General features: G+C 31.0%; 22 protein-coding genes across 38 annotated transcripts; 5 read left to right on the top strand and 17 right to left on the bottom strand.

Annotated features, from left to right (window-relative positions):
* Nucleotides 1-1,772: 1,772 nt before the first annotated feature.
* Nucleotides 1,773-40,896, bottom strand: LOC126847463 (innexin shaking-B). The gene is made up of 6 exons (XM_050587703.1): nt 40,286-40,896; nt 32,048-32,528; nt 16,764-16,983; nt 13,000-13,288; nt 9,624-9,912; nt 1,773-2,309 (listed from the first exon to the last, which is right to left on the bottom strand). Exons 2-5 carry the CDS (start codon nt 32,405-32,407, stop codon nt 9,672-9,674), a joined length of 1,110 nt encoding a protein of 369 aa, XP_050443660.1. The 5' UTR covers nt 32,408-32,528; nt 40,286-40,896; the 3' UTR covers nt 1,773-2,309; nt 9,624-9,671.
* A 2,537-nt stretch (nt 40,897-43,433) lies between these two features.
* Nucleotides 43,434-47,475, bottom strand: LOC126847464 (uncharacterized). 4 transcript variants are annotated; one of them, XM_050587704.1, is made up of 8 exons: nt 47,355-47,475; nt 46,654-46,853; nt 46,511-46,575; nt 46,232-46,372; nt 45,346-45,492; nt 45,006-45,242; nt 44,860-44,920; nt 43,434-43,546 (listed from the first exon to the last, which is right to left on the bottom strand). In XM_050587704.1, the coding sequence occupies exons 2-7, from the start codon at nt 46,832-46,834 to the stop codon at nt 44,864-44,866; spliced, it is 828 nt and encodes a 275-aa protein (XP_050443661.1). In that variant the 5' UTR covers nt 46,835-46,853; nt 47,355-47,475; the 3' UTR covers nt 43,434-43,546; nt 44,860-44,863. The 4 variants fall into 4 exon arrangements, with proteins under 4 accessions (XP_050443661.1, XP_050443662.1, XP_050443664.1 ...); XM_050587705.1 differs by lacking the exon at nt 47,355-47,475 and adding an exon at nt 47,197-47,325 and having other exon boundaries at nt 43,476-43,546; XM_050587707.1 differs by lacking the exon at nt 47,355-47,475 and adding an exon at nt 46,944-47,108 and having other exon boundaries at nt 43,476-43,546.
* Nucleotides 47,476-61,208: 13,733 nt separating this feature from the next.
* Nucleotides 61,209-77,581, top strand: LOC126840537 (nose resistant to fluoxetine protein 6). Its single transcript, XM_050576367.1, has 15 exons — nt 61,209-62,037; nt 72,106-72,278; nt 72,875-73,053; nt 73,165-73,340; nt 73,420-73,467; nt 73,577-73,744; nt 73,811-73,904; nt 73,984-74,112; nt 74,338-74,503; nt 74,808-74,887; nt 75,111-75,206; nt 75,281-75,410; nt 75,485-75,659; nt 75,861-76,003; nt 76,783-77,581. Exons 1-15 carry the CDS (start codon nt 61,209-61,211, stop codon nt 76,903-76,905), a joined length of 2,709 nt encoding a protein of 902 aa, XP_050432324.1. The 3' UTR covers nt 76,906-77,581.
* A 1,584-nt stretch (nt 77,582-79,165) lies between these two features.
* Nucleotides 79,166-81,131, bottom strand: LOC126845066 (uncharacterized). The gene is made up of 7 exons (XM_050583630.1): nt 80,849-81,131; nt 80,664-80,756; nt 80,402-80,576; nt 80,253-80,314; nt 79,833-79,995; nt 79,524-79,754; nt 79,166-79,321 (listed from the first exon to the last, which is right to left on the bottom strand). Exons 1-7 carry the CDS (start codon nt 80,906-80,908, stop codon nt 79,296-79,298), a joined length of 810 nt encoding a protein of 269 aa, XP_050439587.1. The 5' UTR covers nt 80,909-81,131; the 3' UTR covers nt 79,166-79,295.
* Nucleotides 81,132-82,252: 1,121 nt separating this feature from the next.
* Nucleotides 82,253-87,552, bottom strand: LOC126843285 (uncharacterized). 5 transcript variants are annotated; one of them, XM_050580713.1, is made up of 11 exons: nt 87,346-87,552; nt 86,684-86,731; nt 86,432-86,609; nt 86,292-86,353; nt 85,040-85,108; nt 84,018-84,086; nt 83,745-83,937; nt 83,587-83,654; nt 82,857-82,992; nt 82,555-82,785; nt 82,253-82,386 (listed from the first exon to the last, which is right to left on the bottom strand). In XM_050580713.1, the coding sequence occupies exons 1-11, from the start codon at nt 87,445-87,447 to the stop codon at nt 82,361-82,363; spliced, it is 1,182 nt and encodes a 393-aa protein (XP_050436670.1). In that variant the 5' UTR covers nt 87,448-87,552; the 3' UTR covers nt 82,253-82,360. The 5 variants fall into 5 exon arrangements, with proteins under 5 accessions (XP_050436670.1, XP_050436684.1, XP_050436679.1 ...); XM_050580727.1 differs by having other exon boundaries at nt 82,255-82,497; nt 83,587-83,657; nt 87,346-87,544; XM_050580705.1 differs by having other exon boundaries at nt 82,259-82,386; nt 83,587-83,657; nt 87,346-87,544.
* A 4,623-nt stretch (nt 87,553-92,175) lies between these two features.
* Nucleotides 92,176-95,818, bottom strand: LOC126840316 (26S proteasome non-ATPase regulatory subunit 5). The gene is made up of 9 exons (XM_050575974.1): nt 95,639-95,818; nt 94,734-94,911; nt 94,506-94,650; nt 94,213-94,434; nt 93,873-94,131; nt 93,553-93,771; nt 92,788-92,909; nt 92,536-92,734; nt 92,176-92,444 (listed from the first exon to the last, which is right to left on the bottom strand). Exons 1-9 carry the CDS (start codon nt 95,655-95,657, stop codon nt 92,233-92,235), a joined length of 1,575 nt encoding a protein of 524 aa, XP_050431931.1. The 5' UTR covers nt 95,658-95,818; the 3' UTR covers nt 92,176-92,232.
* Nucleotides 95,819-118,252: 22,434 nt separating this feature from the next.
* LOC126839531 (protein hunchback) lies at nt 118,253-123,877 on the bottom strand. The gene is made up of 2 exons (XM_050574891.1): nt 123,401-123,877; nt 118,253-121,112 (listed from the first exon to the last, which is right to left on the bottom strand). Exon 2 carries the CDS (start codon nt 121,101-121,103, stop codon nt 119,589-119,591), a length of 1,515 nt encoding a protein of 504 aa, XP_050430848.1. The 5' UTR covers nt 121,104-121,112; nt 123,401-123,877; the 3' UTR covers nt 118,253-119,588.
* A 35,865-nt stretch (nt 123,878-159,742) lies between these two features.
* LOC126838005 (E3 ubiquitin-protein ligase HERC2) lies at nt 159,743-182,699 on the bottom strand. The gene is made up of 76 exons (XM_050572075.1): nt 182,266-182,699; nt 182,011-182,172; nt 181,534-181,765; nt 181,126-181,383; nt 180,886-181,047; nt 180,707-180,818; nt 180,506-180,628; nt 180,247-180,441; nt 179,703-179,926; nt 179,510-179,604; nt 179,294-179,398; nt 178,951-179,154; nt 178,711-178,880; nt 178,431-178,631; nt 178,112-178,352; nt 177,945-178,052; nt 177,790-177,877; nt 177,560-177,726; nt 177,343-177,498; nt 177,064-177,249; nt 176,865-177,000; nt 176,657-176,798; nt 176,411-176,593; nt 176,171-176,336; nt 175,956-176,082; nt 175,466-175,652; nt 175,308-175,383; nt 174,544-174,686; nt 174,334-174,470; nt 173,908-174,090; nt 173,570-173,843; nt 173,310-173,508; nt 172,916-173,070; nt 172,420-172,614; nt 172,141-172,279; nt 171,866-172,071; nt 171,696-171,804; nt 171,415-171,618; nt 170,816-171,348; nt 170,540-170,740; nt 170,316-170,463; nt 170,102-170,256; nt 169,849-170,046; nt 169,054-169,188; nt 168,786-168,998; nt 168,561-168,722; nt 168,177-168,407; nt 167,879-168,121; nt 167,624-167,779; nt 167,338-167,563; nt 167,080-167,274; nt 166,921-167,015; nt 166,712-166,849; nt 166,346-166,511; nt 166,095-166,271; nt 165,786-165,932; nt 165,484-165,726; nt 165,183-165,394; nt 164,856-165,121; nt 164,572-164,786; nt 164,391-164,491; nt 164,219-164,325; nt 163,965-164,142; nt 163,753-163,902; nt 163,573-163,676; nt 163,392-163,498; nt 163,173-163,300; nt 162,823-163,110; nt 162,547-162,745; nt 162,166-162,360; nt 161,889-162,023; nt 161,655-161,820; nt 161,430-161,593; nt 161,199-161,353; nt 160,154-160,243; nt 159,743-160,065 (listed from the first exon to the last, which is right to left on the bottom strand). Exons 1-76 carry the CDS (start codon nt 182,438-182,440, stop codon nt 159,922-159,924), a joined length of 13,191 nt encoding a protein of 4,396 aa, XP_050428032.1. The 5' UTR covers nt 182,441-182,699; the 3' UTR covers nt 159,743-159,921.
* A 473-nt stretch (nt 182,700-183,172) lies between these two features.
* Nucleotides 183,173-185,393, top strand: LOC126842090 (snRNA-activating protein complex subunit 3-like). The gene is made up of 2 exons (XM_050578970.1): nt 183,173-183,935; nt 184,230-185,393. The coding sequence occupies exons 1-2, from the start codon at nt 183,326-183,328 to the stop codon at nt 184,736-184,738; spliced, it is 1,119 nt and encodes a 372-aa protein (XP_050434927.1). The 5' UTR covers nt 183,173-183,325; the 3' UTR covers nt 184,739-185,393.
* Nucleotides 185,394-185,846: 453 nt separating this feature from the next.
* LOC126844759 (small integral membrane protein 20) lies at nt 185,847-187,129 on the top strand. The gene is made up of 3 exons (XM_050583162.1): nt 185,847-186,065; nt 186,750-186,806; nt 186,866-187,129. The coding sequence occupies exons 1-3, from the start codon at nt 185,951-185,953 to the stop codon at nt 186,904-186,906; spliced, it is 213 nt and encodes a 70-aa protein (XP_050439119.1). The 5' UTR covers nt 185,847-185,950; the 3' UTR covers nt 186,907-187,129.
* A 1,957-nt stretch (nt 187,130-189,086) lies between these two features.
* LOC126846182 (uncharacterized) lies at nt 189,087-202,092 on the bottom strand. Of its 2 annotated transcripts, XM_050585426.1 has the most exons (23): nt 201,952-202,092; nt 201,762-201,860; nt 201,553-201,683; nt 201,344-201,478; nt 201,084-201,265; nt 197,183-197,356; nt 196,993-197,098; nt 196,719-196,898; nt 195,977-196,168; nt 195,696-195,915; nt 195,446-195,603; nt 194,745-194,921; nt 194,498-194,627; nt 194,238-194,395; nt 193,972-194,171; nt 193,703-193,880; nt 192,734-192,909; nt 192,142-192,619; nt 191,903-192,076; nt 191,272-191,409; nt 190,890-191,181; nt 189,691-189,794; nt 189,087-189,581 (listed from the first exon to the last, which is right to left on the bottom strand). In XM_050585426.1, the coding sequence occupies exons 1-23, from the start codon at nt 202,007-202,009 to the stop codon at nt 189,201-189,203; spliced, it is 4,221 nt and encodes a 1,406-aa protein (XP_050441383.1). In that variant the 5' UTR covers nt 202,010-202,092; the 3' UTR covers nt 189,087-189,200. The 2 variants fall into 2 exon arrangements, with proteins under 2 accessions (XP_050441383.1, XP_050441372.1); XM_050585415.1 differs by having other exon boundaries at nt 192,142-192,909.
* Nucleotides 202,093-205,467: 3,375 nt separating this feature from the next.
* Nucleotides 205,468-217,988, bottom strand: LOC126839240 (NFX1-type zinc finger-containing protein 1-like). Of its 2 annotated transcripts, none has more exons than XM_050574430.1 (10): nt 217,707-217,988; nt 217,425-217,583; nt 213,246-215,089; nt 212,591-212,674; nt 209,093-209,361; nt 208,123-208,266; nt 207,394-207,658; nt 206,306-206,501; nt 206,163-206,236; nt 205,468-205,752 (listed from the first exon to the last, which is right to left on the bottom strand). In XM_050574430.1, the coding sequence occupies exons 3-10, from the start codon at nt 215,059-215,061 to the stop codon at nt 205,700-205,702; spliced, it is 2,901 nt and encodes a 966-aa protein (XP_050430387.1). In that variant the 5' UTR covers nt 215,062-215,089; nt 217,425-217,583; nt 217,707-217,988; the 3' UTR covers nt 205,468-205,699. The 2 variants fall into 2 exon arrangements, with proteins under 2 accessions (XP_050430387.1, XP_050430378.1); XM_050574421.1 differs by having other exon boundaries at nt 217,740-217,988.
* Nucleotides 217,989-223,307: 5,319 nt separating this feature from the next.
* Nucleotides 223,308-224,930, bottom strand: LOC126839271 (uncharacterized). The gene is made up of 2 exons (XM_050574477.1): nt 224,398-224,930; nt 223,308-223,726 (listed from the first exon to the last, which is right to left on the bottom strand). Exons 1-2 carry the CDS (start codon nt 224,614-224,616, stop codon nt 223,379-223,381), a joined length of 567 nt encoding a protein of 188 aa, XP_050430434.1. The 5' UTR covers nt 224,617-224,930; the 3' UTR covers nt 223,308-223,378.
* A 4,311-nt stretch (nt 224,931-229,241) lies between these two features.
* LOC126839253 (uncharacterized) lies at nt 229,242-232,381 on the bottom strand. Of its 2 annotated transcripts, XM_050574451.1 has the most exons (8): nt 232,224-232,381; nt 231,921-232,136; nt 231,331-231,465; nt 231,049-231,256; nt 230,789-230,986; nt 230,133-230,329; nt 229,840-229,979; nt 229,242-229,755 (listed from the first exon to the last, which is right to left on the bottom strand). In XM_050574451.1, the coding sequence occupies exons 1-8, from the start codon at nt 232,274-232,276 to the stop codon at nt 229,748-229,750; spliced, it is 1,155 nt and encodes a 384-aa protein (XP_050430408.1). In that variant the 5' UTR covers nt 232,277-232,381; the 3' UTR covers nt 229,242-229,747. The 2 variants fall into 2 exon arrangements, with proteins under 2 accessions (XP_050430408.1, XP_050430399.1); XM_050574442.1 differs by having other exon boundaries at nt 229,242-229,979.
* A 6,333-nt stretch (nt 232,382-238,714) lies between these two features.
* On the bottom strand, nt 238,715-239,849 carry LOC126839277 (iron-sulfur cluster assembly 2 homolog, mitochondrial). The gene has a single exon (XM_050574491.1). The coding sequence runs from the start codon at nt 239,640-239,642 to the stop codon at nt 239,217-239,219; it is 426 nt and encodes a 141-aa protein (XP_050430448.1). The 5' UTR covers nt 239,643-239,849; the 3' UTR covers nt 238,715-239,216.
* A 218-nt stretch (nt 239,850-240,067) lies between these two features.
* On the bottom strand, nt 240,068-241,553 carry LOC126839264 (beta-1,3-galactosyltransferase brn-like). The gene is made up of 2 exons (XM_050574464.1): nt 240,618-241,553; nt 240,068-240,558 (listed from the first exon to the last, which is right to left on the bottom strand). Exons 1-2 carry the CDS (start codon nt 241,382-241,384, stop codon nt 240,240-240,242), a joined length of 1,086 nt encoding a protein of 361 aa, XP_050430421.1. The 5' UTR covers nt 241,385-241,553; the 3' UTR covers nt 240,068-240,239.
* Nucleotides 241,554-242,960: 1,407 nt separating this feature from the next.
* On the bottom strand, nt 242,961-246,889 carry LOC126841781 (nucleolar protein 11). Its single transcript, XM_050578436.1, has 7 exons — nt 246,601-246,889; nt 246,366-246,530; nt 245,600-245,815; nt 245,367-245,511; nt 244,444-244,614; nt 243,578-243,869; nt 242,961-243,512 (listed from the first exon to the last, which is right to left on the bottom strand). The coding sequence occupies exons 1-7, from the start codon at nt 246,727-246,729 to the stop codon at nt 242,981-242,983; spliced, it is 1,650 nt and encodes a 549-aa protein (XP_050434393.1). The 5' UTR covers nt 246,730-246,889; the 3' UTR covers nt 242,961-242,980.
* A 1,208-nt stretch (nt 246,890-248,097) lies between these two features.
* LOC126841479 (uncharacterized) lies at nt 248,098-255,336 on the bottom strand. 6 transcript variants are annotated; one of them, XM_050577987.1, is made up of 13 exons: nt 254,966-255,336; nt 253,876-253,953; nt 253,464-253,558; nt 253,201-253,275; nt 252,086-252,235; nt 251,618-251,693; nt 251,160-251,344; nt 250,488-250,632; nt 249,643-249,813; nt 249,416-249,537; nt 249,218-249,233; nt 249,038-249,155; nt 248,100-248,311 (listed from the first exon to the last, which is right to left on the bottom strand). In XM_050577987.1, exons 1-13 carry the CDS (start codon nt 255,149-255,151, stop codon nt 248,202-248,204), a joined length of 1,527 nt encoding a protein of 508 aa, XP_050433944.1. In that variant the 5' UTR covers nt 255,152-255,336; the 3' UTR covers nt 248,100-248,201. The 6 variants fall into 6 exon arrangements, with proteins under 6 accessions (XP_050433982.1, XP_050433944.1, XP_050433955.1 ...); XM_050577980.1 differs by having other exon boundaries at nt 248,103-248,311; nt 249,218-249,311; nt 254,966-255,335; XM_050578025.1 differs by lacking the exon at nt 254,966-255,336 and having other exon boundaries at nt 248,098-248,311; nt 249,218-249,311; nt 253,201-253,279; nt 253,466-253,558.
* Nucleotides 255,337-257,089: 1,753 nt separating this feature from the next.
* Nucleotides 257,090-264,736, top strand: LOC126846254 (polycomb protein suz12-B). Its single transcript, XM_050585538.1, has 12 exons — nt 257,090-257,200; nt 257,325-257,433; nt 258,889-258,935; nt 259,260-259,443; nt 259,525-259,613; nt 259,680-259,872; nt 259,956-260,155; nt 260,210-260,348; nt 261,083-261,315; nt 261,579-261,862; nt 262,181-262,366; nt 262,451-264,736. The coding sequence occupies exons 2-12, from the start codon at nt 257,343-257,345 to the stop codon at nt 263,169-263,171; spliced, it is 2,367 nt and encodes a 788-aa protein (XP_050441495.1). The 5' UTR covers nt 257,090-257,200; nt 257,325-257,342; the 3' UTR covers nt 263,172-264,736.
* A 1,285-nt stretch (nt 264,737-266,021) lies between these two features.
* On the bottom strand, nt 266,022-273,677 carry LOC126846262 (methyltransferase-like protein 22). Of its 2 annotated transcripts, none has more exons than XM_050585549.1 (7): nt 273,363-273,677; nt 270,823-270,973; nt 268,943-269,062; nt 267,938-268,126; nt 267,686-267,853; nt 266,380-266,473; nt 266,022-266,284 (listed from the first exon to the last, which is right to left on the bottom strand). In XM_050585549.1, exons 2-7 carry the CDS (start codon nt 270,905-270,907, stop codon nt 266,092-266,094), a joined length of 849 nt encoding a protein of 282 aa, XP_050441506.1. In that variant the 5' UTR covers nt 270,908-270,973; nt 273,363-273,677; the 3' UTR covers nt 266,022-266,091. The 2 variants fall into 2 exon arrangements, with proteins under 2 accessions (XP_050441506.1, XP_050441514.1); XM_050585557.1 differs by lacking the exon at nt 273,363-273,677 and adding an exon at nt 271,056-271,165.
* Nucleotides 273,678-273,892: 215 nt separating this feature from the next.
* LOC126840531 (RNA-binding protein 25-like) lies at nt 273,893-284,722 on the top strand. The gene is made up of 11 exons (XM_050576355.1): nt 273,893-274,296; nt 275,872-276,069; nt 276,393-276,661; nt 277,001-277,234; nt 277,323-277,523; nt 277,957-278,127; nt 278,206-278,334; nt 279,250-279,339; nt 279,773-279,799; nt 280,750-280,762; nt 282,326-284,722. Exons 1-11 carry the CDS (start codon nt 274,122-274,124, stop codon nt 284,581-284,583), a joined length of 3,765 nt encoding a protein of 1,254 aa, XP_050432312.1. The 5' UTR covers nt 273,893-274,121; the 3' UTR covers nt 284,584-284,722.
* Nucleotides 284,723-285,642: 920 nt separating this feature from the next.
* On the bottom strand, nt 285,643-287,287 carry LOC126846277 (40S ribosomal protein S3-like). The gene is made up of 4 exons (XM_050585569.1): nt 287,155-287,287; nt 287,027-287,072; nt 286,188-286,695; nt 285,643-285,863 (listed from the first exon to the last, which is right to left on the bottom strand). The coding sequence occupies exons 2-4, from the start codon at nt 287,057-287,059 to the stop codon at nt 285,670-285,672; spliced, it is 735 nt and encodes a 244-aa protein (XP_050441526.1). The 5' UTR covers nt 287,060-287,072; nt 287,155-287,287; the 3' UTR covers nt 285,643-285,669.
* Between the last annotated feature and the right edge of the window lie 1,071 nt (nt 287,288-288,358).

Below are 288,358 nucleotides of genomic sequence, written 5' to 3'. Positions count from 1 at the left end.
CTTTTAGTTTTTAATATTAACACTCTACAGTAATTTGTTTTTAAATAAGATATAATATTCTTAAACTTGAAACCGGAATTCAATTTTTCAAAAAAATATGAAGTAAAATTGTTTTACATCGTGCAACTGTGGTGTTTGTTTAAAAACGGTCAAATTATCAATAAAGTATATTATTTTATATTGAATTGTACTATATTATTGATTGCACCTATTAGGTATATAATACTAAGTAATGGATGTTCAAATATTTAGGTACCGTTTAAATTAAACACAATCAAGTATTATAATGAAGTACTTTAATGTATCATAGAAAATACATAATGTTATTTTAATAAAAAAAAAACAAACATGTTCAACTATCTAACAATTATTATCGGTTCTTGTATATATATCAAAAACAGGAATCGATCTGATTACCAACTTAGTCGAATTTTTAATTAAAAATATTTCAATATATAATCTAATATTTTTACTTAAAAAAAAAATACATTAGTTTCATAAATGTCAGTATTGAAATTATCATTGAACGTATAATTATTTGTTTTAATACTCTTATAACAGTGTGTTGTGACTTGGGGCTACTTAATCGGGTTGGACTACCTTAAATGTGTAAACCATAATATTATGCTTTCAGGTTGGAATTAAACGCTAATAAAATATATTATATTATATTACAACAAAAGTGACATCGACAACGTTATAAACTACACAGCGAGCACTATTACACTCATAACGAATCAGTCACATAATACAATAATAACATTATGATTTATGTTAAACGTTTATAAGATAGAAAAAAAAAATACAACGTTCACTCGACATTATTTATTTTTTAAATTCACTTTTAGCCGTTTATACAACTTACATCATAACCGTATTAATAGTTTATGAAAAATGTCTTTTTTTTTTTACATATCACAATAGTCTTTTACTGTTTCGAATGTTCCACACTGTTACATTTTTAGGTTACACCAAGCATAATATGTATGTATACTGTAAATGTACCGACTATGTATGTATATTCACTTAATGTTTGCTAACTTAAAAAATAACCTAGTTAATAAAACAATTTTTGAAACTTTGTCGTTTGAACATACGGTCACAGGCCTTTTATGATTCTATACTTTAAGTATTACATCGGATAAATACATAAACGATTTAGTAGTTCTTAAGATATTCCCAGATTAAACAAACGGCACAACTTTATCAACGTTTCAACATAACCGGTAACACATACGTTCAATTGTCTTTTTAAATTGATTGAAATTTACTGAAACCATCCATTATTGTTGCAACAGTTAACTGTTTTACCACCAAACTTAATTTCCTCGCTTGTTTGGTTTTTTTTTATTAAGAAACCTATTCCCTACCTATTATGACTCTGCTAATATTTTATTCTGAAAATATTACCTATTCTAAAAAAATATAATTATTTTAGTGTTATAAGCTCGATTTTGGCAGTTGATTTTCAATTGTCAATCGGTTGTATCCAATTACAGCCATTTAGACATTTTAGTGTACTAAAAACATTTAAGTTGAAATTTACTAAAAAAAACTAAACATAAATCTCAGGTAAACATTTGACTTTTTGTCAATTTTACTTCTTAAAAAAAAAAATTCTGATTTCTTTTGAAAAATTATAAGAAACATCTTGAGGATAGTATGAAGAACACTGGGGAAAACAGAGAAATAGGTTAAAATACATTTTTAACTTTTTGTTTTATTATAATATATACTTATAAAATATGATTAAACTATAAACAATACAAGATATTATGCGGTATGATACAAAAAGTGTTTATTAAAAAAACAGATGAACAAAAAACATCATAGTACAGTTTTTTATCGAGCTTTTCTCGATATTTTTTTAAAACGTGACTAATAATATTTCCTGTTATAATTATTAATGTATCGGTAACCTACTCTTCATAACATGACAATATCAACGAAAGACGGCGGGCTATATCGTTTAAAAAAGGTTTTCACAGTAAAAAAAAAAACCCCCTCAACGTAGCGTCTGATAAAATAAAATTTACTTTATAATCGCTCAATTAATTTTTTTTCTTTCAATCTTTTTGACAAAACTTAACAATATTCAAAATTACAATAATTTTCCTATTAAACAACAACATTTTCACGCCGTAGTGTTGCCGTCCAGACACGCGTAGGTATTCGTTCCACATCCGAAGGCAGTAAATTGTATTTTTTTTATTTTTTATATTTTTCTAAGGCCGATAATAACTTGTTCTGCGACACAGGACCACTGAGTCGTTCGTCCCGATTAAACAGCGATCGCGTTTACCCTGTAACTATAAAAAAAAAAACAATATTTAATGATTCACTATGACGTTATTTTTTAAAGATAATTAGGTATCGGTTTAGCGTTAAACTGTCAAGACAAATTTAATCAGTAGAGTCATTGGGAGGAGACAGGGTGGTCATATGGCCCCTTGCCGGTTATGAGCTGACGTTCGGCCGGTTAGGTTAGGTTAAGTTTATCACCCGGCCACTGTGTTTTTGTGCACTAAATTCGTCAATGAGCTTGGTCAACGCTCTGGTGACTGTAATAATGTAATTTTATGACTTTTTTAGTTTTGTCTTTACTCTATACATAAATAGTGTGTCTTGCTTCAATCTGAATTTCAATCCAATAAAGAATTCATACAAAAATAATAATTTAAACTAATTTGACGGTATTTATAATATCTTTTCTATTTCCAACAATTTAAATTAAATTCCTTATGCTTTTCCAGAAACTTAAAAAATACTTACAGTACTGTAAATACATTGCCACTGAATTTATTTAGAATTTGTACAATCTACAATTATTTACTGCAATGAAATCTCGGGGGAGGGGCTAAACGTATAAATAAAGATAACCATGTCTGGACTAATGAGGTTATACTGAACACATCGTTTGATACACAAACCGAGAATGAGTGAGATATAGATCCTTTAATATGTAAAACGTCTTTCAATTGGACGTCTTATAAAATAAATATTTACTATAAACATTATGTGAAAACAAAAGTTATACTAGTGAGAGTAACATGGATGTATAAGATGAGATTTAGAAAAAATATCAATTTAATTTTGTTTAAATGTAAGAAAATTATATGCAATTTTAGTGCTTCAAAAACTACAAATTATTATTAATATGTTCTAAAATGTTTAACTGATGTATATACATACTAAATTCCATTTGATATTTTATTATTTTTTTTTTTAATGTAAAAAACATTGAACTCTTAACTTTATCGTAAGTATTATTGATTGAATGCTGTTGTTTGGGAAACACATAAAATGAAGAACACGCACATGGGTGTACATGCAATCTGATTTTTATTCCATAGGATGCAGTAAAAAAGGAACGCGCATTACATAATCCAAACAGCTAAATTATATTTATAATTTATACATATTTTTTATGCCGTCGTAAACTTGCTTGAGCACAAGAAAATATTTAGAAATCGAGATAAATTGTTGGGGACAGTCGGTATAATTTTTTTTTCGATTAAATAACGTGGTGCACAAAATTCAATGAATATTACCATAGGAACATATTAAAGCAATGCTTAAAAAACGTTATTAATAATGTTTTAAAAAATAATCAATAAATAGAAAACAGAAAATAGAAAAATTGCAACATAAAATAATCTAAACGTATCAGAAAACGTAGAAAAAATAAGAACATTAAAAAATGGATTGCTACAATAACACGATATAGAAAAAAAAGTTGAAGGTATAATGTTTAGACAATAACATTAAATGACATTCAAATGTGCAATAACGTTAAACACTAATTTTCCAAAAAAATTAAGCATTGATCAAAAGTACTTTTCAGAATGCTTAAAATGTGAATAATGTAGGGTCATTCATTATAAGGATAAGACAATCATTTTTTCTTAAAATATTAATTGCAATTTTGTAGTTTTTCTTTTTAAAAACATTTTTGTTTATGTTTTTTTTACAATATTACGAAATTATAAAATATGTACTTTTGTTAGTATTTTCCATAGCTATATCAAATTTTAAAACAGTAAAGGGTATGTTAAATAAACTTTATGAGTTAAGATTGATTTGCTGAACGTTTTGATTGGTCGATGACCAGTCAAATACTCTAGAAAATAATGAAATTCCAATATTATCTAATATTGAAAAATTACATAAACAGAAGTGTCTCCAAATGGAAAGAGTACAAAATTGCAATTAGTTCTAAAGAAGTTGAGTGTCATATTCTACATTGGCCTAGGCGAAACGATCCGCCGACAATGTACAATGTGATGCAAGTCAAGTAACTGGGACGATAACGTGTCACAAAACGACATAAAGAAGCATAATTGTTTTTTACAAGACGTTCGTACTTGGTATGTTGTACGTTTATAATGTTATTACAACAAAATTGAAAGTAAAAATATCGTAAATACAGCATTTGTAAATAACGTAGCCCTGACATTTATCCGATCGACACGTGAAGGATTCCAGAATGAAAAAATCACAAATATTTCATCGGTCTAAATTGAATGTAATGAAAGTAACTACACCGGCGCAGTCGGATCCAACGGTTTTCTCCCTGTATAGTTAATATTATTGAAACGAGGCCAAAAGTAAAATTCGGTGGCAAAACCGATGGGTTCTCGTATTATATATTTTAATTTTTTATTTGATCATCTTTGATCATGGCAATATGGCGGTTACAGGCAATTTGCTAACATTATTTTAGTACTTCCCGTTTCTTCCGGAGGAATTCCTAAAGAAACAACCGTGCCAAAAATCAGAAAGGAAAAAAAAAGGATTCAAGTACATGAATTCCGTTGTAACGATTAAAATGCGAGATTTTTTTCCCCTAATACAAAATAATCGACGTTTCAGGCCATTGAATGTATATAATAATAATAATATATCGTACCTACGACCCATTGTGTGTATCCGGCGTTTAAGGCACGTCTTCATCGTTGTTTAACCCGTTTTAATTTTTATATAGTTATACCAATGGAGAAAGAGAGAGACAGAGACAACTGCAAAGCGACATCATTAAAGGGCGAGACGTGTGCTATGCAGAATTGAAGACAGTGTAAAAAAAAATCAAAATTCGATGAAAAAATATTATACAGTAGCTCTTAACAATATCTTTTTTTTATGGAAAAATTGTCTTTGATATACCTACAGCCTACGTACAAGTAGCATTTGATTTATTTTTACCTTTATTCATCTTTTTCCACTGAAAAAGCAAAAACTCATAAGCTAAGATCAAAACAAGATGCGGCCAAATGTCAAGAATGACGATGACTTATGTTAGCTCAGAGATTTGAACTCAATAGTATTTAGGTAGGAGGAGAGGTCATAAAATCACATACGTCATCGGCGTGCGATGGAGTTGGCGAAAAGTCAATGGCCAGTGAGAGAGAAAGTTCTATCCCATTTACATAACTTAAACGTTTGTGCACTTGCCCAAACATACAATTGTCGACAGTCGATTTTGTATTACAATATTGTTGCGCTCAACGCTTTGTATATTATATATAATGTATTTTCACAGTTGATAGAGCTCTGTAAAAATATTGAGAACATTTTAACATTGCCTAATATTATAAAATAACATAGTCTAAAGTTTCTCCAAAAAGAATAAACTACAAAATTGTAATTGTAACTTATGCGGCCTCAGGCCTTAGGGGTGCACAGGTTTTTCAAAAATTTAATTTTTTTCTGCATTTTCTTGAAGTATATTTATTTTTAATTCAGAAATTGTATTAATTTTATTTTATTTAAAAAAAAAATTTTGAAGGTACTTAGTTAAACTTAAAGTTTCATGAAAAACTAGTGCTTGACCGAAAGATTTTTTTTGGATCAATACTTTTTTTTATACAAATAATAAACAAGCAATTTTTAAAAATGCCGCCTTTTTATTAATTTGATGCAAAAAAAAACCTTCGATCAAGCACTATTTTTCATGCTTAGAATATTATGCTGTATAAATTCCATTGGAATCCGTCGAGTGGTTTTAATAATCTAGTGGTCACTGCAAGGCACTATTTGTAACAGAACTTTCAACAATCGAGCTAAGAAAAGCGGCACTTAAAGGCGGCGGTTAAATCAAAAGAAATTCGTCGGTTATCATAATGTCTATACGGTGGTTCTTCGAACCATTCACGAGATGATGAAATCGCTTGGCAATAAAAATATATATAAAAATATACATTTAAAATAAAAAACGCATACAAAATGCCGGTTCTCGGAACTGCGGTCCGACCAACACACGGATTGGTGTAACGCCGCTTAACATGACTTTTTTATTATCATTATATTATATATGTCGGTGCCATCATTCGACTGTCAAGATAAATCGTGTCTTGAAATAAAATCAAAAGTGGTATGCACACACACACTGCACATGGCCAAGGTCGACGACGAAATAAAATATGCAAACGACGAGGTGGAAAAAAAGTCATTAATTAGTTTCAAAAAAAAAAAAACGATACAATGTATTTGGGACAACAGCTGAACACCGTTTCTTGTACGGATATGTGTGTAATAAATATTATTATTATTATAATGCCGTGTGTTGTATAATAATAGAAGAAGAAAAAAACGTATAAACCCAATTTATTTTGAGTAAAAAAAAAACGCTCAAGTACAACCATTTACAAATAACATAACATGACGCGTACCATATGGAAATTACATAAGAGATTCAACAAAATTGTCGTTTCTCTAAGCCACGAATCCGGTAGTCGACATGCATACTCGGTTAGGAACTATTGTTTTTGATAGTAGTAGACATCATAAATTATTTTTTATACCACAACAAGTCAGCTGACATTTCCAATATTTTTTTAGTATCCGACAGTCGGGCAAAAATGAACTACCGTTTCCCGTAAGACATCATCGTTTCAGGCCGTGGTTGAGTATTGTTCAACGCTATCAAATCCAGATTTTTCGGTAAAGTTATAGTATTCACTAATTTAGGAGAGAATCCTAAGACCAACTGTTACCTAGCAAAAGAGTTGTTGTATTTGTTTTAATATTCCTATACAATTGACTGTACCTGAAAAACAGAAGGGTTCATGTAATTTTTCAGGAGAGCCGAAAAACTAATCTCTATATTATGTATTTTCTTTTTTTTAATGTCTTCATCGAATATTTAGGTAGGACTTTAGGTAAAAAGTCTAAAAAAAATTTTAATTTTCCATTAGGCTCTATGTTCATTTTTTTATTAAACTCTTCAAAAGTTCGATTCAATTTTTGCCCTTAGTGTATCAGGATATTTCGATTTTTGTTTTAGTGAACTATCTCGTTTGTGCCCAAAATTGAAATTGGCCACGGAAATAAGATATAAACTGATTTAATAGTCTGTAAAACGCACAACTCTTTGCAGCGAATTTTCACCGTCTTTGTCGAAGAGTCACCGACCGCGTTAATGAACCGAATCTGTTCTCCGGAAACGTTAAAAAAACTAAATCGTCTGCCAAGCTCGTCTTCCGGATTTGATGTCATTGACGCCGTTCCAAAAGCGGCCGGGCAAAGGTTTCAAAACACAAAAAAAAAAATGTATTTGTATCATCAAAAAGTTTGTCCGGAAATATAAACCACAATAATAATAATAAGCAAATGCACTCTTTATGCACGATCGTAAACGCAGGGTCGACACGCTAATTGCAAATTTTCAAAAATAACATCAACACATGTATATGGTAGTACGTTACAATCGCTGTGCGCTGGCCAACACACGACGTTAACACAACAGTTAATGATTTCAAAATCATTTATTAAACGTTTACTAGAGCAACGCCAAAATATGTACGCTGCACCACTGGAGAAAACCAAACCTATGCATGTGTTTAAAGAGAAAAAACGTTTTTTAAAAAGATGATTAGGTAATTCAACATATCAAATCGACATATAAATTCTATTGGGAGGGGGGGGAACTTTATATTGTTATAATTCTCACGAATGTATAAAAAATGTGTATTCATTTTCTAAAGGTACCTAAGAAAGTGCTCTTTTAAATTGTACCAACATTCATTTGGAAAATAATTAACGAAAAATGATAAAAATATCAAAATTGTAACAACTAACCCCGACCTGCCTATCTTAAGGGTTTTTGTGTAAAATGTTCGTGTACATTCTAATATCGAGACGGATTGAATCGCATAAGACAAATCGCACCTAACCTGACGTTGGAACTTGGACGGCATCCAGGTGCAATATGTTCCAAACAATTCTTTAGAGTGATGGAAAATCTTTAACACCGCCGCTAAGTCTGACATTGTCGTGACGTGATACTCGAATTTCGGTTGGCCGTGTGTGATGGAGGTCTCTCGTTTGAAAGAAGATTCGTCAAAGCAGAGCCTACATTTTTTTTTTTTTTTTGAAGGTGTAACAAATTGAAAACCGAGAACGGCCAAACGCCACACGCCAATAGGTCGACCGAACCCTCGAGAATACAGGATTATTATTAGCTATTTTCTATTGCATTGATTCTGTTTTGTTTTTATCATTTGTGAGCTCAATAACCCGGTTTCACGCGAGCAACCCGCAATCGAGTACACCTGTACCCGCTGAACTCGATATATGGAACGCGTATTGCCTATAGTCGACTGCTTATGAAAATGTCCACTAGTAGGAATCTTCATGCACAACGTGTATACATTTCAAACCTTATATTCGTTTTTTGTTGTTTTTCAAAAATGTTTAAAAATTGCTTATGGCTGGTTTTGAAAATAGTCGCCGCATTTGAACCACGAACGCGTCTGGAAAACAGTATAATATACTTAAGGAATAATTATTTTTAAGCTCATTTGCTCCAAAAAAACCTATGCCGGTCGAATGAAAGCGCGGTATTAGTTTACTCGGTTGGTTAATTATTACTGGTTGTTAATTAGTCCGGAGCGGCACCGGCATACATTTCGCATTGATCACGGTCATTCGGTCAGGTGAACCCATAGCAGGCGCACCCGATGGTGAATTCAGAGCGAGCAAACTTATAAGACCGTGTCATTAAATTAAAAATCGTTATTATTGTTGTTATTAAACTGTTTCGAGTCGATACGAACATGGTTGGACGCATGGGCGCTAAATACTGAAATGGAAACAAAAAGGAACCGGTACCGAATGAGAAGTGGATGGAAAACTCTGCAAGGCGAAAAAACGCGGTCAAATGCATTATTCATAGGATCGCAACATTTAATTTCGATCATTTATTATTACCAAGTTTTCACTGAAGTACTCACATACGGTTCAATATAATAAACGGTTTTTATTTGGTCCATAACTACAGGGCGATTCATTTAGGATAAGACACTCATTTTTTCTTAACATAGTTGCAATTTTCGAGAGCATACGCTGCGATTTTAAGAACTTATTACGTTAGTCACAGTTCTTAGATAGATGTCAACGAATAGGACACCCAACTAAACGGGAGAGCATCGCTTATGATAGTAGCTATACTGCTTGGCGATTTCTGTGGACTAAATTCTCAACTACAGACAAAATATGAAATCATAGGAATTAGGACGTCGTCGTCGTCGTCGTCTCATGACGTTAGCTGTCTTCGAGTTGACAAAAGAAAGCTTCAAATAATGATTGTTTTTCGTTAAAAAAATATGTACACCGTATAAAGTTACCAATAATTTGTTTGTTATCGAATTGAGCACAATGTATTGTATCAGCCGTCACGCGTCCACTGTACTGACTGTTGAGTTCTTGGTGTGATAAGCGTCCAGTCTGTGCGACAAGTCGTGCACGATATCTCTGAATATCACACAATCTATGTTGTCACCCAACACGTACAGCAGCATCCAGTCGCCCAGCTTGGACCTGCGGACTATGTTGCCGATGGCTTGGCGCTTGATGAGCCTAAACCTTATGCAAAACACGTACACTCGCATCCGAGGCGACACTATGATGATAAACCTGAGAAAAGAAAAATACATTTGAGAATATCAAAAAACAAAAAAAAAACAACACATTCATCTCTCCGCTACAAGGAAAAACATAGAATCGAGAATTTGTTTCCCCTCCCTAACCCACGGCTTTCATATCCCTTTTTTATCCCCTTCCTGATCTGTCCAATAGTCTTCTCCTTTTTGCTAACCTAAACCTTGCTGATCTCTATCAGGAACTTTTAATAGATGGATCTTATCACTGATCTCGTACCATCTGTCTCTTATTAAGAGCCGTTATCTGCACGGTCTCTCATCACTATTTTCTTATCGCTATCATTTATCAGCTGCTTGTTATAACTATCGGAAAACCCGTGAATATTTAAGATTATATTATTACACGCTAACCGCAATCGTCGTTTGTCAACAAAGTCAAATGGTTTTTTTTTCTTTTTCTTAAAACTTGTCAGAACAAACAACACAAGTACGCTCAGTTTTTGTACAAAAAATACCTACCAACGTTGTAATGTCATGGACTTTATGGACGAATCGGGTTTATAATGGACTATTTTAATTATATGTTTACTTGTATAATGCAAATTGCATTTTCGTTCGAGTTAAGCATAATAATGCCGACCTTGGCTGTAACCGAATCAACGACAATATCGTATTTATATTGATTCAACCCCAAGGTGAACTTAAATGAATACTACCATTATAATAATAATACATAAATTCGTATAATTATACCATACTATGACAATTAAATCAAAGGAAAACATGTATTTGGTAATTGGTTCAGTCTTAAAACGACTAAAGTCAACGAAATGAAAACAACTCTTCTAATAAAAACAATAGTACATTTATTTCTTCGTACATTATCACTATGTACCTTATTTTAAAAGAAGACAATTGAAACTATTAGTTTTGTACACATCATTGAACGAAATCGTAATTTAATAACCATAAAATGATTTAACATATTTTATAAATAGGTCCTGACCTCTTCAGTACTGATTACAATAAAAAATGTTAATAGTTGGAGAATTTAAGAAAACATTTATATTTTTTACTTAAAGAAAAATGCAAGTTGTTAGGTATCAGTGATGCGTGTTTAAAAATGTTTAAAAAAAAGAAATGAAATGACAAACTAACTAATGTTTGGCATGTTAATTGTAAAAAAAAATACTTAGATTTTCTACGGATACGCTCTGGAAGATAAGGAACAAATAACAATCCACGATGATATGGCTTTCTGAGTTCTCTTTTGATACCCACTTACTCGAACATTTAACTTGTACTTAAAAACAAAAATCATCAGAAAACAATAAGTTTCCTTTTCTTTTGTACAATATTATATGTTTTTTATTATTTAAAAATGTTCTCATTTTTTAGATCAAATTTGTACAGACCTTCATTATTATCTCTTCCACATTAATTTACTTTACCACTAATGCAGTTTCCTCGTGTCATGTTCGAATCATATAAGTCTATTCATAATTCGCGTTACCAACAGAAAATTTACCTTAGATACAGAATACAGACGCCTATTAATAGATAATATCATGATTTGTGCCTATTGTTTATTTGTAGTAAACACCGTTCAAAAAAAGCTTTAATAATTTCACCTTCAAGCTGAAACAAACCTGGGTGATACATTATAAGTTTTAAATATATAATATAAAATAAAGATAGATAGATAAAAAAATATAATACAATATAGTAGTATGTGTGAGTATATTGCACACGGCAGTTAATATATTGCTGTTCTCTAAGCGCTTTAACGATTTAACATGAAACGCACTGTTTTGTATTAAACATACACAAATTGACACTTAACTCGTAAAACCGTATGATATAATTTATTAAACGTTTGATGTGTGTAAGATACTATTTGTGTATATTTTTACTTACTACTATATTTATACATTAGTACATTAAGTACCTATACTCAGATAAAATAAATATTATATAACTCATTATAATATGTTGTAATATATTATATATAAATAATACCGAATAACGGTTCATAAAAAGAAGTTCAAAGCACCCAACTCGGTTCTTCGACAAGAAATATATGTAAGTGTACTATCATTGCCTACACACGGTTTTCATTCATGTAAAATTGATAGGTTAGATGTTAGTACCAGTATTACTTTTTAAATTTATCTTCCATAAATAGGCCAAGTATTGTAGCCCTGTCTCCTGTATTAAAGAATGAAGTGTTGTTTTCTCTTTACACAGCCAGTGCACTGTGCACTACTCAATTCGATTATTGTTATCATAAAATTAGGAGGTTGTCCATAAGAACAGACATTATTCCAGTTATACTCTACACAAAATGGTAGATACAAAATAAAATGGTACATACTATAGTATAAAAAAAGATAAATTATATATAGGACTATCAACATTTCATAAACCTGCTTATTTTTTTGATATATCAAAGTTATACAAAAAAAATATACCTATGTAAAACTTGTTTAACTTTTACTATACATATTTTTTCCCCGTTGGTAACTTATTGTTAAAAGGGGGCAAATTTTTCACCTTAAATGGCAACGTATACATTTTATTTTACTTTTTTGATTAAGAATAATTAACAGAATAACAAAAATAAATAAATTTTATCTGTTCTAAATTTTAAACACACATTTTTGTTAATGTTTTATTACAGTATTACAAAAATAGTAAATATTTACCTTGTTTAGTATTTTTCAGAGCTCTAATAACTTAAAAAAATAAACATTGCTAACTTATTCAATTAAGAATAATTTTCTGAAAATATTAATAGGTCGATAACCATTTTTGGATAATTACTTAAACTTTTACGGCTTTAAAAGTAGAAATTCAAAACTGGTTATCGACCGGTTAGCATGTTCAGTAAATCGCTTTTAATTAATGTATACCTCACCCATTAAAGTTTCAAAATTTAACCACCCTTATTTGCGTTACTATAGGTGAAAAAATATAATGCCAAAATAGTTTCACATATGTAATTTTTTACCATAAAAAAGTCAGCTGGTCCGTGACATTTTAAAAGCCCTGTATGATTACCTAATAAATTGGCAAAGATCGCACATGTTTCTACTCAGAAACGCACAAGCTAATTACGCACCTGTAAACAATCACGGCCGCTGACAAGGCTCCCAGAATTAAGAACCAAAACCATAGGAACACATAAATCTTCTCGTTGACGGCGTTCAGAGGAAGTATGCATATCGCGTCGTGGGTCTCCACCTCGCCGGAAACGCCAAACTTGTGGAATATGCATTTGGTCATCCTTGGGAATATGTAGATCATCGGGTCGATACGGTCTTCCTGGTCGCTATCCAGAAACCGGATGACGTCCACCCCGAACGTGAGGAAAGCGCCGTCGAAAAAACGGTTCATCATGAACATTTGTCCTGTTATCGACCAAAACAAACGGTTATTGAAATGTAAAACCTCGTCAATGATAATATAATTAGTTTATATAATATAAATGATAAGAACTTAGTAACATTGGTTAATAAAATAAAAAATAAATAAAATGTTTTAGCTTAGATGCTGGCTGAGAAAACTGTTGTTTTTTAAATGATCTGTTTTAATGGATTTTTTTGTAGCTGGACCCACTATATTATCTTTTAAACCGATATCTCCGGTTAAAGTATATAGGTCATACATTTTACTTGAAATGTACTTTATAGTGGGCCTAATGTTCACCACTCCTTTTTTAAAATTGGGATAAACGTCCAAAAATTGTACACAAATTTTTCAACATGAATCTAAGGCGAGCTATAATTTTTTTTTTAATAGTCAAATGAGTTCAAAAATTGTATGCAATATTCTTTAAATCGTTCTTTATCTATGTACGTTCTTAAGATAATGTCACCCGAAAAATAGTTTTTTTTTTGTGAATAAACTATAAAAACTCAAAATTAATTTTGTTATTAGATTAATTAGTACTTATAATGATGTTTAGTGGGTTTTATTGTTTTAGCAAATCCCCCGACAATTCTGTTTTTTTTTTATTTACTTTTAACCCCCAATTTACCGATTTTGAATACTTATAAATACCGTAATCTGCAATTAAGTATTTATTAAAACGGACAACGTTTATTCGATGCTGTCGGCTGTTCTTAGGAACTTGCTAACCGAAACGCTTTTAATTTTTCTAAGTCAACAATAACTATAAAATGCAATCATTAATAGTTATATGTAATTTCCTATTTTAACGAGCCGTTGTTCTTTACTGTTGTGAACAAAATAACCGCGAGTTCACTGACAGGGGCTCTTACTTTTATTTATGGAATGCCGACATGTTTTACTGGACTTGCATTACGGGCCGGACAAAGTGTGTATGTTTTACCCGTCGCTTCATAAACAACGGACTCGGGTTCGAATAGGTGTTAAAAAATATAATCGAACAACACTATAAACATTAGGGCGTCGGTCAAAGCCGTAGATCTTAAGATTTATTATCATAACGGTGTTCGGCGGTGTAGAAAAGTGCTCACGGCCAAACAAACTGACAAATGCGGCGGTGGTGGTCATAACTTAAAACAACTAAAGTTAATTGACGGCTAATTCGCAGCGGTCTAGGAAATCGGTTTGTCCAGTACCTGCCAAAACAATGTACTTGCGGTTCCATAAGCAACATGAATATACCCTGGTTGTGCGGCCTACGTGACCACAGGCACAGATGGTACAGAGTATACAGGATGATTCGTGGAGAATAAGGCCCTCAGCTTTTCTTAAAATAAATGCACCGTTTTTCTCTTTGGAGACATTTTGGTTTATGTTACTTCACAACATTCAAATTTGTATCTTTTTCCAGAGCCTGGTAAAGTACATCATAAATTAACTTTCTATATTAAGAAACAATTGCTGAACATTTTGACTGGTCGATAACCAGTGTTTGGATAATTACTTTTGAAGTTACCAATGTTTAAAAAGTTAAGACTGGAGGTGGACTACGGTTGAAATAATCCTTTTCGACATTTAAAATTTTAGTAACTTTAAAAGTCAAAAGATAAAAATTTGAAAATTATCTTATACTATAAAATTACATGTCTCTTCCTAAAAACTACAAAATTGCAATCATGTTAAGAAAAAATAAGTTTCTTGTCCTTAATGAATCACCTAGTAAACGTCGGTAACGAAAAATTGACATATTTTTAATTTGTGTCACAACAATTTACTGCAATGAAGTGCAATTAGGAAATGATAAAATATAGCATGGAAGAAATAAACGTAGATCATAGTTAATAAAAAAACCTGAGTAATTATAGACTTACACAAAAGACAAGAGAAATGGCCCTAAGCGCATGGAATTTATATCAACGAACTATAAATTAGCATATTGGGTGCAATTATTCGTCTCGGCTATTTCTACAAGATTCTAATTTAATAAATAATAATAGTCAAAATAAAAATGTTTTTTATATGTATATCTTTAATGTATGGTAAAATAATTATTAATTTGACAATACCAAAGTCATTTGTCCAAAAAGTTTGCAAGAGAAAACTTAATCGAACAGGTTGTCCTGCGTCAAGTCAATTTTTTATTTATAAGTCAAATAAAAGGAATAACAAATAACCAAGTCAATTTAAATTGTCTCTTCAGAATGTCTTACCAGAAACTTGCTCCATAAAAACAATAGTTAATGATTGAATTTTTTTTTGTGTTTGACTTTGAAAAAATCAATCACTGGAGTTTTAAACACAATATTAAATGGATATCATTAGAAACTATTTAATTTATTTTGTAGAATGTTACAAAACGTTAGTAAAAATACAAGATAAACTATGACAATAACTAACTCAGTAGCTCACCTTCCATATTATTTAAGACTTACCAAGAATTTTTTTTAGAATAGGCCCCAAGGAATTTAATGGCGCCAACGCAACGCCCTGGCATATTTTTAAGTGTTTTTTTTTTTTGCATTTATTTATAGTTACCACAAATATGTTTAATTTAATTCATTAAAAAGAAAAAAAAACTCTATACAAATAACCAGATACTATAACAGGCGCAAAGTTGGAAGTCCGTTTTTTATAACATTTCACGAAAGACAAAAAAAACATTTTTTTTCCATTTTTTTCTCCTCCAAGTTTTATTTCATTAAATCTCATTAATAAATTTAATTTAATATACTTAATATTTTATTAAACATTTGATTTGAAAGTTTAACGTCTTAAGGGTTTACGAACTTATACTTTATGGTTCCTCAATTACAAGTCCATGTATACAGGACTCTGAAAAATAAAAAATCGAAGAAGCTGCGTTCAGAAAGCACTTCGACAACCATAACTTCACAACCACTCGTCTAAGTTTCTTCGGCCCGTCCCAAGCCCGTCTTATTTCCGCTTGTTGTATAGACAATAACAGTGGCGTATACATAGGTGTGTTTCGGGGATATGACACCCCCCCCCCCTGACCGTATCATAAATTATTAATTTAAACATTTTTAATATTTTAGTATAAGGTCTATAGTAAGATGGATTTATCGAAACCTAATGTTTATATGAAACTTTTTTTTTTTATAAATCTACCTATTCATATATTATATTTAAAAAATGACTACATACAATTTTTATGAACACGGTTATTATAATAAATGACACCATCCTTGATGAAAAAATCCTAGATACTGGATAGTAACGATAATATAATAATAAACAGACACTTTTGCTAAGTTCTGCGGTAGATTTCCGACTATTGTCGATATTATTTTATACAGAGAAAGGTCGGCGAATATCGTTACAACCTTTTTCGATATACACACAACGAAAAAACATGATTTACTGTGAATAATTTCCGGAGGCAAACCCTTCCCACCCCCCCCACGCGTGCCGCCGACCTAAGCCAAACCGACCGTCGCACTTGCATGTACTTACCCACTACGTTGAGCAACGCCAACAGTTCGCACAGGTAATACCTGTATGTCCACCAGTTATGGTATCTCAGGTTCTCCCACAGATAGTCGAGCAGTATCTTTTTTTTCTGCTTCTTCTCCGCGTCCGTGCATATGGCCACGTCCAGGTCCATCATGAGCGCCCGGATCTTGCCGCCCTCCCAGAGTTTCCACAGCCACCTGGGCGCGTAAAACAGTATCGCCTGCGGACAAACATATATGGGCGAAAAAATACATTATTATCGTTTGAAACTTAACGATGGTGCGAAACAGAACCCCCCTCTGATAGCTGGTTGGAGTAGAATACCCACTCTACATGATTAATACACGTATACAGGATGATTCAGTAAGGAAAAAACACCGGTTTTCTTTTAAAATAATTTTGCAATTTTGTTTTTACAATAGTATGTGCAACTTGTTATCTTGTTTACCCACTGTGTAACTTTCTTAATAATACTGGACCGAATTGCAACTCTATAAATCACAAATTCTATCTAGTCGGCACCCCTAGGGTGATAAAAGTTGAAAAAAGTTAACTCCTCCGCCCTCAAATTGGACGTAGGATTTTTTTTTTTAATGGGTTTTAGCCCTAACTATAGGACCTTTTAGTTGACAATTTGTCATTAGGTAGAACTCGTACAATAAAAAACTGCGTTTTTTGCATGTTTTGTCAATTTTAACATAAACACGTTACCTACAACTTATCAGGTCGTGTATATTATATTTGTATAGACACCTACTTAGAGTGATCTTATTAAGTTCTTGTACGTTTTTTAAAAAAAAATTGTTTTAATCAAATTTACCCAAAAAATATAGTTTGGCCAATTTTGAAGACTTGCACTGAAATCCAGAAACTATTTAGAAATTACTTATTTGAAAATCACATTCAAATAAATACTTCGATAATAATCTGTAGATGCTGGATTGTACTGGTTTAGACTGTAATTGGTTTAAACTGTGCTGGATTCTTACTCTCCACACATTCGCGTCGAAGCATCGTATTTGTTAGTAGATAAATATAATATAATAAGTTATTGTAATAAACTTTTGTTCGATTTTTACTTTTTCCACGACAGTAGTTAAATTGTAAAAACCATCTGCCCTTGCGTACGTTTGAAATTTTAATAACTGTACAACCTTAAGTTTTTTTGAGACCTCTATTAACTTTTGAAAGACTTTACTATGTTGAATTCATTTTTAAGAATTAGGAATATTTTACAGGAAATTGTGACTAATCAGTTTTGGATAATTACTCTTAAAAGTCACTAAAGCTAAAGTGGTAATCCAAAACTGGTTATCGACAAAGTGCAATTATTACTCTATGGGGAAAACCGAGAGTCCTAAATGAGTGTACTTAATGAATCGCCCTGTACACGGTGTACACACTACAAGATGAAATAATATAACACGGTCGTGTGTAAGTATAAGGCGTGAGTCCCTGAGTGCACATGATAATAATAATAATATGTATACAATATCGCGATAATGCTAAAGCGATCAATCATTTTTGCGCGGTCCGAAATTGGCCAAAGTCCCGTGCACACCCCACTCCAAACTTACCAGCTGTAAAAACTTACACGGTTTTTATTGGCCGGTATATTAAATATAATTAGAAGTAAATTTATATTTTCTTTGGCACCATTGTCGTAGTTTTGGCACCGGTTCAGGTACATTGTGTGTGTGTGTGTGTGTGTGTCGACCCGAGAGGAGAATATTATTATCATGTTGTGTTTTGTCTCGAGTTGTCGTTGTGGTTTTTTATTTTTATTTTTGGTCAGCGATTGAGTGATTTACGAGACCCTCGAGGGAATAGTCCGAATTATCCACCCGGGAATGATAAATGCGACGGACGGACGGACCGTCTGTCAACGGCTGAGCGAGAATTAGTCACTGGTTCCTGCCTGGTCAAACGTCTTAATTAGAATACCGTCTTGCACGGCCGAGCCGAGCCGTCCAGCCAGTGCAGCGGTCCAGTTGAATTAATTTAAATTAAAAGATATTTTCTTTAAAAAAAAAAAAAAACTTTTTTTTATTATACTTCCGCCGTGCCGTTACAAAATAAACACAAGACAAGGAGTTAAGTTAAAAGCACTATAGCGACACCTCAATCCGTCAAGTTTCTGGAGTTGGCATACATTTACTGAAAACGTCTCATTATATTATTATTACAAAACAAAACATCACAATGACACAATTAAACCCGTAAATTACAAACGAAATAAATTAAACGCTTTGGCGTCTGGAACTCCTACTTGGTCGACTTTCATACTAGAAATACACTTTATCTACTATTAAATATCGCTATAATGTAACAGTCATAGTCACCGGCCCCGTTTAGTCTATACGATTACAGTTGAAAAACGTTGCAAGTTGATATTTTTAGCCGAGCAATATGTTAAAGCTGTTCCTGTTGTTAAGACTTTGGTAAGCATAAGTAAGCACCACGTGTACCTGACAAACGTGTCGAATACACACAGTTAAAAATTGTTTTCGATAATTCAGAAATTATTGTAATCATATGCATTGCACTTAATTTTAATGGAGTCATATAATAAAGTCATGAGAAGATATTGTAAGTGGTTTTTTTTAAATATATTACCTGCCTACCAGTTAACCTGAGAAACCTGTAATTATAAATTATAATTTGTAAAGGTCATACATACAGTATGAGTAATGGAGACCGCTACTGTCATGTTCACAACGTACAAATCGTTTTGGTTTTTTTTATTATATTATATCATATTATTATATATATTATAAATTGAAGTGCATAAAAATAGTTAACTATGCTTAACAATTCTACATAGTATAATAGAACATTGTGATCTATATATAATAGAACATTATCAATGTTCCTATACATTATAACTATACAGTAAAAAAAAATTGTAAATAGATCATTTATTTTGGAAAAAATGATTTAGTTGAACAAGGAAAAGACAGCAATAATATTATTATCCATTAGGTTTTATCATCAATATATTCTTCTGTTTAACTAGTTTTTTTTTAATAGATCTAACTCAAATCAGAAGTGAAAAGAAGAGCCCTCCTGTGAAACAATAACAAATGGTTTATATTGTACATGTACTTTAAATTAACACTTTTTTAAGTAATACATATTTTACTATAATGTCGTGGATTATGTGTTATTTTGAGCCATTATGTTGTCTTATCGAATTCTAAACCTGTTAATAATTATTGTTCACATGTTTCTTTGTCTTGTCACGCGAATAAATAACCCCATTATACAGTGCAAGTACTGCAGTAACTTAGATAGTTGTTACTAATTATATTTAATATAACAAAAGTATTTTAAAAAAAAACTCTTAATTTCTTTTTAACTTATGTTTTCAATAACACCATGTTGCCGTTGAGTTTGAATTAATAAACCATCTGATAGACATACTCGTTAGAGAAACGTTTGATCTTCGATGATTGAAATTTAAATTTAAAAACCCTCTATCCAATCATAGACTTAGAGCCGATCCATCGGCCAGATGTTTTTTTTTAAATCGGGGACATGACAACTTATTTTTCTATTGATAGAGTCGTCTGTCCGACGCGACAATAGCCACCTGCACATTTTTCATCGTACACACCCACAAAAAATAACTTGCTTTGGCAGATACTATAATGTATTAAAAAAAAAAAAATCTCTCGTTAAATTAGTCGTTCTTGTATTATGTAATATGTATATTATGTTAACCTTTAATCAACTATGGTAAAAAAAAGTAGGAGCACTGTTATACGCCAACACAAACAAGAAACGCAAATCCAGTTTTGTAGATAACGCAGAGAGAACGTCTTAAGAGTTAATCGATTAGTCACTATTTTTATTTTTTTTTTTATGTTTTTGCATAGTGTTTATACACACCAAATATTTTTACTTTCAATAGTGAGCATTTTTTTTTTTTTTTTGAAAACGGTTACAGCATATTTTAACGCGTAAAATGTTTTTATTAAATCATTATCAATTGTAATGCCAAACATGATAAATGAATATGAAAACGGTTAAACGTAAAAACGCGGTTGAGGTGTCTAAAAAAAGATATCGAAAACATTTTTTTATATTATAATATCAACATTGATTGTAAACTATAGTTATAATTATAACTATATTGATAAACTATAAACAACAAAATATGTTTCAAAACGAATCTATTTTCAATTTTAGATTCACATGACTCTTTATGGCTGTCGTAGAAAGCCATTTGGTATTTTTATTAATTATAATGGATAATAAAAAAACTACATTAATAATTGTATTTACAAATTTTAATTGTGAAATAAACTGTTTATAATAAATATAAATGCAAAATGTATATTAATTACTATAAACCTTTAATTCAAAATGTGTGTAATAAATAATTTGTAAAAAAAAATTTAGGTGGGTAAAGCTGTAGAAGAAATTTGGGTTTAGGACTAACATTATATAGAGACACTTGATAAATTTCTCGTACAAATATTGACTAGACCTAACTGTTTTTGACAACGATTTAACATAAAAACAACGGAGATTCGAAATAAAAGAGCTTTTTTTTTATTCCTGATATGAGAACAGTGATAAGGGACAACTTATCATGGCTCCCGATGAGAAGCAATTGGGAGAGATCAGTTAGGTATAGGTTAGATTTGGGTTACATAGATCAGAAATAGGAGGAAAGAAGGGGATAGGACGACCGAGGGATAGGTCAGAGAGGAGAAGCTAAAAACATGATTCTATGTAATTTTTTTTTTTTAACCGGGAAATAAATGTTCTATTGCTGACCATATTTCCATAAGATATTATCAGACAAATATTTATACATTGCTAAGGTTTCACGTTTATTTATGAAGGAGGTTTAATTCATGATCTTTGAAGGTTCCAAATTCGTTCCAAGTCTGTAACTGTTTAACGCACTTGTTAAAGTTTCTAGCTAACATATATTATTTATTTTGTCAAAACTAAGTCAAAACGTAGGGACAAAACGTCATAAGTGTTGCTTTTAACGACCTTTGGGTGACTCGCAAACGCCACAAATCGATTTGTAAAGTTAATACCCCAAACGTCACGAGTTGGTGTTTCAAATAATATTAGCTTTTTTATTTCTTATGAGCATTACTACTACATACATACAGGTACAGGTAAATCTTCGGGTGGTCGCAATAACAATGTTTTTTTTTTTGCAGCTGCACGAGTAATATTTATATATTATATACATTTTTTTTTTATTGCGTCGTAAAACAAAAAAAATATTTTTTACTTTTATTTTTACCGTTGAGATTTTTTTTTACTTTTCCCAAAAGAAAATTACTACAGTATCGGTCGGTGCGCTGCCGGCAATCGTACTTGACCTACAATTATTACTATTCGACCGACGAGCCGGGTTTATTTTTTAATTCCTCTCGATAAGAAAAAAATATCCAAGTTAAATACATTATGGCGTTTGTATTTGTTTAGACAGAGCGCACTGGAAAAACATCACTTGGCGTTGTATATTTAGGTATATGTTTTTAATCCGCACAGACAGTTTACACGCGGACAACAATCTCGTGTGTGTACCAAAACGGAATCGGTTCTAAATATAAGTGACGCTGCCCGAAAATAAACAACTTCCTTTATTTGAATGAATAATTTTTTTTTTTTTTGGAAATGATATGATATAATATGATTTGAGTTTGGAAAGAGTCTGTGTATTACCTACAACCTTATAAGCGTTTAAAAGCGACAGATAGTTAATTCTAAGCTCATTAGAAAGAGCTTGTCGAAAAGATAAAAAAATATGAATAAACAAATTAAAAATAAACTATTCAAGGTTTTATTACAATTAAAAAAATTGTTAATTTTAACTAAATTTTTCTTTAGTCGCTCAGATCTCTGAAACCGTTGAACGGATTTTGTTATTTAGATTCTTAATAGAATCACCCGGGCATGAAGAAGTGAAGTTTCCTAAAAAATCAAGAATGTCTACACGTCTACCACGACTTGGTAAGCGTTTTTTTTTCAACCCATTCACTTGGCTATTTTTTTCTCCAAACTGATCGTCGACTATGGCCGTTTTTCTCCGTTATATGAATATTTTATCTCTTAATTAATTCATACAATTTCTTTCACATTATTTTTTATATTAGTTAAAAATTAGAATAATCCTTTTAGACACCAGCTGATCTAACGTTATCGTATTTGCACCATAACGTTAAATTTTGTCAAATCTAAAATAGATTTAAATTGTGTTAAAGAAAGAAATTTTAAGATACATTTGACTCTCAGGTAAATAACGTACCGTTATTCATTTAACTATACACGCGGTAATTATTAAGACATTATTGTACACCTTATGTCAATTTCTAGTTTTACCAATTCGTATGTTAAAAATCTAAGGGATAAAAGCAGAATATATCTGAAAACAAACCTTAAACCTATCTCCTAAAGCAATTAAAAAAAAAAACACAAAAATTATAATTATCATATTCATAACGACTTATAACGTATTGCCTTATACAGGTATACTATACCAGAGTTCATATCAAAGTGAACGTGTATAAAACTATAAAAGTGTAAAAATAATAAACGAAACGTCCAATTACGGTTTATGCCAACAAAAAAAAAACTCTTTTTTAATACATCGACATAGCCAAGAATGAATATTATTACAACGAGTTGTTGTACTAGTTTTTTCAGACCGCCAAAAAAGAGAAACAGTAGGTATACAATTAGTTGATTTAATGTACCGAAAAGTGAATATTGTTATTATCTTACGCGTTAAATAATGTTTTTTTACGGCGTCGGGTGAAATGTAAATTTTTAACTCGACCTGAACAACTTAAAAAAATTAAATTAGACTCTTAATTATTTAATTATTGACTACATGTTTTAAATAAAACCGCACTCCAGTAATTCTGGGTCCGTGACCACGAAATTAATATACTATTATTCAAATAACATGTCAAACTCAGGTTATGGCCAAAATAATTTTAAATACACCCATTACATAAATCACTACAGCTTTATTGTACAATATCCATACTCTACTTTGTTAACACACAATATAAAAATCATGTACATATGTTCCTTTAAGAGGACGTCACACACCTGTTATTTTCTTCATAAACCCCGCCTTGCGCGGATTAATTTTACAAAGGCTGTAATCAAAACTAAGAAACTAAATTTTTTATATAATACAGAAAACAGCATTGTCTGTGTTCTACCATCAACTTTTTTTTTAATATAACCATTGACGTGGATATATCCGAAAATCATTCATGTGATATGTCAATCCGCAAAAGTTTCAACACATTCATAACTATATACTACTAGCATTGTTTACTTATATTATTAAATGTTATATTTTAGCACACAGGCGCTAGTAATGTTCTAAAACAGTTTGTAATAATTTTAAAAATCGCTTTGTCGAGGACATCTAAATTTGAGATTTAATTTATTTTTAGACCATTATAAGCTTAACAACTTTGATTTTACTAGCGTTATAGCGATTCACCAACGTTTTCTCAGACCAATAGTTCAATAATTTCAGTAGGTATGTTGTCAATTCTAACTTATAGATTATATTAATACTCTTACCGCAACAATGGAATAAAATATAACACCATTGTAATACATGGGATTTAAAACGTTGAACTCGAGTTTAATATTTTATTGAGAATAGGAGAACGCCAAACTACTATTCAAAACCGTCGAGTTACGAGTAGAGTACCCATTTATGTTTTAAGTGATAACACGTATACTCATCAGTTAAATAGTCGAACTCGTTGTTTGACTAAGCGATTACAGTGGGTAAAGTATGACAATATTATAAATAGTCTCGAGTACTTGGACTTGACTAAATCTACCGCTCGCTCTTGTAGAAGTGGCCACGTTTAAGAGGACACCGACCTAAGTAGAATTTCCATCGACTCGCGCGGATCCCCCTCTCTCATAAGTGGACTCGTCTTAAGATTTTAAGTTAACATATTTTGGCGCACAACAGTCAAAAACAATACTCCGGCCATATTGTGTACACTCTCATCACTATGTGTTGAACTCTAAAAAAACAATTAAAGATAGTGCGATGTACTTGAACGAATCGCGGTAACAAAATATAATATAATATTTTATCTACATTTACAAGCTGCGAGCAGGTAATTTAAATGTGATTCACAAACGAAAGACAATAACCTCGAACGACACTGTAACGTTCGCGTTTACTTTAATTTATAAACACGAAAACAGAGTGTTAACATATTGTGTACGGCCGCGGTGTTAATCGAAATTTAAACTAAACGATTATATTATAAACGGAATCAAAAAAAAAATGGGCTATAGGCGCGAAGTGAACCGCCGGACGCATATAAAAAAAAAATATATATACTCGTGTAGCTGATTTAATTCATATCGTTTAAACAAATATATATTATACAAAGGAAAACGGCTTGCCGTCCGAGCCTAACGCAATTAACCGTATTCAACACGACCGCGACTCGTGTATAAATAATTTGCTAACGACAGAACATACAGATGTACGTGTCGGATGCTTAAAATAAACTTGAACACAAGTCCCGGCACCGTGTTGGCCGTGGTTGTACTTAAACGTGTCGGAAAAGTAAAAAAAAAATCTGTCGTCGGGCAATTTACGATCACTGCGAACCACAACGCGACAATATTGGGTTAAGGGTACAAAGATTTTTCAAAAATTGTTTCTCCGAGTATATAATATTTATTTTAAAACGTATTTATTTTGTTTTATTAAAAAAAAAAAAAAACCAGACAGTGAGGTCGGCGAAGTCACAAGTGTACAGGAATTCTTGTGACTGAAAGTGATAAAATCACTTATAAACAAACGCTTTGATGCGAATCTGCTAGGTTAGTAAGTTCAAACCAGCGCAGTCCAAACCAAGCACAGTAAGAAAAGTATTATACTATTATAAGTGAGTCAAAGAAGTAAGTTGTTACACATGCGTTGCCATAATTACCCATAGATTGTACATATTAACAATATAGTGAAAATATTTCCATTACCTGCTGACTCATGAGTCATTGGTGTAATTTCCCCCTTTTATAGCCTTGCTCTAGATCTGCCTTCAGTATAATTTTTAAACCTTATGTTCTACTATGCTCGAATAGGTGAAATAAAGATAAAGTTTCATCCCCTTCAAGAATGTTATAGTATCATTCTATATCAACTTTCGGTCTAATGTTCATATCTAGATCTCTAAAACTGCTTGAAAAAGTGATGAAAAGAACAATATGTCTATCCCCTCTAGGAGAAAAGGATGATGACCGTTTTAATCGGTTTATGATGGTATTAGAGCATAAAAACATATTGTCAAATCAACCGACGGCATTTTTCCCAACCCGAGTTAGTGCTAATTTCTGAATCTTGAATAATTCTCCAACGATTTGAGACCCCTTGGGGTACATATTGTTTGTAGCCACAAAAAACTAAGTTATTGCACTCTGGAGTAACAACCAATCTTTCGGCGAATTCACTTTGCCGACAAGACATCCCAGAGGACCTTTTTGCATTGACCTATTGTATCTATAATTTTACAACTCTAATAACATATCAAGAAGGTCAGGTATATAATATTTTGTTGTGCGGCAGAGGAAAGACTGTAGACGGCATCTGAACGCGTTGGGACTCGGGGAAACGACAAAAAGGGTATAATTATAATAATGGGTAGGTGGTGACCGTTGGACATCTCGGTAACTCTATTGTGAACGAAAACGTGTAAAAAAAATATCGCTAATAACAAGCTATAAAAAAAAAAATATACAAAATTCGACCGTTTTCCTCTCTAGAGACCGGACGGCGCGAGCGTCATACTTACATGGAAGCGGCGAAACGGTATTTTTAGACACAATAACCGAATATTATAGTAATAATAATAATAAAAAAACAAATACAAGCGAAGGGAGTGAACAATAATATAATATAATGACTCGGAGGGAAAGTTGCTTTTTTTACCGCCGACCGCCGTGGCCCTTGGCCAAATGGTTCACACGTTTAGTCTATTACACAGCGTTCATGTGTGTGTGTGTGCATGTCGTTTTTAAACTTTGCACGTGCGATGATCATTGCCAGGTGTCGGGTGTTTATTTTATTATGATTTTATTTTTTGGAAAAACCACACGAATCACACGGCAAGCAGGCGTCGTCCAAAAAAAAAAATCCCGCTACAACATAGGGGACTATTACAGCCCAGCTGTTGCTGCGGGGGAAATCCGCATTAGGCGTTTTCCTCTAGACTTAAATTATTTCTTTGTGCTTACAACATGAGTATTTGATTGTAAACATGTATAAACAATGCAAAACGTTGAAATCCACACGAAGAAGGAGGAAATCGTCGCCAGACCAGCGACCGCCGATTACGGTACACGCCACAAAAATAATACCTACTGTGCCTACCGTTGAACGGCGGATAAAATATTTAAAAGGCAAAACAAATTAGCCGTACCAATATGACGGCCGTAAGTAGGTACAATATTAATATGTACAAAGGTATGTATAAGTATAAATTTACCAAGGTTTATGTAGATGTACAAGTATAAATAATTGTGTGTACAGAAAGAACAGAAAGAAATATTAAGACAAAAATTGGCGATAATATTTTAAAGTTAAGTTAAGCTATACACGCATTAAATGTCATTATGATTACAAGAAAAAATATCTAAATGAGCAAATTTGTCAATTGACATTAACTTGTTGGCCGGTGAATTAATTGAGTAATTAGAGCGAATGTTTTGTGAGACAAAAAACTGTTATCTCTTTGTTACTAATATTTATTTGAAAATTAAGTTTCTCTAATAAATATTTGATTAAGATAATTTCTACAATTTTTCAGGAAAGTCACATTAGGCTGCCTTTTCACTCTAAACTTTAATTATACTTTATAGGAATCGCAAGAACTCATTTTCGATAGGTTCTAGACTTTGAATGGATATTATGGAATTGGGAGACCAAATGAGAACGGCATATTGCAACCGAGACCGAACCAAAGAAAAATATACATTTCTTAATGTAAGTTGGTGATAAAATTCGGCTTTTAAGAAAACCTACTATTGAAATTGTCTTAATTTTAGTTTAGTATCAAAAAAATGCCTAAATCATTAACTAATGATACGCGTTTTATCGAATAATTAACTAAGTCCCAGTTAAAAGCTAAATCAAATTTATTTTTATATACGAAAAAATAATTTTAGAACATTTATTTAAGTTGACTTCATGTCATTACATCTACACAACAATTGCAAAAGTTATCCAAGTCTGATTGTAGTTCTAAAGCGTGATTCGTTGATTTAATAGAATTATACATTTTGGCTCGGCTTGTTACTGTAAAAGCACTATATATATATATATATATATATTTAATTCACTTAACCAAAATATAATAGTTTGTCTAATGTGTTCGGTGGAGCTATTTGTTTTCAATTCAAACTCCGCATAAACAAATAAATAATCCGAGTTTTTAACGGATCGTTCGACTTAAAAAGTAATTCAAAGGGTTTAAATATTTAAATAATACAACGAGCACTCTCCGCGAGTCTATATTTAATCTACAAATAAAAAATCGAATTTGTTTATATTTATCGACGGTTAAACGTCTAAAAAGTAATTCTTCTAGTGCCAAATTATCGTACAATAGAACAAATAGGTTTTATTAATATTTTATACTTACTAATCGACTCTAATGACTTTTATCAGAGAGTATAATGTAAACGTGTCGATCTTGCAACTCAAGACCTACTCAAAGCATTTGTCGGAAGAATTGATGTTTGTTTAGGTGTTAAGTAACGCGATTGGTTCAATTTCTTGATGTAAAAAAAAAAGATCAATTCACCTGGTTAAATTTAAAAATTCGTCTAAAATTCTATTCCATTACAACAGTTACATTTCAATTACCAATCCACTAACTGTCGCCTACCCTTGTAAGAGTTTTTTTATTTTTATTTTATGACATTGTAAAATGTGTGAAAATATTTGTTAATAGAAAAAAAATCTAAAAACATGTCAATTACTGACGATAACGCAGCAATAATTAAAACATTATTAAGTAAGCGAAAAGTCTAGCTGCAGTGTAACCACAATGATAAAATTACATTTCTCTGGTACATATTTTTAATTTGTCTCACTACTGCAGCCGTGTAATACAAAACATATGACTTATCAGTTGCAATATTATCAAGAATGTGACACAATTCAAATATCTGGCCACACCGATTACCCAATCGAATAATATGGAAATGGGCAATAAGTGCTCTAATGCCCTGGACAATCTGTTTGACTCGAAGCTACTCTCAACAAAATATATATAAGTTCAACGCTGATAAGATCGATAGTACTGTATGGTAGTAAGGAAGACTGAGGAACGTGGACAGTTATATTTGTCTAAGGGGCCGTAACAAAAAAAATATATCATCACACAACCATTGGAAATTTAAAATTTATCTATTGATCTGACGTACAGTCGATAAGGATGATACTGTAAAGTGTTTATAGACTTGTAAAAGAAAAATTATTTATTTCTATTAAAGTTAAAGTTTTTATTATTTTTATTTTTATTAAAGTGGTCAAACTGTCGCAAATTTTTACTCAATGTTCAAATGACGCCTTTTTTTTTAAGCCCAAAAAAACCATGTCCCCAAAAATCACATCCGTATAAAACATAATATTATTAGCTATTCGGTCGTTTGAGATAACAGTAATATTGTATAAATAAGACGTCTTGAAGAGTTGCGCCTTTCAGCGCCGACCGTAGGCCACACATTGGCGTTATTGGTGTCTTTGGCGGTCACCCGACGGCAAACTTCTTAAGGGGATTGCATGCGATCTGTTACTAAGGAGTTTTGTATAGGCAATATTTAAGAAACATGAGGTTTTAATACATTTCTACCATGACAATCAATTTACCGGTTAATTTTTACAAGCTTCGAGGTATTATTTTTAATTTAAATAATTTTTTCTATGAGTAACTTTGCCACTTTGGTTTATTTTAGACCAAAAAAGCCAGACGAAATTTCGAATACATAGCATGGTGCAATTTCAATTTTGTAAAGACATTCGAGTTCTTTGGCTACCTCACTATGTCATGTAGGAGGAAGCCGATTACCATTAAAAAATGTCAGTTTCTTGTAATTAAATAAATTAAATTTGCAATTTTTTCAACATTAAAACCCGATTTTTTTACACAAACAAAACCAATAATCAAACATTTGCTCACTACGAAACCTAGTAAAGTTGCCAAAGAACTGGTATATCTTTACAGAATTGAAATCGGATCATCTTAAGTAGTCGAATTTTTGTCTGGCTTTTTGTCTAAAAAAAACAGACCGCGTGCAATTCCCACGATAACACAAAACAATCTACACAAACACACACACACACACAGACACTTTGACGATGATATTATTATTATCATTATCATTACTATCATTATTGTTATTATTGTGTTTGGAACGTGCACACGATTTACGACCGTTTTGAGAACGATTTACTCTCAGTTTGCATGCTAGTGGACGTTTTACGAGTTTACTTAATATGTGTGCGGTCCTAATCTTAATATAATACAATAGCTGTTACACACACATTCGAGACGTTTATTTTTTGTTATTATTACTGTTATTGTTTTTTTAGTTTTTTATTGACCACCGCCGACACCGTTTACAAAGTGCACTCTATATTTAAACGGTTCGCCAAACCGTGTACCGGCCTTAGCCACAATAGCACCGGAATAGCTCCGTCACAACTCGCTTGTGCTAAGTCCTCGACGTACAAACGTAGAATATGATATTTTAGTAAGTCCGGTGAATCGAGAGAACGGCAAAATATACTTATGCGGTCTCAATAATCAATTAGATTGGTTGTCTGCAAATGTAAACAGAAACGTACGAATCGTCCGTCGTGAAAATAAATAATTACAAACTTCAAACGTCAAAGGTGCTATCGATCAAACGCGCGTTAAGTTTTTCGACCGCTCCAAAATATTAAGAAAATCCAAAACAGTTTTTCAGCCGAGTCTGCAACCACGAAAGAGCATTTTCATGTCTCGTTGAAGTACCGAATACATTAGGCCAAGGAGATTAAAAAATTATGTACAATCAAGTTTCTGGCTAAAATTGTAGTGTTTATTATCTGGCCAAAAATAACTTAACATAGAGAATTAAACTATTTTGAATTTATCATTTAGTTCTAATTTGAACGTTGAACGTACGGCATATCTCTTATCTCATATCAGATAACAGCGTAACAGATTAACATTCGAAATGGATCCCTTTGGTACCTCTGGGCGCGTAACAGCGTAACGCTTTTTTTGGTAACACTTTTTTTCGGTTATGTCCCGGCTAATTCCCACCCTTATCTCCTACCCCCTATTCCACCCCTATCTCCCGTCCCCAACCCTTTCGCTTTTTTCGTTACGCTCTTTTGGTAACGCTTTTATGGTAACGCTTATATGGTAACGCTTTTTTCGGTTATGTGCCAGAGCTAAGACATGAAAATGTCAAAAGGTATATCGTAAATTACTTAATAACGTTTTGGCATCATCTTTACATTAACATTAGCTGTTATCGCAAAGTAAGTGGGAAGGGTAACATTATAATATACGATATTATAATATAGTAGGTAAAAGGTAATATTAAATGTACCAATATATTTTACGTTGAAATTGTATTGTTTTTAATATGAATATGTTTGTTTTTGGATTGTTCAGTTCAAATGTTACGTAACACTTTACAATAAGATTAAAATCTATCCCATTGTTTATGCGTTTACTCATTTACTCGATTACTAAATATATTTACTCGTCTACTCGATTTATTTACTGGTTTACTAGATTTTTTTACTCGTTTACTCGACTAATTTGCTCGATTTGTTTACACGGTTCTTTTACTCGGTTTGTTCACTCGTATACTCGATCCATTTACTTGATTTATTTACTCGCTTACTCCATTCGTTTAATTGGATACTCAATTTATTTACTTGATTTGTTTGCTCGTTAACTCGATTCTTTTATTTTATTCATTCACCCGATTTGTTCACTAGTTTACTCGAAATTATTAACTCAGTGTATTTTTACTCGATTCGTTAACTCAGTTTATTTTATCGTTTACTCGATTGTTTAATTCGCTTATTCGACAAAATATTATTATTATGAACACATCAAGATGTCCAAATGCAAGTCTGTCTGACATTTGACATACATTTGCAGTGGTGCCACTTAGCGTTTTTTTTACTTCGCTAATGCAACGGTCGACGGGACAGGTTTGGCTGTGGCCGAACAAATTTCAATTACCTGAAAAAACAGACAAAAGCACACCCACTGGTAGTAGCCGTAGGTCTTGCGGTCTTCGAGTTTGCCCTTGGTGTTGTCTACACCCGGGTACGGCACGCTGACGCCCACCTTCTTCTTGAAAGCCCCCTTGATGGTGTACGTGGAGTGTATCCAACAATAGGTGTTCAGCACGTCCTCGGGTATGTCCTTGGTGTGTATGCAGTCGATGGGGTTGCCCACGTACTGGCGGGTGGTAACGATCAAGCTGAACGCTGTCAGCATCATCACCGTCAGACTGTAGTGCAAGCGAAATACAGGCGAGTCGATGTGCACGTGACTGATTTTTGCCAGGCTCTTCAGGCCCCGGAACACGTCAAGCATAGCGTACCGGGCCGGCGGGACTTCCCATGCGTAAGTCCCGCATTCCAGCCGCGCGGCTTGTCAGCTACCGACCGTATCCATTAATCTCCGGGCATGCGATGACCACACCGCATGCGAAATCCTGCAGGACAAACAATACAAATAATTATGATGAGACCATGTTATGAAATTATGTAGCTAATAAGAGGAAATCGATTATTTCTGGATGACTAATAAGAGATAATGTCGTTTGCACTGTTACACCCTGCCGCACTAGAAGAGTTCACTGGTAATCGTACCTACTGATGCAGGCCAATGCAAAACCAGACGAAACATACCCGAAACCGTATGCAGAAAACTATAGTGCAGTACTGAAACATACAAATGTGCACCAATGCAACATAGTGGAAAACGCTGTTATAAGAAAAAAAATAATAGGATAAAATTAATAATCTATACCTATATACGCGCTTTTATAAGTGAATGTTACAAGAAAAACGAAAAATGTTACTGCGCATTCGCTGTTATTCCCGCCAATAGGCTGATACCTACCTACAAAACTAATAAGAGATTATTGATAACCTTATCAGCTGAAAAGAGATAAATGATAAAAGGAAATCAATTATCCTTGCATAACAATAAGATAGAGAAAATTAGCCGATCGTCTGTTCTAGTATGGGGATGAATGATAAGATTAAGCAAGTGTTGTTAGGAGGCACATCGGCCAAAGCGTTATAAATCAACAATGACACTCAAATACCAAATGATGTAAGAACTGGACAAACTCAATTATTGTCGTCCTGCTACGTGGGAAAATACGAGTAACACTATTAAAAAGGTCACAGTAGTGAATTGTACTTGAGATTAAAGTACATACTGTACCCATTACAAAGCAGACTCCAGATGGCGTACAAACTACACGTGGCTTATAGGGAAGTATTTACATTAATAGTTAAAACTATTGCCCCCTTCTCCTAAAAAAAAAAAGAGAAGTGTAGATTCCAATTCGCCGCTTGAAAAAGCAACCTCCCCATTAGTAATCAAAAAATTAAAATGTTACCAGAAACCTAAAACTAGACCAATGCCAATGCAACAAATTAACTATATTTTAATGGGTTTCAGTTTTCGTGTAAAACGTGTATACTATGATTAAACCGTCAATACACTCAATGTGTTCATGGATATTACTTATTATTCGCTTTCTCCAAAGCGCTATGTTTTTAAACGAAAAAGTATATTTATTGCATATGTATATATATATAATTGTACAAAGAAAACGGTCTTTGTTTACGTAGAACATGGCAAACCGATTATGATATTCTAAACATGAAACATATGTTTTATTTGAACAAAAAACAAAAAATGCACATCATCGTCAGTATTTTACCGAGAAGAGAAATAAATTTAAAAAAAAAAATAGCGGATATGTATTTTTTATTTTTTTATGTAAATCCGATAGCCCACGCATTGTCTTAGGTTGGTGTCCCTTTTATGTTTAATGCACTTTTAAAGTTTCTTTGATTACTCATCGCCGTCATTCGTCATTACTAAGCTGTAATAATAATAATAATAATAATAATAATAATAATAAAAATAATAACAACATTTCATAAGTGCGGTCAACTGACTATTTAGTGATTATTATTGTGATAAAAATAACCGCATAATTGGACGCGTGCAGTTTTTTCTCCAACACGTTTTTAATACTGACATATCCTAACAACTAGTGTAGTTTATACAATGTGACAACCGGCATCCCACTAAAATACATTATAGCTAACATTGTGATTGTTATTAGTCATACGATAATTTCATAAAATTCGCTGTAAAATACATTTTAAACAGTTTTAAACTTAACCTTCCAAAGCAACAGCTGGTCGTTAGCTCGTTTCTAGTTTTCAACCCTTTAATAGTGCATTAAATGTCAATATAATACGAGTACACGTGATCGAATCGCTTATTCAAGAAAGGGAATACTATATCAAAACACCCAAAATGCCGAGAAAACGCAAAAAAAACTGTTGTGTTAAGTATGAACGTTAAAAAAAAAGCAAAAAACTCATTATATTATCCATTAGAAATATTTTATTTTATTTTTTAGCTTTTCGCAGCTGGCGGACTTATTCCCTTTGCTAAATAAAATATAAAAAACACGGTGGAATAGAAAACGAAAACGGTTTATTTGCCAAATAATAAAATAACAAATAAAATTATCGAATATAAAAAGTAAATGTAAAAGCTTTACTACTGGCACGTTTAATTATGACTCAAATCAAATTATAACTAATTCGATATTTTATTAGACTTATTCCCTTTCATAAATAAACGAGATTTTCATTAGCATAATATTTTATAGGCTTTAGAGCGTCGACTTGATAATTTTCTTATGCAAACTTGTTCGTCTCACTCTATAAAGTATTTTGACACCGAAAATTAATTTTCGAAAAAATGTTGACTGTGGGATTCGCACATAACAGTCACAAACAGTACCACGGCACGTTTCATGCTTCCCACAAATAGATTAGGTTAGGTCAGGGTGTATTATGAGATTGTACTGACAATACTTCGACACGAATTATCGATAAAGATTATAAAGTTTGCTATCTAACCTAACCTTACTCCTTATTTGCAAAAAATATAATCTCATCTATTTAAAATATGTTAAAAATCTATAATAATCGACTACTAAGAATATAACCTTTGCGATCCAAGTCCCAACCTAATAGAATCCCGTTAGTTCTTACTCATTATCTCGGATTGGTTTGTGCATAAATATAAGACGAATTGCAAATATGATAAAACACTTTTGAGTTCAACTATTAAAACGTTTTTATATCGATATTTGTAAGCATTGGTCACGCGCAATTTTGAGGGACAGCAATATTCTCAACCAAAGTAAACAACCTGTTCACGGTGAATTTAGATTCAGTCTCGCCACGTTTAACTGGCGTGCTATTCAATTTAAACTCAAAAGTTTTCTAATATACATTTTGTGTACACGCCATTCTATTTTCCGGTCCATAGACCCGACCGAATATTAAAAAAAAAAAAAAGCTGTTTTGAATTAAAACCTAAACACTATGTAGGATAACTCAAAGCCGACAGTGCTGGACTGTGTTGCATGTTGTTTTTATTTTGGTCTACTACGATAATGTCATAATTTGGAGCACTTGGTCCGTCGGGATCAATTTATTTAAAAAGCGTTATTTATATTTAAAAAAAAAAAGAAAAAAAATACACACTTATAAAAACTACTTGGTTACAACAACTATTGTATTGTATATCTAAGAGACTGTCACGTTGTTTATAGCGAAGTACAATTTTTTTTTATACATTTCAAGATCATTATTTCAAGATAGATATTTTTACGGTTTTTATTTTTTAATTGTTTGGATTTTTTTGCCGATTCCGAGAGTAATTATTGTACGGATATATTATACTGAAGGTATTTAAATAAAGTAAACATTTACATTATTTTCATTTGTCTAATACATTCAATAGTACCTACATTGGACTATACAATTTTACATTTTACATTCAACATCGAATATCTGGGGATTATAAAAACTTAATGTGAGTTGGCTGTTAGAGTGTTGGACACGCTAATATACAGGATGATTCATTCTTTGAAACATAAATAGTAACTTAACAAATTAAGAACAATTTGCTGAACATTTCGACTGGTCGATAACCAGTTTCGCACGATTTTCATAGTTATTAAAGTTTAAAAATTAGGACTTGAATAGGTATTGTCTAATATGTATTGTAAAATAACATCAAAAACAAAAATGTTTACAAAAGGACAAACTACAAGATTGCAATATTGTTTTCAAAGAAAATGAGTGCCTCGCGTTCAATGAATCACCCTGTAGCTATAGCTATAGAACGACACATAATCTTACCTATAGGAACAATACTGTTAAGAATGGTTGGTTGTATATACAGGTACCTAAGTGTAAAGTACAAAGTCGGCGACGTGGCTAACGGGATTAAGACACTCGCGTGCACATAATATTATTGCGGTAAGACAAAAGTGACGGACCCTAAGAATATAATATTCCGGGTCCCCTAGGTCGTAAAAAGTGAAGCCATTTTTTTTTTATGTATAAATATATAATGTATATTTTATTATTATTATTATTCGACTAGCCAGCCCGGCCGACGTTTAACCGGCAAAGGCTCTGGTTTCGGATTATACATAAGGGGAGCCCGGCAAGCTTAACGCGAATAAATCATCAACCTCCAAGACTGTTCCCTGTCGCCGCCACCGAACGCGACCGCCGTTTTATTGGTCCATATAACACACGATAATTATTATTGTCATCGTCGTAGATCTCAGTGGCAGTAAAAAAAAAAAATAGTGCTTAATAATATAAGCCGACCGAGAATTTCTGGTTCTCATAGTCGTTATCCCACAAGCAATCCGGATCAACGGATGCGCCCGTTGGCATCGGTACCTTAAGCCGCCGGATATATCGTTTGAAAAAGAAACCGGCAACACAAAAAGGTGAATGTCTCCACAAACAAACAATGTGTGACCGTATCCAGTAAATAAAAATAATTCCATACCTATCCTCATAATGTTTTCTATAATATGAGATCCGTATATCACCGGTAGCAGACACAAAAATTGTCCTACCAACGTATGAACCAATAAAGACAAACATACCCATCGCTCACCGTGAATGTAAATGAGATATTTTGATTTTATTGAAATTAACAGGTTTTTGAAAAAAATTACCTTCCATCGTCGTTGTCATACTTACCTATTTGGCCTATCAGTCAGGTTAGGTTAGGTTAGGTCTACACGCTAGTCTTCGGCTAGAAAATGTTTTAACACATTTTGTTGTTTTTTAGCTAAATCTTATGCTTTAGTTATTTTCCCTTTGAAGTTTGAAAAGTAAAAATGAGAAAACCACTAGACCGTCTCGCCCCCTTCGCTTTCCGCGCACTCTCACCGTGAAACATTAGAAAATGGTACTTACAAACTTCCAAGAAAAGGCGCGTGAATGAAAGACTTCGACAGACTTAATCCAATTTACCATAAGCAGGCAAAAAAACCACCCGCTGGCATTCCTGTGGAGAATTATCGCTGTTTCAAGTAACTGCGTGCGCCAATACGAATAAGTAGTGTTAATGAATGGTGTACAACACATGTTGCAAGGTATGGTTTCGGTCGCAAAAGGACAAATTAGGATATTATACAACACTCCATAACAATAATATACACACACATTGCATTCCTCAACATCACGCCTATTAGACATTTTCTTAAAAACTATTTTTCTAAAGTTTTTCTCTACTTCATTAACCTTTGATACTCTAAAAACTCTAACTTCTGTCCTATATCATATATTTAAACTCGCATAGAAGCATCTGTTATTGAGCTGTTATCAATTCAAAATGTTTTATTACATCAGATGAAATTACCTATAATAAAATACCTATACGTTAAAATTGTTTTTTTAGCTTCGATGTGGAGCTGAGAAGATATTGTTTTTACAAAGATGTGTTTTTATATGCCCACGATATCTCTCTAAACCACTTGACCGATTTCTTCGTGTAACGACTCTATAGATCTGTAATCGTATCTTAGTTAAAAGTTCAAGCCCAAAAAAAATGTACTTATTTTTCAACTTAAATTTACAGCGCTCCAAAACGTTTTTTAAAATAGTCGAATCAGTTCCAAATTCGTATGGAATATTCCTTAGACATACTGGAACAAGACTGAGGACAATCTAACCACCAGATTCTTCATAAATCATACTTATATGACATACTTGCATTTTTTTTAAAAAGTATGTTTATTTTTCTTTACATATTTTAAAAGTGTTTCTCAAGCATTATTAGGTATTAGTAATGTTTCCAAGACGTATCTTTTTCATTAGCCAAAATACAACACCCAAACACTAGATGGTATTACTACAATTTATACAAATCCCTTCGTGTGTAAATATATATATAATATTTAAAATAATTTATAGAAACAGAAAATAGAATTATCTTAATGTAGTGTAGTTTATTTTGTCCATAGTAAAAAGCAGACGTCTCCTAAAGCAATAAAACACTAATGAAGAGAAGTTAGAACCTTTTTTTTTTTTTACTTCTCACATTAAAATAAATCACTCGAGCCATTAGGAAGTGCGCCGTGAATAATATTCCAACGGCTTTCGACGACATTTTTCGTTACATAAAATATTAGATAAAAATAATTTTTATCATGTAAGTCGATCGACACGTTGTTAAACAGAATTTCAAACGATGATAAAAAAATATACAGCAATTCCTCACAATTAAAAATTGATCAGTTATATATATTATATAATTACCGTGATATTAGATGTGTACACATCTGTAGAGACTAATTTGTAACATTATTTCTCATAGTTCATACCTAATTAATCCAAGTTTTTAATGGATACGACAGAATAAAAAAATGCAATTTATTATATTGTGTGGTATAATAATTTACCATGTTACTATGTATATTACTATGTACAATGCACATGGATTATTTTTGCATAATCTTGTAGTTAATTGATTTTGTTTTTAATTGAATAATATTATTATTTTAATTTATTAAGACCAAAATACTTATAGGTAGGTACCTATACTTAATAGTATTAAAGAAAACTCGAAATTTCAGCAATACTGTATAAATCTATTAACAATTATCGGTGGTAAATATATTACATTATATAATTTTTAAGTCATAAAATTATATGATATATAATACTATAAAATAATCTAATATTGCTATTGACTAACGTTTTTTTAGCCTTTATTAAATAAAATGAACGCTTTAATTATCTATTTGTTTTAAGATTTGCTATTCATCATCATGTCAACTTAGAAGACGTATGATGACATAATAATTTACAACACATTTTTCATTAAATAGGAAACGTTATATAAATTGAAGAACTGAGGAAATGCTGGCATAGGCTGTTGTTAATTATTTTTGAAGGAATTTTCTGGTTAAATTGGATCGATTAACTAGCCGGTTATAGAAAAAACATTTTTTTTTTAATTTTCGGTTCAGGTCATTTTTTTTATTTAATTATATAAAATAATTCAATAGTTTACAAATAACATTATATACATACAATTTATATGACTTTTAATTTTAGCCGCAAGAATACCATTTTTTTTTTTACAAAATATAATAACTAATTAAATACATAAAGAATAAAATGTTTTAATTCACATATTTAGTGGCTTAAATATCTTAATTAATTGTTGCTAAAAATATGGCTCTGTTGGGCCCAAAGAACTGACAACATTTTATATTCTCTAAAAAAAAATATAGGACCAATAGACCGAAACCAGTTGTTAGGTACATTTTATCGACTATGACGAGTCATTTTACTTAAAATGCCTCAAGTCATCACCAAAATATCTTAAGTTGATTTATTTCGATTTTTTACGCCCTCGTCGCATGTTACAATTTGAAAGTTGTGAAAAAAAACCAAAGACATCTACTCTGTTGTAAAACATGACATACAACAGCTGTATTTCATCATGTTATATCATAAGTCCTAATGGATTTCAACAATTGTTTTACCACGTTGCACCGCTAATTGCTATATAATATAGGAGTGGGCAAGGCGATCAGAGTAAATTTCTAATAGCACATCTAGCCTAGAGACAGGAGCTTGTATCTACACTCTGATTGAATACAGACACCCAAAGAAGAACCGCAAGCGGGGCAGGCATACGCCAACATCTGCGGAAGTTCAAATTTTACAGGAAAGACAAACTACTAACAAATAGGGACATAGTGCCGATGCATGTAAGAAATTACACGCATGCGGTTCGTTTTGCGAGCAAACGATGAATTTTGATAGAAACATGATGGGAAAAAATTGCACGTTCTTTCACGTTCTTTCTTTTACTTACTTTTTCCGGGTAAACAAAAAAACAAAATCCTTAGGTCGGATTCGGTCGACAAGACGGGCTCGCACATACAAAAAGCAACAAGACAAATACACTTAACCGACTCCGGCCGGTCACATGTCGGTTCGAGGGCTCTCGGGGGAGCGGGCTGAGAGGGTAGAGGCCGCAAGGTCGGGGAGGGAAAAAGAATTAGGATTTTTTTTTTTTTTTTTAATTTATATTTTAAAAAACACACGCACACGGTATGCGACACGGGCGATACGGATATGGGAAAATCGCGTGGATCCGACGGGGCGGCGCTCGCACGTCTTACATGCACTCGCTTTTACACACGAGCAGGATAGGGACCGACCGAATCCCTTGGCTGCAGGCGACACGTCTCGGCACACCACACGAACGGCACACACTCGCAACCGATGATATTCGCCTTGCTCCACACACACACACACTCACGTTCTATATTTAAATCGCCTGCTGCATTTACACATAGCCCTGCAGTTGTACAGTTATATACAGTGTACAGTGTTGTGGCCGTTGTTATGTCGAGTGCGTGCGGTTTTATATACTTGCCCGGCGACCACTGTTCTGTACAGTGTACTTAAATAAGCAGAGCTTGGCCGCCACCTACCTATATACATCACACCGCGGTCGTGGGGCTCAATTCGGTTTTTTTTTTTTTTTTAATTTTATGACAAAAAACTTTAAACCCCGAAACCTGAGGAGGAAGGGCGCGTCACACGGTGCCAGAACCCAGAGCCGCGGGGGCTGAAACCCCTCACGTATGTAAATGAATTGTATGCACTAAAAATGTAGTCTTATAGTATAATATATTAGAATGTGTATTTTTTTTCTTCTTTTTACCGTGTAAACTTATTGCTTTTTTCATCCCTAGATCCGTCAAACACCCAAAGTGGCACAACCAGTGTATAAGATACGAGCTCCAATTGAATAGCTCGAAAAAATGCATTTAAAATCATATAATAGGTGTATGCATATCAAAACCCAAGGATTAGCGAGTCAACAAATTGTCAACCGATACAAGTATATAATTCTATAAGTCTCAATACAGTTTATGCGATTAATTATAATGATATCTCATATCGACAGTTAAATTTATTTATTTAGACGTACATTATCATTTCCTTATTAATTAATTTATGTAAATACACATCTTGTTGCCTTCAGAGTTGACTTTACTTTTTGTCAACAATAAGATCCTGAATTAAACATCTACAACAAAAATGAAAGAAGGCAACATTTTCAAGATATATCTATATATTATATATACATATATTTCTTGGTATAAAAGCTATCATTATATTAAGTAATTGAAAAATACATTTTTTCGACATCAATTAATATTAGGCTAAATAATAAGTATGTTAAAAAAAAACAATAGTTCATATTTTTCTTAAATTGGCATCATCTTCGGATTTGATAATAGACATTTTTTCTCTAAAATCATCATAGAGTAAAACGAGCATGCTGCGTGGCTTTATTATGACTCATGACTATACTAAAATAAATATACATACATAATCGTTTTAGCTTTAAAGTTTAACTTGATATGTCCCTTTACAAAATTCCTTTTTTAAATACTGGGGGTATACCGTATAACCTCCTCTTAATGGACTGTTTAACGGGAAAAACTCTAACGACTTTGACAAAAAAATCATTACCCATTAGAAAACCACATTTTTACCACCATTAGTGATAAAATTTAATTAAAAAATATGGACTCTTGTGCGGAATGAAAATCGTTGAATAACATTTACCAAATGTGGGATTGGTCGAAGTTTGAATGCGTACTGGATTGGAATAAAAAGACCAATACTCTAAAAAAAAAAAAATATTTTTCGTGTAGGACATTACCAAAACATTCCAAACGATATTTGGTTCAAAAGTCTGCGGCGACTGCACTGCCCTAATATGGTGCCATTGCCAATGTAAACGTATAGTAATAGTATGATGGCTTTAAAATTCAAGAGGTGCTGTGGCTCCCATTAGCGCCTTATAGACGCCTATGGCATTACCTAGTTTCGGTGTTCCCGAATGGCGTTCAATCGTGCTATTGTGTAGACAACACGCATCGTGAGACGTTTAAGGGTTTTGTAAATCTTACCTGCATAAAGGACCATTCCGAAAAACGAGAGCTTAAGTATTGCCTATCCTCTCCCACGCCTAGACCCCATTACAAGTTTAAAAATATTCATTAATAGAATACAATTAAATATAAGTACAACGAAAACAATATTGATTTGATTTGTATAGTCTAACAATAGGCAAATTTGCGTCGGGCTTGATTTTATCACTACCTTAAAAATAGATATCTGTCCGGATTTCACTGTATTAGCTAGTCTATTGGAATGTAATATAAATGGAAACCTTACAATTTTTCCTCCAGCAAACATGCAAGGACATGTCGACATGGCCGAGTAGAAAATAGTTACAGTAAAACTATAAAATTACTATAAAGTATTATTAAAAATTAATCTAATCAAAAAATTACAAATTTAATTTTGACCAACGACTATCTACGTAGTTGTCGCTTTTACAACCTATAAATAATCGCTGAGTAAACACACAAAAATTTAATGGGCGTCAGATTTTTTTTTTAATGAAGAAACTACATAGGGAATTTTAATTTATATGAGGTGGGCGAGACGACACCTATATATGTATTCAAAGAATGGAGAAAAATGGAGAATTTAAAAAAAAAATAGGTAGGTGCCTACCAGAAGCTAGCTGAGAGACTAGCCCACCTCTTGTCGGTCTAGCTGGGTATACGCCACCGAGTTTGGAGCAAACATTAGAAAAACGAAGAATTCAACATAAAATACCTACACGGACATTTCTATTTCTATAAATTATTTTCTGGTGACATAATCTTTATTGTTATTATTCAAACCGTGTGCACGCTTACACGCGAGTACGTGATGCACTGCTGGTAAGAAAATAATAAATCTTAGATGAGTCAAATCCGCATCAACACGGAAAATATTTTTTACCGGACCGACATTATCTGTGTATCTAAGGGTTAAAAGTGTCGCATATATTACATATATACATAAAGCAAGTGGCAACACGAAATTGTGTTTAGAAGATGTCGTGGATCCAGATAAAAAAAAAACACATTTCAAAAAAAAAAAAATTATAATATACAAAAAGATTTTCAAAATGTAGCAATATTTTAATAATAATAATAGTAATAATTCAATTTTTAAAAATAACATAGAGCGACAATTGAACAAAACATATCAGGTTCTGAAAAAAAAAAGATAAAAAGTACAGTAAGTTCCTTATTAATCTAAATCAAGTTTACTGTTACAGAGTTAGAAAATAATATTGTTAAAGTCCTTAAAATGTCTACGAAGTTACTTTGCATAGAGCTGTAAAAGTTTTTTACTAGGTACGTGACATTAAAACTCCTTACCACACAATTACAATGACATGACAAATTCAAAGTTTTATCGACAATATGTTCTTATAATAAAAGTCATATCTAGGATTTACAGCGTAACAGAAAAAAACCTGAACTTTTAGTGGAACTCACATGTTTAAATTACCATTTAAATCACATTTAAATTACCTAATGGGGTACATATCATTATGACTTTATGCTATATCATTTTTATAATAGTTTAATACAATTTTTTTTTTTTATGCTACAAAATTAACTATAATTAAATAATTTACAATGGATTCATTTGTAGTAATGATAAGTTGCACCTAACAAATGTGAATATTTAAAAACAAAAAACTAAGAACAACCATTTTGGCAGTAGAATAAATGTTTAAAAAATAATGTAAAGGTATACGAACATATTATTTCCAATGTTTTACTAGTACCTACGTAAAATATTATCATTTTTTAAACACATTTTTATTTCCTGCCAAAACATGATTTTAAAATATTTACAATTTTTTGAAAACACTCATACTTTTTTTCTACTTGGGAATGTACCCGTCCCTGAAAATAAAATAGAAATGTATTCAAACAGGAAATTAACCATTGTTGTCAAATACGAGTACTTTGTATATGTTATATAACTAGATAAAAAAAAAATGTTTTAAGATAAATGTAGAAATATTTAAAAAATTTTATAAGTAATTAATACAATTTGTTAACTATTTTTAAATAGGCCTCGGATAAAATGCTTAATTGATTTAAATCGTACAAATCAAAAAGATATGTGATTCAATACAATTTTACAAGCCAACCTAATGAATATTATATCTACGAATTTCTACTTATACTTATAAATGATGTTCTTTTTTTAGGAAAAAAATGATATATTATCCACTATCAATTATATTTGTTATTTTTATATTCAAATTTAAATTAATTATTTTTATGCAGTGCTAAATTTTTTTAATGATTTTTTCTTTTTTTAATAATTTAATATCCTCCAATCCTTTTTAATTACAATAATGATTTTTTTTTAATACTAGGTTTGAATACTAGACCTCTTAATTAATCTAAATTTAAATCACATACTATTAATATAAAACCAAAAAAAATATGTACATCACCGTTTTTTTATAATTTGAAAAGTTCAGTAATTTGACATATTTACCTGATTATTGATTAGCCAACGATTCAGTTATGACTTGTAACTCTTGTTCTTGCCTCAAAAGCTTTTTATCGAAAATAAAAAAAAACCATTATCTATTAAAAATTCCTGATGGACAAGCCATTAAAAACAATTATGAAATAACTTACTTCACAAACATCGTTTAGTTTCGATTCAATAAAATCGGTCTCGGTCAAACCATCATTTTTTATTTGTTCGGTAAATTCGTCTAGAGATATTTTATTGAACTGCAAGTCGGTCGGTAAAGTGACTTGATTTTGTTCACAAATCTTTATGTAATTGGCAACTTCCTCTTTGACAGTGTCCACATCCAACACATTTAAGCGATCATCAGTCAATAAGGAATTATCACATGCAGAAGAATCCTAACAAAATACATAACCGTCATATTATTATATTTATTATAATATTCACATAAATACTATAAAAACGTTTTATTTATAACTGTATACTTAACAATTTACTCACATTTAGGCAATCGCTAGCAGACTTTTTTAAAATACTTTCAAGTTTTTGCATCGATTCTTCAAAAGTATAGCCGTTTAAATTTTGCGACTCAGGATTCTTTAATTTCAGCATTAACTCAGCCGGAAGATATATCTTTTTCGTAATTGACTGAAATATCATTCAATATCATTTTAAATAATAAAATACAAACAAATCAGATAGTAATACAACATTGTTTATACAATTTTTAAACGTATGTTTATCACATTTAAGATTATTGTTTCAGTTTAAAAGTGAAGAAAGTCGACGCCGAGGCATTTAAATGCGAAATGTGTGTAAACAATTTTATTTTAACTAGGTATTAACAATTATTTTATACTTAGTATCTCTTCAACTTGAATACATATTTACACTTTTGTTTACACTATAAAATAATTTAAAAATATTTAACTCTAGTATTAGAAAAATAATTATAGAAATTGTTAGATAAAAATGTAACATAAATTGACGTGTTAAGTAATACTGATATTAATTTAGATCTTATACTTAAAGAATTGTTTAAACAGGTCTTTAAGTTGTGTAGACTTAAACAATAAAAAAAATGTTTTAAGTCGTTTTTCTACTATTTTATTAATTTTTCAAACGCTGTGCTTAAGTGTATAATTTTTTTTTACCCCATTGCATAAAATAGAAATATTTCCCGAAAGAAATTCAGAAATTTGTAAATTAAAAACCAACCTAATGAATATATTTATTTTCAAATTTGTCAAAAAATTGAACAGCCTAAAAATACATCTGACACTAGTATTACATTGCTTATTACATAGAATCATAATAATAGACAATACTATACTGTGTACATATATTTTTACCTATAGCAATATTATTTTATATTGTCTAAACTTACTCGAAGAAATTCTATCTTTTGATAAGTATGGCTAAACATTGTTTCATAATCAGGCCGTGGAGCTGAATCTAATTTAGCAGGTCTAAATGCCGGCGCGATTCTTTTCCAACAAGCAAGTTGCTTTTCGTTAGACATATCACCCTAAAATAAAACCATTTGATTAATATTACAATTATAAAAACAAACCATTTTAAACAATTATCAATATTACAGTTAATTTAAAAACAAGCGAACAAATTGTGATGTTCCGTGGTGATAACATTATGGCATTAGACTCACCTTTAAAAACAGATCTGCTGTTTCTTTATTTAACAACCCAAACTCCACAAATATTCGCTTTAAATCTAGAAAATAATGAATAAGCTTTAACAAATTTTTATGCATGAAAAAACTATACAAACAAAACTTAAAATAATATAAACCGTGTTCCGTAGCGTCCGATTCCGTATCAATGTCTAAGAGTTGTTCGTACACTAGAGTTTTAATCCATTTGTCTCGACTGGGTCCATTTTGAAAAAACAGTTCCTCAATTGTCCTATCATCCATATCGGCCACATCGATTCGAGTGAAATTCGAGCGCACCAATTTTAATAAATCTTCCATGTTTCTAAATTGACTATAACTAAACAATACACGTTAGTATGACAGTTAAACAAGACCATAAAATAATAACCTTAGTTCTGAAATTTTAAAAGATAAAATAACAATATACCTAATATATATTTAGTTATTATTTAAAATTTTCAATACATGATGCATTGTAGACAATTATTATTGTGGTAATTTTTCAAATAGTGACAAGAAAAAAATGGTGACCAAGAGAAAAAAAGTACGTTTATCCTATATTTTAACAATGTTAGAGTGGCACAGTTTTGTCGAATAAGGAGAAAAATAGAAGAACATGAGCAAAGTTAATGCAATACACACAATTTATGGTTAAGTATAATGATGATACAATTAAGTACCTAATTAACTTGACTTAACGTTGAATCTAAAAAACATAGGATACAATATTTTATAATTGCACTAAAATTACAAAATATATAAAACATTTATAAGAAAAAATATTAATAAATAAAATATTATTTATTCAACAAATTACAGTTTTAAAAAAAATACTTACAGACTTTAGCATCTGAGTAGACAGTTGGATGTTCAAAACGCAACGTTTGTGATGATAAGTGATAACATGTCAAAAGCCAGCACCACAACATGAATTGATAAGGCGGTTATCAGTGAAATGTCAACGTAGTTGCCTATTCAGTTAAAGTAAAGAGAACCCAAAAAATCAAGTAGTTAAATCTTAAATAAATAATAATTAATTTTATTATTATTAAAAAACAAAAATAAAATCTTATCACTTTTTCCTTAATTGATAATTTTCTTAACTTACCATCAATTAAATACTCGTTTAAACAAGTTTCACCATCCTCCACACTATGAATAAAGAAGTGATACTAAATTCATGTTAAAAAAAATTAGATTAATAAATTGGTTTTCTCTCTACTTAAGTTAAGTTTTAGTTTTTTAAGACTTAACAGTTTTAAATGTTTTGATGTGAACCTGACATTAGACAAAAGTATAATTAATGGACCGAAACCGGTGGTGAAGTTTCTTTTTAAAATCATTTTCATTTATGTTAAAGCACGATATAGAGTGATCATTTTGCCGTGAACCATTTAATACCTCATAGGGTTTAATAAGAAATTTAATATTATTTTTATACAATGGTGATCTCAATTTTCCAGAATTTTTTTGTTTTTACCCCCCTTCCAAACTAATTATTTGTATATAAACGACGTAACGTATATTACATTTGATTTATCTTCATTGTCTTCGTCTTACACTCCCCACTACATGGGGTCGGCCACCCTAGTCCTACACCTCCTTAGAGCTCGATCTTCTACATCTCGTTAAAATACCCTAGCTATCCTCATATCACTCTCTACTCCGTCCATCCATTTTTTCTTTGGTTTTCCTCTTTTTTTTCCCCTCTACATTCATCGTCGTAAGTCGTAACACCTCTCGCTGCCTCTGCCTCATCTTTTCTCTAACATGACCGAACCATCTCAGCATATTGTCTTTCATTTTCTCCAGAATTGACGCAACTCCTAGACTTCCCCTAATGTATTAATTTCTTATTCTATCTTCCCTAGTCACTCCACTCCTTCATCTTAACATTCTCATCTCTGCTACACTCATTCTCTGTTCAGTTTTCTTATCTACTGTCCAACATTCCGACCCATATAACATTGCTGCCTCACTACCGACCTATACAATTTACCTTTTAATCTTATAGGCATCCTCCTGTTACAAAAAACACCCGCGACGCTCCTCTCCAATTCATCCATCCACAATTCTATTTTTCTCATCCTCCTCGTGCACACCATTTTTTTGTACCACCGATCCTAAGTACTTAAACTTATCAACCTCACACACTAAAAGTACATTAATACATGTACATAAATATACATTTCTTATAAAAATTTAAACCAAGACTGACATCATTTTTATTGCGGGTAGTAGTTTAACTTAATATTATCGTCGTCGCAATGGCTTTAAAAATATATACATAAATAGTTTTAAATTGATTTTATTTTTTTAAAACGAATTAGGCTAAAATCATGCCAACTGTAAGAATAGTAATTAAACACTACAGAAGTTGATAACTATGATGATCTTGTGTAAATGTAGTCTGCGCGTTGTTTAACAATACAACAGTGATATGAAACGAGGAACTAGTTTTTAATTTATCGTTGTTCGTTAATTTTTTTTTGAAACCGGATTCAAAAAAAAAAAAAATGCAATTACATTGCTATAATTTAAGGTAAGTACACGGTCTATTTTTTACGTTTCATAAAACCCAGCCTAATGGAATATTAAATATACTTTGATAACCTTGTCGACACGGATTTTATTTTAAACGTCTCATTAGCGAATATGATGAATAAGCGGTACTAAATGATTTAACGAGCACGTTAGTTTTTTACATATAACAAAATAGTATTTTGGTCGGTCATACACGCATAATAACCAAAAATGAATTAAAAACAGATAATCGTTACATGTTTTCCAATCTGAACAATATATTTTTAACAAGCACAAATTACTAATTCGATAGTTCCTCCAACGCTCTAATGCAAAAGAAAATTAAATTTGGGGAAAGCATTAATAGCCGACCAAAAATGGATGAGATGCTGTGAATGCTTGGATTTATGCTTTGAAGTTTAAATACTAGAATGGCTGTTGAGTACAACGTGTTGAATGTGTTGCCTATTTAGTGCCCCTTGAACAATACATCAATAAATTGTTAAAACTTCTACTATAATAATAAATATTTAAGTTATAAAAAACTATCGAGTTCTAGTCAAAATTACAATAACTATAATGTTATGAAAATAGCCTAAAAAAAAATATCAAAATTTTACATTGCAAATTAGTTGATGAATTTTGAGTGCAGATTCGAAGTGGGTAGTATATAAATCAATGTAAGACATTGAAGTGTGTAGAGACGTGAAATAAACAGAGAGTCGCGGAAAGGAAATGTTTAACTGACCTATCTGAGTAATTGAATCAAATATCATATAAGACAGTGCGAGCATTGAAAACGGCAAACAACGCAAATAAGAACGTTCGTGAACATCTGTTGTTTACAGCAAAATTGCACAGCCCAATAGTTGGAAGATACAACACTCCTATTACACTATAAAATCGACATAAGTACTATTATCGAATAGTTTCACAACAGTTTTTACATTCAAAACTAATTCTGCTTGTGATTTTTTTTTTCAAATTTTGACTTTTGGATGTTGTTAGATATTATTTTATGCACATTTAAGGCTTAAATACAAAATTATAACTTAAGGAGTTTGCGCATGCGTGGTAGTTTACGGGGATTGAAAGTTCCTTGTTTTGTTTTGTGCGCAATTTTAAGACTTACGAGCAATAATATAGACTATAGCTAGTTCTGAGATCTAACCTTGATCATTAAAACAAAAACTAATCTTCAAAAAGAAAATTATCGAAAAAGTTAATAAATATTTACAAGTTCTCCCATCGTTAAGTTAAAACTGATTTAATATTTTTAAAAAAATAAGATGAAATTTTATATAAAACCCGAAAAACTTATTATAGAATTTTAATTTTAAAAAAGCTAATTTATGACAAGCAATTTATATTTTACACATTTTAAAAACACATTACTGTCAAAAGCTAAAACAAGTCGGTGATACTATAGTCGCGCCGCTTGTCTATCACCGAAAGACGACTGCATGCATACACATAGATCATAATATTATATTATATTTTATAGTGCACTTAGAAGGTGTACCTTACCAGTCGATGAAGGTATGCGTACGCACAATATCGCCATTGTTAATAAATAATAGTTGCATAAAACAAATTTGAGATAATTGCGCAACGGCGTGCGCCAATATTGGTACCTGAGTACGCCGGGCGATAATGATAATGACAATGGTAATAATAATAATCATAATAATTGTAATGACATATCATTGTACACTGTACACACATTATAGTAATACATGTGTGTGTATGTATACATGCGGCACGTGTGACGAATGGGCCAACGGCGGTCATAGTAGGTAGCTATCCTCCCCCGAAGGTTAGGTGCGCAAAAATAATAATAATATTATCTAAACCGGTGTTTTAATACGCTTTAGTGTGTGCGCGTTTTCCGCCACATCTATTAGTTCCCTATTGTTATGTTCGCTTTCTTCTAGGCATTGGGCAAACCAATAGGAAACTGTCGCTGGTTTCCAAACGACAACGTACTAATTCGCCCTTGTAACACATATTATGCGGCTGTACTCGGGACGATCAAATACCGTAGAAAAAGGTCCCCAGAGTACAATGCCACGGGCCATGTATCAATTTGGCATAGCTTTCTTTTTCCAAAGAGATCCCTTAAAAAAAACTTAGCAGTTATGTGGAATTATTATAATATGTTTCGCATTTTCTCAAGTAAAGGCTGTTTTGATACCTTTGGAGAAGCTGATGAAGAAAACGAAATAGTCGTTCCCTTGTAGGAAAAAACATTGGATCATGAACATGACATATGGTACTTATAAGAAAGAATTTTAAGTTTTAACATAACAGATATACCGCGTCCTGACACTTCAAATATGTGTTCGTTTTCACGTTTATTTTTCTCCCTCCCCTTTCCTCTCTCTATCTATTATCTCCTTACCTCCCCTTCCTCTACCTACAATCTTCTCGCCATTTGTCACCGACATCTTATCAGGAGCCATTATCAGCTGTCACATCACTAATTATTTATCAGCTGTTCCATATCAAATTCGGTAATTAGCTGTCTCTGATCACTATGGGGAAGGTCATGTTAGATTACGTTAGGTTAGGTTTTCGACTGACTCCCAGCCATGAGACATTCAGTAATATCAGCCGATATAATATTTTAGCTGATTTCCGATGTCGTTTTGCGTTACGCTTATGGTGAACTTGTGTACTCAAAAACATATTAACAAATACAAACCCGACAGACAATAAACGAAAAATGTAAAAATAATAAAATATATTTACAAAGAATTTGAATTTTTACAAGGAAAAGAAAAAAAGCGTGTAACAGAAAAACATTAAATTGATAAGGGACATTATTTAAAAGAAAGCTAAAGTAAATTGCACAAATGAAGAACTATTTGACGATTGGTTACAACTAAATAGGATGGAACAGGAGACTGCATAACCACAAAGATGATGGGCATAGGATAGGAAAGTTGTAAGTCAGTTTTAGGGATTTCATAACTTGAAGTTGCAGTATCCAAAATGATAGTAAAAAGGCAACAAAAATACTTACTATCACAAGAAATAGAGTAAGTACTTAGCTACTACAGCTTAAAAATGAAAAAGGAGATAAAATAAAAACTGGTTAGGTACAAGGAATACTTGAAAGGGTGCAATGAAACAAAACATATTATAATGTTTACGACTTGTTTACTAAGACCTTCTTTCAAATACCACATAAAGAAAGTATTTTTGATTAGAATGTAAACAATACAGTTGTATTATTTTTTTTTTATAGATGGCATATTTATTTCTAGCCGTAAGGCTGTGGCGTTAAAATGATAAAAGAGACATACAACGAGATACCTAACACACATAACATTATTGAGTTTCAATTTTTACTTGGACTCGCAAATAAAGTTAATTGGAGAGTTTTTATTTATACAGAACTCTACTTATACAATTAATACGGTTGCATGTAGTACAAAAAAAAAACTATAATCAAAAGAAATATAACAGAAAATTAAACGCTCAAAATTAAATGCATCATTTCAATATGTTTTGATTGGCGCAATTAATGTCCGAAACATATATTATATTGTTCAACTTTTCATTTCGAGTTAATAATCGTTTTATGTAAACACAGCGACATGCGTTTAGATACGCTCAACTAAATCCGAGGACAGTAGTCGATATTCATAAAAAGTTGAACGTTTAGGTTTAATAGTTATGAAAAAGAAAATCAAGGACAATACATGCGTGTAAACTATAGACCGTATAAAGCAAAGACAACAGTATACCTATGCATATTAGTCCTATGTAACAATATTGTTGTACGTTTAAAATTAAAATCCACCTTATCCGTTATTTATTATTCTATTCTAGAAAAACCTTTATTTATATTCTACAAAATCGTATAGCGAGGTCCTATAGGGTAAATAACAAATTTTAGTAAAACATTATAATAAAACAAAAAGTGTTTAGTAAAACATTTTTTATTGTTCAATACTTTTGAGTAAGTTATTGAAATTGCTCATGAGACAATGGAAATTAAAAGTACAGCTCCGTCAAATATTGCATGGCTCTGGTGAAATTTCATTCAATTCAAGTTTGGCGTGCGTTTTTTAATAAAATAAATTTAAAAAAAAACCCAAGGTAGTACTGGATGATTAAAATATAGGAGACCCGAGGATCAACACCGCGGATAATTGCAACATCATGTGCTATGATTGAGGTGAATTTGTTTTCCTTATTGTACGTTTTTATTTTGCAAGGTTTTAATTGCTTTAAGTACCATCTTAAAGTATATAAAGTAACAATGGACCATTAATAACTTTATAGGTACTATAAGAATTATGGCGGTTCTCGCCAGTCGCCAGTTTGGCTTGACATTTAAATTATGAATATTACTACCGGTAAATGTTAAGCTAGAGGCGAGAACGACCGCTAGTGATTTTCATTAGCCGTATAGAATAAAATAATTTTTTTTTTTTTATCAATTGTATAGTACTGGTCAGCTGTATGTCGATAGGTAACCAACGACAGCAGACAGCTGTCCATTACATTCTTTTTTACCAATAAATTATTTGTTTATTACATTCACAGTGTTTGCACAACGAATCCGTTTGATATCGGATGTCTTATTTCAATTGCGAATTATTAGTACATTTTTTATAATATTATTATTAGTACCATTGTTGTTGTTTTTGTTTTTTTTATTGTATTAATTGTTATCATTATTATTGAGTAACGAGTACAATAATTTTGCGTCGGCCGTCGAACACCTGTTGTTAATATTACACGTGTTGGCATTTTGTATTTGGGTTTTTTTACTATAATAAAACGGTTTTATAACAGTTTGAAAAAAAAAAACGCCTATCACTCTCCCGTATCCCGTCGATAGCTTCAATTCGTTTGTGTGCATACTATTATTGTACGGTTGAGATGAAAAGAAATTATGTTATATCGTAAGACGTCTGAACCGAGCAAAAATGACACGGCAAATACTATTAAAAAATCGAAAATCGCATTGGTGCGATTAACAAATAGTTGCATATCGTTGCAGTGGGGCTACTGGCTATGTAGAAAACAAAAAAAATTGTAGTACTCTACACTATATAGGTAATCAAACCGCTAATTGCAAATGGAGAATAATATTTTATTATTATAAAGATAATAATTATTATTACCGTTTATGGTTGCGCGCTCCCGGATGTCGGTTGCATCGACCACTATGTATATAATACATACTATATACAACATGGGTATTAAACGGTAATAATTATTATTATTCTTTGGTTATGGCGGAAATACTTAGGACGGTCATTAGGCGATGTCAAAATAACATTTTTAAATTATCTTTGGTGATTTGCCGAAACAACTAGAATAAAATAGTAGACACAATTTTGTCAATCGATATGAGGAAGAGGATATGATAAATAAAAAATGAACTACATATCTAAATAGGTTAAAAAATAACAACAACAGCTTTACAACGACATCCGCAGTTAACGTGGTCGCCCGTGTTTCGAAAATCATCTATAACCAAGGCTGGGCATTAAATACCGCGTTGATTAGTTCAAGTTTAACCCTTCATGTCCATTTTTTAAAAATTGTATAGTACACAATTTTTCGTGTTGATTAAACTATCCGGAATTTTGGGAAATAAGTGAAAAAGTATATAACACACAAAACATAATTTTTTTTTAATGTGGTAAATAGCAACTTCTTTAAAAACTATAAAACAAAATAGATATACACAATATTGTTCTTTGTAAACGAATTGCACGAGAAAGATAAACAATGAAACTTATTTGTTTGTTTTTTTATGTTATCATTCAAATAAAGGTTAACCTTGAATGTAATCTTAAGTTTAATGATATGTAATTTGTGTTGGTTATGTTATATTTTGTCCCTTGTGCATAAATATTATAGGTATATTAAGGGGCACTGTACAGGCAAATTCTCACCAAAACTTAAAATTTATGCTTAATTTGTAAACATATTTATTAACACTAGAAAGAGGGGATTATTTTGTTACTTAACTTTTTTTCTTCTATTATTTTTCAACTTGTATAACTTATAAAGCTCTGTTTTTGAATAAAATAGATCCTCGTTGGGCGTAAATAAACCCTCGGCAATTTCATCATCCTAAGTTCCTATGACGTCCGCTTTCTATTTTGAAAAAAGTTTTGAACTCCTCGTTATCTCTTCAGTGATTTGTGGTATCGACTACCTGTTCATATTATTAGCTTTGATTTTAAAATAGTTTTTGTGTAAATAAAAATCACTTTAAACTATTCTAAAATACAGGAAAATAATAACAGCTTAAAGCCAAAACATACTATCCACAAAACAGATTATGAAGAATTCAAAACTTATTCAGAACACAGAAGTTATGGAAATGCCAAGGGTCTATTTACGCCCAATTTGATCACAGTCACTAGGCGCTTAATAATATTATAATTAATACTGCACTCTTGCCCTTTCACGGTAGTAAAATATTTAATAAATAACTAAATAAACCGTTTGAGCGTTTGTTCGCTATTCCTAAGCCCCAGAAAAAACTATTAAAACTACAAATCCAATCGACATAATTATAAACAGTATAATTAACTATGTAAAACAATCGCAGCAAAGCGATAGGATCACTCGGAACACTTTGTGCGTGCACATTACCATTAGATACAATATTGTGTGCGTTACAGATTTTTTTTTTATATCTGTTATGTAGATACTATTGCCTATTGTCTAGATAGTATAATATTATGTCAATAAAACGATCATAATACTAAACTATACGTCTTGTATGAGTGGTGGCGGCGGCATTGATGCGAGAAAAGAGGTTACCGCCATCGATCATCCGAAGAAATCCTATTGATGGTTATCTAACTTGTGTTCATATATACCGTGTTAATTGCGCACAGCGGAAAAGTGCCTAATTTTTTATTTTTTTGTTGTTTTCCCGACGCATATATAATAAATCCGTAAGTATTCATGTTATATGGCCGTTAATTCGATTTGTCCTATTCGTGTACTATTACAACGTATCGGTCCATGGCGTGCACTCGTGCTGTTGGTAAACCAAATGTCTGCCGAGTTATAGTAAAAAAAAAAAATTAATAAAAAACCGTTTACCGATTTGATAAAGTAGGTATAATCCATCAGAGTCCAGACGTGTCAAAAATCGAATTCCAGACCGCCACATTTGAATTGACCGTTTCAAAACGTGACCTCGACTCGTATAATATTATAATTTAACAAAACAATTGATTACCATACGGTTTACGTAGAAATAATTAGTTATTATTATATTTGCATATATATATATAGTAATATTATTATTATTTGTAGTTTGGTGGTCACCGCAATCTTTGGGCACAGACTGTATTATGAAAACGGATAGCTCACTTGGCATGTAAACATGACTCAAAATGAAATCAGTGTGACCACAGAGTCGAGCATAAAATTTCATAATAATATTACAGATTAGATAGAAATAAATTATTATCTAATCTGTGCCAATATTATAGGCAGTTTTTTTTTAATCCGTGGATTGGTTTACTGATGAAAATATAGTCTTTCATTTTTCTCTATCCAAAGCGACATCCTTCAATTAATTATCTATATGATGCTTTTCCTATATTCAACATAATTAATTGTTTTATATATGAATGCCTATCTGAAGTTTCCTCTTACTGGGTTCCCTTAGGCTAAAATGTCCGTTGTTTTCGGCCGAGTGAGCTATCTGTTTTCATATGCTAGTCTGTGCTTTGGGCTTCGGGACTCGAACAACAATAACGGGCTCAGTTCGACTCCAAGTCTCATTATAGTCCAAAAGCGTTTTATTAGGTATACATTAACCAGATTAAGTTAAATATCCCGGCGTACCGTTGAGGTGGATAACCCCGGGATGATGATGGTTTATAGTGTAATTTGTCCAAATCGTTCAGGGAAATCCTCGAATTCCCTAATACACCTACTAATGCGTTATTTTGCTTCGACGCCCCGTAATTATATTTGTGTATGCTATTTTTTTTGTCCTAAACATCTTCGTCGTACCGACGAAATCAAATTAATTGTTAGGTCGAGTCAAAGATGAATGATCGTAAAGTCCGAACCAGTATATATATATTATAGTGTTACACTTTAATTTGAAAATTTAAAAAAAAACGACAGGTCAATGCATCGCTTTGAAAGTACTTGGCTAAAATTGAAAGACCTCGAAATAATACCCTGGTACTATACAAAATTACTTTTTATATTCGTATCAAACAGTAAATAATTTAAACATTTGAATAGTAATATGAAATAATTTATTTACATAAAAATTCATTCAGTTTTGTGATAAAGTGAATACAACTGACAATACCATTTTTAGCTCGTTTTGGGATAGTTGTACTTCTTTTTTTTTTACTAACCATTTTTAAAATATACCCAGACAGTAATCTAAAAACCGATTATTGTTAAAATCGTATTGTTTAGTAATAACTAAATTACTGAACATAATGTATGTAACTGTTAATGCGACAAGGATTCGTAAAATAATTATTTATTTTATTTTAAAACAATAATAAATAAATCAACAATAACATGTAGTTGTGGTTGGTTGTACAGTGCCTGTAGACAATTGATTAGTTCAACCCAAAGTTTTGAATGGCCACTTGAAGTCATTTGTATTTTGAAAAAAAAAATGTATTGACATGTTAAAGACCGCCACAACGTTATTTTAATATTCTTCGACAAGTAAAATATGATGACTAGTTTGACATTTTTCTCGAGTAGCCAATAATTCATTGTTCAAGGATGCAAAATCGCTAAATAAGGTCATCACTAGTAAAATGTCGATAAAAATTCTAAACAATTAGTTTTCTCAGTTCGGACGATCCATTTATATTCGCCGGCAGTATAACCAATATAATAATTCTATAATAAAGCTCTTTACACAGGATGTTTCGTTACCACAGTATATTAAGCCCTTCACTGCCCAATGTTCCATATTTGGAACAATTTACTAATTTAGCGTTTTCCGCGAAACTAAAACTCAAAACATTTGTTTTCACAAGCACATATTTTTTTCAAACAAAAAAAAAATCATGCAGTGAAAGGAGTAATTAATGAAAACTCATAGGTACACAATATTATATTGTGAGTTTTGTGGTATAATATCTTCAAACGGTACCACTTCGATAATATCACGAGGGTTTACTATTATTATTATTATTTTTTTTTTTTTAGTAGGATTTCCAAGGTTTTATTTTTTACATAAACTTTTAATACACGGACAAAAACCGCCAGCGTTAAAACCAGATTATAATTAATACAGTAGTTGATAATTATCACTATTTATGGATAGATTTGCTCTTGAAAATTGCAAAACAATAGCGTTTTTATTGGCCATTTAGTGATTAATATAATATTCATCGCGTAAAACGATTATGGCGTTCTTTGTAATATTATAATATTATGTTTTCAACGAAAACCATTAATTTGAACGGTTACAGTGCATAATTAAATTAAGCGTCAATTGACAGTCATACCGGACGCACATTTAATATACTTTAACGATCCAGTACATTTAAAATAGTTCATATCTTAATGTTAATGCCTCATTCACTAACACACGGTTTTGAACAATGTAAAATAAATTAGAATTATTTGAGTTAATAGTACCCACTTACAAATATATTTTTTTTTACATGATATTTTTAAAAAAAAATCTTTTATTATTTTCTTGATATAATACTCGTATTTAAATCCATAAAAGCTTTAACACGTTCAAATATAATATTATTAACGCAACTAATATTTCAATAATATTCTGTATTTTATAATTAGTGATAAAATTCAAACGGCTAAAGTGATTTTTTATATCGTTTTACAAGAAAACAAAATGTAATAATAAAATGATTTTTGCATTATTATTGGTAATATCTTTGTTAACCTTAAGTAAAATAAAATTTGTTTTTTTAAAACTTTTTTACAGGAGAGCACGTTTATCTTTACCCTATATATTCTTCTTATCTCTTTATGTAATGAGAGGGAGAGAGCATTATAATAATATCCATTTTTTGTCTAAGATATCACCTAAATTAGTAGATGACTGATGTAGGTTCATATCTGTTTTTTTTATTTCTCTCGACAGTAAAATAATGTAGTCTTGATGGGAAAATGATGAATATCAGCGAGTATACACATTTACCGGTTAAGCTTGCAAGTACTTGGACTTAAGTACATGTGCAATTACCGTCACGACAAAGAAAAAACAAATTAGCTACTATTTTTATTTAGAACATTTTCACGTCAAGCCCAAAAGCATACAATGCATGATAATTATACTTGACAACCATAATTAGATAACAGCAAATAATTATAAGATTCGGCGGTACATTTAAAGTTGTTGATTCTGAAAAAGCTGATTCCCATTGAGATGAAATTTAATGATGCGCATCATTACATTGCCATTAATATATTAAACAAACTTAAATACCTCAACTGAATATATTATTCAACCCTGTATAATAATACAATGTTTTTCTAAATGATTGATTTTGCGATTTACCTTTTAGAAACTTTAATTATTCTATTTTTACAGAACAATCGTTTCAAAAAAACACTTAATAAATAAAATAAAATGTTGTAACAATAAAAAAGGTTTTATTTTTTTCAACGCATTGAAGAATAATATATTTTTTTCAATCCTTGTATTCTTAGACCTTTCGTCTTGTTGACTCATTCACTTTATGGACTCAAATGCTTTGGTCCCATAATGAGTCTGATAAACGATGTCTACTGTAACTTTAAACGAGAACCCTTTTTGAACAGGTAATAAGTAGTACGCACAATGTTGCACAATCATGTATTTTACAATATGTTTATGGACTGGACACTGTCGTCACAGGATTCCAAATCAAAATCCGAATTAGGATTTTTTTTTTTGGAAATAGAAGTTGATGGCAAATAATAGGAGATAGTAAAATTGTTTAACATTTATATCAATATTATTACATGAATGAAGGACGTCTGTCCAATCTAAGGAGCCTAAAAATTAAAGAAGATAATTACCATTTTTCCAATATAAGAAAAACCTCTGAAAATTGATAATGCAACTTGTCAGTAAGTAATGTATAAGTTTAATTTAATGAACGATGATTATTATCATTAGGAACTACAAAATCGGAAAGAGTACTAATATAAGCTGAAAACGAAATTGTTAAAACGAGTATTTTTATGATTGGAAATACAGAATACATCTTGAAAATCATTTAAGAATAAATAAATTGAACAATTTTTACTATTTTCTAGTGAATATTATTATTCAGTATTTAAAATTTAAACATAAGCTAATTTTGTGGTTACTTATTTAGATATTAATGGGTAAAATGCAACTTAGAAGCTAGTATATTTTCAACACGGTCTAGTACTAGAGGACTAGACCAAAATATACTTACAAACATACAATACTTTCGCAATTTGTTGTTGAAATAACAAACAAAATAAATAGTCAACAGAGTTCTTTCCAAAAGAACTTCACTACGCAGAATGGGTTTTACACGGACCATGATAGTTTTAGAGCAAAAACAAAAATTAAAATATAAGAGAACAACATTTTAAAGACAATGTCATATTATAATCGTTTTTCTAAATATTTCTTAGAAATAAAGTCATCACGGTATTATTTTACTCTTTTTTGGTTTGCAAAAAATTCCAATACTCAATGGGTAGTTGGGTACTCATCGCTCAACAATAAGAAAATAAGATGGTTTTTTTTGGTTTTGGCAACTACAGTAAAATATTTATTATCCACCGACTTTTAATGTTTAGGTACACATAAACTATTAGCATTATAATATTATTATTTGTTACAATAGAGTTCTGTTACAATCGTCGCGGCACGTCACTTGACGGCAGACTTTGGGCTCGGGCATGACTGGCGAAAACCGCTTGTTGGCCATCCCCACTCGGGCAAGCCGCCTCCCTCTGCGTACCGCGTGCCGCGTGCAGTTTCCCAAAACACAGACAAAATATTGCCGGTAGCCCGTCTTTAGTCCATTCATGCGAACCGCACCGAACAGTTTGACTTTGGCCGACATGCCGGTGCATACTTAGCGTCGTTATCGTTATTTCACAATTTTTTTTTTCACCAACCAGTCCAATTTGAACAACACACGTAGAATTTAAAACCCACTGATCGATTGTTGTACAAATCGAAAACACTATGAACGCGTTTTGTTGGCGGTTGATCGTTTTGGCGTTGGCGTTGCGTTCGTGCCGGGGCGCCGCCGGTCCGGTGGCCGCGACGACGACGACGACGGCGTCCACGGTGGCGGCGGCGGTGGCTGTCAACGGTACAGTGGCCGCCGACGAACCGTCGGACGTCGCGGCATCGTTGCAGCCCCTTAACACTACGGTCGCAACGGCCGCGGCGGACAACCCGGCCGCCATAACCGTCGGCCCGGACCCTTTGGACGAACCGGCCGACTCGGGCGAGAGAGACGCGGCGGATGGCGGCGGTGGTGACGGTGTCAGTGGCGGCGGCGGCGGTGGTAGCGGCGCCGAGGATGACGCAGCCGCTGCCGACGACGGTCGCCTGGGAGATCTGTACGAAGATCTGGAGGACACGGTGGTGTTCGAGGACTCGGAGCGCGGCGGCCGGGACGACGTGTCCGGCGCGCTCGTAGGCCAACTACCCGACGAGCTGATTGAGAACAAGGCGGCCGTGGTGCCGTCCGGCGGCGGGTCGGCCGCCAAGACGTCTTCGGTGGAAGAGTACGACGGCGTCGAGGACTCGGCGGCCGTCGGTGAAGACGCCGCGACGGCCGGCACCAGTCCCGTCGTCCAACGGGTGGTCAAGTTTCCGGAATACGTCAAGTCGTCCAGCTACCGCCGGGGATGGCCGGCCGGCAACGTGACCCGACCCGAAGAGCTGTTTCGGTTCTGGGACCCGTACGAACCCATCGTCACGTCCAGGTTGACGGCCGATTGCGCCACGCACATGGAACTCTTCCAGGCAGCGCTAAGGACAGGCAAAATGTGGGCTTACAAAAGTGAGCATACTATATTATATTACTACAGTTGACTATTTGATTATTTTGCTTTTTTTCTTTGATTGATATATTTTAAGTCTCTAAAAATTCGTTTACTAACATTGATATAAGTACTTTATCAATTTTAATAAGAGTGCAGAGAAAGAACAATAAATTAAAAAACTGAAAATTCGTTAAGACTTGCTAGTGATAATTCATAAATTGTAAATTTAAACGCTTCGATACAAAGGACATTTTTTTAAAAATAATTTGTTCGGCGTTTTTAATTTTTACAAGGTATAGGGTGTATAGGGTGGAGATACCGCATCTGTGGGCATTTTTCCTTTTTAAGTTTACAATAATTACAGTATATGTATAAAAATATTTGATTAGACAAAGGTTATAGATTTTTTTTTTAATTTAATTGTTTTCTTATGCATTAATTTTCAACATTAATTTTTGATTAATTAAAAAGTGATGGCCGTATAAAATAAAACAGGGTGACAATATGAACCAACATAATTGTAAAAACCGTCACGTGTATCGGGCAACGAGATTCTAAACTTGAATTTAAACAAAATCAGAAAAAGTTAGGATTTGTTGTTAAACTTTTCTTTAAAATTACAAAATAATTCTTAACGACATATAATGTTTGTATGTGTCTCTATGACAGTGGATCTTTTTGTCCTTACCTGTAATATATGTTTTTAATTGAATTTGTTTTCGTCCAGAGCTGGCTGGGTGGTAGATTACTCTTTGCCAAGGCGCATAATAATTATGAGCTAGTGACTTTAACGCAATAACTAATACATACATATATGGAATTCTTCATTTGTCTTTCTCGGCTGTTCGGTCAACTACACCATTTTAATTTCCTACCCTTTAAACGCAGTTTGTATGCCAATAGTGAGTTTGTGAATGAACCATGTAGTATATTTTTCCACTAAAAATCGCATAAAGCTACTATCGCAAAACTTTAAGGTGTACATTAAATAATAATCACTAGTCACTTGTTTTACCTATATTATTACTTTTGACGAGAGTATACTTTTAAAAAGCTTTAATCAATAAAACGAAATAGTATTAAACATTATCCAAAAATATTAAGTAATTTATATGTTAACTCAACAAACACTTATTATTGTGATCAAAAATCACTCTCTATCATGTGCCATGCGGGTTCGTCTACTGTAATAATGATCGTATATGTGTGATTTTATTATGACTGTCCATAAAAAATCTGAATTTCCCCTTATTCGAAATTGAAAAGAACAAAATTAAACACAAGCCAAAACGGCTTCTGCGCCAAAGCCTAGGGCAGACATTTGAGAGGACATACAATAACAGAATACATATTATAGAAAAACAGTAGGTAAAAACAATACACCGAATAATGTACTTAAACATTTTTTTTTTGTTTTCTTAACAAGTGTAATTATTATTGTATCAACGTCGTTAATGTACATTTCATGTGCCACATATGCCACATTGTGTTGTTCGGCCATTGATACTATAATAATATATTTTGTCGTGTACTTTGCCAACAACAATGTTATTATTATTTTCCGCAAATACTCTGTGAATATTGCATTACCGTATTGGCGTATATTATTATTATTATTACTAGATAGGCTGGGAATAGTGGCATAAAAGGAAAAAAATCAACAGCAATCAAGGAATTACGTTGTCGAACGTCAGGGCCAACTGTACTTAAGTAATTTCACCGATGGAGATCATTGGACATAATATTATAAGTATTTGCTGTGGAAACCCTGCGAAAAATTCTTGTGAAAATCACATGATCTGCCACTGTCGACCTAGTTAGAATGTAGTCATAGAATAAGTTTAGATCGTTGCAATCGGTCAATCGGAAATTCACATTATAAAAATATTTTAACATGCTTATTTGTTTAAGTTGAAGGTCAACAAATAGTATCGTGAGATATTTTGCGTCACGGTAAATGTTCATTGCTCAGAAATTGCCCAACGGCTTATGTGAAGTTCTCTTTTTACCAATCACAATCCATAAAAATATCTTCATATTAGCTTTTGTTTAAACTTTGGACGCGGTACAATAATATTCGCTAGAAAATAATAAAAATTGTTTAATTTATTTATTCATAATTAATTCTCAGGTAATACAGATGTCTCACGAATCTACAAATAAATAGTATTTACACTTTTCCCCTGTACGGATAAAATCGTTTTCTTTGTTTTCCTCTTTTGGGTATCTAGTTTTTGGACTTTGAAATTTAGGTTGGACGGAGATCTAGCGTATGTACTTGTTTTGTCAAAAATACCATTACAACAACCATCAAGTCTTTTATAACAACCTAAAAAAAACTATAAGATAATTATAGCTGTGTTTATTGATAATTAATATCATTAACCGATCGGTTTCTCTAGAGTCATAATACTTCTTACTGGTCTATAACCATAGAGTTGTTTATTATAATAATTAATCCCATAACATGAATACTATGTTTTATAGGTGGGGAATGAGTTCAAAATTTGTCTAACACTTTTCTTCAGTAGAATCAAAATTTGTCTTATTAAAACATTGTTGTATGCTTTATTTACTCGTTGCTTAGGTTTTTATCGATGTACTCATTTTCTCAATTTAATTACTCGTTTACTCTACATTTTTACTAATTTACTCTGTTTATTCGTCTAGTAGATTCATTTTCTATTCGTTTAGTTTTTTTATATTTGTTTACTTGTTTACTCATTTTCTATACTCATTTATTAGTTTTAATTACTCGATCTGTGTACTCGTTTACTCGATTTGTTTAATCAACTCGGTTTCTCGTTTTTTGATCTGTTTTTGTTTACTAGATTAAATTACTTACTTGTTTACTCAATTTCTATACTCGTTTACTAGATTAAATTACTCGATTTGTTTACTCATTTATTAGGCATATTTACACGTTTATTTATTAATCAGATTCATATACTCGTTTACTCAATTAATTTGCTTGTAATTACTCGTTGGCTTGATTTATTTACTTAAATTGCTTACACGATTTATTAGCCCAGTAATTCGGTTTCTTCACTCGTTTACTTGATTTTTTAACAAAACTTAAAAACATTTCAATGTTTTTTTGGTAACCACTGTAAAATAGGCTCCGCGATACTAATTATGAAAGTTCATCAGTACTGAGTAATGCAAGTCGATCGTTTCCATCGCGGTTTTCAATGTTTTTTCTGGGACATTGCACCGAGTACACGTTAAGAGTGCTTCCATACTCGAGGAAGTTATTCAAAACCGGCAAGGTAAAGGTAATCAAAGTGCCGTAATTATTCGTCTGGAGTACGATTGTCGTTCGGTTAATTCACAGTTATAATTTTTGAGCTCGTAGTCGTGGTATGCGTACAGCATTACAGTAACAAGAGTAGAATAAGATAAATAAAGACTTCAGTACCTATAGTCGTTGCTGGGCTCGAGATGTGCTAAGCAAACACCGTGCAGCGGCCCTTTGGATCTCGCCCGATCAACAACCGTCTGTCGACAATGGATTGCAATAATTGAAAATCGATCTAGCGTCTCATTCACACACTCGTACAACGCAACCGTGTGTATTTAGGCCGCGGTCCGTTCCATTATCGTCGCGTGGTGTGCGATAACGTCATAATGTAACAAGACCTAGATTTTTGTAGTAGTAGTATTATTATAATAGGGTTTTCTCAATAGGACCGCGTTAGATAATCATCATCTCAACAGCTATAATAGCGCAGCTACCGATGACAAATATTATTATGCAGGCACTGTGCACGCCGGGTCGGGCGACGACGAGACGGTTGTTGTCGGCGCAGAACGGGCAAAAGATTTTCGGGGAACATAAAAAAAATACTATAATAATATAATATTTTGAGTATATATAAAAAAAAAATGATAAACGTCTGGTTTGACGTGCGTACGGATTTGTCTGGAAGCAGTTTTGCAGTGTGGAACATTTTTGTATATATTATTATTATCGAATAGGAAAAATCGAAAGTGTAGCTAATTAACGACAAGGACCCCGTTTCGAATGGTGCGTGTCACCACCAGCTCACCACGGTCAGCGCGTGTGTTGGGCCCGGATCGAATTTCAAATCCGAATGTTCTGTTCTGTTTTTTTTTTTTTTTATAATATGCGAAAACCGTTATAGGTACACAAACACAACGCACACACACACACATTTGGGGTGCGAATACCGTAGTGCGCAATCGAATTAAATGTAAAAATCCGATAATAAACCGTTTATCCACGGGCGCGACGCCTAAAGATCATAATATTAACAACGGGCAGAACTATAATATTATATGAAAACTGATAGCTCACTCGGCATGTAAACAAAACCCGTGACGTCACGCGGCTCAAAACGAAATCAATGTGACCGCGGGTTCGAGCAGAAAATTTCATAGTAATAATATCGCAGATCGGATAATAAGAAATAGAATCTGGGTGATCTAGGTGTAGTCGGTTATCATTTTAAACATTATGATTGATAAATGATAAGGAGTTTGTACGATATCTGCACGATAATTGATACTAATACTAATTCGTGTGGCTACACTGTTATCAGTCTTTTTTTAATTTTCTTTTGTTTTCGGTCGAGTGAGTATAGTCTGTGATAGTAATAACCTAACCAGGGCAGCCACGTGCCGGGATATCCGTAAACATTTCGGTTTAAAAACAATAGACGATACGCATTGAAGTTAATATGGTGTTAGGAAAAACCCGCTTTCCTTAAATGGCATTCGTTTTTGAAATTTCAACTTGCATACAGGGTTCATAATGAACCAGTTCGGTGTTTTTTCCCCAAAGTAATATTTATAATTTTTCAAAAATATTTTTTTTTAAAATCTAGTTTTTATTACAAAGCCGAAATTAACATTAGCTGTATCATAACGATTGCCTTTGAATGCGTTTTTGTTGTGCGATCATACGAAATGGCCGGCCGACGTTTTTTGGAACCTTACCGTTATGGCGGTCGCTCTCCAAGCTCTTCCTTGTATAATAATAATTGTCGTGTATCATTAATGAAAAATAAAACACACCTAATTAAATTTTAATTGCGAAATTTAACCGGTGAAAGCGATTGTGACGACAATGGTCTCGACAGAGCCACTGTTGTGAAGTTAATTAAAAGTAAAGGTATTGTGCGCAACACAGTGTCTACATACGGTCCACGTAACCGCAATGAGTAATGGCGACCTTAAACTTGCCGTTTGTCCGGTCTACTATCTGCAGTGCGGAAACGTCAAAGACCCTATAACCTTCGGTTTGCACACATTATGTGCATAGATTCGGTATAGACTTTTGAAAAACCAAAAAATACATTTTTTTTAGTCATCTGCACCAATGTAGATTCATCTAAGGCGAGATGCTTAGAAGCAAACCTGTTTAGTCAACACCCTAAGTTTAATTTTTAATAAAATCGATTTGAGTTCCATTTAAATTCTATTTTTTACACTAACGGTCTTTGCGTGGACTCGATTGGTTCAATTAACGATCAACAGTGATTGAAATAATTATTAGTTATATTTAAAAATGCTTTCGATACAAAGACCATTGTTGTGCGACATACTATATATTGTTCAATTACACTCTTGGTCTTCTAAGGTGCTGGGCTGGTTTCGTTCATGTGTGTCATCTAACCATAAAAAAAATGTAGGAATGTAATAAATCTATGATTTCTTGAGCATGCCCAAAACGGTTAGGTTGGGCTAGGTTGACATAACTAATAGTACGCTGTTAATACGTTCAAATAATAATTATGCTCTGACGCGTTGATAAAACGATAAGCTTGTTTGGAAAAACAATAGAGGCCATGTGATGAGCAGATGTGAAGCGCAGTCCTGACGGCCCAGAGTGTCCCGGAAACGCGTTAGGAGTCTCCTACCATACTTTAAGAGGACTTCTAAAGAATACCCAGGCCTTAAACCCAACAAAACTAACAGTTATATCAGATTACCAGCTTAGTAATTAGTAATTACTACATATGAACGTTTTTTTTTTTCTATAAATGTCGAATAATATTTTTGCTATTAGAACACATTTGAGAGTCTTGTGGAGTTCGAAACGAAACTCCTTTGAGTAGGTTCTTCGGAACGGATCTAGGCAAATATACCTTGCTGGTTAATTAATCTTACACTAGTCTGCTACTACTTTCCCAGGGTTTCAAATCGTTTCTGGCGACATGGGACTAGTGTTTATTTGTAAATTGTAATATTATTTTCTTCAGTTGTGTGTTTAGCGGTATGTGGTATATTGTGTCTTTATGAGAGACGCCACTCTTTAGTAGGTACCTACTACTATAGCGATTTCGACACGCCGTTTGAGCCGGTTCGACGGTTATTCAATATTATCATTATTATCGTCTACGGATTATGCACTAACAGCGACAATGGGGATAATAATTGATTACACTGACAGTGACCCACAGCGGACAGTCGGCTGTCTATCAAAAGAGAAATTTCCACGTCTTACCACTAGCCACATGTCCACCTCCAGATGCAGAATACTGCTATAACATATAATAGTATCGTTTCCAGGTGGTCGTCTCGAAACGGAAAACGCAAAACCGTACTTGGACAGTGCAAACTTTAAGGCAAACAAAAAAGAAACAATACCCGTAAGTACGCTCTGTGGGGAATTTCCGTTACAATAGCTGTTGTGTTGACTTCGAGTCTTGGCACGCGGTCATAGCATTGGAAAACACTATTATCTGATGCTGGAGATTAGATCTCTCGTAAAGATTAATCTTTAATAAGTATGATCTATGATAAATACCCGTAAATACCACGTATGACGTTTACCTTACATGATTAGTTACTTAATTTTTGTTATGATTCATCACGATGACGACAACAATAAAACATATTTAAAAAAAACTTTTAAACGTCCATAGTTAGGTACTATACCTACAACGTCCACTACCACCACCACCACACTCTAAAGCCTCTGTATGATGAACGACGATTACGCTGAAATTGTTTACAACAGTTTCAGGGTTAAATCTGAAATTAGGTATAACATTATTGTTATTTTTTTTAACGTTCAAGCACATCCGTTTACTCGTCTATTCACCTAACCTAACCGTTTTGCCTGTAGACAATGTCGACGGTTAGCGTTTCGAATGTACTTTCTTGATTTTTAGAAAATCAAGTAAGTATAATAATTGAAATGAAAAAAAAATTGATGTTGATAATTTTAAGAGTTTGTTGTGAATAGGAAAACAAAAAACAAAATGCTTCACACTAATAGTGAGAAGATAAATATTTGTCTTAGTTTTAATATAAAATATAAGAATGATTTGAATTTGATAATGTCTGTTTGTTACATCTTAATATAAACACTTAATTTTCTCTTAAACCATAAGAGATAAAAAGTTGATTCTAAGCTTATTAGATAGAGCTAGACGAAAAGATACAAAATATGATTTCAAAAAATAAAAAAATTGATTATTTAAGGTTTTTACAATTAAAAAAATTGTCAAATTCTAAAAGTCGTATGATTCGATAATTAATTGCATTAGTTAGGTGCCATTGTGGATTATCATTAGACACATTAGAGAAGGGCTTTTATTTAAAATTCAATACTTTCTATGGGTTTTCTTGAAAAACAGAACTCGGTTGGTATTTGTTTACAATGTAATTACATTAGTACAAGTGCTTAGCCCCGTACAACAATTACATCATAAATTAGCAGCGCTTTACGCTGTTAAATGTGCAAACCGAGACAAATCGCAACGCCGCTATAAAATCGAATTTGCAAAAATAGTTTTTAAAAAAACACATTTTAATAACGTATTAATTCGTTCTACTCAATTCCGATTTAAAATCCACGGTTATTTCTACAGCTGAGTTTTGAAATTATTAAACTACAATTTCAATATTATTACTACTATTATGATTATTGTTATTATAATGTATTTTACACATGACGTTACATATTATAATATCCGTTTCTATTTCCTAATACGACACTGAAAATGATTAAGCGGTCAAAATAATTGTGTAAATTCTACTGTTTGAATTACTCGAGGTCCCCAGACAAATATAATTCCATAGAGTGGCGCGATGTTCTTAAGACTATTGATCAATCGTCAAGTACTTGACACTGTTTGTTGAAAAGGTTGGTGTAATGAATGAGAGTTTTTAAATGACATTTTTTAACACAAATATTGTGTTGGTATTTGAATGAGCAGACTATGTTGAAGGGCTATTGGCTATTATTAATAAAAAGATAAAACAAAAAGACCCAAGACAAAAATATGGTCTTTTAGGGAACCAGACTGAAAGACATTGAGCTCAGATATAAATGGAGGATCATAATTAAGGCATCAAAGTCTATAAACAAATTGTAAAATTCGGAAATTTATAAAAAAAATTATACTTTTGTATAATATGTTTTTAAGAGAGAGGGACTGTTTTTTTATTATGATGGACAAGAGAATTGTTTAAATTATAGTACCGCAATATAATACAAAATAACTGTGTAAATAGTAGAAGCAGCAGACACGCAGAGATGTTTCCAAATAATTATACAACATAATATTGATATACTATTGTTACATTATTAGTGGGACAGTTTATTCTTAGTCAGGAAATAGGGACCATATTATTTCTATTATTATCTATTATACTCCGAACAAAGCTAATAAGTCACATAAGTATGTATTGTCGTACAAACCATTGAGAGTGCAATAAAGTTGTTGTGATCTTGCGGGCATGCTGGCAATAACGCTGGTAGCGTTGTCATAACAATTAAACAGACAACAACCACTGCAGTCAATCTCTAGACTTTGATACATCATATCCAGTAACGTACACGGGGAGGAGGGGCTAGGGGGGACTTAAGGCACTACCGTTGTCCGTGTTCGTTATTCGAAAGTGAGTATATTTAATGTATAGTATAATGTGAATATTTTAGTGCCATTTTTTTTTTAAGTCATAAAATATTCTTTTTACTAGCATTATTACATTATTTTAAGCTTTGATGCGTAGTTGAGCGAGTATTATTTTTACAGAGGTTGTTTTTTTTTTTTAATTTCATGTCTGGGCCCACTATATCCTCTTCTAAGCCGTTGAACTGATTTCTTCATGTAGTCTATAGACCAGAAATTTTACCGTTAAAGGTACTTTATTAGTGGACATTTTTATTTTTTTAAGCGTAGTTTTTGGACTAATACCATCCGCAGATTGGCTTCGAAGCCTATATATTATTATAATACAGTTGAAGATGCGACTCTAGCAGTCTCTGCCTGACTTAAGCCCGGGGGGCGGGTGGCTTAAGCAGCGGGCTCTTTACAAAATCCTGCGTATTTCACAGATGTTTATGTAAATAAACAAAGTCAGTATCGTCCGGGGGGTTTTGTTTCGGGATGACTACAGCCAAGTCGAAGGCTGGCGGCCGTGTACTCCGGTTTACCGCCAGAACACATGACTGATTGGTTATTGCCGCCAGCTATCGGACGGTAAATCATTCACGACCATCGATTAGTCCGTCGACGTTTTGCCTGTACTGGTGTACATTGTCGGTTTTTTTCAAGTTTTAATAATACATACATATATTATACAGGTACTTAAGTACACAGCATACATACACTAACACGTCATAAAAACGAAGGATTCGTCATTTCCCCCTGGGTTTTCGTAACGATTCATTTCCTCTTTCCTCCTCGCGCGATGATAATTCAAAATTACTATAATTTTACAACAAACAAAAAAAAACCGGCATCTGAAAAAGGATACATTGAACTCGATCGCCGTCGTCGCGTATAATAGTATATTGCCCGAAAGAGTCGTCCACGATCAGCGGGAAAGGTTTTTTAAAGATAAATCAAAATGACCAAGGCTTAAAAGAAATTGATTTGTTTTGAGGGTAACTCGGGCACCAGAAATTATGTATTTTGTCAGCCAATCCAAGTCGAATAACAATTAGCAATAGCTGTTACAATAGTTCTTATTGCGATTATGTTGTCAATTTACATAGTCATATTAGAAAAACTTGTTACGTTTAATACGGCGATAACTGCCTATGCAAATTTTTGCACAAAAAATATAAAAAAATAAACTAACCATTTCCTGTTTTTTTTTTCCAGTGGCCGATGCCAGCGGACATTACAGTAGCGGGTACTTTTGGGGAAATACATTTTGGCTGGGATCGAAGAGCCTGTGCAGTGAAATATCGCACTACGACCAAGAGCTTCCGTTCAAAATCGGTTTCAACGTAGTCCGGACTTATATAGCGCTTAAAGCACCGATCAACTACACGGTAATTTATAATATTTTATTTGCCAGTGGAGTGTGGGCATCATGAGGTTTATTTTACCAGTATTAATAAAAATCTTCATATCCCCAGGTAGGTAACGACTAACGGACAACGTTACAGGTTACATACTGTTCTATTTCATTTTTGAAAGGTTAAAACCTTCATTAAGAACCATTACACCCAATCCGATGTGTAATTGTTTCCTTAATTCCATTCGCCATGTTCACCCACGTTTTGAATTTTAAATAATTGTTAGCATTCAAAAGTTCTTGAAAAGAGGTAGATAGAGATTAAAATGCCGGAAATTTTCTAAAATAATCATATTTTTCTGAGGATCTTGCAATTGTGTTTCCTGACGGCTATAAATCCGTTTTTGAGACCGTTCTATATTTCGAATATCAATTTCGTATAGCTTTTTATCATTGAAAAATCAGACGAATGTAGTAACCAATCCTTATAGTTACTTAAACAATTTTTGTTAGTCACTGGAAGGTTATTTTAACTTGGCGATTCAGCTGAGAACACATTATAAGTTTTACAATGATGCGTTTTATTTATCTAATAAAATGTTTTTTTATCCTCCTTGATGGTGTTTTCAGGAGAGGTATCAACACTTGGGCTTGTGTTTGCCTTACGCTTGCATCAAGACCGATATCGACGAAATGGTCAGTCAAACGCTTCAACTCGATATCCCGGAACGCGAAGCTAAAGTATCCAAGGTTAAGTCGCCACATGAATATTACAACGTGTTTGAGGATAGAATTTTCTGGTTGCTCATGTGAGTAACGATGTCAATTCTACAGTAACTAACTGTTCACATGTTGACCTAAATATGTCTTCGATGCTTTTGTATATTATGTGATAACTACTACTGTTTGTTTTCTTTCAGCTTCATATCATGTTTGACCGTGGTACTCTTAGCGTTGGGCACGAGCCTAGACTATTATTTGGAGAAAAACAACCGGGACAGAATCAACGGATTCATGTTCGACAATTACAAGTACGCCGTCAGTCACACCAAACTGCAACCGCTCTCTGAACATTCCAAAATCGATATGGAAGCAGGTAAACCCGGTCGGCTTTTAGCCGCCAACGACCGATTCACCCTATCCGTGAAATAAATTTGATCTTTCTCAATTTTCAGAAGCTACAAAAAACGCAGAGGTCTCGTCGAACATTATACCCATGACATGTAAGTAAAATAAAAACTTGAACCACCGCGCCAAATTCATTAACGCGGTTCTGACTGCAAGTTCTGACAGTTGGGCTTTATTTCACATTGTACCGTTTGTCTTTTACAGGCACGTTTGTGGACATGTTGTTGGCGTTCTCCATCCGCAGAAACCTCAAACAGATATGCGACAAGACGATCGGGGAAGACACCATATCGACGGTGCACGGTCTCCGGTCATTGAGTATGGTCTGGATTGTTTTGGGCCACGTTTGCATCGTATCGTTCAAATACTCTGGTAACTATTTCACGTGCACTTGCTTTCCTATGATGAATCGATTCCAATAAATGCGGTTTTTTTCAGATAACATGGAATTCCGTACGGTGGCCGAACGACATCTGATCTTCCAACTGATCAACAAAGCCACGTTTTCGGTGGACACATTCTTTTTCATCAGGTACCTGTCGGCGACATTTATTTATTTCTAAACAAATTGTTTCTTTTGTTTTTACAATTGTTACATTATGTTTCTACAGCGGATTATTGGTATCTTTCCTCTACTTCCGGACCACGGCTAAAGTGGACGTCGATAAGTTAACCAAGACCACTGGGTTCCTATCGAACTGCATCGAATTCGTGGGGTTGCTAATATACCGCTTCTGCAGGTTTGCTTGACATCCTATAGACATTCAACCGTTGAACTATAAGGAAATCGATGGATAGAAGGATAGAGGGAGAGAGAGAGAGAGAGCTTAATCCGAGAGCTAAAATTATTATTATATTATTATTAGAAAGGGGTAGAGAAAGAGGTGTATGGAGGTGCAGTCCATTTTTTTTATACGTTTATGTACATCATTGAGCACTATTTAAATGTTTTATGAATATTCCAGACTGACTGCGCCGTATTTCTTCGCTTTGGGTGTCGTACAGCTCACGATGAAATGGTTCCATTACAATTCCGTGTTCGATCCGCCCACGGACGATCACTTGAATTGTCCCAAGTATTGGTGGAGAAATCTCTTGTATATCAACACATTATTCCCCGTTCAAGATATGGTATGTATATTCATAGTTTGGAAGCATTTAAATAAAGAGCGTGGAATGCCGAGAACTTTAAAAAGATAAAATGCCGTTTTTTGAGACAATGAGAATAAGAGTTACTCAATATGTTTTCATAAGAGCTCAGTAAAGGCCATTATCGTCTAAAAAAATTCATTACTACAAACCAATCCATGGAGAATCAAAAACCACCCCCTCAGGAGAGATTGTAATTCTCCCTTATTATTCCTCTGGTCATTCCACCTCTAAATTAAACATATTTTTCATAAAATATGTATTAATCTGTATTTTCATTGTTTAGTGTATGCTTTGGAGTTGGTATTTGGCCGACGACACGCAGTTCTATATACTTGGTGTGATTCTCCTAATATTATCTGCTCGGTAAGTCGGCACACAAGAATTTTTCCAACTCAATTCACATAAATGATCACACGTTACCCATCGAATTTCTCTATATGACATCCTATGTATTGTACGAAACGTCTATTTACCTTTTTTAAGACATAATATTATCTTCTTGACATTATCGTTAAATTTTCCTAAAGCAACATCAATAAAAATAGTAAATCGTTCAAAGAATTACACCGTTTTTATGTTTTAATAGGTATTTCAAATTTGCGGCCTCCACACTAGTGTTGTGCACGGTAGCCTCGTGGTTTACAACAGGTTACATAGCGTACACCAACAAACATATGCCCAAGTAAGTTTTGGTCTTAATTAATACTGTTGTAATAAAATTAAATCCAATAATCTCGTTGTATAATATGATTGCAGCATCGACGACCCATTAGCGTTGTTCGACAAGATCTATGATAAACCGTGGACTCGGTTGGGACCGTATTTCGTCGGCATGTCCATCGGTTGGTTGTTGTTCAAGACCGAATGTAAAATCAAGATGAACGCCGTAAGTGTATAATAAAAAAAACAGTTAAATTTTAAAAAGAAAACAAAGGTTTTTAACGGTTCATTCTGTTTTAGATGACAGTATTCTTGGGCTGGACCGTTTCCACCGCAGTGTTAGCAAGTCTGATATTCGGTTTGCATCAAATCGAACTACACCCTATAACCGCAGCAGCTTACTCGTCGTTGAGTCACACCCTGTGGGCCATGTGTCTGTCGTGGGTGGTGATCGCTTGTGCTACCGGAAACGGAGGTAAACCCATGGCATTAACAATAGCTCTATGATACTTACTGGCCTGGTTCAAATTGGTAAAAAAAAAAGAACCTAGAACAATTTGCAATTGAGTCAATCATAGACAATAGATAAAATGACCATTACATGAAATGGCAATGGTTGCTTGGTAAAAATTATTTTTTTTGTCTTGCTGAGTACCAATTTTATATCCGATTACAGGTTACATGAATAAACTGTTGTCGTGCAAAATATTAATACCGTTTAGCCGAACCACGTATTGCGCGTACCTCGTGCACCCGATAGTCATCAGATACGTTGTGATGAAACGCGACAGTCCGCTTCACTTGACGGTCGAGACAGTGGTAAGTACAACGCAAAGAGTCTAACGAGTCTAATAAACTTAGATAATTTACAATGGATTTCGATGAAAGAGATTCGGCCAAGTTATACGTACCAACTAGGTGCTATGGTATTTCTAGATACCACGAGAAATACATTGAGAAAAAGGAAATTTCAAGTAGTTTTCCTATTCTTTAAAAAATTGCAAGAGCTGGTGCCAAGAGATAATAGCAGAAAATATACTGTATGTTGTAGTGAAAACGAAAATGACTGGTGAGATTAGGAGTTCAGCGTTAAGTTCATATTTGTTTTATTTAGCAATGAACGAACTACCAAAAGACATACGCAAAGTCGTTGAACCTTGGTGTCCATTGTTTGTGGATCAGTGAATTATGTAAATTTGGTTAATTTAGATAACAGAAATGTTATTAATTTAGAACCTAACCAACCGATAATGTTTGGAGAACAAATAAGTAAGTATTTGGCAAGATAATGGAGGAATCGAAGAAGAAATTTAGAGTAAAATGTGCTGTGGTTGGATGAGATGGAAAGAGTTGTCACATAAAATTGTGTCATTGAGAATTCATGAATAAGAATGCTGGGACGGATGTGTGAAGTGACTAGGTCAGACCAAATCAGTAATGAGGAAACTTGGGAGTACCGCTAATAGCAGGAAAAACGAGAGTTGACAGACTGGTGTTTTTTGGGCACCTTGAAAGAAGGGAGGAAAATGAAATCGTTGTTGGTCTAAAATAGATACATTATTAAGAAATACATCTAACCCCGTCATTGTGTTTCACAGGCAATATTGTTCTTGGGACAAATCGTCGTATCCTACTTGTTCGCGTTCGTCCTGTCGATCGCCTTCGAAGCACCAATCGTATCGCTGTTGAAACTTGTGTCGCCAACCAAACGAAACCACTGACTGTTTTAGTGTTTTTTTATTATTTTTTTTTTTACTATGTATGTATGTATGTATGTGTGTTTTTTTTTGTTCTAATACTACTATTGTATTGATTGTTTCATCGTTTTAATGAAACGGCTATCCTATCGACAGCGAAGCTCGTATTTAAACAACGATACAACGTATTTATTATATTATTATAATATTATGTAGATATATACTTTTGGCCAACAGTTTGGATACACTTGACTCGCACGCGTTTCATTTGCTTATGAAACATCTTTGGCTTTTCAAGAACAATTGTATTTTTCTTATTAGATTATTTGTCTTAGTTAGGTTTACTCGATATTATTATGTTATTTTTGTACAACTACTACTAGTACTACCTACATGTTATACAAAAACTAAATGTTGATAAGCAAATTTTTATCCAGATTATATGTGTAATTTTGTTTGTAAGTATAGTGTATTCAATCTTTTGGCCGCATCGTGTACCTATACAAATTGATGATCTGACAGATTTCAATGTATACATATTTTGTAACAAGTGAATCAGTTAGATCATCATGATATATCCGCAATTGTACACCTACAGTGGTCGGTCATAACATAGTTAAGACCAATTTTAACAAATATGACATTTTAATCGTTTTAGATCAAATATATTTTTTCTCGACTCCATAAACTGGTTTTATATTAATATTTTTGCTAAATCGCACTATACTGGTTATGATCGCTAACCAAAGATATAACTGTGAGTTCGTGTGTGAGCATTGCATGGACACTAACCAATTACATTATATAGAACGAACCGAACTCGCACAATTTTAGTAAACCAACTTATATATAATAACATAATATGTATATTACCTAGGAATTGTAAAATTGAGTTATTTATGTTAGTTCTGTTACGAAAACTTGCGATTATTATTAAAATCGTGTTGATCCAATAAACGATAGTTTTTTTTTTCAATTTTAAAAATCAAACGTTGCTTAAAAGCTAGAGCCTAATTTATGTTCAAACAATGGTCTTTTTCACCCACATTGTATGCCAATAATTCGATATACCTACTATACGATCGAACATAAAAATGTTTTTTCATAGTCTCAATACAGAGTAGGTGTTACTATAAATTTCCCTCCACTATAGAGTCGGGTGCGTTAATATAATAAGAACATATTATGCAAGTCCATAAATTAAAAATGTTACACCCATAAACAACTACACGTGAAAAAGGGTCTTATAGTGAAAATCTTAGACATTTATTTTTTTGAGAGAAAATGTCTAACAATTTATACCAAATACCTATCTGTATTTAATATTAGAGAGGTAAATAACATAGAACTTCTTAAGTTTATTAACTGTTTTTACCTAAGCTGTTGAATCAAACACCAATGTTTGTAATTTAATGTATGTTTTATATACATCATACATAATCGAGAACTTTACAAATAAATCAATCGACATCCATTCTTGTTTCGATGAAGTAAACGTAGCATACCCACACGTTAAACTGGATACATGTGTTCTTCTGACGATTAAACACATATTCACAGAATGTCAAAAGTACGAAATTCACCGTAATCAATTCCACATCTCCGAACAAATTAGTCAAGCCTTAGGGCCCAACCTTCAAGATACGAGTATTACGAACTTAATTTATTTTCTTATTAATCTAAGCTATATAATTTAATAAAAATAATATTATACCTGTTAATGTACTGTATATTAATGGTCTAAGTGGCCGATGTATCTAAGATCAATAACAATAATAATAAAAAGATTACGACAAAATGTCGTGTATGTTGGGCTGCCAATACCGTCTTGTTTTAAGGGGCAGCACATACACCGTTGATAAAATTATTATACAAAATCAAACATATTATTAAATTACACTGTTATTTAGAAGCAGGTAGGGTTAAGAGCCCTCGTAAAATTTTTTCTAGCGATACTACTTAAAAAAACCACCGGAAAAAAATCCACTCATCAAAAATTATGAAAATGTGTAATAATTTTTTTTTTACAGCTGTATTGAAACTTAACAAGCATGATACAAAGCTTATTGGCAAAAAAACAATAAAAAATATCATTGATATGTACATAAAATGTATTAATTAAAATTAAAATAGTTATTGAGAAAACATTAAGAGTATACTTAACCGACTCCGCGACGGTCAAGTCGATTTTACACAATGTTTCAGTTAAAAGTCAAATGAAAAAACAAATAATATAAATTATACATGTTTTATTGAAAACAAAATAACAACAATATTACTTTACGTAGGTGAACAATTTTTAATTGTGTATTTAGCAATGTATTATATAATATATGTTTTATAAAACATCAACAGATTTGATTAGAATATTGTAATCTTCATTTGAATACATAATTTCACATTTCATTCAACGCTTAAATAACACCCAGATTCCGGTATTCTAAAAAACGAATAAACACAAATGAAATAAGCATAAAATAGAAGAAAAAAAATACAAATTACAAAAAGCATAAAACAAATAAATATTGGGTCACAATAGAATAAAAATTGTATGTAGAAAAAGTTGTAATTATTATTCAAATTCAAACAAAAACTGTTCTATTTTAACTTAAACCGATTTAAAACTTGACTTTATTCATTACCATTCAAATCGATTACTTTGTCCCCGTTTGTATCCAACAAATTGAATACTTCGTCGATAAGTTCTTGTAAACATTCTCCATACTCGCTGTTCAAGTAAACTGCTAACTCATATTTTGTAATCTTATCGTCCTCGTTCAAATCAATTTTACTGAAAGTTTCTGAATAGTCTTCAAATTGTCCGAAATCAAAATCGTCTGCCTTCCTTGTGAATGCGGAAAAGTCAATAATACCTTAATATACATTAATGTGTGTTTATCAATTTTTTTTTCTATTAAATAGAGTATATATTTTATTTTTCCGAATCATACCGTTGCCGTCAAGGTCGACTTTGTCAATCATTTTTTGACAATTTTCTAATGTCCATAGGACACCTTCAGAGTTCAAAAATTTTTGTAATTCTTCCGCAGTGATATTACCGTCTCCGTCCAAATCGTACATTTTAAACATCTCCAAAATAGTGTTTTCCTTCTGCTATTTATTGAAATTAAAATAAATTAAATTAATTTTGAGGAGACTATAATATACTAATTAACAGCCGGTTGTAGTCTGCGGGCATTGGTTTTTTAATTTAATATTCGAAGGAGCGAAACGAAATATAATGACCGATACCAATGGTCCAACAGAGACATGGGTAAAATGTACTAATGGACTTGAAAAAAATGTATCCAAACAAAAATGTCTCGCAATGGTTGTAACAAAAAAAAAGTTTATACAATATTGGCTATTACCTTTTCTAAATCAAAATCTATAAGCTCGAGTACGAACTGATGTTGGCTTATCGATTCGCTTTCTAAGTAAGTACAAAAAAAATAATATTAAGATAGGTATTTATGAGTGCGCATTTGTATAGAAATATAATATAACAAGCTTTACTAACCACTAAAAACGTTTTCGTTCAACTTTTGTTTAAATCCTTCCTTATCCAAATCTCGTGTTGTAGAATCTATGACGGTTTCGACTTGTTCCTTTGTAAGTTTTTGGTCGTTGGAAAATCGATTTTGAAGCGCTTCTTCGAATAAATCAATAATATCACCAGTGCTCGAATTAGAATCCTGTATCGGATCAAAAATAATATGATATACCAGCCAAACACAAAACAAAAAATATTAATTGAATTCGCATTATCATAGTGTTGTTACATCCTCAAAAGTGTCATCAATGTCGTCATATGTTTGGAACAGCTCAGTCGATTCATGTACATCCTCTACTTTTCGGTCGTCCATCGCATAAACCTATGGCGAAACGTCCATAAACATAGTGAGTAAGCTGAATAATATTGTTTGTAAAATTCAATTAGTATTTAGTAATTTATTGTGAAAACGACCTGTTGTTCCGACATGGCATGAAACACCGAACAAGATAAAAGTAGAATTTTGACGTTCATTTTAATTTTCTCGATAAATTCCTTGTTGAGCACTTGCAACAAAATGATTATGATCACGCAGAAAAGTATATATTTTTTTTTATTGCGTTTACAACAAAAAGCCTAACCGAAGTTACAGAAACAAGACAAGTGCGCAATATTTAACGCAATTTCCATAAGTCAACAGTCGTGTATCGAGGTATATCCTATTGTATTAACACGTATTCAAAGGTTATTTACAGTAGCAGTGTCATCACACATAAATACAGACAGTCCACCTGTGCGGTGTTTACGATGGATATGACATCAAATAAAATTAAATCAGGTTGAACCCACAAAAAGTATGACCAAACAAGCCCTAGTCGTACGTGTAGGGGAGGGATCACTTAAATAAAAAATATACACCCAAACCAATATCTATACACCTATATTAGAATGGTGTAAATATAATGTTTTGTCGATTTAGATAACGGCTTCCTCAAGGAAAGCTCAACTATGGTCTTAGTAAGCATCTTTGAAAATATTTTTTTCTCATTTTATAGGTATCAGGAGGTACATTCGTTGTGATTTTTAACTTTTTTCATACCAAAGCATACATTTCTTTGACATTGGTCACCGTGATCATTTAAGAACTATAATTTAGAACTATTTAAAACAGATTCTCAGCCATGGAACGAAGCTAAATTATAAATATAAATATTTGTTTAAATAGATGATTAATTTATTAATGTAATATTTGAATGACTTTTTTTTTATAATTACTTAAACATAATATTTATATTCTATACCATTAATATATAATAAAATGTATAAGATCCAAAAATTCATTTTTTTAATATAGATATAAAAAAAATTATTTTTGTTTTAATATTTAAACTTTTATATAACACGTTATTATCATTATTTCCTCTTACTATTATTTAATTGAGTGTATAATATATGTGTATAGTAAGTATATACGTATCAAATAATTATTTTAATACTTATACACATAGTATTTTCAAATATAAAAATAATGTTTTTTTAACAAGCAAGCTATTTTATAAAAATGTTTATACTGTTTATATTTCTATCTATTTTATTTTTTTTAATTAATATTTAATTGGCACACATTTTAAATTGAAGTTTTTATTAAAAAAAATTAAGTTAGCTATTCATTTAATTTATTTTTTTATAATTGTAAGAACTTTTTAGATTTCTTTTAGTTGACTCCATCTAAATAACGTAACACCGTGGCAAGTTAGGTTAGGTACAATATTAAAAACTACGGTAAGTATTATTAAATCTGAATTTTATTTATTATTAAAGTTTACAATTGCAATTATACCAAAGATGTTAGAAAACCACAACTTAAGCGCATCGCAAAAAAACATAATTTAAATTTAGAATTGTAACAATGTCAAAACAAACGAATTATAATATATAATTTAATACAGTAATTATAACTTGTATAGTATGTTAAATTAATTTAGCTTAAATACCACGCGACACTATAAACTCTGAAAAAATAATATTTATTTTTAAAACATAACTGCACAGGGTAATTGCTAAATAATACCACAACGTTCATTAAACATTAATGAAGTTTGTAATACTCTTTTGTAACTACCCTGCAAAACAAGTATATTTTTTTTTATAAAAACAATTTTTTTATTAGTGTTTGTTACCATTTTCGGTTATTTTGCCGTCATGGTTGCCATCCAAAATGTCAAAAACTTTTCCTACTTGTGTTTCACAAACTTTGTTAAACTTTTTGTCCATTCCATCCTGCAACTCATCTTTCGAAAGAGTATTGTCCTGGTTCAAATCCATTTCATGGAATTCATTAGTGCAGTTTAAGCAAATATTTGCATTGTGGATCATCTTTATGAACTCGTTCAAATCAATGACTTTGTTACCTGCATTGAAATTAAAATTTTTTTTATCGTTTCATATTTAAGTATATATTTTAATAAACTTGGTTGATTACCATCGATATCCGCTGATTCGAGCATTTTTACAGCATTTTTTGTATCCCAAATACCGCCAAGTGACCTCAAATAGGTGTGTACTTCGTCTACAGTAACTTTACCATCACCATTCGAGTCGACAGACTTAAACATGATCTAAAAAATGGTACAAACAAATACAGTGTGTCTTATAAAAATATCATGCTAAATACTAAAGTTTAAATCATATCACTCCACGTTTTTTTTTTTGTGAGATTTCTTAATCCACCCATTAGGTACAGATCCCTCCCAAGTTAGCGATTACTAAGGGGGAAAAAAAGATCTATCCATTAGGTGCGAATGCAAGACCTGATTTAGACGTTTTGAACCATCAGGCAAAATGTCTTTGAGGGGCCCCTTTCCATAAAAAAATATCACCCCAAACATTTTTTTCCATTTAATTTTCTATTTTATCACTATAACTGGTAACGTCTTGAATGAGTTATTATAATACCGAAGTTTGTTGAAAAGGTAGCAGCTACAAAACAAATGTCAATTTTATGGTTTTTTATCATTTTTGTCTGGAATATACGGCCCATTGGGCGAACGTTAGACTATGAACAGATCTTTACTACCTACTAAAATCTCTTGATATCTCTCAAGTTGTGGTAGAGTTTTGAACAAGCAAAGAAACTTAGATGAAAGAATCCGGAGGAACTCGCCGTGCCATTTGACCTAATCACAGCGTTAACGTAGTTAAAGATAAAATACCTTATGTTTTTCCAATTCGTTGAACTCGTCCATCATCTTTCTAAACTCTCCGGGACTAATAATAGGTTCTTCTAGTTAATCAAAAACATATTTATTTCTATTAAAACATTTACCAGAATTGATGGCCATGGCCCGTACACGTTATGATGAAATATTACCAATTCCATCGGCGGAAACTTTTGCTAACAAATATGTACAAAAGGCTTCTAGGTCCGAATCTACTTGCGTTTCATCCAAAATTTGTAGAAGCTCTTCCAAGGTCATTTTTCCGTTGTTCATATCGGTTACTTTTATCTTTCCAACCGCATTACTTAACGCCGTGATAGTGTTGTCTGACAGCACGGTGGAGCTCTACAGTGGAATACCCAAAAACATACAAGTCAGTTCAATACGATAGTATGGGTACATAAAGATTGTATTGTTATACTCACATAATAGTGACATTCGCTGCACTGACACATGCTCGGATTTTCTGCATGAATGGATTCTTTGTCACAGCCCTACGTTTACATAAGAAAAAAAAATGTCGTATATGGAGAGCGTTAAACTTAAAACACGTAGACATTTGTATTTGATGTATTTTTGGACTCGGACAATGCCAAGACCCCTAAGCTTACGTTTGGCAAACCAGCAATTTCCCGAATACCTTAACGCGTGATCATGTCTACCTTTTCGAGAAACACTGGTGCCAAAAGATCTATTGGTGTTGTTTGCATAGGGAACACGAGCTTGGGGTATACATATTGGTCTTGAATGTTCAATTTTTAGTCTCCACGTAAGAGCGGGGTAGTTATCAATTTGCGAAAGTCTTTTTCTAAACCGGTTTGACTCCTTTTGGTTAAATATTATTTAAAAAATATTCAATTATCTAGTCTATTTCTAGTGTTGTTTTAGTAGTTGAAATAAATAAGACCGAAAGAAAAATTAATTTATAATTTATAATTAATACATTAACGGAAAATATTAAAACGGATCAAGCAATATCATCATTACAAATTATTGGAGAATGACATGTTTTTAGTAAAATAAGCAATCAGTATGATTTCAATAACAGTTCTCATCACATGAACGCTTTAGAAACACATCGCGCCTATGTCATACTTAATGATTATATATATTTAGCGTAATAAAAACATTATAAATTTACAACATAACTACTAGGTCATTAAATAGAGTATAGAATTACATTTCTGCCACTGAAATGTGAACAATCATAAGAAAAAAATGTCTTATACGTATATGTATGTATATTTATAATATGTAGTAGTTAAAAATTAAAAACATTTTCGGAAGGAAACAAACTTAAAATACGTAGACATTTGTAGTTGATGAATTTTTGGACTTAGAAAATGCCAAGACCCCTAAGCTTACGTTTGGTGTAAAATACTGGTATGGGGGTGTCGGCGGACAATCCAGCAATTTCTTGAATAGATTATTGTGTTGTTATACTCACATAATTGTGACATCCTCTTCTCTGACACATACTCTGCTGTTCCTCTTGAATAAATTCATCGTACCAATTCTAATTTTACAAAAGAAAAAAATATCTAATACGTATATGTATGTAGGTATAATAATAATATGTAATATTATATGTATTATAAAATGTAGTAGTTAAAAATTAAAAACATTTCTCCAAGGAGAACGTTCAATAAACTTAAAAACTTAAACACGTAGACATCTGTACTTGATGAATTTTTTTACATTTTCGATAGACATAATATGTTTATAATATTATTATAATAATTGTTAACGCGTTCAACCTATGATTGATCTGCGTTGATACTAGTGGATTTTTAATTAAAAATAAATTTAAAAATGAGCGTTCTACTTTAAAATTAGTTAAAGGTATTGTCAAATATAATATCAATGCAATATATTATACACTTCGGATAACATCAATAACATTTCGTGCTTAAAGGAGTTTAGCTATAACACCACAGTTCTGATAAAACAGCTTTGATGTAGATACCTAATAACAATAATGAGATATTTCTGTTTTTAAGCTCTCATCGAGGTCGTTATTGTAAAAATAAATACAATTATTTTATAAATCAACGTCTGGTTCAGCGTCAGTTTAAAGTTTACCAACAATTTTATCCTCTAATTTTTTTTCTCCCACTTAAATTAGTTATTTTTATGTTGTCTTATTTCCATTTACCAGTCTTCATAATTATCCATCGTCTCTGCACTTAGATTTTCAGCCATACTTTCATACTTCTTACGTTTTTTACTTTAATGAAATATGACCTAACCTAACCAGACAGTAAATCCAACCCAGGATTTTTGAAATTTTTCACTACCTTTATTATAAATGTTCTAAAATAGTTTTCCACAAGACACGCATAATAGCAAGCGCAAATTTAAGAAACTTTTTCATTAATGATTTTGCTTCTCTCTTACATCAGCTTTTTCTTCAATATCATTGTTTATGTTTTCCAAACAACTAAGAATATGATCATAATTCATAAACAATGCTCTACAGATTCAAAATAACAACACCACATAATTTGACTCTTAATTTGTACCTATATAATTCAAAAAAATTACAGTGCCAACATTTTTCTGGTGCCCCTTTTTCTTAGGGGTATAGTCCTCTTAGCCCACCCCCCTTCATCCGGCTCTTTGCATAGTTTGAAAACCCAGAACAATACCTATTCTTTCAATTTCAAAAAAATATATAATTAAGCAATATCGTGAAATACCATTTTTTTCATAAACTCTAAAACACAGGCATTAAAATCTACTACTTCCATCCCATCTTCACCTACAATCAACAAAAACATTTTTATCCAATTAAAACATTTACCGGCTAATAATATAATTTTATTTTTATTTTTTTTACCAAGACCGCGTTCATCCAAAATGTTGAGAAATTCCGCTACTTCATTGTGACCTTTGCTGTCCACTTTTATTGTACCGAAAAAAGATAATATCTGTTCCTTTGGAATTTTTTGTCCAACTTTTATTGCCCGCCACGATTTCAATAGCGATTCGAACTGGTCTTCTCTTAGCTTAGCATCCTAAAGTAAAACTAAGTTAAATAGTAATTTTTATACTAATATGTAATAAGTTTTTTTTTTATTGTCACACAAACCAACTGATCTTGATCTTGTTTGACTTGCTCTGCAATCGCAGTAGAATCCTATAGTGAAGTATTAAAAATGATATATTAATTTTTTTTTCTCTTTTAAAATCACCGAATAAGTATAATTCTGCGGTAGGATGGCAACTGTGGTCAGGGTTGTGCATCATTCGAATACACAACTTTATCTAAATAATCATCTAGATAACACATTATTCGAATAATTTTTTATTTGAATAAATTTAAAAATAATTATCGTTCGAATAATTCGAATGAAAGATTATTCGAAAACTTTAAATTCAATTATTCAAACAAAAAGTAAGGTATTTGAATAGTTAGTAAGTGCTTTTTTTTAAGTAATTATATTTGAAAATATTATTTCTATAATCTTCAAATAGAAAATTTATAAAACCAGTAAATATAAGAAGACAATTTTTTATTCAAATCATTTTTCATTCAAATAAATTGAAGAAAAAAAATGATTCCAATAATTTTTAATTCGAATAAATTTGTACTCGAATAAGAATTTGACTGTCGCAAATTATATATTCTTTAGCATTGGTTTTCAAAGACTAAAATACAATCAACCCAGGCTTAATAATATCGAACCGGCTGTACAATATTCGGCCATTTTTTGTAATACCTATTTTTAAAACATATCTGTGTATAATTACCTCGGAATGGACAATAGGTATGTTATCATCTTCTCGATCAGTCTCGATTGACGTGGCATAGTATGCCAAACAGGATAAGAGTACAAAATACTTCATACTCATACTTAGCTTTTCAGTAATAAATTCGGTATCGCTCGTGTTGGAGAAATCTAGGCTCAATTGTTCACCAGTCAAGTATTGTAAATAAACAGAATGTATTGAACGAAATTTGGATTATCTTGGTTTGCTTTTCGTTGAAAACACCATATTTTATTTATTCGCTAAGGTTTATTTCTTGAAGCCTGTTCAATGTAAATATTTGACATTGTATTCGGTTTCGCCATTTGTGTTCCAATTCTACCATAAATACACCATATACAATTTAAAAAAATCAATAAAACAATAATGATACCACTGAAAATAGTATGCAAGTTAAGTTATTCCCCGAAGCGTACACAAATTAACCGTAAAATAAATTGGTACATTGGGAATTTATTGACCCCGTTTTTTTTTTTTAAATGTTGCCCATATGAAAACTCTTAAAAAACGGCCGCTTTCAATTACTTTAAGTTCGTTTTCCTATCCATTATTTTCAAAGGACACTTAGATTTGTCGTTTTTCCCTCATAAATTAAATTTTATTGCTTACTACTAATTGTGAAATCCTAATCCTTAAACTATTATGATATTTTGTAGTGAATTTTGAACTTAAATAACTAAAAAAAAAAATAGAAATCGTAGCAGTATTACTGTTGCGGCCTTTTCTTAATTAAATCTTCAACTTTTCATATTGAAGAAATTCAAAAACTATATTGAAACCTTAAATTATTCCCAAAATGGAAATTATAGTTGTTTAAATAATTGAAGGGCTTCAATCCAAAACGTACTTTTTCCATTTTTATGAAAATTGAGTTATACATGGATTATTATGGTAAATTGTATGGGGAGTCGAATGGTTAAGTCATTTTTAGGCAAACGCTATTTTTCCTAAAGAAAAAGATGATTGAAAAATAACAACTAATTCAAAACGTCCTTTTTCCAGTAGACCATTTACTGCAAAACGTTCTATTTACATTTTACTTCAAAACGTGCCATTTCCAATGTTATCAGTATATTTTACAAATAAATTTATTGCATAATGTACTATTTCCTTCAATATTTGTCAAAACGTTCCATTCCATTATTCTTCAAAACGCTCTTTTTCCCATACAATAGTAATGGGTGATTAAATATTTTTTTCCAAAATAGACTCATTTTATTTTGAACAATTTATACTTAAAAAATTATATTTAATCAATTGTTTAATAATATTTAATTTAGAAATATCTTATGCCACACGTTCTATTAAAATTATACATAATGTATTAATCTCTATCCTATCACAAAGTCACATTGTAATACAATTTCCCTCCAAAATCTTATCAAACTACAATTATGATAACCAGTCATCATAACATTTTATGTTTTTTTTTTAATACATTAGGTACTGTCAAGTTTTTAATATTTTTGAATATCTAGTGTAGTTTATTTTTATTTTTGAAATTATAATATATTTTTAATAATTATTATGAAAAGAACTAGAACTAACAAAATGTTTGTCAACAATATGATAAGACGTAAAATGTATCTATGTACAAAAATTAAACAAAACTAATATTACAAAATCAATGTAATACTTTGAAATTTGTATGCGTTACCCATAAATTTGTCTTAGAACAGTTATTTACATCAACTACTATAGGTATTACTACTTTATTAATAGCTCTACTCATGTCTCTTTACAGAAGAATGTCACCAAAAACATTGGATTTTTTAATATATATATATATATATATCAAAATTGTATGTCAACGATAAATTAGACTTATGTTTTTTCATGTATCATCGAAAACATCATAAACTCTTTCACCTAGAAGGTATGGACATTTTTTTTTATTTCGAATTTTCAAATATAATCTGATAATTAGAAGCCTATAGTTTTTTAACAAATCTTTAGTCAACTTTTATAAAGAAAACCAACAAATCACAATTACAATTTGTAGTTTATAAACACCAGAGATTTCATAAATGGTTTTATATTTTATTGGTGTTTAATTATTCAGGTGTGTATTGATTTTTAAAATATTATATTCACGTGGAGTGCGTCATGGGCTTTAAACAGAACAACTTGTTATAAAATGTTTTATAGATTACTTTAAAAAAAACAAAACAAATATAAAACCATATACATACACCTTACCTATACATATTTTACCATCTACAAATTTGCATTAAAGCGTTTTTTTAAAGAGTGGTTTTATCACAACTTGATATTTAATTTTTAACATTTTTAACCATTTGAAACCATCATTAATAAATAGTTGGGAGTTTCAGCTGGCTTTTATTATTATTATCATTTTTTTTATATAATTAACGTAGAAACTATTATGGTTGAACACTGGAAATTATGCTGTATCTTACGGCACAGCCCAAGAAAAATAGAGAGCTTTTCTTTGCCTTTTGAGTCATAGTAATATTAGATTTAAACCACCTTCTTAATATTTTTTTTTTCGAGATTGTTAATCGTGGTATTTTTTTACAACCACTGTCAAAATAATGTATGTCTCAAAGGGTAAAATAAAAAATATTGTTTCTATCTAATTACAATCACATGTTTTTTTTAATTACTGTGAAGTATGTTAGCAAACATATTCGTGTGGTTATATGGTATTTATTGTTTTATAAAAGTTTACTATAACATCTGCTACCGTTTGAAGATAGTATTAAAATTTGTAATACTCACATCGTTTATTAACACATGTGTTTTCAGAGGGCCGCATTTCGTAAACATTAGGTCCATGGGTTACAATTTCAGAAAAAAAATTTGTGGTTGGTAAAATATGTAAAACATATATAAAACCTATACATTCATATATGTATAATGTAAAGGTTTTATATTTTTTTGTTTTTAAAGTAATTTTAAAATAAAATTATATCAAGTTGTTCTGTTTAATAGTCGTGACGCACTCTACAAACTATAATATTTAAAAAAATCAATACACACCTGAATAAACACCAACAAATATAACATTTTATAAAAACTATGTTTGTAAATTACAAGTTTTAATCGTGTTTTGTTGGTTTTCTTTATAAAAATTTGTCTAAAGATTTTTAAAATAAAATCTATCTGACCTTTAGTCCAATTATCAGATTATATCTAAAAATCCGAAATAAAAAAAATTTTCCACTCCTCCTTTTAACATAAGCGATGAATGGTTACCCGTACCGAAAGGGTTTTGTAAACAGGGTGTTCAAAATTTCATATCACACCTTCTTTATTGATGACGTACTAAAATTTTGAAAAAATGGCCTATGTGAAACACATTTTTAATTTTTATCAAACAATAATGATATAAACTTTTTGTTTTTTTTTCAGTTAGAAGCTAGATTTAGTGGAGGGGGTAATTTTTTATAATGTACCTAATATTATACAAATATTACAAACGTCGTGTATCACCAGACCGCTTTACCAAATTCGACCAATTTTCCGATTCGTGGGTAAGGGGAAGAGGTATGTTTTTCAATACTGATTTTTAATTAAATAAAATATGCTTATTTTAAATTTGAATCATTTTCTTAGACGGCTATTGTAATCTGGTTTTCACGTCCCTAAAACTTAATAAACTTCATGTTCTCTGGCATGACAATTTATTGTCCACTTGAACCTAATTAGTTTTTTAAAAACTATCATGTCTGCTGCAGAAAATCCATTTTTTTAGCTTAAATGCCGAGCTGGGAAGGTCATGTTTTTCTTAGATCAGAAATGGCACAAGATAAACATTTTATGAGGCCAAAAATAAAAAATGTTCACATAAAAACATTTTTTGGTTAGAACATACAACACATATTTTTTTTTTTAATTAGTAAAACGACTTCCAAATTTGAATAGGGTATTCATTCCTTAGGTATAGCACTACAGTTATATAATGTAAATTAAGTAAATATCATTATCGCTTTTCCCTAGAAGGCATGGAACCTTTTTCCTCTTGTTTTGTAAACCCTGGTTATACAATTCGAAATAGATAATAATACATAGATATATATTGTCGTATAAGCCCTCAGCCCCCTTTTAAAAAATTTAGACATTACTGAAGACAAACGATTAAATTTTTTATTTTATAGAAATAAATTCTAATAACAATTACATTTATCAGTTAACACACAAAAGGTACAGACTTCCGTTTCATAGTGGCAAACAATTATTGATTAACACAATGTTGATTTGTTATTAGAACACATACATGTATAATTGTTAAGAAAAAAATAAAACGTATTTCGTTGTACAACAAACACCATCTATATTATGAGACACGCTAATGGTCGCACTAAAAACAAAGCGTTAATGAGCACTCATTTGATGTAATGTAAAATTGAATACATTAATAACTGTACACTGTATAATACAAGTATGAAATATATTATAGCGATGACCAATCTTTAACTAAATTTAAAATGTATATTTGTTTTTATTACTTTGGTATTATAAATAAATGATTTAAATAATACACCGCTATCAGTCTTAAGTTTAAACATATTAAATTACAAAAATATATTATTGTATAGTACCCTGTTGCCTTATTGCATTTTGACAAATAGCAAAAAGAAATATTATTACTAACTGATTTCAAATAAAATTCATTACAATATTTTCTAAACAACTAAATTTTTTGATTCAAAGTATTTATGATCAGAATTACTCCGAAAAGTTTGTTTCGGACCAATAATTTGAAAGCTTTGCGTATAATAATTAATACCTATTTAATTTGTAATAATTTCTAGGTAAAGACTGGCGGATATTTTATCAGACCATAACTTGGATTGAAAATATCCCTAATTGATTTTAAAATTAAGTCATTTATTTTTTTTTTTTTTACTGCATAGCCATATCTTCAACTAACACTTCATCGTTTGACTGTGTTTTTGTGTGTCCAATAGAGTTGTTTTTTAGGCTTGACAAAATATTGTCGTGTAAAAGGTCCTTTGCCGAATCAGACTCGATGAGAGTTTTGACAATTGCCTTTTTTGCGTTGACAACGTTAACAGGATCCGCCGGACAATGTTTTACAACCAATTCCACTAGACCTGGAATGAAAAGATTAGGTTTAGGAGTATTTTTAAAAGACTACATTTACATTGTGTTTGACTTTAATTTTTTTTATCAATTTATATTCACTTGGACATTTGTTGATTTCTTCTAGACCCCACGGCTGCTCGGCCAGAACTTGTAACATTTCGAACCCGGCTAGCTGCGGTTCCAGAAAAGGTAGTTTACAAGCCGCGTAAACAATAGTCTTGATAGGATCGTTTTCAATACGCTTATACCACTTTTGGGTACGAGTTAGCATGTCAGCTTTTGTCGATAGCTCACCAGGCTAGTAAAATACAATTTTTAATAATTGACAATGTTTGGAGTATTGAATTTTACCTCTATTTGAATAATTCTGGCGATAGCTTGAATCGCGGCTGCTTTTAGTTCAGTTTTGGTGCTGACAGCGATGTTACTTAACTGTACGATCAAGGTACTCCAAACATCAGAATTATCTTCACCTGGTTGAAAAATAAAAACAAAAGCGTTACAAGAAATTATTTAAGTGTGTAACGTCATCATTAAGACAACATTGTACCCTCTATTTATTAAGGAGTGAGGTAAAATCTTAATTTAAACTTAAACTGTAATTTATAACTATTAGTTTAATAATTAGAACTATTTATTGGTAGTTAATTTATTTATCACAGCATGTTTGTTTGTAACGAAGTTACGCAGAATGCGTTTTACTAAGTCCATGGTTGTTTTAGAGCAAAAACACCTATTATAATATCGAAACATAACATTTCAGAGACAATGTCATATTCGATTATGAAAAAAATCTATTTTAATAATGTAAAAAAATGTTAAATATTAGGTCTATCAAAAAAAAGATATGACATTGTTTCCAATATCTTGTCACCTTTAGTTTTTGTTGTAGGCTAAAATTATCATGGAACAAGTAAAACACATTCTGCGTAGGTATGTTTTAATGTTGGAAATTTGGCTATATGACATCCTCTTAACAAACGACACTACAATAAAACCATTTTAGAGCGGTCAAAAAGTTAAACTTGAATTTATGTACACAAAAAATTTCACTTAAGTTAAAAATTAATACACAAGGTAGCTAGTTTTTTTTAATTTTAAATCTCAAACCGTTACCTGGTTGATCATACATCAGACCCTGTAGAGACGTGTCTAGAGCAACTTTACAATCCCAAGATGATGCTAACGAAGTAATACCGTTTATGACGACACCAACTAGAATCGGATCATCTCCTTCCTTTAATATGTCGCAGACTACATCAAATACTTTTGGATAGCTCGTTAGAATGAGCTGCGGTCTGATCTTGGTAATTTTAATGAAAAATTCCAGCACAACTAATCATATATATAATATATATATTATTGGCCATTCTCTAATATGTATATAAATATATATATTATATACATATTGACTATTATTTACTGCACAAACCAACCGGGATTTAATATAACAGCAGATGGATCGTCTAACTCTTTTGGACATGAGCTCAACAGACGATATAAACCACTTATAATTCCGATGGAATTCAAATAATCAAAGCCGTGTTCTGTAGTGGTTAAAGGAATGAGCATTTGGATTGTGACCATTTGCATCATAATATCTGGATTAGTAATGTCAGATACTAAATTGGCAAACAATCCTTTTGAAGTTATCAATGCAAGCGCTTCAATTGATTTTGCCCAATGAAACAATATCTGACGAAAACATAATGTTTGTAAAGAATAATAAATTAAAAAACAATAACCAAACACTTATAAATAAGTAATGTTATTTACATCGTAAGCCCTTGTTCGTATTTTTGCGTCCATCGCTACAATGCTCTGAAATCTTGACAGAATCGGAAGCGAAGAAAGAGTCTCCACACTTTGAAATTGTTTGAGACATTTAACAGCATTGTACGAAACAGACATATCGTTACTTTTCAAACTATCGATTATAGTACATGCCAAATCCACTTGAATTTCCACAGAATTATCAATAGCTAACATTTTTTCCAACTAAAAAAAAAAAAAAATCTTAAAAATTTATTAAATACACGCCATACTACAATTTTATAAGCCGTGTGTACCTCAGATAATATCGTAGACTTCACGGTGTCATTTGGATGCTGCAACGATCGTTCAATGCTCACAGAATACTTGTTAAAGGCATAATTCGGAGGCAACACCGATAAAAGTTTTTGAAGCAACAAACAACTCATATCAATTTGGTTCCTATGAAATAGAAAAAATCCCAGTTGAATCAATTGAGTCGAGACAAGCAAATAAGCAATAATAATAATAGCGACATGACTTACTGATCGTTGGTATTGAGGCAATCAAATATCAGATTTAGATCCATTAAAACGGCCGATTTGTACAAATCTGTACGATTTAACTTGTTCAAGTAGATATTACAATCGGTTAAAACATCAGTTACGTTGGTGTTGTCAATTGAAAGTTTATGCATTGCCAAAGCGATCAATCCCGTGTCGACTAAAATAAAAAGGAAAAATTAATATTATCACAAAAACAACATTTTCTCATAGCTACCTTTATACATAATCTATAGGAATTAACTATCATTAAAAATTGTATTTTTTATAACATATAGCATCAAAAACAAATAACAATAAGGTTCGAGGTTGTGACAAATTAATCACTTTAAGCCAAGTTTGACAACTACGACAACTTGAACAACTATAACGACATATAAATTTACCGTTATTTATACTATTTTGCATCTATTTAATAAACTTGTTTTATTCTGTTCTCCGGCTTATCTCATACGAATTCACTTACTCCTCCAACTTCCTTTTATACGATCTCATTCCAACCATCGTATTCGTCATATACTTTATAAAATTGCCATAGTTAATAAAATAATGGACAGGCCAAAGTATTTTTTACAAGAATAAACAAAATATTTTAAGGTTACCAGGGGCACAACGTCATGCAGCTATACAGAAGGACACATAGGTATTGCTAAGGAAAAAGAACTGTCTCTCTTCCCCGTTTCGGACCGCGACCCCGTGTATTATTAGTATAGGATTGTCCTGTCCATTATTTTATTGTCTATGAATACTACATAATATTATAATTTGATGTATCCAATACTAGTCGGTAAAACTACTAACAAACAACTGAGTGGGCAATTTATATGATTTACTATTAAGGATACCATTGTTTAAACAAAACATTTTTCACTATCAAATAATATTACCGTCTTGTTCTTCAGCCATCGTGTTCGTTTTTATACTCTTGGATTGAACGAAAACTATTGAAATACTTTCCAACAATGTAATATTTATATAATCTTACTGTTTACATAAATACAGAATAACGCTTCGGCGGAATCGGCATCGGTACAATAATATTCAGAAGTGCATAATCATTTTAAAAAAACAACACAGTACTTACTGATAATAATATAACGATAATAAACAATTATATAAGCAAACTGTATCAATTGACATGCACCGTAGTACTGTAATGATATGTTTTCTACACAGATAGCAGCACGTTAAGCGGATTTATAATATTATTGGAATTTAAAAGGAACGGAGAGCGCTGTTTATTAAGGAGCAAAGGATAGGCAAAATTTGACAAAAATTAATCTAGAAGCCATTTTTAATATGCCGACTAATTTGAATGTAAAAAAATATTAAGTTAGTTATAGTTCTAAATATTATGTTATTATCTAGTTATAAAACTTTTTAAATTATTTTTCTCCAAGTTAAGGCGAAAGTTTGATAAAAAATGGCTTTCGTAGAAGTCATTTTCCGGCGTATCAATTGGACGGATTTCAATTTTTATTTTGTTTATGAGAAGCTTAATATTTTCTCTGCGGTGGCTAAAAAACCGATTTATTATTAAGTAATTAGAAAATTGGTTAGATTTATTAGAAAAAACCATAAAAATGTAAAAATATAAACGTTTATAATACAATTTTAAAAACAGAAATAAAAAAAAGGAGCTAGAGAAGAGAAGGAGGTAGAGAAGATGTTAAACTTAATAAATAATAACAAAAACAATATTTTGAAATCGGTTTGGTTGACACTTCAGAAGTGACTTTATTTTTAGTTTTTATTTATATAAAATTGGCGCTTTCCGTTCCCCTTAAAAAAATATATCAATGCCCGGTTTTAGGATCATAATACTTCAAAAGGTTATGGTAAGCTGAAAAAATACAAATTTGAATCTAAACTGTGCACCTAACTAGATTCAGATAGAAAGTATCTTTTTAGCTTTTTAAAAAGCAAACTTTAACTGTGTCCCTTGGAAGAGTTTTTTCATTACAGACTACAGACATTTTTACTACTAACTTTCGATCCCAACCGCTGAAAAACAAATGATACAATGATCAAATGTCTACTTGAAATAGTAGATTACCCAACAATACAAAGGACTTGGGCTATTCAAAACTTGTTTTCAACTCGCCCCTTTCACAATTTATCACTACTACACTATAGCTTAAATCGTATTATTAATCCTTCAGAAAAAATTGGAGTCATTTTTTTAGTCCGATTAATGGCCGTCTAAACATTTTACAGACAGTTTTCTTTTAATGTGTAGATCCAATTATTGTTTTTTTTTTTTAATTAACCAGACAATAAATAATAATTATAATTTATAAACTAGTGTTGACGATCCGAAGCACATCGAGAGATGCCTAAGTTCTTTCTAAAAAAACGACAAATTTTTTGTTTATTATATTATTATAATATTATTTATATAAATACCTAAATAAAACAGCATGAACAGGGTCATCTAAGTTTCATGTTTAAATCAAATTGTATTAATTGTTAAAATATTATATTATTATTATAAATGGTATAGGTTCCTAAGTTGTTAAGACGTGGTTGTAAGTTTTTCTTGGTCTGGTTGTGTAGATATAAATACATTCCAAGCTTCGAATGGAAATATTAGTAAACAAAAGAGGAAATATAATTTCTATAATAGTCAATAGATATCTAATATGTATACAATATACATGGAAGATAAGAATAGTTTATTATTTGTCATACTAAAACAAAGTAAGTTTCACGTTAACAAAATGTATTTAATATTTTTTTTATTTAATACATTTAACTAAATCAACAGAATGTGATTAAATCACTTTCAAAAAAAAAAAGCTTCGATGTGAATCTTTAGATGGTAGAAATTTAAAAGCTATAATGTGCTTAAAATTATATTTTGAGTATTAGGGTGGATATGATCAACCCTGATCACACAGCAACCAATAAATTTACTACTGTCAAAGTGTTATTTTCTCTTTTTTGTTTGGCTTTTCCAAAATAAAAAAAAATTATGACTACTATTTGTTGAGAAAATTGTGCATGTTATAGACCTACTCTAGATATACCTTCGTTTTATTTTCAGACCTTAATCCTCAAAACTTCAAATAAAAATAAAGATTTCGCAATTTCTGTGGTAAAGAGTTTTTTTTTTGGTTTGTCATCGTTTATCTAAAGAATAATCTATACAAAGTTGGAACTAATTCGACTATTTTTAAAAAAAATTTTAAAGCGCGCCTTATTTTTAAGTAGTTGAAAAATATGTACATTTTTAGGGTTTTTTCTCTATCTCGAAGTGGTGATATTTTTTTAATTTTTGCCCGATAAAGTATAGCTCTTAGATACGATTTCTGATCAATAGTCTACACGAAGGAAACGGTCTAGACAAAATAATTAAAAAAAAAAAAAAATTATTGTAAAAACAATACTTTCTCGGTTCCGCATTGAAGTAAAAATTGTCTATTTTGATAATATTGATAGATACGTCTTACGGCTCACTTTTAAATTCTATTATTATGTCTCTACACGTACAGAATTTCGGGCTATACCGATGTCGAAGTCCATATCAGAATGGTTTGGCTAATGTATACTTGTATTTTTTGGAAGGAGGGAGGAGAGTACCTCACCTGTCCTGCTACCCTTAGCAGGCGCCGTCGGTGAGCCGATAAAAGCGCAAAATACCATCGATTTTGGGTACCTATGCGATTTTTGGGTGGTCGGTATTTTTTGTACCATTCAAATGCGGACCACGCACAAATATACCATACATTTTTTTTTTTTACACGCTTGTAATCGAGACGTTTCCAAATCAGATAGTTTGACAAGTCTTACCTTATAACGAGCGCGCGTGTAGGAAATTCGCATGAAATAATAAACATATCTAAACGGCGACAAATGGCGGACGTCCAGATTTTGGTCGACCGTTTGACAGGCAAACGTCAAGTGTGGAACGAATATATTATATTATACCTAGGGGGGAAATGGCAAAATATATATTTTATTATAATATAAAAAAAAAACCCCAAAAAACACGATCATAATAGACAGGCGTGTAATAATATATATAAAAAAAAGTACCGAGCACGTTCCCTCGTTGAGATCCTAATCTCCTTGGCTGCGGACCGACGACTACCGTACACACACATCTTTATTAAATATCTTTACACCTGGACGGCACGGGTATGCCTGTACTATAGTAATCCTCCGGTCTTATCGGTTGCGGTTTTTAAACCAATACCCACCGATGGGCATTGTAAAAAAATATAATCCGAGTTTGTTTTTTTTCTTTCATAATCTCAAAAAGTATTCTTCGTACAATACAGCATCAGCGCGCACTACAAGTCTTGCGATACGATTCGACCACAACCAGAATGGAAAAGAAACCCTAACAAAATTCAACAGAACACGTCATTATTATTTTCTTAACAGATTCTGATATTTTGTATCTACCTATGGTGTTTGTGTAAAAACTAAAAAATAGAAACGCCAAACCTCTTTTTTTGCTAGCAACCGAACGCGCACACAAGTTCACATAAGGAGCAAAATAATATTAACAACCAAGTCCAGATAACAAATCCATTAGGTTAGGCCTAGTCCGCCTGTGCTTATTGCACGTCACTGGAATCTGATAACAGAAATTTGAAACATTTAATATACGTTTACCCTTACCTACATCCGATCTATATATGTAACTAATATTGTATGTATAGTATAGTAGTACCTACGAGTAGTTAAACTGAACTATAGTAGGTAGTCGCAACTTAAACGGCAATCATAATAAGAACATCTAACACCCTCTAAATCGCAAGTACTTAAATCTCGACTATTGCAAACGGCAAACAACTGTGTTCAGACTTGGGTAATAAGTAACTAAGGTTACCAATCGTTTATACAATAGACAATACAGCGGACTTCATTATGGTTAATTCTCGACTGCCTGGTTAAACAGTAATAAACTTATAATTGTAGATTTATTACAATTTTAAAATTCTACACTGGTTGTAATCTACAAATTGAAAATATTTACTACAGACTACAGACAATATTTTCTAAAATAAAAAAATTTATTAATTTTTTAGGTTATCTACTAAAAAAAAAATGGATAGAATAACAAAATATCAAGTCTTACCTGTTATGCTTAACACAAGTACACCGGTAAATAATCAGATCCCTGGTGTCTTGTCTTTAACAGCATCCGTCTTTATAATACATATACATTTAATCATAGGTAGATATTGTATTAAGAGTTAGGTAAGTAACTGTTCATTGCGTCATAGGTAGCATCCGTACGATAAACTATAACATACCTTTTTTTTAAGAGGTCACTAGGCCGTAATTTCAGAAGTAAAACTAGGTATCTTTTACCAAACTTTTTTTTTTGTACCTAGTAATAGTAGTTTTGACATGAGATTTTGACAAACATTGGCTAAACCAAACCCCTAAATAAATAGGACGTATGAACGGAAAAAATACATATTTGGACCAACTAAAATTATATTTAATAAAACACAATAAACATATAGAGTTGGCCGAACTAAATAAATAGCTGCTTTTACTAAATTAAATAAGTTATATTTTTTTCACATAAAAAATCCTTTTACAACACAATGAAGTAATCATGATATAGGACCATCCTAAGTAGTCAACAATTTTTTAGGCTTTCTGATCTGAAACGTCAAAAAACAGACCGCTTTCATTCCCCTTAAATAGTACTTATTCTGAAAACTCAAGTACTCAAGTAACTCAAGTAGAATGAACTCGAGTCGATTTTCAGTTCGGTGGCGTTTAGTTACTATTGCAATTATCTGAATTTTAAATTTAAAATTCACAGAAATTAAATGCATACTATAATGTGTTACAGTACTAAAGTATTAGAAGGTACAGCAAATGATTGTTTCATTGCTATTTATTACTATGTAGATTACCGTTAGTTGTTTTCTAAAAAAAATAAATTCGAAACGTCGTGAATTGACAACAACCATAAAAGTGTCTTCTTAGGCGTGTTGGACAGCTGTATAAATATACATTTGTTTTAAAAGTGTATGTAATTCATACGCATACCGAATAACTGTATACAGTATAAAAAGAAGGGTCGGAAAGTGAGTACAACAATAATAAGGGAAAGAACTAAAAAGCGAACGTGCCGTATATAAATATTTAAACGGAAAAAAACTTATATTGGTAAGATACGCACTCGTGTGTCTATTAGTGGAAAAATACAAAAGCGAAAAAAATAACTGTATTGATATAGGCGGTGGCGGCAGTCGATTTTTGAAGGGTCCAAAAAAATAACAGCTGCCCGCCAAATGTCCCATAACCCATCCAGGTGCATCTTGACCACACCGTCTCCTCTTTTTTTTTTACTTTTTTTTGTTGCCTTATAAACCTGGTCAGTAGTGGGTGACATATTACTTTTTGCGGGCCTTTTGTGTCTGCTAAATCTACCCCTAAATAACCGTCGAATGTTTAAGTCGCCGACGGCCGATATTTTATTACTGAATGGAATAAAATGCATTTGTAAAAAAAAAAAAATCGTTAAAAAAAATATCGATGCATCCTAATATATCTTTTTAGACATTCCGCGTACTGCCCAACTCAAAAGAAACGTAGACTTTTGTATTATTTAATGTTTGATGTAAAAAAAAACAATTTATGGCGTTAAAAAAAATCAATTGAAAATTTACCGACTTATTATCTAGTTGTCAAAAAACTTAACGTGTCACTATTGCATGGGTGTTAAATTGTAATAGTGCAATAAGTAATAACTGTAATAGCGTTAGGATTTCTGCGTGAGCCCCGAGTGTTAAAAAAAACTTATGCTTAAGCCTCATATTATTTTTACTGTATTGGCTTATATAATTATGGCCGTATCAAACGTGTAAAGACAAACGACTGTGCATTATGTTTTATACGTACAGTATTCTATATTGGCGCAACTGGAATGAGGCAAATCGTTTTAAGTCCCTTCGAGCCCTCTAAGACACAGACCCAAATAAGGTTTTTAATTTTTGTGCAAATTCTCTGCCTTGAAAGTTTTAAAAAATACTGAACAAAAGTCCCCTCTAGTTTCACTAATAAGTGTTTACCTACTATTTCGTTATTTGACACCACTGGGTTTACCGATGCATGGTGCTGATAAAAGTGTTTTGTTTTTTTAGTGAATTGTTAACATTATGTTTTTTGTTGTAAATGAAAAATCATTATAGACGGACACCTGTACATGTAATGTATGTAAGTGACCATTCAGACCATTATAATCAGGACCACCCGTTTTGCGGGGTAGGTACCTAATGACCATCCAGCCATAACGCACGATAACATCGAAAACATGTGCCTAAAAATTGTGTGTTTTTTTTATTATTAAAGCAAATACTCCAATATTTCCACCCTGCATTTATTCTACTATATTATTGTAACCATTAACCAAATACGAACACAATAAACTCAAAAAAGTCAAGAGATCTTTTGCTTTGAGTATGATTAATAATTATATTGATTTAAAGTAGGTACGTTATTAGTAAATAAGTCGTTTCGAAAAAAACTAATAATAAAAAAAAATTGTTCATAGTGTAAAATATAATACAAATGTATGTACAAAAATAACTATTACTATATATCTATGTAATTAATATAATAATGTTACTTTGATTATTATGATTGATAATATATACTGTATTTACATAGTATTGAAGATATATGACCTATTCACCTATACCCATGTTTTAGTAATTAAACAATATATTCCTATATGTATTAACTTAATGCCTACTATGTTATGGGTAAACTCTTTGATACCTCCGTAACTCACTCGTGGTAGTTACTAGATAACATATTATTATAGATAATTGAAATGGGAAATAATAATACTCATATAAGTAATTATTCAGACATTCAGTAACTAGCAAATCTGTAGTGGAATCTAAAGCAGTTTAGATTAATTGTCAGTTTTAAAAGGTGTGTAATATTATTACTACCTCATCTATGACTAAATGTCTTAATTCAAATGGATTAAAGGTCAATACAATATGTATTTGTCAAAAATATGTCAACCAACACCCTTGCACCCTTAATTCGCGTGTGCTACTATTTGACTCTATAGTAACACACAAACACGATTGTTTATTGACAAAGCGCTTAATTCAGCGACTCCAAAGTTACAAAAAAAAAACCCTGTCTCAATTCTATCTCGCCAGCGTATTCATTTTCTATAATATAATACCCACAATGTTAGACTGTTCGACGCGTAGCTGAAAGTTATTTCAAATGTTTACTTAAATATTTTTAATAAAGGAACTAGAGAATGATGAAATTAGTCAATTATATTAAAGTAGTGTGCCACCCCTATAAGACTTACACGTCGCCTCCTCCACTAAATACGGGCCTTTTATAACGAGTTCATCCTGTTGTGCAACTATTTGTATTTTTAAGCCAAAAGAAAAAACCTTTTTAAAGCATCTATACATAATAATTAAAACGTATTCAACATAATGGTTGTTGGGTTATATTAAGCGTGGTTATGATAACAACCCCTTCAGGTCTGGGGTCCCGGAAAATAGTATTATGACTTATGAGGAAATTAAACACGTTGATTATTTCACCGTCCTTCCTTCGAACATCCTCGAAAGGATACGACATTGTCTCCAAAATCTTGTCATCTTTCGTTTTTGTATTAGCAATCATCATGGACCGAGTGAAACGCATTCTGCGTAGGTGTGTGTTTTAACGTTGGAAAATTGTCTGTATCCTCTTAAAAATTCCGACTTGGAAAAACGGCGGTAAGTCGTGCCCAGAACAGTGGGAGTCTCGCTAAGGGTATAAAAATGAATTTTCTATCTCTTAACATAGCGTATAACACGGTAGTATTATTATTATTTTAATCCGGACAACCGTTACCGACTACCGTACACACTCTACTAGGTTTGCTTGCGATAAATCTACTCCTACTATACTATATAATATTGTTCCGTACGCACTATTGTTAATTGTTATGGTACATTTTTTTCTTCTTCTCGTCCACACACGCTGTTTATTGTAAACATTTTATTGGTCTATTGTTCTGCGGAATAACACAAATACACGCCCCACGCGCCCGCACTTTCTCTTGGCCATCCCCGTGGGCCTTGAGCGCACACACACATAACTCTTATAATATTATTACTATTATAATATCCGTAACGAATTCTATGTGTCTTTTTGTGTGTGTTTTGTACCTTGCGGAGTACACATACGGGTTTTTTTTTTTTGTAAAAATTATTGCGCAAAAATATCGTCCTGTCGACATGAGGTCGACATTAAATTTAGCCGGCCAACACCGATGGACCGTTTTTAGGTCCGGTTAAGTACATGGCATTATTATTGTACACCTATATTTATTATATACAAGTGTATGTGCGATGATGAATCGTGTGTGTACACATATCGACATGTTTTCTGCACTACACGCTAGCAAAAAAAAAAAAATATATATATTTATATACAATATGCATACATATACATTTATATCGGACCGTGTCCGTGTGTGTTATCCTTTTGTCGAACGTTTTCGATTCGAGTTCGGCCGTTGTGTGGCCAAAAAAAAAAAAAAAATGAAAAAAAAAACCTAGGCTCGTTCTTCGGACACTGCGTTTAATATGGTAAACGATTTGAAGGGGGAAAAAACGCACACAAAAAGACCTTTGACTGTGCAAAACACAACGACGACGACACCATGATGATGATGATGATGATGGCAGCGATGACGGCAAAAAAAGAATTAGTTAAGTCCCATCCATTATATTACTATCCATAATGTTTTTATAGAAACCTATATGATGATGTCGTGACTAGTTATATGTATACCAGAATCCGGCCGGGTCATCAGCATGTATAGTGTATACACCTTTATAATAATATGTCGTTCCGGTCCATTCACACTATGTCGGCCGAGACTTTTTAGAATTATATGGATTATTTTTTTTTCTCTTCCCGTCTCGATTATAATCGATAATGGGTTTTCTCGGTTGATGTAATCTATTTCCCATTGAACAAGGTCCAGTGTCACACGTACCACCCGCAAACCAAAAAAAGGGTATACAATATTATAATAATATTATGTTCATACCTTTACCTGACTTGAGCGGAATAAAACCATTCGAAGGGTTTCAATTGTAATATCATTATAATATGGACGTTCGATGGTTATGATTTTGATGATAAACGATAATAATGATAAATACAGAGTCTTCGTAAAGTAAGTATAGATATACTTGAAAGTTATTCAGGTTAAAAATGATCATTATGTACACACTTTATAGTAAAGGATAAAGAACGGTAAAAAGTTACCATCTCTTAAGAACTTTTGTGTTCGTCAAGGGACTTTTGCAATAGAAAATAGGGGGATAACTTCTCTTAAAGTGAATAGGATACGCATGGAAAGCTTTTGCGACCATTGGGCCATTTTTCTAGCGTAGATGACCTCTTGACTTTAACGCTCAATGGTATTAAGTAACATATGTATAGGGAGGTATATTGCCTAGGGCAGCATTTTACAAAAGCGGCAATTTGTTTACAAATTGATAATGTTTATAAACTAATAATTGAAAAGGTGGCAAAATTAGAGTTTGCCTAGATTAAAATATTGTCTAGCGCCGGCCCTGTTTAGCGTGACAATGAAAATATGTAGCCCGTAGCCTACATATTTTTGTATGTAGTCTCTGCCTTATTAAAATAAGCTATTGCCTTTCACGGTCCAACAGGCAACATTCGACTTCAGGTTGGCCCCATGCATTATTATTTATTATGCTATGCCTTCAATATTCCTTAACAATTTTTCTTTGAATACATTTCCACAATTATTCTATAGAGTAGTTAATTATGTTTTAATCAATAATTGTAATAATAATAATAATTCAAATAATTTTATTAAAAAAAACCTTATCAAACCTATAACCTCACCGAGCATACCGTAATATGGTATACTCGTATAATATATATATATTATACGAAGTATGCACAGTTCGAGTAAGGGGGTGTAGGTTATGATAATTCGGAACACCTAAAACTGCATTCACTGTTGTCGAGAATATCTTGAGATAACCCAAAAAGGACATACGTATGGGTAACAGTGCGGGGGGGGGGGGGTTAGTTTTAAAAGAGAGCAAAAGAATAAGAACAGCGTGAACGTGAATGTGCCAAAATCTTTGCAAACGGAATTTAAAAACCGACGGAAATGGACGGGGTTTTTTTGGGTGAAAACATACACTTAACGTCCATGTGAATACTTACTTATATATTATGTATGCGGTCGGTTTTGGATTTACAGAAAAAAGGTGCGCACGTTTTGTATTTTAAACTGGGCGACGGGTGTTTTTATCGAATACACTCGGATTTCACACGCATATACCACCATATATAATATTATTGACCATTGATCCAACCCTATCCGGCTCGCACCCTTGTTGTGCACGTTGGCCTATAAATATATATTACATTTATATTGTTATACATTTAATAACAATAGTAGTAGCGAATAAAACAGTAGCAGAATCGGCGGCAGCAGCAGCAGCAGCGGTGTCCGAAAACGCGGGGGTGTCGCCGGCCTATGCGGAAAGCCTTGTGTGCGGGTGAGAGTGGCACAATCGATGGGGATTTGGATATTGTATATTATATTGTGCTATTAAAAATTCGGACTGCGACACCCAAAAATTGAATTCGGCAAAAAGGAATTGTCATACGATGGAAAAAAAAAGAAAAATACACACACACACACACACACAATATAAAAGTATCTAATACCGTTATTGTCCTTTTTCGGACCAAATAGGTACCTATATATAATATGTATGTATAATCAAAAAAACGCGAGCATTTCGTTCGGACCTAACGGTTTTCGTGCTGTGCGTACCAATTGCGTAACACAACAATATAATAGCGTTCATCTCTCCATAATATTATTATTTTATGTATTATGTGTATATGTATGTATACTGTACACACATAGGTACACATATAGGACTATAATATAGTAACCGGCGGCGGTGACGGCGCAGGATTAGTGTCCCTGGACGAATTTCCTCGGTGGGCGGTTAGGTTGGTCGGTCGAGCGGGTGTTGTGAAAAAAAAACTATTTTTTTTTTCACCATTTTTGTTCGCTCTCGACTAGGTTTGTCGCTGACTTTCTCTCTCAACATACCCCTCTCTCTCTCTCTCTATTTTTCTCTATCTCTCTCTCCGTCTATATATTGTATCTCTTTATCTTCCACTCGCAGACCTTCGAAAACCAATCGATACGGCCGTAAAAACAAAATTCTCGTTATCCGCAGTACACGTTGTTATTATTAATAGTGATGTAAAAAAAAAAATGTCAAAATAAAAACAGTTAAAACAATAAATTCGAAATATTATTATTATCCGAAATAGCACAGACTATTAACAACGGTTTGCTACGACAGCTGGTTTATTGTCGTTGTTAGCAATACGAATCGTTTAATGCTAATAAAAGGGCCTAGGTCGGCCTGGCACCTAAACGGGCCTCGGATGCTAAATCTCTAAAAGGGCCCTTGAAAAAAAAAATTAACTTGTACATTTGATAAATTTAGTTGTTTTTCCCTAGCAAACCCCATAATATATTATTGATATAACTAGTGTTTGAAGTCACAGCTTATATATTACAGAATATATAAGATTTATAAATAAATGTTATCATGAGCAAGGAATTCATTATCTGAATATTAACACAATACACCGTATACGTGTTTATTATTTATTTTAGGTAAGCTAAATTAGGTCCAGCCTATTGATGTCCTCTGAATCACGATAAATTCTGAACATTTTTTTTTATATAAAAAAATATATATATTATAATTATTATTGTAAGGGCGTACGGTTCAACACCCTTCTGGGGGTAGAAACACAATTTATTTACACTCCAGAAGGGTATACAGACTATTGAACCGAGTACATGTATAAAAATCGATTTCAAAGCAAATCAAAAGGGATTATAATATGTGATGTATTTTTTTTTTCAATAAAAAAAAAAGGTTCTATAGATTTTTAAATCAGATTCGAGTACTTGGTTTTATGTATGTATACACGTATAAAAAAGGGATTATCCAGACCGCGGATAATGTGGGAATTGGGTCAAACGTGTTTTATGACCGTGTAATGTGGAATATCCATTTATTGGTTGACTTTAGGACAGCTAGCGTTAAACTATGTGGATTGTGGATAAACGTCAAACCTGAACATTATAGTTAATGTTAAGTGAAGACATAGTAATCTGCCAATATGGCATTACAAATAAGTCAGTAAAAAATATATTATACTATTGTAGTAGTAAAAAACTACAAAGTTACATCAACTAATTATAAGGCTATATTAGGACAAACATACTTCTTAGTTAGCTTTTCTACAAAACACACAGTATTTTAACCCCTAACTTTACAAGGTCTAATTTTTAAATAACAACAACTAATTAAAATCAAAGTACCTACTTTTTAGGATGGTCGCGGGAAGTTAAAAATATTGGTATCCTTAAAGATACAGTGCCAAGTAAAGGGGTAAAATAAACAAATAGCTAATATAATAGCTATTAATTATTAAATAGGTTACTTGTGCAACAGTGTACTCGGAGGTTCAGATTGACTGTAAGCCGATTCAGTTCTAAATGCAAGAAACGATAAAGTTTCTTAAAGTCACTCGATACGGACCGGTCTCAACACCTTTATATAGATATAGTCGTGTCCGTATACTGAAAATGCCTCGATGGCCCAACAAGACTGGCGAATTTTTTTTTTGTGTTTCTTCCTTACAAAAAGAAGAAAAAAATCCAACGTTCTTTACATTAGCCCTTTGTGGCGGCGTTCGTATACATAGTAATATATATATATAATATATTTGATATATGTTATTATAAATGACAAAATTATTGCCGTCTCGACGATCATTGGCGCACCTCCCCCGTTGGACCGGGGGCTAGAACAACAATGACATGCAAAAATCCGGATATTTGTTTGCGACAACATTTTTAATAAAAATCCCCGATCATAATGCATTTTTTAAGACCCTTTTAAAAGACCCAAACGTCTTTTAATGAAGTCGCCGCGTCGACGTTATTTTTCTTCCTCGTCCTATACATAGGCATAAATGTATATAAACTATATGTACACATGCCCCTCCTTGGATTTATTTTTTTTCTTCTTTCCTCTGGCAGCAGCCACAGAATATATTGATTGATCGTATCCTTCCCATTTTTTTTTTTGATCGCACAAAAAGGTCATTGTCGCGGGCGGCCCGCCGTTTTAACATTTGGCCACACGCACAATATAATAACACCATTTAATCCATATATAGGTATAATGTATATATATATATATATATATATACATGTGAGCATAAAATATATAATAACGTTTAAAAAAAGAACCTTCGCAGTCTAATCGTTTTGCGACTTTCCGGCGATATTAATATATTATATATATATTGTACTGTCATAACCGTCGATCAATGGATGTACTCATTTCGTTAGTAAAAATAAGTTTCAAACAATTTTGACGGGTGCTAGAGAGAGGCAAAGGCGAACAAAATAAAAAAAATACCGACCAGGGCTTTTTTCCCTAATATAGGCAATATTAGCTTTGGACACGACATAATATAACGGCTGTACCTACCTAATCAGAAAAACTGGTCAACGATCAGTTTTACATATTGTAATCAAATCTTGAGCGAGATGATGTTTAAAGTATAAGCAGTAGAGGCAGGAGTGGCCAAAGAGGGAGGGCACAATGTGGAAACGTTTGCCCCTCCCTATTTGGCCGTGTCACGGCTGATTTTTTTTAGATGACAGTTAATATATAGCATCATTTTTTATTTCTTCATAAAGTCTTTGTAATACAAATCATAATATGCGCTACACTATTTTTTTTTTTTAATTACTTGAAATAACAAATAAAGAAAAATTATAACAAGCGTTGTAACATTTTTGATTGTCTATAACCGTTTTTATTTTTTAACAGACTCCAAAAAAGTAGGAGATAATCAATTCTACCCGTATAATAATAAACATAATATATTTTTATGTCCGTTCCACAATAACTTTTTATTCGGTTAATCAATTTGGATGAGTTTTATTGAGTAGACGGCTTCTATATTTTATTTTTCGGACTTATATCTCTGCGCCACTTCATCTTTGAAAGTTACAAAACAACTTGACTGTTAATTAATAATCATATTTGTAATTACCTATACGAAATAAAGCTTTACTATGGAATGACATGATGAAAAACTTTGGCATTAAATATGGATTACATTGTTGTTGGTAACCATTAGTAGTGTTATAGCTAACATAATATATTGAAACGTAAGTATGTAACTATGAAAAAATTATAGATTTAACATATTTTGTACACGAATATTTTGTTTTTTAAAACATTAATACAAATTGTTCAGTAAAACTTTACCTTATGGTCAAGTCAAGAGACGAGTCTAAGAAATCTTCTTATGTAAGAAGAAATTATTTTAATACCAGTGATAACATTTGCGACAACATTTTTAATAAAAATCCCCGATCATAATGCCGATCATAATAAGGATTCAAATTTATCGGCTTACATTTATTGGAAATATAAAAAAAGTACACACCTATTAATTTTATTGCTTAGTATAACTATGTCAAAATATAATATTATAGATTAGGCGCATCTAAATTATAATATGGACAATATTTTGGACTAACAATAGTGAACATTTTCGTTCAGTCACATAATATTATGTGTTATGGATCATTAAAGTAAGAATAATGTTGCATCAAAAAAAAATTTAGCAACCATAAGCAGCACAGGAAACAGGCGTGGTTTAAACAAATTTGTAAAAATTAATAACGAATATCTAAATAGTTTCTACTTACTACTACCCTTTATAAATACATTATACGAGTACAACAATACTATGAATAAGGATGGTAAAAAAATTAACAATTATTAACATGCCTAAGTAAATATTAGACAACATGGGCACTCGTAGGTAATTTTTTTTTTGGGGGGGAGAATATGAAAACTGTCTCAAAACCTAAGCTAAATAAATGTCCATTGTTTTGAAACATTTAAATGTAAACATGCTATTACGCTAAGTATTTATAATTGATATATTTTGTAATGTTATATTCTAAATGAATATAACAATGAAACGTTCACTTTAGGGCGGCTATAGCTTGTTGTCTAGGTTATTGTTTAAAATCTCTGGACTCTGGCAAATTGACACGCCGGTCAATGACATTTTGGTTGATATAGATACGTTCCTTATTATATTAAAATACTAATTCTTAAATAAAAGTCATTTTTCTCTTCGTTTGTTCGGTTTCGACTTAGACTGGGCCACTTTTGATATTACAATTTATTGTTTTTTCTTTAGAATAACGTGACCGTTTTTTGGTAGTGGTATGCGTCGACAATTTCGTCGATGGTCCGTCGGCGGTGTCGCATTCCGAGCACGATCATTGGTAAGAGCTGAACTAGTCGCAGGACGAGGAGATCACCACGTCCAAGTGGTCGATGCAATTTCTGTACATCGGCGGGTCGACACCACTTGGAAATTTTCGACCTAGTCCCGGTCGAGCGGCACGAAAGCGAACTTGATGTCACTGGGTCCACAGAGAGGCGTCGACCGGTCGCTAGTGGACGAAAATTGTGACGGGACACCAGAGGACGCGGTCGCCGCGTGTCCACCGTGTTTGTCCGCCGAGCTGAGGCCTAACCGTCCACGTCACCACCACCGACGTCGTTGCCGAGTTGTCAATATTTTTAGCTGACAATGTATTTTTTTACAATGATGTGTTTTTATTTGTTTTTATACGTGTAGTCTGGACCTACGATATCTTCTAAGCTGTTGAGCCGATTTTTTTATGTAGCAATTCTATAGGAAATCGTACCGCAAGTCCGATTAGAACACCGCCCTGAGCCACGTCGTCACCGACCGTGTACACCAAAGACTCGGCCACAGACATAAAACCGGATGTACCGCATAGTATCAAGGCAGACACGTGGACGACGAATCCGGGGGCAACCGCATCCTATAGTGTCCTGTCACCTTTATCGTCCACCGGCGACAGGGAGACGCGTCTCCGTGGACCCATTGTTATCAAGTTCGCTTCCGTGCAGTTCACCTACGACTGGGACTCGGTCGAAAGTTTCCAAGTGGTGATTGTTCCGCCGATGTACATCAATTCCGTCGACCACTTCGACGTGGTGATCTCATCGTTAGTCCGTAACAATAATGCTTGTGGTTGCAATGCGACACTGTTGACGGAACATCGACGAAATTGTCGACGCACACCACCACCACAAAACGGTCACTTTATTTAAAAAAAAAAACGCAAGAGAAATGCGAAAAGTGCAATACCGGAAAAGGCCGAAACAAGTCGAAACCGTACAAACGAAGAAAAAATTACTTTTAGCTAAAAAAAGTTGATTTATTTAAAAACGTGTATACTTTAGGCTTTAGCCGTTGGTAGTAAAAACATGTGTACAACAATTGAACAAGTTTTATACTCTGCAGTATTGAATTACGAATTCTGCATGTACGCTAAAATACATTATTTATCAAGTAATTGTACAAATCTTACACGTATATGTAATACTTTAATTCACAATTCGATTTTCAACACGCCATCGTTACTATCATCGTGGCTCTGGCTATTTTTAAAATAGGACAGGTCTCAAAAGTATATGTTATTCGAGAGAAGTTCTAAGGCGATACTCTCTCCTGTGCCTGGTTTTATACTCTTTGTAACTAAAACTAGGTAATAAACATAATAAGACAAATTTGAAAAAAATTAACACTGTATTATCAAATAACGATAGCAGTCAACTTAGTCCTTAGGCTTCCTAATCTATAGTTTAGCCGTCCTAATAGCTTAAAGACTACACAACAAATGTACCGTATTTTCTATAAGGTTTAAAGCCAATTAAAAAAAAAAAAATGTTTTAGTATTTTTTATATGTAAAAAAAAAATTACTCGCTGTGTCCCGACCCCACATTCACTATGTATTGGCTTTTTCATAAATTATTTCGATAATTATTATTACGGTTTTCGAAAACAAAGCGGTTTTTGTAGTTTTATTTTATTTTTTCCTTAGGTAGTTTTTTTTTTTTGTTCGTCCAGATGTTTACAAAAATGTGCATTTCGACTCGTGTAACAGTCAACAGCACACACCGCCACACGTTTTTTGACCGGCCAGGATCGTTTTACGCGAGGGACCTTGCACCTGCGGTTTCGCCGAAAAACAAGGAACAAACGATTAATGATTGTACTTGGACATAATATCGAACAGAATGGACGGAGGCGTTAATCAAATATCGAACGACAGTTACTTTATACTTGAGCACGCTAAAAAAATATAAGCGCTCCTCGGCTTGGCGTCCAAGCAATTTAAGTATGACACGAGAGTGAAAGGGCATAGGTATTTCACGCTGTAACCGCAGAATAATAGTATATGTAAATAATATACATGTTAAAATTAGTTCCGGCCGTGGCACGTGGGTTCTATAGAGAAGCGATAATAGGGACAGCTCCCTCGCCCGTAATAAAATACCATATTTCCACCGTGGGTCGACTTAGACATTGTCAGTGCTGCGACTCTTAAGAATTCAGTAAAACAGAGTAATTAAAAAATAAATACTTAACAAATACCAAAAATGTTCAAATTCATTTCAGCCACACGTTGGGTCATCTAGAACACGTATACAGGGTGATTCGTTAAGCAAAAAAACACTAATTTTCTCTTAAAATAATTGCAATTTTTTAGTTTTTCTTTTTGCAGACACTGTTCAAATTTTTATCCTGTTTATTTTCTTCTAGGACTCTCGTCTCTTTCTAAGATTTAAATGATAATGTATTATATAATTAATTACTTTTTTAAATCAAGATTAAATTTCTGAAAATGTTACAAACATTTTAAAAGGTTAATTTAGAAATTAAATTAACTATATATATATATATCGTTAAAGTTGTTCTGGAGAACACAAAAAAAAAAATGTATTTAGTAATTTTGTATTGTTGTAAAATAACATATACAAAAATGTTTTCAAAAAGAAACACTAAATAAAACTTGCAATTATTTTAAGTGATATTTAGTGTCTTGTCGTTAACGGATCGCCACATGAGAAGTTTTTTTAATGATTGACCCTTTTAGATTGGGGGGGGGGGGGTCGCGTTATTAATTCCTCTTGAATTTGTTCTCGACAATCACTCATGGCGTACAAGCTTGCCCAAACTACATAACTGAAATTAACGACGTTGTTAAAACTTGAAACTTATCCACACCAGTCGACGAGAGCCTATATACAATCTATATAGAGCTCACTTTTGTCGAACCAATAATAATAGTTGCAATGCAGGTTAACGCTTTTAACTGCCTATCTAGATAGTAGTAAAGAATTTTCTTTTCTTTTTTATTGATAATAAGGTTCATTAGCCCGTGAACGATTTAAGTAATTGCCCAAACTGACTATTTATCTAACTATACTATATAACTTTAGTACTTAGCACGGCCGTTTAGGAAATCAAACTTGACCGGGTGAGAAATGACCGACATATTAATGTTAAGAAATAACAGACAAACGGTTGAATCGGTAAAGAACAATTTAGAACAATTTTCTCAAGTATCTACCTAACGTGTTCTTATTTTTTTTTTTATTTAACACCTACCGGGGGTGGAACAGACGTTTCCCCAGCCACAATACATTATAGTATATGAGCCGAGCCGACGCCGAAATTAGACGAAAATTATACGGCACGACGAACGCGACCGCGAGCTCTCCGGTTTCTCCTGTATGTTAAATATACCTAAATATATATATAAATGTGTATTCATCACACACATGATAGGAGGCTCTAAAAACCCAAGGCGCCCATAAATCAGTTGAGCCTGAGCCCGGAGCAGCCGGAGGAAAGCATATTATACGGCGTTGGAAAGGTTAAAAAGACACACACATTTTCATAGTAGAAAAACCAACATGTGCACCATATAATATTATACACACACACACACACAGCAGCAGCATACGATTTTTATCCCCGAACGGCGTTGTACCTATCTAGTATTGCTTGCACGTTTGGTATGTGTATATTTTCTATATAATATAGTGAATTATGTAATAATCATAATAATATGCGCCGCCCGAGACACGCGAGACCGGGGAAGCCGTTTTTGAACCTCCCCGTTGACCTCTCTCGCGGGCCAAAAAATATGTATATATATGTGTCTACTGTATTGTACGCATTACACGCTATGTGCGCGCCTATATATATATATATATATACCTAACCGAAGGGGCATCAGAGACTCGTGCGGCAAAAAAAAAAAAATAATAATAAACGACGACGGGGGAAAAAAGCAAAACGTGAAAAAAATGCATACATATATTATATAAAATAAATGCCCGTGTGCGTGAATAGGGGTGAAAAAAAAACGGCTATACGTTGCACCCCACGGAAAAGAAAACGCGTATAAAAAAAAAAAAAAGAAAAAAACCGTTTTCTATGTTATTACAACCGACGAGGGTTAAACAACGCCGGCACACGCGCTTTTTTGTGAAACGCTCGCACGCGCTCCATTCACCACCGTCGGCCCCAAGTGGATTTAATATTATTATTGTATTTTTCTCCAGCACATCCCGGCTGAACGAAGGGGGAAAAAGTGGGTTTTTTTTTTCCTACTGTTTTTTGTGCACGCTCTGACGGCGCACGAGCTCCAGACAAAATGTTATTGGCCGCCCTTACGGCCATTTTTCACGGACTAGGTGTTTTTTTAACGTTAAAAAAAAAAAAGTAAACGCGTTCCCCCCTCGGTTTAACCCATTTGCGCACCGACGACCGGAACCGACGACGCCATTTTTGCCGAAAGCCTCGGTTTTTTATGAACGGTTTTTTATTTATCCGGCTAAAAAAAATCGCTCCCCGCTTCGGGCGCGCGCGCCAATCGCGTTGCGCTGCACCCGGGTAAAATATGGTGATTGCATTGGGGTTTATAAAAAAAAACCAAATACATAACCACCGCCGAGAGTTTTCCGGAAAAATCTAAAATAAAAATAGAAGTACGCATATAATATTATCACGCCACCGAAGCGTCTTCCGTTTGACGTTTACTATGGCACAGAATAAAAATGTTTTAGGTTTTTTAAAGTTTAAAATGTATGGATGCAAAGTGGTATGGTTAATCCGTTTTATAAATTCCTAAAATTTGAGTTTCATACAAAAATTAAACATAATATGTTTATTTTACTTGTATAGTTGGTTTAGTCGTGGCTTAATACAAATAAAATAAGCAAACATACAATTAGTTATTCGACTTCTCTTATAATATGTAAAGTATACCTGTATGAAATAAAGTAAACTTAATATTGAGGGAAAAATGAAAATGTATTTTTGTACTATGTAAACTTTAACTACATGACTATTGCTTATAGGTATTAGAAGTTAATTTTTTTCCGCTACTGACATAAAAAAAAGCCATGAAAATTGTTATAGCGTTATTGTATACTTGCTCGGATAATGTACATTGTTTTATTAAATATAACCGCGGCGGTTATTTTGTCTACTCTACAAATAGATAGAACATAACATAAAATAAAAAAACTTATTGTTTCATAATATTCCCGCAGTTATCTCTCGCGAATTTATCTGCCACTAAATAAACTAGTTGATTATAGTAAATTTATTAGTAAACTGTTATTATTTTAATATTGGGGAAAAATTCAAGATTTTATAATACATTATTATTAGATTTTTTATCCATTATTGCTGATCGGGTTGCGACTCGTGACGGTTTTTTACTGATAGTACGGGGCAGCTTAACAAAAAACAAAAACTCCTATAATATATGCTTAAGTATACTGTATATATATATACATATACTATATACTAAAGATTTTTTTCGTTTTTTTTGCCTTAAAAATATTTGCCTTTCGTCCTTCCTGTCGTCCTGCTCCCTTTTAGCATCGGTATATAGCACCGTCTACGGGCAATGTACGACAAACTGGCACAACAATCGAAAAAGGTAAAAATGCGCGAAACGCCCACTTCTATTTTTCGAAACCCTTCAACTCGAAAAATCAGTTTATTTACTTCTGTGCGGGTTCATAATATAATCCCATAACGACACTGTCGCGCAGGTAGTGCAGATAATAATAATAATAACATTAACCGAGACCACAGCAGTCCGTCTCGAATCAGAAAAAAATGTATTAAAAAAATCCCATTAACAAAAAAACTATTAATTAAATAAACAGCTATACACATCAACGATTCTGGTCTGGTCTAAACAACTATATAGGCGGCGCCTGAATATTGTCTCACACCAACCGCAGTGACTGCGCGGCGCCGCCTTCTTATTTATCACAATCATTGTTGTTAAATATTATATTTCTTGAAAAGTTCCCTCTAGATTTTTTTTTAAACCAACGTTCATTGTTTAAAAAAAAACCCCATTTAGTAAAACCTCAGGCGATTATTTTACGAGAACAAAGGTGGCACAATTTCGGTAGTTAGGTATGCAATGTATTATTTTCGCTTTTACACGATTAATAAAATAACTATTATTGGTAAAAACAATCGTTTATTCTCCTTTCGAAACAAATTTATAATATTATTATTCGTATTGATATATTTTCACAATGTAATTATTAGGTATTCAACATTGGCACATATTCTCTATATATATATATAAATAGTATATTACAATACATATACAGGTAGGTGTATTTTGTCTAAATATAAGATGAACGAAAACAACAAAAAAAAAATGAAGAAGAAAAAACCATTTAAGAAGAGTTTACCTAATTTTAAGGTATATATAATATATATATATATATTTACACTTAAGAGTTTTTAAAGTATATAATAAATTATTGTGTATAATATACCTATATGTATTTATACACTTTATTTACACAACTAATATAGATCAAGTGTGAAAAAAAAACATAGTTATTATTCAAATGTTATAATAGAGCGCTGTACGCGGAGATCAATTCTTAAATAGAAAATAATAATAACTAATGACGATTATTATTAATATTATTAAATCAGATTTTTTACAATTAAAATATAGGTACAACACACGGTATTATAATTATTTATATATGTAGATATTATATTCACTCGCAGCGATGAAGATTAAAATTAAAATGTTTTTTTTTTATTTAACTAACCGTTTATCGTTTGTACTCGGCGGTAAAAAATAATAATACTTTCGATATCGTTCGAGATATTGTCGTTAGTCGTTTTTAGGTAAAACTGTTCAGCTATCATATTTTTTACCTACATATTAAGATGTAGAACAAGGATACACAAATTATTTTATACACCCATAGACCTAGTTAGACCCTTTACAGAGTAATTAAATTAAATGCCACCGCGGTTCTGAGATTGACTAGACATATTTTTATAAATAAACTGGATAAACCTCATAGATAAAACAATCCTGTGTTCCAAATGTATAATATATTGTTATTAATTAAAATAATAAAATAAAAAACGCCGAAAGTCGTAAGGATCGTTGATATATTATAATTATTATTATTTATTTACAAAATACATTCAAGCACCGCGACGATAAACAAAAAAAAAATAAAATACATATGTATGTCATTAATACTTTTTTCGGACTTGATTATTTTACAATTAAAATTAAAATAAACTAAAAAACCATCACTCGTGTATATATTTGTATAATATATATGTATATATAATTATACAATGTACACCGCGAGGGAAAACAAAAATGAGTTTCTTTTTCACTTTGCTTGTAAAAATATTATATTAGTTAGCAATTTTAACCAGCCCACACAATCGATGCCGTCGCCAAACAACAACAACCTTAATGTTATCACAAAATATAATATAGGTACGAACACGACAAAAAAAAACCAAAATATTATTTTTATACGCTTAAAAAAAAACAAATTTTATAATACTTTTTACCAATTTATATATGTATATATAGTATAACCTAAGTTTATAAAGAAGTAGAGAGCAAGAGAACGAGAGATAGATAGATAGATAGAGAGAGATAATATAAGCGATAACGGTCAGCGTACATAATATTATAATAATAATAATAAAAATAATAATAATAATGGAGACTAGATTGTTTATAAAAAAAAAAAAGGTCATAATAATATTATAATCTAAATAATGTACAAGAAAAAACGGCGACGAGATAAAAAATTGATACGTGTAACTTAAATTATTGAGAACATGTATATAATTTTTATTAAAATCTGTTAAATTCGACCCGTCGACCGGACCGAAAGGGAAATACAAAACAATCAAACGCGTTTGTGTGTACCTACCCACTTTTTTCTACGATGAAAACGTAAAAAAAATTAAAATAAACAAACAAAAACCGCTGAAACAAAAAAAAAAAATTGCATTTCGCTCGTGAGGCTTTGTTCGGGTCAAAACGTTGGTTCATAATCGCTGTGAGGTGGTTTTATTTTATTATTATAATTTTGGCAATCGACTCTGAAACGTTAACAGCAGAGGCTTAACATTTCAGAGTCGACACAACGACCGTCGGGGTCGTGAAAATCGCATTTCCGATATACTCGAGCGGAAGATGCGATTCTCACGACACCGAAACGATTAATTGTCAATAAAATAATAATAAAAAAAAACATAACTTAAACACGGTAAGTATAGGCAAGAGGCGGTCTTTGGGAGAGTAACGGTATTTATGTTTTCTTTATACAATAAATCCTATACTATACAACGCGCGCAATGTCTCGGAGGCGAGAAGACTTATTTACATTTTATTTTATACAAGTTTTTTTAAAAACATTTTTTTTTTTTTCATTTTGTACTATATTATTTATCTCTTAGCCGCCGTCGACGTCGAGGGCCGCCTAACTGTGCGGCACTCGAGCAATGTGAGCGAAGAACGAAAACTTGTCGGCAGTGATCTCGCCGCATAGGTTACAAGCGAACGGGTCCCGGAAACTGTGGAAACCCATGTGCATCGAGTACATGATGCTCTCCTTGAAGATAATGTCGCAGTGGTGGCACAAGTGGGTGCCGTCCTCTTTGTCGGCGGCCGGTTCGTCCTTCATTACCACTTCGTCCTGCGGCTCGGGCGTTTTAGCCTGCACGGGTTCCAGGGCCCTGGCCGGCTCCGGTCTCTCCAGCTTGCACGCTATGCCCTTGCGCCTGCTGCTGCCGGCCGCTCGCGGCGTCACCGAGTCTTTGCTCAGGTTCAACGGGCCCTGCGTGTCCGCAGTGATGGCCGTGGCGACGACGGCAATGGGCTGGGCGGGGTGCGGTTCCGCCGGTTCGGGCGTCCTGTCGCCACCGCTGACGGCCAAATCAACTTTGACCAGGTCCTGCGGACACTGAATGTCCATCTTGTCGTCCACCGCTGTCGTGTTGTTGTTATTCTTGATGGCCAAGTACTCGGCCTGGTAGTCGGCGATCTCCATGGTGCGCTTGGTGATCATCGAATACATGAACGACTCGGCGGCCGTCGAGTACTGCATCGAAGCGCCGGTCGTGGGTATCTGCAGTAGTTGTTGCATCGAGTACGGCGACGGGTGGCTGTCGTCCGAGTGGATCACGGCCGACTGGTGGTGGTGATGGTGATGTTGCTGCTGCTGCTGTTGCTGATGCTGATGCTGGTGGTACGGGTTGTGTCGACTATGCTTTTTGTTCTGACGAGGACCGCGGCGGTTGCCCACCACGTCGATCACGATGTCCGGATTGGGCGTGCCGTCCGGGTTGAGCGGCGTGGCCGGCCGGTGATCGCGCTTCTTCAGGTGCTGTTTGAGACTGTGCATGTACTTGGAAGCGTACCCGCAGTCGTAACACTGGAACTGGAACACGTTGGAGTGCGACTTGAGATGAGACTGGAGCATGGACTTGCTGACGCACTTGTAGTCGCAGTCGGGGCACGTGAACGGCTTGGCGCCCGTATGGTTGAGCAAGTGGTACTCATAGTGGTGTTTCAGGTCGGTGGCAAACTCGCAGTTCGGGCACTCGAGCAACTGTTCCGGCTTGATGTGAGTGCGGATGTGTTTCCAGTACTGAACTTTCTCCGTGCACTCCAGGCCGCAGTGCTTGCACTTGTGTTTCTTGGGTTTCTGTTCCTTGTTGTTATTGTTGATGTTGTTGTTGTTGTTACCGGCGCCGGAGCCCATTCCGCCGGACGGCTTGGGAATTTTCAAGTCGAAGTCCTCGCATCCCGACAGGTCCCGGTAAATGGACGTCGGCGAGCTGGCCGTGCTCCGGCCTTCGGAGTCGTCTTGGTGGTGCAGGTCTGCGGCCACCGTCTGATGATGGTGTAGGTGATGGTGGTGATCCATAGCGGGCCGGGCCAGGTCGTACGGCGAGTGGCTCATGATCGGCTGGTGTTCGTTTTCCAAAAACATTTTTACTTTCTGCGAACACGAGAGAGAAAAATTGTTGTAAATAAAAAAAAAATAAAAAAATAATATTAAGTATTTTCGTTGGGTATTTTATAGGACGACGAGCGCCGAACGGTTGCATTGTTGGGAGATAAAACGAGTTAAAATGTGTGCGAGCTAGTGGGTAATATAATAACGTCGGATTGATTTTTAAAGGAGGCGAGGGAGAAAAAGGACGGTGATGAAACAAAAAAAAAAAGGAAAAAAGGAGAAAAAAAAGGGAAAAAAGCCCGGGTGGATTTTAGGGCGCATGTCGTCGAGGTTGGCCGCCACCGCTGCCGCCGCACACGGAGAGAAGCGATGATTGCCGGTATTGATTGGACCGGGGGCGCAGTGTGAGAAAGAAGGCCGAGCGAGCGGGTAAAAAATCGTTTTCGCCGCGAGGGTCGAGTTTTTCATTTTTGTTTTCGCCACCGCCGCCGAGTGTGGAAGAAACTTGAGGGGGCGGCGGTATGCAGAGGCGAGCGTCAGGGGTGGAAGAGGAAAAATGGCCGACCCGTTCCCTGGACAAAACAAAAAGCCATAAAATAAATGCCTCTTCGAGCACGGGGCCTTTTTCTAATGAATAAGACGAGGAGGAGAAGAGAGAGTGAGGAGACGTATATATACTTTTTTTCCATCCCCTTCAACTCTGCCCCTCCGGCATCGGCTGTACTTCTTATATTTTTCTCCGAAAGCGCGATCCGCGTGCGTGCGGTTTTCGAGAAAATGGTTTTCGTTTTGGGGGATGAAAAAGCACGCCGGGGGTGGGAAAAAACAAAATAAAAACCCGAGTACAGACCGGAGAGAATATTGAACGTTATTTTTACGACTTGTATTTATATTTTAGAACATTGTGGACGGAAAATCGAAATCTCCACCGCGTTCATACCGAATATGGTAAATACACAGCTTTGAAAAATGTGCATAATGTGTGAAATTGGGTAGTAGGACGATTGTCGGCAATTCTCATAGACGATAATAATAATTATTAATAAAATCATTTTGTTGAAAATAAACGCTGTCTGTCTTAGCACTGTAAGTAAAAACAGCATCGCGGTCATCCAAAGTGTGGCCTTTGGAGTGATGAGGACCAAAAGGGTTCTTACATACGGTATGTGCAAATGAAACATTTTGTACATTACGATATTAACAATTTATTAATTTTAGAAATATCGATAACATTGACCGTAACATAAAAATGTTATTTTTTTTTTCTCTAAAAATCACTCCTAATCTTTCTTATTGCGTTCCCATCACTTCAATGTAATACCAAAAAAATGCTAAACCATAAATAACAAAATTAAATAAAAATGCCTGTCGCATTCTTGTCTACGCATATATATATATTTACAAGGTACATGACAGTATCATTATCTTTATTATTATAATACGAAATGTATGCATAAATAGTATTATGAAGCGCTGTGGGGGGTGACATAATATATCTATAATAATTTTATCGGTTGATTGGGTCGATGCGTGATCACAGCGCTATTTACTTGCTATCATTTATTGTAATAACGATGGCTTTGCGGTGGAAAAAAAAGTAGGTATAGTTTTGATTTTTTTATTATACAAGTCTAGAGGCCGACGATTGGTTTTATCGGCGAAACTCATATTTTTAAACGAAACGTCCGTGACGGTAATAATAATAATTGACCAGATATTACGCACATATATGTACATACACATTATGTTAACCGGTAAAAACACGGACGGAAAAAAAACGGTACTTGGGCCCAATTACCGATACACCTAATAATAATGTTGTTATTATCAATGTTTTCATTGATATTAAATAGAGCCAAAAAAGCCGGCGATACGGGCCCAGGGAAATTTCGTAATTATTAAAAATACTTTATTCCGCCGCGGCGGGTTTTAATTATTATTGTACCAAAGTGATTTATCGCATCTGAAAGTTCAGAGGACAATACAATTATTAGGTACAATATAACATTATGCCGAGACAGATAAACGATAAACGCCGTAATTGGCCGGATTGTGTACGTGTGTTTAATTTGATCTATCATCATTCATCATTATAATATACACCGGTAAATCCGTCGGACACACACACTCACCCTGTCCAAAAGAATTAACGGTATCACATATACCGTGTGTGTGAATATAATTTATGGCACACAAAGGTAAGACAAAAAAAAATTTTAAAAACCATCCTCGACTCGCGAGGGACGCATTAATGTTATCGTTTTTCAGACGGAATGTCGATAATATTGTAATAAATAATTTGTATATTGAAATATTTCAAAGACACTCACCTTGTATGTTTTTTGTTTTCTTTGCAAATCACAGCTTTTGATGGGTTTTTCGTCAACGATAACGCATTTATTTGAGTGATGGTCTTCAAATGGTCACGACGGCCGACTCTGAACGATTCGAGGGGGTCATTAACATTTCGGAATAAATAGTTTTTTTGAGGAGGGGCAAACAAACAATAATAATTTAAAAAAAAAAAAAAAAAATAATCAAACTTTCCAGCGACGGATCCAACGACCGGAACGTTTGGTTTTTGTTCTTTTTATTTGTTATATTATTATTACTAGTATTTATGTCGAAATGTTTATGTCGTCGCTACGCGGACGGGTGATAACAAACAAGAGTTGTACTCAAACAAACAAATACACACACACACAAACACAAACACAGAGAGAGCGATAGAGAGTGCACGTGATCGACGTGGATCGCACGGGTACGTACTGGCGATCACGAACGCTACGTGGACCGGTCTGTTGACGGCGATTATCGCAGGTTCATCTGGTGCGGCCGTCCGGCTCGGCGGCTAACCTACCCCAACGGACCGGCGTATCCCCACCGCCACCGCCGCCGCCGCCGCCGCCACCACCTCCAAAACGCGGCCCATACACACGCCCACCGTTCTGCGCTTGTGTGTAAGCCGCAGCCGCCGCCGATACCTATATTTTTTGTTTTTTTTTTATTCCCGTTCCTTTTGATTTTTCCTCACCATCGCGTCGCAAACGAAAGGATTGGGCCGGCCCAGCGTATAGCTGCGGTTATTGGATTGTTTTTTTTTTACCGTCTGTCGTTATAAAAACGCATCGAACCGGGACGACGCATAGTGAATTGGGACAAACGTGAAAAAAATCACATCAAATTGTTCCTAAAAACTGATAAATAATGAGCGGGTTTTTATTTAAGTTTTAACACATTTACAACATAAATGTGGACAAATTGTCCGCTACAGAATTCGTAGAAAAAAATTGTTTTTGCATAATTCAGAATAAATAAATATTGCATAATTGTCTATAAAAATCAAAATAGGAATTATAATAATTTCTCTAGTTGTTTTTTGCTACATAAAATAAAAAATGATACCTTTACAAAATGTTCAATAACGTCATGTATTCAAATGTTGATCCGTCTACAGTTGATACTCTATCTAAGTATACATAACTTCTACAGCTATATTTCAATTAAATCTGTTCTCAATGACTGTAATCACAAAATATGCATGATATATGATAAAACATTTATATTACATATGCTTTATGCAGCGCTGCGGAGGTGAAAATGGATATTGATCAGGTTTAAGCATTTTTTTTTAAGACTATTTTATCAATGTTTAATAAAAATATTTTTAAATTTTGTCAGTGCATATTAGCATAATATTTTGAACTTCTTTAAAATCTAAAAATTTGCAAAACTCTAATTAAAATTGTTAGTTTAACGATCAAAGCCCCTATTGTGCCACACGGCAGAGACGTGCATGAAACTATCATAATATGCCGCTCTTGCCGAGATAACTAAAGAACATTTTTATAGGAAAAAAATCTCAGCCACTTTAGAACCGAGCAAGTGCTATCGCAAAATTCCGGACCTGACCGCGTGCTCATGTGTGGTATTTCTGGGGAATTTTTTAAAGTCTAAACACAACACATACATATTTTCAGCAGATCCGTATAATATTATGTAAACTGAAGAAAAAAAATATGTCCAGTTTCGGCTTTCGACGAACCGACGAATTCGTTTAAAAATAAAACCTACTGTATCCGTTTGGGGGATAAAAAAACTATACTGTCTAAACACATTATTATTATTATTACTTTCGGTTTTAACGTGAAAAGCTATTAAAAACATTTTTTTGTCCATTAAATTCCATCTAAAACGCGGTCGGCCAGCCTTAAAATATATGTTGCATACTCATTGTCAGTTTTATAAAAGTTTTACCGATTAGGGGGGAAAAATGACCAAAACAGTGTTTTATTAGTACAATTATTTTCTTCGAGTGTAATTTGTACTTTAGGTTGGTCTAAAAACGGGCAAAATATGTGTGATAGGATTATCTTTGCCACTTTGAAGTGTTCACCCACAGATGTGCCACCACTGGCGGCCGAAAGTCAAATCAAAAATAGACCTTCAACAAACCTGTTATTTATCACCCAAAAGCCAAAATATTTTTTTATATAAAATGCCTTCGAAATTTACTTGTACGTTTTAACGATAAAATCAATTTTGTATATACTCGAGCCACGAGTTATCATTTATTATATTTTGATGGCCCGCTTATACCGTTTATACGGATGTTATATCGTTTATCTATTTTTTGTACAATGTCAATGACCTTATTTTTAAAAAATAAATTATTTATAGCATATAATAAATAATATAGGTAAACGGAGCGACACATAACGCAATAGATATATGCGAATCAATGTATAATAGGTATACGTCTAGATCACTTCCTGTAGTAGGATTCATATGGCTTATGTAGAAAATATATTAGTACCGACTACTGTATGACAATACCTATATATATATAGTCAATATTATACTTTTGTACTGAGGACAGAGGTAATAAGACGTCGATAAAAATAGTTTCCGGTCGTTTGGATAATATGCCTCGAGACATTATTACTTTTCGCTCGACCTGAAATTAATTAGTTTCAAATAACGTTTATAAAGTTGGCGCTTAATTGTATATCGTTCGAACGGTTTGGCCAAGCATTAACAATAATAAAAAAAAACCTCTCCCAAAAAAAAAAAATCCTCTAGAAACGAAAGCTTTAAATAAATGTGTAAAACAGGCAATGCAAAAGGATTAGTGTATATTTTTTTTCTCAGACTTTGCACGTTGTACGACTTGTTTAAGATTTATATATATATTATTCGCATGTGTTATTTTCAAACAAATAATGTAAAAATAATATATCGTTGTTTTTTGTCTGCTACTCTGCCGTATCGAAGAAGCATAATCTAAATGTGTAAGCGTTTGTGTAATACAACAAAATGGTCAACAAATTAACCAAAAGATAAAAGATTGCGTTAGTTGTTTCGTTTTAGCACAAAATAAATTTATTTGTGTCTATAAAACCCGTTAAGGAGTATAATATTGCAAGTCGACGCCAATAATTATATTATTGATGACATAATGTAATATTATATAAATATATACAATATACATGTATTGCAGAGATTGTATAATTTTTCCCCCTATTGACCATCGGGTAATGTGTGTAATAAAAATCTAACATAAGAGTATAGAAGACTTATCCTATATAAGACCCAACCTAACTTCTAAAACACATACTAACCGTTACACTGTTGTGGAACAATCGTTTGCACAAGATATTATGTAAGTTGACTTGGTGCGTTCTAAAACCACATTAAAAGTAAGTATTTAGTACCCCTTATGGTTTCTTAGCGCCCGAATTATTTTTTTTATGTACCTACAATAATTGTTTTAACATAAAATTTAACTAACGACTATTGACCGGCCGTGTGATTCATTATGCTTAAAATGTAAGTATAATCGCCATCAGACAGGTATAGGTTATTTTACACAAAAATGAAATTCATGTTTACACTGAAATTGTTATGAACAATTGCGAAATCCGTTTCACACGAACGTTTTCTATTTTTGTTGAAATTAAAACTGAAATTATTTTTACATAATAATTTATATTTATATTCTGGTAAACACCGTTACCAGCGTTCGGTGGCTCTATCTTAATTTTGAGTTTATCGAACTGACCCCTTTCCGTTCAGGCTGTCCCGTGTGCTTTTCACACATAGACCATAGTATACCTACAATATTATGGATTAATTTGTACCGTTAAAATAGGACTCGACTGTGGGAACAGCAACCATCTCGTTTTAATAGTTTAATATAAATATTATTTTAAGCCTTTGATCAACCCTCGGGCGGCCACAACACCCTCGAACATTCGTTTTCACACGAAATTAAACCCCCAGGCATCGATTGTATGTGAGGGCATCATTTAATGTATATATATATATATACACATAATAAATATATAATATATTTATATACACCTATGTATTGACGTCAGTAATTTGCAGTCCTGGTTATTGTGGATTAATAAAAAGAGTTTGTAGAAACTAAATTTTTGCTTTTATTATACTTCAGAGTTATATTGTATTGGGAGGAAAACAAGAATACATTTAGTATCTTTATCTGAAAACTTTTTTTTTCTTTTTGATTAAAAATTTACAATTTTAATTAAGTAGCTTAGGTATACATAGAAAATGCGTGAGAAATACTATTAAAGATACTGTAGAGCTCATTTTTACAAGAAGAGATATACATGTGATTGTAAACCTCTTAGCTTAGCATTGAAGACAAAAGTTTAAAAAAAAGCTAAAAAATAATCTTTTTCCATTTATATTAACCTACCGTGAGAGTATTGTCTATTTGATTTTACTGTGTCAAGTCAAAACGGTGCACCGTTGGGTTTTTACAGAGTTCATTTTTCATATTGTAACTAATCGTTGTATTCTTTAATTGTTATTAAAATTATGTACACCGATTATTTAGCAATCCAACCGAAATATGTTTCATTCAAATATTTCAACTCTAAATGTATTTGTAAAAAAAAAAAAATTACATTAACACATGCATAATAGTAGCAGTCATACTTATAATAGTCCATCACGACTGACGATTGAAAAATAATTTATAAAAATAATAATTATCGTTGTTAATAATATGGTCGTGTAGGTCAATAATTATTGTACCTACCTTTAAATCATTTATAGAACCGGGAAATTCTTGGGACCGAGTGTTTTTAAAAAAAAACCTCATATATATATATTATATTTCTTTATCGCGTATAAATTACCCAAAGTTTTTAATGAGTTATATTACCGAAATAACAATACAGCGTTAATTTGTTTACTCCTATATAATAGGGTTTCCCATTATTATATATGCGAATATTATATTAGCGTTATTCTTGATTGCGCACTTACCGCAGGGACACTAGTCGAACCCGCAGGTATAATAATATTAATATACATAGCTGGTGGTATATAGGAATCGGATTACTATTGTTATTTTATTATGAGCATTTGATTTGAATTTTAATGGCACATAAAACGCTTATTAACCGTAAAAGGTCCGATGCACAGTAGATACCAAGTGCGGTATTAATTATACATAATATTATGGTTACATTGTACAAAATAGTTTTTCCAAAATGTTAACAATACCGTGTTTATTGCATCGGTTTACAAAATAATACAAAATATATTATTGTTATATACAGACGTGGCGGACATATTTTGTTAATAGTTTTGTTATTGATAATTTTGTGCGTGTGTGTGTGTGTGTTGATAATTGCTTCGTCGTGTAACTTTTACAAAAAAAGAAAAAAAAATGTAAATTACCCAACATAAAAATGATGATGAATCGATCAACCACGAATCGTCCGTGTGGTTTATATAGTAATGTCCGTGTTAACAACGCACGGTTAATAAAATAATTTATAGATGGATATAGCTGATAAAAGATACAGTTAGACCGGTCAATTAAGATAGTGTAACTATCACCCGTGTGTATATAAAACCTGATCATACGTTACTAAACCATAAACTAATTACACGGGCCTTTGGTGTTGTTTTCTATAATGTCCTCTTATCATATAAGCTTAGGAAATACCGCGATGAAACTTAAAAATATAGTTAAAAAAAAATCCAAATAAAACATACAATTGAATTAGATGAGAATATTTTTTCTAAACTAAATAAAACAATCCTAATTAATATTTTATGGACATACTTGTTTTGTTAATTAAAACTTAAAATATGTAATTAGGACCGTTGATTAATGTTGTTCGTCCGGCCGAATTCAAAATACTTAATGATAAACATTTATAAAATATTTAGAGCTAAACGAGCAAAAAATAAACTAGTAGGTAATTTGGCTATGGTTTTTTAATAGGTTCCAACATTTAGGAGTTATTAATAGACGTTTGACAGTCTGTTTTTTTATGTCAAGCGGTTTTAACGATTTTAGTTTGTATAGCCAAGATAAGTTTAAATAGGTTTAAACGGACACTGACGGGACCAATGAAAAAAATTAATTGTTTTACAAAAATAAAACAATAACTTCCAAAGCAAATACTCGAAAAATACATAAATATAGGTCAATACAAAGTAGTAGTAAAAATTATTCAACAAATTATATCTACTTTTGTAGACATTTTTTGGGACTCAATTGGTCGAAAAATATGTTAAAAGCACAAATAGCTACTTGTTATATTGAATGGTTATTTTTTTTATGTAAATGCGTTGTTTTTTAGGTAAGCTTAGAAAAATAGATGCATTTTTCAACCCATATGACCTGAAGTTTTTTTTTTGTAATTATTATTTAAAACTGGTTTGTCGAACAATAGAAATTAATCTTCATTTTAAACGTATATCAAATATAGGTTAACACGTTACCATTTAAAAAGCACAAGTTCCCAAAGTGTTTTAACACATAAGTGACGGGGTTATATTTTTGAAAATATATACCAAACAAAGAATAAAAATTCGAAAAAGTCTATTGTCTATTAAAACCAGGTCGACCGGGTCATAGTTAATCGTACCAGTACCGTTGTCGCATAGAGTTTTGAGTTTTAAAATATGATAATTTTATGGGATTCTTTTCTTATAACTATACATAGATGTTTGGTGTTTTAATTTTATTCCGCGGCTTTTACAAGAGCAGTTTTATTAGTGAGATCAGTGTGAGAAAAAAAAAGGGAGAGCAAAAAAAAAACCCTCCCAATCCGTCGGACCTTAACCCTTTCACGGACACACACATGTACACGATAATAGTAATAATAATATTATAAACATGTTGTAAACGCTGCGGCGGCGGCACTTGTGCGCTGTCGCACCTTGTCTTTATCGTTTTTGTAAATCACATTATTACATCATATTACATTATGATAATACCAAATGGGGTCGAGACGTGCATATAACGTACCGGCGTACATAATATCATTATACACTTTTTTTTCCTTGGCTAAACGCTTTTGACAGCGCGCAGGTCCCTCCCTTGCGTTATGTATGTATGTATGTTGTTATTATGTAATAAAATCGTAAAACCTCGTGCACTTCGGAGAGCGGTAAAAAAAAAAATGGAAGGGTCCGTGGTAAAAAAAAAAAAATACCAAATCCCGGGTACGTTTAAAAAAAAAAAACACTTTTAAGCGGTACAATAATATACAGTTTTCCCCCTCGAACGCGACGACCTCGTTCCCATTGGTCGATCCGGTAACGCGTTCACGGTTTTTATTAGAAGGGTTGGTTACGTTTTTTTTTTTTATGGTGCATAATGAACTCTAGGACTGTATACAAAAAAACATACACTGTATGTATATATATATATAGGCGGTTAAAACACCCGTTCCACCAATGGACGACTTCGGCGGCGACGCTTTATATAGTTTATACACTCCCACATTGTCGTATACGCTGTGTAATATTATTGTACACAACGTCTAGTGCACGCCATAAAAATACCTTCAAAAGGGTTGGATAATATAATATAATATATGGGGGGGGGGGGGAAATATAAAAAAAATAGCGGGAAACACGGCTTGTGCGATGTGTGCCAGAGAAATCGGTTGTTTTATAATAATCGTTATTGCCGTTCTATTAGGACTAACGCGGTCGTTAGAATCGCATTCGATGATTACTGTATAATAGGTAAATTATTATTATTATTTAATTATAAACGGCGGCTTTTTGTCGTTGCGCCCGTTATGTGTCTTACCGGGCGAATCTAATAAAAGAAATAAAAATCCCATAACGACTCCGTACCGGGTATAATTATTATTACTCACTCGACCAAATGTTGTTTGCTAACGAGCGGCCCTTAAAAATATTATAATATTATTACCTATGATGAAACCTCTTCGGATTGTACTTATAGGTACATACTATACAACGATTCGGGTTTAGTAAAATAATAATTATTACACTAATAGGTATAGAATACAATGCAATGTTATCGCGGTATACCGCGTTGCACGGCCGAATCGCTTAATATAATAAATAATATTAATATACCAGCCAGCTGTACAAGTCTTGGTCGTTTGGGATCTGTTCTTATTGTACTGCCAAAGGATACAAAAAAAAATGTTAATTACCTTTGAACATTTACCGTACTAATAGCTAAGTGTGAATTTGGCAAGTACGCATCCCGCTCTATAAATATATAACATACAATATTTTTAATTAAACCAAGTCAGGCCTGCAGGACTTCCTGCAAGTTTTTAAAGATTTTTTCAATCGTTTATCGAAATAGTCACTACAGTCGGAAAAAAACATAAATTACAATTACATTGCACTCTACTAAAAAAAAACAAAATATTTTGACTAAAAATTCTTGTAGACAATGAAAGAAAAACTTTAAAAAATTCAAATTCCGATTAATGATTAAACGGTACTTTCAATTTATTAATTAATCATTTCTACTTGGCATGCTTTGGTTTCTCTATCTTTTAATTGATTTTCCATATCTGTTATAAATTACACTTTGAAACGCTGTTCGTTTTTTATTTGTGTTGGCTAGCATTTTTTTGTTGTTGTATAGTGCATTTTTACAAATTTTGTTACATGTTTTGATAAACGCAGTCGCCAAAAAGTGTGTTTGTTTGGATTTTTTCGATTATTCAAATTTAAATCACAATTTTAATCAAAACGGCAGTAGTTTTTTTTAAAAAAGTGACCTATTAAAAAAAAAAACCTTTCTCTAAATTATTATTTATTTAATATTAGCGGGCGTCGGATGGACATAACAAGAGTACTATAGTGACTTGCATGTTATAGTAAATATACATACCTATGTAAACAAGTACCTCGAAAACAATATCAGGAAATGATTTCCTAATTCAATATCATGGCTGTCGGTATCAAATAACGTTGTTAGGGATAGGGACCGACGCAAATTTATTAACCCTCACGTAATGCAACATATTTGTACTACAGTGCAAACAGATATGCCTATTGCGCAAATCAGTATCGTTGATGAAGATTGAACACAATACATTTATTATAATAGATTTTGAATATAAACATCACCATAGGTGTCATTGAAATTATTCATACATATTGACGGACATAGTATAGTCGACTATAAACTATTGTACGTTAATTATCGTGGAGTGCAAATCTGGAGTTTTAGAGCAATGATTGCTATGAAAATAAGGATAAAGTATTTTACACAGACCTTGAACTACCTAATGTTGATCAAGAAACAAGTTTCTAGAAAGAACTGAACTCATTGAAAAACTTTTATTCTACATTGCTTTCGGAAAGCATTGATTAAGCATTGTTATTTAATTAATTAATATATTCTATTATATATAAAGTGCTAAAATAAAAATATTAAAATGTTGTCTTTCGATATTAGGTGTACCATTGTCCGATTGTCGTGTACCTAACGCATCAGTGCTTTGACCTGAAAAATAATATAGGTAATAAAATATAATAATGCCATACTAATTATCTTTTCTCTATTACGACAGGATTTGCTTAACACTATTATACTTTCCCTATCCACGTTTGATCGATTCTTAGTTTCATCATTACACGATATTACAACCATTGTCCATTTATAGTGGGTATTACTAACATATGAAGACTGAAGCCTCCTAACCGGTTGTTTTCGTGTTTTTCAGTAAACTATTACTCTCGGATTGTTTTTAAAAAATGCTTTACTCATATTAATTATTATAATCGTTTCACTATTATACAAAATAATTTAATATTAAATACAAGATACACCTTACAAGTCGATGTAGGGCGTATGCATCATCCGGTAACTATAAATGCAATGTGGTAAACAACAGTATACAATTAATAATACAGGACACAAGTAGTTTGCACACCACCAATAAGCATTGATAACTAATTAATGCTTGTGATTATGATGCAGAACGTCGTAGCGAGAGTACCGGGAAACCCCAAAAAAAAAAAAACGTGTGAGTTGGGCGTCAGGCGTGTCTTGGTAATAACAATATATGTATTCGACAAACGTTTTATAGCGCGTCAAAAAAAACTCGGAAAGAACCCCAAAAACAAAAACTAAAAAAAAAAAAATCATATACATTAACGTTCTGATGCTCTGCCGTGTACGTTTCATAAACGAAGAGGTGGTTAAAACGTCATTAATCTTAGGTGTGTGTGTGTGTGTGTGCGCGCGCCAGGGCCGGGGACGGGGGGCTGGTAGACGTTGCCGGTAATTAACGTTTAAGGTGTTTGGCGAACGGCGGCCGCAGAGACGCAGGAGCCGCGATGGAACCGCGGCGGTGGCGGCTGAGGATCATCTCGAGCGCGCGCGCCGTGTGTGTTATAATGAGACGCAGACGCGTGCCACAGGAAATATTATTACGTTATAACGTTGCCCCCTCGGTTTTTAACGTGTACGCGCCGCCAAAATATACATACATACACGCACACCCCGCGACGGCCCCGCGTTAAAGGTACCATCTGCTCGCCGCCCTGAGGTTACAATATTATATACAAAACGCGCACCTCCTCCGTCCCGCGGCCCGTACGTCGCACGCGCGTGTGTATCCACCTCATCATCATTGTGTCCGTCACCGTCACCGCCGCGCCGCGCCGGTAGACCCGTGCGGTGTACTCAGACACACTTACACACACTTTATGTACATAAACACTGGCACCGCCTCTTACGCCTAAGCGATAGTATTGTGATTTCAAGAACAATATTCCCTTGGGTTGGCAAGGGCTAATTTTTAAATAATTAAAATAATACTACTTTTTAGGTTAATCATGGAAAGATATGTATAAAATAAACGTGTCTTTAAAGTTACAATGCCAAGTACAGGGTCAAAGAAAACCTCCTAACAAGTCGGTGGCTTCATTTTTCTTTTCCCGGGTGATTAGGTAACTACATTTTTTTCATTCAAAGCATTTGCACCATTTCTAAAGTATAAAAAATAATTTTCCACAGAGTAAATGTTTTCGCAGCAATAGTTCACGCCTTCCTCTTTTTTTCTGCACACAATTGGCTTAACCTAACTCGTACGAACTGTCCGTATTTTCGTATTATTATTATAAAAGACCTAAAACTATTTCAAATATTAATAATTATACTCCGTTCGGTCGTTATCGTTAACGGATTCTGAGTATTCCAAAAACCGATTCTTATAAAAACTAACCTAACCGTATACCATGCATTATCTTTATAGTCGGGCGGTCTATAATAAGACACCCGAAACAGACTTGTACCGATGATAATAATGACCGATAATGTGCGATTAAAAGGCAAAAAACAAACAAAAATGTATTATTTATAAAACTTTCGGTCGTTAAACTTATAAATGCGATATGTATTATTAAAATAATTAACTTCTGAGAACATAACGCGTTAACGGTCGGTTCTTCGAATTACCTTTTGTGCTGCCACAACATATTAATATTATCACAAACGCTATTGATGTGTTGTTTGTACGAAACTTTATAACCGATTTATTTATACCGCAGTTTTAATAATACAATATGATATTTGGATACACACGAGAGAAAAAGAGTACGGATAGGGAAAAAAACCCTACAAGTCCGTTTATCCAAGAGATGATAAGTTTTTAAAGCCAATTGTCAAGTTAACGGGTCCTGTGTGGAATTTAAAGATGAAAATTATCATAGGCAACTTTTTGCAAGTAGTTATTATAAAATAATGTAATATATACATACATACCTATTTAAATATTCGGATATTAGTATTGTTTTTCAACATATTATTCTATCGTATCAAATACAAACGGTTTTATCGTTTTCGCCGTTGGAAAACAATTTATTTTACAAGCACTCGGATCTAAAATTACACATTATACCAATAATTTCATTGACAATCCAATAGCTGAATGCTGATACTACGAGAAAGAATTTTCTCGAGAGGAGGGGGGGGGAGGGCTGTACTGGCTACGTTTTATTTATAGTGGTAAAATAAACGCGAATCGTTAAACTTTATCTTATGGCTCGAATAACGGTGTGTAATACACCGGCATTACAACAGTTTTTACATCATTATATAATAATATGTGTGTATAAAAAAAATAACGGACCTGAATGTAACTTTAAACTTATTTTCACAAAAATTGATTGCTTCTCCTAGCCGACGTGCAATAGGATTTGTTACTATGTACAAATGTATTGTCTTGTGTTATATTAGCCTTTAACCGTTTTCTTGAAAACGGTCTTCATGCGCATAATATTATAATTATGGACGGCTTTTGAAAGGACACGCACACTTGCCGGATTACATTGCTTGGTGGTTTCCATGTGTATAAAAATAATATTATATTATCATATACATATTTTGTTCGCAGCAGACTATAGATATAATGCGTTTTGATCCGGGCGTCTCATTGCTATGTGCACGACTTGCGGGAGTGTCCATTTCGGTGGCTTATCTTAATGCGAAAAACTCATCTTGAAACCGATGGGTTTCTAAAAAAATTATCGTATTTCAACGGGACTTGGGCGAATGGGAAAAGTCATTAAGCAGCGACGGCACCGCACAGACAACAGACGCCCAGACGAAATAAAACGTCGGCAATCGTTTTGAGTACAATGTGTAAGTTTTGAGTTCAAAAACGACAATTTTCGCACAAAACCGTAACAGCGCCACATGTTCTATTCTCGAGGAAAATTGCAAAAATCATAAGCGTTTTGCCCAAATTGGAGTTTCGAAGGTGACCGGATTTTTCTTTTTTGATGGTCTTAAATGCAGCTGTATTGTAATGCGGACCGCAACTCTATGATATTAATATTATGGTTCACCACCCGAACTTGAACCTTACATTGTCGTTCTCGCCAGTTTAATAGTTTAACCATAATTTAACAACATTTCCGTCGGTCGTTTATTATTGGCAAAAATAATTTTGCGACCCCTCAAAGTGTCCTTTGTAAATGAGCCGAGTGCTGACCGGCAGAGTCGTGATATAAAATAAAGCAAATAAATTGCTATAGCTATATAAACAAATTTCAGTATGCTTGCACGCTAAAACGAAAATTATACAAACTTAAAAATACTTATGCTACACGCACTTACATAAAATTAGTACCTATCCTGCGGTATCACTTAAAACACATAAATGTACAAGAGATTAAAATGAATATACATTTAAATTTAAAATTAATAATTGGATAGATTTTTCGTAGATATTACAGTTTTAGAGTATAAATTAACACAACTGTGTACTAAATAATACATTCGTCAGCACGTAAGACATTTTTCATTTAATTACATGATATTTTATTATTGTTAACTGCCTATTGTGTCAAATCGAGAAATAATTTCACCTTTTCTTATAATAAATGCGATTTTGTAGGCTTTCTTTTTGGAGATATTTTAATTTGTGTTATTTTACAATACAAGATTATTACAATTTTTATTCTTTAATTTTTTTCCAGAGCTCTAGTAACTTTTGAATCCTTAAATGGTAACGCACATATTTAATGAACTTTTTAAACTAAAAATATTTTTCTGAACATGTTGACTGGTCAATAACCATGTTTGAATAATTACTTTCAAGTTACTCAAGTTGTACTACACTCCAACCCTTCCTCCAGTCTTAAATTTTTAGACATCAATAACTTTAAAAGTAATTGTCAAAATCTGCCGCCATAGACCACCCTGTATTACATTACGACGATGTGTGTGTGTGTGTGTGTTCTCTGTCAGATTTTTGGGAAATCGAAATCATTATATCTACCAAAGAAAAGTTTTTTTTTATAGGTCGGGCTCGTGTGTACATATTGTATATTGTATATACATTGTATAGTGTAAAACGATAAAGCGAAACAATATAATATATTGATATAGTAGAAACTCCAAAAGCCTTTGGGATGGACGGGGGGATGATGTATACGCGGGCCATCGACGCACACAAGACGGACGGAAGCGGCAGAATTATGATAATTGCACATCGAGAAGGGCGGCCCAGAACAGTACACAGCACACACACACACACACACTACATAATATATATGTGGACGATCGCGGTGGATTTAATGTGTTTGCGCGCTGGGCAGGCGGAGGAATAACATTTGTTGTCCGAGCCATTAAGTATTGATGGAAAAAAAAAGTAGCGAGCGAGTGAGAGAGAGAGAGAGAGAGGAGAAAGAAAAAAGGAGAGTGGAATTTATGATTTTTCGGGGGCATCGAGTGAAAAACGAGAAGAAAACGATATCCATGTGCGGGTGTGTAAAGGGACTGCAATATTTCAAACCATCCCTCTCTCTCGCTCACCCTACCGCACCCCCCCCCCCCACGATGCCCAATGGTCATTCGTTATTTTATCCCGAATGTCCAAGCAAACACCCCGTTTACGTACCCCCTTCCGATTGCTCGCTGAAAATCTACCCTCGGCTCTCAGGAATGAAAATAAGGGTACGTATATAATATATAAATATATATATATATATATATATATGTGCAGCGGTTGTGGGGTCATGTTTTTATATATATTATATGAGAAACTGAGTCATCCGTTGGAAACAATTACCACCGAACGACCGAAAAGAAACGTCGTCCGCGTCGAAACTGTCCGCAAAAGGACGCCAACAGATTTTCCGAAAAAATCACGAGAAGAAAAAAATATGTTATGAGTAAAACATAACTTCATAGCAGTTCCAATAGTTGGCAGTTGGCATCATAATAAAATTGGATTGAAAATTAATCGAAAAAATTATATTGAGTTGGTTGTGCCTACAATTTGTTGAATTTGTTTTGTCCGATGAAAAAATACCAAACCATTCATCCCATTAGGTTCAACAAAATAAGATGACAAAATTTACAGTAAATAAAAAAATGTACCGAGTGGTGGTTCCTTTTGGGATGCAATCTGTCACTTCAAAATATAATGTATAAATGGAATATTTAAAAAAAAAAACAGTTTTCTAAGCCATCTTATAGAGCTAAACAATGACATCGAACAGAAAATATATAGGCATTCAAGCAATTTCACTTGGTACTCTAAGTATACTTGTCATTTGGCGAATCATGGTACATTGTTATTTTGAGAAGAGTGCACGATGGCTATGGTGGTCATTATTATTATTTTTTTTTTACAAAATATTTGATGATTACTATTTGTTATGCATCTGTAAAATATAATTATACAGATATATATTTTAGATACCTCTCAACTCGCAAGGTTTTAACCAAAATAATACGCTTAAGGACGCGCTTGTTTGACCACAAATTAGTAATTAATTACGCACTATTGTCTGTTTTGTGTTTATTTTCTTAATTTTAAAAACCTACCGCTTCTTCTTAACTAGCTGTATCCGTGTACTTCGGTTAATGTGTTTTCTTTTTAAGACTCACGAATGGTGTTTATTATTTTGTCAGACCCTGCAGGCATTCTCTAAAAATAGAAAAACAAGATTTTCTCGGTGTTTTTAATAATAATATCAATGGAGTTTATTCATCGTTTTTCACTGTAATGGTTTTTAAATAGCGTTTATCTGGTGAAGAATCCAGTGAATTAGATGAACTCGACTAGAGTATACTATAGAATATAAAAAACAAATCATTACCTGGAACATTTAAGAAAAACAAAAGTGGTCATAATAACATGTAGATATATTTCTTTTCAATACATCCGAAGAAATATATTTTGAAATAGGTAAATAATTATTTTTATTTAATTTGTTGCCAAAATTTGTATGGAAATATTAGTCGAAATATTTCCGCTCAACTATTAAAACGTGTTCACTTAAAAACGCTGAAAACGACACTAAACGTATAGGTACGTTTGTAGACTTTTGGAATCATCCGATAAGCACACTTCGGGGTTCCAGTAAATTCCGGCGTGTATGGGTAACTTCAACGATGCTTGTTCCTGGCGTTGATCGTTTCGACTGATCATTTTTGTTAAAAAAAAAACTCTAACTGCAACTGATAGCTGAATATCGACAACCGTTCAACGTTTGCATGTGCTTCGGCGGTAGGTTTATTCATAATGCACATCAGCTATATATTGAAAAGACGGGCACGTTAATGGACATTTTAGAGGATTTCTACAAACGTAAAAAAAAAGAAAAAGAACGATAGAATGGACGTTGCATTATAATATTGTAGGACATAAGAATGCACTACTTGGGTTGAAAGAGTTTATTCATGTGTCCTGCGGCAGGACAAGAGCTGATCCAGCAGCGGGTGGCCGCGGTGTGGCGAATAAAAGGTAAAAAAATCCGAGAAGTGTGGAAAAAATTTGCCGAATCCGTCAAATACATGAATAATAATATAATCGCGGAAAAAAGGGATAGGATTTGCAATGTGCCAGCGGTGATCATCCATTATTATTATTACTATTATGGTGGGCGCATCGGCAACGGCAACAGCAGCTGTTCACTATGGGGATAAAAATGCAAACCCTTTTTTTTTTGCTGTGCTCGAGGAAAACAAGGCCGCCGCCGCCGTGAACCCGGTGGTACGGCCTGTATATATATATATATATATATATATATCATACATACATTGGCTATGGAGCTGGCATACATATTATTTGCATTAAATGTAAGTGTGCGTGCGTTCATAATATTGTATTTTCGGTCCGGCCATTTTGTTACAATCCATAACCCTTCTGAAAAATAGTTATTTTTCGATCGATCCTTTCATAAAAGATACACTGTCACGTACAATAGGGTTTTTTTTCCACCACAGCCACCGCCTCCTCCTCACCATACGTACAACAACGGTCTTGCAGCAGCAATATAAATGTATATACTATTTCCACACGTCCTGCTCTTCTCTTCTCCCACATATACACAAGTACATATTATAGGCGAACGTTACCGATCGATCGAATCCTGTATACAGAGCCCCTGTCCTTCGCACAACACCATTGTTAAATTTATTTCTACCTCTTTCCACACACACACACACACACAGAGTGACCCCTTTCCTCGCCCATTGAGCACTTTGTTGATATATATATATATACATGTGTGTGTGTGTATTTATTTTTTTTTCGTTCAACGTTTCCACCAGGGAACTCGTGTATTGTTTTCCCTCTCGTTGCCCGTGTGTGTGGTACGCCGAATTTCGTCGTTCAATTATCCGACGACCGGTCATGGAGAAAACTTTCAAATTATACTTCAGAGCGTAAAAACCTCCAAAGGTATTAAGTGGACGACCAGGCAAACAATACCGACGAGCGTTTCGAGCACACCAAATAATGATTATGTACACATATGTATATATATATATATATACAATTAATATACTGATTGGAAATAGTCGGTAAATTGTAAGGGATAATGACAAAGTAGTAATTATAATGCATTTCCGCGGTTATATGACTGAGTTTGGTTACGTTTGAAAAAAATGTCTTTCATCTATGTAAGACTTCAATAATTTTCTTCTATTTTTTTTTTTTTGTGGTAATCAAGTAAAATGTTTAAACTTATACATCATATTATGGACGATTAAAAATATTGTTCGTTATATTGAGTGAACGTCAGTTATTGGTTGTTAATATTTGTTAGAATAAAAAAAAATGTATCCGAATAAACGAAACAATAGTTAATATAAGTTACCGATAAGATGTAAACACATTATACTGAGATTCATAACCTGGCAATAATAATTGCAATAATAATCGACAATCGGGATAAAATATAGTATTTTTGTAAAGTATTTTAAGTATAAAAAACACTATTTGAACTTTTGGACAAAACGGTTCAAAATAAATCTTATTTCATACACAAATATCACACTTAAATGTCTAAACATTTCAAAAGTATTACTTCGTTACTACTACTTAAGAAATATTGGCTCTTAGGAACAAAAAAAAAACTTTAAATCTAATTTACCAAAAGTTGATAACGTTATGCATGCAAGTAACTATTAATTTGTACCTAAAATTTCTTTTAAAAAGTAAAAATTACCAATTAAATACAAGTAAGATCTAATTAAATTGTAATAATTATTAATTATTATCAACGTCGACAGTGGTGACTCAAAACCATGACTCGTTACAGACTTGAACAAATAACTCCTGTTGGGTAATTTATTACATCATTATGTACATATATAATGGTTCCGATATGTGTTATTGTAAAAATAATTACTCTTGACATAACTTACTAAAAATCAATTGTCACATTTTAATGAACAGCTTACGGGTGCAGTTTGTATACACAAGATGTTGTGTAAATGTGACGCGCAAGTTAATACATTTCATTTGTACAAAAAAAATACTATCAATTTCATAAATCGTAAACAAACAAATATCATTTATAAATAGGCATGCACTTGAAAACGTGCATCTGCTTTAACAAATTCTTCGGTTTTAAAAAAAAAAAAAATTACCTATGTCAGTTTTTTTATGAGTTTGTCAATGTGTAATAAAAGTAGGTAGGAAAATTTTGAATTACATTTCATATGCTGTAAACCCAGATTTTCAGTTTTAGAACGAACGCAGCCGTTTAAAATCCATACACGAGTAATGGCGGCATAAACTACATGTTACAATTATTTTTCTAAACAAAACTCAATCCAAGTCAATCCATATTAGAACATTATATTGTGCGGATTTTCCCTCTTTTATTTATTTTTTTTCTCCGGGAGAAGGAAAAAAACCAGTTGGTGTTTTTATTTGTAAATTACTATTATCATTACGCCGGCGGGGGTCAATTTAGACGGTCAAAAGGGGGTTAAGGGGTGTCAAAGGGCAGCTGTATGAAACAGTGGTGCGACATTGACCCCTAAAGTGTACACAGGCCAGCAGCCGTGTGACCCGTCCGGCAAAAGAAATAAAAATTCGGAAGTCCTATTGTCCGAAACCCATTAATCGACCGGACACGTCAGAGGTCAAACAATCGGGCCTTTTTATGTAAAACAGCGAAAAGTCCATAAATTTTTAAACTTGTCATCGAATTATTCGGTGGACGTACATATATATTTTTAAACGCGGCACAGAGGATGATGTTATGTACCGTAAATGGTTTTTTCCCCTTTGACAAATGCCCAATTTTCTATGGAGTTTCTCATATTATGTATGAACGGGGGGAATCGATTCTACGCCATGGACGTATAGTGACCACAATGAATACTGCACGCCACATTTAAAATACACAATGATAGAATAACTTAAAAAAAAAAAAAAATACATATATATGTATTATAAAATAAAACATAATATCAACCGTTTGGTTTCCTATGTATATAGTAGTCTCCGAGAACTGACTTGGGCGATAGGTGTGGACAACGATTTTACCTATACGTGACCGTGTGGGGTAGAGACTATGTGGTGTGAAAAAAACGGCAAAAAGATTAATCGCGAGCCTTCCCTAATAATATATACTATATGGTAAACATTCGATGGCATTTCAAAATAAAATTGGTTTTTTTTCATTTTCAAAGTTCACACGCAGAGGCGGACTGGGAATAGAAATCGGTCTTGAGAATTAGGGACAGGATATCACATAAAAATACCAAGTATTAAGACCCCCTTACATAATTTTTAGATAAAAACTAAATCCCTATCAGGTGACCTTATAATGGCAAAATCAATGTAATTTTTTGTGATGCTCGGGTAAAAGGTCTTAAGTCCAAAATAACTAATTTTTTTGAAAAAACTAATTTTACAAACAAATCATTTTTTTTACACAATTAGCACTTAGCCCCATTTTTGGACCTAACACCTTTTACTCGAGCACCTCAGAATTGTCTATAACATACACTTAAAACTATTTTACCTATTTAACCCTTTTTATTTTGTAATTGACTTCATACGTTTTGGAGTAAGTACCTCTAATAAAGTTATTTTTCAATTAAAAAAAAATATATATTTATAATTATTTTAAAAAAACATCATTGATTTCTTGTTTTGAGGAAGGAATAAAATAAATCAAATACAATTAATTAAGTTTTGCCCACAATAGGTAACTTGTTAATATCATTCAATAGTTAATTAAATCAATATTCCCTTTTATACGTTTGGTACGACTGCTATAAACATTAAAATTAAACTTTTAATTAAAACTCAAATCAATTTCCAAAGTCATATTATTTGAACATAACGAAGTTTTAATAACATATAATCAATAATTTCCCACAGATAGGAAGTACGACAAACAACTCAAAATAAGTAGGTTAGTAAGGTGTTTGATCACAGTTATTGGTACAGAAAAACAATAACGACCACTATAAAAGTCTCGGGTGGTAACACTTATCTTTCTTGGCTATCATAATATTATCGAACCTACTCATCTCGGCAAATATTAAGATATGTCGCAAGACTACACTCATGATCGTCACTACATCATTATTTCTGTGACGTACATAGAACAATAATAATAATAATAATAATATAACATTATCGGTTGAGCAATAATTATTGCGATTGTTACAACTTATAATGTTTGAAGTTACGAGGGACGTTATGGGTAAAAATTAGTCGACAATTAACCTCGCATTAAGTATTTACTTGTCCTTTGTGTGTGTATTTTAGTGCGTGTAATTTTATCATGCGATTAGATACGCCATAAAAATCGGTTCAGAACTCGCATGAGCCAACGTGTGGGTTTAACTTATATGACATCAACGGTCGCTGTCGCTTACCAAGCCGTTTTTATAGGAAATCCGATTCCAGAGATGTTAAAGGTCGCATAAAAGTGCACGGCTAGTTTGATTTTGTACGTACTTATACAATCATCTTTATTGTAGTGCTCGAATCGCTGTTTGTATCGGAAAACACAAATCTGATCTGTTAATCTTAAGCAGACGACTCCCCCCCCCCATCCGCTTTGCCACCCTATAATAATTATTACATTTCAAATTTCTTCAATTTGTTTCCATTTTCTAAATAAAAGCCTATTGTGTGGTATTGTGAAAAGGAACGCGAATTATAATAAACACTCAGGAGTCCTTTTCGAATTTGGATAGCATCAACGCTGTAGCGTTTAAATGAGGTCAAAATATATTATGTATAAAAATCTTGAGCAAAACAAAAATATCCACTTATAAACAGTGTTGGTTGTATAGTTTTGATCCAATGCTGAAGAGTTAATGCGCAACAAATGTGTCCAGTAGATTGTAGAAGTTGATATGGGTTTGTATTATTTTCGAAAAAATCCGAATAATTCCGCGAACATTTTCAACTGTTTAACTCATATAATTATTTTTTTTCACTGATTTTCAGTCTTATCTTGTCAACCAACTTGAACACATTATGCCACAAAAAAATTGAAAGAGATGAACGTATCAATTAAAATTTTAAAAATGAGTTCTAAATATTTCAATTTAAAGTTTTTTTTATGGACTATAAATATGTAATATTGTACACTTAGTTTGTACCTAACTAAGATCTATGTTATATACTAGAGTTTATAATATATTGCATTAATAAAACATGATCTTACACACTTATGCGGAGTGATGGTCTGCAGAAATTAGAAATAGATACATTAATATCGGTTATAGGTATAACACGAGGCTCAGAGCAATAGTCGCTCAAAGGCTGTTAAATACGTGGCTGGTTACCTTTACTCGTTTGTTATGTTGCTCAAAATCGATTGCCTTAAGAGTCGAAATAAACATAAAAATGTCTTATTTTTCGCGGCCAACCGAACGCGCGGTATAGTGGATAATTTTTTGTTTCGTCCAATGCGCACTACAGAATCGCTTTACGGATGTGCTTTTGTCAATGGTGTCAATTATTATACCTACAGGCTGTATAATAAATACGAGTATAGGAATTTTTTTTTTTAATTTTATATTTACTAGTTGCATTGTGGCAAAACGAAAGGAAGCGATTTTTTGGGGTAGCTATAAACATTTTTAAATGCATTTCTGTCGTATTATAAAATTGTGTATTTTATTATCGCCGTTCGGTTTTTGAGAATTCGGACACAAAAAAATCCGTTGTAGCAATTATTACAGTATTTTTAGGAAATGGTAACAAAGGGTCAGAAGAGAATGATTGTGGCCTGTGGTAGCTGCAGTGTGACGGTCCGTGTTTTTTCCTCTCTCTCTCTCTCTCTCTTTTTTTTTTCGCGATTCTTGGAAACGGTCAGCTGCACACGTTTTTGGGTTATTTATTTTTATGGAATTGAAAGAGGAGACGACGGGGTTGAAAGAGGAAGAAAAAAAATAATAATAATACACATACGCTTCGCATTTACGGCGGGCAAGAAAGAGGGCAAAAAAATACAAAATGTGTACCGACTTCTTTGTACACACAGAGTGACCACGATTTTTAACCGCATGGCGTGGCGGTCTCTTTCAAAAAATAACTCGTATCCATTAAAAAAAAAAAAAGAAGAAAAATCGTGTTTTAAGTCAAAACGGATGTTATAAATTATATAATTTAATATTAATTGATAGGACGTGTATGTAAAATATTCTATACACAGCAATAACATATGCTTATAAATAATTCCTATGTATAATTAAAACCAAATGGGGTGGTACTCAAAATCAGGCTTTACGAAAAACCGATGGATAGGTACTACTAGTTTCAAGTCTTGAAAAAAGTACATCTTGATTGGTCCAACTAAACATTTAGTTGGCTGAACTAAATGTATAGTTGCTTTAACTAAAAATGTATTTGGCACAACGGTTCATTTATTTATTCCAACTAGAAATGTATTGTGTCCTTACATATTACCCATAATTTTAGTTGGACCAACTAGGTATTTTTTCCGTGTAATAAACGATTAATTATAGGTCTTTTCATTTAGTTTTGAGTTTTTTAGAAATATTTTATATCAACAATTCGTATCTAAAATGAGTAATAATAAGACTTAATGATGGTTTTTGCGAAAAGTCGAATATTTGTGATACCACCTCTAATAAAAACTAAATACTATATGATGAAGTGTTGGATAATATTTGATTAAACCTGATAAATTTAGGATCTAAAAGCTACGTAAAATTATATGTTTAATCTGAACTCGCTTCGGTCAGAAACCGTTTATACCTAATTATATATTCATATACAACTGTGCTGAATAATACTGTTCCAAGTACAATATTTTTCGTTTCAAACTCACTTATGTTAACTCATGTAATTCCATTGTTGTTGGAAAAATACAAATTTTATAAAAAAGTGATGTTTGTTTTTATAAAATATTACTCGGTATTTACTATAATATTGTTTTAATTGATTTTCTACCGGTGGCAAACGCCCTTTTGTATGTTTATGATTAGAGAAGTGTTAAATGTACTTACATATAATATAGATACATGAACCGTATGTAGAGCATGATATCGCTATCAAAGACAATTTGACATGCGCTAAAAAAAGAAGGTTTTTGTTTGAATTATGAGGGTTTAGAGCGACTGTGTGTTTTTAGTGTGCAGCCATAATTCAAAACAGGGTGAGCTCAGGGATTTTGTAAAAGAATACATCAATTTCGTTGTCGCTAATTACTATATCTAACCGTTTTGGTCGATGTTAACTAATTGAAACAGACGAGTTAAAAATTGTACTGTGAAACGATACTTTAACAGAGGGCAAACGACACAACGGTTCGAATGACATACCACGCTAATGCGTTTTTTGTTCATTCAAACGAGGGATCAGGTTAGTTTTTTTGGCTTCGGAGACTTCTCTTATAATATAGTAAACAGCTACAAGAAACTATATTATTTTGTCTATAAGAAACTATAGTGGGGAGAGGGGGTGGGCTTGCATGAGTACCAAACCTTCTCATTTGTACCCTTTTAGGTTGTCAAGTCCTCTCGGTAATGATTTTTAGCCCCCCCCCCCAAATTGTTCGAGATTAAATTACAATTTTAACACATTTTCTCCAATACGCTTATAAAACTGCTATTTGGTTATTTTGAGTATATTTTAAAATGTTACATACCTATATTTCAAATCAAAATATAAAGTCTGGGCCAAGTTGTCTGCTTGATTGTTGTCTCTTACAAATAGTGTGCTTTGCGGTGATAATTTGTATTTCTATATAACTTATTCAAAATCAATTAAAGAAAAAAAAAAGTATTAGTTTAATACTTTATCTAGTGCTTAATCGATTTTTTTTTAATTTAAGCAAAATGGCAGCCTCTAAAAGTTGATGTATAACAAAAAAAGTTTTGACTAAAAAATTTCTTCGAATAGGACTAGTTTTTCATGCCTAGAATATGCTATATAAATTTTATTGAAATCCGTTGAGTGGTTTTTAAAATATAGTGGTCACCGTCTTTAGAAACATTGTTTTGAACAAAAAGTCTTTAAAAAGTTAAAAAAATGCGTTAAATGTGTTTTTATATTAAATAAATACAATTTTAAAAAAAGTATAGGTATTTTTAAAAAATGCAAAAATAAATAAAATAGAATTTTTAAAAAATCTGAGTACCCTAACTCCTATTAAAATACAACACATTGGCGGAGTCGGTTTTCTGATAATGTACTTAAAAAACTAGTAAATTATATAATAATATATCTAATAATTTGCCAACGTAAAACAGTGAAATCATAGATATTCAGAGTGTGAGGTTATAACTTCCACCTTCTGTATACACTACCTTCCGTGTTGTATGTAATAAATCTCATAAGATGCAGGTAAAATAATTGTTGAGAAAAATTTCAAAGGCGAGACTATGAGCGTGTATACCCATTTTAGAATAGGTCTGTCCTTGCGTAACACGTCCCGCATGGGGCCGAGGTGTTATATTATATTACTATTATTGTAGAGTATAAAATACAGTTCTAAAAACATAATATTATGTAATATCTTAAGGTCTATAGACCATAACTGTACCCGTGTACTGGTGTTTCCACACGTTCGGTAAGGGAGCAAAAAATTGTTCGTAATAGGTAATGAATAAATAAAAAAATATTTTGACCTTTTTTTTTTTTTTTGCTATCTTTCAACACTACAATGTTTGTTTTCCTATTGCTATTGTGCGCGCGTTATAACCATAAAATGACCCAGGCAAAATGACGCAACTGTAACTTGTTAACTAAAGGGCAAAAAAAAAAATGGTTAGGCCTGAGAACCGTCCTTGGGTCAATTTCTTGCGCAACTGCCTTTGGCGGTTGTCAAATGAATCTAACGGTCCACAAAGTGGCAAAAAAAATTTTTTTTTATCTTCCAACAACCGCTATCTTTTTTTTCTATTATTTGTCGCCATACAATAGCGTAACGCAACTATAAGAAACCTCGGCAAGATCTTTTCGAGTAGTGAAACTGGTCAGAATCCAAAATATTCTACGGGATACTTTCTTTTCTCAAAGAAAACCAAGGCACATCAATAATGAAACCTACTAAAAACATACCGTGGCGTATTCACCAAAATTGTGCAATATTTCAAAAACTGTTTAAAATTTTAAATTATAGAAACTAATTTTCTAAAATACCGTTGTGCGTTATAATATGACATTATAAATGAATATGTTCAACGAATGAAAACGATTATTATAATTATAAAAAAAACTGTGATTATTGCTTTAAAAAAAACACACACACGCACACGGAAATTAGAAATGGTTTTTTCCCGTAGTTTCTTTAGAGACATAAAAAAGTTCTGTACTGCAAAGCGATAATATGAATTATTTTGAAATTACATTTAAATATTTAAAAATAAAACGGTATTATTTAATATTTTTTATAAATGTATTATAATATTAATTTTTTTACAGATTCATTACAATTAGAGTCTGTTGAGGTATTGATTTATAATACCATAATAGATTAAAATAAAGTTTCGAGTTTGTAACCGGTTAAATCGTATATTATTAAAATATAAATTATAACATAAACTAAGTTTCCGCAAGGAATTTTTTGTTTAAGGAGTTTTTGTTTGTAAAGTTAAAAAGTTACCAAACCAAATAATTTGTTACTTTCCTTATGAAACAAAAAACGTTACAAAATTTGAAAACAAAAACAAAATGAATTAGCACAATTATTTGTATATATCTACACAATATAAAATGTCTTTAAGGGTAAATAAGTAGTAATAACTATTTTTACAGACTTCATCTCGAGACTTATTATGGGGGAATTTTCCTACCGTTTAGGCCATTATTTTCCAGGGTTTTCGCCCTAAACATGCAATATATTACATGATATAAACTATAATCAATCAATACAATTGCAATTTGGAAAACTACATATTATATGAACTCAACAGTTAATCTGAATAATAATTGTAACTAAAAATGTATAATTTGTTTAAGTTATTAGAAATTATTTTTAATTTGTTTGCGGTAGGTTTACAGTATGTAATCCCCATTGGACCTGTACGTAATAACAATATTAAATCCATATAAAATCTTTGCGATGACCATACTATGGAACAGGTACAAATATCTTTCTATAACATCTCCATACATAGAAAGAGTACATGCGGATTGTGGATTAAGGGATAGGGCGTATGTATAAACGCATGCTCAGAGGATCATACGGAGGTCAATCATTTTTTTTTAGTTGATGGACCTTAAAAAATTATACCGCCGCCCGCTGGACCTCACTACGCATTATGCGATTATATACCTGTTTCAAATTTCCTTTTAAGATCATATCGTTTGCTTAGTTCTATTCCAAAACCTGCATTTTTACCTGCAACTTGGTTATGCAGCTGCTGCTGGAAAACAGATTTTTCTATAATTGGAAAACATAATATATTTAAAATAAATAAACTGTATATATTATTGTCTACATTTTAGTACGATAATGACTTGACATACAAATAGAAAATATAATCAATTTTAAAACAATGTACACTGTAATGTGTTACTGTAAATTATTTGGCAATTAAGGCTTGAGTAATTATTATTAATAATATGATCGTTAAACATATAAAGACGCAGATGTAAACTGCAAACATAGTTATACCTACTCAATTAATGAGTTTAGAAAGTTATTAGTATTTTTTTTACACGTATGGATATAACTAAAAATAATAGTATTCGGTAGTTATATTTATTTATTGTCGCCACTGGCCTCCTTCTAAACTTGAGCCTACAAAACTTAGAAATGTAACGTTGAGAAAATAAATATTTTTTTCATATTAAATGGAATAATTATTATAAAATAAGACCACAGAAACCCCGTGTAAGACTACAATAGCCTACTTGCTTGACGTAATTTACTGACAGCTCATTGATGATAAGTACAATATTATAATCATTAACTTATTTGGTGGCTTTCAAAAAATTATTATAAACATATAACGTGGTAAATACAAGTGTGTCAACATTTAAAATACGAGTTGCCAAAAACATTCTCGACCGGTTGTCGAAAAAAAATAAAAAATATTTATTAATTTAAATTTGACGACTTTTTAATATTTGGTTTTTAGAAATATGACGCAGGTACGCTACACGGGTATTTCTATTAATTTATCACAACTATTAGGTTTCGTTAATATTCTTTATTATTAATGTCCATGCACGTTTAGATGTATTCCCCAAAAAAGTATTTCTGACACCATCGAGTCCAACAACTGTAATACTTTATAATATTATCGAATTAAAATTTTAATAAAAAGATTCGCGGCCAAGTACGTTTTAAGAATAACTAAATTCTAATCATTCGATAGCGAGAGTTATCCTAACAAAAAATATACAATAACAAGGCACAACATGTTTTAAAATATAATGTCATTTGTATTGGGAACATTATAAGTATAATTAGTTATCTCAGCCATCGAGCAATATAGATTGGAATGATCGTTTACATCACACTACAAAGACCATGAAGACCATGGTATTGACATTTAACTTTTACCCCTTGGCTATTAAGAGGACGCCACACATTCGTAGTTTATTGGTGTAAAACTATATATTTTGTTTAACTACTTTATTTTTATTGTAGTTAACTTGGTTTTGAAATTTTAAAAATATATTAGAAAACAATATTATGCACCGTACAATGTCGTCGGTATTTGTTTACACATCCAACATCTTTTATTAGTTGTTTAAAATTCACTTATTATCTGTACAAAGTATAGTTTTGTAATTTTAATCTTAACATTTTAAAACCCTGTTTTTTATTTTTTTTATTTTCAAAAACATTTTATAAGCATTAATATTTTTACTTTTTTATAGTTTTTTCTAATAAATCTAACTCATTTTCTAATTGCTAAATCAAAAATCGGTCTTTTAGCCGCCATAGAAAAAATAGTAAGCTAGTAAAAAAGATAAATTAAAATCCATCCAATACATACGCCAGAAACTACTTTTACGAAAGCTATTTTTTTATCAAACTTTCGCCATAATTTGGAGAAAAAAAACTTTATAAAAGTTTTATAACTAGAAAAACTTAATATCTTTTTTACATTAAAACTAGTCGGCATATTATGTAAAATAGCTACTAGATCAATTATTGTGAAATATTGCCTATCCTGTGCTCCTTAATAAAGAGCGCTTATCGTTCCCCTTAATCGTTCGACTTTTCTCTGAGCTAAGCAATACCCACCCCAGAATAGACGCAAGTGATAGGTAATGAGAGGTACATTGTGATGTTTGACAGAACTTATTCGAACTGGATTTACAGCACGGTTTAACGATGGCCGACCGTATATACATTTTCTCTTTTTTTTTTTTTAAGTTTTTTTTTTGGTCGATCCCTCCTTCGAAAGCGTCAAAGGCGAAGGGGGGGGGAGGTTAGGTCCTATAAGGCCAGCAGAGCTGCTGTACGACTAGGAAGTGATAAATATCAGATACGTCCGCGAGGGCGTTGCTAGGAGACGCTCCCGGACTGTCAATCCGGCGCTGCCGCCTTTGGACCCCCGACTTGCCACCCCTTTCGTTTCGACATTTTTATATTAAAAATAGAAAAAGAACGTTTCACACGTCGGCCCCGAATGCACGCACGGCGAACCGAGAAAAATAATTCTCCACTGTCGCCAATAGGCAGTTGGGTTATAAAATAAAATACAAGTATACACAAAATACAAGTAGGTATTCCTTCCTATTGGCATTTGTGCGTGGGATCGCGAATTTTTATTATTATTATTGTTGCTTCTTGTGTCTTTTTTTTTTTACCTGTTCCGTCTTTTCCGTGGAATTTCGCACGCCCAACAAACGGGTTGCATTGTCAGGGTTGAACACAAAAATGAATAGGAAAAAAACACCTATCCACAAGAACGTTTTTATAATATAACATCCCCGTCACACTTGCCCCCGTCCAAACGATATTATCTTTTCCGAGCCGTGGCAAGGGATTTAGAATTCGATCGAGTGCTACCGATCACACACACACACACATACACACTTGTCGTAAGGCTGCTATTTTTTTTGAACGGATGTTGTCCCTGTTGTGCCTCGCATCATTCATCTTTTGTCCGTTTTATTTGGTCGCCTTTAGTTCAGACATTTCAATCGTCTCGATACCAACGTGTATACGCCAAAGGTATATCGTCGTTTCATTACTAGTTCAACAGTGTAAAAATAATATCCATAAAAAGTTAAAATGAAAAAAATACCTTCTCAGCATCGAAGCTCTATAACCGTTACTGTAGGTCTAATCTAGCCAAGGGCCATAATGTACTTACGGTTTAGCCTGTGGATCTTCGGACGGGATATTAAAATTAATGTTCACGGTATTTTGGAAAAGAGCCAAAAAAAAAATAAAGCAGTAGGTAATTTTTGAAATCTTCTACGCCGTTTACTTATTTACAACACACCCCGCGTGACCTCGCATACGATTTATAAATTATATTGTACCGAGTGTACATATTAGTGATTTCAGAAAAGTGGTGTTTCAGTCTACCCATTCAGCGGTTTGTCTATACATTTAAAAATAGGATTACAACGCTGTAACATGTTGGTAAAACATATTATTATTTAGTCCAGCAGTAAAAAAAAACCAAGCACAGTCTAAACCAGGGAGAAATAACCAAAGAGGTGGGGGGGTTTTTCATTGTAGTAAGAAGTTTCGACTTCAGATTTTTTTGTTATTACACATGTTATAGGTATATGTTAGACCAATTTTCAGACTAAATTTCAGCTTTTAAATCCTAAAATTGCGTCTAAAAAATATTTAAAAAATAAAACCAAAATAATTCCAACCCCTCCCCCCACGGGGGGTTATCGAGATTGTTGTAAAGACAAATCAATATCAATATATTTTAAATTGGTTGTTGTGTAATATTTAATATTGTTATTATACTCGTATGATGTTTCGACCGACATCTGGTTTATAACTATTATCCTTGTATAAGCGATAAAAAAAGACCAGCTAAATAATTATTGTTAGTTGTGTGATACCTTACTGTAAATTCAATTTTACATTTTACCAATACATAATTATAGTTTTTATAATAAACGGTACATTATAAAATTAAATACATAATTTCCAATAATTAAGCATAAAGTATTGGTATTTTTTTTAAAGTGTAGTCTAACTTATAATAAACTAATAATATTGTATAGTTGCTAACAATATATATAAGAACAATTATTTACTTTTGTAGGGTGGACAAATACGGATTAGGGTCAGAGTTGAGGTGCACTGATCATACATGTCAACAAATAGGTAGAGCAAAATATAGGGTAAATACGTTTTCTCAAATACAAGTAACTAGCACAATTATTATTGTATTTGATTTATCCTTGTATAATCAACAAACCTTATACAATTTCAAATTTTCGAACAAATTAAAAATTTGTTTAGAGTACTTTCCTCATTCGTGTTTACTTTTAGCTATATTTTAGACGTTTTACTCGGAATAAGACTTAACTGACTCGGGTCGTACACGAGTCTTACATTAGATACTCTGTATCCCCAACGAAAGTTGTACTTTTACAGGGTGTCTTACGCTGTTTCGAGTCACCTTGTATAGTGAAAAATAAAATAAATGTTTTGAAACTAACAACATGCATTTTGGGTGATGCCTAACGCTTCTATATACCATTATTATTATTACAGCGAAAACGAAACGTCATTACGCTGAGTTACGACCTAAAATAGACATAAACGTGTCGTAAATTTTAATCATCGATCATAAGTACAAATCGTTTAGTCGATGTTTAATCCACTTATTATCAACACAAACCCACTGGCTAAATATTTCTCAATTAATTTCAAACTAAGTAATTCCGTTAGTTTTTTTCTTTTTCGACTTGACTACACAATGTGATCTTGTTAATTTTCCAGAAATTCGTTTTAAAAAGTTTTCCCTGATTTTACTCGAGAAATTATAAAATATTTAGTAGTGCATACAAAACTCTTAAGTTGAAGTAATACTTGAGGGCTCAAAATCCGTATCCTACAGTTGATTTTCGTGGAACAAACGCAACAGCTTAGTTTACTTGGTTAAATTTTGACATAAAGTTAAATCAAAGTATCCACACTATAAGCGCAGATACATAGGCACATGCATAGGTCTTATGACGGAGTAAATGTCAATTTAAATATACCTACATTTCTAATTTTCTGATTTTTAAAAATTTTTATGTTGGTCAAAAGTTTTTTTAGAAGTTTTTTAATATTTGGCCTTAATTGATTTATTGGCAACATTCACTTGGTTAGTTATTTTGAATCAATTTAACCATTCATCCAAGTTAACTGGTCGGAACCAGGAACACCGTAGCAGACATATACGGCAAAGAAATCAAGCAATTTATATATATATATATATATACAAATACAGCCGTGACAATGTATTCTGCGATAAAACTCTATTCGCCCATGTATATTTTGTTTCCCCAATTAGTCCAAACAGTAAATCTTCCTCGGGGGCAAACACACAGCGCGTTGTAGATACCACCAGACAACAGTCAACAGTAATACACATACACACACACACACACACACAGGACCGTTGCATCTTATATACGTGCACACCGTTGCAAGGTTAACGCCGGGGTCTTACTTTTATAATAGGGTAGTAGCCTATATTTAAGTTTTCCCTGGGTGTTTTCTATTTTTTTTTTTTTGTTTTTAATTTTATTTCTGTGTACTCCCTTCGGGTCTCCCGCCGGCGACATTAAATCAACGTGCGCCGCATGTGCATTTTGTCAAACGTGCGCGCTGAACCCATTGCCGCCAGAGGTACACACACACATTAGAGTAGTCGTGGTCTTATGCGCAACACACACACACACACACACACATAGATTTTTAACATTTTGACATGTCCGGTAGTTAAGGGCCAAAGGGTCTGACAGGAAGTGCGAAAAGGTCTCCGGAGGGGTCGCGGGGACATCCTCGAGAACAGACGTCGTTATGGAGGCACGCTGGTTAGGCACGGCGAGATTTTTAAAGCGACCTCGTGTACAGAAACAAACGGATAACGATTATTAATATAATTTGCAGAAAAACAACCACGTGAACAGTTTTTTTTTCCTCCCCCCGTCACTCGTTAGTAAACACGCCGAGTTAAATGAAGAGGAAAAAAAAAAATCTGGTCCGCCAATGTGAACGAAACGCGGATGGCGGGACATCTATATAATATATGAAATATTCAAGGTTGCGTTATTAAAGAATTATTTGTATCGTTAAAAAAAAAAAAGTTCAACGGTGCGTTTGAGCCGTTCGAGTTCCGGGCTTTAATCATTTTCCGCCTTTTACATTACTGACAGTATAATAATGTATCATAGAACAAAAAAAAAAAAATTTTAACAAAATTTTCCTCTCTAAAAATTTGGCAAACGTTATGAACCGAAAACAAATAATACCATCTCAGACCCGCGTCCAAACAATACAACACATTTGAATAGTATTGATGTTTTGACCTTATAGAGTTACAAGAGTTTAAAATTTAAAAAAAAAATTAAATATGTGAATTAACCTACCCGAGTGTTTTGTTTTAATTAATAAATATACTATTAAAATTATATTTTCTGTTATTCCTACTTCTATAATATAAATAGCAATAGATTATAGAAACTTAAATTTCGATGGCAAAAAAATAAATATACAATAAATTGTTATGAGATAATAATTATAGTGACAGAGCAAGTCAAGGAAAACATAATATTATTGTAACTTATAGGCTTATGTTGACTGAACTTAACTTTAGATCAAATTTTCATTATGCGAAAGTGTTGTATTATTCTAATTAACTACGAAATTAGAAACATAAAAAAATTCGTTCCTGTAATTAAAAAAATTGGGTTCGCCGTATGTTTCCTTTTTGCAATAAACATAGTTAATGTCTCCCTTACGGTTTAGGAAAACTCGTAAAGTTTTATTCTTTTACAGCTTAATTATTTTTTGGAATCTTAAAAAAAAGCATTAAGATTAATTATGACCTTTTTATGCAGTTAAAAGTTAACAATATTACCTATTATGACAAAATAATTGTTTTTAATAGAATCAAAATAAAATATATTTTGTTATGTTACCCATCATTGAAAAAAAAATTGTCAAACAAATCTTTTGTTTCAAATAGTCAATTATATTATATTGTATACGTAATATTATATATAAGAGCAATTTTTACATCTGCCTTTTTTTATTAAAATACAGTACAAAACAAAACCCCAAATTGATTCATTTGTATTTCCATTTAAAATTGTAATATTTACTAAATAGTTATAAAGACTAAGGAGCATGTCGTTTCGTGGTGCATAATGTGTATGCAAGTATGCAACTGGTGTTGTGTATAAATATAGCATGCTACGGTTTAGTTAGTTAATCTCTACACGTGACTTTTTTAATACAAACAGTCGATAAATAACATTGTTTGTAAATAGCTATTATAATACAAAGCAAATAACGTCCTCTCGTCATAAAAATAGCCCCAGGAAAAATTATATGGCCGTGTCGTATATTATCCTTTCCAATTCCCGTTCCTTTTACGTTCTCGGTGGCAGATTTATGGGCGGACTACACAGAAATCTTTAGGTGATAAATTTCGGTAGTTACCGTGTCTAGTCCAGTTACTAATAAAATGCAATTAAATCGGTTTGTGTCATACGAAAAATGTAATCGATTAAACTATATAATAATAATAATAATAATTGGCCTGCGAACAAAATATATAATATAATATATTGAAACAAAATAATGTTTTGCAATTTATGAACAAACACAAGTAGGCAAACTACTCGTATGTTGTTCCTATTGACTTTTTATTTTCAGTGTCGAAAAGTTCAAAAACTCATTCATTAGGCTTGCTTGACTATAAAGGCCGCCTCATTCGCTGTCTAATTACATTAAAATTAAACTATAAGCTATAAAGAATATTTAAATCCGGTCGATCCTGTTACTTTCCAATTGCAAACATTTAATACCATACCTAGTTTCAAAATATATTTATACGTGTATATATTTTTATATAGTTGCAATGAGCTTTGGCGGTTAGCGTGGATGTCAGGTATAGTTTGTTTATTCACAACGTGGTATTGACTACATTGTGTAATAATAAAATACTTAAGACCTCCACGCCTAAGAATGTGTTTTCTTTTTAACCACCACACGTGGCATGGAGATCAGAGAGCCCGGACAGTTTTAGAATAAGTACGCTTTTTTTGTGCCCTGTTAATTTAAAAACTCAAGAGGACGTTATATACATCCAATTTTGATGTTTTTGTTCAAAAACAACCGTGCATCTATTAGATTCTTCGTAGCTATATGTTTAGATGAAACAAATATTTAAAATAGCCGTCAAGGATGCTGAAGAAAAAATAAAATCGTCCTAATTACACACATTACGGTCTAATAGCTTTAAATTAAAAATTGTTTGAAAAATCCCCTACACGGCTACACCTAACTCAATTAATAACTTCCTCTTAAAAGCAGTGGCGTATTTACAGGGGATGATCAGGGGGATATATATATATAACCTCCCAGGGCCATATTTTTTATGAATACAACATAAATAATAAATTTGTGAAATAAAAAAACTCTTCTTGTTACCGTAGAAGTTTTAGACGCAATGTCACAAAAAAAAATTGCATTATAATATTAGGTGAAGTGTTTTATTTTATGATAAAACTTAAATTTTATTTCACCAAACGAATACGTTTTTTTAAGACCATTATTTTTTTTCGGTAATCAAACTTTTTAAAATAAATTTTGTCCAATTCAAACTTGAAAACAACTAAAAATGTACCGACATAAACAAACTGTAACCAGTTAACAGACTATTATACTAAACAGACTGAAGTCCGGCTGTGAGGGTGAGGTTTACATAAGGGAGACAAACATTTTTTTGTTGGCTATCAGCCGCCCAGAAGAAAATTGTAAACACGCCACTGTTTAAAGGTCGCTCAATGGAACGGAAAACGCAAAAAAAAAAACAATAGTTACAATTTTTTTTTTTCAGTCATTGTGGGAGATAACTCTTTGGAAAACATTGACGGACAATACATCTTACATAACTGCTGTGGTCGCTGAAAACCATTTATAACGGCCGATTTTACACAGTCAACGATAACGATACAGTAGGTATGTACAGCGGCCGCGGATGACGGGCCTTTAATTCCTTTGCGGTGAACGGAAGTGGTTGTTTTTAAGAGAATTGATTTTCGAGGGGGATGGCGAGTGGCGGCGGCAGACTCGGCCGAAACGGCAGAAGGGAGATGCGCCGCCGGAGAATTGATTGGATTTGGTCAGCTTTTTTTTCCTTTATTTTTTTCTCTCTACTTTCACACACACACACCACACAAATGCTCGTTTCTTTTTCGGCCCGAGGAAAACCCGGGGAATTCAGACAATACATAAAACATACATACCCTCACACCCACACCCACACACATCGTCACCGCTTCTCCAGTGCGATCGGCTTGCCGGGGAATTAATGGTGTGCCGTGTGCGAGGTGGCTGCTGGTGTGCGCAGGGTTTTCCACTTTCATATAAACTCCCAAGAGCCGCACTATAGTTATTGGTATCGAGCAAATGAGAGAAATAATTATTAAACTCGACCGGTTCGCCCGCGAGTATAATAATATTATCATATGTGCAACTGTAGGGGGGGAGGGGAGGGCTTAGGGGTATTAGCACCCCCCAATTTTAAAATAAACACCATCTATTTTTTTTCGTGTTTATGTAATTAATCTCTGCTTACAAAAATATAAAAAAAACCCACAGGCTTTTTGTAGAGTTTATTGTGCACTATTCAGTATTATTTATCAAGCAATATTAGGTACCTAGGTACTTACTATCGAGTAATCATCACTGAGTGATGACTGATTAAGTATGATATATGTTTTTACCTACAGCTTTTTATGTCGAAACTAAAATATAGAAACTGAACAATTATGTAATGATTTGGAAATTGATAATTTTGATTAAAAAACACCAATTAAATCAAAACAATATCCCTTAAGCCGCTCCTACAATTACGCCTAAGATACATAATATAATATAATGCTTTATTAAACGTCAGTTCAGTTATAAATAGTAACAATAGTTTTTACCTCGTGTTGTATCGTAAGTTGTGAAAGAAACGCTTAAGACACATAAAAGACAAAAATACATATTTTATTAATAAAAATGTCAGCACTGAATTTGAGAATTTATTTATTTTCAAGGATTAAATGTTACTATTATAAACACAAAGAGATCATTTACGTAATGAAGCCTAAAAAACGAGACAATTAAAATACATAAATTATAAAAAATATATTTTAAAAGACCATAATCATTGGTCGTCTTCGCTGGCCAAACTGTCGAAATCAACAGAAGATCCATCCATGCTCCTGGGTAATGCGATCCTGGCATAGTCATCAGTGTCAATTGATTTGCAAAAATGAATGGCATACTTAAGTTTTTCGTTCATTATGTCCTTTAAAATTTTAATTAAAAAAAATCTTAGCACACAAAAAAACTCAAAACAAAGTATAGTGTAACAAGTACACTATTATCATACTCACTTTATTACTATAACGAGGTATTTTCAGAAGGAAGAAACACGTGTAACTTTCGGGTAAGAAATTATCCGGAGGCGAATAACGATCGATTACCTTAAAAATAAAATATAACAAAACGTATGAGCAAATTTCTATTTTCTATTTTAATTATAAAAATTTTAAAAAAATTGACCAATTTTAATTTTGTCATTAAGAGGACGTCATACCCTTTAAAAATAAATGCAATCACGTGTATATGGACAAGTTTATAGATCAAAGCGAAATGGTGACAGAAAAAAAAATGTTGATAAAGTTAAAAAAATAGAATAACTTTAACTAGGTTTTTTTTGGAAAACTTAAATTTTACCTTAAATACAAGCACTTAAAAAGTAAAAAAAATATCAGAATTAAAATATAAATTGTGAATGTTGGGTTAATAATATAAGAAAAGGCGGACGAGACAACCTAGATAATGTTTTCATTATTTTAAATATGTAAGCAAATTGATTTACGATTATTATATAGTTAAATATGCGTAGCTATTTTTAGATGTAAACAATTTTTTAAATCGCTGTCAAAAAATGTCTACACCTAACTCTTGAATAAATGGAGGTATGATGTCCTCTTAAGTATAGGTATGGTTTTTAGTTTACACTATTATTTTTTTTTTATTTGTTTGTTGACTTACAAAAACTTTATTTAACCACCAGCCTGATTTCTTCACATAGCATAGACTAAATTAAAAATCCTACCCAAAAGGCAAAAGAACACGTTTACCCTTTCATAATCGAGAAAAACATCCTAAAAATGCACACAACTTGTATCTTGAAATTACTAAAATCCTTTTGAAAATAATTTGAATTACTTTCAAACTTATGTTCCAAATTTATAATCAATTTTTTTTGTAAATGGTTTTTTTTTAAACAATATTTTGAATTTTTTCAATCAACCAGTAAAAATGTTTAAAAGATTATTTTAAATTCCAAAAAGTGTTAAAAATTTGTAGTCATGCTTTTGTATTAAACAAACACCAATAACAAATTAATAATAATATTCATGCAATACTAACGTGTAACACAAAATCTCTGCCACGAAAATCTTCAATAGTCCTTGGCAGTCTAGTACGACCCCAGACGAATCGCAGAAACAACGAACGCTCATGCGTTGAGAATTCAGTTAAGATTTCCCAAAACCACTGCACCAGTTTGTCACTAGCTTCTACACCTGTAAAAAAAATGTAATTATTTTTTCATTCCATATTAATTTTATGCGGTTTGCTCACAAATTTTTTTTTATTTACCTTTGTATGTGACAATACTGAGTAACATGTTAATTGGTATCTCTGGTGATCCACATACCATAGACTCTAATTCACTGTTAGTGTATAGAGACAATAAAGACACTGGTATTACTCTAGCCATGCCATCGCGAATGGCTTTGACTTGTAAATCAAATTCATGTAATCTAAAAAAAAAAACCTTGTTTTATTTTCGAGAATAACAACAATTGGAAAACGATCGCTTACCTGAAATTCAAACAAGCCTGTATGTACTCGTGCTTATTGTGTTTCGTAACTTGTTTGTGTTCAGTACTAAGAACAATGGTCTTGCCCGTCGACGATGTGGTACAAAACGATATATCAAGATTTGTAAATTCTTCTTCGCCTTCCAAATCGCGAACGTACAATAGTCCTGTAATATTATTTAGATTAAATTATGCACAGTTTACAATTGGAAAATTGATTTTTTTTTTCGTTTACCCGGGACATAGTCTTTGTCAATTTCAATGAGATCTGTAGGTAAAAGTTTCATTCCACAAAGTAACTTCCACATAGGTTCTGCCAAGTTAAGACTCAACGGACTACCAGTACGTATAGCGATACCAATTAGTACACCTGTTGGTACAAAGTCATACACAGATGTTTTAAGTGATAGTCAATATTATTAAGAATCAATGGCGACACAACGATTTTAACATAAATATATTTTGTTAACTTTACCATTGGCAATACTTTAGGTTAGATAAAGTTAACCTACCAAGAAATTCAAACATTTTCATTGGTTGTTTTGATGTAGCTGATGGGTTGAACACAAAACAATCTCGACTCGTACCAGTGTCTTCTCTTCCGTTCGGTGTTTCGATTAATATTGGGAGAGAACCGTTTTGTAGTTCTTCACACATTTCGGCAATACTCTCGCTATAGCCACCACCATAATCATCGACACTCTCACCTAAATCAATAAAGTATACTTATTAAGGTACATATATTTTAGGATCAACCAAAGAAAAACTCCCTAAGAATATTAGTTTGTCTGTTGTCTGTATCAAACTCTGATGATTAATAATGTAACTCAATACTCAATTACTCAAAAAGTGTAAAGTATGATTAGGTTTATTTGATTGTAACTGGGACTAACCGACAAATTGAACTTTCCAAACCCTATGGTATAAAAACAACGAGTCATCATCTAAAAAGTCCATGTTGTTCACCATTTGGCCAAAAACTGTATGAGAATAATCATTAGACGTGGATTTTCGCATTTTCTTCGTACGTATTCTGTTTAGCTCAAACACAGGTCCATGACGTTGCTCACGCACCATTGATAACTGAAGTACCTGATGTTTATTGTAAAACAAAGTCAGCATTATAGCGTGAATTTTTAACTGAACATTCAACAACACTCATGTTTTACCCTTTTAAATATGCTTTCTTTCACTGGATACACCATATACGGCCGTATGGAGTCCAGACTGATTTCTCCTCTTATCGGCAAAAACAACAAAATTGTTTGATTAACTGTCATTGAAAAGTGATGTAAAAGTAACAAACGATATCTCAACTCGGTCACGTCAAACTCTTGAAGCAAGTCATATTCTAATGGCACAACGGCTGGAATGGAACTTTCCGTTTGACAAGCTTCCTCGTTAGCCCACGCAAATGAATGAGCCGAGCCACAACTTACTTGTTGGATTTTTTTACCCTTTAAAAATAAAATTAAAGCATAATATGAGCAAATTAGTAGCCAATTTATGTGCAGGTTACCTTAAGCGCAGCGATTGGACGGGGTCTCGAGATTGGATGTGTCGTTCCATCACCCAACTGGCCTTCATCATTGTCACCCCAAGCGTACACCTCTCCGTCATCGGTCAGAGCTAATACATGGAGAGACCCTAAAAATCAACAATTACATTTTAAAAAGGAGTAATAAATCATTTTTGATGGGTTAAATAGATGTCTATTGCAAGTATAAGTTTTTTGAACCTGTTGCAAAATGTACAACTCTCTTCCCGTGTAGTCCACTAACTGGTTTTGGCTTTCGTACATGGTCATTAGTGCCGTGACCGAGTCTAAAGTAGTCTCCTTTTCCCCTAAGGTTTAATTACAATGTCGGTAATTATTAATGGTGTTTATAATTTGGTATTTATATAATATAGTTTTTTACCATGTATACAAAGTGCCATTCGATGATAACGCAACAGAGAATTGAGAACCGCAGTCTATCTGAATAATTCCTTTGCCAGAAAGCGATTCAATTTTGCATGGCAACTGTTTAACGTCAATGCAATTGGTTAATTTAAATTATTATTTCTAGCTTTGACACAGAGCTGAAGAAAGGACTTACTCTACACGATTCAGAAATGTTGTGTCCAAGTTTTCCGTAATCTCCATCGCCCCAAGACCAAACATTATCGTCCGAAGTAACACACAATGTTTGGGCATCTCCACTACCACATGCCACTTTTAACACTCGATACGTAATCAGACTTTGTACCTAGACATTAAAAAAAATTAAATAACAATAGTTTAATTTTTTTTTTTATAATTATTGCTAACCAGTGTTGGATATAAATAATCTTCACAATCGCCATGTCCTAGACGACCATAACGACCTTTTCCCCACGTGTAAAGATGGCCAAAACGAGAAATCGCTGCAGAATGAAAACCTCCACAGGCAATGTCAACAATATACTTGTCATTCAACGCTTGCACCAGTTGAGGTTTTACATGAGTACTAAAAATCATTAGGGAAACATGGTTATACCAATTGACAAAATATTATATTATATATTTAGTTTGTCACTACTTACACTCTATTTCCCAATCCTAGTTTACCATCGTCTCCGTCTCCCCAAGCATAGACTTCACCGTTAGAGGACAACGCTAAACAATGACGTCCGCCCGAATTGACAGCGACCTAAGGAAAATAAGAAAACAAGTTATGTTGCATAAATAGTTAAAGAATAAATTAAACAAGCTTACTTTAACAATATTGCTAAGACCTGGTACAAGTTGAGGAGTAACTACGTATGGATTTTTAGGATTATAAGGCCCTATGCCAAGACGCCCGTTCTCTGTGTAGCCTAAACATAGATATAACAATGTTGATGTAATTTTATTGAAAAATTTATTTATATATATTTAGTATAAACAGTAAACGTACCAGAAGCGTACACTTTTCCATATGATGTCACTGCAAACATTGTTTGTTCTCCGCCGATTACTTGGCCAGGTTTCAATACGGATAGCGCATCACAAGATAACGGTTTTTTCACTTGACTTGAATCCATACACGCAAGCTGACCCCTATGGTTGTGACCCCAAACATACACCACTTGACCGTTCCCTCCCCACGTCATATTCCAGTCGTCGGGCTTACTGAAAGAATATATATTTTAAATTGAAATAGTATTTTACGTTCATGAACATTCAACGCAAACGACTCACCTGTTTAACCACTGAAGCAATTGTTCGTCGTGCTCTTTGGTAAAAACCGAATTGTTTACAAAATCATGTTTGGAGTCTCTCTGGTAATTTTTATCTAAACACTCGATTTTCTTATGTACTTGACTGATGAACTCGTCTGGCATTTGTTCGTGATTAATCAATGAGCTTGCTACGTCACAACCATAACAGTAATCGACAAACCACGATGCCTCAAATTGCCAACCGCGTAAACTATTGTTAAGCCATTTCATCATGTGCACTAATGACTGTAATAAGTGTGTGAAAAAATTACATTACGTAGAAATGTTAAAGCCTTTTAATACGTACCTTGAGGTACTCGGAATAACAAAGTTGTTTGCCAGCTAAAACTGCTGTTTCTTCGTACTCAAATTGTTTCATTAACAATCGTTCAGTGCGAACTAACACGTCAGCAACTCCTCCTTCACCAAAAGGTAAAATATAAAGTTCGTGAGCCAAGTCTTTATTACGTTTGAATATTTCACTTAAGTTATTGACACACCAAGTTCTTTCTTCGGGGGCTAAAAAAAGGAAAAGAAAAATAATACCTTGTAAATACTTTACTGTAGATCAATTGAATGTTTTGAAAAGGATTAAGTGTTACGCATACTTAATGTAGTTAAATGTAATGAGAGCATCAATGTAACGATAAGTCTTTTGTTGAGATGTTTGTTGTTTTGTCTTCTTAAACATTCATGTAACAGGTTTCGAACAACCGGCAAACAGGGTCTGGAGAAAACTTCTCGGTCGGTGCCACTTTGCCTTGTTAAAGGCATAATTGGATAGACGACAAAACGCCAACCCCAACCGTTTACAGATTTGTCACTCATAAATTTCCAGTGAAGTTCATTACCTAATGACAGTAATTTATTATTTTAAAATTTCAATGATCAAATATAAAATACAACATACGTTGAATAAATAACGGAGTGGCCCATTCTGAATCTCTGCCTGATCTGACGCTTATCACATTTTCAGATCCGTCCATCAATGTTAAAGTGTCTTTGAGTTTTTCAGTAGAACAATTAGGACTGAATTCTATGTACAAAGCAATTGCACCTAAAACAATTAAATTATAAATAATTTTAAAGATTATTAGTAGTGAAAATAAGTAACCAAATCAACAGTTAACCGTTTTTCTCATTTTTTATTAAAAAAATTGTATAGAACATGTACTAACTACTAAATACTTAAATAATATTAATTTTAAAAAAAGTCTACCTGGTATAGACACATATCCAGAAAGGTAAGAATCGTCTTGATACGGATGGGGACTTTCTTGAACCATGTGTTTTGAAGGCGGAGACACAAGAAATGAACAATGTGTGTAAATTGCTTCTATTTCAGACATACAGTACTCCAGCAATAGCTGTATGTGCATATTTGAATGTATAAAAGCTGTAAATTAGCAATCGAAAAACTGTTAGAACACAAGCTAAACGTGACTCTGGCACACCTATATGTTTAGTTACCAATAAATGTATTAATGAAGACACGGTCAGCGTTTGGACCAAGTCTATGAACAAATGCTAGTTTTGATAAGTCTAATAAGAGCCTGATGTCTTTTTCGTCTAATGTACTCAAAAAACCATCAATAGTTTTCAACGATAGTAGTGATGTATCATTTAAACCAATCAACTGGAAACATTTTTTTATAAAATAAGTGTTTATAATAGTGTTTTTGAATATACACAGATTTTTATTAAATATATATTTATTATTTTATACAGGGTGCTCAGCATGAAAGGATGCTGTAACACCTGTATATAATTCATTATTTATTTTATAAACAGTATGATTGCTCATAAGTGTTTGGGTTTTTAGATGTCAGTAGGTACCTGTTTTTTTGTTTTAATAGTAGCTGCGACAATTGACATTGTGTTAGTTGCTTTTGAAGACAACGTACTGGCCGAGCCGGTGAGCGATGAAGTCATTTGAATTGAACTTTCCATACTGTCTGGTGTTATTACATTATTCTAAATTAACAGTCAACAATTTGTTATTAAAAAATAATTATTTAAAAAAAAAAAATTATTTTTATAAATACCAAATGCAAAGGACTGTCTTCTAAATTGGGAGCTGGCGCCTCACCTCCCCCCTGATCCATCTGAGTGGTTTCTTCTTGTATTTTAATGTTTGTAACTGTAATATAAATATTACTAATCATATTATAACTATAATAAAAAGTTATTTAAAAAATATTTACTGTTTTCGGTAGGAGACATCAGAGAAGCTAGGACGATTTCTCGAGCCAAAGTGATCCGTAAAGCGTTTAAAACATGTTGTAAAGCGTTTTGCTTAGCAGCGGCTGAATCTAGTAACAGCATAGTCCTAGATAATGAATATTTGTCACAGTTGATTTGTTCATCTTCTTTTTTAATTTTACTCTCGATAGTTTGACCTGACGAAAAATATAATATTGAGTTCTGAAAATTCAATTTGAAAATGGTCAAAATATTGTTACTTAATGCCGCAGCACCCATAGCATCTTTGATCCGTACAAATTGAACAGGTTCATCGGACATCAACAAAGGTAACTCTGGACATTTCCATGCTATTGATTGCGATGACCCACAACCGACACGATTTATTTTCGTATTACTGAAATTAGTAACTAATTTTGGCTTTTGATTGGGACTAGTCGAACCATTACCCTGTTGACCATGGTCGTTATCACCCCAACAATATACCTGTAATTGGGTTGAAGAAAAAACTTAATTAAAATTTATACAAAAGTACTATTTACTAACTTCTCCTTGCGTAGACACAGCAATACAATGCAATGTTCCTACTGCTATATGATCGATTGTGATTAATTTCAATTGATTTACAAGTGTTGGTCTTCTGACATGTTCATCATTTCCTAATCCCAGTCGATAGTAGTCGCCTTTACCCCAAGTCCATACCTTATAATATAAGAATTAATATTAGCAAAGCAAAAGCATAAAGTATAGTTTTAAATAATAAAAAAAAATGTCACAGCATGTTAACTATCTTTAACTTACTTGTCCGGATGCAGTTAACGCAACAGAAAACTGGGCCCCACATTCTATTTGTATGACCTTGTGTCCAATTAGCCTGTAAACCTGTTGTGGTGTACAACAGCCATTGCTACCACCTCTTCCGAGTTTTCCAAAGTCACCGTCACCCCACGAATAAACATTACCGTCGTAGTCCAAAGCAAGAGTTTGAGCGTCGCGGCTACCACAAGCCACTTGAACAATCGTTTTACCAACAAGTTCTTTTACCTAAAGAGAAATATTGCAATTAATCCAAAATAAAATTAACTCTTAGACTACTTACTAGCTTTGGTGTACACTGAGAAACCTCATCGCCGTGCCCTAAACGACCGTACTGGCCTTGACCCCAAGTATAAAGTTTTCCATCAGAGGTAATCGCAGCACTATGGGCGCTTCCACAAGCTATATAGAATATTCTTTTGGCGAGCAAGGCTTCAATGATTTTTGGGGTATCCAATGTGTTTGTATCACCATGGCCAAGTTTACCGTCTTCTCCATCACCCCACGATAATACCTACATGAATTATAAAAATGTATTAATTGACACATTAAGCAATTATTCAAATCTATTTATTCTTAGGCTTGTCTTTCAGCTTAATAATATATTAAACCTTAATGTATTATTAAACCAAAATGATTAAGGAACCAAATGTATAGTTTATATTACTTTTCCATCAAAAGATAATGCCATTGCGTGTTTGCCTCCAGAATGTACAGCTACAGTCTTAATAACGAATTGGCTGAGTCCGGGTATCTGTCGTGGTAAACTTACTTTTCCACAAAATGGAATACCTAAACGACCACCACTAGTATCGCCACAAACAAAAACCTAAACGAAAACTATGTTATTTTTATAATTCATACAAATTAGTATCAGATTCAGTTTTAATACCTTGCCCTCATTCGAAACAACAAATAACGATTTTGATCCTCCGATAATTTCTATCGGTTTGAGAGATGTCAATACTTCATTGTATGTAGGCCTTTTTACTTTAGAACCATTTAAGCCTCCGAGTTGACCTTTGTCGTTTAAGCCCCAAACATATACAGCATACTCAGAGTCCACTTTAATTTTGTTTTCAGACTCTAATTCTGGAGGAAATTCCTAAAACATAAGGGATTAATGGCCTTCATCCTTATGACACTTAAAAAAGTATTACTTGTACTGAATCAAATTGAGAAGCTAATATGTCTGGCGTAGTTACAGATTCTTGACAGACTACATCAATTTTCAATCCATTCACCACACACGTTGTATTTTTAGTATGCATTGCTATTTCAACACATTGATGACACTAGGATAAAAAAATAAAATAAAATAATAATAAACAAAGCAAGCACAGTGGGATCAGAATAGAGTGGAGACGGACCGACCATATTAGGGTCGGAGATGTCTTTGGGAATTATTATAACATAAGGTGTTAAAAATACTTAGAAATAAAACTTTTGATGCAAAACTCTAGATGGTAAAAACTATTCTATATAAATCAGCGGTATTCAAACATTATCATCCCATGGCAATTGTGTCTTCACAATATTTTGATGGCTCCCAAATTATTAATTCCCCATTACGGTTTACATAAAATTATATCCTGTACGGCTCCTTTGTTGGCCAACACACGTGATGCCCCTGAGAGCCGCGATGCACAGTTTAAATAATTTTATAGATAATCACATGTGGTCATAATCGTATCATTTGCTTTTAATGTTTTTATTTCAATACATTTTTTAAGCTGATAATAATCTACTCAAAGTTAATTGGTCTGGTCAGCTGTTATGCCAATTATTATAATAATAGATCTAAAGACTTGCTACATGGAGCAATCGTACGAAGGTTTAAATAATATTGTGGGTTCACAGAAAAAATAAAATTCAAAAAACACATGCTTCAAATCAAAGCTAAAAGTCAATGAATAAGTAAAAAAGTTTTAACACACTAGAAGGTAAAAATATACCTTATTTATTTCGTGCAAAAGTGATACAGTGTCATCCAAAGAAGAAACTATGACATTATTTATTTCTTCCATGACACTAAAAGAAGCTCCAGCATTGACTATTATAGACAAAGGTTTACACTTGTCATTTTCGCCATCTAATTTCATTAATAATGAATGAATAGCTATGTTAGGTAGAAATTCCAAATGTATCCAATGCTAAAAAAATTATAAATTATTATCAACCATAATAAGCAGTCAAAAATATTCTTACAAATCCTTTAGGGTTTTCACTGATCCATTTGTTGTTCGATTTCCAATCAAATAAATTTGGTATCATGTTTTCATCAGCAGATGTCGTACATTTTGCAATAAAATCCGATATCTGATCTTTATTTGGATGGTTCGAAAACATTGGAATACTTTTGCCTGGATATAAAAATGAACAAATTATTTATGTTTACTTATTCAACATAGTTGACATTTACCTTCAACACAGTCTTTAGGCAACTTCAGTTTCTCCAGAAGTTTGTTATTATCTGTTGAAGCATAATCGCTGGACGACATACCATAATCGATCAGTTCAATGTGAATATATCTCACCCAATAGACGATACCAACAGTTTTCCACTTTACCTGAAAAACGGTTTTAAAGTTTAATTTTATGATTTCAATAAAATCATACAACTATAAAAAACAAAATAAATTATACCTTGACATTTAAATCGTGTAGACCTCCTTCTCTCATAACCTTTAGTACTTTACCCTCGCAGCCTACGTTTATACTTTCGTATTCCCTACAACAACGTACAATCATGCCGACGTCAACAGCTAATTGTATGTATTTTGCATAACTATCAGCACTGTCGAAATCATTTCGTTTTTTAAATACTACTTTTTCATTTCTAACAGGCTGTTAAAAAAAAAATTGAATAAATATTTTTAAATTTATCCTGTAATATAATATACTAATATAAAAATAACTTACGAGGTCTGTACATTCTTCAGTGAATGACGATTCATCTCTATCGGAAAAATCTTCATAAGAAGACAATGTGTCGGTTACATCGGACAGACATTCATTTTTTCCTTCCATCAAGAACGATACTAATGTATCGAGTGACGTGTAGCCATGTGCTTCTATAGCATTAAAGACACACTGTTTGTTGAAGCCCATATCGGCTAATTGAGCCAATAGTAAATTTAATGTACTTTTTGAAAAATATTTTGACCATTTGAACTGCCGTACACTAGATGACTGCGAATCTGCTGTTAGATATTGTGTCAAATTTATAGCAGTGTCTTCTAGTTCTTTTTTAGAGTATTCTGGTTTTACAGGAGAAGGCTCCACAGCTTTTGACAGGATAAGTTGGAAAAGACTTTTTGATTTTACATCACCAACTGCTGGCTTAGACAGAATTTTTCGTAATAAGTTTCGGTTTTCAAGAAGAGCGCTAACAACTTTTATGCCAGCTAATAATGCTTTTTGATAGCAGAGAAGAGATTCATTGACGGATCCGCCTAAAGCAAACATTATATTAAAACACAATTTTTTTTTTGCACTAACTATCATTTGTAAGTTGTTACCTGTTACTGTTTTGAAAAATTGATTGTTAAGGACCACTGAGAACATTGCTATCCACGTATCAATCATAGATTCTGCAAAGAAGTCTGAGGCTATTGTACAACTAGGAACACAATGAACATCTTTAATAAAAAAAATGTCAACTCTTCCTGTGTCGCGTTCTAGCGCCTTAAGTTTTCCTTTTTTCTCAATGCTCATGACAGTAGCTAAGCCAAGAATAATTATTATAAAAATTAATAACTACTAACATTTTTATTTGTTAATTATAAAAATTAATCAATACCTTCGCTGTTCCCTTTAATGAATATGTTTCCTCCAATCCTAGGACGATTGTCGTATCCTCCAATAATCATTAGCGATGCCATAGCGCTGTTAGATAATCCATGTGATATCTAAAAAATAGAAACAAATATATTTAATATAATATTTTTAAAAATTATTAGGTATACCTACAAATGGGTTTTTCTCGAGTGTTGGATTAGTTAAATAGTCAGTGGCCGATATTAAATTTAGAACGATCAATGAATCAAAGTACGATGGTAAATTAGTGATACTTGTTTGCTTTAAATTATTATTGTACAAGCAACGTAATAACAAAATACATTCTTCGGCAATTGTGTTCAGACAAGAAGCAGTTAAAGGTACTGAAGGTTTTCCATCTAAAAATAAAACAAACTATACAGTAAAGTAGATAATGTATTTTGATAATTATTTTTTGTTCTTTTTACCTATAATATCATATTTGGAATTGTTTTGTAAGACTGTTGATCCAATAACTTCCATAAGAATTTCCACAACAGCTGTAGTAGTGGACGAATCAGCAGTTTGCGACATAACCAGGGTTTTGATTAATTGTATAGTTTGTACCTTTAAAATATATAAAAAAAAAAAATTAAAAGCAAAATAAAAAAACTATTGAAATCCCCTTCGTTATTTTTTGAAAAATTGGACCCGAGCACTAAAATTTCTTTATATTAAATGACAATACAAAGGAAAAATGTCAATACTTGAGCCGTGAGATTAGAAAAATTCACTGGAGATTGAGAGACAATTGACAAAAGCATATCAATCCATTGTTTGCTCGATAATTGTTGTTTAAATCCTTCCGAAACTGATGTTATAACTTTCAATAATGGAATGTTGATCCATTCTGAGTTGAAAAGAATAGCATTTGATGAAACACTGTTGTTTGAAAAGCTCTTCTACAAAACATACAAACATAATAACAACGAATAGTAAATTTTTTTTTTTTTGTCAATTCCTAATATTAACTCTGTAATTTTGGATCCAAAAAAGGCCAATGTAATATTTAGTTCTATAAGAATGCAAGCATTGAGGTTTAATAATTTTTAAATAATTAAGGTAACAATATAATTTTTTTTTAGGGAAGTTTAAGCATACAACAATGTATACACAATAAGTAGTTAATACTATTTTTAACCAAATATTGAAACTGGCTCTTAAGGTGGTGCTCATTTGTTATTGTTTTTTTATTTATTTTACCTGTAATGTATTGTAGTAATATTTAGACAGAATTTGCACAGAGCTATTGTTGTTAGATGAAAATACTGCACTCGATAAGGCTAAGCAGTTAAGAAATTTAATTATCACATATTTTAGTACTTCAAACGGACTGTCCATTGAATTTTCATAAATATCTATTTAATACACAAAAATAATATTTATTGAACAACAAATATAAAATAATATACACTATACAGCGAGACATGTCTAAGACAAAATCAAAAAAAATTTTATGTATTTAAGCATTTATTGTTTTGTTCGGTAAAGTATACGTGTGAGCTGTTTTGGCAACTATATTGGATTTACACAGAGTATGTCTTTAGACAGTTTCACTGTAATAATACATTTCACTATACAACTGTTTAGTAATTACCAATGTCATTTATACAAGATACATTGCAATCTGACTCTTCTTCATCACCGGTTTCCAAACCAGGTGCAAGTTTCAAATCGTATTTACCCTCTTTGCCCATTCTGTAAGAATTAGACACACCGTGATCCCAAAGGACTCTAACCCAACCGTCATCACCGACTTTGCTAACGATTTGGCCTTCTCCCGGCGGTGAACCATCCTAAATAAACATATTATTTGATGACAACTTGTTTTCTAATAACCATAACTGATCATATTACTTGATTGTCCCACTTCCAGTCTTCTCCTCGAACGACCCTCGCTCCCAATTTTAAATAGGGTATGATTTCGGCTCCCTTTACGCATCTAATTTTATTCAAGTCCTCTTCGTGAATAACTTGTTTAGTAGTTATGATTTCAATCTGACGTTTTGGAGCAAAGTCCAATACATTTATAATAGAGTTGATGGCAGTTAATACGCTGGAGTTGATCAAAAGACTAGACTCTTTACCATTTAAAATATGTGTGATGGATCCAAATATCGCGATAGCAAACCTAAGAACACACAAATCTGACACACACGAGTCTTGAGGTAAAATTTAACCGACATTTCACCTACCTGCACCAGGTCATTTTCTTCACAGTAGCTATTTTGTCTCGAAGGCTTATCGACTTCTGGATTTCACCTATTTCGGTGCTGAGCTGTTTGATTTGGTCTAAAGCACATCTCATGAATTCACATTTAGCAATGAGTAACTTGAGTTTTAGCGGTACCGACACAAATTCCACTTTGTTATTGATTCTGAATTCCCGTTAATTTAAAAAAAAAAAAAGTTAATAATTATTATTATTGTTATTTAAAAACAGGGTATTGGAGAAACTTTGGCGGAAAATTTACATTATACTCTTGCGCTATTTAAAAAAAATATAACAAATTTTTTAATTAAATTAGTTTTTACATAGTTTAACAGAGAATTTTATTTATTTTTTCTAATATGGTAATACTCTAGTTAAACAATTATGATGATATTTAAATATTTATTACCTAGCTGAAGGACAGTTGGGCGTTGCCGACAACCAACCCGATATAATACTGTATTTTACAGAGGTGATGGATGTAGAGTTTTTGAACAACTTGCATATTAATTCATAACCGGTTTGTAGCGAATTGCACCTATCAATCTAATTGAAATAACAAAAAACACAAGTCACATATACAGTTTACATTAAGTTTTATGTATTTTATTAGATTTACTTCTGTATGCAACAATTTTTGTAGTTCATGAATATCGACATTTGACAATATAAATGAATAAATAATGTTAGTAGTATCAGTACGTTTTTCTTTTATCTTCTCTATATCTATTTTGGATGAATTTTTTAACTTCATAGACTTGCCTTTAAAAACGAATTAAATTATTTAAATTATGTAGAATAAAATACATTATATTTATTAAGCATCAAAATTAAGATTTTTTAAGTTTTGATAGCCTTTTTTTAAAATTTATTTTGAGCCAGTTTAGTTGGTTTTTCAATAAAAATTCTACTAAACCAAAAAATAAGGACCACCTTGTAGATGTGTTTATTGGTTAAGAAATATCAAAGCATAGGTTAGATTATGTATCAGTTGGAATCCATTCCTTAAAGGTGGGTTTTACACGTTCAGTTTAGTTAGCTTGAAACAACTACACTAAGAAATACCATAAATTAGTTTGCATACTTTAAATAAATGTGTAAACCACTTTAATAAAATCGAAATCATCAAAAATAAATTTTAAAAACATCACATTTAAAAGATTTAATATTTAAAAATCAGAAGAAGAAAGGAAATTACACGCAATTTCAATTTTTTCTTCAAACTAATATATCCTTAATGAATTTCAGTTTTTTATACCACTTAAGTAAACCAGACTTCCAAATCGATTTTATATTACACAAGAAATAATCCACAATTGATATGAAAGGTAGAAAACAAAAGACTTGTGCTAAACAGGTCGATAAAATGAAATGCCTACTTACCATTTTCTGATGATTTAGAAGTTGAATGTTTTTTAATCAATTTTGGTTTGACTGTATATTTATTTTTGGATAAATCCTGAAAACAAGTAGATTAATTTAGATAGAAATTAGATCAGATAATAGCCAAAATAATTTAAAAAAAAAGATAATTCTTTTACCTCATCATTTTGTAATGGTAAATGTTGATTCCGAGCTTTGTGATTTCTAACATTTTTATTGGTTTTAATGCTGGAAACTACAGAATTAATAACAGTTTGCCAACGGGATTCGACTTTTATAATTGGTAATTTTTCAGCAACGGTGACTTTAGGAGACATAATAGGATTCAGCTCGTTAAGTAAAAATCTATGTGAGTATAAACAATTCAATAACTATAACAAAGAGCCACTCTTAGATTTGATCATGATTGAAATATACAAGGTTATTGCACATATACCCTTCTTCATCAAATATTCGATGATAAAAACAAATATGTCAGCATAATTGGCAGCCATCAAAATCAAGTACATAAGTACATAATATATAGTAATAATAAATTATATAGTAAAATTTATATCCCGTTACGCTGCCATTTTATTTCTGAAGACAAAAAATTCGAGACAATGTGCAATAACCTGTATATTTCAACCATGGATTTGATCGACAAACCTGCATCGTTCCAAAATCGGATTACACACTTCTTGGTAGTTTAGATTCATATCCTGTTTGGTTTTGAGAATTTGCATTTTTATTTGACTGAATATTTTAGCAATAACATCAAATGGTATTGATTTATCTACAATTACAAAATTAAACAATACGAATCTTTTAACTACAATCAATAGGACACAGCAATTATTTCAGTCTGGATTTAAATAACAAACCTTTTTCGAAAATATTATTTGTTTTTAGATTTAGATGTTTCACCAACACTTTGGCAAGAGTCTGAATCAACTCTTCCACAGGGTGATCTGCACTGTACTGAATATGACTATCGACTGATTTAGAATTGTCTTTAGATATTTGTAATAAAAAGTTTGCGCACTCATCCTAAAAAATTGTACAAATATCCTCGTCATTAGATATATAGCATTTCAACTTTGAAGTTAACATGTAATACATACATAATCAATGTCTTTATTGTCTTTAAGTCCAGCGTTAAGAATTTGAGACCAATTTTGATAGTTGTTGTAATTAGCAAACGAAGGGCATAGAGTGGTGAGCCAATGTGAATGAAGCCCTAACAAGTAACCCAAAGTTCGATGAATGTCAAGCAATAGCGATTCCGTTACGTTTGAATCAATCGGCTAAACAGATTAAAATGTTTTGTTAATCGAAAAAATATTTTCTTTTGCTAATTTTGTAATTACCTCGACTATATCGTCATCAGGATCTAAATAATTTCCAACAAAGCACGATTGCAATGTTCCCTCAGGAATTTCGGTTAATACGTGCTCGTAAATAGACGACGAGTGTAATAAATTGTTAAACGAATAATTACTCTCATTAGATCTATGGAAATAAATTACAAAATAAATACATAAAAAAATATTTTGTGATTGATCAACAAATGCAGACCTTGTATCTTGAAGGTCATAAACTTTTTTATTGAAAACGACCCAATGTCCTCCATTCCTGTTATGATTTTCCAAGTCTGCCTTACGTATTAGGACAACGTCTTCTGTATTTTTATACCAAGTATTACACGTATAATCTAATAATTGAAAAAATATAATAATGAAAAATAATATATTTTGTAATTTGATAAAAATCCTACTGGAAAATCCTGGCCAAGACAAATTATCGTCTTCTTCTCGTTCTAAGTCGGGAGTCATCATATTAAATTCATCCAGCGCATTAAGTAAAGGCATGAAAAGACCAAACCAATTTACATGTCGCATGAATAATGGAGTTTTTTGATGAATCATTATCAAACTTATTAAAAGTTCCATGAATAATTTATCTTTAAAAAAGAAAATGCATAAATAGTTGTTAATATTACCGTTTTAACCTAAACAATTTATTTCAAATAAAAAAATAAAAAATGTATACAAACCAAATCCTGTAATGCTAATGATTTTAATAACAATATGATAATGTTTGGTGCTACGATCGGCAATGTGAGTTGCCAATCTAATTGCTTGACAAGCTCGCTTAATGAAATGTTTTAAATATTTCATAAAAAGTAATTCGGCACCATTATTGTACACATCTGGAAAATTAATGTTATGTAATAAAAAATTACTCTAATAATCGTTTAATACAATTTATACCTTGGTTGTCATGAGTTTTATCGTCTTTAGTTTTCTTATGACAATATATTGCCATAATTATAAGTCGTTGAAATGTTATTATAAATTTAAGACTCGGTGACTGTTTAAAATTAATTGTAGGTAACTTCACAGTGTGTATTTGGGTTGAAAGACTTGTAAAATAATTGCTGCGCAATTGATAAAATTATCAATAATTACACAATATAATAATACTTTTTTATTTTACTTACTTAAGTAGTTGAGAAACAATAAAATACAACGATATATTTGTTCCTTCGAAATTTTGATTAGATATTTCAACATTATTCTTCTCTTCATCTGAAAAAAAAAACATTATTACATGCATGTTGTGAAACAGTATGTAATTTACAGTTTATTAACTTACGTTCAATAGCTTTTTTTAAAAACGTAAGAAGAATATCGTCACCAAGTAAACTATTTGTTGTAAGATTTATCATAAATTCTTGGTTTCCGCTTATCACTTGGGTTTCGTCTAAAATTAAGAAATCCCTAGTAATATATTAAAACAAATTTGAACAATAAAAATCATACCGTTGGGCGAAGTCAGTGGCTGAAGTATTGTGCACAACATTTTAGCTCGCTCGTTTGGCGTTTGAAATAGTTTTAGCCATCCTATTTCTAAAGCTTTTTGCGCAGCAACTTTTATAGTTTTTATAACTTTAGGATTTGACGCTAATTCAGTAACTGATTGGCGTATACTAAGTAATAATTTAGAATTTCTTACGAGTCCAATAGTATCGGCACTCACACGGTTGTTTATCATTGAATGAAACTACAAAAAATTAATTCATCATGGAAATTAAAAAAAAAAATTGGTCGAATACACAAATTTACTAAGTATTGAACTTACTTGTAATGTGAGCAAATGTAGTACAGATATTATTACACATTCTTGTTGATGAGAGGGAGGCCAATCAATATACTGTTTATATTCATCAAATTCATTACATAAAAGTTTTTCCAATGAATTCAGCGTTTGTATTTGTAAGTCGGTAACAAACGGCGTACACGTTCCGACATCAAATTCCTGATATTTGTACCAAGCAAAAAACTTGAAAAACAAAAGCATATTTAAGTAAAAAAAAAAAAAACAAGAGTGTATAATATATTTTAGAGTAATTATTATTTACTTGATTTGAGCAACCGGCTACTTTTTTAATTTGTTTATTAGCAAGACATTTTACTGGCCTGCAATGGGTTGTATTTTCATTGTCTAATTTACCCCAACAATACACTTGTCCTGTGGCCGTCAAGGCTAAAGTATAACCCTCAGATATAGATAAAGATACTACTTTTTTACCTATTTAAACAATACATGACATTTTAAAAATATCACAAACAATTGTTTTGTTACTTGTTTTATGACTTACCATTCAAATACTTCACTTTTTTAGGCCGATTAACTCGAAATGAATTATCATGACCTAACTGATTATGGTCACTATTACCCCAAGTGTATACATTGTTACCACAATCAATAACAGCTTTCATATCATAGCGGCAATAGATTGATATAATTTCATAGTCAAAAACAATCATACTGGGTATTACACTCAACGACTGATCATCAAGCCCTAGTTTAAACAAAATTAGAGTATTTAAAATTTTAGTTATCTAAGATTTTTTCCTACATTTAAAAAATTATTATTAAGACATAGAAAAAAATGAATATCTCCCTTTTTTCTTTAATCTAATAACGTATAATAAACTAACCAGTTTTGTTATTTCTGTATTCAAATGAGAACACATAACCTTCTCTAGATAAAGCTAAAGTGTTAGTAATAGATGCTCCACAAGAAACTTGTAATATGTGTCTATCTAAAAAATTGAATCAGTTGAATTAATTTGTTCTAGTTATTAATTGCTTTACATTATTAGTAATTATTTATTAAACAACTATTAGAATTGTAATATTTCTTGTTATTTTACCTGATATAGATTTAACCAATTCCGGAGTATAGCAACAATTGTCTTCGTATATTTTACCCCACATGTACACTTTGCCGTCTTCAGTAACAGCAGCACTAAAACATGTAAAATTAATATATTTCATTTAAATACAAGCCAATTTCAACCAAAGTCATACTATATAGTTTTTAATAAAAATAAAGTAAAATATTACCTAAAATCTTTACCGCACGAGACCATTTCAACTTTTATTTTAGAAAGAACTTCAATTTTTTCTGGCATTATAATAGCAAGATATTTTTGACTGTGACCTAGAGCGCCAAACTCATTAAGGCCCCATGAATAAAGTTCTCCATTTTTAGTGACTGCCATATAAGTTTCTTCAAAAACATCAACCGATTTGACAGGACCGTTTAATATTTGTTTTTCTTCAAAATTCTAAGAATAAAAACAAAATAGTGAGTATGAACAATTTAACAAATTGGAGGAATTCTTTTTGAATTATTTCTATAATGTAGTAAGTGTTTTATACATTAATTTATATATTAGATTATCATACTCAAAATATTTAATTTGTTATTTGTTTGGAAGTATGAGAAGTGTTCATTTCCATGCTGAACCTTTAAGTACAGCAGGAAACTAACGAGTTCTTAAAAAAATACAACAGACCCAAATTTTAGGTAGAAATTGAACGCATAAATACTTCTCAAAATATATTAATAAAATTGAAATTGTATTTGATAACAATTAGACATTACCGTAGAATCTGTTGAATAACTAATAAAATGCAATTTTCCACTTGTGGTAACGACTAATAATTCATTTCTTGAACATGCTACTGCTTCGACAAGTAAATTTTCAAGCGTAGAAGTAACTTTTTTCTTGGTTTCAGGAATAAATTCTTTACCCCAATATTGTACAATATGATTTTTATTTTTAATCTCATTAGTTTGCTATAAAAAAATTTTTAAAATTAAATTACGACTCCTACTTAATCGGCGACAAACTTCAATTTACTTGTAGTTGTAAATACGTAGATGCAATCTGATCTAAATATGATAAAACCGTAACGGCTGTTTGCTTCATTCCAGTAGGTTCAGAGTCACCGTGCAATCTTAAAAAACTTTTTGTAACCATTCCCTACAAACAAATAAACATTGTATAAAAACAAAATAAAAATTTACTTATTAATAAAATATACATAATATTATTAATCACCTCATTAGTACCACTTGTATTGAAATTAGTGTCTCCCTGAAGTCTAGTTACAATCCAATTCAAACGTCGTAGGGTCAATGTTAATGAGTTATTAAGATATTTACCACCCAGTCTTAAAATGATGTTAAAACATTACATTATTTTTTATAAACTATTTTATTTATACAAATAATCATTACTTGTCACAACAGGCTCCTAATTCAAAAAACATAAGCACACACTGTAATAGTTGGCTCAATGACTTTTTTTGTAAGCCAAGTTCCAATAAAAGACACAAAGCAATTTGACGGTCAATATTAGGTATTTTATCAATGCTTTCCTTATCTGATACAATTATATTTCTGTAATTAATAATAATAAAACATGATTAAGGTAAAAACTTTGCTACGGAACTAAACGTTGTACACAAGTTATCTCACCCGCTAACAACTTGAAATAGGAACTTTGATGACCGTTCTAAAGTCTCAATCCAAAACATAGGTATATTATATTCATCTAATAGGAACTCTTCAGGAACGCATTGTAATGCTGTCAATGACTCTTTAAGCATTTGTGTGCACAGATCAGAATTATATCCCGATTGCCATGTGCTGACTAGAAATCCAAATGAGAAGTTCAATGCAGTTTGTGTACCTATTTTAGCAAATATAGAATCTTTTCCTTCATCTATAATACTTCTAAAAGTAAAAAACAAAATTACAGTAACACATTATTAAACACGAATAAATATTATTAACTTATTAGTTGGTGCATGAGAATGTCCAGTTTTACAGTATGAATACAATGCGTGGCTTAGAGAACATTTTTAACAACTAAACGCTACTTACTCATTAATTGTTTTAGGAACAGAAGAAAAATTTTCTGTTGGTGCTAAACTTGTCTGTGCTTTTGTACTGTGCTGATGATGTGAGCTTCTATAAAAAGCTCCGAAGTAACGAGACGCAATAGCTATTCGTAATTGAGTGCGATTAAAAAACAAAGTCGAATAACAAATATCCTCACAAAGTTTTTCTTGTTCAGCAGCAAAACTTGATATTAATGAGATGATATCATCTTTACCTAACAAAACAAAAATGTTTGGACAATTATTTAATTACTCTTCATACAGTTGATACTAATAGTACAATTAATTAAGATACTAGAAATTTTAGTTGGACTATTAAAATTATAATATTATACACAATTAATGCTTAGATTGAAAGGTAGCGCTGTTAGCGACTCTTAAAGGTTTATGCCTAGGTGAAAATTGGCAGAGTAAATGAAATGTTTAAATGAAACTACAAATGAATTAAATATGTCCTTACTGCAGTTAGATTTCCATACAATAGAATCAAATATATGCTTGGAGTTACATATTTCATTGATATCGTACGATTTACAAGTAATACAGTTGCACACTTTGTCCACTTTGTCATTACAAAGACAGTTCGGAGCCCAGAGTCTAATATAATGATTTCCAGTAAGTTCTGAAGAAAAACCAAAACAAAAATATTAATTAAACTAATTATTAAAATTATTATCAATTTATCATCTTAAAAATTAAAATGTCATAAGAAAACCTTTCTTAGGATGCGATTGGCTTTTGTCTACAGGAACTAGTTCAAAATCTTCCAACATTTCATTCCAATAATTGGTAAGGTGGTTTTCACCCAATGCCTCGTGAAGCTCTATGTTCAGCCATTTGGTATCGTGAGAAGTCTTTTGTTTTATTGTAAATTCGACTTTAGTGCTCATTTATGTGTTTTAGTTTAACACGATAAGAAAACAAACTGCACGTTTTCCATTAACAAATCTATTAATTTAGGTACTTTCTGTAGATACCTACATTGATTGTTGCATTAAGAAACGAATTCGATAATACATACATAATGTATTTAAAATACATCGTAAAATGTCAATATGTTAGAATTTCATTTTCAAAACATTTTGTTAAAATTGTATAGTTAGAACTAGGTAGAATTGGATAAAATGCAAAATTCGTTAGGAACTAGGAACAAATACAATTTTTTCTTTTTTCTTTCATCGACCATCGTTATCAACAATTACCTACCGCTATCGAGATAAAGAATACACACTGTATTCTTTATCTCGATGCCGCGCACTCACCACGCAGATAACACAGAATAGATAAAAGCAGAAGCACAGATTACATGAAACATGTAATCTATGATATTGTCGCCATAGTATAACCACAGATTATATGAAAATTAGTTAGATTATTATCTACCTACTATTCCAACACAGTGAATATTAGTGTTATCGACGGGGTCAATATTATTACCTATATAACATTAATTATATTTTTAACATTTAATATGGTAGGTAAATAATCATATAATCTGTGGTAAATACAAGTTCGATAATTTCGTTCCGGCTGACATGGCCACACTGGTCTCATTTTTTGTTTACACCGAGAGTGAACAATCTGTTTTCATATAATCTGTGGTATAACTTACCATAGTCCAGAGCCGTGTATTTTACAATTATTTACATGTTAGACGTTTCCTATTATTTTTATACTTCAAGTTTTAAGTTATTTTCACATAAAAACAACAATAAAATTAATTAATATCGTATAACATTTTATGTTATAAACTTTTTATTTCTAAGTTAATAATCATGGAGTTTAGTAATGAATTGTTAGGTGGTTATTCTTCGAAATTGATTAATATTAGACAATTTAAGACGGAAAATGCTTATGAAATGCATCCAATTAAGGTGTCCAAAGTTACTGAACGTAAGATATTTGCAAAAATTCAGTCAATAAATCCAAATGCTGATATTTCAAGTCTTCAGAATGAAATTAAACTTTGTGAAGCCAAGCTGCAAAAGCTTAATTTTCAAGACTTTTTTGATTCCCCTGATTCCCTAAATGCACGATGCCTTTTCCCTATTTATGACACTGCTACTGGTGATCTCCAAACACTAAAAAAAAAAAAAAGTGACTTATATCAAACTAAGAGAACAAGAATATATTCACCTCTTCCGAATTTCACTCCTCGAGGCAATATAGTTCCAGGCCAGACAGTATTAATTACCATTTCAGTCTACCATCCATTTCATTGGGTAAGTGATCAAGATCCAGACGAAGCTGTTATCCCACATTGTAATGACTCAATTCAATTTCATGAAACTCAAACTCTTCGAGATATTAAACAAGCAATTAAATGTGGAAATGAAGACAGTGAAATAAGTGGTGACATAAGTGAATGTCCTCACAAACCTTTTGGTAATCAAATTTTTATTGTATTTTACATGTTTAAAATTTATAAGATGGTGGCTTTGTTAGTATACAAAATGGCTAATGACTTTCTTACTTGATGAAAAATCGAGTCATTGGCTTTATGTTTTTAATAATACAGCTATTCTAGTACATTGATTTGTTGGCTATTTCATCTCTAAAACTAATTCATAATTTAATATGACATAGCCTATTCAGATTAATTATTTTGTAACATTTTTTATTTATTTGTCTTACATCATAGCAGTATTTATATTTTAATTAGTATTTGTTTATTTTTAGAATATATAAAAAGCTCAGATTTAAAACATGGATTATTCTACATAAACAATACTTTATATGTGGATTCAGTACATCCAGATATCACCCTGGCACATGCAAACACTATTAAAAAATGGGCAGAAGAAAATGGTAAACCCATTGAAGATGTTAAGACTATAGAAACACAACTTTTAGATTTGGAAGTATGCATCGGACAACCATACATTTATCAACATTTAGGACGATGTGAACATCTATTTATATTTAACGATATAAGTTTTGCTCAAACTAACGATTGTTTGGGACAGAACAATTATCCAAGAATTGTCAGTACAGCAAAAGATAGGTTGAAAAATTGTATATTCTGCAATAAATGTATGTCCAGCATTGTTATGATTAGTGAAGATAATAGAACACCAGTCACAGTTAACCATATGTGCGAACCTTGTTTTATTTCTTATAACTATAATAGTATAGGGGAAAAGGTTGCCGATTTTAAAGCATATAGGGCTATTAAATGGAGAAAATAAACAGTAATGGACAAATTAAAAAAAATCTTTTAGTTTTAAATGGTAATTAAAAAAAAATGTATTACTTTTAAATTAAATAATGTAATAGTATTTGTTAAAATAATACTTATTAACAATAAGAAATTATGACATGCAAATTTAATTTTTGTCTTATTTATTTACTTTTTACACAAATTTAAAAAAATTGTTATGGGTACAGTTTAAGTATGTATAATATGCTATATTTCAATATTATAATTGTATAAAATGTTACAAATTATACCTAAAAAATCACAAAGAGAGCTGAATTAAGTATCTACATCATTTAAATGTTTTAAAAAATCGACAATAGATTGGATATTTTAATGCATATTTAAGTTGGTATGTTGAATTTGTAATAAATTCGTAGGCGTAAATTTGGCTTGTTAGGAGGGGGGGCTAACATTTCAAACATAGCACAGGTCACAGGCCCGCAGAGGGCTTCGCCCCTGCACCCCCTTTATCTACATTTTCAAATTGCCAAGCTTTTACATAAATACTTTAAAATTATTTATTTAACAAAAACATACACATTTTAATTTAATTAGTTAACTATAAACTTATCTAATGACTAGTTTTATTGACCCAACAGTATTCATAACCTTGTATGTATTACCTTTTATAATAATTATTATTATATGTTTGTCTTTTTGTAATTGTCATTTTGGCATAGGTAACAAATAAATAAATTATTAATAACATATTATACTTATACATGACCCTTAAATGTCCACATACCTATCAGCAATCCTGCTTGAGAATTACTACGTAATAAATTGTATTTATTTTTTCTAATACAAAATCTGAACTATACAATTTTTAGGGGGGCTAAGCCCCAATTTACTCCTATGAATAAATTTGTCTAAAATTTATAAATATTATATATATATATACATAACAAAAATATTGTAAATATATATTTTGAAAATAAAACATATTAAAAGGTTTTTCCTTCTAAATTGTACATACATTAGGGTAAAGTTGAATTAAATTAAAATTTAACTTTGCGGCTAATTAAGGTGGCTCGCATTTTGTTATCACAAATAAGAGTTAGTGATAACAATGTTTTTAAAACAATGATAATGGAAAAGTGATAAGCACTCGCAAATGAAATTCAATACAAAAACCTTAAAACGTTTTTAATTTTTATACATTTGAACTCTATTTCAATTTTTAATTATCAATCCGTTTGTAATGGGTTATTTAAAGGGATGGAAATATGTTGCTTTTATTTCGGCATTTGTTGGCTCAATAGGATTAGCGACTTATCCTATCATTATACGACCTATGACACATGTTGAGGAATATAGTAAGTATAGTTAGTAGCACAATAAAAACATTAAAAAAATTTACTTTGATTTTTTGACTTCAAGTTTCTTAGAAGTGCTTAAAATGACTATAATAACAGTGGTAAATGATATGATTGTAAATTCTACCTAATTTTTAACAGGTGTTAGATTTTCAGAACAAAATATATAAGTAATAGTCCGATTATGAGTTTTCAGATAAGTGTTGTTTCTAAGGGGTATAAACTGGTTTATATTTTTAGTAAAAGTGTAAATAAAAATTTGTTTATCAATATACATAATTACATATATATCACACAAATTTCTAAAAGTGGCATTTAAGTTCTTAAAATATTTTATTTTTCCTACATTTTTCTTAAATATTAATTTGAATTGTCGTTTGTAAAATCCAGAGGTCGCTGCTTTCAATAAAACAACATCTTAAGTGAATATTTTTGTAAAAGGGATTTTTATGGTTTTTGGCATCAAGAACAAGTAATTTATATAATTGTAAAATCGTATCATAATTTAAAGCATTAATTGTGCAAAAGTTAAATAAGTTAATTTTTAATTGATTTCTCTCTAAAGTTTAACTTTTTGCACTTGAAACGTTGTTCTTAAAAAACCACATATGTATACAAAAGTTTTAAATTTTTTTCTCAGCTGGTTTATTTTTCAACATTTTTTCATTTATATTTATTTTATAGAAAAAGCTCAAGAAATTAATCGGGCTAGTTTAGATCAATCAAGACTTCAATCGACAAGTATGTAATATGCATGTGACTAAATAACCGAAACCTGTTGATTTTTTGTTTATTATTAGGTATGAATAAATGGACTGATCCCTTTGAAAAAAAGGAGTAATTCTACTATCCCAGAACAGTACAACTCGCAATGTTTTCAATTGAGGTACAATTCGAGGACTGTTGAACTGAACAATGTTCAATCAGATATTTACGCATGTGTCTTTTTACACATACTTTTAAATGTTTATTATTATAATTGTACCTATGTTGTAGATATAATGTATAAATTAGTCAATATATTATTTTAAACTGTTTTCTACTAATAAAATTATAAGCACAAACGTCTGTGGACCATGATACTTATTATTTTAGAATTGAAATTGCATTATCTCGATTATAATCAAACAATTTTCGATGAAAGGCGTCAGCTTGGCAGGGTCCACTTTATAGTTAACTGCCAAGCATTTCAAGAATTTCTTGATAGCCGGCAACGATGATCTTTTAAGGCCATCATCACCATCAAGGCACTGAAAGGATGAGCAGATTTTTAAGTACATCGATTGCTGTTTCAGTCATAGTGAAGCGATTATTATTGCCATCAGAAAAAATAAAAACAAATATATTAATAAAAATAATATTTTATCATTTTGCTTGTAATATTTCAGATAAGAAATTATTCGGATGCGAATAACGATTGATTACCTTAAAAATATAATAGAACTTAAATATAACAAAACGTATAAGTAAATTTCTATTTTAAATTTTATTTATAAAAATAAAAACATTGACCAATTTTATTATTGTTATTAAGAAGACGCCAAACCATTTAAAAATAATCGTTATAACGTGTTTATGAAACTAAACACCGTTTTTTAACTAATTAAAACAGCCCTTCAATAAAATATAAAAATTATACAGGACAAATATAAATTAAGGTATAGGAGTAGTAAGTAAGGTATAGTTAGAATACATAAAAAACAAAATATATATATACATTAAGTAATATAAACTTATTAAAAAAGAAGGTACACTAGGCTACAATATAATATATATCCAAGATACGCCATCAACTTGTGGACGATATGCAAGGCTCTGATATTGATCTCTGAAGCTTTTTAATATTATATGTATACGTCAATTTTACCTTACCTAAAAACCACGTTGAAGTTTTTCTAATTTATTTACTAATGTTTACATGGTAGGAAGACAAAATAAATAATAATAGATCCGTCTTCTACAATAGACCGAACGCGCTATATAGAATTTTAAGACAAATAGGGTTCGCTAACTTCCAATAGTTTATTTTTATAAAACCTAACGGATAACGTCCTAAAGCTTTGTTATATGTTCGTTAAACGATAAATCAGAAATTATTACGTCTGAATCGATTAATATGATTAATAAAATAATATGTTTGCCATTAACTAAATTAATTCCTGAAATATTATAAACAAATAGATTATTTACACGGCTACGTCAGAAGGTGGTTTTGAGACAATTTAGAAATATTAACAGGCAATCCATTCGAAGAGCACCATTTATAAAATCTATAAACATCAGCTTAGAAGTTGTAACAATCAAAGTAATATTATTAATTTTAGTAGAAATGGTAAAACTGTTCAGAAACCATGAAGCAATTGTTCAAACTTCAAGGACGCCATAATTAAATACAAAGGCTCTCCAAAAATGATGCATATGTATAATATTTTACATGAAATTTTAAATTTTATAAAATTTTGTTGTTTCAGCACATTTTATAAATATAAGTAGTATATCGATAAATAATATAAATACATACATATAGGTAAATTATAATTTTATACTATATTGTAAAATATTTTCAAATCACATTCGACAAAAAAATAAATACATATTAATAACACAAGTGTTTTAATAATAATTATTATCCTAAATGTTTAAATTATTGTTTTATAATATTATGGTAACAATTTGTAAAACATTTTTTTAAAAATATTTTTGTATTTGATTTCCTTCCAAAATATTTTTTTAAACTACCTATGTTTTTAATGTATAAAACAAATTGAAAAAATTACTTTCAAATAGTTTTTTATGTAAATAGTTATAATTTTAAAATGTATTTATGCTGTGTAGTTAATAAATAGAAATATTATTGTATGATTTCAATTTTCGCACGACCTTTGACCCAAATTACATAAGTAATAATTATGTTTGTTTTTGACTTAGCCATAACATTATAGTATGATTAAAAAAAATCTGAGAAAAATATTGGAAAAGAAAAGATTTTTTTTCTAAATATTTATTATAATATATTAACAATATTTCTGAGAAAATTTTAATCAATAAATAATTCAAAAACAATGTGTAATGTAAAAAAATATTCTATAAACACAACAATGCGATAATAAAAAATGACGGAAAAAATCGTATCTATCATTTGGAAACAAACAATAAAACAAAAAGACTTAGAGTAGTAAGAAGTAAGGTATGACATAAAGTGGCAGCTTTGGAATCAGCTTGCATTTGATTGTTGATGCTATCGCTGCCCAGGTTCATTCCGCCTATCGCGAAAGCGTTTTTCACGACATGTTCCCGTTGCCGATCCACTGGGAATCTCGATTTGGGAATCTGGGAATCGGAATTCGAAATGGGCACCACGACTGCCGGCGCCGTTATCCACGTGGCGTTCATCTCAAAGTCAATCACTTTCGATAACGTTTCCTGTTGTTTCACATCTAAGTGTTTGAAATGATTCTTTAACATGGTAAATGCAGATTTCGGCGTTAAACTGCTGAAATGGGTTTCGTTCATGAGCTGTTGAACGAAAACAATTTAAAAGTTATTGATTGACCGAATGTGTGTACAAAAGTAGCCATCACACAAGGTAGGTACACAAGGTACTAATATTATTATTATTATTTACTTTAATCTGAGGTTCATGAAGACATTCGACGGCATGCGATGTAAGTCCTTCTAAAGCACCGGGATTGTTGTCCAATAACAATTTCCATTGAGTAGTGTTGATCCCTGAGTACAACCGAAATTATCCAGTTTGAACATTTAACTCTTGGGGGCAAGTGCCACTAATTAACCATACAAAAACCCAAACATTTTGGAGGGTGTTTGAACACCCAAAACACCTGAGTACGTGTTTGGCAAGTGGTAAGTATAGTTACCACTTATATATGAATATCTAATTTTTTATCGTTAGTTAGATGTGATGATCTTAGAAAATAGTCAACTAAACACATAACTGCGGAATCTTATTATTTTGATTTCTCACTTTTGATTTTGTATTTAATAATATATTTTTTTATCCAATCATTTTGCTGATTTTATTATTTTAAGTATGTACTTTTAAGGTCGTTGACGGTTTTTAGGTGACATTTCTTGCCCCTCAAAGAGTTAAGCAACGTTTTTTTTTAGTATTTTAAGAGAACGATACACATGCTGTTTTTCAGGAAAAAAACAAGAGTCCGAATTCTTCTAACATCTTAGTACCTATTTATCATGTATAAACATGTTGCTGACATTAATAGATCAATGTGTTTTATGCCCTCTCAAAGTTTATTTTTGTTTCCGTCATTTTAAAACCCATAGAAAATATTTACTACCTGCGTTTTTAAAAAAGCGTAAGGCTGTTTTTTAGGGAATTGTTTTTTATAATAACAATAAAACAAACGTGGCGCTCTACAACTTTTCCAAAAGTAATCTAATTAGTTTGCATGTAATATTATTATTTAAATTTTGTCTAAACATATTATCATACAATTTGCTCAATATTTTGTAAACCAACTTCTTTAATTAAAGTAAACCCAAAAAAACGGGGGGAAATTTATACTTTGTTAAGTAAATTTCTAGGTTTATATAGGTCTATGCAAATGAATCTACAGTAACGGGTAACCGAAAAAATATATTTTCATTCTGTTTTCGGTATGTTAATATTGATAACAATTGGGGGGTTAGGCAAAGAATTATCAGGCAGGACAGACAGCCAACATGCAAATACGAAAAATACAATTTTAAACATACTTAATTTCCTTTACAACGCTTCAATTAATATTTAATATTCCACCTTCAGCTATTGTATAAATTTCTCGAAAACCCGTTAAATGAATTTACCTGATACTATGATTCCCATGCGTTCTACCTCGGCAGTCTTCCAAGTGTCCGATTGTCCGACCTTGGAGATTGCTATGGACGCAAGATTTTTCACACAAGGTTCGTCGCAAGTGGTGATAGTCGTAAAAGCTGAACTGCTTTTCCAAAACAACTCTTTAGTCAGCATAGCCAATTGCACTGTCCGCGGCTGTAGCTGGCACATCAGAGACCCGAACAAACCCCAAAGGTATGGCGGCATTTTCCTGTTGTTTTCTTCGGATTGGGCCATAAACTGATTGGCGATCTCTTTGCGCTAGAAACGGAAAACATTCACTTACTACTTACGAGTAAGACAACAATATGATTTCGTAATGAAACAATAATTGTTTTGTTTAGAACATACAGCCGACATGGACGTCACGTGTTTCCCGAGCGAGTTGATCAACTCCAACGTCCAAGGTCTGTGGATATCCAAGTTCAATGTTCGGACGTCGTCCGACGATATTCCAGATAACACAGATCCATACGTGTGCAGAGCGTGCTAAAAACAGAATATATAACAATATGAAAGTACAGACAGAGTTGGTCAAACCGTTATTGATAACAAATGAAAATCAAAACAAGTCGAAAAGTTACCCCCCCCCCCTCCAAATATTAAGTATTTAGTTGTGCCATTGATGCATGTATTTAGTTTAATTATAAATAAAGAATAATTTTCTGAACATTCCGACTAGTCGATAATTATCCAAAACTGGTTATCGACTAGTGAAAAATGTCAGTAAATCATTCTTATTTTAAACTGTTAATTAAATTCATACGTTTCAATAGTTGATAGAGCTCTAGAACATACCAAGAAAGGCAAATATTTAGTAATTTTTAAATAATGTAAAATAACAAAAACAAAAATGTTTTCAAAAAGAAAAACCACAAAATTGCCATTATTTTAACAAAAAAAGAGCGTCTTGTCTTTAATGAATGATCATGTAACAAAAACAGTTTTTTTTTTTTAGTATTTTCGTTGATATATAAATAACCTTTTCCTGTATTCTAGGCCACACGAGATCGGCTACAGTGGAATTGAGTTGAAACGATCCCAACGAATCCGCACAATCGTTTAGCTCGTCGTCGGTCATGTCGTTTACAATGGATTCAAACCGCGAGGACATAACCGAAGCCGGACCCAAAACTCTGATGGCGTCGCAACCGATCTGAAAAAAAAGTGCATACACTTAGCTGATAATCCAACAACGACGACCAGAGAAACAATATATACCCGTATTGTCCAATTGAAAAACTGTTGGTCCGATGATCTCTTTCTCCTGATTTCGTCGTCCGTAATAGGTTGCACTATTGTAGTTTCAGAAACGAAACCGAGTTCAACACTTTCGGTGGTTGAATAGGAATACTCGACCGATGCACTGAAACTGGACGTTTCAGCAGACGCTTGACCGGCGTCTCCATTGTTGAACGTTGGATTCTCAGGTGTTGTCGTTTGTTGAGTCGCATTTGTTTCGGCCGTACGATAGTGCGATGGCAAATCGCGTTTGTTATCCGACAGAGCGACAATCGCGTAGTCCACTTTCTCGGTACTTTCGTTGCCTTTCGAAACGTACAAATTGTAATTTTCCGGTGTCGTCGGACTCGGACTCGTCGTTTCCGGTGTGCTTGTAAATTGTTCACTGCCCGCCACATCGGTATCGGGTTCAAGTGTGGATACAACACCGATAGGACTGCTATTCGTCGTGCTAGAACTGTTGTTGTCCAGGGTTTGATTTGGTTTTCCGGCGAAAAACAGGCCATGAAAAAAACTAAATATTGATGAGTTGTCGGTGGAATGGTAGTCTTCGGTCTTCTCGGGAACGTACACCGTGATGGTATTCACTTCTTGCGACGGAATGCCTTCTTCGGTTCGACGATAGTCTTCGACTGAACTGATCCTTTGCAATTGGTTCTGCATGGAAACAAGATGAAAGTCGACAAGGTCCGACAGAGCTCTCGTGAATTCAGAATGTCGATCATAATTTTCGAACAGCATACAAGCCTGAAACGCAATTTAATCAAAATTAGATTACCTTTTCTACGATAAATAAATGACCGTTTACATTGGCTATACTTGAAATATCCAAAAAAACAACCCAACACAGTGGCGGCATATTGGGGGAGGGAGAAATCAAAAGTCTACTTACTCCAAATGAACCCTTCGGTGCGAATATGTACATAGTAGAAATATGAATAACGATCAAAGCATTGCAACGACAGTAATATGCTTGAAATTATATTTCAAGTATTAGGGAGGATACGTTTAGGGTAGATCATCCGGCTGTAATGATTTGTTACAGTCGTTTCCTGTACATCTGGACACCTGCACATCAATTTCCATCCCTTCTTGGGAAAAAGGGTTAATGATATTTTTTTTTTGTTTATCAACGTTCATCAGTAGTATACTGTCTTACATTAGTCTTGGTCATTGACTACCCAAGAATACAAATATTATGTATAAGATTTAGATTGTTTTCGGTTTTAACGGAATAATATTCAACCGAATATTGGTTAAAATAACCGTTTTTTGTTTTATAGAGCACTATGATAGATGTTTCGAAGGTACGTTTGCGGCCTAACCTCATTTCCACAATTAAATTCATTATTATGTTTTAAGTGTAAACGTTCGTGAACGTTCCAAACATTAGACTGTACTGAGCAGAGGTAGAAATAAAAGTAGGTATTCGGTTATTTTAGTTTCAGATTTTCAGTTTCAGTATTGTCAGACTACTCTTAAATTTTAAGTATAGTTGGTGCAAACGGCCATTAATAAAATATACTTAAATACTTCTTACTTCGTAAAATGGAACGTTAGTAGGCATCCATTCTATGATATCAGCGTAATGGGTTTTAATGATATCCGCTGAATTCAGACGAGACATAACCGGTATGGAACTTAACTGTGTTTCATTTAACACAATCAAAGAATCTGATAACGTCACCAGTGTATCGATCATCCACGAATCGGGATTTCTAAATTATCAGTATTTTTTTTTTTTTTTTTATGACAAAAGTCATTAGTACAAACTACGTAGGTATATTGAATAAAAAATTATGGAGTTACCCGAAAGCTCGAATCACAAGATTTGCCCATTGATCCTTCGAGTTTGCGCCAAAACAAATCCTAGTATCGAACAAGCCAATTTCTAATAAAATTTTGAATGCTTTTCCGTCGACTTTGCTCAAATATTCAAAACCAATAAAATGAGTAAGATTGCCCAGTGTGTATAAATGATCTATGTTTAAAACTGATGAATTCTTAAACTGTAACGGACAAAATATTAATAAATATTTAACCGTACAATACGACGTTTTCGATGCAATACTCACGACAGTGTCAATGTATTGATGAACTAAATTTTGGATTTTCGATTTTGGAGCAGCGATCAAAAGTTCAGGAAGGCTGAGCCGGCCGATGGCATAAACTATAGAATCGGTCAGGTCCGACTTGATGATATCTTCAACTGGCAGAGTAATTAAAACGAATCCTGTAAATTTAATATTTTAATAATTATAAAAACGATAATACGAAATAATAATTTACATAAATCAAGTAAACTAGACAAAACAAACAAAATAGTTCTATTAACCTCGAACTGCTTCTATTTCCCATTCTTCCAAAAATAACACCGATGGATTATCGACTGAAAAAACGGATTTCAAGTGCAGATATTTCATAAATGCTTTGGCAAAGCACGGCTGTAAATCCTTTGGGAACATCTGTTAATTTAAAAATTGCACCGATGTTAAAAAAAACAATATCTTGACAAAATACTTTTATTAATTATAAGTCAGGTGGTTAAATATACAGCGTATAATGTCTGTATAGTGTATTACTTTGCCATGACGCTCGAGATAATTATTGAAGTTGTAAATGGATTCAATGAACTCGACTCCATTGAGTTTTTTTATGAAACCACATGTATACCCGTTGTAAAGTCCGTGAGATATACCTATCGATTTATTGCCAGTCCATTTGAATAATAAGTCGTCATCTTCCAAAATCGATCTAATCTAAAAGATGTGTAAAGAAGTTTAAAATTAATAATATTAATGTTTATACCGTTTGAAATCAAAATAGGAAATAAACTATTTAAATCGAGGATAAAAACTTTAGCGAAACAGTTATATCATTTTTAAATTTTAACAGTTCCTTAATAAGTTTTTTTTAAAAAAGTTCCAATTTTTAAAGTGAAGAAACATGTTTTTATACATGTTTTTAAATTATAAATTAATTGTTAACAGCATAAATGTAGACTTCAACCTTTATACCAATGTTATTACTCGATACCGGGACCGAACTCTTTTATTTTAAAAATAGCAACAATAATTTTCCTAATGGAGAATTTATTTAAAAAGTTTACACAACACAGTTATGGAATGGAAGTTTAAAAATAAATAACATTTCTTAACCTTAACTTTTATTTTGTAAAATACAATAATTTATTTAAAAGTATACGGTTTTTTTTTTTTTAATACAAGTTAACTGTAGTAAAATCCAATCCTTGATAATAATGAAATGTCATAACTAAACTCACTATGTGTTTAGGCAGTCTGTCTATTCTATCTTTATAATTAGAATACAGTTGTTGCAAACCATCAAACAAAGGACCTGTAATGTCTGCTGGCGACAGTTGTTCGAACAGTATATTGCGATCATTTTTAAGCATTTCTTCAATATAAACTATGTTTTTGTCTGAAGAAAGAAAATTAATTCACCAAATCAAAACAAGCGTTATCCGGTGAAATGTTTCAGAATCAATTGCACTTTCGAGTTAATGGCATTACCTTGGTTGATTGTGTCCAACAGTTGAAGAGCTAACGGTAAATTAAACTCATCGACTTTAGCCACTAAATGACACACCACTTGGTAAGTGATAAATCCCTCGCCTGCCGTCATCAGACTAGAAACAGGAAGAGCTTTGAGTAGGTAGTTTAAACCCAGCAAGAGTTCTTGATTGTTTTTATGAAGCGACAACATACTGCTGCAACCGCTTAAATAAAATGCCTGAAAAATAAATAGAACCCATGAAGATACTTAAAATGCGTAAAAGGGTAATTATTCGTACTTGTCTGGCAGAAATCATAGAAGAATCTGCAGAAATAAGCGATTCAGTATTCAGCGGAAAATCACAGAATTTCATAAGTACAGATGGAGGTTGAGTGTAAAGTAACGGGAGATGTCTTAAGTCGTCAAACGACCAGCTTTTGGTGGAATTGGGTTTAGTGAGATACCGTTGCCTTGCAATTTTATTAAATATCTAAAAACAAAAAATAAAAATTTTAACACGGGTTCAAACATTTGTCAAAATGATGGCGATAATCGGTTGTCACAAACACGAAAGCTCTAAATTTGAAGTATGCTTTGATATTGTTTAATACAAACAAGCATATTATCAAGTATCAATTAATCAAGTCGACACATTTATTATAAACATTTCATCATACACTCAATACAGCAAAATTATTATAAAGTCTAAAAATGTAGAGGAAAAATAAATGTTGTCAACAAAAATATAACAATAGCAATTTTTATTTTCGATTTATTTAGTATCAAATGTTATGAACATTTTTTTAAAACTATTGTAATAAGAAACATTTGTATCTGTATTAACTAACCTTCAATTACTAATTTTAATTGTAAATTTGTTAACAAAATGTATTTTCCTGATATCTGTACACCTCGCAAGTCATCAATTAGGTACATAATAATAATGTATTTTACTACGCGTAATTGTATTGTACATTAAGTATCATTCAATTGGTTGGTGTAACTCAAAAGATAGTGTTAACGTCTAAAAGTCGTGCTACCTGTTTAGCTGCGGCAAAACTAAAAAGTTGATTTTCTTTGGCCCATTCATCAAGTTGGAATTCGTAGGGTTGGAATTCATCTAATTGCATTGGCGACAGTTTAAAAATAAACGATTTATAATGGATCATATTATATCCCAGAGTTTGGTTTTGCATTAGCGTATAAAACAAAAAGCGGGCCTGGAAATGGAAAATAATATATTTATAAGTAAACGAATAGCCAATAAACATGCAGGGTGTACGTCTCGTCTGATTATTTAAGAAAAAATCTTACTTGCGCGTGATCGAAGTCGGTCTTGTGTAATAAAGTTGTAGATTGGTCATTAAATGTCAATCTACTTAGTTCATCATTACGCAAACCCAACAATAGAAAATTATACCTAAACAACAATATGGATTTATACAAATATAAAGCGGGTTTAAAAGATAAGTTTGTGATTTCTAGTTGAAAAGTATTCTCTTACCGGTCAATTTCGTCGGAACTCCATTCATCCAGTGGTTTTGGATATGAATATTTCACTGCCAAGAATGACCATAATCTTTTGACATTTTTTGACAAATCTTTCCAGTCGACATTACTTGAATTCACGCACATTCTTCTATGTGAATGTTCTTCTGACTGTTCCAGATTATTAAAGCTAAAATAATTATTTAATTACACTTAATTATAACGAGGCGAATCACGTTTATTTTTATTGAAATTTGATACAAACTATTATAAATTATACTAGAATGTATTCATTCAGTTCACCAATCGACTATAAATTATCACTTTATACTTTAAATAAATTATTTTATTGCTCAAAACAGAAACAAAATTTTGTTTTTAAAATTGCAGGTTTCGATCCATTTTTTACATTTTTTTATAGTAAAATGTCGTAATTGCAACCGCTAAATTTTTCAAAGTAATAATTAAGCATACTAAATTGTAATTAAATGATTTTAAGTTATCGGATGACAATGTTTTTTAAACTTTAAAAATATTATTTTAAATGGTTGTAAATAAAATCATGACAGATATTTGATTTTTGTAGGTTTAATTTTTGTGTTGAAAATAATCTACTGAATATTTAGACTGAATGACAGGAAAATTCATAATACAAAATAAAATATATTTTTATAGTAAAAATGTTGTTGTTCAAATATAGTGACAATGTACAGTTTTATAAGGATACTATTGTGTTGGTAATCACGTTTTAATTTTTTCCTTTATAAAAAAAAATGTTGACTACATTTTTCGAAAAATTGTAGATATTTTTGTAGTGTTGTTCTAAACACTATATCTACATATAGTCCAAATTTCAGACCTAATTATATTTTCTTGATTTGTATATACTATTTTATAGGTACTAATCTTATATTACTATATAAGATAAAACTTTTATCTTACATTATTTTGGATCTGATTCGACTAATTTTTAATAATGTTATAGCGTGTTATAATTTTAAGATTTAAATTATGTACAATATTAGGAAGTTTTTCTGAATTTAGAAAGGGAATGGGTGAACTTTTTAAAGTACTTTTCATGAACGATTTTTTACCTGTATCAGACAAATCTAAATGAAGACACCGTAGACCCAGACACAAAAATAGAAAACAAATTATTGTAATACCTTTTCAGCTTTAAACTAAAAAATTTATGTAAGTATAGTATTTTTTTTTTCCGATTGTCTAAATTGAAATCTGAAAATCTCTCATAAATTCTAAGCTTTCGTGGAGAAAAAGTAGCTAGAGGTGTGTGTGTAATTTCTAATATTTAAAAATAATAATAAACAAATGTGCGGTTATAAATTAACATTTAATATAAATGCCTTTAAAAATGTAAATTCCTATAAAGTAGGAATCACCGGGTGATTGGTTAACTATGGACCAGTCAATATCTTAGAAGTTATTAGACTTTTAAAATTTTTTTTTTTTATAATTTTATAATTATTAGTGGGAACAAATTTAATATATTTTTTAAAATTATAACTTCGCCCCTTATACGTTAAAATTTTATAGACTTGAGTTTTTTTATTAGTAACGTATATATTTGATTAACTTTTTGAATTAAGAATATTTGCTGAATATTTTGACTGGTCGATAACCAGTTTTAGATAATTAGTTTTCTGGTTATTAAATTTTAAAAGTTTTGACGGGAGGGAAAAGTCGGTTGAGTAATGTGCGCAGATAAAAGCATCTCTACTCTCCATCCTTTCTCCCGTCCTAAATTTTAAACTTGAATAACTTGATAACCAGTCTATCCAAAACTGGTTATCGACCAGTCAAAATTTTCATAAAATTTTTCTTAATTTAAAAAGTTAATCAAATATATACGTTACCGTTTAAAATTCTTAAATTCATACGGGTTTAACATATAAGTTATATTTTTCAACAATATATTAAATTTGTCCCAACTTATAACTACTAAATTATAAAAAAAAGTAATTAAAAAAAGTCTAATATCTTCTAAGTTATTGAGTGGTCCATAGTTAACCAATCACCCAGTACACTAGTATACACAATTAAGTCGATTACCAGTGAAAAAATTGTATTATTATCTTTAACTATTATTACAAGAGATATGTGTACATAAATGATAACCACAACATTTTGTTTCTTTTCTTATCTGGGTTTATAATATGATAAAAATAATTTTCTTTTTCCTATCAATTTATGTGTGTCAAAACCTAAGTATACCTAAGTACATGACCCATATGTGCAACAATAGTCATTAAAAGGTAATCAAGGATGAGAATATTTTAAAATAAAGTAAATGTTACTCATAGGTGTTATTCAAAATTGCACTGTCGCCAATACCTTATGTATTTGAATGTTGTCTTTTATTTTTTGTCATTGAGAAAGGATAAAAATGCCATTTTTTTGCACCATGAACCAAAATCACCAATTTTTTGGTATTTTTGTGTTTTTGTACGTAAATAATTAAAACAAAATTAATTTGATTACTTTTTTATTAAATGTTTTTTGTTGAATTCAAAACTGGTTTTAGAATTTATATCTTTATAAAAAAAAAACAAAGAAAATTAAAAAATCCCTAGTTTTATTTTGTATGTTGTTCACATCTAAGCGATTTAACAAATTGATGTGCTAAATAAAATTTGAGGCTAGACTCAGATTCAGCGAAAAAATAAGTTATGCATTATGGTTTTAGTTTTAATAAAATCACTTTTAAATAAACGCTTCGGCGCGAATCTGAGAATAGTAGATTCAAACTAATATACTCCACTTCAAGTACAGTAAAAAAGTATTATACGTAACTGAGTAGCAGTAGTAATAGTGAGTAAGTAAGGGTCTAGTGTTCATAGATAATTTGGATTGTTATCGATAAAAGCAATGTCCATAATGACAATTATGTGCTTAAAATTAATTTTTAGCATTACGGTGGTGCCCACACGATAAGGGGTAATCGCCTGTCTATACAAATATATTGCCATAGTTACCATATAACAATATAATGAAAATATTTTTAGATATCTGTCAACTGTTGATTCACTCACACATAGCAACCCGGAAACTGACTACGTTCAAAGTGTAATTTTCATCTTTTAGGGGGTTTTTCCTTAATAAAAAAAATGTTTGACAACAGATTTTCGAGAAAATTGTGTATCTTTTAGTTCCATTCTAGATCTACCTTCGGTCTAATTTTTGGACCTAAATCCCTAAAACTTTGCTTGAAAATGCTTTTGGATGTTTTTCTCGATTTTGAAGGGGAAGGCGTGCATTTTTTTAATTTTTGGTCCAAAAACTACCTTACAGGTACAATAGCTGATTTATAGAGTTATATTTCAATATGAAAGCTTCAATCATAATATTACGTTTAGATAACAAAATATACGATTGTGTAGGTAATAGAAAATAAAAATTTTATTTTTATTTTACTTAATTGAAAAACACAAGACTGGTTATAGTTGTTCTTAAAAAAAAAAAAAAAATTGAATTTGAACCTAACCTAACCGTTACGTTCGTTCCATTTGATAAGCTTTATTTGTATTGTTTCAGCATCAAGAACTATGGCTTAGTATAGTTTTATTTATGTTAAAAGAAATTGAGTTTATTAGATTCAATATTGGTCCAATTATTTCTAGAACCAATATCGAAGTAAAAAACAAAATTAGGGAGTCAGCTAAACTGTGTTTATTATACTCTATTGAACGAAACCCGTGTTTTTATGTAAAATACGACTTGCTAAATAGAATTTTAGCCTATAAATACCATTAAGCCTAATTTTTTTATTTGTTCGATTGTTTTATGTTAAATAACGAACATTTTAAAATTGCTCGTCTAAAAAATGAATTTCGATAACTGCTAATGTAGTTTATGCTAACCATTTTTTTTTTATAATATAGCAATAGAAAATTACTTACAGTACTTCGGCCATAATCTTGCTCTGAGTAAGCATATAAGGAGACCATAATCTGGCATAGGCATGACCGCAAATGAGGGTCAGTTTTTGTAATTTACCGTTATTGAGTTCGATCTTCCATTTGTAAACCGTTTCGCCGAGGATGTTCAAATTCCGTTCGTTTTTTATTGGCCTTTGGGTCAACTGGTAAAAACAACGTTTTCATTATTATTTAAATAACTGAAATGGTAATTCTAAAACAAAATACCATTGTATACGTACAATGTTTAAGAATTCAAATGTCCGTGCGTTGCCCGAAACCGATTGAAATATTTTCTTGGCCAAAACACTGTTGTCCTCGTGTGTCAGTAAAATCGAAACCAAGTTATCTACGCGTAAAGTCCCTAATTTGTTAACCTATAAAAAAAAAAAAAATGATTTATGCCAGGAAAATCTAATCTGCCCTGAATCGTTCTAGAGCCATCGCTTACAGGTATAAAGTATAAAAGGTCGGCCGGTAAAGTTGCAATCTCTGTCAAATTCATCGGAGAACCAGACAACAATTTCTCGTGAACTTCGTGCGAAATACCGTTGAACAAATATTGGATTTCCGTTTGATATCCTAACACAATCGAACAATATTGAATTTAAATAAAATCTAATCCAGTCATACATAGTAAACTAAGTGTACACATTATACCTTTGGCGTTGTCCGTACAAACGTTTGACCGATTTACCTTGAACAGACAATGTAACGAAGCGCCGTGATGGTGCGCATGATGGTCGTGTGCTTGAAGTCCTATTGAATAATTAATAATAAAATGAAAGAAAAGTTCTCAAAAAAAATGTACACGTCTCAACAATTATTGTTACGCATAAAGAACACAAACCTTGAATGAACAAGAACGACAAGCTGACAAACAATGTTTTATGAAAGAACGTGAGCATGTTTAACGTGTTTACCTACAGTGAACTAAGACGTTCAGTAGTGCAGCAACACGGCGACTTTTTTTCGCCCATGGGCCCAATATTGCCTTTGGAATCCCCGTAACAGCCAGATAATAGTAATCTAATCAAACTTTTATATTTATAAATATATGTATATACAAATATTATACATACATTTGTTGACATGCGATGCATGTTATGATACAGTGTATTTGTGCAGAAACATTTTATTTTTAGACTCGACTGCTCGCACACACAACCTGACATAATATTCAAATAGTTGATCACAGGTACCTATACGAAATTGGTTGACTCAAGTTTATGTTTACCTGTTCGGCTGTTGCTAACTTTCAATAATACTCTTGCAGTTGTAGTGGAGAGTATGCGCTGCATAAGTGTCTAGGTAAAATAATGTTCAAGTAAATCATATATAAAATATAAAATTTTCAAGCACCAAATATTATATATTTTTTATTAGGTTAATAAATCTAAAGCTGTCGTACAAAATACCATAACGAGTAACGACAAAATTAAGATATCGTTATTCAGAAAATTATCATTTATAGCTTATATAATATAATAAATTATATTATTATTATTAATTGCTAGGTAAATATAACATAATTTATTAAATATTTGTAATATAGTATATAGCATAATTTTATGCACTGATAAAATTGATTACAGATAAATCAAACGCGAAAATAAAAAAAATTATCTAAATATTAATAATTTTTGAATAAAGTAATAGTTAATATTTAATTTTAACTAAATGTTTATATTATAATTTAATTATAATGTGTTCAATATAATTAAATAAAATACCAGCATTGTTGGTGATATATATATAAAAAAAAATTTCATTTACATTTTCCCCATCGGTATACAATTACCCCGCTTGATCCCTGTATTATGTTAATCTGATATACAGGGTGTTCCACAATGATTCGACAAATGTAATAACTTTTGTTCTAGTGAATATTTTTAAGTTTTTTTTTTTTTAATTAATTTATACTCATTTGCACTATAAGCACCACGTTTTTTATTGAACTTAACTATTTTACTTTTTTAAATAATGTTTTTATTTTTTTGTTACATTTAAAAAAAAAAATCAAGATAGCCATTTTATTAAGAATATTTTGCTGAACATTTTGACTGGTCGATAACCAGATTTAGATAATTAATTTTTAAATTACTAAAGGTTAAAGGGTAGGGTGGGAGGTGGAGTACGGCAGAGTAAGTGCGTAGAGCTATTTTTATCTGCGCGCATTAACACGACACAGGAGATTTAACACAGCTATTACTTCCGAAGTCAAGTTCCCAGGCTTCGATAATTATATTTTGAAAATAATATTGGTAGTTGAAAAAAAAACATTTTAGTATTAAATTAAATTAAATATCAGACACCTAATTTTTGTGTTGATATACGAGTTTACAAATGTTAGCTTCGTGTTAGATTTAATAAAAAATAGCCTTAATAAATGCTAGGGTAAAAACCCCTTAGCATGAAAATTTTAGACTGAATTGTATAAAACAAAATTAACATTTTACTATAATTTTGGATAAATTATTTAATAAAAATAAAATATGATCATATTTTATAGATATGGAATATCGAATGTATAGCAATGTGCAAACTTATTAAACTTTTTTTTTGATAAGTAAACTTAATAAATGGACACAAAATGCAGTTTGGCTCGTCATAAGTTGAAAACAACAATAATTTTTTAAATAATAATAATAATGTTTTATTAAAGCTGACAGCAAGTTTTCACATTATAAATAATAAATGTTTACACAAATAAAAATTAAATCATAATTAATTATGGAAGAGGATAATAGGTCATGTTATGAGAAGAAACTAAGTAGAGGCAGTAAGAGGTGTTATAAAGATGAACGTAGAGGGATAGCGAGGAAGACGAAGGCCAAAGAAAAGATGGATAGACGGAATATGGAGCATTAAAGGAATATAGGTGATTGAACGAGATGTAGAAGATCAAGCTCTATGTAGATGTAGGATGACCGACCCCCAAGTAGTTGGGAGAGTAAGGCGAAAATAAAAAAGAAGAATAATTAATTATGGTGAGATACAAACTTATTCAGAAATCAATGCTTTTACATACAGTTAAGGTGTGCTCTTAAAATCTAAAGTGTATAATCACTATTTTTTAAATATACGTGCATAATAAGTTATCAACAATAGTTTTTTTTCCAATACAAAACAAAAGGATGATTAATATATATGTTTATATAATATCATATAATATACTTTAAAGTTTAAGAAATCCGAAGTTTTACAATTTTCTTATAATAATAATACAGTTAGGATTAATATTAACGACGAATGGCAATAAAACGCAAATATTATATTAAATTAACTCTTAGTACCGAAAACAGTACAAAAAAGCGAATAAAGAGTATTTCCATAACAAGTTAATTATAATCTAGTATATTTTAATCGTTTTTCAAAATGTTAACCATAGACATAAAAGTATATTATGATAAATTACTAAGATTCTCATGCATAATAACTAACTGACAAACACTAAATTGAACAATAAATCAAATTATTTAAAGTATAACAACACTCATTTTAAATAATTTGTACTAACAGTTACTTTTAACGCATAAAGATCTAATAATAATTATTGAAAGTACAATTTAATAGATATAATACATTATTAACCACCCAATAAGTAAAAACAAATTGCGCTATAGCTAAAATATAAAATATATTAATTTCTAGTTTTTAAGTATAATTTAAACAGATAATTTATAGATGTTATTAACAAAATAAATATTATAACCCCTTAAATCTAAGTTTATAATCGAGTATATTAGGACCCCAATATTATTTGGGATATAATTTTGAAAATATTTACAATTAAATGTAGGACAGTATACAGGACATTACATAAAGGTTGACCATCTCTTAAACTTACATATTTATTGCTATTAAAAACACAATATGTATTAAGATTTACTTGAATTTGATTTGTATCAATTATTGTTGTACTATAATTACATACTTGTAATATATTTTGTATACTTATTTTTATAAATTGTTTAATAACAATCCAAAATCTTACATAAAGTTTTTTGATTTTTCAAAAAAGAGTTAATTTACACCAAGATTATTATATTATAAGTTTTCCAATTTTTAATTTAAGTTATAAAATGTATTTTAGATTAACTTCTACAGAATAAAAATGTATTGTAAATTAACTTACTATAAATAAATAAATAAATTTCACGTTCGTTATGTAAATACAATTTATAAATTTTCAAACTCTTATATCGTTTTTTTTTTTTTTTTGAGGTTTGAATAGAAAATGAAAAAAAATATCAACATTTTGTTGAATTCGTGTTTTAATAACATTAGAACATAGAATTTTTGAAAACAAAATAAATACATTTTTAACATCGACAGAAATATACATTTATTCTTAATAAATTAAATCATACAATATAATAATTTAATTTAATTTTCTAGTAGGAACTAATAAAAAATACAGTATTAAACAACAATTACATTGTGAATAAATTAATTTGACTACCTAGTATAATATAGTAATTTTCTGATTAAACATTATAATTGACACTTTAAACCAAATAGGGAAGTCTTAAAGAAATTATTTTAATATTCCGTAAAAGTGAATAGTAATGGGTCTAAAAACATTAGTGATATCGTTAAAAAAACGTTCTCGTTGAACTAGGAGGAAGAGGGTCCATTTTTTTTATATCTAAAAAAATAAAAGTACACATTAAAAATCAAAAAACATACAATAAAATAAGTGTAAATAACACTATTTTGGGACACTTTAATCTTTTTCTACACTTTAACTGCATCCAAGTATTGACTATAGAGTATAGACTTTTTAGGGGATTTTTTTACACCATTCTAGATATGCCACAAATTATTTTAAAAAAATAATTTATTACCCAAGTATAATTTTTTTTTATTATTTTAAATTCTAAATTTTTAGCATGACCTAAAAATTTACTGGATGATTAAAATAAAGACCTATAAGATAATTAAAAAATAAATAATTATGAAAATGTATTACATATAAAGGACTCTATTTTTTAACTTTACTAAAGAAAGCCAGAAATGTATACCACAAATTTTATTTCATATAAGTATACAGCTTACCTTGTTGAGGACACGTAAACGTCAAAAATTGCATCCAGCATTCAATCTTTAGTTGTAACCCACACGACAGTACCCTAAATAAAACATATTTAAAATGTTGTATGTTCACAATCAACATTATATTCACTGAAAGTTATAATTACTTGGTAAATTCTTCTCTGCATCGATAAAGATGTTCATGTGATAGATCGCAAAAATGACAAAACTGTTTACATATATGACCACAATCCAATAGCGTATTACAAACTTTCGAACATTGAGCTCGGGCAAAATCAGAACTCCTACTTATTGTTTTAACCCAATCTTTGTGAATTTCGCAACATAAAGATAACTTGTTACCTATTAATAAAGATATAAGTAAATATAAATTGTTTTGTTGCACCATGACTAAACAACAATTTGTTTAAAAAGTAAAACATATTGAAAACAAAAATATACTGAAATGTGTTCAAATATTTTCCCTAAAAAAATACTTATACATTAGTGTTTTCTAAAATAACCAATTTGGTATCGAATAAATGGTTAATATATTAAAAGTTATTTAATTTACTGTTTTATTTTGTTATTTGAGCTAATTTCACAAGAAAAAAAAATGCAGTGGAAAAGCGCGATTCAACAAACACATAATCTAATCTAAATACAGTACAGTCACAGATTAATTAAATGTAAATGATTCTGTAATTTTCAAACTCTAGAAAATATCTAATGGTCAAATAAAACAGTATTTTCAACCTAGTAAAGTTCAGAATCTGCATACAGCACAGATTATAATTATTCAACAAATAAATTTAACTTACTGTAATGTTTTTAAATAAGAAAAATTGACAGGTCAACTAAATTCTGCAGTTGTTTTGTTTTATAATAGTTCTTTATAATACAATTATACATCTTACTTCTTCACATACTAACGCTTATTTCAATTTTAATTTGTTTTACATATTTTTTGTTTTATTAGAATATCATAGCCTTCATTAAAAGCAATTTTTCTAAATAAAAAAATGCTTCTCGCTTTCCGAATACAACTTTTCTATAAAGTCAAATAGACAATATTTTCTTAAATTTTTACCCTCGATTTTTTTTTTAACAATCATTATATTTTACTTTGTGTAAACCAAAAATATAGTTGTAACATTTTGAAATAAACTCTTCAAGAGGGCTATACATACAACGTGTACATCATAAATGCATCTGTATATTAAAGCTAATTTTCTGTATACTAATAGTTAATTACCAAGTGATTGTTGATTGACAAGAGTGTGGCTAATCTTTTTCCAGATGGCTGAATGGATGAGATTATCCATGTTTCCCATGATATATAAACCGTTTTTGGCTCTTGATAATGCAACACAAACACGGTTTTGAATATTTAAGAAACCTATATTGTTGTCTATATTGCTACGCACTAGCGACAATAAAACTATATCACTTTCTTCGCCTTGATAGCCATCAACACAATCGATTCGAAAATCGTCCAAGCTCCAGGTAGTTTCTCGAATCTACATAAATCATGAAATATCAAAGTAAGTTTTTACAACATGACGTTATTATTTAAAATTCCTTTTTATTTATGATTTAATTAAATACTATGCGTGGCCAGAACATCAGCAAATAATTGAAGAAAAAAAGTGTTTTAGTGTGAATCGAAAGTAAGAAGTTAATTTTATATAGGAATGAATGGAAATTGGACAATTTCCAAATGATACTCTTGTTAGTAAATTTTATTTTCTTAGTTTTACTTTTATTATTAATATTTTTAAAACTAAACATGAAAAACATTCCACTACAATCGTGATTATTTGGTATTTCGGTTCAGGAGAATTATTTAAAGATTTTATCAAAAAGTCAGTGTTATGAAATAGATTTAACAAATTTTATAATAACCTATGCAATTTTATGCCATGTTGATATACATATAAAATGATTGATAGATAATAGACATAATTTTAATAAATATTTATACCTTTTCAAATTCCAATAACTGATCTTTGTAGGTAACCAAAACTGTAATTTGATCTTGTCGATATCCTTGACGCAATAAATATCTTACAAATTCCATAATAAAGCGTACTTCGTGCATATTTTTATAACTTGAAGATCCCAATACCTACATGTGCACAAAAAAAAACAATTCTAATACATGTATAAAATTATTCATAGTGCTTTAATTTTGACAAAACAAGTTAGTACTTTGGCAATGGTTAATCGTTATAAGATTAAGTTACAGTACAATTTGAAGAAAAGGGGGCTCTTCGAGCTTTTTTTTATAAAAAAAATTAAATTTTAGATGAAGTTTATAGGCTACGTGTAAACAAAAAAAAACGTTACGGAAAGTCTTATAAGCTGACAAGATTTGGTTTATTAACAAGACAATCGGCTAGTAATGTTAGTGATGAGAATGGCGATTTATAAGGAGTCGCCTGAAAACACACATAAATTACTAGTTACAGAAAGGGGATACATCCAATTTTTGACGAAAATTAAGTTATTATCGGGTTTTTATTTCTTGTCCGATGTAAAAAAAAGGGACTAGTCCATCTAACCTTAATGGAAATATCAGCCGCAATTTGTATAAAATAATAATGAATAACTTTTTATTCTCAACTATACACATAACGACACTTTATGTATGTGTTATTTATAATTATTACCTTAGATAATTATATAGTTATTTTTATTGTTTTTCATCAAGCTATACGCAATAGTATTTAAACAATTTTCAAACAAATTAAAACTCATATGTAAAAAATTCCAAAATTAACATTTGAGTGGGTATATCTTAATGTGCATTAGGCTCTAGGTTATTTATAGCTGCTAGATATAAGTGATGCATAACAACTTGGGTAATGTATTTTTTTTTTATAATGTGTCCCGCAAGTGAAAGACAAAAACGTACTTTTATTTACTGTGACGTCCAAGAGAAACAAACTTACTTTTTCTTCTTGTACTTCGTGATGAATGAAATATACATTTTTGGTAACACCGCGGATATCATCTCTGTTATTTACCGACTCGTGATCTTTTAAAAAAGGATAAATAGGCAGCATTAACGATGAAATTTCTGGTCGCATCCTGTGCTGTGTTTCTAAAGTATGACAAGGGAATCCGTTTTTTACTAAACGTTCAAACAGTGAAACATCAAAATTGAATTGTTTTACGAGCTTTTGAGTTGCCGTCCGTGGTCGTAGTTGTTTATGATCACCTGAACCCAAATAATTGTGTTTGTAATAAATAATTACAATGTTTAAAATATAAATATAAACTATAGTCAAAAATATATATGTAGGTATGTATAATAAAGCACATGCGGATACCTTAAAAGAAAATAATAAAAATAAACCGGTATTCGATCAATTTTTTCAAGAGAGTTTAAAATTCATATCGGATAACTTTAACAAGAAACATTAATAGAAAAACTATGCGTAACAAAATTCTAAGGATGATTTTGTCCTTCTAAACCTCTTCACAAATATTGCCAAGTTAATAAAACCCATTGTTCAACGTATAGCTGGGTTTAGAAAATTGTTGTAGTTAGCCAGTAAATAAGAAGTGTATTTGAAGACTGTACCTATCTATTTAGACTAGGTTGTACAAGATAATGGGAAAAATAAGATTTTAATAATTATAAGTAAAACGTCTAATGTGGATGGACAATACTTCCAAAATAAAATAAAGTATTTCTTTAAATAGAAATTAAATCTTATAAAACAGTAGTAACGTATACATTTACGTTTTTGGAATTGAGTATCGAACACAGAGCCTGAGGGACAAGAGGAAAAATAAAATGTAAATATCGATTTAATAACAGAATAATGTAAAAATTGAAATGCAAAAGATTTAATAAAAAAAAAACAGATACAAGTAGAATAAAACAGGAACCCAACGAAGTGCATAAATGTTATATTTTATGGGGATACAGACATATTGTATGGTGTTGATACTGACGGCGACGACCAGAGAAAGGCAGGTTTTTAAATATAAATTTCGTTTTATATGTTATCTCAAGTTATATATTTTTTAATTTAATTTAATTAACCCGATAGATCTTTTATTGACAATAATAATTATATACCTTTAATAATATGTTACCTACAACCGCAATGCTTAAAAAAATTTGGCATGTAGTTGATTATTTATAATTTTGTTTACGACTCGCAGACTGGCAATAAAATAGGTTTTGTTGACAACTGGTAAGTTGTGAGAAAGAGTTACAATTAGTTCTACGGACACAGAATTCCACCTCAATGAATATTATTTAAAAAGCTAGCTTATTATAGCTAGTAAATGGTAAACAAAAAATTATTTAAAGCTGTTTATCTTTCTAACAACTTGATATATTATGGACTACTATCCAAGCATATAAGCTAAATCAATTTAACAATACATTTCATGACGATGCTAAAACGGTAGCAATTCAGTACAGTAATAAGTTCACTTAGTAAAACTATAATGACCATTGGTTTAGAAACACTAACCCATTTGGTAATAATAAAAAAATCACTTTAACAAAAACAAAGGTATAAAAATATCTTAATAATTCGTAAATATTAAAATTACAGGGAAAAATATTAAAAATATGAAATCTTTATTTTGAATTTTAAGAAAAATAAGTTAATTTATGGAAAATAATAGCCTTTACATGGGAATATTTTGCTTATAATCATCACAAAATCAAAACTTATCGCTAGTTGAAGTCTCACACACCCGTTATCTTCTTCAAAAAAACCAGCCTTGCGCGGATTAATTTTACAAAGGTATAATCATAACTAAGAAACCTAATTTTCACATAATATAGAAAACAACATTGCCTGTCCTCTACCATTGCAATTTTTTAAACATTTCAGTCAGTTAATGAATAATTAATTAATTATGAAAGGACTTTTTTTAAAAATGATACAGCGTCGGTTGTATTAGGTATATCGAAAAAATTCGGTTGCTGGTGCACAGATAATTTTGTCATATATAATATGTATGAATTTCTTTCCTTAACTATACATGAAGCCTGAGAAAAATTAATCCGCGTAAAACTGTTTTGATGGGGAAAAAATTGTAATTTATCCTATAGAAATGACTGTGATTGTCTGACAAAAAATGGCAATCAACAAAGTATACTGATTACTGTATTAATAAGTTATAATACATTATAGTTCAAAGTCCAAATTAAGATGTTTTGAAAATGTCCTATTCTCTACTCCTTAAAAAATGGCCAGTGTAGAGTTCTCTTAATAATATAGAAAGTAGTAAAATGGGCAATTTAGATATTATACAATTTCGTAGGATGTCTATAATAATAAATATAATATAAATAATAAACTACTTTGTAAATAAGTCTAAAGAATATTTTGAGGGTATAATTAAAGGTTGGTCAGCTGATCAATGTATTCAAAACAAAAAAAACGGGAAATGATTATATATTTAAAACTAAACGTATCGAGGTTTGTACATAAATCTAAAGATACAAAAATATCATTATCTCTGTCAGATGATACAAAAAAAATAAAGAGTTTGTGTGATAATTATAAAATGAAGAATGGAAAGACAATTTGGAAGAAACTAAATGCTTTACAGATTTTTCAATCGTGTTTAAAGAGAGGTAGTTATAGCAAACTCAATTTACAAACTTTTAACAATAATAAAGGCAATGGATTATAGTGTTCTAAAGGCCATCATCCTCGTGGAAAATCACCTACCGATCAATTTATTTTCACTGGTAATGATAATACTATAAAGTACAATAAATTACTTTCTCTTGCAACAAGAACTAAAATACTTTTGTTATTATTATTATTATTATTTTGCTAAATCCAAGTTTGGCCTCATAATTTCTTAGTTATTTTTAAAGAACTTCCAAAGTTGTAAAAAAAACACTGTGGTAAAAAAAAAAAAAAAAAACAAAAGTAGAAGATTCTGATTTTGGTTTTGTAAGTTACTTCAAACTATGGAGTTCGAATCAGTAGATGTGTTAGATACAATCTGAAACCATTATCAAAATAATCAAAATTTGTTTTAAAAAATAGGTGGAATTTGAGTGGAGTTCGCAAATCATGTTGTTTAGTATTAAGTATTTATAAAATTCATACTTACGACATTGGTAAAAAAATTGTGCGTATGTGATTTTTGATGTAGTGTTCATAACAAATGTAAATAATTAGCTATGAAATGATTTGAACTAAAACCATTTCTATAAGGCAATTCATTTAAAATAATTTAGTTAGGTTAGGTATTTTATTTGATTATGTCCTGGTCATCAGAAAAGTGTAAGAGAGGACAGAGAGACTGGCACATTTGGCGTAGAATGAAGGATAGATAAAAAAGAAGAATTTACCTATTTTAATATTGATAAAATTATACAGCAATAATTATTTCTTATAAACTAGAAGCAATTCTCCAGATAGCATATTAAAGCTGAAAACAAATTATACTTCACTTACCAATTAAAACAACGTGTTTGCAATTGTCTGTCAGAGAAGCAACAACATGCGATTCTAACACCTCCGCTGCTTCTTCGACAATAACTATAAAATCAAATTACAAAATCAATACTTTAAGAGTTTTAAGTTATACTATAAGATAATAATAGTTTTTAATACTAATTAGTAAGTAGTAGTTTGGTTTGTACTTCACCAATCATCATTAATCCAAACTATTTCAATCAACCACCCTAGTCTTGAAGTATCTCAAACAAACACCTTGCACTACCACCAACCAATTATTATTGTAAACTATCTCTATTTCTTCATGGACCTCTTTTCAGCTAACTTTTACTACATACCTGTTCTTTGTCATGTCCTCACTCGTCACACATTTACCTTAACATTTGCATTTACACAACACAGCCAAGATGGACAGTACTTCAAAATACGTATTAGAATTAATTAATTTTGTAACTGAAATTGGTTACAGAAATTTATATTTATTTTTTATGTATTTTAAGTATTTAAAAAATGTAAGATATAATTTTGAATTAGTTATTCTTATTTTAGTTAATTTTAAATTATAATTACAATTTTTCAGTATTTTGAAATTAAAATATTTGTATAAAAACTAAAATAATTCTATTAAGTCATACTGCAGTTATATACTTACCAATCGGAGGTTTAAATTTCATTAACTGAGAATGCCGCATTGACGCTCCCGTAGTGGTTAATCCAACCACAAACGCGTTTCTTAAAGTTTCTTCGTTTTTGTTTTTAATATTTTTTAAGTTGTACGGCTTTAAAATATCTGATTGTGAACCACCGCCAATTCTTATAATTTTGTTTGTAATGGTTAATAAACCTTCGAGAAATTGATCTAAAGCATGATTTGTATAACAGACAACTAAAATCGGTTGTTTTAGTATATTTGTTTCATACATATTTTCTATAATGCTTTTGACTATTTTTATACCAATGTATGTTTTACCAGTGCCTGGAGGTCCTTGTATAACTACGAATTCTTCAGTAAGAGCCGCTTTAAATGCTAAGCGTTGTGCACTATCCAGATCTAAGGACTTTTCATCTGGCCATTGGTCATCACTTAAAACATCAAATATTTTATCATTTATTTTAAACATTTTTGCATCTGGCCAGTTTAAATAACAAGGGATACTTGGATTAGTTTTGCCATAAACAATATATGATGGCATTGGAAATCTATTCACATCAAACTGTTTTAAAACTTTCATTGTATATTTGTACGGTAAAAAGTAAGTATCAGATTCAGCCATAGTGTATAATGAATTTTGTTCTATTCTAATATCAGTATTTAAGGGTGTGCATATTAACGTTTTAGTTTTTTTCGTATTTTGACGAAATATTTTAACAACGGTGGCAAAAAACGTAGTACGAAAGTTGTCATCAGTAAGTACTAAAAGTGATTCTTTCATGAATCGCTTAGAATTATTATTTGAGTAGTCTTCTGTAGAATAAAAACTAACTTCATATGCCAGCCTATCATCAATAATAGTTTTTCTTTCAATTTTGGCTTTAAAATATGTATGCATGTTTGGAATACGTTCAAATTCCATGCCAGCTTCTTTCATTGATTTGTAGAACTGAATACCTTCTCTCATAGGCGCCACAAAATCTTCACGAATTAAACGTAACTGTACATCTAAATAGTGTTCGACATTATCGTAACTGCCATTCATAATATTAGGGCTCAATTTTACAGTTCTAGAAATCAAATCTTTAGATAATGGATAGATGGAAAGGTTTTTGTAGCATTGTGGCCATCTTTTTACATCATACAGCACCTGCGCATTAATTTTTATCTCTTTCAATCTTTCGATCATTAATTCTGCATCAACCTGGTCATTTGGGTTCATATCAACATACAAAGTTTTCATTATAAGAAAAGTTCTTTTGACAATATTATATAAAATGATTTTAGATTCCCAACTGGTTATAAATTCATGTACTGACATGCAACTAAAACAAAATTCTTGCAATTGATCGTAGCTTAATAATCCGATTGCGTTTCGAATAACCATTAAAGCTTTCACATTCCGTAAGTATTTCGAATATTCTATCATGGTAAATAGATCTGTATCTGACGAGCTTCTGGATGGTAATGTTTTGATCTTGGCAAATATATTCATTAATAGAATAAGAACATTAATATCTACACAGTTGTTTAAAGTATACAGGAAATTATCATTATTTATAAGAAATGATAATAAAAATTCAGGTTCACGTTCAGAGAATAGTTCTAATTGAGAATAGTCTAAAAAGTTAGCCGATGTAGAATCTTCAACACCTACAGTTGTGGTCAAACTACAGCCAGTAATACTCGAGCGGACTTCTCCAGCAAATAGCATTTCCATCACTGAATTTTCTTCAATAAATGAAATAATAGTTTTCATATTTGTAAGTAGTAATGCCTCGTTTGTTGCAGATATTGTTTGATAATCTTCAGCCATTTTACCCAGCTGTAGATGATTAGTAATTCTGAAATAATTTAAAAACAATTAATATAAAACTAAAAAATGTGTATAATTAAAATAACAATAAAATAGTTTTTTTTAATAATATTTATTAAATATATTTAAATTATAATATATTTTAATTCAATTTTTATTAGGATGAATCAATTAATAAAAGTGCACAGGTGTCAGAAATGAACATTTTTAGAAAATTGAGTAAGGTATGAATTAATAGAATTCTACACATTGTGTGTGAATATTAGAAACGCAAGGTCCATAGTTATAATGTTAAAGGACATACAAGTTTATTAAATACATATGGCATAACAAACTTTCAAATATTGTTCAAGCATTCACTAAAAACACGTGTTTACTATGCCATCGATCAATATTCGTGTAAATTGTAGTACAACAAATACCTTTTCCTATAAATAAAATCTATTAATAATAACGTTAACATTTTGGAACGGCAAATAGACCAATTACTTTGTAAAAAACACTCTTGAAAGTTGAAGACTAGATTTGATTATAATTATTAAAAAACTTAAAATGTTAATTGTATTGTGAAATAAAATTGTTGAAGTGATGAGAACCAAAAGTTACAAGGGATAATTTAAAAAAAAAAAATCAATTTTTTGATTATACAACATCTGTTAATGAAACATATATTTTTACCTACATTTGTCTTACCTACAATGTTTTAAATATTTTTTAAAAATCTATTAAGCCAGCTAAATTTAAAAAAAACTAATAACAATTACTATGAATGAATTTCATAACCTGGATATTAAATTGATAAATAGATATGTTACACGTGTATGTGCGAGTGTGTGTGTTGTGTATGAAGGAGGCCTTAAATAATTAAATAAAGACCAATTAATTAGCTACAACAACTATTATTAAGAAAACATTAATTCAACAAAAGGACAAAGGTATCCACTATCCATCCAATATAAATATATATATATATTTATTTATATTAAAGATAAACTGTCTCTTGAACATACATGATTATAAACCAAATAAAAAGTATTTTATAATGGTAAATACAAATTCACAAGGAAAAACAATATAATAAAAATACAAACTAGGTGGAAATAAATAATAGTTGATATGTGAGGAGTGGTAGGGTGTCAATTTAACTACAAGCTAAATTGCATGTACAAAACCAATTATAAAAATAAGAAAATATATAAAATCCAAATAATGATAATTTTATTATTAATTATATTCATTTGTCAATTGCCTATCTATTTGTCAAACAGTTCTTATCGATGTTTTATTAGTGTCAATATTTTATTCTCTAATCAGTTATATACTTCATTTTTTATTTCTCTGTGTTTGATATGCAATCTAACCCAGATAAAAGAAAAAATAATTTAAAATTATTAAAACTAAAATCAGTAATGAAACGGTCAATTTGTGGTGTGGTATAATCATTTGTAGGATTAAGTATTATGACCATAAAACATTTTATGTTTAAGCTGCAAAATATCTAAACCTTTTTTTCAACTTTTGGATACAATGGCCATTAGCTGAATGTGTAAACTTGTTGAATATGTTTCTCTATTTTGAGGGATAAGGGATTTTTTTTTTAATTTTCCACTAAATTTACACTTTTTCAATCAAATCTACACTTTTAGTAAGTTTATAACTAAAGTAAATTTCAGTAGCGTATCTAAAAGTCGCTAATGAAAGGTGTTCATATAATGAAGTAGATTAAGTTCTAGCCATGAAGAATAAATGTATTTAAGTCTCTAAATGTATTGTCATAATTATTTCCTTGTAATATATTATTCTGACAATTAAATATACATTAAATTTATACGTGAAACTTTTTTTGGCTACAAAAATTATTTCATAGCAATAATTATCCTAACATGAAATTTGGATAGCCCTGTAAATAGTGTTATTAAACCAGTAAGAAGAACAATAATACCCTATAAAAAAAGAGTGTTAATAATAACACTGTAATGTTAATGATTTAATAAACCACTAACTATATTTTAATGAGCACGTTTGTTTTCAATAAACGTTGACAACTTAGAACATGCCTATTATGTAGACAGATAATATTAATAAAAATACAATTGACAACGTATGAACAGACTATTGTAAGCGCTAATGATGGTAAAATTGTTACAGAAATACGTATAGAGTAAGTATGCTTTAGAGTATTTTTTTCTGATTTAGGGTTTATTTAAATTTTTCATTACTTTATTTCTTTACTAAATAAAACCACAAGTTTTGTGCTCACAGAACATCGACACCATATTGTCAATATGAAATAGATATTTAAAAAAAAAAAAAGGTATTCAGTCTTTTAAGGGTTAATGCAATTGAAATTACTGTTAACTCACCAAAATATGCCAAATGCAAAGATCTTCACGAGTTGATTGATATAGATATCGCCTCGTTCCAACTTCCTGTTCAGCACAGATTAAAAAAACGCCCATACATACCAACAGCAATAGATAGGTAGGTCGATTTCGCACAGCAAAATGTAGGTGTCGTACTACCTGTTAACAATGTATAATAAAATCACTTTAAAAGTTTCAAACGAAAATCCGACAAAATAATGGTTTCTACAGTGTTGGCAATCAACACCCTTTACTCTAGCTACGTTTGTATTGTTGTTTCACCTATATGTATTAATAGTATACAAGATAACATACCCGCCGCCCGCGTTCGTTTATTCAGATTAATTTTTCATTTGCGCCAAATAGGTAGAAAAACGGCCGCAGGTGCGAGGCGTTACAAGTTACACGTTAGTCGTTACTGTTTAATCATAGCGAGCACGACGAGCAACAAAGTGCGATTACCGTTTACAACCGCAGACAACGTATGCCGCCGGTCAAGATAAAATATGGTCACTCGCGGACGGCCGTTGGTGGTTTCGTTCCGTTCGTCAGGCGTCGCCTGCGACAAGTTACGCGCAATAGATGGTTATCGTATCGATTTTAAACGCCGCGCAGGTCAAATTCGTTGCTATAAACGGGCTGAAATGGGTATCGACGTTTGAATAACCTGCGTACAGGCTGCACCACAGCGCGCAGCCTGTTTTTTTTTTAGAAAAACACTCGTTCCCTGTCCCGGGCAAAGAGCTCACATCTGCGAATTCGATAATTCATTTTCTTCAAGAAAGGGGAAGATTTCTCGCGGGGTGCGTTGGACTTGTAAAATTGAATTCCTGAACGTATTTTTTTAAGACTTGGTATTTGGTCACAAATTTTATTAACCCGCTTTTCTATTGTAATTTGATAATAAATAAATAGCTATAAGACAACAAGTCGTAAGGACTCTTATGGAACTAACTTCAGGCCCGGAAATTACATTTTATTCAGTACATTCGAAAGGGGGGCTATAAAAAAGCCGAAAATATTTTAGCCGAAAGTATTTGGTCCGACCATAATTTTACCGAAAATTATTATAGCCGAAAAACATTTACGCCGAAAATAATAGTTCCGAAAATATTTTCATCGAACAATTTTTAAGCCGAAACATGTATTAACCGAAAATATTTTAGCAAAATTTTTTTTTAGAGGGCTTAAACAATTTTATTTTTCATAATAACTACACTTATTATAATGTTCGAATAAAACATTTGTATTCGTTATATAATATATATTATATGTATACCGGGAGATTGGTTAACTATGATCCATTCAATAACTTAAAAGATATTACACTTTTTTTAATTATTTTTTTTTTTATATTTTAATATTTATTAGTTGGGAAAAATGTAATATATTTTTATTCATTTAAAAAAAAAACTCGTTTGTCATTATACAATACTTCCAAAATTATATGGCTTATAATAAGTTTATATGTACATTTTTTTATATTATACGTTTACATATAGGCGGAACTACAAAAAAAACATTTGTTTTAAAATATATATTTTTGTAGTCATATCATTAAACTGGGCAATTTTTATCGATCAATTCAAACATGTGCCTTAATGGTGGGATGAAAGGGAGTGAAAAATTCATTGATACCTGAAAAACCAGATATCTAAACATTCATTCTAAAACTACTTTTTTAATGGTGAATATTCATACTTTTTGGTATTTAGTTTGTTGACAAAAATAAATAGGAGACATAGTCTCTTGAATCTTAGTAATATTATTGCTTCCTCAAAGAAGATGCTATGGTTCTCTGTAAAAATATTTTTCGATTATTTGGATGGGACAAACCCATATTACTATGTTTTTTAATTGAAAATTGAATTACTCGTCATTCTATATGTGGATGCGTATGTCCGTGTTTGTTTGTGCAATTTAAAAAAACAATAAAAGAACTTTAAAGGTTGTAAAAGCACAACCAAAGACGGGGGTCCTCTAAATTGCGTTTATAAAAGAATGGATTCTATACAATACGGTAATTTAAGTTTTTTTTTTGCATAAATATATGAAACAAAATATATTTCTACTAATAAGTATTGTGTAATTATATTTGAGATCTTTATTTTAAGTATAGACGCCAATCGGCTGTTTTTAAGTTACATAGCTGACATAATAATTAAAAGTACATTTAAACATAGGATAACAAATATAAATAGACATAACATAAAGGTAATATTAATATTAATACAAATTTAATGACTGACAATCGACAAAGGTCACACTAGATTCACCGATCTGAGCATTCTGTGCATTGGATGATTGTAGCTATAAGAAGTGGGAATGAATAGGAGTATAAAAAGCGAGTTGGATTTCGAGTGGAGTATAAAGGAACTTTAAATAAGACACGAGAGAGATCAGGAGCATCAAAGGAATTTAGACCTTAAAGTCAAACATATTATTTTATTTTATACATGTTAATTATGAAGCCGCCTCCATGATAAAAATTGTAAGCTGTAGTTGTTTAGATATATAATATTATAATATATATTAATGTAATTGATACCTATTACCTACTGTTAAGTTTGTGATAACAGTATAACACGGCTATAACAACAGTAGGTATGGGTGCCATTAAAGCGCGGGAAATCCGCACATGTTCTACTCTGTACACTCGCAGGTATACGCATTTATTCCAGGTGTATACCTGCGAGTGCCTACCTACGGGTTGCTACAGTTACCACGAATGTTGCATGCCACGACTTGTAGTTACTCCGACATTGCTTTATCAGTCATTTGCCACGAATATAATCTACTTCGAATATACAATTGCTACGATTAGACAGTTAGTCCGAATTTAACATACTCCGACATCGTAAAGTAATTAAATGAATCATACAACAGTTAACTCGATATTGTGATACCACGAAAGTATTTTACTTCGACTATACATGATAAGAATACTTGACCACCGGGCACCGATTATTCCGTGAATTCTATGATTGTATAATGAAAATATATTATATATTATTGTCAGTATTTGTATGTCTTAGATTTGGAACTCGTTTGGTGTACAAACAGGGAAACTACAATGAATTTAATATATTAAATTCATTAATTACGTTTTATAGTGTTTTCTTTATTATTAATCGCACATTTTAATTTACAGTACATCTTTATTTTAATTATTGGTGAAAAACCTTTGGCAAGGGCATTGTAAGGGTTATGTTTAATTAGTTGACATACATAATTAAATACAGTAGGCTATACATTTGAAATAGAAAAGTTAAACAAAAAAGATAGAAGAATTTTATAAACAATTTGTTTTATGAATAATAAATATAAATCTGATTGTAATATATAATTTAGAATGTAGGTGATTGATTCAAATTAAGTCCCAAGGGTTTCAGATAGATTTTTGAATATATATTGTTGTTAATCCGCTGTGACTGGTATTATAAACAATTTTGAGGTTTTGTATGACACTGAGAGACGAGAGTCACTTAAAATGGACAATAACTTACAATATAAAAGTTGGTTTTTAATTACGATTAATATGTGAAAACACTCAAATTGGTATTATAAAAAAGTAATAATATTGAATAGTTTGGTTCCTAAACCAGTGTTTAAATTTTAAATCAACGGTATAGAGTATAGATTATACCTTTTTTTAACGACATTATTAAGTGGTAAATTAAAAACATTTATATTATGCTGTTAAATTTCTTGACTTTTGGATATCTGCTTTTGTTTATCAAAAGTGATACAAACCATGAAATTATTTCTTGTTACTTTTCATCTTCTACATCAATGTTGTGTATCAAACATTTGTTCAACACCCCTCTAAACATTTTTTGTAGAATCGTCTCTGATATAATTCAATTTGTATTTTGTATTTGTATTGACTTTTGGCTTCAGTGTTTGTACAAATAAGTAAATATTAACTAGGCACTATATCGCAACATAATGGATTAAGGGATACCAGAAAGGACCATGGCCCGCTCACTCAGGGCTCACAACATCATGGGATCTTTCAAGATCGAAAAAAGACAATTAACATAATTAACAACATTAAAATGTAGCTTTATCCCATTTAGTGATTAGATAGTGTAATTATTTTTTAAATATTCTGTCGAGGTTAGAGCAAACAAATTTTAAGCATAATATATATATTGGAGATTTTTAAAATCATTCATAAATAATTATTACATTTTTAGTACTTAGGAAATATCATTAACGGCCGTTTATAGTAGTTTGGGTAAAATTTAAGTACAGTTTAGCCTATAATTTTAATACTGGTTAAGATTATAAATATTTGGTTTATTTTTTTTTTTGTCAAAACAGATAATTTTAATAATATTATTAATTTCTGAAAATAAAATGATTTTATTAGTCGTTTGCGTGTTACAATGTACGTGGCGGTGGCAATCACGTTGTATATGATTATGTATTTACTATTTATAATAATAATTCTATCAAAATTAAAATGAGAAATCTTACAGAATCTAAAATATATAGATTATAGAGAACTTTTATAGGTTATTATATCCTAAGAGAAATGAGATAAGGGGTAGGAGACAGGTAATAAAGGGTAGGAGATAGGAGATAAGGGTGGGAATGTGGTGAAAAAGCGTTACGCTGTTATTTTTAATTATGTGTTGTATTTACAACGATTAAATTAGAACTAAATAATAAATTAAGAATAGTTTAAAGGGCCAAATTCTTTATGAATTGTTTCAGGCCAGACATTATGAAAACACTAAAATATTAGCTCCAAACTTGATATGTATACTAGCCACCTTAGATAGCTTTGTTACTGCTTGTTAATATACTATTTCATTATTTATAATTCCACCACTACTCCAAATTTATTCGGTACTTCAACGAGACATGAAAATGCTCTTTCGTGGATGCAGACTTGGCTGAAAAAGGTTTTTAACCAGCGTGTTTACCCGATATTCATTTACCCTCTGCAAACGACGCCATTTGACCTCCCGCATTTCTGGAGCGGATTGACGTACCCATAAGGCAAGGTATTAGGGAGATCTGTTGTCTACCATCAGATACACTGCTCGCCGTGCAGACATAATAATTGAAAGGAGTAAAGACCGTAAAGATCTCATTCTGGACCCGACAATTATTTGTGCAACGAATGACCCACATTAAGATAATGCAGTGCATATATAGAAGTAAAACATCTCCGAAACGTACATTCCATGACTACAACAGCACTGTGGTATCGTATGTTAGGAATTCCTTGGGCTCTGGTTTGGTGGAGCTCGGTCTTCAGAAATAAAATGGCATCAATTTTATTATTTATTTTACCGTGTACTAATATACATGATTTTGATTGGCTGGCCGTTACGCCGACGTATTTGTTTTTATTCTCGAATATTTAATAAATAAGGGGTATATGTGTAATAACCTTGTATATTTCAATCATGCATCTAACCTAACATTTCTATGATTTATCAACTATATGAAAATAGTCTGTGATATGACGATGTTATCATCACCTAATCTAACATTTTTAATAAGCATCATGGAAATGTAACATGTAGCATGTTTACTTTCTATAAAATTGGTACACAAAATGGCTGCCTCTTAAGTCGGGACATCAATCCGAATACGCGTTCCATGTATTGAGTTCAGTGATTCTGGCATGTTGTGTAATAAGAACATTATAAAATAAGTTATTTTTTACTGAAATGTCACCATGAAAATCATTTTACGTTTGGAAAAAATAATGTATTTGCACAAAAACATTAAGTACATTTTTTATTGAATAAAAATTACAGATATAATTATTATTTATAATCATTAAGTCTATACAATATAAACTTATATAATAATAATTTCGATAGGTATCGCAATAAGTATTGATATTTAAATGTTCATAATTTCACAGTGCCTTAATACCGTAATCGACTAGTTTTATTCGTCTACGAAAACGGTTTGGGTTTTGATTTTTTTTAGTTCCATTTATCGTCGTAGATCTGCAATGCTGTTTCGTAAAACGTTTTCAAGTCTGACGGGTGGTCAGGCCAGATGTATGTCTTGTTCTTGGACCGCAAGCCCTCTTCCATTAGCATTCCCTTCAGCATGTACAATTTCATCGTCACATCTTCGTGGTTTTGTAGTTCTTTCTGTACCGCCAATAGTTGTCTTGTCACTTTGTCGTATGCTGAGTTCAGAATAGTCATTCCCAAACGAGGGTCGTCACAACGGCCGTTACTAAAGTCCGGTTTCAATGAAAACTCGTGATTATTAAGACGCGTACGTCGATCGGCTGCAGATACTGTCATCAAAGTTATCGGCACCTACAAAGCATTGAACTTAAATTGTTTGTCTTTTTACCAAAAACTAGAGGAGGAAATGTCGTATGCAAAGAGAAGAAGTTATCTAGTTCCAGTTTTTTAAGAATTAAGGATATGTCCAAAAATAAAAACAATACAGTTGTATTTATAAGAAATATTTTTGATAAAAAGTAGTTGATGAGTGTAACTGCTGTGTGGAAAAATTAATTTAGATATACACCAGGAAGGTATACTATTGAGTTAAAATTGTGTTTAAGATAACTAATAAATAAATATAGAGAGAAAATTAAAGTATGGTTTGACTTGGAAAAAACACATGACAGAGTGCTAAGAGATATAATATGGTAAGTCCTGAGAGGACACGTATATCAAGAATTTATTTAAAAAATAATAGGTATGTATGAATAAAACCTTTTTAGTGACTTAATTAGAGCAACTGGGAAGGGCTGTAAAAAAAATGACTTGGAAAAGAAAATGTTATGAAAAAGATAACGATGGGTTATACCAATAAGATGTCATAAATAAAGATATGATGGTGTGTGAAGCGAATAAAGAATTCACTGATATATTATAAGTAATCATTCATAGTAATTCCTCTGATGTTTCCGTTCTATTGTGGAAACAGTTTTATCATTCAAACGTTACAGTATTATAAAAATATAGTATCTCTTTACCAATTCAACTTTCTTTTTGTTCTTAATAATTCTATTCACCGAATCTAGAAGTCTCTTGACATTCTTGTTGTCCAAAACATGTTGAGGAGTCGATATGATTGTGACATTCTTTGTGAAGTCGGGTGAATCCGTGAGTGCGAGACTACTTGTAGAAAAAGCGTGAATTGTATGATGAGTGAACAGAGATATCAAAACAATTGCGCAGTATTTAGTAACCATAATTCTGCAAAATCGAGTAAAATAATTTTAGACAGCTAGCCGGTCGTAAATTTCAGGGTTTAAATGCTTAGGTTGGGGACTTAACCTAACCACAATAATTACAATTAACCTTATTCTAATACTTGCATGTAGCATGTAAGAGTAATGTGCATAACAAGACAGCTATCAAAAAATTAATGTCTGGTCTAAGGAGTTGTACAATTATGTTTTATAGCGCTATATAGATATATTTCTATTTGCACCACAACACACCGCTCATAAGGTCTCCCGTCGAATTAAACAATAGTCATAGATAGCTAATAAACATACTGGAGCCGAGTTTCAGAAAATTGTATTGGTTACATAAACTGTTAAAGGCCCACTGGTTGTTTTATGGGACCAATATAGTTTTTTTTTTTTTTTTATTTAACAAAAAAAACCGCGGCAGCTCTGGCCATTGGTCGAACAGTGACTTAAATTATTCTTATTACATAGTTACATATAGACTTAAAATTATATATAGTATACATGTTATATTTGTTTCTTTATATAAAGTAGATTTTTTTAGAAAGATAAATAGTTTTTGGATTGCGGTTGGTTCCGGACTGAGGAAATATAGTTTTGTGCAATGCAGTATAGATATAACTAGAACTGGCAGTATTTATAATTTACCGTTTTCATACTACATGATGTTTTACTTTTGTCATGTAGTAAAACATGTTTAAAGTTACTCCAATTAAAATCTGTTGGAAGATTAAACAAGTAATTGATATACACAATATAAGACTGGAATAATCATTGAAAGCGATTGTAATCGGAAAATGGGCTCAAGAGATTTTTAACTCATAATTGATTCTAGCAATATTTATAAAATATGTATATTTGCTCTTAGCATGTTTAGACTTTATTATATTACATTAGTTTGTTTATTAAAATAGAATCAAAACAATGTAATGAACGCTTTAAATAAGTGTTAACTGATACCATTGTACCCTCCGTCTACATCATTGACTGTATATTAATTTATAGTAGTATGTGCAATGCACAACATTTAATCGTAAGTAAATATTTAAGTTATGGAATCAAATAATATGATTATAGTAACAATAATAATGTTTCTCCGTAATTAAAACAAGATTTCTTACCTTATTAGATTGAAAAACGCTTCAGTTAACCGCATGCCAAAAGGAGTATTATAAATTCCTAATAACAAATACACTAAAATGTGTAGAATAGTTGTTTGAATGTCAATATTTCCCGAAATTTACAGTATAAAATCAATTTTCCATGACTACGTACCTTCTACATTTTGTTTTACTTATTATTTTTTTTGTTTTTCGTCTGTTTAATATAATATACAATCGATATTCGGTCAAAGTATATTTATTTTAAATTATCGATTACAATTATATGTACCATTCATCGCCGCTTCAAAATGGTCTCTCTATTTATCTCTTTTAGGTACTATGCTGATCCATAGAGTTTTTATTTTATTAGGTCTTTTTTCACCATTTTTGCCGTGGTCCCTTTTTGGTATTTTCCCATTGGGCTTTTCTACCATGATCTTATCAGAATATTTACTGCTCATCACACATGTTCAGCCCATATCATTATTCTAATAACTAAATATGCCTACCCTGCAACCCCCGCAGGTACAAATAGCACATTCGAAACAATGCCATTAATTTTTAATATTAGAGATACATTACAGTTTTAAGATTTTAACCAAATCAAAAAAAAAAAAAACAAACCGCTAAAAGGGTTTTAGTGGTAACCTTTTTGTTAAAACTGCATGACTCACCGAAACAAAAGCTTTGCTAATGTCGGTGAGTCGGTGTATATCGAGTCCAATTGGTCACCTTTTTCAATAAAGTTAAAGAATTATAATAAGAAACCAGAAGATTAGATAAAGTTGATTTAGAATAAAAATATTGAGTTAAGCCTAGGCATAACCATTTATTCGTAAGTAATTATAAGTAATGATTTGGGAATAGCTAACATTAAGCTGGTCTATCAAATTGGTCTATAATTGTTTACATTAGAGTGATACCTTTTTTTTTTTTAAAATGGCTTATGAAAGAATTGTTCTATAAATTAGGAAAAGAGCCGGGGGAGTGGCAATGCAAAAAGTGTAAATAATGGTAAAGTCAAATCAAAATGGGGGAGTGGCAATGCAAAAAGTGTGAATAATGGTAGAGTCAAATCAAAGTTGCATTAGTTTATTTCAGTACCTTGGGAAGGATTTGAGGCACAGTTTTTAATACGTTAAATACTCCCTTAAAAGTAACTGAAAGACCAGGATTACAAATTCGTATCTAATTATCGATGTAAGTAATTAAAGAATTGGGCGAAGAGAAATATTCAGGTAATAAGTTGAATATGTTTGGATCATCTTTCGCAATTTTATCTTTTAAATACATTACAGAAAGACTAATAATTTTTGTTTGCGGTCCATAACAAACTGCTAAAACAATTTATGTTTATTAGCTAACGACAAGTGTGACTTACTACTACAATTTATGTAGCAAGATTGAGCCAAATTTTAACACTGAAAAAGTAATGAAGGCACCCGTACAGTAACCAGATTTGTTCATTTTTCAGCCCACCGTTAGTGACCTTAAAATTTTAATGGCATAATAATATTATATTTAATTTGATAATTTTGAGAGAAATAAAGCCAAATTTTCATACTAACTTTTGTAAAATATGTCTAAATATATCAATCATATAAAATAAGTGATAAAACTTAAAAAAAAAAAAAATAACATTTAAACAAATTTTAATTTTTTGAATAGTAATTCTGAAAAGTTATTCCAACAAATAAAAACAATATGTTAATTATTCTGTAAAATAATTGTCCGTATTATCTTCTATTATATTTCCGCATGCTACACAAATGCTTTGCTTATACAACTTTTACACGATGTACAACAAAGATATATAGCAATATACATAAAATAATAAATACAAAAAGTAATGAAAGTTACCTTTGTGAACCTATTTTTCCTTGCTGGACAAAAATAACGACTTGTACGGCATAAATATAAACATAAACTTTTTTTTTTTTTTTAAGGACGTTTATTAGAAAATTTACAATCTATACAGCTATATGTACAATAAGTAAATATGCGATGAGAAACAAAAATAGACAATGACAGGGCAGTGAGGAGGAGGCTCACATTAGAGCCACCTTTACATAAGAAATTTTAAATTAGGTTAATTTACATTAAGTAAGTCTCTTGACCAGTTGCGTTTGGGGCGTCTGTTTGGATTGCCCGGAAGAGTTTTTGAGTGTAGCTAAGTGACAAGTCGGTTTGGATGGCATTGCACTTTGTAATGTAATCTTTGGTAGAAAATAGATGCAGTCTTTTTGACTGTTGCTATTTTGAGGTCTTCGTGAAGGGAGCTGTTGGTGACGTACCACGGGGCTTTGGTTAAACTTTTATGTTCGAAGTATAATATGTTAATAAGGCTTGTATTTTTATTCCGTATTTATTAGGTATTCTGGATATATATTTCCGAAAACCACATCGACCTATAAACCCTTTCAGCATTTCGTCAATTGTACAGTTTTCACCGATAGTGTAGCATTTTAAACACTATTTTACAAATCCTTTAAATTTTGATTGAATTAGTGCTAATTTTTCAATAGATTTTCTGTCACTTCATGTTTCAATATTGTCAGATCTTAGGGCTTTAGGTAGAATATAATATATGTGGTATCATGACATATTATTTGTTTTATGTATGCGGTTATCGCTATAAAACTCCGATATTGACATTCAATTAACACTACTATGATATTTCGAAATTAATATTTTACAATATCATGCTATGTTTGTCTAATAGATATTTAAGACACGTACATGAATTAATATTCTAATTTTGACTTCAAAATGATATTATGTTATGTATGCTGTATAAATATCTACAAAACATACATAAAACAATATTCAAAATGAGATATTCTAGAGATATTAAAATAATATTATGACTTTTAAGTCACGGTAGGGATATAATTATAATATCATATTAATAAAAAAATTGGAACATCTAAAATTAGGTGTAATACAAATATGTATTTGATATCAATATCAACATTTTCCTATATTGGATTTTTCAACAATTTATATAAATTATAAATTTTGATGATGATGAATCCAAATCATCATCTATTTCACAATTTTTTACAATAATTAATTTATCGCTAGAAATGCCTACAAAATACATATTAAAAATATGAACGCAAATGGACGCCAACCATATTTTGGAAGATGATACAGGATAACATGTACTATATACCGATATATTGAATAACGATTATTTTTAGTTATTTATGAGTTAAACTCTTTAATATATTAACATTTACTAAAAATACGAATTCCCTATTTTATTAAGTTCGTAAAACAAACTCCAAACTTTAAATTAGTAACTTTTCGATGAAATGACTTAACCAGTATATGGTACATAATATAACTAATGTAATGAAGTATAAACAAAAATGTTTAATTCATAAAAAAAACTTATTTTTTCAGAACAAATAGATATTGGTTATGGAACAATTCGAAGAATTACAAAAAAACATAAGTTTCATGCGTATCGTGAAATTTATGTACAAACATTAAAAAATATAGATATGGAGAGAAGAATGGTACGGTGCGCATATATTATAACGGTTAAAATGGATAACGATCCATTTTATTTAAACAAAATTGTATGGACAAATGAAGCTAGGTTTCATAACAACGGTATGGTAAATAAGCATAATCGCCACTACTGGTCCTATATTAACCCTCATTTATACAAACAAAATAAATCGCAAATTAGATGGGGTGTTTATGTTTGTCGCGGGCTATTAAATAATAAAATTATTGGCCCATATTTTTTTGAAAGCAATTTGACTGGCAAGACTTACTTAATTTTTTTAAAAAACATGTTGCCAGTTTTGTTAGATGACTTGCCTCTGGGTGATAGACAGTCAATAGTTTGGCAACAAGATGGACTTAATATTTGATAGGAATATCCACAACAGTAAAAATTGTTTAGTTATGTTCCTTTAGAAGAAGCTTAGGTTTTTTTTTTATATTGTGTGTTATAGCATGGGTTGTTAGTACACCGCTAGCGACGGCTAACCGGTCGGAACCTCGTACCCCTAGAACCCTATATTGTGTAACTTGTGTTTTTATTAATAATATTTATAATAAAAGGTTACTTTCTAGATTAATTTTGTTAAAATTAACTTACCTAACATTTTCCAGAGATTTGGGTGCGTGACTTGGAAAGTTTGTTTAAGCGTTGAGTGGAAGCTTTCAACGTTGTTGTTTGTACGACGAGGTTGCCCGTGCACCGAAAAGCATTCTGCACCCTTGCGAGTTAGCCAATAACTAAAGTTTTAAAACCACATTTTACACAAGGATATCATTTGTATTGTCACCTGGACACACTCTACTACGCTTATACAAAACCATGTATCACCGTTTCATACCAACCACACTAAACCAGCTAAACAATTATTTAAAGTTAACCAGTTAAGTTACCTGGTAAAGTACGTAAAGAATCTCGGCAACAACACATTATTGTTTGCCGCATGGTTTTTTACTTCCTGGAAGCCTTCTTCCACTCTATTTGCAGGTAACAATGCCAAAGCCGCACACATTTTAAAGCATTTTTTTGCCTCAATGCTTTGTTTAAGCTGTTCTACATAGCCCATTTTTTTTATGTTTTTCTGTAAAGCCTAAATAAAAAAAAAATGTTATTGGATGTAGTTAAATTGTAAATTTACAAAAGAACTGATATGGATACATAGCCATGCACTATTTGTGCCCAAGCCTGTGGAGTTTACGCCGTGTATCAAGTTCAGACAATTTACAATGGATATTTTTTTTTTTCGAGTGGACCTATTGACCGGGATTATAGGTAACTTGGTCCTCACCGATCGGCCTAGTGGTGTGGTTTGCGACTAAAAACCCGGGTGGTCACCCATCTGGGATCAAGCGGTACCTTGCGGCAGCTGCGGTGTCCACTGCGCCACACCGTACCGGTACAATGGATGTAATGATGTATGACGGACAGTGGAGGCCAACACTCATGCGGAGGAGTTAATATAAAGATGGTAAAGAAAAAAAGGAAGAAAAATTATGATAAAAACATTCAATAATATACAATAAAAAAGACTGCTTATTAAATAGCAAACCTGTACATAATGGAACCAGCATGAATTTATCTGTGCCTCTGGATAAATTTGGCTAAACACTTTATGCAGAGCGGATTCGTAATCTATCATAATTGTTAGTGGGCGCACTTCTGGAAATTTTGCATGAAACCTCTCGACAACTTTTTTGTATGCTGCCTCAGTTTTTGATTCCATTAGAACGTAGCATACTGGTATTGACTATTACAATACAAAATTAAAATTAATCATAAAATAATATTATGCGACATGAGAAAATTTACATGGTTTTGTAGAATCAAATGTATGATAAAAAGTTGTCTACATTGAGGCATAGATGGAACAACTTTAAACGTTGCATCAGCATGCAGATCAGTGGTGCCTTGCCGCACCACAGCACTGATCAGCTCATGGCAAGCAAACATAATGTTATATTTGCCATCTGAATCTACTAACCATTCTTGATAAAAAGAGCTGTTATTGCATTGAAACCTACGAAGACATGTAAAGTTATTCAAAAAATATGTACCTATTTGAATTGCAGTTTTTTTTTATTTAAAGCAAACCTGTCTACGTTGGAGTCAAGGTATTCACCGAGCTCGCGTATAGTCGAAGGCAGAGGTGGTAACGTTTGCCTTCTGGCTTGCCGCATCGTCGACTCAGCAGATGGCCAACTATACAGCAAGGCCGCACTTTCGTCACTGTAAGAATTTCCATAAATTTAATATACTTACATCGTTACTCAAATTTTCTTGATTGTACATTTTAGAGGTTATACTAAATTTTGTAATTTTTACTAAATTACAGAAAAATGTATCAATTTACTATAACAAACATATTTTAGGTCTCCTACTCTTTAAGAGTTATCAAAATGCTATTTCTTTCAATTGTAAATATAATTTTATTTAAACTTTATCTTTCAATTTTCTTTTAGCTTAACTTTTTTCCATCGTGACCCTATTAACAGTTGTTCTTTTATTATTTAATTTCAAAGTAACAAATTTTAATTTTTTCTTTTTATTTATTTTTAATACAGTATATATTTTAAGTATAATTTTATTTAACAGCTTTTCTTTTATTATTTTTTTATTTTATTTAGTTAGATACTATACCACTGTCAGGAAATATAATACATACTATTAATTGGTGAACTTACTTAGCTAATTCTTCATCATAGATAACCCTTAGTGCTGTTGTTTCCACTCTGGCTCTTTCGCCCAAGCGATTCCTCAATTTCCTTTTAGCGTCTTGGTCTTGAAAATTATTATCAAATGCGTTGTGTGTGTGTGGCTTATTTATTCTAATTATACCATCTGCAGTCTGTACTGCAGTACCTTTGCAGTACACATTGTTGGTGGCACACACATAGTAACTGCATTAGGAAAATATATTATAACAATTATATTAAATGACCAATTTAGGTTTAGTAATAATAATATAGATTTATGTTGTCACTTACCGTTTACCATCACGAGTTTTATTAAGTTTGTAATGGAAACCCTCGTGATCCATTATTATAGCAATAATAAACAATATAAACGTTTAAAATGATTGAATAAATTCAAAATTAAAAAACGAACACGGTCAGTTAATAGACGCTGTTAAATGTCAAATAAGAAAAATACTCTTTACTGGCACAATCCAAATACCTATTGTGAAAAACACGTTAGAAATTCAAAAGTAGGTACTGTTAATAGACGCGAAAATTAAGTAAGGTTATGGTCAACAATAATGTTTGTTTTTTTATCAAATTATAAAAAGGGTTCGAAATAAGATTTTTTTTTTTTTATTTGGTGGGAGAGTCTCAACTAATCGGGATAATACAAAACAAAAACATATCGATATTTTCGTTTATTGAAGATGCTCCGATATGTTTTTTCTTGCCTTATATTTTGCAAGTAAGGTAGATCACCTAAATTCCTAACAAATCTTTATTGGCCTCACACTCATATTTGTTAATAATTGTTATAAAAAAAATTACCAAATATTAACCTTCGGTGTTCTCTAGAGCAAAATCGGTTTTTAAAACATAATTTACATCAAATATGTCGATCTTAAAAAATAAAAAATATTACTTAGATTTCAAATCTTTCTATTGATTCCCTTGAACTAATTTATTTTTATGTTTTAATTTATTCTTAATTGTCGAATATTGTCATTATATTTATATTATTGTATTGTGTATCTTAACTGTCCAAACATTGTTTCTAATTAATTGTGATGTAATTATCTTATGTATTTTGATATTGATTATTATGCTGTGGTGTGATTGTGGCAGCCCAAACTGTGGGCATCTCGCTAATAAAGTTCTATCTCTCTATACTTGTAATAAAGTAATAAGTTGTACAGTAATATAATTAGTTTATTTATTGATTTACATTTTTCCTCGTTAAAATAATTTTAAGCGAATTTAACATAAGTGTCTGGGAATTGTTGAAAAATAACCGAATTTTAACAGTAAATAGAGTTCTTAATCTGTGCTTAAGCATTTTTAAATTTCCAATAATAATTTTGGTGAATTTAGCATTAAATTTCTCAACCATTCTATTTGGGAAGATGTGTATATATTTTATCAGTAATTATAAAGAGTTATATTTTTTAATATTCATAAACATGAATTTAAAAATGGTCTAGCGGTTTTTAATTGGCATAATAACATGCACACTGGTTAAATTTTTCTACAACAAAGCCATTCTTTTAAACAGTGTTAAAAGACTAATATAGTATTAAACTAATATGCATAAGAGCTGCATAAATCTAGTCATTTTTTACGGGTTGTATTTAATTATTTATCAGTTAGCACTTAGCATAAATTAAATTTAAGTGACTGTGTAAAGTTTAATGTTATAGTTAATTCTTTACGTTGGACTATAAAAAGTTAATATAAGTGCGATTAACTCTAGGTATAGTTCAACTATTCATCCTGACTATGATAATGCAAATGGTGTATAATGGTGGACCCATATAATTGTGATTTTTAGGTTTTTGTGGTGCAGTGAAATCCTAAGATAACTAATAACTAATTAGGGCATTCAAATTGAAATCATTCGACTACTTATGATGTAGTTGTTACACGAATGTTGATTAATGACTCTCAAAACTTAATTTTTTGTCGAAGCTACTTCTATTAAAATAAAGTAATTTAAAAAATCATCTCCATTCTTCTTACGTTTAACTTTCATTGCTCTTGGTGTTTGGAAAATTGATGCAGTGGTTTCCCGCTGCCTTCTGCATCGCAGTGGCACCTCATATTATTAAGAGGACGCTACCCACCCGTAATTTATTCATGAAAAATGGTTTTGCGGGGGACAATAATGTGAGGGCGGTATTTAGAGTAGCCGTATACAATTTTTACAATGGACAGAAAAGAACTATCTACGGGGTAGCATTTTTAGTTTTTTGAACTTAAAACGCTACCCCATGGATAAAGTTCTTCTCTATACATTGTGATAATTAGATAAATTTACTGTTAATACTGGCCTCGCATACTTGTCCCGCGCAAAGCATTTGACATTGTAATTTATCCTATAGAAATATAGAAAACTCTAATTTAAGATTTTTCATAAAATTGCCTATACTCCTTAGAAATAGCCTGGATAGCGTCCTCTTAAGGGATGCTATTCAAGTATACATGAAAAATCATAAATTTCTCAAAAACTTATAGTATCAAAAAAAATTGGACGTGACCTTAGCTGGGACGACGCCAAAAATATTTCAAAAATCATTTATTTCAATGATTTTTAATTTCTCAAAAACCAATAGAATCTATTATTAGTAACCAATAACTTTTTTCATTCGAACATAATGTAATACGTATTAAATCTTTAGCCACTTCAACAAAAACATATTTCATAGTAAGCTTGTAATTAATATTGTGTTTGTATAACATATTTATCTTTCAACTTTATTAATATTATAGGTGTGCCTATTGAGTTTAGGTGCTGCTATAAATGATAATTTTTATATTAATTATACCGTTTAAATTAGTATGTAATTTGTAAAATGTGTTTTTGATTGCAACAAATATCTAACTTCTCTTATTGTTCTACTGTAAGAGGTATATGAACTACACCTAAACATTTATAATGCCGTTGGCACAGCCGACATTCGCTCACATGGCAGTTAAAATTATTATATAACGTTTTTGGCATTTAAACCTTCGTTAGATGGGTGGTCTACAGTTGTAACTCTAACTCAGGTACAAGGTGTACGCCAATCACACTTTATTTAAAAGTGATCGAAAAAGGACGGAAGGATAACAATTTAATGATTATACTAATACATCTATGTCAGCTAAAAATTCTTATAAATGGAATTTCATATACCTATAATAGTTATTATGTATCAAAAATAATAGTATTTATTTCTAATTAATTATAACTGGTGAAATATACAGGATGGAAAAGAAAAACAAGTAATTCAAACAATTACATTTTTATTAAAAACAAAGTATACAGGATTATCATAATATATTATTAATAACTTAATATTGAATAGCAGTAAGTTGACGCTCTTGTTTCTAGACACACTTCTAGAACCTCTCATCTAGTGAAGGATTTCACACAGCAAAATTAGCCGTTTGTGGTGTGACACTGTGACCCAGCTAATCACAAATTTGTATTACATAATCATATCCAATGTGTTATTTCATCTACAACTAAAGCTGTCTAATAATTAGTAGGTAGAGATATAATATCTCAGTTTGTTTAAGACAAATGGTATAGCTTCGTTATATAAATACTAATATTATTGAAATTCATATTTTTATTTATTCCATTTTTATTAAGCATGACCTACATGATAAGGATGACCCAGATATATCGATATATTTCTGTTGGGATTGAAAAAACTATAACGATATTTCTAAATATCTAGTAAGTATAAAATATATTATAAATAATATATTTTGATATTTGCAACTGGATGATGGTAACGATATTCCTAGTGCAGCCTGCATAGGATGATATCGATTCTTAACAAAAATATCGACATTTCGGTATTGTTGATATATTATATTGCGCATCCTTATATGCATCCAAAAAGATACAGTGCCAAGTTAAGGGTTAAAAACGATTTGATTCGAATCATTTGTATCATTCATTTACCCCGTCTCTAGTATATAGTTAATCAGTTTATTAATCATAAACTGATAAGAAAAAAATTGATAAGAAAAATAGGTGTCGGCTAAAATACGGTTCTGTCAAAATATTTTCGGACGATTTATTTTCGGCTAAAATGCGTGTCGGCTAAAATACTTTCGGCCGATTTTTTTTCGCCTTAAATATTTTTCGGCTATAATACTGTTCTGTTAATTTATTGTTCGGTAAAAATACAGTTCTGTTTGTTTGTGTTTCTGATCATTTATTTTTCGGCAAAAATACGGTTCTGCCGATTTATTTTCGGTGTTTTTACGCGCCCCCATTCGAAATGCTAAAATATTATGTAATAATCGGTGTACAACGTTTTACTCTGTGAAAATACTTTAATGTATTTATTAAAATAGGTACCTATTACATGTATTATTATAAATACGACTAGTGGTAAATGACAAATGTGTGTACCTAATGCTGAACAAAATTTTTAAATCCATTTTTCGTGTTTTCGTTAATTTTCAATAACAAACATACATATTATGTTATTAGTGCACACCAGTTATCTGTTTAGTACCCTATATGTCACACCTGTTAACTATTTACAGCGTCGTCATACCGGAAATGATCATCGTAAACACGTTTTTATGAATTTTTATAAATCGTTTTGAAATGGACTCAAGTCCCAGTTAAACAAATTGTTCTTATTTTTCAACATTCCTATTGCCTCCCTTATATCAAGTTCTTTAGAATTATTTACATTTTTAAGTTATTTCACTGATTTTATGTTATTACACGATTAGTATCCAATAAATATTCCACAACAGACTTATGTCTCTTATGTGTTCTTTAAACCTAATTCCAATATTTCGTTTTGTCTGACATGAATAGCATTTATCACATCACATTATTTACATGGTACTTAATGAATCACCGATTTTTTCCTGTTCCCCTATTTTATCTTTAGTGCCACCTAATGAAGATAATAAATTATTATTTATTTATGCAATTAGAGTTAACCGTATTTTAAAAAAAAAATTGTGTTAGACCGCTTGAGTTACCTGGAAAATGAACCATACTCGATCTTATTTTTTAATCGTCCCTCCTTCTAAGCGTGCTGGCTGTCCGAACTTCCTTTGGCCATTAATGTTTATTACTTAATCTAAAAATCATAACTACACCCATTAAATTTAGCTACTTTAATTTTTGTTTTAATATTGAAAATTTGTTAACGTTATTTTTATTGGCTTGTCAATATTATTTCTGATATGATTAAAATATATATTAAAACATTTTTTTAAATTTATTTTGTAGTTTTTTCATACTTATTCGCGTAACGTTTTACTTTGTTTTAAGTTGGTTAGGTATAACGTAAAACGTATACTAACATGTACAAAGCTGTTACAAACACAAGTTCGGCATGAATGCTCAAAAATCAAGTAATAAATGTTACTAATATATCTATTCTTTATCTATTATGAAATATATTACCGAACAGATAACAGACAACTATTAAAAACAAAAAAGTTATAGCTTATCATATTTAATATTTAATCAGTCTTAAATTGAAGGTTAATATACCTTAGTATAATTCAAATTTTAAATTTTTAGCAGTTGGATAGTTTAAATATTTTTTAGTACTTGCGAATGAATAGCCGCCATTCCGGACTAACTGAGAGGGCATGGGGTGGCCTAATAGTTCGAAAATAATTTTTAAGCAAATTAATATAATTTAGTTTAAAACCATTTTTTCAGACGAGTCCGCAACCACGAAAGAGCATTCTCATGTCTCGTCAAGCTAGTATCTAAGGTGGCTAGTAGATTAAAACATCAAGTTTCTGGCTAATATGCCAATATACGATTTTTATGTAACGCTTGTTTTTGTAACACTTTTACGGTTATGTGCTAAGACATGAAAATGTCAAAACAGTACAGTGGGGACGAATCATATTGGAGTGGGGAAGGTCACCGTTCTAACTTCTATACATGAATTACTAAAAATAAAAGTGAGAAAATCACTTACAAATAAACACTTCGATGGGAGTCTGTAATGGTAAAAATACAAATATCGATAAAAACATTGTACCTAATGACAATAATGTGCTTATGAAAGAATCAAATTTTGTATTATTTTCAAAAAAAAATTTATGTTTTTAATATTGAAAAAATTGCAAATATAATTTATTACAAGAAACTGAAAATTTTAAATAAACATCGGCTTTCTGCATATCATAGAAAAGTAGCCAAAGAACTCGAATCTCTTTACAGAATTGAAATTGGTCAATCCTATGTAGTCGACATTATGTCTAACTTTCTGGAACAGAAAAAATTATTTAAATTAAAAATAATACCCATTTTTCTTAGATATTGCCTATACGAAACTCCTTAATACAAATGTCTTAAGAATCCAAGAAACAAATTAAGAAATATTTGACTATTGTATGTACATTATTTGGGTGTTTTTCACGATTTTGAATAGGGATAAGGGTGAACTTTTTAAATTGTTGACCTAATAAAGTATCTTTTAGGTAAGATTTTTTATTTATAGACTTGCTACATGAAGAAATCAGTTCAGTAGTGGTAAAATGTCGTGGGAAACACATAATTATAAAAACAATACATTCTCAGGCCTCAGCTCCATATCGAAGATGAAAATTGTTACTTACCTCCTCTTTTATACATACATGGAAAACGTATTTTTTAATACAGTTTTAAGACATTTTTTCTGAGAATCAGACTGGAGGCCTAACCAAACTGGTTAAAAGTGCTCTCACTAAATAATGGATTACATAAAATTAACTTAAAATGTTTCAGTAATGAGCAAAATCCACAAAATTAAATGAAACATTTTTAAACACAATTACATTTTGTATTTTTGCTTTTATTATAGTAATTTTGTTTTGTATTTTGTAATTTTATACTGCCGATTTGAATTTATTAAAATAATACAAATAAACCAACGATTGACATGTTAACAATTAAAATGACATGATAACAATTAAAAAAATATTCATCCAATTATAGAACATTTATAATTCTTATTATTCTAGTAAAAAATAGACTTTTCTTAGCATACCAAAATAACTTTCTTTTATAATTTTGTATAAAGAAGATAGTTATATAATAAATATTATGATTTAATCATCATTAGTTAAAAATTATCACTTATATTACTCTTTCAGTTTTATAAACGAAAATAGATTTCTTAACAAAAGTAGATGAATGTTTTACCAAGTTAACAATTTGCAACTACATTAAAATAAGAATATTAAAATTACATTACAGTACAGTCTTCACATAGTTTAACTAAAATCCGTACACATCAAGTTTACATAAGTACATATAATTACAAAAACAAAAATTCAGTCAATTTTTATAGAAAACGAAGCACCACAAGAACATCCATCTTGTGCTTTTGGATTTCCAACTAACTTAAATGCTGATCTAATTAACTTTTGTTCGTAATCAATTGTTGATCCTTTAACATAATCTAATGAAGTCGTATCAACTACTAATTTAACACCTTGTTTCTCAAAAACCACATCATCGTTGCAAACAGATTCGTCAAACTCGAACTTGTATTGAAATCCAGAACAACCACCTCCTTCAACACTGAGGCGAAGAAATTCTCCTTCGTTACATACTTCTTTAAGCCGTCTGACACAATCTTCCGTTAGTTTTAAATCGTTTTCACGGTGACTCGATGACGATTTCCGAATAAACGATATTTTTGGAATTAATTGTACACATTTTTTAACATTTTGGCTTCTCAATAAAATGTTTGTCATTTTCTTAAGTTTTGAACAGCGAATAAGAAATCTCAGAACATAAGACTTTTTTTTTTGACCAGCTTATCATTAATAAATATTTCATTTTCACTGATATCCCCTCTTATCAAAAAGATAAAAGCCGATGAACTGATTATAATATAGTTTGCATACTACACAAAATTACCGTTTAGTTAGATAATTTGATTGATTCTTTTACAAAACTTTATTACATTTTGTACTCGATACAAAATACATTTTTGAGTTAGAAGATAGTTTGGTAAGGTGTGGTAACCTTTTAATTCATTTTGATGAACTCGTAACTTATAGGTATAGTCATTAAAATAAGATGTACATTTTTTGCAGTTTAAAACTTTTATGTAATACTCGATGTTTGATCCATACTTTTATTAACATAATATTTAAAAAAAAATTATATTACAAATGAAATATAATAATTATTATCTTTATAATTAAAACATTAAACAATATTATAAATACAGATTCATGTTTTTGAAATTTGTATAGTATTTGAAAATATATTTACGAACTTACCTTTATACAATATCACATAAAAATACAAAATAAATGAGAATTTTACAATTTTAATAAAAAGTCTTAAGCATTTCCAGAACTTTTTTGTTCCAACCAAATATTAAGTAATTCTTCGCTGTCGCCGTAACCATGACTAGCAATTACATATTTATAATCACTGACGGAGTAATCTTTTTTATAGAAATAAATATGCTTACAATGAAGTGGATTTATATTTAATTTTTTCGCAACCAATCCTAAATAAATATCGTCAAAACGAAATCGTTTCGTATACAAACTTCCATAATGAAATTCAATTAGAGCCGCTTGAGACAATACAAATGCACCGGCTGTTACGTAAGGAGGCCACATGTGATATGGATATTCAGATATCGAAACGTACCTAAATGGTAGATATATAAATTAACTATAATTTATTAAAAAAATTAATTTCAAACTCACCATTTACTTATTTGATGCCTCAATGGTGACGAGTTAAAGACGTAACCAGTAAATAGAATTATTTCAGTTGATAATTTATGATTTGATTGTATTCCTTTAATTTCATTACTTAAATAGTTAGGATATTCAATTGGATTTCGCAAGTAACGAAATAAATTTTTTACAGATACATACATATCGTCATCTGAGAAAAAGTAGAAACTAGAGTTTTTACAGTATGTTGATGCCCACGTAATCGCACCAAGTGTCTTGATCGTATTGTTATAATACTCGTCTATAAAATTGTACTGTACAATATCACCATAGTTATCATGTTCAACTTGAATTTGTTTTTTTAAACTAATATCATTAGTATTTCCTAAAACAAATACTGTTCTTGTCGGCACATCTGAAAATCTGTTTTCGAAACCCCAGGTTTTACGAATAGTTGCTCGTCGTTCAAAGTTAGCTACTGCAGATTTTACTAGAATTAACATGTGTATGTTTTGATTACATTTGTTGTTATTCGACAACAATAGACTAAACTTGAATGGATTGATTTGTTCGCAAGGTGGTTGATCGGATTTGCCCGCTTTTAGATTAATAATACACTTTGTGATATTGGTTTCTAACGGATACGCAAAGTGCTTGTAATAATCCAACTCAAAAAAATGAGTGAACACGCCAAAGTAGTACATCAGCCATAACGTTATTACAAATACATACTTTAAGTATTTCCTGAGTCGGATTAAACCATAAATAGAGCCGGTCATATCTGATTTATACATCCTTTATACATTGTATAAATGAAAGAACAAATTTCAAGTTGTGCCGATAATAACGTAGATTAAAACTATTTGTGTAATTTATGAAAATAATTTAAATTTATTTATGCAATCAGCAATAGTTGTTGCACAACAGTCAATACAGAATACTGTTTAGTCAGTATTTATATTTTGTTGTGAAATGTAGATTAAAACAGTTATCAATAATTATGATTTCAGTGAACAGCTGATATCAATACACATGCTTGCGCCTGCCGCCTTGCTCAATAATAATTGAATTTTGTAAGTAGTGCTAAATGTTTATACTAGCTATTTCCAGTATTATAAACGTATGGCGTCTTAAATAAGTACAGAGTTTTTATACTACATGATGCACAAGGCACAAAATACACCTAGTATTTGAACTACAGAATAGATAATCTATTTTGTGTACCAACTACTTACACACTGATCAAGGATTTAAATACTAGATCATATCAAAATAAGTTTTTTTTATAAATGAATTGTCGATACCAGTTAGACTTGTCATTCCGTGTATAATTAACACAACAAATAGTATTTTTTTTACTATTAATTTGTTTTAAAGATATATTCTAAATACTTTTTAAAAATATATTATCAGTTTTTTTTTAAATTTACGTGATTTCGTTCAATTCTATTTCTTTAAAAAAAATTATAAAATACAATAAAACAGTTCATATTATTTTCAAATTTTAAGATCACTCAAACGTCTAGTAATCTGACCCCTGAAAAATAACATACTTCAAGAACTTTGATTGTCAATTCAAGCGAAAAAGCAAAAAAAAAAATGACACTTTTTTTTAACTAAACCAACCAAAAGTTGTACAATAAAATATAAAAATATGTTTTGTTAATAAAATTTGTTTTTTAATAAACCTCACTAATCCAACAATCCTCTGGTCTAACGTGCCAAATTACAGAGGCTACTGTAATAAGAAAATTAATTTTAAATACTTATTAAAATAATAGGTACATTTAAAAAATATCTGAAATAATAAAATTTAACATTTACCAATGAAATCAATTTATACATACTTTAATTATTTAAATACTGCCCAGGTTGCTTGATTAGAAGTCTGGTGACTTTTTTTCACCGTAACAAATTCGATGTTTTTAGTTATGCTACTAAGTTGATTGCAGGTGAGGCATCACTTAGTATATTCTTTAAATTACACCATTATGTTTATAAGACTTGCATTCAATTATAACCAGACGATACCATTAGAATAATTAAAGTAACCTTTCTTATATGATCATAATTTATTTGAGAGATATTATTTATAACACTTTCTCATCAATGCTCCCGATTTAAGCTTTTTTTTTTTAAAGTTCATCCTCAATAGTTCATTGAAATTTTAAAGATAATAATACAAACAAACAATATCACAATATAGAAATGTTTTTAATTGGGCGCATATGTCAGTGACCCATTGAAATAAAGTCTGTTGACTTGTGTACACGTCAGCAGCAATGCAAATGTGAAAAAACAACTTAACACATAATAACATTTTACAAATTTGGATTTTATCAAGGTGTCAAGAATTGAAAATGAGCATCATTTACGTACAAAAAATTAGTTTAATATAAATTTATTTTTTCAATTTTATACAAATTGTTAACTGGCTCATCTGTACGTTTTTTTTTAATACCACTGTTAGTTTTAATAACTGACAAAATATTATTTATATTATTCACTGCTTCGGCATAGTCACATTTACAATTCACGTCATCTTGTAATTGGGTAATAAATTCAAGTACGTTTGGATCGTTAGATAACAATATTTGTTGATACGAGCAATCTATCATTAATGTCGTCCAATCTATTAGCCTGTCTTCGACAAGTTCCTTTTTCATAAAGGAATGTGTTGTTTTTAAAACATTTAACATATTTTCGAACGGCATTCGAGTTCTTAAACACGATGGTCTGTTTAAAGGAGGATATGAAAATACTTTCAGCAACAGATCAGTATGTTTTTTGGGAATCAAACTACAATACAACAATATTTCAACCAATGAATTGTCACTAATATCACTTTGTTCTTTCAGTAGACGTATCAACGATTGGTCATCCTTTTTTTTCAAATAATCGCTTATAGTGATTTCGTTCAATCTAAAACAAAATTGTATACATAAACATCAAGTTGGTAGTATTAATAATCGCGTAACAACTTTTACTTTGATTGTGATAGAGTGGAGTTTGAAATATTTTTATCACTGCATTTGTCTTTGGCATTTGTATCCCACTCGACTTCTACATACTGTTCATTATTTTCTATTAAATTACTGTCCATCAGTAAAGACAAGTTATTTCGTTCACACGTAAAAGGAATAACTGCTAAATTTTGACCAGTTATCAACAACAGATTATTTCCAAAACACCATAAATTAGGAGGATTGTTATAATTTTTGAAATGTTGAACAGCCACTGTCATGTTGTAATGGAAATTATAAACAACCAAAGCTCCTCCTAAAAATATTACATTAACATTATAATATGGTAAACAATAGTAGTCATAGTATATATATGTATATACATATATATAACAAGTAACAAAATGTAAGTTATTTTAACGTATAGTAAAAAAAAATGATAAATTAATTATAACAAAGAAGTAGTTAGTTTTTGTATTATTTATAATATTTTCTAGTAATAATAATAGCTCTTGGCACAAGTTAACATTTTATTTAAAAAGATGAAACTGGAATTGTTTCAACTAAAATGTTTTTATAAACTAAAAAAACACGATATTATAATTTAAGACATATTAAATATTATATATAATAATAATAATTATTATTATAAATTTAAAATGTATTTTAAACATTAAGTTTTAATTTTCAACACCGTATCCTTTTAATTGTTACCTATTTCACATACATTTTTATTTTATCACTTAATTTTTTATTTTAAAACATTAAACCAAATAATATATTAATAAATATTATGTTATAAAACATACAATATTAAAGTTAAATTGATTGTAATTTATTTTTATTATTATTACTAAAGTTGTTATCGTAAGTAAAAAAACTAAACAAACCTTCACCATTTGGTTCTGCTCCATACAGCCCGATACAATCTGAACTTAGTTGCATAATAGTTACAGGATTTTCTGTATTAATCAAATTAACAGTGGTACATACTTTTCCAGGGTATTCACCGATTTTAGATTCATCATACAATTCATAAGAATATAAACATTTGTCAGACCCTGAAACAATTTAGCATTTAAAGAGATTTTTGGCAATTTGTTCACTTTTAAATAAACACTTTGATGCGAATCTGTGGAAATTAGGTTCAAACCAATACAGTAAGAAAGTATTATACTTTAGTGAGTAGTAGTAGTAGTAAGGAAAGTCCAATTTTCACCGATAAAAATAAAATTATCAATAAAAGCATTACCTAATGACAACTATGTGCTTAAAAATTCATTTTTAGCATTACAGTGGATACCCGATACGATAAGGGTTAATCGCCTGTCTATACAAATATATTGCCATAGTTACCACATAACAATATAATGAAAATATTTTTAGATATCTATCAACTGTTGAGTCACTCACACATAGTAACTAGGAAATTGACTACGGTCAAAGCGTATCTTCCCTTTTTTTAAAAGTTTTTCCTTGATAAAAAAAATGTTAGACTACCGACTTTTGAAAAAATTGTTGAGCTTATAGTTCCATTCTAGATCTACCTTCGGTCTAATTTTTGGACCTAAATCCCTAAAACTTTGCTTTAAAAAGTGTAATTATAAATAAAATTCTATCCCTTCTAGGGGAAAGAGTTCATAATGTTTTTGGGTTTGTAAATGTTTATCGGTAACACTATGTTTCAAGAATATTCCATATAAATTTATGATTTTTTAGCTCATCAAAGCTAAACAATATTAATATTTCATCATTTGTGTGTGGGAAATGAGTTTGAGAAAAATTATCATTAATTTTTTTATAAAAAACTTACAAAAAGTTAAAATACTAAATGAATCTTTGTTTTCTCTTAAATAACAACCAAGTAACTTTTTATTTTTTTTATTACTAGTTATTTGTAATTTAATTGGTAAATATGAATCTTCTTCCAATGGTACAGTATATAATGTTTTCACATCCTGAAATAATAAAATTTTTAAGCAAACTTATTTTATATAGATATGAACAGGTATTTATTATTTTATTATATATGATATTCCTTATTACCTTACTATCAACTGTAACTAAAACACACAGCGATTTAGTTTTAAATAAACATATTTTAGCAAATTCAATTGTTTCATCATCATTTATGATAGCGTCTTTAGGTTTTTTTCTTCTACTAATAGCGTCATTTAAACATTCACAATATCCATTTTCAAAAACTGCAACAGCACCATTGTAGTCTGATCTAGTTAAAAGTTTTATTATTTTTGTAGTGAACTATAAAAAATAAAACATAATTTGAATTATACATTTGCGTACTCTAATTACTATTTCAATACACTCCCTTATGTATTATAAATATTATTACTCTAAACTTTTGACCATCTTTAATGAAGGTATAAATTTCACCAATATTTTAAATTATAATACTAATGACGCAAGGACAACGCCAGTTTTAACAAGATTGCTGCGGTTAAACTGAGTCTGGTGTTGCTAGCTTCCAGAGGTGTGTCTACCGATGTACTAGAAATTTCAGCCACGAAGCTATGCCCCTAACCAACACTAAAAGTTTAAACAAATGTTCTAAACCTAACTGTATAAATTGCAGTTGTCGCGTATAAATAATACAAATATATTACAATAACACACACAGTAATTATTTTACGTATTTTTTAATTTTACTTTTCACAAAGTAATAAGTTAATTTCTCTAACTTTAACTTAGTCTACAGATAGGGGTTGAGAAACAAAAGCGTCTGTTTACCGAATTATTACTTGTAACCGGGTTAAATACCTATTACAATTAATTAATTGACGAAGTAGCTTACATTGAATTTTTTCATGTCTTTCATTTCTAAAGAACTTCTTAGCCATTTTCCAACTCTAGTATAGTTGAATACTCCATAATAACAATTAGTTGAAGGATCATAGATAACTTCAGAGGATAATTTATCAGAGCTGCTCCAACAATGTTTCTGCTTTTGACTAGGTACCTAAATGAAAACATTGCATTATTTGTCATTACAATTATCAATGATGTGTATATACGTGATATATACGTACGTGAAAACAAGTGACCATGTTTTTGGACAACGTAACTATAACATTATTATGCTTGGCGTCATTAGCAATTCCTAAAAAATTGGCATCAATAATTGAACCTAAACTAAAGGATGTATCTAACTTTATCATGTTGTTTTATTAACATTCATAGAAAAAAAATTAAAACACAAAAAACACTTGAATGATTTCAAAATGCAAATTAAATCTACAGTAGTCACATAATAAAATCATCAAAACAATGTATGCACAGTCAATAATTAAATATTAAACTGAAGCACGTGTTTTACATATCTTTTATCATTGAACTGATGTCTAATATTTTTTAGTGTCACAGCCTTATCAGCTTATAAGGCCGTGTTTAGCTTATACCATTATTACTCTATGGTTTATACCCATTATCATTTATCATCATTACTTGTTTTTAACCAAATTTTCTTAACCGTGGTTTAAAATGTTTACTTACTTATCTAGTTTCCTATTGATAAGAAGTAGAATGGCCGGCGCCTGGCACCGCGAGTTGGGGGTAGTTCTTCCAAAAAATGATAACACTGGCACCGCCAGTAGCGATAGTCGATAGTGAGCAGCTGCGTTTTTTTTTTGTAAAATGCGATTCGCAAACCACCAACAGTACTAGCGTTTTTCAGGTTAAAATTGACTTTTATAAGTATCTTCTTAAGCTATACCAAATTTTATTCGAGTTACACTGACTGAATTTTATCGAGTTATATCAGTCTTCAAAAACAGTTTTCAGTTTTCACTTATGTAGTACCAAAGGCGGACCTAAATCAATTTTTGAGGGGAGGGGGTGAGATATGCCAGCAATAATATTATTGGACTACGTTTAAGATAGTGATACAAATAAGAGGATTGGGAGTTGAAACCTTCCTCCGAATTTTGGCAGTAATAATTATGATTGATGTATAGCAAATTTGCAGTGATTTTACAACAAGTAGGAGATTGTATAACTATAAAAGATTGTTTAAAAATTAATATTTATTTACTACATTTTAAGTCCTAAGTACCGAATGTAAAATTTAATGATTAATGAAATCAGATTTGTGGTGGCTGCATTAATAGTTTTGTGTAAAGGGATTCTCAATGATAATTAAAATTTTATGTATAAAAAAAATGGCAAAATCTCAACGATTTTAAAAAGTAGTTGTAGGTAGGCCGTAGGTAAGACACTTTATATTGCAAATCTTTAGAATCATCTGAACAAGCTTTACAATTTGAATGTTTGGAACTTGTAGAGATTATTAAAAGGTATGGACGGTGTCTGTCCTTTCGTTTCTCTTTCAGTATTTAGACATCCCCTAAAAAATACCCAAAGGACTCCAAAAGCATTGTTGTGAAACATCCATAAAACGTTTTTCAAAACTAAACCTTATTAGTGATCTCTATTAACATTCGATTAAAACATTAAAAAAGTGGCCAATCAAATTGTATGAAATGTAAATATGTATAAAGTACATTTGTAGATTTATTTAAAAAATAATATTATATGCAACAAAAATTAATAAAATAAAAAATAATAATAATATATAAAAAAAACCAATATAAAAATAAAATGATAAAAACTATTACTTCATTAGCTAATATTTTTATGCATCAGATGTGTTGGCCAAAGTAACAGGTGTAACGACAAATCGTTTAGTTGGTGAATCGAACATGTTTCTGAGAGATCCAGTGGAGTTATTATCATGTATAGGATCTATAAATAATTAACAACATTATACAACGACTTTATAACACTATTAATAATTGTTAATTTATTTGTACTTTATATTTGCATCTATATATTTTAGTTAAATCAACTTGAACAGACCAATGTACGTAAGTCATAGATGTATTAAAATGAAAAACCCTAAGCGGGTGGGGTGTGTTATGATATTGTGGAGGGGGTTTATTAAATAATATTATTCAAGTCCCGTTATTTAAATATTATGTATAATAATTGTCTAAATATACAAGTCCCGCTTGACCATGGAAACGCGTACCGCCGCCGAAATAATGTGTTTAGACTGAGTGGGTAATATAAAAAGACAGGAGAATTAACGTATTTTATGTTCCCCCTATTTATATAAATAGTTTATAAAATATGCTGAATGATTAATGATAATTAAGTCCTGTTTATAATTATTTAAGTAATTATAATTATAATATTTAATTTTTGTCATTCGGCAACACTGAACTCCGAAATAGACATTTTCCCATCACATCCCGTTTCAGGTTTTAGTCTTTTAAATGTTCCCTAAAAAATTCAAGAAGTATCGTCTGTTAATTGAATTTATTTATGTCCAATTTAAATTCATTACATTTTACATTAGCTAAACTAAAATCATCACATTAATATGTAACTATTTAATATAGTAACCTTTTAATATCATAAAAACCAAAAGTGAATCTACTACAATAACCTCCAAACTCAAGTACATACTTAAGGTTTTCATTTTTTTCTTTAGCAAATGAGCTGATCTCGAGTCCGAATGTGTGCTATAATACGCTTGCGAGCTATGCTGTGTTTTATATCCAGGTGACCAAGTAACAAAAGTTAACTATAAAAAAATACTTGATAAGTTATATGATTGATCAATGTTTACTTCTACATTTTACTTACGTCAAAAGGATTGTACCTAGGGGTTAAACAAGAATTGTGTAAATTTATTGTATTCGAAGAGAGACCAAAAACTGAAACATATTCTTCTTTTAACCTATTATTTTAACATTATTCTAAATAAGAATATAATATATATTATTATGAATAAAAAGAATATGATATATAGTATTATATCATAGTAATACTATGTTCACATGCCTTGAAGTTAGATAGTTTGTTTCATCTTCTGGCAAACCATAGTTTATATCTTTAAATGCTTCCAAATATTCACTAATTAATGGTTTTGCACTACTGCTCTTTTTTGGAGCTACAGCTTTAATCTGTATAAGTAGTTTATAAAAAAACAGATGTACTTGTACTTAATGGTTATGCTTACATGATTACTAAATAGTCAACATTTAATAAGTACCTATAAAATGGCGTACCTTAAGAATGACTATGCCACATGCAAATATACATATAATATTGATGAATGTCAAACACATACTCATCGCTCCTTTTATAGCAAAATCAACCGACCGGAATGACGAATACTGCAAGTTAATAGTATTTGAAGTTTGTCCAATATTCTTAACGGCAAAAGCCCACAAAAGTCCCTTAAAAAAAATTAATTTTAAATATTTTTTATAGTATTAAATAACTAAAAAATATTAAAGACTATAGTATAGGCTTTTAAAAATCTTACTAATTCATAATTCGTAGTAATTAGAAACGCCCATGTTCTTTACATATATTACAAAATCAATGATACCTATGGTATAATCCACAAAAAATCATACCCATTAGATTTTTTCATCTCGGATATTTCTGATATTATTTCTAAAGACTTTAATTAAGAAAAATTAAATAAAAACCTCAATTATTTGGCTCATGATTGGCCTAGATTTAGGAATTAAAATAACTCAAATAACCAATATAATAATTAGTAGGTCTACACATTTTTTTAATGAAATAAAAAAAAATTATTACCTACACATATGTTCAATCATGAATCATTTTTACAACGAAATTACACATAAAAACTAACATTTTGAACATCTAGTTTTCTATTGTTACCCATTTTATGAATTTGTAGCAAAATTAAAAAAAGCCCTTTCCTTGTTTTCAAAAATTCATCTCTAAAACAATTGAAATAAAATTTTTGAAAAAAATAAGGAAGCGTTTTTTGATACTAAGCGGACAAAAATAAATAAACAGCCTATCAATAGTAGCCGTTCAGTAATATATTATCATTTTTTAAATGTTTTATTATAATTGATAAAATGCGTACAGCGTTTACAGCAGGAGGAAGTAGTGATGTCGAAATTGCTACTCCCACTAACGAAAATGTATTATTTCCCAATAAAGCTATTGGTACTGCTATTCCGGTGAGAAATGCAAGAACAATACTGACCCATAAACTTCTGATATCTGTCCTGAAATGCACAATAATAATACACAATTTGTGTCTTAATAAATTCACAAATAGAAAATATTATGTTTTATATAAATCTTTGAGGGGAACGGAAAGCGCCAATTTTTTAATAGATAAAGACTAAAACGCGTAGTCACTTTCTGAAGTGTCTCCTAAACCGATTTTATTTTTTTTTTGTTTGTTATAAAGTTTGACATCTACTTAGGGAGCTTAAAGTGCAATTTTTAAAATTTTCAAATGTTTTCAAAATTTTACTATAAACGTTTAAATTTTTTTTATAGTTTTTCCTAATAAAACAAACTAATTTTCTAATTGATTATCTCTACGAAAGTCATTTTTTATCAAGCTCTCCATAACTCGGAGAAAAATAACTTTAATAAATCGAAAAATTTAATAGTTTTTGTTCTTAAAACTAGTCGGCATATATAAAATGGCTACTAGATCAATTTTTGTCAAATATTGCCTATCCTTTTCCCCTTAAAAATAGCTCATTTTGTTCCCCTTCATTATTATGACATTTGTATTTACATAGTCAACATTTCCTTCGTCACCCATTGGCTTGGATCTCTTTCATCAAAATACGAAATTGTTAGCCCAAATCCAAAACCAATGATCACACAAAAGACTAAACCAATTATTTCGTTTACAATTCCCATATTTCTGAGTTTTTTGTCTTTGATCATTGTACCAAATGTTGCCGCATTTACAGGACCCTATAATATGGATACAATAAAATATTATGTTGTGTTAATAATATTTAGATGTATTTAGTAAACAAAATCAAAACGACGTACGCATTTTGTTAAAATGCATAATTCATAAATACACTAAAAACATTTATAAATTATTAATTTATATTTTGAAAAAAAAAACACTTCCTTGTTACTATATACTATATTACCTAAAAGTTACTAAAGATAACAACCAAACTTATTTATTATAAATTTTATATTATAGATAGGTACATCGAAGAATAGTTTATTTACCATTAGTGGTGAAAGAAGCATACTAGCTACGAATATAGTAGTTTCGCCTTGAGTCAAACCAAGTGCTGCAACCATTCTATACGGAAACCACAAATAAATTAATAGTTGCAATAAATTAGACAGACAATTTTCCTATAAATATAATTGTACCTATGTATTATCTTATCTTCATATAAATACATGAATGTTTACAATTCATACATGAATCGGATACATGTAAACTCAACCAGAAAAATAAAACAAGTAAATTTGACTACATTATATGTATCTCCACCGAGAAATTCAGTCCATATTAGTGTTATATTTAATATTAATTTAAAATGTATGAATAAGATGCAGATGTATAAATAATATAAATGTCTGTCACAAAAAATGAAGGATACCTAAGGGCTTAGGCTCATTACTTATTTATCTATCTATCCTTTTGATTCCCACCGATTTATTTTAATATGTAAATAATATACTAACACTGATATAACAAGTAGAATCAAAAAATCAAAAGTCAACCTTGCACCGGATTCTAATCCTTGAACTACTTGGGCAATAATTAAACGTGATCTCACAGATTGAAGAAATGTTTTCCATGACGATTCATATAAATTAGACGTATTGGAGGAACTGAAATAAAATAAATACGTTTGTTGTGTAATAAAATAAATTATTTATTTAACACCGTAAATATATACAGGGTGATCCACTTATCGTGAACCACTCAATATCTCATAGCGTTTAAAAAGAAATAAACAATTTTTTTTTCATATTTTTTTTTTATACAATGTGATCCCAATTTTTCAAAAAAATTTTGTTTTTACCCCCTTCTAAATGAATTATTTTTATATCAACTTTTGAAACTTAAATGGTAACGTATACATTTTATTAACTTTTTAAATTGAGAATAATGTACTTAACATTTTGACTGGTTAATAACCAGTTTTGAACAACTATTTTTGAAGTTATAAGAGTTTTAAAGTTAGGATGGGAGGGGAAGTGTGGTTGAAAAATGCGCGCAGATAAAAATAATCCTACGCTCCACCTTTCCTCCTGCCCTAAACTTGAAACTTCAATAACTTCAAAAATAGTTATCTGAAACTGGTTATCGACCAGTCAAAATTGTTAATACGCTATTCTCAATTAAAATAGTTAATAAAATATATACGTTACCATTTAAGTTTCAAAAGTTGCTATCAAAAAAATTCATTTGGAAGGGGGGTAAAAACAAAATTTTTTTGAAAAATTGGGATCACATTGTATAAAAAAAAAATATGAAAAAAAAATTTTTAATTTATTTTTAAACCCTATGAGATATTGAGTGGTTCACGATAAGTAGATCACCCTGTATATATACATTATGTATTCATATTACACTAATGCTAGTGTGTTAGTTAAATGATTTTGTAACTTGATACTTTACAGGGTTATTTAAATAAGAACTATATAAATAAAAATTTTGCAGTCGTTATTGTCTCAATTAAATAGTTTTTTTGAAAATTATGTAATTGGCAACTTTGAAAAATGCAAGTTTATTAGTTGTATTTTTTCTATCGACTATTAATTAAATTTGATCATAGTGTTCTTAAAATTACCTTTTAGATTGGTTAGGTTCGAAAGTTGAATGAGCTGTTCCAGGCCCTTGATAATACAATGAACATGGCAAAACTCTGTCTAAATCATACCAATACTTTATTAATACTAAAACTTATGACTATTATGTAACAATAACATAAAAAATTTAGAAATAATTTCAATTGAGTAATAATGGATAATACTTGACTTGTAACTAATCACAATTACTTATATAATATAGTTTTTAAATTTAATTATTGATTTTAAAAACAAATTTTATTACACCACTACTGAATTCCATTTTATTCCGATGCCATTTTCCAAGAATAAATCTAAAATATGTTCACAATGTTCATTTGACGCTATTGAAAATGTTATCTATAAAATAAAATGTACATTATTTATTGTAGATTCTCTTTTTATTAAACTCTAATAAGTTATTAATGAAAAATATGAATTATTCTTAGTTTCCTCATTATTTTAAAATAAACTATATATTAAGGTATGATACAAATATAACTTATAAAATCTTAATTAAATTAAATAAAAGTAAAAAAGAGAATAGACTACAGAGCATACATATATCATATGATTCATGCATACAAAGCAAAAACAAATAAAACTTAAGGAAGTACTTATGGATATAAAACAATTCTGTTTTATGTTTAATTCACTCATACCAAGCTTCTACTTACCGAATAACACTTATGATCTTTGCTTTCGGCCCAGATAGAATTGGAAATATGTAAACTAGATAGAATTGCTTCTAAAGCCTGAAACCATTTGATAACCTAATATTAATTTTTATTTTTTAGACCAATAGATTTTGGATGGGCGTACCTATATTTATAAATATTAATCAAAATTTACATTAACTGGAAATCGAAAGATGATTTTAAAGTTTTAACTCACCTTGCGGTATAAATTTAAGTTTGTATTAATTTTAAAATGTGTTTTTAGATTTATTTGTCTTGTTTTTTTTTTACAAAAAAAAAAATATATACACCTTGTTATAATTTTTTTTATACCTCTTATTGTTTCGTTTTTATTGATATTTTAAAATTAACATTTTTTTTTTAATTATTTCAAAATCTATAAATTTATTAAAACCTATGTGATATACATCGTGTAATTTTGTTATTTAGTAAAATATAGATGTCATAGTTTTATTATAGATATACTGAAAAAAAATTTTTTTTAAACAAGAACCAAAATACAACAATTTAGAATTGTTTGCTGGATCTGAGCTTAGCTACATCAGTTTGTTCTATGAATCACAAAAATGCAACAAATTATAGAAGGAAATTAAAATTTTTCAATTCTATTTTTTTTTTTTAAAGAACTACAAATTTGAAATTAGTTGTTCTTAATTTAGAAAAAGAACATAAAAAACCACTATTAATTTTAGAAAATTTTTCAAACTAACATAATACACTGAAAATACCAAAAATTACACTTGAAAAACCATTAAAAAAAAGAACTAGTTGTGCTAAAGAAGGACGCAGATTCAAATTCAGTGGTAAAAAAAAAAAATTATGTATTTTAATTTTTTTTTTTAATTATGTTGTGCAGTGTTATCAGTGCCGTGCTATAAATGTATAGTTGGTATTAAGTACTACGGTTCTTTGCTACCATTCCTTAACTGTTATTATTGTAAAATTGGCGCCTCCTCAATAAATGCCACCCTAGTGCAGTCGTCGCATTTTCTTCTCTAATGTTCCGGTCCTGATTCCTGCTTATTATAGACGCAGAAAAATAAACTACTTTGCTAAGTTTAAAACTTACTTTTTCCATAGACACTTGTTGATGTAACATTTCAGAGCTTTTTCCATTGCCGTTTTCAGAGTAAGTTGGTCGTTTAGTGTTGAAAGAATGTTTATTTTTTGACGAACAATCACAAATAGCATCTAGGGTAAGATGTGTTTCATGTCTTTCCGTAGGAATTAAAATATTAAACAAAACCCCCGCCATTTATGCTACCTACGCTAAGATCTACATATGGTAAAACCAAATCAACAAGACGAAAAAACGGTAAATTACAATAAACCACTGACAAAATGACAATATATAGGTACTTACAACGTACACATTATACAATTTACACAATTACTGAAAACTATTATTAGATTATTAAAGACCGAAGTATTCCCCGACATTGGATTGATATTATATAGATTATCCAATGTGAATTCCTTTAGTTGGGTGGGGGTATGCCTTAAATTAAGCTGTAACTTTCATTAGTTAGCGCGCAGACGGTATAGAACACTAATTCTTCATTTTAATTTCAAAACGTATTATTATATTTTGTGAAAAACTGAGTTTTAAAAACAAATTTCCTATCATTATAAATATTAAGTTATAAAAATATTCTATACGAGTTGGTTCAGGAATGTATGCAATTATTATTTATTGTCTTATGAACTATATTACCGCTATTGGCTATTCGTTTAATAATTATAGTTATTTACGTTAAACTGGTTTATCAACACTATTAAACAGGCGGTTTAATCGATAAAGATCCTAAAAATCGTTTATACTGTAGAAGTTAAAAAAATATGTATAAAGATATTAGTGATTAGACTGTTCCAGAATAAAAAATTCAGATTCAGTTAGCCGCCAAGATATTAGACAAAATTCCTTTCAACAATAAGGAACAAATCAACTTTACTACTCCATGCTAGAATTTGAATATTTTTCTCAATCGTTTTGTTTTTCAACGCTGAAAACGATGGTGCAAAACTTTTTTCCAAAACGCTTACAGTTTTATAGTTTTTATGTTACCAGTTACAGCCACTTGTTTCTTAGAAAATTATTACGCTGTTCCTGGTGCCGTTCTCGGCGCGGGCGCTGCGGAGATCCACAGGCGTCTGGCGCAACAATAATACAAGTAGCTGTAACTACAAAACTAAGCGTTTCCGCAATTTTTTTTTTACACATCTTTTCAACAATAAAAAACACATCGATTGAAAAAATAATTTAAATTTTGGCATTGGGTGGTAAAGTCGATTAAAGCCAAAAATTCTAAATTACTCTTTCACTACTTTTACTGCTATGAATAATGAAGTAAATACATAAACATTTAAATTAATAAATCAAGTTAATAAAAAGACAATGATATATGAAGTATTAATTAATAGATTATACCGCTGAATTTACAAAGTCAAATATTCAACAAACGATTAATTAAAAATATTAAATAGATTAAATTTGTTTTTTCTACAATATTTTTTTTATTTATACTACAGTACAGTCTCAAATTTTTTTATACACGAATCATATTATACCAATACCATCATCAATATAATTATTAATCCATATTTTAACGCATAATGAGTAATGTGTAATGACTAACAAAACACGTCAACAGGAACAAACTTATAAATGTTTAGGTAGGTACGTCAGTCATTTGTATCTTCATTATAAAATATATTTGCTCCTACAAAAAATACATGGCCGCCTGAAAAAAATGTTATCCGTTTTGCGGTTATCATAAGTTGCTGACATACCTTGTTTTTTTTATCATGATTGCGACCACGGTTGTAACTTGTATGTTTATGCTATAATTATATCATTTAGAGATAGATATGTAATTGTTATGACAAGAGTCAAAGCACTCGTTTTGAATATCAACGGAAACACAACATAACATTGGCTAGATATAGAGTGTGGCCAACATAAGTAATATTGATTTGTTGATTAGTGGCTGGTATGTATGAAGTGTGTTATTAATTGTTCAACAAGTTCATTACATGTCTAGCCATGAAAATAAAAATATGTAATACAATATTTTTTTAAAAATACATTAAGCTTTCTTTATTGTAATATTCAATTTTAAACGTTTTTAATGAAAAACATATTGACCGTTTAATTCGGCTAGTTAGGTGTCCACACTGCATTGCTCGTTATCGGTCGTTGTCCCCAGGAACGGCTGTTGGCTTCCGTCGCCTTCGCCTCGCCCTTTGCCGATGGATCGCTTATTCGCTTCCATTGTTTACCCTACTCGGTTTTAGATTTACATAGGTAAACATTTTTTTTTTTAGTTTTAGTTTTTACTTTTTTATTAAAATTGTATTCGTTTATAATTTTCTCATTTTCGTTACGCTGTTTATTACGTTTTGTGTTTCTACCCTTGTATGCTTGTCAGTTTGCCGGTTTTTTGAGGATGGCTCCAAGGAAGAGGGAAAAAGAATTGGACAAAAACAGAATGGATCATGCACAGGCCGATCACGAATTGTTTCTCCAAGCTTTTGAAAGTATGTTTTCAGCACAATATCAAATGTTGAAAATTTTCTTTTGAATTGTATTTCGAACTTTAATAATAATAATAATAACTTTAATAATAATTATGTGTAAAATTGTATGTAAATATTAATTTTGTATTTAATATTTACCTTATAAGGAATATGATGTTAGTCTTCATGGAAATAGTACTATATTATAAAAAAACCACGTTGATTTCTAACCCCCTGATAAATATAACAGTTAAAAACTACCTAATTTTACCATCAAAATATTATTAAACTTCAAATTCTTAAATAAAATTGTACATTAATTACAAATGTATTTTATTATTTAACGAGATATTTATTGGAATTACATTAGGTATAAACAAATATAAGTCTAACACAAAACCATAAGTTATTGAACCTATTTGAAATAATTTAAGTACAAGTCGAATTAATTGGAAGTATACTCATTTTATAAAAATGTGTGTAATATTTCATTTGATTAAAAGTTTAAAACAAAATTGTTGGACTATTGTTAAAATTGTTAGTAAACATATTTTTCTTTGAAAACTTTAACAAAAAATAATTTATTACTTCAAAATTTAATTTACAAACTTGTCCGACAGTGCGTTAAATAAATATTTTGATTTTATTTTCGCGAGCCAAATATGTATTGTAAGTGCAGGTAAAATAACTTTTGTTAGTAAATAAGTGTTTAAGTTATGCATATCAACTATAATTCTGTTCCTTTAATACTGTGACTAATATTGAATGTGTTGTTGTATATAGTGATGCACTGTGCACATATAGTCTGTTACCCTGTTTACACATATAAAGCTGTATGATGGAAGGAATTGGAAAATTAATACTGATGACCCTCTAGCCAACCCTTCGCAGGGTTTTAGAGGCTCAGTCTATTCTTTGATGTAAACACTTAAGGTGTATTACTTGAATGGTTAAATAAATATTAACACACTAAAACAGTTGGACTGCTAGGCTGCCGAAATCTTTTCTGAACATAACTAAGTTTTCACTTGTTCATATTGTAATATAGCACACATAAACTATATACACAAACTATAGCGCCAAGTTTTGGTCTATAAATATACAAATATTAATTAAACCAACAATAAAATTGAACTAGTTATATTTTACTGAACGGAAAAGCAACGAGATAGAGGGTGTTTGGGTCACAACGGGTCATTTTTTAAGAAATTGTATTATAGGTTCTCCGATCATTACATGTACTGCCACCATGGTTAAAGTCTAGTCATGTCATGTATAGTATTTAGGTGTTATTTTTAGTTAAGGTTCCTTTTTTTATTTTGAGAGAGAGACCATTATTTAATTTAAATTTAATATTTGAATAAACAATTGTAAGCATACTTAATTTTATTATTTACATACATACATACATACGTACACATAATTATTGATTTATTCAGTAAAGAAAATTACAAATAATATTTTTTTTTTTTACAGAACCTACTCAAATCTATAAATATTTAAGAAATCGCAGCTTATTTTCTGTAAGTAATTTATAATAATAATTATCAAATAAATAATAATAATTATCAAAGGTACCTATACAAAATTAGAGGTTTGTGTTGTGTAGAACTCGTAAGATAACAAAGATCTGATATTTCTATTTAAAGTATAATTAATAATAACATAGACCAAAGTAAATTTCAGTCTTGCATGTGGAAAAAACTATTCTAATGATAAACTAATTATGTAAACTTGAAAACCATATTTTAGTTTAAATTAATTCTGTTATATGTTATAAGCTAATTGCATAAAATAAGTTAAATGTAAAAAGTTATGATTTTTTATTTAATAATTTTTTTTTGCAGCCATTATTTCTTGTTAGAACATTAAGTTACATGAGGGCAAATCGCCCACGACCCAAGCGGCCTAAGAAAAAAATTGATATTGATTCATTATTGATGAACATAGTAGAAAAAAAACTTAATGAAAAAAAAACTTGCAACAAACGATACTTGACAATTACTTACATTGGATACTTTGATGATAAAAGTAACTTTCAATATTAATTGTATATTATTTTTAACATAATGGTTCTTATTTTAATTTTAAATGCTAATTTAATTATTACAGTTAATGATGTAAATGAACCAATTAAAATTGAAACTAGCCTTATCAAAATAAGTCATAAGAAAAGGAAGGATGCTTGTCCTTGGTCAATGGTAACTGAATTAATAATAATATATTGTATTTCAGATATTAATTCAATTTTATTTAATGTTACTTAGATATCTTATGGACTGTCTGCGGTACCAGTAAATCCTCAAATCAATCAACAAACTTGTAATTTAACTTCACACGTATCACCTGTATCTATTCCTGTTGATTCACTTGCTACTATTAATGGTCATGTATCGAAATCCCACCATTTATTGTTGAGAATTATGAATATGGCTTCAAACTCAGATTCTGAAAACACAGGTACAGCTAGTTTATTTTTGTTGTTAAATAGTTGATGATTTAAATAACATAAAGGTGTAAATAAAAACATGTCATCATTTTAGAACCAAGTCAAAAAAAACGTAGAATGAGTATCAAAGAGGGTAATGGTGTTAGCAAAAAAGAATTTGGTGCCAATTTAATTATACACGATAAACAAAACCGTTGTTTACTTAAAGACGGTGATTATGATTGTATCGTCGAAGAGTTGAATGCAAATCCAATATCGAGTATTGGCAAATCGGCATCTTGGGAACGTCTCAAAGTAATATTTGTTTTAATATCAAATTGTGTATGTTACTTATCATATTCACTATAGGAAGTGAAAGCCGGACCTCAATATGGTGCTTTTGAAAATAGAAACAAAATTAAGCTTCGTCTCAAATGGTCAGCTGAGCCTACTACTAGCGCTGCTGTGGAATATCCTCTCGTTGACAACAAAGAAAACAGTTGGCCAAGTAATATATATTTTTTTTATATAATAAAAAATGCTGATATAACTTGGTTTTTTTATTAAGGGCAAGGTAGGACTTATTATATATTTTAATTCAAGCAGTAGAAACTAAAAATATAAAAACAATATTAACCTCGTAACAGACTTTTAGTTTTGCATTTGTGTGTAGTATTTTAAAATTTATATATAAATTTAAGTATAACATAATGATTTTATGCAAAAATAATTTTTAAAAAACCTATTAGTGAGGTGGAGCATATTTGGATCTGAGAATTCACAAGTCTTTAGGAATTATTATAACTGAATGTAATAAAATCACTTAAATAAATGTCTTGATGTGAAACTGTGGATGGTAAAAACGATTCAATATAAATATAAAATTTTCTTTACTATCGGTCATTTTATAGAGAATAGGTAGGTACATGTATTTATAACCATATTTGATATTTTGAGTTTTCCTCAATAAAAAAGTGACTAGGTTTTTAACTTTTTAAATGGTAATGCGTGTATGTCATTAATTTTTTGTTAAACATAGTCTACTAATCCATCTTTCTTAATCCGCCTTTTTAACTAAGCATCAAAGTTTTACATTTTAACCTAGTATGTTTTAACATGTACTATATAAAACAATCATCTTAAGTCGAGTATATTTAGGTAACGGTGTTTAAACAGTTTTTTATAAATTATAAAATATTATGAAATACTAAAACATTAAATATCACAATTTGTTTGTCGTAGGTTCCATATCTAGAAGAAGTAGCAGTGTTCAAAATGCTAATGGTTCAGTTGAAAATTCTTCGTCTAACAAATTGAAAATTGTTTATCAATTTCTTTATAACAACAATAGTCGTCAACAAACTGAAGCAAGCGAAGATTTACACTGTCCGTGGTGCACTCTAGATTGCTTTACATTATATGCTTTACTAAAGCATTTGAAGTTATGCCACGCTCGCTTTACGTTTTCTTATGTTGTAAGTATTAAATTAAATATATATTTTGACTGTCACTGTGATACCACACAACTGACATTTTTTCCAAAATTATTTATTTTTTAAACAGCATTTTGTTCTGTTTAAATATTAGAAAAAAGGAACTTCAATATTTACTTCTCAAAATGAATAAGTTTTTGTCTCTCTTAAACAATTATCGATTTTATAGTTGTGTGGTATTTCAATGACATTCGCATAGGCATAATGTATTTAGTAAATATTAATATTGTATATTTTATTCATAGCCAACAGGTTCTGGTGCACGTATTGATGTTGCGATCAATGAAAACTATGACGGTTGTTATATTGGAAGTCCTCAAGATTTGATTGCTCAGCCTCAGAGAGATGAATCCAAAAATGTTGGATATCGCATAACTAGAGTTGGTCCTGTGCGACGCGCTGTTGTATCAAAAATAGTCGTATGTCATCCCAAACGTCTCCGGCGTGCTTCTTTGTCGGAATTTTTACACGAATTAGAAGATACTGACGGCTATGATGGTCAAAGACCTTATGTGACCGGACACAACAGGTATTCTACATTTGTTCAGTTAATTATTATGTCAAAAAATCCAAATATCGATAGATTAAAGATTGTTTGTTTAGCAGAATAGACATTTTTTTGAAGCACAACAGTAATTTTTTATTTAGTAACACGCTTAGGTTGTAAAATAAATATAAACACCACAATTTTTTACATATTTAAAAGTTATTTTAGTTTAAGAACCTACCATCAGATAACTACAAAATTTGCAATTGTTGCCTAATTAGATTTAAAAATAACAATAAAAGTGATTTTATTTACAATTTAATCGTGGTGTCATGGGGTGTGTTATTTATATTTGTTTAGACTTTATCATCACACATCGACTTGCCTTCCAATATATCCTCGAGAAATGGATGAAGACAGTGAAGACGAAAGTGATCCGATATGGTTACGAAAAAAGACTGCAATGATGATTGATGAATTTACTGATGTTAACGATGGCGAAAAAGAAATAATGAAAATGTGGAATTTGCATGTAATGAAAGAAGGGTAAGAACAGAGTATATTTGTTTTTAAACAAAAACCAGAATTAAGAACAATTTATTTATTATAATTTTCATTGTACGTTTTTAGATTTGTTGGTGACTGTCAAATATCATTGGCTTTGAGCATGTTTGTTGAATTAAAGGGCAAAGATATTCTAAGAAAAAATTTGTATAGAAATTTCATGTTGCATCTTTGTAATTTGTGTGATTTGCGCCTTATAAGTCCGGTTACGTTTTACACCACTATACAAAAATTACAAGACATAATTGCTATTGATTCAAAGGCCAGTAATGTTTTGTACGAGTCGTTTGAAGCTCAAAGAAAATACTGGCGTGAAGAAGGCGCAAAAAAATCTGAAGATCGCACAGAAATCAGATGCTTGGTACAAAGTCCTTTGCAGTCCGATATCGGGACCAGACGCAAACCGGCTGGATCTTTTTATCCGTTAAAACTACAGGATAAATTAAAAGGTAAGGTCATCAAACAACAAAACAGTCGCAAAGGCAGTAGTTCCGCCAGACAAAACCCTCCGGCCACAAAAAATGCAAATATTATCGACGAAAAGAAATCTGAGAAGAAAGGTGACAAGAAAGGGGGTTCCACTACTAGATCTCAGTCGGCTGTCCGATCCGATAAGCCTGAGAAACCAACAGAGAAACGTAATAGTACATCTTTAAATGGTGAAGATCACAAAATATCAGCAACTTTGACCGTGCGACGTAGGACATTTCCCTCATTGACTGATAAGAAAAAACCAGTTCCTGAAAAAGTACCAACAAACCCGTCTGAATCCATAAGGCGAAAGTAGATAGGTAATTATTATGATTATTGTGATAATTTTCCCATAATTATGTCCCAAATGAGTTTTAAAATGATTACATAATCATTAAAATTGTATTAGTATGTCCTCTTAAATGTTCATATTTTTGTGATCTAAACATTATGTTTTTTTTATCATCTAAAAATGATAAAGGATAAGTAACTAAATTTTTTTCGAAATGTTAAATATTTATTATATTGGTGTAAACAATTTTCACTAGCTATTTTTTTTTTACATCAATAAATGAACTTTTATGGATTTGAGGCAACTGACAAATGTTCTATGTTAGTTATTCTGTTATAATCTTATTGTTTTTTGTACTTTCAGTTAACTGAAAACAATAACTAATATTTAGTTTTATTTTAAAGGTTAACCCTTCGATTATCATACAAATACAAACGATAGTTAAATTATCCAATTTCTAAAATAATGTTTGATTTAAAATTTTATTTTATAAGTTACCATTTTGTTTGAGAACTATAAATGTTTCTATTTTTTCTATTCCTATAAATTACCGATTGGCGTTATGGTTATCAGTATACATTATTATATAACTATTCAATTCTAATTATTTTGTACAAAATAAGGAATTAAAAATGATAGTGTTTAAAATCAACAAACAATAACTACCATTTAAAATATAAACATTCATGCATGTTAAGTATATATTTAATTCATGATGCAATTAACTTAAAAATAGAGGGTTCCGCTGTTTTCTGTCTGATTTATAATTTAAATTGTATACTAAAGTTAATTTAGGATAAAGTCAACTTAGTATCAAAAGTCAGTTAAATGGTATGACCAATGTTCAAATGATTATATCTCAATATTTTTTTTTTTTATGATTTTACTACTGAGTTATTTTACTTATACAAAAAAAAAATGTATTAGTGAAAAGCATTTTTATGTTAAAGGGTTGTTAATGTTGATAACATTTGAACCATTATATGATGTAACAGCGGGGTACCACATCTTGTACATTTTATTTTATACTTAAACCAAAGTCACTTAACAATAATCGTTTATTATAATAAATAATATTACGCATTATTGAAAAATAAATATATACTATTTTTACCATGCATCCAGTAATATTTTTCATACAAAGACTTTGTAATATAAACTATGTAAAATTATTAATAATTAGCGGTTTAGTATAATAAATAAAATACTAATGGACTATATGTACAAAAAAAAAAAGTAGCAACGACCACGAGAAAATACTAACATTTATCAAAATGAGTTTAGTAATGATGTTTAGATTTTTTTTTTCATTTTACATTTTATAGGTAGACAGTTACTTGAATAGCTAAAAATTAATGGTGTATTCGTAAGGATTCACTCTGTGTGTACCTTAATGACTGTTTTTTACGGATACGTGATTACAAGTTTTTCATTATGAGTACACAAGTATAAAAAACAGTAGATGAGTATACACAGTGTATTTACGAATACACGTCTGTATGTTTTGATACATATGAAAAAAAAACTGTTTACCTGTGTACAAAGTATTTTCTAAATTTATTAGAAATATATTATGTTTAAATGGTTTATCGCCTTGGGTTTTTTTTTATTTGTAGCTTTGAATGTATTCAAGTATTTTACAGGGTTTGATTCTATGGATAAGGTTTATTTATTTATTTCAATTATGGTTTATCTTAAATTATTATATTGTTATCGTATGGCCACATTTTTTATAAATACTTCAAAAATATTAAGCGACTTTAATCCCCCACATCTGTTATTGAATGAATTGCATGTGTTTTTTTTTGTACCTATTATAAATTATATCTCCCACCTTATAGTAATTTTTTTTTTTTAGATCTCATTTTATAAAAATTATTTTTAAGGTATTTTGGCAGAATGTTTTAATCAATTATTGTTCAAAGGCATAATATATATTTATAAATAATAATTATTAGCACAATAATTTTCATTGATAACAAAAGCAATAACATTGATTTGATAAAACAACATATTTAAACTCCTCAACTCAAACACGAAATCTCTTAAAAAATTGATTGATTATAAATATATATAAAATAAATATCTCAAGGGATTCATTAATTTGTATTATTATTAGAAAAATATTTATGGGATACCTATGATTTATACTTGTAGTTCAATCATAATGTGTGTTTTTCCACTTATTAGTTAGACTGAGTTAAACTGTTATTATTTTAATCGAAATTAGTATAAATCAACAAGTATTTAAGTAATTTTTTTAAATTCACAGCACAAATATATTAAATTTAATGGACTTGTAAAAGACTTTTTAAAAATAAATCTTAACATATAGTAGCAAGAAATTAATATTTCTGTAAGAAAAAAGTATATATATATTAAGGTATACTAATTAATTCAAAATGTATGAATTTCAGAATTCATTATAAATTACAATAATTGTATAAGCTATTAACGTTAAATTCAAAATTAATTTTAATTTTATTTTCACTGCCTTTAGCTCACTGCCTTAGATTATTACCTAATGGTAGGATTTTTTATTTACTGTGAATAATTTTGCTACAATCGATGAGTATTTATATTTATTATTTGCATATTTGATTTATAGTAATTTTACAAAATACATGATTAACATTTTTTTTTTAATTAAGTATAACAAATACAAATTTAGTTGTACACAATTATTTCTCTTCCTATAAGAAAAAACATTTCATGTATACTATTATTGTCGATATGATTAATGTTTCTATAGAATATATATATTCACTCAATTATGTATAAAAAAAAATGTAATATATATATTTGAAACGTTGTGCCCATAACATGCGGTATTTGCATTATATTATTATAATAATTAAAATGTTAAAACATAACAACTGTTTATTGTCTTTTTATTTAATATAGTTTACAATGAGAACTTTACAAAATATAATAGTCCTTAAATTTAAATGGTATATTCGTGTTGAACGGTCAATTTAAACAGTACTAGTTCTTTAGCACGGTTATACTGGAAATACTGTGTGAAATTGCAATTTATTAGCTCTACTTTGATCCAAGATTCGTTTTCGTTTAACAGTTCTACAAAGTAATCGTAGCAAGGAGCACAGACGTCCAAATCTGACGTACTGAATACGTATCTAAATAAAACATTTTATTGATGATACATATTAATAATCAGTAACAAAATGAAATGAAGGCAAGCACTAAATAATCATTACATTAACGGCGTTACCTTTTTTCCATAGCTACATAAGCTGTTTGAGCATTTGTCATAAGTTTTATTAAGGTATTAACAAATTGTTTTGTTAACTCATTGTCATAAACAACTGTGAACAAATTACGAGCACTTTATTTCTTGTAACTCGCAATGTAATTTCACTAACAAAAGATTAGCATTAAACATTCTTTATTTAATTAAAATGTAGTTGTAACATAAAATAATAATGTTAATTGTCCATTATTACACTTGGTCGTCCTTTCTTTTATTGCAACAGGTATTTTTGTTTGTACTTTTACAGTAATTGTGTTTACTGCAATACGAACCTGACTTAATCGTATTTGAATTAAAACTTTTAAATAATAAGTTTAAACACTACCCAAAAAAAAAAGGTATAAAACGTTTGAAAAAAATAATGACAATATGACGTTTAATACATACAAATTCTCTTATTTTCAAAGTGTAAAAGAGACTCAAGAGAGAAAAAACTTACCAGTTAATTTATTAGAATTTATAAATAATTAGCTATAGAAAAAAATGTTTAGATGAAGAAATGTTAAAAGATTGCACATAAGAAATGAGTATCATTAATAAAATATGCCAACCTAAATTATGAAAATATAATTTTATATTCTACTCTACTGTTATTATTATCATTTAATTAAATCATATTTCAATTACTTCGCCTTTTCTGTTTGAGCGATGAGTTTTTCTTACTATATTAAAAAATATTACGACAATTATTCTCGTTGGCGTTAAAATGTATTTAATATAATTTTACGATTTAAAAAATGTCACATGTACCTTCCCCGATTATTAAACTTTTTAAAGAAATATTAACATTTTTTGTCTCGTTCATAACTGGAAAAGTAAAAATATTATGTACCTACATTTTTTATAAATATGAAAATTAAGTTTTGGCTCATATTTTTACAAATAGTATACGCCCAATTTGCATTACCTATATATTTATACCTAACAATTCTTAAGACAAAAACGTTCATAATTATTAAGCTTTTTAATAATAATATAAGTATTCATATTTTTACAAATGGAGTTTTTCTTAAATTAGTTACTTTAAAAGTTTGACTAACTAAATCAGCTTTCATTTTTTTTAAGCGTTTATGAAGACATTTTTTTTATAATCGTTTGGGGTCAAATAAAAATCTTAAAAAGTGTTTTTTATATTTATTCTTTAAATTCGATTTGCTCGGTTTCAGCACGAAAATGATCTAAAACTAAAAACCCGTCCTCTCATATGGGATCCGGGAGGATCACTCCAATAATATTCATTTAGTAAATTAACAAAACTATTACAAACCATCCGTTGCTATGATGATTGTTACGGTTTTGAATTTTTCCCATAGGGGTTCTGATAATTTTGGTTCGAAAAAATCAAGCGGCATAACAATAGTCCGTCCGGTAATTAGATCTTCGTTAAGTTTGATGTTTTTCTCGATATTTGATAAAATATCTTTATTGTCAATATCTAAATCACCGTTAGCAATTAAGTAGGTAGAGTCGATTTACTCAGGTTATTTTTCATTTATAGATGGGCACATTGTGTTTTTACCTGTAAATATTGTTTCTTTACAATGCATTGCGGACACAATGCCGGTTAGACCTACTCCTGATCCCAATTCTAAAACTACTTGATCTTTATTGAACACGTCTCTCCTGTTCATTATGAAATCGCTCATTAGCAACGCACTTCTCCATACTTGCATGCCTACCATGTCCAACGGAGATTTGTTAATGTGCTCTAAAGAAAAATTACATCATTTGATTAAAATTCAAAAGGGAATTCAATTAAAAATTCAACAGTATGTTTCTGGTATAGGCAATTTCGGCACGTGAAGAAGGACCAAAAACTGTTATTTTCATTAAACAATGAAAAAGTATTATTTATGTAAATACGTTTCGGTATAATAATATGTAGTACTGAATATTGCAAGCAATTGCCGATCAGTATTGGTCATTAATCTAACAATCGTTTATCTAAAACTGACCGAAACTAAAAATCTGAGCCACTAACACAATACAACAAGATTTTGGAATAAAAACCAAAATACTTGTTTTGCTGAATCTTAATCTGGCCTTGTATTTTCTCAGGCACGTCTACTGTCTAGTAATTTTTCCAAATCACTTTCAACGTTATGTTGTACAGAATTATTAATAATTATAATTTTATATTTTTGCCGAACGTTTAAAACAAATAACAAACAGTTAATACATTTGTTTTGACTACCTAAATAAATGCACAGAAATAGGAATTGGGGTAATGATTTATAGCTTTGGGCTTCGGTGCAAAGCCCAAATAATATTAGTTTTATGATAATGTTGTAGTGTGTTATATTGTTAGTTTGCTGAATCTATACATTGGATTGATTTATTTGATCAGCGTGTCTGTCAGCCGTTTACAATTTGAATCCAATGGATATTGAGGCCACCCTGGTTTTTTTTACTGATGAAAATAAATAACAGTTACATTTTAATGCGATAGCATTTTTAAAAAAATATATTAATAGGTAGTTTTAACGAAAAATGGTTGACCTGTGTATCGTATGAAATATCGTACCTATAACGACTCCTCTGTCAATTGAATGCCTTTCTATAACTAAATCACCGTCTTCGTCGACGCGGATTTCATTTGTATCAGGCTTGGCACGGTGCTTGAATTTAAATAAACTTCGCACATCTAAAATAAGTTTAAAGTTGTTATACAACATGAGTTGTTGTTTGTTGTACAAAAAAACAGGACTCAACTTCAGTTTCTCATTACTATTAAATGTAATAACAACTTATAGACCTTAACGTGTATATTTTATTAACTTTTAAATTAGGAAAATTATGCTGGTCGATAAACAGTTTTGGATAATTACTTTAAAATTAATAGTTTAAAATCTAGGACGGGAAGAAGAGTAAAATGTAGTATTATATTATTTGTCTACATCACTCCACTTTCGGTACTATTTCAATAACTTTAAAAGTTATTATCCAAAACGGGTTATCGCCCAGTCAACATTTCCACCAAATTATTCTTAACTTAAAAATGTATTTAATATATACGTTACCATATAAGATAGACCTCTGGAAAATACTAAATAAGGTAATATACTTAGTAGTTATATAGTATTGTAAAATATTGTAAACGTAATTGTTTTCAAAAAGAAAAACTACAAAATTACAATTATTTTAAGAAAAAATTGGTGTCTTATCCTTAATAAACCACCCTGTATAGTATATATAAATTATACATATTCATATATTAGGGCGGTGTAGGGTCCTTATTTTGGTTCTGGTTGAATTTTTGATCTGCTGCCCTTCAATTGGTTCAAAATTAGGGGAAAATGCCATATTTTTTAAATTTTTTATTTCGACCCCACAATCGTCCCACAAGAAAGATCGATATTTTTTCAAATTTTAACTTTGCTTCTATTTTTAACTTATTTATTTTTTACTGGGTTTGAATTGAGTTAAAAAATGTATGTTAAAAGAAAACATTCCATAAATCTTATGAACAAATTACTTAAATAAAATATTCAAATTTGAATTGTTTAGTTCGTAGCAATGTATATAGCATAGAATCTATACTATAGATATTCTTAAATACAAATATTATACTATAAATAATATACTATTTGATTTATAAATATTTTCACGAAAAAAGTCACGAGGTATATAATTGTAGTCCAATTGAATTTTATTATAGATGACGAAAAATCAACCTCCTAAGGCCGAGATTGGGAAGATTGGAGGTAGAGATAAAAAATCTGAAAAGATTTTGGGACTTTTTGTGGAATTAAAAAATGATAAATGAAGAGTAAATAGTTATATGACAAACAATTAAATGGGGGGGGGGAGGGCAAACCCTCTACGTGATTTTGCAAGACTTATTATCTTATTACTTTTTATGTAAGTTCACTAAATCCGCCATTTAAAAACGTACGATAAACGAGATTTGTAATTTGGAAAACTATTGGGACTATAGGTACTATTACTTTATTTAATCAGGTGAATATAGCCAAGTTCAGTATTCGAACACAGAGGTCTACAATAATTTTATTCAGGTATCTATTTTTTAGTACTGAGTACGTATCATGTATGGACTATAAAATCGGTTATAAATTGAATATATTATTTCAACTTTTATATTGTTCATAATCAATAGGTATATTGTTAAGATATTTTCAAATAAAAATAAATAATACAATTTAAAATATATACCAATTTCCATTAAAAATACTCAGGGTACATAGACAGGAAACTAAGGGGGGGGGGGCGTAATTCCTTTAACTATTTTAAAAGTACATTTAATTACTGGAACTTAAATTTTAGTAACGATATGAAACTTTACAGCGTTAATCAATAAATTAAGGGGCCTATGCTATGTGTAGAATGAATAGGAGTTTCAAAACTATATGACTATAAATAATAACATAATTATTGATCAATTACTTCGTATTGGAATATTTGTATCGTTAATTTCTTCGTTCATTTCTTGATATACTTCGGATTGTACTGTATAGATATTTTCTGCCATATCGTTCGGTCTTTATTTTATTTTTACTATTCGCACTTCATCGATCACACAGCACGCTAATATTACCTATCAGAATAAAAAACAATAATTACTAATTAGACGATTATTTTTATTAATGCGAATATTATATTTGAAAAACAAATTTAACTTTAAACGTTTAACCGCATTATATTTTGTTTAATGTTGTTAATAATTGTATTACAATAAAATATTTCCTACGAGCTGCGATTATCATCGCACAGGCTTGATTATTCGTGCAACGAAGGCCAAAAACGAAAATCGTTCAGGGTAGGTAACGCGATTAGCCAACAAACTCGGCCAAGTCTAAATATGTTTTTTTGCCAACCACGCTTCATAGTAAACAGTAATAAATGTCTTGTTCGATAAAAAGCCAACACATTTATATACCGTAGTTATATAGCTGTCTAATTATTGTCGCTGGACATTATTATTATTTGAATTCAAAGATCATACTCAACCTATTAGGATTGATTAAAACGAATTCTTATACGATGATATTTTTGATACGATTTTATTAATGATTAATGATCATTACCTATCGCTCTATAATTATATATTTTAAACAGAAACACACAGTCAACTGACATAGAAAATCGACATTTATTTACATATGTACATACATCATATTTAAGTTAATTAAATAAGTAAAATTACCAAAGCTTGTCCAAGTTATTCCATTTAATTGACTCGTTAAAACAAATAAAGATTTTCAACTTAAAATTTTTAAGAAAATACATAAGTTACAACAAAAAATAATAGGTGATATTTTTAAACAAAATATTAATAAAAAATATAAAAAGCTTATTAGTTTTAATACTATTGCGCCACGGCTTTTCCTATGTAAAGTATTGCATTGATATTAATATTTGTTAATATTAAGTGTTGTTTGACTTATTGTAAGGCGTTTGTAATATTTTTAAAGAAGAATAAGTAAAAACTACTTACATCTGAAAAAGTATTTTGAATTATCGTTGGAACTTAGAAGTGCGATAATATGTGATAAGTCAGTATTATTATCGAACACTTACTAAAATAATATTTTATGCCTTAGTCAAATTTTTGTTGAATGTATTTTCTAAATACGGGTATTTTTAATTAATACTTTTAAACATCTCGTTAAAAATTGACAATTTTCATTAAAACTCGTATAATTTGTTTTTCATTAAAGGTTTGAATATACCTTACAAATTACAATGAGTCAAACAAGACTTAGTTACACGTTGTATTTAGTAAAAAGACACGAGCGTTGAATTTGATAAAAAAGCATTAGCTTTTTATAATTGAAACAAATGTATTACGAGTAGTTTAAGTTATGAATTGTTATCCTAACAAACTGTACGTTTTTTTTTTGTAAATAGCTATCTTATTTAAAACCGTAAAAAGTGTAATTTAGCTCAGGAAAATTAAAAACTTACTTTTGCTTTAATTTGTATGTATTTCCTTAATAATTTTACGTTGAAAATTGTTATTTGGTTTATTATTGAAATGTGTTCAAGAGTAACTATTTTAGAATTTATATTGTTAATTTTTTAGGTATACATTAAAGCAATTATTAACTGTTAAATAATTTTATTATTATTAAAATTTCGTAATGTTTAAGAAGGATTATTTTATATATTATAACTAAGGCGCCCGGTGGCCATGCATTTTTTTTGTTCAGAAACATGCTTCACGGGAAAAGTGTTTAATAAAATCATTATTTAACCATTTTTTTTTGTTTATTTATGTATTGTAATCAAAAATTGAAACCCTGTTCGAACTACAAAAAAAAAAAATGAAAATCCAATTACTCTACGAGGCATAGAACAATTTTTCTGTAAATTAATTTTTCACCACCAAAAGGGGTGAAAAAGCTACCTTCAGATGATATCTAATGTAAAAAAAAATGTACGTTATAAAATATCTTATAACTTATTAGAGATAAAAATAAGTTTACAAAACTAAAAAATGGCCCATATTTTGTGATTGAACCTTTCGACACTTGGGGGAATTATCGAATTTATCTACTTCAGTCACTCCACGTTATCGCTATCAAATATTAATAGTTATAGCATGTGATTATAAATTATAATATTACACGTCTCGGACCTCGGTCCACTTTAAGACAATGTACTAGGTTATAGGTATGACATTCGCAAAGGTCGTTACACGTTCGTCTATTCATCGAAACGTGTAAACAAGAAACACGCTTATATAGGATATCATAATATGGCACGTTACACTTTTATAGCCATATAGGACAAAGGTACAGAAAGTTGCTACAAGTCCGCTTAATCGCGAACCGGCGGCCTAACGTGTAAAATGCAATGGGTCAATTGTCGAGTGGGAAAAACATCACGTATTCCGTGAAAAATTGTTAAAAAAAATATCAAGTTGAGTTATCGTAATACTTGGAAAAATGAAAAAGCGTTCGCCGTGTGTACGTGGTAGATACCTTACGGACGGCGGGGCGGACGGGTAAGCGATTGCTGTAAAATATGGTGATTTCGTAGGCGGTAGAGGATGTATGTGTGTGTAATGTGTAGACTGTAGAGAATAGAGATAGTGACTTTGGTTTGAAGCTCGGAACATTTTCGTTTTGGTTACACGTTGTCGTAAAAACGCCGGTAACAATAAAACATAATTTATGAATCACACCAACGACAATTGTACACGAATTTCAATTGTAATTATTTGGGTAAACGATGAACGTTAGAACGATTTTTCCACACGTTCGAATCCGGATTCCGGTATACAACGACAATAATTATTTATTTATCCACGTATGTACGAAAAAAAAAATCCCAACGGTTAATTAACCGAGGTAGCGATTCGCGTCACAGTACGGTAGAAAAACAATGGTGGGAGGTACAGAGAGACATTAGACGGAGAGAGAGCAAGAGTCCGAGGAGGGCGAGTGAGACAAGACAAAAAATGTAAGCGACGGGCAATCGGTGTGTGTGTGTGTGTACGGAACGAACCAATGATAGGCCACCACGAGCCAGGCAGTTCACGATTTTGTTTACATCATCATATTTTATCAGCAACCCGCACATTTTCCAACTACCAGCGCAAGACAACGGTTTATCCGCATTTCTCGTTCCAACTTTGCTGACGTCGTAAGTACAACCGCCAAACAAGTAAACCGTGTCGACTGTTCCGTTGACACTTCATACTTACCACCGGAGTTTGTGTGTGTGTGTACGAGTGCAAGATGATGATCCTGTACGCGGCGGTGTGTGCGCTGTTCCTGGTCCAGTCCACGATAGCGGACGCCGGTGTTAAAGAAGAGGAAGCCGCTGTCGAATTAGACGAAGGAGTGTTGGTGCTGACCAAAAACAATTTCGACCAAGTCACCCAGTCCAATCAATATGTACTCGTCGAGTTTTGTGAGTATACTGTCGAGACGGGGGATTAAAGGTTACTACTCCCCTCCCCCTACTGTTCCCCAAAATGGTATCGTGAGATTAGAAAAAACAATTTACATGTCGCATCATCGACTTGCCCCAAGCTTTTGGATAGTATCTGGTAATGTCTAGAAGAAAAAAAAATTAACAGGCTAATTAGGTTTGGTCAAATCGTGGGAATGTTCTGTACGTACATATTATGTCTTGAGAGGACGCCACACGTGTAAAACTAGCTATTTCTATAACAGACCTGTGATGTATGTAGTTGACGCAGAGTTCTGAAAGCAATATTTCACACCGTGTGTTGTCAGTTTTTTTTCGATATCCTATATAGCTTCATTTTTATTGATTGTTTAAAATTATGTCCTCATAGGGACATAGTTTAAAGTTGATGGTCTTTTCTGTTGAAAAGTTCACAATATTATTGGGGATGGGCAAAATACAGTATTTTTAATACGGAATACTATGTTTTGCCTAGCATATGTTTAGTGTTTAACCAAAAATATTGCTTCCGTAAATAACCAGCTTATTTATTGCCAAATTTAACTGAGAAATATAAACAAAATTTACTGGAAACTAAAAAAGAAAACTATGTTTTTCCATTTTACCAGTAGTGAAAAAAATATTTAAACAATAAAATTATTGCTGCAGCATAGTAAAAAAATAACTTAAGCTACCTATTTACTTTTGTATGTATTATAATAATTACCTAAGCAGATTAAGTATCTAATATTCTTGCTTATGTTAATTATACATTTTTGGAAATTGACTTATAAAACTCGCGTTTATAATTTTTAAGCATATTAAAACAAATATTCTTTAATTTGTCACCATTTCAAGTATTGTTTGGTCTACCAAATGATGTATTAATATTTTTATTTACAAACTTTCAAACTTAGAATTTTCTCTAGTGTTAAATAATGGTAATTAAAACCGATAAAAAAAAATATTTTAGGCAATTACTGATTTATTGTTTTTGGACATAAATGTATAAAAATAAATAAAAAACATACTGGATAATTAATTTTCTTGAGAACTAATAAATTGCGATATTGTAATTCTTTTTGAAAATATTGAACTGTCAAATTTTGAATATTTACTTTTTTTAGTACTTTTTAGAGATCTTCCAACTTTTAAATTGAAACATAACTCATATTTTGTTAGCTTTTTTTAAGAAGTTATTTAAAATAGAGCATTTTGATTGATAAGAGTTAGTTTTAAATAATAATTGCAATCTTTTTGTAGTGCTTGTGGATTGAAACAACTCTGTCTACAATTTAAGTGCTAATAACTTAAAAAGTAATAATTAAAAACTGGTTATCGACCAATCATTATTTTTACTAGATCATTATTGATTAAAAACGTTTAAATTTCAAAATTAGAATTATTTTTATTTATAAAGTATTGACAAATTCTTGATGAGTGAATAGACTAATATACATACAATTTAAGTTACTAGATAAAATAATTGAAAATTGTAATGATGTATATTTTTTGCTCAATGCTACCAACTATTGCGCCAACGATATTATAACGCTTACTTATTTTTAATTACAGATGCACCTTGGTGTGGACATTGCAAACAACTTGCACCTGAATACGCAAGTGCTGCTCAAGAATTGAGTAAACAAGAATCTCCTATAAAGTTAGGCAAAGTAGATGCTACTTTGGAAGGTGAATTGGCTGAGAAGTTTGGTATCCGTGGTTACCCGACTTTGAAATTCTTTAAAAATGGCAACGCTATCGATTATACAGGTAAAAATACTTGAATTTAACACATGTGACGCGTCTTTATAAAACGTAGTTGGCGAAAAAACTAAACCCAAGGGATTTAGCACAGCAGACGATTGGTATTCACCCAAAAACATAGGTGTATTTGGGTTGCACTTTTTTAAAAAAAAAGCTGGTGCTAAATTTTTTCCCATTTAAGTCAGAAAACTAGTTTTTGTCATTTTATATAATTTATGTTTTTTAGGTGGGATTTCTAAAGACGCGTCCCACTTTTATTTGTTTTTATATCTATTACAGTTAAAAGTATTAGATCTAACTAATATTTTATCATATTTTCCTTCCTATAGGTGGCCGAACTAAGGATGATATTCTCCAGTGGGTGGTAAAGAAATCTGGACCAGCCGCCAAAACTTTATCGTCCGAGGAGGAGCTTACCTCATTCATCGCTAGTAAAGATGTTGTTATTGTGGGATACTTTGAAAATTTGGAATCTGACGCAGCAAAATTATTCAGTGATATCGCCGATTCTGTTGACGACCATCCCTTCGCCTTAGTCTCTGACTACTCTAAATTCTCTAATATCGAACATAAGGAAAAAATTGTACTCTTCAAAAACGTTAGTACTAAGATTTTGAATTTATTAGAACAAATTATTTTTTTAAAATAATACTATGAACTCGTAGACAGCACTTTGTCGTTTATTTCTTATAAAAATGACATGCTAAAATGCGGTGGTAGGAGCTAAGTTCAGAATATTTGCAGAAAATATTATGATCCTATGTAATTTACATATTACTTGTTGAGCCGCTATCCTTCATTCTTGTATATTTTTGTCTTAATGTGCTTTCTATGAGTTATTAGCAGGTCCACCAACATTATTTTACTGTAAAGAGTGTACATAAGAAGAAAAATAATCTATAATTTAAAACAAATCATTTTTTATTTCAAAATTTAGTTTGATGAAAAGAAAGTTGTGTTTGATGAAGACGTTAAGGATATCGAAGACGTGAAAAAGTTTATTTTCGTTCATTCGTTACCACCGATAATTGAATTCAATCAAGAAACGGCACAAAAAATATTCGGCGGTCAAATCAAAAGTCACTTGTTACTCTTCATGTCGAAAAAAGAAGGTCATTTTGACAAGTACATCGAAGACATTAAACCCGTGGCTTCAGAATTTAGAGGAAAGGTAAAATATTAAAAGAGTCAATTTAATACATTTATAGTAACTTAAACAGATGGTATAAAGTTAAACATTTTTTGTTTTGTGTTCGCAGATTGTATTTGTTTCCATTAATGCCGACGAAGAAGAACACGTACGAATTTTGGAATTCTTCGGAATGAAGAAGAACGAAGTACCCAGCATGAGGGCTATCAAACTCGAAGATGATATGACAAAATACAAGCCGGAATCACCTGAATTGTCCAGTGAAAATGTAAAGAAGTTTGTTTCAGATTTCGTCGCTGGAAAAGTCAAGGTATAGTTGTATAAATAATTGGCTTTAATTCATACAACATTTTTTACTGAACAACGAATGCATTTTCCAAATTGAGTACTTATAATATAATGATATCTACATTCATTAATAAAACAGATGTACGTTTCATTTGTCTTATGAAATGTAGTTGTTTCATTGCCATAAAGAGGAGTAGTACATTTTGTTTTTCTATACAAAAACTTATATATTTGTGACTGTAATGACAAAATCAGTTACATTAAATTTTTGTAACAAAAAATAATATATTTTATCTAAACAAAACCCACATGTAATCAAACTTATTAGCAGACAAATTAGTTTTTTTGGTAAAACTAAGAAACGTATTACTTTTTATTATGGGCTTTAAAATAGCATCAACACTTAATGTTGGCTATTAATATTTTAGTATTCATAACAATTTTTTTTTCTATAGCAACACTTACTCTCTGAAGATTTGCCTGAAGATTGGAACAAAACTTTAGTCTGGACATTGACTGCCGCCAACTTTGATGAAGTAGCTTTAGATCCAACTAAGAATGTGCTTGTGGAGTTCTATGCACCGTGGTGTGGACACTGTAAACAACTTGTTCCGATCTTTGAAAAAGTAATTTCAAATTATATATATTTATTTCTAATTTAATATTATTTTTATTATAACAATATTTAACCCTTTGTCCTCTAGGTTGGTGAACATTTTAGCAATGACGATGATGTTATAATCGCAAAGATGGACGCTACAGTTAATGAGTTAGAACATACCAAAATTTCCAGCTTCCCTACGCTTACGTTTTATCCCAAAGGAGATGCTAAGGTATAATTAATACAATTTTACAATTATTTACAGCAGTTTTTTTTTTTTTTTTTTAATATTTACCTATTGCTCTTAAATCTAAACAGTTAAATTGGTTACAGTAAAAATTAAAAAAAAAATTAATTAAATATATTTTTCAGTAAGTAATGTTGGGGAGTTATTTCAATTAAAAAATAAAGTTACTTTGCCTAAATTACTTTTTGAGTACCTAATTTATTTACATTTGTAATATACTTACAATTTGTAAGTAGTCTATTCATAAATCAAGTCAGGTTAGGTTTATTCAAATAGCTCTTTCCTACTAACTTTTTTTAATTTAAGTAATGCAATTTAATAAATGAAAGTAATTCGAGAGTAATTTTGAAATTTAGTGTTATCTAATTATATATATAAAAAAAATTAATAGAACTAACAATTTTGTGTTTAACTAAGAATTACAAATTATTTATAAAAATTATTTTTTATTTTAAATAATTCTAAAAAATGTATTTATTATTTATAATTGTATTCAAAATCACATCTTTTTTTCAAAAAATTAAACTGTGGTTGAGTAATTGTGAATTTGATTTCAATACAGCTTGATATTTCCACAAACTACGTAATGTTTTGAAGAAGTGATGATATTTAAAAAAGAGCTTTATTTTTTATAATTAGACATTCAGTTATTTTATACGTTCAAATAATAAATAGTCAATAAAAAAATATATTTGAAAATAAAAATAAAATTGTTAAATCAAATAATAGATAACTGTTATAAATCATCAAATAATAAAGTATTAAATAACATTTATCCCTTAATCTAGATAAAAAATGGTTTGATTAACGTCCAACCCTCCTGCTAGTTTAACTCGTTTAGTTAAATAAATATTGTGGATTTCAAATATGTAAATATAATTTAATTTTTACAAATTTTAGGCTATCGAATACAAAGGTGACAGAACGTTGGAAGCTATAGTCAAGTTCGTGGAGTCTGATGGTAAACAAGACAAAGCAGAACCCAGCTCGGTAACTTAATTTTTCCTTCTTTTAATTGCTATTTAATTACGAATTGTATCAACTGCGCTATTATATTTCCAAACTAATTGGTTTTAACTGCGAGTTAGTTATTGTGTGCAGGTTATCATACTTTTTGGCACTGCACTGGAGTAATTTAAAAAATCTGTGGTTATATTCTTTTTAATCAGGAAACCTTAATAAATCAAATAATGCAACTAATAAACACACATTTTTATGCTTAACTATGCATTACCATAGTTAATTTATAATGTGTAATACAAACGAGATAATTTTAGTATGTATTGTTCTATATTCTTGACAAAAAAAATTGTTTACACTGCAAACTTGAACTGTATTAAAGAATGACAATTATTTACAATATAAAAAAAAAAATTTATTGTTGAATTTATATTAGAAAATTAACAAATTTTTATTTTTTTAGAGCGAAGAAGAAGATGACGATGAAGATGTCATTAGAAAAGACGAATTATAATCACACAACACGCAAATTATTTTCATATAAATATATATTTATACATTTTCTGAATGTACTTTCAGGAACATCATAAGTGATCTTAATATTGCTTCAAACTTTTGGTTTTTTTTTTTATCCACATGGTACTTGTATTCAGTTTTATGGTTACGCGTACATAATATTCTGTTTTCATGAAATTTCATTTAATGTTTCCAAATTGTTTTTAACTCCATTTTCAAAATGTATATTTTGCCAAGACTGTCATAGATAGTTCCAAAATGAACTAATTAAGAAATATAAATTATTTTACTCCTATGTCTGTGGTCTCTTGTCCTATCATACATTAGCTTTGTGTTTAAAAGTGATTATCTTAAGTAAGTTTATTGTGTTAATCATTATTTTAAGTGTAAGTTGTATAGAATTTGGTATGATTATTAACTAAATTACGTTGTCGGTTGTTAATTCGATATAACGGATTCATTTTTTAAATTACGAAATTCTAACATCGAGTACTAATTGAAATCTCCAATCTTCACAACAATGATTAGCCACTAGGTTATACTTGTAAATTACAAATTATTTTATAAAAAAAAAATTATATATTATATATAATATTATTTTACATTGCTTGTTTACATAAAGTTATATTTATATATTTTTTAACAACATTTTATTTAACTGCATACATATGTAAATATATATGTATTTGTATAACAATGAAAGCTTGGGTGTATTTTAGTTTATTTTTTAAATTATTATAATGTTTTAACATCACAAAAAATAATATTTGTCTACATACGATTTGTTAAAATGTTATCTTCTTATTTTAGTTAATTTTAATAAATGCTGATTTAATATTATGTTAAAAAATTATTTTCGTTTTATTTTATCTTTACATACTTGATATAGACCCCAAATGCAATGAATTACCCATTGTTTATAAGGTACCAGTGGCCTGTGGGAAAATATTCAGGGGAGACTGAAAATACCTAACTATTAATTCCTACAAAAACATCAAACAAGAACAACTTTTATTATCTTTAATTTATTTAGCTGCAAGTGTTGTACTTGCAACATACAATTTTATTTTTTTTATTGAGATACTGCATATATACAATACATCTACAATTTAATTTACTTATTAGTATTTTATGTCTTACATTTTCTTGTACACCAATTTAATTTTGTGATCTTTTTTTTCTGCAAACCCCATTGGCTTTTCTCCTCCAAAAATAACGGAAGTAAAACAAAACAATTTATTCCTTTTGCCGCAACCAGCAAGCCACGAAAACTTATTATACCAACTGTTTTGAAATTGTCTAGTATATATTGTAATATTTACCATCAATGAATGACAATTAAAGGTTAGGTGTTGGACGATTACTTTTGAACTGACATTTTTGTTTGTATGTTAATGTATTAAAATTATTTTATAATAAAACGTTCAACAAGATGATGTCTTTTTCCATTTTTCACATTTATAAAATTAATACGCTGAGTCAAGAGATGTGGCGATTGGCGGACAGTCGCCTGACGGTGTAGTGTAGGTACTTTTTTTAATGAAAACCGTTTCAATACATAACTGATACTGTCAGTCGACCGTTCCCAACCACACTTCCCCTCCCATCCTAACTTTGAAACTCTTATAACTTCAGAAATAGTTGTTCAAAACTGGTTATTAATCAATCAACATTTTTAGTACATTATTCTCAATTTAAAAAGTTGATGAAATGTGTGTGTGCGTTACCATTTAAGTTTCAAAAGTTGATATAAAAATAATTAGTTTGGGAGGGGGGCAAAAACAGAAAAAAATTGTGAAAAATTGAGATCACACTGTATAAAAACAATATGAAAAATAAATATTGAATTTCTTGTTAAATCCCATGAGATATTGAGTGGTTCATGATACATAAGGTGTATCATAATACATAACATTTTTTTCATACTTGAGATCTAATATCACTTTTTTGTATAATAACAATATTATAATACGAATAAATAATTTATTCCCGAGATTTAAAAAATCAAATTATACTAATTGCTGCAGTTGTACTATTATATTTTTTTTAAATCGGTCCTTCGTGAATCGTGGGAAAAATATTTTCTTCCATGAAAAAATGTCCTTGATAATCACGACCACTATAAACAAACAACATCATTGTTATCAATTTCGTGAGCGCAAATATTTTTATCAAAAATTCATGACTCAAGACCTAAAGCGACAATCATGTCGATCGTCTAATGCCGATTGCGGTTTTCGTAAAAATGCGTTTTGTTAAGTAATGAGAAAATGTATTTTTAATAATTAGTAATTCAATTAAGTACTAGGTACCAATTAAATGGTATTGTCAAAACTAAATCCGGACGTTGCTGTTTATTTGACCTAGGAAATAAATTAATTTATGTAACACGCTGTTTATTACATACACGAATTTGGTAAGATAACAAACTGTTCACAATTTATAAATATATATTTGTTAATTGGTCTTAAATTGTTTTTATTTAATTTTGTTCTTTTAGCGTTTAACAAAACATTACCAATGGACGATCCAAATTTGAATCCAACAGGATCTAATGCTGGTTTTCTGCCAACTACATCGGCAAATTACTTAGTTATGCCGTTCACACCTACTGTGCCAAGTGTTCCTGTTCCTCAGTCAATGGTATGGACTCCAATGCAGCAAGTGGTGCCTGTTACACCACACGTTGTGTCAGCCCCACCGCGATTTAATCCTCGGGCGACTCGTAAACATTTTCGCCAACCAACGCCTTCTGAACCACCTATTACTGTATTTGTTGGAAATATTGCTGAGAAAGCACCTGATGCTATGATCAGGCATATATTGGCCACTTGTGGAAATATAGCTTCTTGGAAAAGAGTCCAAGGATTTGGTTTTTGTGAATACTATGGTGCAGAAGCTGCGTTGAGAGCCATAAAGGTTTTGCATGATATGGAAGTTGGTGGCAAAAAGCTCGTGGTGAAGGTAGATGCAAAAGCGCAAGAAACCTTGGATCAGTTCAAAGCAGACAAAAAAGGCACTGAAGATTCTGAAGAAAATCAACAGTTTGAGGTTTATTGTCGTCAAAGGATCGATAGCATAATTGCTGAGCACAATGAAGAAATGAGTAAAGAAGGAAAGAAAAACGAAGAAGAAGAGAAACCCAATATTGTGGACGGAGTTGGTTTTGATTTAGTTCCGAATGAAGATGAGAAAAAAAGTTTAATTACTAGAGAAATTGGAAAATTTCGTGAAAATATGAAAAAACGAGAAGAAGAAAAAGAAGTAGAAAGAAAAAGGCGACAAGAAAAAGAAAAATTGAACGGAAGACATGCAACTCCTGAAAGTCCAGATTCTGAAGAAAATAGAAGAATACGTCGTAGAGAAGAACGAGATAAACGTGATAAAGAAAAAGAAGAAAGAGACAAAAGGGAACGAGAACGAGAAAGAGAAAGGGAAAGAGACGAGAGGGATAAACGTGACAGAGATCGAGAAAAGAAAGAAAGAAGAGACAAAGAAAGAGATCGGGAAAAAAAAGAAAGAGAAAAAAGCATTGACAAAGAAAATCGTAAAGAAAAAGAACCAGAAAAAAATAGAGGTCATTATGATAAGAATAGATTAAAAGAAAAAGAAATTGAAGATGAAGAACTTGAATTAAAAAAAGAAGAAGACAGACGTCGTGAAAGAGAACAAGCTTACCAGGAAAAACGTAAACAGTGGGAAATTAGAGAAAATCAGAAAAAAAAAGAATTGGCTAAAGAACGTGTTAAAAAACAAATGATTGAAGAAGAAAGAGAAAGGAATGCTAAGAAACTTAAAGAATTTCTTGAAGATTACGATGATGAAAAAGACGATGTAAAATACTATAAAGGTAGAGAGTTGCAAAAACGAATTGAGCTCAGAGAAAAAGAAATTGAAGAAGACGGACGGGATCGACAGAAGGAAAAAGACGAGCTCGAGGCTATCCGAGAAAAGATTTATAATAGCGACTTTAAAGATCCAGAATTGGAGTTTGCCAAAATTCTTAAAGCTAGAGAAGAAATGTATAAACCTAAATTAATAATAGATGTTGCGGAAAAGCAAAAAGATAAATTGAGACGATATGAGGTGGAATTAGAAAAAGAAATACAAAAACAAAGGGACATAGAAATGGAACAGGAAAGATACAGACAACAAAATGAAGATACACAAACACCTAGTCCACAGCGTCCGGCGACCCCTCCCAGCGTTGAGCCTCAAACACCACCACCTGAAATGGCTCCGATGGCCCAGCCTACTACTTTAATGATTAAGAAAAGAATGGATGTCAAAGACGTATTTAATAACGATGATGAAGAGCTGCCGAAACCAAAGAAAAGAAAATTGGTTCCTCTTGATTATACAGACAGAAAAGAAGAAGAAAGTAAGGCAGTAGAAGAAAAAAAGAAAAATATTCGTCAATTGATTGAACGCATACCCACTGATAAAGACGATTTGTTTTCATTCCATCTCGACTGGTCTGTGGTTGACAATCAGTTAATGGAAAAAAGAATTAGACCATGGATCAATAAAAAAATCATTGAATACATCGGAGAACCTGAACCTACATTAGTCGATTTCATATGCTCTAAAGTTTTAGCTGGTAGTAGTCCCCAGGCTATACTGGACGATGTTCAGATGGTACTTGACGAAGAAGCTGAAGTATTTGTTGTCAAAATGTGGAGACTTCTTGTATATGAAGTTGAAGCTAAAAAATTGGGGTTGGTCAAACTGGAAGAAAACGGCCACAAAGATCCTTAGTTAAGTTATTATTACTATGTATAATTTTGTAAATAAATATGCATACTAAGAAAACCACGTTTTTTAAATCTTATTGATGACATATTTATCATCTTAATAATAAAGACATATTTAAATAAATAAACACTTTAGTAATTAATTCAGTGTTAGTATAGAAATCTGTATAATTCAAAAAATGATAATAAAATAACTTTATATGTATAAACGGTCCCTATTTACTATTTTATGTTTAAAGATTATGATATTATTTTTTTTTTGTTGGTAAAATGTTTTATTTTGTTATATATTCACTATTTTGTATCAGTCTTATAATATTTACAATTGACTGTTTCTACATAGTGTCATATTTTTTTGTGTTTATAACAATAAACAACTAATCTCGTTTTAAATTTAAATTAAAGTTTCATTTATGAATCTGATTATAAATCAAGTCGATGAATACTGTATATAGTAATTTTTGATGTCGATGAAGATATAATAAACCATTTAAATTTAAAGTAGTATCCAACGAGTTTTAAATGCTATACAATAACAATTTTTTAGTTTATTTATTTTAGATAACATAAATACTAATAGTACATGATATATAGTTATAGCAGTAGTTAGAAAGATCGCACATTCTTCTGTAAAAGATGTAAACCATGTAAATGCAAAAATGTTTGGTTAACGTATTGGCAAAGAAATTGTATGTCACTAAGTTAGTTAAAAAGATGTCAAAGTTACGTAATTCATGTGTAAAAACTATTTCTTGGTCTTATTTTTTTTTGCTGTAGTTGTAAATATTTCCAGTGTATTCTTAAAAAAAAACTTCTGGTTTGAATCACTACAATAAAAAAAGTACTGAATCACCGTTTAAAATTTAAAAAAAAAACATGTACAGTTGTTATTTTAGAGATAACTTTTTTGTATTTAGAACATTTTTTCTTTGTTATTTAAAATTGTTCAAATAAAACTATTGTATTTAATATTTGGATTTTTACTTCAATAAACTATTATTTAAAAATGACCAGGTTTGATTTAAATTAGAGGATGTATTGAATGCATAAATAAAATAAACCATTTTAGTTAAAAAAACAAAAGTTTATTTTATGCGACCAGAGGAACAACAGGTATAGCTGGTACTGGCTCCGGTTTCGATTTAATATCACTTGTTGGTGCTACAGGGAGAATTTCTTCCTTAGGCTCCGCCACACTAACATTGTCTGGTAATGGCTTCTTTGGTCCAAGTTTACCAGTTTGATCCCACGGCAACATGATTTTAACTTTAATTCCCAACACACCTAGAATTATAAACAAAAATTAGCATAAATAATAACGGAGGAGTAACATAATAAACAAGTAAATAACTGTTGTATTATATTTATAAAAGGACATAATATTAGTGATATGCCTAATAGAATGATTTTAATAAACCAGACATTTTCATAACTCAACAAATTATTTAGAATTAAATTAAAAAAAAAAAAAAATTAAATGTGTATAACACCAAATACATTGAATAGTTAATATTATATTAATAATATAGTTAAAAGTATACTATTTACTAATTAAAATACATTTATTTTTTAACAGTTTTTAAAGTACATAGGTATAAACAATATTACCTTGTCTTAACAATACGTGTCTAGTTGCAACATTGACGTAGTCATTACATGGATCACCACTGTGAATCATCAAACCGTCGACAAACTTCATGGACTTGGCACGCTGACCTCTCAATTTGCCAGACACGACAACTTCACATCCCTTAGCACCACTTTCCATAATAAATCTCAGTACACCATAGCAAGCTCTTCGGACAGCTAATCCTCCAATCAATTTGTAACGTAGTGATTCAGCTTGGGCAACTGCACACAATCCGCGCTGAGCTACTTTCTCAGCGAAAAGCTCAACAGCCTTATCCTTGAAGTCAAAACGTTTTTGGATGAGAGATGTAAGTTCACGAATACGACGTCCTTTGTCACCCAATACATTCTGTGTACGAGTAGCGGAAATTACTATTTCAGTACGGGATGGAGCTGCACGTACGTCTACACCAGAATAACCATCTTCAGCCAACTCTCGAGTCAAGAACTCATTAAGTTCAGCACGGAGCAAACCGTCAGACACAAACTAAAGAAATAGATAAGTTGTCAAAAAAACAAAAACAAAAGCAATACAATTTGAAAAAAAAAATAGAAAATATTTAGCATAACTTTATACTAAATTAAATAGCAATGTATAACAACTGTGAGACTTCTTTTACATTTTAATTGTGTTAGGTTAACCTTTAAAATACGGCAGCAAGATGCACATTACACTAAGGGTTACCATAGATAAGGAATGTTAACAGTTTTCTGAAATGTTTTACAATAAAATTAAGTCTTTAAATAAAAAGACACAATAACACATTTTATTTTTTACTAACTAGATATTTAGAAAAATTAATAGGCATTACGCTTACCCTTTTCTTAACAGAAGTTGTTTTGGCCGGCATTTTTCACGCAGACCTAAGACATTAGTTAAAGTCGTGTTATTTATAAAAAGTCTTTAGTATTTTATAATGAATTAAGTAGCATTTTAAAATCTTACTTTAATGAAGGCGACACCTTTGACTTGGACAGAAATCCTCAATTTTCTGGTTAAATTACAACCTAAACGGCATGGTAATGTGACAACAAGCAAAAAAAAAAGAAATTGTAAAATGATTAAATGTTAACCAACATCGGTGACGAACATTTTTATTACAGTGTGACCAACTTAATACATTTTCGCTTGTCAACAATATGTTTAGATTTTCGCTACATAGATAGCAGCATAAACACTGCTTATGAATAATACAAAATATCGTGTAAAATACACAGCTGCGTAAAGTTTATACTATTATGTACTAACCAGAGTATAAATAACTGTAGTCTGTTGATAGTGAAAGGCTATTATGTGGTAATTTGATTTTTAAAAAAATCTAAAATATGTTAATTTATCCAACATAATACATAATAGTCAGTGGCGTATATAGGGGAAGGTTTTGGGGTTCACCCCCCCCCCCCCAATTTGTGGTTGTACGGCACATGTGCGAGTTCATTTAATCAAAGTTAATTAATAATATAAATTAAATCTATTCTTATTTTATAAATCCCCCCCCCTAAATGGGTTTAGACAAATGCTGTTTCAGCGCTTAAATATGCTTTTTACCAAATACTATAAATATTAAATAGTATTTGTATTTATGTGTTCTTACGTTTCCTTGAGAGGAAATTTCACCTGTATTTATTAGGGGGGTTTCTTATGGGACATTTTGCTGAAAATGAAGCTCTTATATCAAAAGTCTTACTATTTTCAAAAGTTTATTATATAATTTATATAAGTAATTATTGTTGTAAGTCTACTTAGGAATGCACAATACTTGAAATACGACCACAACAGGTTTTATGAAAAACACTTTGTTTTCTTCTATGAACAGACGTGGCTGTGAAGTTTGACAAAAAACCACTATAAACATTGAACGTATGAAATACCCTATTATATAATATTATGATTTATGTTATTGAATTAGTAATCTTTTAATTATGATTAATATTAAGAAGAAAATTTGCCTATACGTAATTAAGTTAATGATATTCAAATAACTTACATTTTTAGCTTTTTTTTTGCTAAAAATGTTTTGAACATGGCTAATTTAACTTAAAGTTAAACATTTTTTTCATATGGGGGGGGGGGCTAAACTGATTTTTGATTTTTGTTGTCAAAATTTTACTATAAGCGTTTATATTTTTACTTTTATTATGGGTTTTTT

Source organism: Adelges cooleyi, unplaced genomic scaffold, assembly GCF_023614345.1.
Source record: "Adelges cooleyi isolate 19-005CV unplaced genomic scaffold, UGA_ACOO_1.1 ACOO_flye_CR_arks_rails_tigmint_CR_PRNA_108, whole genome shotgun sequence".
NCBI lineage: Eukaryota > Metazoa > Arthropoda > Insecta > Hemiptera > Adelgidae > Adelges > Adelges cooleyi.
This window is presented reverse-complemented; position numbering and strand designations above follow the sequence as displayed.

Coding starts and splice junctions, on each gene's coding strand:
- LOC126845066 (XM_050583630.1), bottom strand. CDS start 80,908: ATGAACGTCAAAATTCTACTTTTATCTTGTTCGGTGTTTCATGCCATG. Junction 80,757..80,848: donor ATGCCATGTCGGAACAACAG/GTCGTTTTCACA, acceptor GTTTCGCCATAG/GTTTATGCGATGGACGACCG. Junction 80,315..80,401: donor GAACGAAAACGTTTTTAGTG/GTTAGTAAAGCT, acceptor GTACTTACTTAG/AAAGCGAATCGATAAGCCAA.
- LOC126839271 (XM_050574477.1), bottom strand. CDS start 224,616: ATGGTTACTAAATACTGCGCAATTGTTTTGATATCTCTGTTCACTCAT. Junction 223,727..224,397: donor ACAAAAAGAAAGTTGAATTG/GTAAAGAGATAC, acceptor AATGCTTTGTAG/GTGCCGATAACTTTGATGAC.
- LOC126841781 (XM_050578436.1), bottom strand. CDS start 246,729: ATGATAAAGTTAGATACATCCTTTAGTTTAGGTTCAATTATTGATGCC. Junction 243,870..244,443: donor AGCAGAACCAAATGGTGAAG/GTTTGTTTAGTT, acceptor TAATATTTTTAG/GAGGAGCTTTGGTTGTTTAT. Junction 243,513..243,577: donor TCCACTCTATCACAATCAAA/GTAAAAGTTGTT, acceptor ATTTTGTTTTAG/ATTGAACGAAATCACTATAA.
- LOC126839253 (XM_050574442.1), bottom strand. CDS start 232,276: ATGGATCACGAGGGTTTCCATTACAAACTTAATAAAACTCGTGATGGT. Junction 232,137..232,223: donor AAAACTCGTGATGGTAAACG/GTAAGTGACAAC, acceptor TTCCTAATGCAG/TTACTATGTGTGTGCCACCA. Junction 229,980..230,132: donor TTCTTTACGTACTTTACCAG/GTAACTTAACTG, acceptor TTAAAACTTTAG/TTATTGGCTAACTCGCAAGG.
- LOC126840531 (XM_050576355.1), top strand. CDS start 274,122: ATGATGATCCTGTACGCGGCGGTGTGTGCGCTGTTCCTGGTCCAGTCC. Junction 276,662..277,000: donor AAATTGTACTCTTCAAAAAC/GTTAGTACTAAG, acceptor TTCAAAATTTAG/TTTGATGAAAAGAAAGTTGT. Junction 278,128..278,205: donor TTGTTCCGATCTTTGAAAAA/GTAATTTCAAAT, acceptor TTTGTCCTCTAG/GTTGGTGAACATTTTAGCAA.
- LOC126842090 (XM_050578970.1), top strand. CDS start 183,326: ATGGAGTTTAGTAATGAATTGTTAGGTGGTTATTCTTCGAAATTGATT. Junction 183,936..184,229: donor ATGTCCTCACAAACCTTTTG/GTAATCAAATTT, acceptor GTTTATTTTTAG/AATATATAAAAAGCTCAGAT.
- LOC126838005 (XM_050572075.1), bottom strand. CDS start 182,440: ATGAGCACTAAAGTCGAATTTACAATAAAACAAAAGACTTCTCACGAT. Junction 177,878..177,944: donor TTTAAAAAAAGCTATTGAAC/GTAAGTTAATAA, acceptor TTTTTTTTTCAG/ATGAAGAGAAGAATAATGTT. Junction 176,337..176,410: donor ACAATAAAGACATTGATTAT/GTATGTATTACA, acceptor ACAATTTTTTAG/GATGAGTGCGCAAACTTTTT.
- LOC126839264 (XM_050574464.1), bottom strand. CDS start 241,384: ATGTATAAATCAGATATGACCGGCTCTATTTATGGTTTAATCCGACTC. Junction 240,559..240,617: donor AGGCATCAAATAAGTAAATG/GTGAGTTTGAAA, acceptor TCTACCATTTAG/GTACGTTTCGATATCTGAAT.
- LOC126846254 (XM_050585538.1), top strand. CDS start 257,343: ATGGCTCCAAGGAAGAGGGAAAAAGAATTGGACAAAAACAGAATGGAT. Junction 257,434..258,888: donor GTTTCTCCAAGCTTTTGAAA/GTATGTTTTCAG, acceptor TTTTTTTTACAG/AACCTACTCAAATCTATAAA. Junction 260,349..261,082: donor CAAAGAAAACAGTTGGCCAA/GTAATATATATT, acceptor TGTTTGTCGTAG/GTTCCATATCTAGAAGAAGT.
- LOC126846277 (XM_050585569.1), bottom strand. CDS start 287,059: ATGCCGGCCAAAACAACTTCTGTTAAGAAAAGG. Junction 286,696..287,026: donor CAACTTCTGTTAAGAAAAGG/GTAAGCGTAATG, acceptor CTATTTCTTTAG/TTTGTGTCTGACGGTTTGCT. Junction 285,864..286,187: donor ACACGTATTGTTAAGACAAG/GTAATATTGTTT, acceptor TTATAATTCTAG/GTGTGTTGGGAATTAAAGTT.
- LOC126839277 (XM_050574491.1), bottom strand. CDS start 239,642: ATGACAAACATTTTATTGAGAAGCCAAAATGTTAAAAAATGTGTACAA.
- LOC126839240 (XM_050574430.1), bottom strand. CDS start 215,061: ATGGCTGAAGATTATCAAACAATATCTGCAACAAACGAGGCATTACTA. Junction 206,502..207,393: donor TGTCAATCAACAATCACTTG/GTAATTAACTAT, acceptor CTTTATTAATAG/GTAACAAGTTATCTTTATGT. Junction 206,237..206,305: donor TGCAGAGAAGAATTTACCAA/GTAATTATAACT, acceptor TGTTTTATTTAG/GGTACTGTCGTGTGGGTTAC.
- LOC126840316 (XM_050575974.1), bottom strand. Junction 92,910..93,552: donor TCTGATGTATGATCAACCAG/GTAACGGTTTGA, acceptor TTTTTCAACCAG/GTGAAGATAATTCTGATGTT. Junction 92,445..92,535: donor AGAAATCAACAAATGTCCAA/GTGAATATAAAT, acceptor TTTTCATTCCAG/GTCTAGTGGAATTGGTTGTA.
- LOC126843285 (XM_050580705.1), bottom strand. CDS start 87,447: ATGAGTATGAAGTATTTTGTACTCTTATCCTGTTTGGCATACTATGCC. Junction 86,354..86,431: donor TTTGGATGAACGCGGTCTTG/GTAAAAAAAATA, acceptor TGTTGATTGTAG/GTGAAGATGGGATGGAAGTA. Junction 82,387..82,554: donor CGGCAAAATAACCGAAAATG/GTAACAAACACT, acceptor TTATTTTTTCAG/AGTTTATAGTGTCGCGTGGT.
- LOC126840537 (XM_050576367.1), top strand. CDS start 61,209: ATGAACGCGTTTTGTTGGCGGTTGATCGTTTTGGCGTTGGCGTTGCGT. Junction 73,745..73,810: donor CGTATCGTTCAAATACTCTG/GTAACTATTTCA, acceptor GGTTTTTTTCAG/ATAACATGGAATTCCGTACG. Junction 76,004..76,782: donor ACTTGACGGTCGAGACAGTG/GTAAGTACAACG, acceptor TGTGTTTCACAG/GCAATATTGTTCTTGGGACA.
- LOC126844759 (XM_050583162.1), top strand. CDS start 185,951: ATGGGTTATTTAAAGGGATGGAAATATGTTGCTTTTATTTCGGCATTT. Junction 186,066..186,749: donor GACACATGTTGAGGAATATA/GTAAGTATAGTT, acceptor TTTATTTTATAG/AAAAAGCTCAAGAAATTAAT. Junction 186,807..186,865: donor ATCAAGACTTCAATCGACAA/GTATGTAATATG, acceptor GTTTATTATTAG/GTATGAATAAATGGACTGAT.
- LOC126847463 (XM_050587703.1), bottom strand. CDS start 32,407: ATGCTTGACGTGTTCCGGGGCCTGAAGAGCCTGGCAAAAATCAGTCAC. Junction 13,289..16,763: donor GGCGTTGCTCAACGTAGTGG/GTAAGTACATGC, acceptor GGTCGATAACAG/GACAAATGTTCATGATGAAC. Junction 9,913..12,999: donor GCGGCCGTGATTGTTTACAG/GTGCGTAATTAG, acceptor TTCTTTTCTCAG/GTTTATCATCATAGTGTCGC.
- LOC126839531 (XM_050574891.1), bottom strand. CDS start 121,103: ATGTTTTTGGAAAACGAACACCAGCCGATCATGAGCCACTCGCCGTAC.
- LOC126847464 (XM_050587704.1), bottom strand. CDS start 46,834: ATGGAAGATTTATTAAAATTGGTGCGCTCGAATTTCACTCGAATCGAT. Junction 45,493..46,231: donor AAAAGATAGAATTTCTTCGA/GTAAGTTTAGAC, acceptor ATGATATTTCAG/TCAATTACGAAAAAGATATA. Junction 44,921..45,005: donor AACTAAACGATGTTTGTGAA/GTAAGTTATTTC, acceptor TTCGATAAAAAG/CTTTTGAGGCAAGAACAAGA.
- LOC126846182 (XM_050585415.1), bottom strand. CDS start 202,009: ATGCTCACGTTCTTTCATAAAACATTGTTTGTCAGCTTGTCGTTCTTG. Junction 201,266..201,343: donor CATTTGAATTCTTAAACATT/GTACGTATACAA, acceptor TGTTTTTACCAG/TTGACCCAAAGGCCAATAAA. Junction 197,357..201,083: donor AAGATTATGGCCGAAGTACT/GTAAGTAATTTT, acceptor TAATTATTTTAG/CTTTAATAATCTGGAACAGT.
- LOC126841479 (XM_050577980.1), bottom strand. CDS start 255,151: ATGGCGGGGGTTTTGTTTAATATTTTAATTCCTACGGAAAGACATGAA. Junction 251,694..252,085: donor ATTCTACTTGTTATATCAGT/GTTAGTATATTA, acceptor GTTTCCGTATAG/AATGGTTGCAGCACTTGGTT. Junction 248,312..249,037: donor GAAAAAAATGAAAACCTTAA/GTATGTACTTGA, acceptor AATTATTTATAG/ATCCTATACATGATAATAAC.
- LOC126846262 (XM_050585549.1), bottom strand. CDS start 270,907: ATGGCAGAAAATATCTATACAGTACAATCCGAAGTATATCAAGAAATG. Junction 269,063..270,822: donor TACAAATATTCCAATACGAA/GTAATTGATCAA, acceptor AACTTATTTTAG/ATGTGCGAAGTTTATTTAAA. Junction 268,127..268,942: donor TGACAGAGGAGTCGTTATAG/GTACGATATTTC, acceptor ATTTTTCTTTAG/AGCACATTAACAAATCTCCG.